This window comes from Balaenoptera ricei, chromosome 1 (genome assembly GCF_028023285.1).
Source record: "Balaenoptera ricei isolate mBalRic1 chromosome 1, mBalRic1.hap2, whole genome shotgun sequence".
In the NCBI taxonomy this organism is placed as follows: Eukaryota; Metazoa; Chordata; class Mammalia; order Artiodactyla; family Balaenopteridae; genus Balaenoptera; species Balaenoptera ricei.
Genome location: NC_082639.1, coordinates 80,316,467 through 80,604,824, shown reverse-complemented (window position 1 = coordinate 80,604,824; position 288,358 = coordinate 80,316,467). Strand labels below are relative to the sequence as shown.

The following is a 288,358-nucleotide window of genomic DNA, read 5'->3' as shown; positions in this document are numbered from 1 at the left end:
CCTTGAACAACAAGGAGGTTAGGGGTGCCCACCCTCCCCGCAGTGGGAAATCTGCGTATAACTTTACAGTCGGCCCCCAGAATCCTCGTCCCTCATAAGCAGATTCAACCAGCCAGGGACTGTGTAGTACACCTGTGTATAAGTGGGCCCTTGCAGTTCAAACCCGTGTTGTTCAAGGGTCAACTATATATACACAATTTACTCTGCTTTTTTTGCTTACTATATCTTGGCGATCACTCCATAGTGATATATAGAGATATTTCTTTTTTTTTTTAGATTGGTTGAATTATCCTTAATGATGGATATTTGAGTTGTTTTATCTTTGTTGGCAAAAGTAATAGCCTTGTACTCCTTCTTCGTTCGTTCGTTCGTTCCTTCCTTCCTTCCCTCCTGCCTCCCTCCCTTCCCCCCTCCCTCCTTCCCTCCATTCTTTCCTTTCTTTCTGTATTTTCAGCAGTATATCTTCGGAATAGGTTCCTAAAAATGGAATTGCTGGATATAGAGTAGTTTAAAAAAATTTTTTTTAACAATCTCAAACTTTAAAAAAATTGCAGAGTACAAAGAACATTTATTTCCTGCACCATTTGAGAGTCAGTTGCTGACATGATGCCCTATCACCACTGAATACTTTAGTATGTATTTCCTATAAGCAAAAACATTTGCCTGAATAACCACAATATAACTATTAAAATCAGGAAATTAACATTGGTCCAATACTACTATCTAATCCTTGGACTCCATTCAATCTTTGCCAATAATAATCTTTAAAACAAAAGGATCCAGTCCAGAATCATGCATTATATGTTGGTGTAACCTCTCTTCAGTCTCTCATTTTGGAACTGTTCTCTCTTTCCTAAGCTTTTATGACCTCAATATGTTTGATGATGACAAGTCAGTTTTTGTTGTTGTTGTACGTTTTTCAATTTGGGTTCATAGCACTACTAGGTTTTTTTGGGTTTTTTAAAATGTATTAATGGTGATCATGTTCTTCTTAATTGGTGTCAGGACCTTGGGGGAGAGGGTGGAGCAGGATGAAGGGAAAGAAATATCTCTAGAAGAGAGCGGCCCATCCCCCTTTGGAAATGTGTTTATCTCACTGTACACAAAGGATCAGGGCCTTTTTTTATGGAGGGTGCGGGTAGGGAGAGGAAGCCGATTCCCCAGGAAGCTCTGCCAGATAAGAAATCTGTCTCTGTAAACTCATCTGCTTCTGTGTTTTTGTATGTCCCTCCTTAGCTTCCTCCTTAGTTCCAGTAAAATTATTTGTGGGGGAGAAAAAAAATCCTGGTTTTGTTTCAGCTGAACTAAGGGGAAAAGAATTGATCAAGAGAACTGGTTAAGAAAGAGAGGGCAGCTGGGCACCGTGTCAGCTGAGTCTGCCTTTCTCGGGAGTCAGACTTGGCAACTGGCCCTTACATAAGGACGAAAGGAAATCCTGTGTGAAAGGTGCCTGCATGTAGCAAGCACTTGATGGGTAGTTACTATGTAGACTGTTAAGAGCTCCTCGTTCCTCCTGTCAAGGGCTCTGTTCATCCACCTGCTATAGGCCCTACCCTAGTGAAACTGTGTCTCTTTACAGGACTGAGGGTACCTGCTGAATGGGGGTCGTGAACTCTTCTCAGAGCTCAGCAAGTGGAGTGGCATTACATTAAATGTCTTGCAGCTGCCTAACCCATTAGTATGCAGACTTAGGAGGGCTTCAGTCCCACAGCAGGAATCTTCTCCAGGAGGAAGGTGGGTATGGGACGCTTATTAATATGGGCACACATTAATATGGGAGAAGAAAGGAGAACAGTGGGAGTATTCGCAGGAAGGACCTGGTGATCATCTACTTGCTGATCATTTTAGGTCCATCAGCCAGAGTAATTTGTTTTAAACTGAACTTGAGGAGAGAAGGAAGAGAAGGGAAAAAAGGAAGTTAAAGAGTGTGTGATTGGTTCCTTTTCAAATCCAGGATGCAGGAACCTCCAGAGAGGCCCAGTTTAACCAGTGCTCCCAGGAGACCCTGCAGCCCAAATCTAGCCAGGCCCAGCCCTGGAACTCTAAACCCTGAGCCCACTTGAGAGTTTAGTAAGTCAGGGAGCAATTTATGTTAACTGAATTTGTAAAACCACGTTTTCTTTTCAGGCCAAAAAAAAGGTAAAAAAGGTAAAACCATACACCCTTAGTTGAATGAAAGTGTTTGCACTGTTTGCCAAAGATAGAACAGATGCGATTTCCCCTAAGGAGGGATGGTGATAGTTTGAGGGATGGTGTCTCTGTGTGTATTTAATTGGGTAAAATCCCTTAATAGAGTGAGTCCTTTTTTTTTTTACCTGATAGGATCTCCAAGCCACTCAGCAAGGAAGAATCGAGGTATACCTTCAAACAACAGCTTTGAGGTAAGCTCAAAGTCTTACAAGTCAATATTTGCTTATAGAAACTCTATGTACATTCCAGACATTTCATATTTGGGTCTTTCTAAATTCCTTGTTTCTGATGGGGTATTGCTTGGGCATCACCACTCATAAGACGGTCCTTATTCCCCTACCCGCCTCCCCCCACCCCTCCCAACCCTTTGGCTTTTTTTTGGATGAAGCATTATTTTTTATCCCCCTAATGATTGGTATTTGGCTATAGTTGGAGCTCTCTTGATAAGAGGGTTTTTTGGCATTTAAAAAATTTGTGTATCATTTTATGAATTGGGGAGAGATAGCACAATTTGACGTTAGGTAGAAAAGACTTTGTTAAAACACTTGGAATTTAAAAGCTCTTCTTGCCTTGTAATGAGTCCTTTGAAAGATAATCTGTTTGGGGCCCTATGGAGTTTCTGAGGAAACATGCAGCTTTGAGGGGAAATGCTCTCTCTCCCCGCCTGGTCCCACAAGTGTGCATTTCTCAACCCGACACTCTAGCTGGATCGCTCTGCTTCCTGATGCAGTAATCAGATATTTTGGTGAAGAAAATTTTAAAGCCTAATCATGCTGTAGTGGGAAGGTGGGATTTCTTTCCTAGCACGTAACTCAAGGACACAGTTTCCTCAAAAACCAGGTATTACATTTTGGCCTCTCACAAGATGCCCAGCCCATTACTATGAAAGAGCCCACAGTCTCTGCCCTTGGAGAGGTTACCATTCAGAATGGAGCAGAGGCAGCCGGCCAAATAATTTACACATGTGGTAATTGCAATAAACTTTTATTAGTGTTGTCAGAACATTTGACACATTTATTGCATTAATCGAGCCCACTGCCCAGGGGTTTACAAAGGCAAATACTAAAATATATCAAATCTAGGACTTCCCTGGTGGTCCAGGGGTAAAGAATCCAACTTCCAATGCAGGCGACAGGGATTCGATCCCTGGTCAGGGAACTAAGATCCCACATGCCCCGGGACAACTAAGCCCGCGCACCGCAAGTGCTGAGCTCGCGTGCCTCAATGAGAGAGCCCACGTGCCACAAACTACAGAGCCCGTGTGCCGTGGAGCCCGTGCACCGTAACTAGAGAGAGAAAACCCACACACCACAACTAGAGAGAAGGCTGCGCACCGCAACGAAGGCCCGACACAACCAATAATAATAATAATAATAATGAAAATAAATAAAATATAAAATAAAGAAAATCAAATCTATGCTATATATTGCAATCACGCCATTGATCCTTTTTTTTTAAACCTCATTAAGAGAGGAAAAAACACTGCCAGTTGTAATATAAATGCATCCTGATTTCAGAGATGTTAAAAAGTTGAAAATCTGCATCTTCAATGAATGAGATGCAGTAATTCCTTCCAGATTCACCTGGAACACAAGTAGGGAAACAATCACAAAGCAAGGTAAGAAGCACCATTAGAGAGGTCTGAAAATGTGCTAAGTTGGTCCAGAACCAGGAGCAGCTGATGCTAACTAAGAGGCAAGGTGTCCCAGAGGAGGTGACATTTGAACAGGGTCTTAATGAACGAATAAGGATTTGCAGGTGGAAAAGACAGGGCATTTTTGGGCTGAGGAAATTACATGCACAAAGGTAAAGAGGAAGTGATAATCACATTCAGGGTTTCAGATATGTGTTCCAATTTAAGGCCCCCAATACAATGTTAGGTGTTATGTTGTATTATTTCTTCCCTCTTACAGAGGACATAGGCACAGGTTTAGTAATTCGCCCAAGGTCTCTCAGCTGGCAGTCAAGAAATATTAACTATTGCTATTATTTCAGTCCAGTTATGTGGGCCATTGTTCTAAAGCTGTGCTATCCAATATGGTAGCCTCTAGCCAGGTGAGACCATTGAACTACTTATAGTCACTCAAAATGTCGAAATGTGGCTATTCCAAGTTGAGGTGTGCTGTAAGAATAACTACACACTGGATTTTAAAGACTTAGTAACCCGGAGTTCCCTGGTGGTCTAGTGGTTAGGATTCGGCTCTTTCACTGCCCTGGCCAGGCTTCAATCCCTGGTCAGGGACCTGCACGCTGCGCGGCACAGCCAAAAATAAACAAACAAACAAACAAATAAATACATAAAGACTTAGTACCCAAAAAAGCATGTAAGATATCTCCCTAATAATTTTTATATTTATCACAAGTTAAAAATGACAATGTTTTGGATGTATTTGGTTAAATAAAATATATTCTTAATTTCTTTTTACTTTTTTGTAATCAAGAAAAAATTTTAATTACATACGTGGCTCACATTATATTTCTGTTCGTCAGCACTGTTCTAGGGTGGTCTGCTGCGAGGGGGCAGGGCGTGGGAAATGGTGCCCAAGAGCAAAGGCGTGCAGATGTGCCCAGATGTGCTGCTCCCTGCCAGGAATCTCCACCTGCAGAGCCTCACACACTGGTGCCTCGCTGCTTCAGTAGCTTGCCCCACACTCCAAGGCTGCAAGTGGCAGAGCTGGGCTTTGAAACTAGGCAGCCCAGCCCCAGAGCCCGCCTTTGAGTTCCAGAAATGTGACTGATTGAGGTGTAGTTGACAGTGAGTGCAAGGGGACGGGGTCAGGGCATTCATCTATTAACCCCCTTCAGGGAACAGGTATGTGCACATTTCCAGAAGGCCTCTGAGGAGTGAGTGGAATGCCGGGAATTTCTGGCACCAGCGGCAAAACCTCAAGGAAATAACTTCCACCCTGAACCAGCATCCTGTGAGAGCCAGGCGCTCCGGGTGCTATGCTGGAGGGCAACGAGGTTTTGGCCCATATTAGTGAGCTTCTGTCGGAAGCCTAAGTACTGCACAAGGATCCAAACTCCTCCACACCCCGACCCCTGCTTCCTAACATTGTTCTAGTATCTGCCCCACCTCCTACCCACCACACACCCGGCTCCCCGTAGACCTCACACACTGCTGAGGTCTTTGTTAATCCTCTGCATCAGCTGATGGGCCCTTTCCTATCTTGCCCAAAAGACCAACTCATCCTTCAAGACCCAGCTCAAACATCACCTTTACTCTCGCCTTCCCTGACTCACCCGGTACAAAAAGTATCACCCCCTCCTCTGTTCCATACCTATCCGTGGCCCCTGCTTGATGATGTGCCCTCCCTGGGTGCTGGCAGCATCCTACTTGTCCTGGCCGCCCCAGCGGTGCCAATGTGTGCACACACCGGATGCTCCATGCCTGCTTTGCAATGGAATTGAATACAATCACATTTAACCAACTGAAGGAGAATGGTGACAGCTCCTTCACAATGGAATTCCCCTCTGCAAATCCTCAGGAAGGCCAGTGGCTCCTGCTCTGTGAAAATGCAGGACTGAAAGAGGAAACAGGTAGCAGTTGTTGTTGTTTAACTTCTGAAATGGTTGTTACAGAAGCAAACCATGCAGGAAGAAACCCCATGATAACTCACCTGTGTGTCTCAGCAACGAGGCACGTTCCAGGAGAAACACAGTTGGTTTAGCTCACAGGCTCTTAATCTGTGAAACTGAGTCACTCTCCCTCGCAGGGGTCTCATGCTCTGATGTCTTAGGGCAGGGCTCCCCAACCCCCTGGCCTCGGCCTGTCAGGAACCGGGCCGCACAGCAGGAGGTGAGCAGCGGGTGAGCGAGCAAAGCTTCATCTGCTGCTTCCCATCGCTCTCATTACCGCCTGAACCATCCCCCAATGCCGTCCATGGAAAAATTGTCTCCCATAAAACCGGTCCCTGGTGCCAGAAAGGTTGGGGACCGCTGTCTTAGAGCTCAAGGCACAATTGGGGGCCTGGTCTGTGACATTGGAAGGCTTCTATGCTTGATTCTTCACTTGATTCATTTGTTTCTCACAGCAGCCTCACGGAGTGTAGGATGTTTGGGGGGTATTTTCATTGGTCTTAAAGTTTGGTCTCATAAATTAACAAGTTGTGACAACTTCTCCCACCTCCACGTGGTTTGATGTTTTCCTTTCAAACCCACTACTGATGGTCATAGTGCTCTGGATCATGCCTTTTGAATCAGTACTTGCTTCCCCGACTGCAGCCAGATGCTGACAGCTGCAATTAGGTGCCTGGTGATATCTTTAAGACGGCAGTAGGGCCTGGAGGACATGCCACAGGCCCTGAAAAGGAGCCCTGTGTCAGACTCAAGAGCCGGTACATGCTGCTGTGTCTGTGAAGGAGTTGTCCTCCCACCAAAATAAAACTCTTACTCTAAAAAGAAAAAATTGGACAACCTCCACCAAGCACACTGTTATTCTACTGCAGGAGCCTGTCCATTCCATCACCTGAAATATTATTTTGCATAAAAATTTCAATTATTTTCCTGTAATGTCCAGTGAAGATTTGGCACCTTGAAGCCAGACAACTCAACAGGACGATCTCTCAGTTTTCTTCCTGGTTGTAAGTTTGTATCATACATGTTGGAATATGTACAAATTAGAGAAGGAAATCTGCCTTCTGCTCAAAGCGGGGAATTTGCCTGTGCAGTCAATGTGTGAAGAACTGTGTAGTGGAGTGATCTGCTGATACTTAGCTTCGGTGGTAGTGTTCTCATTGTTCTCCCCCTACTCCATCTCTTCCTCCTGCTTCTCTCTTCTACCAAGAAAGAAATCAGAAAGTCTGGGAGGGTGAGCTGTCCTGAGGTACTGCAGTAGCTCCCTCCGTCTGAGGGCAACAGGGCCCCTTAGAGGCCCTCAGGATGCCCAAACATAAGAAGTGATGGGTAACCCTGTTTGCTGGAAATGAAGACCTTTTGTATTTCAAAGGTTGAAAAGGAAATGTTGCCAGACCTACGGTGGCGTGGTCCCTGGAGATGGAAAGTTTATGGAAGTTTGGGGTCAGCAGAGCTGGACAGCCTGATAAAATCTGATGCAGCCCTCTCAGGTGACTGGATCTTTGGGGAAAGATCACATAAGGGACTGAAAATTAGCACTAAGAGCTGCAATTTTGGGAACCTAAGCAAGGGACAGTCTCAGCTGGGCTGAGCATGAGGTCTCAAGAATCTCCTTCCCACACAGACCTTCAGCAGCTTGTGCAGAGCCCTGCACAACATCATCTGAAGGCTCGTGTGGGGCATCTTCCACAGCCACAAGGCAGCGATCAGTGACATTTCTTCCACTGAGGTGTAGAAGTCAGGCTGACCCTTCCTTAATCCAAAAAGAGTCCTCAAACTCTGCACTCCCAATGTAGGGGGCACGGATTCAATCCCTGGTCAGGGAATAAAGATCCCACATGCCCCATGGCACAGCCAAAAATAAATAAATAAAATAAAATAAAATAAATCTCAAAAAACAAGAAAACCCAAAAAGAGTCTTCAAGATTTTGGACAAGGCATGGGGTGGGAGACAGCCCCATGACAGAGATGCTGGACTTTTTGCTAATCCCACAATCTATTAAATGATGGGAAATTAAGCCACTTGTTTCATGTGAAAAAACTAAATATGACAGTATTTGCCCCCTGGATTTCTGGAGCAATCCTACTGGTTATTATATCCAGGATATGTGTATATATGAACAATTTGAAAGCCAAGAAGTTTTCACCACCAGCCCAGAATTGAAAGTTGCTGAAGGTGCTGACCTCACGCTTCTGCCCTGATGGTTCTGAGATTCACTGAGTCAAAAACAAACAGCAGAAGCCGCTTAATGTATATTTTGTGTTTATAATGAGAAATGAAAATGATTACTCTTGGGGCAGATGGTGCTAAATCAAAGCAACACGAGAGCCTAAGCTTTGAGACAAGGTTTGCCCATAGTCATTCTGCATTTAATAAATGTCCATAGTACCTACTCTTTGCCATGCACTGTGCTAGGTACTAGGGAATAAAATGATAAAGCAGACATTGTCCTTGCCCTCTGATATAGTGATGGAGAAATACATTAATGAAATCATTACTCAAAAACGTAACTGGCTGTAGTTAGCACTGGGGACTAATTATTATTTATTGTCAGGCTGATTAGTTTTCAGCTAAGAGGATAGATGAGACTCCAGGTATAGAGTTCAAGATAGGAAAGAGTTAAGCCCTGCATGGGGCCTTGCAGAGGCTGTCCCAGGGGAAAAGAGGGGCCTATTCATCAGTCCTTGGGCAATGGGTTGGTTCTTCCTCTACTGTCATTTCAGAGAATGTATGCTCCCTCCAGCATCCTTGCTGGCCTGGAAGGTCACTGCAGGCTCAGGGTGCCACAAACACAGGATTGTTCACTCTCTTTGGCTGGAGAACTGGGCTGGGAACCAAACTGGCCCACAAACTCAGGTTTTCCCATTTCATTTCAAGGGCAGCCAACTTCAGGGACTTAAAAACGAGCTTATGGCAACACTGAGAGTGATGGTGAGGGGAGCCAAAGTCAATGCCATCGATAGACCACGCTGCCTTCAGAATAATTTCCCAGTATTTGAAACAACTACAGAGTGATTGCCAGAGGGTTCAGAGGGGAGGAGAGTTGGAGTGACTTTGGCTAGTAGGTTGTATGTTGAAATAATATGAAATATTACAAAGAATTTCCTAGGAATCCCCAATCTAGTCTATTTTTGAACAGTATGGTTTTGGTTTCTTCCTATAATTCTTGGGCATATGGTAAATTAATATGGAATTTTCTATTGATTAACTAATTAATTCAACACATATTCATTTTAGTCCACTCTTTTACTAACTATAAGACCTTAGGTTACAATCCATCCATCCTTCCTTCCATCCAACCAATCATTTATTTAGTGCCTACTGCAAGTCAGACATTGTGCTACACACAAAGAAGGGAACCTAACCCAGAATTCACCAAATCTCATGCCATTCATCTCTTTTCCAAGCACATTTCCTAGATACCTTTGGGAGTCCTTTTCAGGTTGGGGCCACATGACTGGATTCTAGCTAATAGGATAGAGTAGAAATGATGTATGTTACTCTCAGGTCTGACCGTAAAATTCATTGTGCAATTGTCCAGTTTCTTAATTTCACTTCTTTGGTGAATCCAGATGGCAGCAATATGAGATGAAAGGAATGTGGATCCCTGAGTCACCACTTGGAGGAGAGCCACAGAAAGATTGCAGTTTGGAATTGGCTGTAACCTAGCCTCGTTTTCCCTAACCAATACACACTCTCTAAGTGTGGGGCTGTCTAAGTTTAATACTGAAAGAAAAGAAGAAATTAGGCTAAGTCAAGTAATGTGAGCACTTTTAGTTATATTTTTCCAGCTAGAAAAAAAACTATACAAAAAATAGCCAGCTTACCAAACAAAGCCTTGAATGAACCCCAGGTTTCTACTTGAACAACTGGGTACAGTGGTTGCATTCATCAAAGTAGAGATTGTAGAAATTTCCTGAAAAACTCTGATTCACACTTTACAAAGTTTTAACAAGACTGAAGGAGGTAACAGGTTAGTTGAAGAAATCACTTTCTTATCATAAAAGTGGATCATCTACTTCTTGACTATTTGGAGTTTACAGCTTAAGTGTAGAATAGAGGAGAGCAAAGATAAAATGTCAAATTCATTCAAGCCCTAGAGCCTTGGATTTAGATTTTTTTTTTCCCCTTCCAGGCAGGTTCTTCTTGTCATTTTCTTCCTCGGAGAATGCTTTGCTGACAGCTCAATATAAAGCAGTCACCGAGTTACTCTCTATTGAATCCCCCTATTCTAATTCTCTGTGTAGCTCCTCACTATCTGATAGTTTTCCTGTTTATGAATTTGTTTGTTCTATTATTGGGTGTCTTCTCTCACTAGAATGGGGGAAATAACACTTTGATCAACATTATCTCTAGCATACTGAACAGTGGCTAGCACATAGTAGGGGACCCATAAATGTTTATCAAATAAATGAATGGAAGGCAGCCAAACAGGAGTGAAAAATCAGATGTTTTATTTTGAAACAGATTTGCAAATCTGAATGGCCAAGCTTGGGATGTGCTTCAAATGAGAACTATGAAGTAGCCATGTTTATCATTCTGTATCAAAAAAACCCAATGTCAATTGACATCGATATCTTGCAAAATTTTCTCAAATGACACATTGGAGCAAGTCTATTCCTGGAGAATTCTTTCTTTAGACTTGAAAAATTCCCAGAGATGCAAATAGTTTTGAATCTAACATAGCTGATACACATTAAACCCCTCTATTGCAACATGTCTCAGATAAATTGATGCCTAGGATGCAATTTTTGCTGTAGAGGCTGAAGGAAGCAAGATCTCTCTTTCAAAAGGGATATGAATTCTTTGGCTTGGACCTCCTCTACCTGACCTAACTTCTCTACACCCTCAGGCATGAGCATTTCAGATCTGAGTTATCAGGAAATCATAATAACATGTAGGGGGGTCTGTTCCATGACCTAATAACATCTTCAGGCAATCAACTAAAATCTCAGTTTTGAAAGTCATGTCTGCAATGAGTGTAAAGATTTAAAAGGATGTGGTTGCAGTCCTGAAGCTAGAAGCTATAGACAGAAAATAGGTCAAGAAAAAAATTGACAAACAAAAACTGCATGGAACTGGATTCTACAAGGACTAGCCTTACTGGTTCACCAAACAAGGAGGACTTCTCAGGAAGCTGCATGAGAAACCCATTTCAAGCCTTGCTAACCAACTAAAGATGGCCTCACATAATAATAGCTTTAATAACAGTTATATCAACTAACACTTACTGAGTGCTTACCGTATGCCAGGCACTCTGCCAAGTGCTCTACATGAATCATTTATTTAATTCCTCATGGCATGTGCCAATAAAGGAGGGATAAATCAGTTCTTTATGGGCCAGGAAGCTGAGGTTGATTAACTTGTCCAGGTATAGACAGATTTTCCTGACTCTAAAACTCAAGGTTTTAATTATGACCCCTCCAACCTTAACATTCATTGGAATTCATGAAAAATAGTAACACTTCTAGAGTGGCCAAAAAAAAAAAAAAAAAGAAAAGAAAAGCATAGGATATGAAAATGTATAGATAGAGATGTATTTCATTTGAGTCTTCTTATAATGGAGAGGATCAAAGTATTCAATTCAGGAGACAGCATGTGGTGTTGTGGAAGGTGTAAAGTATGTCAAGGCCTCTGTGTCCTGTCTCATTCCTGCACTAACCACTCCTCTAACTCTAGGTCCCTCACTCACTTTCTCTGTCTCAGTTTCCTAGTCTATCAGATGGGACTAATCTCTGCTCTGTATTTCCCAGTCCTAAAAAACTTTCTGAAAGGCCTAACAGAAGAAGGATTCTAACATAGATTGTCTAAAACTGTTTCAATCCATTTTAGCCTCCAGAACTTTTTTTCGCTACCCACTAGGAGCACAGGAAATAAAAAACCAAAAAGCCACCATATAATCACAATAAAAATCTCAGCTGCACTACAGGAAACCTAAACCATTCTCTGTGGCCTATATTGTGCTTTTTCCCTTTAGAGGAATAAATAGGAAATGTAAAATCTTATGATCCATGCCACGGAGGATTAACTTAACTTGTCCAGGTTAAGCAGGAGGTAGCTTGGAAGAGGGGTAGACACCAAGTTTTCACCTCTAGCTCTAGTGGGAGGCAGCTGGTATAGTACAGCAGCCTAGAAAATGCCAGGAGAGTAGAGGTTGTGTCATATCCACCTACTTAAATTCCTGCAACATTTTTATTATCTACTGTACAAATTATAAAGCTTCAGGATAACATAATTTTGGTGTTTTTTAGGTAAAAATCTTGGATTAACTCCAGTTTCCTGGTCTGCCTGCATGTCCCTGAGAGGCAGAGGTAAATCAGGGAGGGCCCTGGATGCTGGGCTAGGGGTCTGTGCATCAGGAAGACTGTAATGCCCAGAGGTGCTGAGGGACCTGGGCTTGAAGGGCTCTGTGGTTGAAGGGTGGAGCCCAACAGATGGTTCAAAACAGCATTCTGCCTTCCACAAATGTTGATTGTGTGACACATGCCCAGGCATTGTCCTGAGCACTGGAGATACAGTAACGAAGAAGACAGTCTTTTATATCCAGTTTAGGAGACTTGAAGCAATCAGACTTGGGCTTAAATCCTGCCTGTGCCACTAATTAGCTGTGACCTTGGGGAAATATCTTGACTCTTTGAGTTCAGCTTCTTCAACTAGAAAGTGGAGACAACCTCAAAGATGTGCTTGTGAAAATTAAATTAGACTATGTAAGTGAAGCTCTTAGCACAGCCCCTGGCATGCAATGGGCATCCAGCAATGCTGTAAGCCCTCGGAAGCAGAGATTGTGTATTGGATTCATTTTGAATAAATGGTGCTGGCCTTAGTACACAGAAGGTGCTAAAAGGATTTTCTGTAGAAGGCTTAAAGGTTAATAGAGGAGTCAGATTGGAGGCCAGAAAGCAAGCTAAGGGTCTGGAACAGGATAAAAAGCCAAAATATCAAGAAGTAGAAAAAGCAGGGACTTCCTCGGCGGTTCAGTGGTTAGGGCTCTGTGCTTCCACGGCAGGGTTTGCTCCCTGCCTGGTTGGGGAACTAAGCTCCCGCAAGCCAAAAAAAAAAAAAAAAAAAAAAAAAGTAGAAAAAGCAGAAACAGGATGTAGGAAGAGAACATTCATAGAAACTAAGGTTACTGATGGGGAGGCCTCTGCACGAGGTGGTGGATGTACGGGTGAGCACGGACCAGCTCCACGGGCTACTGACGCTCCTCCTTGCTCCCATGAACACACCCGGCCCCCTTCTAGCGACACACAAAACCAACCAGCATAGCAAACAGTTCAGTTATGAGATATTTGCCTATTGGGAGAGCTGGGGACAGAAAGACAGGCTCTTGAGATCATAGTATTCCCAAACCAGGGCCCAGTTTGAGCTGTGGCTGCTCAGACTTCTCTTCCACCCCTTTTAGCTGCTCCCCGCACCATCTCCCTTAGAGGGAGGGTGACCGTAAGTCCAGGCTGTCCGAGTTTAAGCTCATGTCCCAATGCAAACATTAATACAGCAGTGTATATACCAATCACCAAGAGATCTTGCTAAAATGCAGATTCTGATTCAGTAGGTCTGGGTGGGGCTTAAAATTCTGTATTTCTTAAAAACTCCCAGGTGAGGCTGATGCTATTTGTCCAAGGACCACATTTTCAGCAGCAAGGATCTACCACTGACTCTTAAAGGTAACTGTAGTCAGTATCACCTTTAAATTGCAGCCTCTGAGACCCCAGCCATCTATTGGTGTGTCTCAAGGGCTCAGAAAGACCAGCTGTGAAATAACTCCGCTTTGTGAATTTCTACTTGCTTTTCTACCAAGCCTTTTCTTTGCGCTAAGGGAGTACAAACAGAAAATCAACCTGTTAACCTCAATGAACACACCTTGGTCTACATGCAGGGGAAGGCATCAAGGCACCTGGCAATTATGAGGTCCTGGGAGGGTAGCATGTCTACCAGGTCCAAGGAGCCACTCTGGAGTCTGTCCTTCAGATGTCCTGGGGTTTGGCTGGGAGACACATGTGAGGCTTTGTGGGACCTGGTTAATATACTGAGGGCCAAGTACTGAAAGAGGCACTGTGGAGGGCGAGGAAAGCCGCACTCTCTGGCTTTAGGGAATTTTAAACTAAGAGATAGGATTTCAGATCCTTTGAAAGTCCCGGCTAACACATGCAAAAGAAATCACACAGAATACCTGGGTGCTGAAAAATAAACCTGTAGGGAACTGAACTGGATGAGGTGAGAAGAGGGAGACTTCCGGGTAGAAGTGAATCTCACACTGGGTCTTGCAGGGGATAATCCAGGGGCAGTAGCGGAAGTGGATGGAGGATGTTGCCAAGTTAAGGGAGTGAAAGGTGGAGGTACCCAGGCAGGAAGAAACAAGCTCGAGGAGGGGTTTTAAAAATTGGAGAGAATTACCTCACTCTGTCAAGGACCCGCAGGGCACTCTCCTCCAACAGCTCCTGTTGGTGAGGATGGTGAGTGCCTGGGGCAGTGACCAGACCACATCCTGCCCTCCTGCTCAGGATAGTGCAGACACCTGCAGTGCCTGGGCTTTTGGAGACTCCCCACAGGTGTTATTTTGATCGTTCTTGCCCAGAAGTAAAATAACACCCAACTAATGAGCTGCTGATTGCAAACTGTTGGAATTACTTCCTCCCTCCCTGTCCCTATTCTCACCTATCCTGGAGTGGCCTCACTTGGGTAGAAGGGAATGGTAGAAAGAAGCAGATTTTCCACGCATTTCAGAGCAGGGTCAAATGAAAGGCACAATCAGAATTTCTGAGGGAGAGAGGAAGGGCAGAGAAAGGGCTGCCTCGCTGCAAGACAAAGCTGGCTGAACAACTGACTCTTTCCCTCATTGACAAAGGAGAATGAGGGACTTGTGCCAGGCTGGCTTAAATTGACTGGAGAAAAGTAACTTTTGTAATTCATGGCCCTCTGCGTGCTATGGAAATGCTGGCAAAGCAGTGAGACAGGCATGCACCCTTCAGGCAGAAAGAGCATGAACCGTGAGACAATTTCCAGCTCCAAGGTCAAGGATGGGGTTGCCCAAGGTGCCAGGGCAGCCTTGGGGAGGCAGGGACTGCTGGGGTAGGGGTCTGGCAGCCCCTGCAGACCTCTGCCTCTACCGCAGCCCCGCCTGCTGGGCTAGAAGGGGCTGCAGCTGGCTCTGCCCACTTCTGTAATCACGGGGCAAGGTTAGCCAATCCAGGATGGCCACAGCTGAGTGCTGTGGGATGTTGAGGAGAGCTGGGAGACTTCCCCGTAGGGAGGGAGGGCACAATGAACAAGTCAGAGATTTGTTCTGACTGTGGCAGGAGGGAAGCTAGTCTACCCTCTCTGTCAATTGGTCAACAAGACACTGGGTGTTTCCACTGGGCTCAGCGTGGCAGCTGAATTTGGCTCCCACTGCCTAACTAATGGGTTTGGGGTGTAGATAGTGACTTAGCAAGGATGAGGTATATTGAAGACTTGCCCCTCAGCCACTACCTAAACCTCAAAGAGGAGGAGACATCGCTGTTGATGGCCGATACTGGATTTCTCATCAGTGTTGGTGAGTGTGGCCAAGCCAGAGGTCATGATTTAGAACAAATAAATGTGAAGTTTCTTACATTCAAGTGGTCTGGGAAAATCCATACTAATTACATGGTGTAAACCTGCTGTGATCGTGTGCTAAGTTGGGTGGCAGTTGAGTACTGCTGTGGTGAAGTAGAGAGATCCCTAAGGGCCAGAATGATCAGGAAAAGTTTTGTGGAAGGGGGAGAGAGCTGGACATAGGTGCTGATGGATGGGCAGACTATGGATAGGTAGAGGAAAGTGGGAAGGCATTCCGGGAGGGAGGGGCAGCATAACTAAAGACCCTGAGATGAACATGGTGAGTTTATGGGGCTTTAGAGGGATTAGGCTGTTTGGAGTTTAGCAGGTACTTTGAAGAGCATGGGAGAGAAGAGAGCACAGGTAGCTGGAGCTTAGAGAGGAGCTCACTGCTGGACCCCACAGTGCTTAGGAGGGCCTCAGCTGTCAGGGTCTTCTCCTGAGATGCATCCTCAGCTCCTTTGGGGCTTTAGGGAGATCTTTCATCAGAGTTCCAAACACTTCAGTTGATTTTCAATTCCCTCTCATTGAATTTCCATGGATGGGAGTCAAAAAAGCTGGTGTTACTTACCAGGCATACTAAAACTCTGGTGCTGAAAGGATGAGGCTGCTCCAAAGGGACCTTTGAGAGAGAAATATGGGTGTCTTAGGAGTTTCTAAAGTCTTTTAAGCATGGACCCAAGAAGGCAGGAGGAGATGCTGAGGGGAGACCCTAAGGAAGCAGAAAGGCTTTGGGCACAGGACTGGCTGTGGGGCCAGGAACCTGGGCTTTAAGATAGGGGCAGGACTGGGGAGAAGCTAGATAACGTGAGAGTCTCAGGCCACTGCTATAAAGGTGCCGCACAGTGAGATCCTGGGTATCTGCAATACCTCCTCCTTCTGGAAGAGACATCAGCGCTCCCTTGAAAAGAGAACATCCAGGATCTGTCAAAAGGACAGGACAGAAAGAGGCAAGAATGTTTGCTTTCACTACTTCTATTCAATTTTATACAGGAGTCCTAGGCAGAACAATTGGGCGAGAAAAAGACATTAAGGACATACACATTTGAGAGGAAGAAGTAAAACAGTCTTTATTTGTAGATGACATGATCTTGTTTGTAGAAAAGCCTAAGGAACCTATAAAAGTCTACTGGAGAGATTTCCCTGGTGGCACAGTGGTTAAGAATCTGCCTGCCAGTGCAGGGGACACAAGTTCGAACCCTGGTCCGGGAAGATCCCACATGCCGTGGAGCAACTAAGCCCATGCACCACAACTACTGAGCCTGTGCTCTAGAGCCCGTGTGCCACAACTACTGAGCCCAGGCTCCGCAACAAGAGAAGCCTGCGCACCACAACGAAGAGTAGCCCCTGCTCACCACAACTAGAGAAAGCCCGTGTGCAGCGCAGCAACGAAGACCCAATGCAGCCAAAAATAAAAGTAATTAATTAAAAAAAAAAGTCTACTGGAACCAATAAGCAAGTTTAGTGTTGTGGGTTACACTATTAACAAATAATCAAATAACGAGATTAGGAAAATAATTCCATTCACAGTAGCATAAAAAAGAATATAATACTTAATGAAATGAAATGAAGTGTAAGACCTGTACACTGAAAACCTCAAAACATTGCTGAGAGAAATTAAAGAAGATCTAAACAAATAGAGACATGTACTATATTCATGGATTGGAAAATTCAATGTTGTTAACATAGGAATTGTCCTCAAATTGATCTATAGTTTCAACACAATCCATATCAAAATTCCAGCAACTCTTTTTGGGGTAGGATTTGGTAAGATGATCCTAAAATTTATATGAAAATGCAAAGGAGCTAGATAAATCAAAATAATTTTGAAAAAGAAGAACAAAGTTGGAGGATTTATTATAAAGCTATAGTAATCAAGACATTGACCAAAAGATAGGTACGTAGATCAATGGGACAGAATAGATTCCAGAAATAAACACTTACATTTATGGTCAGTTGATTTTGACAAAGCTGTCAAGGCAATGCAATAGTCTTTTCTATAAATGATGCTGGAACAATTGGATATCCATTTGCAAAAAAAAAAAAAATGAACTTATATCCTTACCTCACACCATATGCAAAAATTAACTCAAAATGAATCATAGAGCAAAATGGAAGAGTTAAAATTATAAAAATTCTAGGAGAAAACATAGGAAAAAGCCTTTTTGAACATGGATTAGGCACAGATTTCTTAGATATGACACCAAAAACATGAATTATAAAATTTTGATAAATTGGACTTCATCAAATAAAAAAACTTTTGCTTTTCAGAAGGTACCACTCAAAAAATGAAAAGGCAAGCCACAGACTGGGAGAAAATATTTGAAATCATACATCTGATAAAGGACTCATATCCAGACTATATAAAGAACTCTTATAACTCAATAAGAAGATAAACAAATTGATTTTTTTAAACATGAGCAAAAGACTTGAGTAGGCATTTAGCCAAAGCAGATATACAAATGTTCATAAGCATATGAAAAGATGCTCAACATCGTTAGTTATAAGGAAATGCAAATTAAAACTACACTGAACCACTCCTACCCACCACTAGAATGGCTATAATAAAAGACTGACAATGTCAAGTATTGACAAGGATGTGGAGAAACTGGAACTCTCATACATTGCCTCTGGGAATATAAAATGGTATACCTAATTTGGATAACAGTTTGGCAGTTTCTCAAACTGTTAACTATGTATTTACCATATGACCTAGCAATTTCATTCCTAAGTATTTACTGAAGAGGGGTGAAGATAAATATCTGTATAAACATATGCAAATGTTCATAGCTGCATTATTTATAATAGCCCTCAAAGGGTAGCAAAATATGCCACCCCAAAATATACATTTTTGGCATAAGGATTATTTTGAGAAACATCAGACACAGGAGAAAACAGAGTAGAAGTTACTCTTTTGTAAGTGAAATTTACATTTATGAAGGAAGTCTCCATTTGTAACGTCGTCTCCCTCTCTGTAAAGAAAAGGATGACTCTGAATCACAAGAGAATCTAAACAATGGAGAAAACACTGACTTAAAGCTGCATATTAATCCTTACCCTTGTTTACCTTGCTTTTCTTGGTAACCTCTCATAACTCCACTACCAGCCTCCCCATACACAACTTTCTTTTGTCTTTAGCTGAAGATGGTATTTAAGCTAGTAGCTTAGGCCACCTAAGGGAGTTACTCATTTTATTCCTGGATATCTCCCATATGTACTTGAAGGTATACATGTTAATACACTTCCTTTTTTTAAAAAAAATCTGTCTGGGAATTCCCTGGCGGTCCAGTGGTTAGGACTCCACACTCTCACTGCTGAGGGCCCAGATTCAATCCCTGGTCGGGTAACTAAAATCCCACAAGCCACGCTGGTGTGACCAAAAAAAAAAAAAAAAAAAAAATTAATCTGTCTTTCATTACAGGGGTCTCAGCCAAGAACTCAGAAGGGTAGAAGGAAAATTATTTTTCCCTCCCCTACACCCCAAGCTGGGCATAATCCAAATGTCCATCAACTGATATATGATAAACAAAATCTAGTACATCCATACCATGTAATACTACTTAGCAATAAAATGGAATGAACTACTGAAAAACATGCAATGACATGGATGAGCTTCAAAAACATGCAAAGTAGAAAAAGTCAGACACAGTAGACATTTTGTATGATTTCATTTATATGAAGTTTTTAGAAAAGGCAAAATTATAGAGACAGAAAGCAAGTCAGAGGAGTGAAAGTGGGAATGGGATTGATTGTGTAAGAATAAGAGGGAAATTTTTGGTGCAGTGGAAGAGTTCTAGAACTGGATTTTATGGTAATTGTGATGATTGCATGACTGTTTAAAGTTACTTTAATTATCAAACTGTACACTTATGATGGTGAATTTTATAGTATGAAATTATACTTTAATAAAGCTGTTTAAAATAAAGTACAGGGAGACTCCTAGAGAGATCTCTGGGGAGAGGGTGTATATGTGTGTGTGTGCGTGTGTGTGTGTGTGCGTGTGTGTGTGTGTGTAGTTGTCACAGGAAGAGAGAAAACATCTATGGGAGATAGTTATGAATTTAATTGCAGTGGAAAAACACAGGGGTTCTGGAGCCAGGTTACTGGGTCTGAATCTTGGTTCTACCACTTACTACCTGTATGAACTTGAGACAAATGACTTAACCTCTTTGAGCCTCTGTGAAATGGGGCTCCTGATAAATACCAAGGGAATTGTGAGCATTGAAGGTGATGTATGTAAAGTGCTTAGTTCAGAGCCTGACACCATAGTAGGTATTTGCTGAGGGAAAATTCTGGACCAATTACTTCTGCAGATGATTCAGGGCTTGGCAGTAACTGTAGAATTACGGGCTCTCTGGTGTGTTGCAGCAGGATTATAAGTCTCTCACTGACCTGATTTAGCAGCTTTATTAATGAAGAAGCCTAGGAGCATGGGCCAGAAGCCTTGGGGTTCAGTACTGGTTCTACCACAATCGTACTGTATAACAGTGTTCCCTGACCTCTCTGGGTTCCTAATATATACCCCACCTCCCAAATAGGGTTGTTGGGATGCTTCTGAAGTCAGAGCTCACTGCCAACATTGTGTCCTGTGTAAGGTGTAAGGTAATGATGGCGCCGAGCACACATTGGGGGCTAGAGTCCAGTGTGAAAGAAATATAATCTGACCAAGGTCCCTGTGTCTATGGGCTGGGATATGTGAATATTAGCTTAGCAGGAGGCCATGGAAATTTTCACAAACTAAACTGGCATTTGAAGCTGAACGGGAAAGATGTGAACACAGGATGTTACTGAAAATGGTGACGGGCAGGGCTGCTACCTGAGGTTTTGGCAGGCTTCACCCCCTGCCGGTTGATTGAAGAAGGATGTTGGATCATCAGGAAACAGGGATTTAAAATGATCCCACAGGAAGGTGTGAATAACAACAGAAGCAACAAACGAAGCCAGCCAGGCCAGGTCTGGCTGGGGGTGGGTTGGGGGCGTGTTGGGTTGAGAGACAAGTGAGTTCTCACTTTCTTCAACACTTTAGGAATTTCTGAGGAAGAGCCCAGCTGGTATTCAAAGATGGCTTTGTGATAGATTCCTTCACCTCCCTTCCCCTCCTCCGTTAATCTCTCCTGGAGGAGCAGAGGGAAAAGTAGTGGCTTGAGGGGGTAGCTCATTTCTGGTTCAGGACACTGGTAGCCCTCCATGTAACAGTGTGTAGTGGACGCTTGCTATACTTCTGGATACCCAGCACAAGCTCCTACCCTTTTCTAGTAAAATCACTTGGATTCTTTTTTTTGGGAATTTTCTCCTCTCATTATGTACAGTCTAGGTGGGGCTGTCAATACAGGTAAACTGCCCTCCTCTGGCCAATTAAACTCTCCCTCCTGGACTCTGAGTTGAGATGAGTGATGGATAAGGATGGGGAAAAAAAAAACCCAAAAAACTGTTGGAGAGGAAATGATGCCAGGCCCTGACTCAACTTTTACTTACACCTACAACATGAAACCCAGCCCTGCCCCAGTTTCTCAACTCTCCATCTATTTTGTGAGCCCCGATAATCATTCCAAAAAGTTCTGTTTTGCTTAAGTTAGCTGTGGTCCATTTCTGTTTCAAAGAACAGACATGGGACACGGCTCCGGCACTCTTGCTCGGGGCAGTTTTCATAGAGGACATGCAAGGGGGGCAGAAAGAGCCCAGCTTCAGTCACCTACTTTAGTTATCGACTCCTCAACTTTCTAACCATGTGACCACAGGCAAGTCATTAAATCCCTCTAAGCCTCAGTTCTGTAAAATGGAGATACTATTGCTTTGCAGAACTAATTTAATTCATTAGGATTAAAAGCATTTATTTATTCCTCCATTTACTGTATACCGAGCAGCCACCATTTTCTTGGCACTCTGAGGAACCAGAATAGAAAAGTGAATAAGACAGACATAGCACCGTCCCTGTCTTCATGGAGCACATACTCTAATGGGAAGAGAGTCATTGAACTTAATGTTTACAAATCTGGCGATGTAATAGTTCAAGGCCCTGTGGGTGTGGTTCATAAGGGGATCCAGGGAATACAGTAGAGGCCCACATATGGAAGGCCCTTAATAAATGTGACTTTCTTTTCCTCTTCTTTCTCCTGGCTGTTGTCTTCATCATGGCTCCTTTGCCACTGAATAGCCCACTTGTATCCATGTTCTTAGAGTAGAATTAGGACGCTCCAGAGAAGTCCTGATTTGATTCAGTGACTGAAAATTTGCCTGTTGTGTTTAAAGCAGAAGTTGGAAACCACTCAACCCAACAGATGGGCCAACTTTGTGGGGGGTCCTTACCCCAGGATAAAGGGATGCCAAAATTAAAAGGATGATGAAGGGAATAGGAAGGCACTAACACCTTCAGAATTGACTGCGTCTCAGGCTAATAAGGTTTGCTAAGGGTCAAGAAGGAAGAGGCGTGCCTAAAGTTGATATTGACAAAACAAGAGCATGCAACTTCTCTAATCCACTAGGTACCTTTCTAGCATAAAAAGTCTCAAAAATGATTCACAAAATGTTAGCACCAGACAAGACTTTAGAGAACATTTAGGAATCTCTTTCATTTACAGATGGGAAGTCAAAGTTCACTGGAATTAAGCCTCTTATCTGTGTCCTGGGTGTGTAATCTGTGACACATTTAGACCCCTGCTAAGTAGTGAGAGAGCCCAGACTGGTTCCTTTTTCACGTGGACAAATCTTGGCGGATATGCCCCGTGAGAAACAGTCTAGGTTAACCTCTCAAAGGGCAGGCACCAAGGGAGTGAAGCTCTGTGCTAGGTCCTGGGGAGGGACAAAAACAGTAAGACACGAGTCTTTAGGGTCCTTCTGATATAGTTGGAGAGCTGAGATGCACACATGCCATATAATCACACAAAGCAGTGATATATGGGAACTGCTCATTGGTCATGGTCACAGAGATGGTACCATTTCCCTCTCAATATCTCTGAAACCTGTCTGATAATTTCTGTCCACTTTTCTCCCCAGTCTCCTACTGCAGGTGCCTTCTCCTCGGAGACCTGTATCTATTAATAGTAGTAATATCTTCCAATCACAAAGGCTTCAAATATTATTCCTCTCTTTTCCTCATCCCCACATGCAGTTAGTGACTAGGTCCTGTTGATCTGATCCTTAAATTCTACCTCATTCTGTCCAAAGACACCAAGTAGTATTCTTAGTACGCAGCTCTTATGTCATTCCCCTGCTCAAAATCCTTCAGGGTGTTGCAGAAGAATTTGTAGAATGAAACCCAAACTCCTTAGCTTAACATCTGTTTTTCCTCATGATCTACTCCCAACTCCCATTCTCCCACTTCCTCTCTCAAGTTCTGCTACTTTCCTGTATATCAACCATGTCTTTTTTTTTTTGGTTCTTTGACATCTGGGGCTTGCTGACCCCAGAGGGACTGCTCCTCCTGGGGCTAACCAATTCCTAGAGATGGTAAATGACGAGCCCCTGAGTGCACCTTTCAAAGGCAGAGCAATCAATCCAGAGCCCACACTCCCAACCACCTCCTCTATTGGGCTTTCCCACCTAGGGCTACTATTCCTCTGCCCGAAACACCCCAGGGCCAAATACCAAACAACTAGGAATGATCTCTGTGCCCCTGAGCCCACTGAAATTATTCAAATTTGCCAATCCCAAGCCTGCTCACTCTGTCTTGCCCATTTCTTCCCATGGAAACCACAATAAAAGCTCTTGCTCATGTTTTCCTCTACTCCTTCTGCTTCCTGACCAACCCTGAGTCTTCCCTGTGTGGCCCCCTGTGGTATGGCATGTCACCTTCTCCTGGGACCTGTGAGTATAACTATCTTTTCAATGGCAGTCCTCTCCTAATCGGTTGTTCTTGCCAGACCTAAATAATAATAAAACCTATACTTGTTCTAGAGGAGCTCTCTCTGCTTCCCAAATAAGCCCCTGCTCTCCTGCACCCATGTCTTTGCCCGTGCTATTCTTCATTCTCCCTCTGCAATTTCTGCATCTTACATTTCTATCCTTCCTTCAATGTACTCTTACCAGCACTGGCTTGAATCACTGGTGATTTAAAGATGAGTGTGCGAGGTTCACAGTGGTTCATGACTGGTACCATTGGATTGGCCAAAAAGTTCGTTTGGGTTTTCTGTAACATGAAGGACCCGAATGAACTTTTTGGCCAACCCAATATGTCACACAGTAAGTGGAAGACAGGGTCAGGCCTCAAAGCCTAGTAGGCTTTCTTTGTGTCCTTTTCAATCATTGTATTGGCTCAGGTCCTTTGAGTATATGCAACAGAAACTGACTAGCCAACTTGAGCACAAAAAGGATTTCCTGGAAGGATGTTCGGGCAGCTCAGGTAATTGGAGGAGCTGAAGGACTAGACCTCGGATGAAGTGGGAACAAAGGCAGTCCCAGTGATATGAGTCCTTGCATCTTCCTTTAAGATCCCAGTCTTTAATAGGACTCAGGTCAAGTCTACTCCCTTAAAGTTTCAAATATCTGAAGGTGAAAATTTGAGGGACCCCCGCCTGGTCAGGTGTAAGTCCTGGATCATTTGGCTATGGTAGGGTGTTTGGGAGGGGGCAAGGTAACCAAACACTAATATGATTATCACTCCCATGTATTAGAGACTTTTCCCAAAGGAAAAGGGAACTGTTGAGGCCCGGGCACACACCCTAACTTGAGTCGCCTACAGCCGTCTTTCTAATATTTTAAATACTATGTTCTCCAAATAAAATTGGATAATGGAAGGGTTGGATGAAAACAGCTCCGAAGCAAAGCATCTTTAACAGTTCCACAAATAGTCATTGAATGCTTACGCTGTGCAAAGTACTATGCTAGACACTGGGTGGGGAAAGAAATAAGGTTGGGATATGAACATCAGTAAGATCTGGCTCAAGGATAAGATAAGCATATAAATCACGACAATACAAGTCAGGATAAAGGAAGCGATGCTCCAAGAGGTACAAAGTGCTGTGAGGTTTTACAATATGGAGAGATTCCTAAAATTTATATGCAGAGGAAAACCAAAAAACTAAAGTCCGTATTTTCCTTCTTATTGCAACTTCATCATATGCTGGAGAATCTATACATGCATGACTCCATGTGGAAAGGAACACAATGTTCTTATATTCACCTACTGCAGCCCAGCTGCCAATTCAAACATCTGTCACCCTTTAAATGTGCACTTAGGGAAGCATCAGTTTTAGGGGGCTCATGTGCCACTGCCAAGCCCTGCTTAGATGGACTGTATAAACATGGTACCTGGGAAGGAAAAAGGGACTTGCTAGAGGAGAACCTCCTGTGAAGATTGCAGATGTTCAGGGAGACACTTCTGAAAGTCTGTGGGCACAGACAAGAAGAAAGCCGTGTGCAATTCCTACTGATAGGGTTAAGGACAGAGTCCTTTGCTGATAACATCACCATACAAGGAGTTTGCTGCAACGTTTCATAACTCATGAACTGCAGGCCCAAGGCCATGCTGTTGCAACATATTTGGATCCATCTCACGTTATGGTGGTGAGAGTGAGAAGAAGAATTTAAACATCTGGTCCCATTGGGATTATCCAAACAACCTCTTTATTGAGAGTACCAGGTGCACCTCATGACCTCTCAGGGTCAGGAAAGATCAGCTTAGGATCTGATACGGGGGCGGGGAATCTGATATGGGGTCTTCCTCAATTACCACCAATCATTTGGCTTATCTTTAGTCAGTGGTTACGGGAGGAGGCGGGGACGAAGGGGATGCAGAGGAAGGGAAGGCTAAAGAAGCAGGGAGATTAAGGAGGAAGGAGGGTGCATATGCTTGGGAACAGGTGGGAAAGGAAAGGAAGAACAGGAGTTGTTAGCACGGTTTTCACTCCTGAAGTAGGGGAGAGTAAGTAAACAATCAGTCTCACCTTTAGCAGTAGAGAGCCAGGAGGTGATCCGCTGAGGGAGAAAATAAGCCAGTCAATTAATATTTCTGTAGGCCCACTTTGGGTCAGGCACAGCTGCATCTTCTTTGACTTGGGAACTTACTTAGGGACAGAGAAACCTCCAGCATTTGCACTTGGAGACATACAGAGATGCAGCAGACACCTCCTCACCCTTAATGAATACATGGGCTTCATCTCTAGAACGTGAGATGGCTTTCTTTTAGCCAGATGTTCGGCCTCCGGCCCTGGGTCAGAGAGCTGAGACCGCTTTTGTTTGGAAGTTGAGAGTTCATGCTCACACACAAATGAGACGCCCTCAGTCTTAAGGCTCTGGTCAGTACTGGGGGAGTCAGAGTGGGCAGGGGTGGATTTAGCTCACCGCTCATAGTCATGAGAAGGAAGAGCAGAGCCTCCCATTTAGATTTCTGACATTTATCTCCAGGTGAGGTTGTATTAAGCGGAACTATATGAAACAGTTGTTTTTCTAGGTCAAAAAAGTGGTTGAATATCAGTAATATCATGTGGCTTAACTTAATACATAACATACACTGTAAATTATATATGTTGATGATAATTTGTGAGATGAAATATTTAAAAATTATCATTTTTGTAAATCTGCTTTGTCATCTCATCATTCTTTTATTTTTTATTTTTATGTTTTAAAGTTATTTATTTATTTATTTATTTTTGGCTGCGTTGGGTGTTCGTTGCTGTGCGCGGGTTTTCTCTAGTTGCGGCGGGTGGGGGCTACTCTTCGTTGCGGTGCACGGGCTTCTCATTGCGGTGGCTTCTCTTGTTGCGGAGCACGGGCTCTAGGCGCACGGGCTTCAGTAGTTGTGGCACGTGGGCTCAGTAGTTGTGGTGCATGGACTTAGTTGCTCCGCGGCATGTGGGATCTTCCCGGACCAGGGCTCGAACCTGTGTCCCCTGCACTGGTAGGCGGATTCTTAACCAGCGCATCACCAGGGAAGTCCCTTGTCATTCTTTTAAAAATAATATATTGGGATCTTTAAGGAATTGGAAGTGACCCTTCTTGACTCTGGCTAAAACTGGTTCTACCTTTATCTTGGGACCCTCTGATACACATTTACATGAGCATCACGTGCTGGTCAAGACCCAGAGCACATCCACAAACATCTCACAAACATCTTTTCTACCTCTTCAAATTTTCTGCAGCCTCCCAAACTCTTGCTCTGCAAACCGCGTTTAACTTCCTACAAAGTTTGACATTAATTCTAAATCCACTAGAGAATTCAGGCCAACATAAAACCTATTCATTTAGTGCAGCAGCTGTCAAAAGCCCACCTGGCTGTCTCCAAATGTACAGATGCTGTTGTAGGGGGGAAAAAAAAAGGCTTAGTATAGGTCCCTCCTACCATTTCTCTTCCTCTGCTTCACTGAGCTCTTCAAAAAACGAAACAAAATTATTTGCTTCACTTTGGTCATACTGTGTGCCTATGTGTATATTATTGTTATATATGCTCATTTTTCGACAAAGATTTATTGAGACCCAATTTTGTGCCAGGCATTGAAGATTCGATGGTACATAAAATTGACATGATTCTTGTTGTCATGATGTTTACAATCTAGTAGGTGATACAGATCAGACTGATGATATAGGCTGTGAGCACCACATAGGAATGACTGGAGGCTTCAGGGTGCTATGGGAGCACAGTCATTCCTTACCATAGGGGTCTGAGTGTCTACTTGTCTCAAGCACTGTTCTAGAGCCTAGAGAAAGAGATGATAAGTAAACTGGGAGGCCTGTTTGAGCAGGCAACATTTGAGCAGGGTACTGAATAGTGACAGGATCCAGGAATCAGGGAAGAAGGGTATGGTACACTGAACCCAGAATGAGAAGTCAAGGAAGCCTTCCTAATGGTAGTGATGTCTGAACTGAGCCCTGAAGGATGAACTGGAGTTATCCAGGTGATGGTGGCTGGGGTTTGGTGGAGAAGTGCCCCAGGCAAAGGAAGCAGGATATGTAGAAGCCCAGGAGAGAAGGAGCAGAACATATAAGTTTGTGACTGAAAAACATGAGTGTGTGGTAGATGATCACTAGCTCCTCCTTTGCCTGGTAAAATTGTTTTGATTGTGTAAGGGCCAGTATTTTGGGGTACCTTCTTGTCTGTTTTAGTAGCCTTACTGATACACCAGTCCGAACGGGTCTAGGCAGCTGCCAGAGGAACTCCTGCCATCTGGTGGACAGACAGAACATCACAATGCATAGAAAATTAGCATTACTATAACGTCGGGCTCACAGCATCCCCGATTATCACAGTTTTCCATTCAAAGGTATAAAAGCCCTGATGTGCTAAAATTGTTTTAAAGGTTAAGGAAGAAATATATACAAATATTCTCAGGCCCTACTCCCCTGTATGGGGGAGATGAAGGGAAAATTGGGGCAGAAAGGAGAACAACTGTGTACTGTGTCAACATTATACTTAGGAAGCAGGCTCTCATTCCTCCAAACAATAGATAGGCATATCAACCCCATTTTGCAGTTAAGGAAACCAAGACTCTCAGTAAAGGGAAAAGCCAGCCTTGGCTGACTCCTTTACATTATACTGCCTCTAGGCAGGGTTTTTTTCGATTGTTGTTTGTTTTTTTTCTTTTAGCCGAGCTTCTCGGCTTGTGGGATCTTAGTTCCCCGACTAGGGATCGAACCCCGGGTCCTTGGCAGTGAGAGCGCTGAGTCCTAACCACTGGACCGCCAGGGAATTCCCTAGGGTTTATTTTTAATGGACAAAGGGTGAGTAAGAGGGCATTAGTTCCCCAGTTGTGACATCTATACTTTTAAGTGTGAGGACCTCAATGAAAATACTTAAGGCCCCATTTGGTGCTCAAAAGGCATTAAAAGACTCTCCATTTTACTCAATAATATGTACATCAGCTGGTTCCCAAAGAAGAGAACCTCAAATGCCACATATGTTATAATGGACACATTTTCAAAGATAAAAAAGAATGCGTTTCTAACAATTTCACACTACGTCTAGTTAGAAAGACATTCCAACGCAATTTGGATGCAGAAAATATTGGAATTCTCAGAACACATCAATGAGGACTGATATTTTTGTAACAGAAGCTGCCTCAGAAAAATCCAAGATGAATAGGGTCCTGCATGTATGAAGATGAATCGCATTAGCAAAGCATAATCAAGTGTGTATATAATGATTTCCCATAGGAATTTACACATGCTTATAAGTCATTAAAACAAACTGATTTTGTTGTTATGGTGCTTGGCACACAGTAGGCGCTAAAACCATGACTATAATAATTATAAAATTTTTGCTCACTTGCCTCTTATACAAGGATGTTAAGGGTTATTACAAACAGAATGTCCACCAGCTGTTCTCTGTCTCTGAGGTCAAAGCGATGGGAATTGGACTGGAGAAAAATTAGAAATGATATGGATGGGAAGGGGGTGAGAAGCTGGGAAATTTTAGGACAGACTACCACGGGAAAATGTTATAATCCTGTAGATGTTTAAGAATGAAAGTGGCTGCCTTTAGGCTGAAATTATTTTGGTGGGGTTTGGAAATAACCCCTGGTGTCAGGTCCTTCGTCAACCCATTTTTCTTGACTGAGTACTTAAGTCTCTAATGCGTTGATAAGGAATGTGTGTGTGCGTGGGGTGGGGGTGGGGGGGCGGTGGGACATAAAACAGTCTCTACCTTCCTACAATCTGGGTACAGGGAACCAAGAAAACGATCCTTCGGATTGGAGTGATCAGGGAAGGTTTTGTAGAGGAAGGAGTGGGACTACTGATAGCCTAGTAACAATGAATGCATCTGGGCTAAGGGAGGGAAGGGCAACTAAAAGTCCAAAGACCCCTTTAGGGCTATGCTGAACCTAAAGCCTGGCATCAAAATCGTGCCTTCTTTACACTACATATTTGTTAGGGGGTGGGGAGTGGGAGGAGACGGTCGACTGGAAAGAGATTATGTAAGGAGGGATGAGGCATTTCATTTTTCTTACCATTTGGTGTCACTCCCTATCAAATAAGTTGTACCAAACAGGAAAATAGGCACCCTTCTTAAGAGAGGCTCTTGGCTTATATCTTGCCAAAAGAAGCAGATTAATTAAGTGTAACTTAAATGCATGCACTCAACAAATATCCATTGAACACCCACTCAATAAATGCCTAGTCACTCACACTGTGCAGGGGCAAACAAAAAAGATGTTTCTTCATAATACGCAACATAGAGATGTAAAGATGCTGGTGTTTAACACATAAAAGTGATTGAAATTTTAAAGAGGAGTACACATTTGATATGGCCATTTATGGAGTTTTAAAATAAAAAGTGAAAATGACAAAAAGGACACTCACAGAACACCAGACATTCATTTCACTAACCTTGGGGAAAAGCGTAAAGGAGCATTGATCATATTTGTCTAAAGATGACTCATATACATACACATACAGTGGGACTGGTTTTGATTTCAGTCAGAACGTTTGTGTGTAGGAAGACCAGCAACATGCCAGAAGAAACAGAGAAACTTCCATCGGGTAAAAAAGCAGTAAGATGAGTGTCTAGAGAAATTCGAAGGTGGCTGGATTCCCGGGCCCCCTGCTCCTTTTGCTTATGGACAGAGCTGAAACAACAATGTGAAGCTACAGAGCCATACATCTGTTTCTGATTTACTGTCTTAGTTTTGTCCTAGTTGGAGTCATTTCTGGATCATATGCTACAGTCTTCAGAGAAATTACGGAAGGAATTTACACAAAGGGTGAATACATAATTAAATACACACATATAAAAACACACCATGAATAGAATGTAGACAAGAAACATATGCAAAAATTAGAGAGAATTATCAGACGGCTCTTTCATTTTCTGATTTGTGCCACTCACCCCTGCAGCTGACAGTGTTGTTATTACTGTTCTGATTTCAGGATGTCGGAAGCCTATCCCTTGGTTCATCTTCTTCGTTCCCTACTAGAGTGGGTGACCTTGGCCTTCTCTAAATCTAGAAGTAGAGATCAATCTAGACACTATTTGGTCTTCATTTCCCTTCATAAGATAGGATTAAATTTTCTAGTGTTAAATCCATTACTTTCCTCAAAGAATTGCTTCAGTAGGGTCTGAGATGGAATCTGCTTAAGGGCTAGGACAGTGTCATGTGTTAAGTTTAAATGGGCGTTTTGCATTCAGTGCATCAAAATTCTAAACCATTTACATCTTGGGAGTACCCTGGCAGTCCAGTGGTTACCACTCAGTGCTTTCATGGCTGGGGGCCTGGGTTAGATCCCTGATCGGGGAACTAAGATCCCATAAACCCCAGCACGGCCCAAAAGATAAAACATTTACATCTGTTTTGTAGTCATCTTTCTTGCCTTATAAAGGGTTTGTACATACTCTCCAAATAAGTTTTTCGCTCCTCTCGAATTCTTTTACATACATTGCTGATTTTTTAAAGTACTCAAAACAGAGATCAGGGAAATTCTATTCTCTTAGTTCATTTTCTTCTATTGAGAAAAAAAAAAAAAAAAAAAAATAGCAGCTCACATTAAGCACAAACTATTTTTAAGCACAAACTATTTTGCAATCTCTTTCTTCTGAACTTCATTTTTATAATTTTCTCACCCAACTTCCAACTGCTTTGCGAAGATCATGCCTTTTTACTTCAGGTATCTAAAATGTCGTTATTTACTATATACTTGCTTTAGCACTGAACTTTGTGGTGACTTTGTTGAAAATCTTGCTGTAGTTTGACACAGCATTAACTACTGATTACTTATCTAGTACATGGGTGATAATATCCACCTTTCAAGAAAGGAAGATAGTTCAAACACCTAATTTGACAAAATTAGGAAATGGCAACATCAGTTCTAAGAACATAGGAAAAAATCTGAACAGAGAATTGACATTTCTGCCTGGTGTTAGTGTTCTTTAAAGACCACAGACAGCACACACAGTTGTAGGCGGAAACAATACATCTGCAGACACTGGCAGGCAGCATTACCCGCCAAATTTGGCCACAGTTTCTTAAGATAAATAACTTTTCGGTGACGCGTAGGGCTGAAATTACATAAACAGCAGAAATTACTAAGACCTAAGCCTACGAGTTTTGTGGGTTTCAAGATTTCATGCAATCAATATTCTGACATCTGTAACACCATTTTGTTACTGATGCCAGGAACGTAAGAGATTAATAACATTGCTTGATGACTTATGTTCAGATTTTGAATAAACTAAGTTTAATTCTTTGGAATAACCATTCTTGAGCCACATTTTTATTTAGGTCATTAAGACAACCATAAGCATCTCCTTATAAGGAAAAGTTTCATTAAAAATGCTAGAGAGCTGCAGCCTGTTTTGAAAACCAATACTTGTAGCTTGTTGTATTAATAGTTATAAATGTCTAAGGCTTATTAAATGAAAACACCCATAACAGTTTTATCTCAAGAGTCTGAGCAATAAGAATTTTAAAAAGCTGACAATGAAAAATAGCTGAATATTCTGGGAGATTCCATAGTAATAGGAAATGGCATTAACTAGTTACCTTCTCAGTCTTTCCCTAGAAATGACTATTCTGCCTATTAATATAATCTTTTAGGGAGATATCTGTTGTTGTAAAATAGTGTTCAGAAGGCTGAAAAACCTGAAGAATATGAATAGGGAAGCGCCTTCCTAATTTTTAACTACAAAACACCAAAAATTGAGGCAACGTTCTCTAGTGGGATTGAAATTCCCTGAGAACTAACTTGTAACACTGGATATCTTTTAAAACACTAGCTCCTTTTACCTTCCCTTACATATCAACCAAATTCTATTCTTAAAGTCGAGTATTTCAACTTTTCTATTCAAAAGACATTAATGGAAAGTTGAAACCACAGCCCTGAATATTAAACTTTCTTAGAGAATGTCTCCTTACTTGCACTTTTGGTAAATTTTTCTTCCTGTTAATTTTCTGAGAATATGTTAACTTGATTGTGAGCCACATTTCTATAAAGAAATACATCTATCTTTCATATATTACTTGAGTCAGGTCAATGTTTGTTAACTTACTACCAACTATTTGTTGAACAGAGAGAATTCATCAGTCTCAGAAGGCAAATACTCCTAGTGGTCAATACTTTTTTAAAAAAGGGCATTTTTCAAAAAAAAAAAAAAAAAAGGGCATTTTTCAAATGAGTAGTCTGACATTGACATAAAAAATATAAAAGGATGACTTTATTAAACATACAAATTCAAGAACATTAAAGTTTTTTTTTAAAAAAGATTACAGCATGAGAAGCTAGCAGATCAATGGTAATGGTATATATATATATATATATAATACTTGCCAAACAGAGTATAGATAAGACATACTAACTTCAGTGCTCAAAACAACAAAAAGAATGTTGTATCTACCTTAGCTGTACTATAACTCTATGACTACTAAGTGGGAAACTTCTCAGCAGACCCACACTCGCAGACTTATTTCCCATAGTAAATTTGATATGCTGTCATTGATATGTATATCATTTTGGAATGTCATAATACATAAACCTCTTAGTTCCTTTTCTGCATTGCCTACTTCTTTAGAACTCTTCCCAACCTACCCCAAGACTCTAGTAAGCATCCTTCTCTGAGCAGGACCAACTTGGTCAGAACAGGGTATAGAATGGCTCTAGCCAGAGGAAAAATCTCCAATAATATTCTCAATTCTGTGTTCACTTTTCCTTTTAGCAGCTACCTAATCATATCTAAGATGGTATGAAAAAACCATACACATTCAGAGAAAAAGAAAAGCATTTTGGACTATCAATCTTTACCTTAGTCCTGCAGCTTCCCTTTATCAACCAGTGAACACACTATTTTAATTTCTCAACTGTGAACACAGGCAATATTTAACAAAGCACCCAGAAACTTTGTGGAAAGTATCATAAAATTTCCAAGGAGAATGTGTTAGGTGAGGGTAGAGAAGGCAGAAAAATCAAGAGAAACCATTAAGAAAAACATGGCAATTCACACAAAAAATGCTTTCACAAAATACTTTTAAAAAATGAATAAATTAAATTCAATTTCAAGTAATATCCCCCCAATATTTTTTCATTGTTTTAGTGTTCATAAAAGGTATAATATATGCCTCTAGAAAAGGAAATTATCTTCTTTACCTACAGAATGGTTAGAGTACCAGGACCAGGTGGAGTTTTCCAAAAGTACAGATAGTTCAAAGAAACCAGTAAGCTAAGTCTTTTGACTCATTTAATCCCTGTCACAACCCTTAATTTTAAGACTCGTACCTTGAACCCCTATGTACTAGGCTAAGACTGCTCTTATTTCTGCATATGGCAGTGACAAGCAATTAGGGAAATGAAAGATCTGATTCTACTCGGGTAGATCTAACTCAAAGATCATTTTGTTAGTCTAAGAACTATCCTAGTCATCTTAAATAATCTTAATCCATATTTTAGAATCTGCCAGGAGAGCAAATACTAAAACTTTTAAATAAATTATTCACCCTGCCCGGGTCTCCAATCAAGAATTTATGGCTATTACAAATAACTCTTTTTCACCTCACCTCATAATACACAACAGCAAACTTTAAAGAACAATAATCATAAGCTCATATCTTTGAAAAATGGATGCAACAAAGCTTCTTCTGCTGTTATTCTTGAAGCCGGATTTAGATCTAGGAGTTTATCAAGCAGGTCATAAGCTGCATCAGGTACCTCATCCCAGCCTTCTAGATTGGTAGGAGACTCATCAAAATTACCCCCACAGCCACTACTGTCCCCTTTATACAATGAATTCCCTGAGTGTTGTGCTTTAGGTGTTTGTATGAGGTGAGCAGCTTTATGGTCCATCTTCTCTGAAAAAGTTGGGTCTTGAGAAGTGAGCTCTTGTATATCACTTGTTAATTTAGGAGTGTTAGAATTTACACCTCTGAGCTTCTCACAGAGTTTTCTCAAGTCTTGTGCTGGAACTTCTTTGCTACACAATATTGATTTGCCTAAAAGAGAAAAAATATACATATTTTATATTATTTGAATATATCAGAAGTCTCTCCCATGAGAAACATGCAAGTCCAACTGCATGCTTTTTGGATATATTTACACTGAATATGAGATAGAACATCACGTGCTATATTTAAGTTGTGTTTTACCTTACATAGTTGAAGGTCAAATCATAAAGTGAAAGACTTGACTCTGTCAAAGTCTCCAGCTTCATTATATTCTTCTGTAATCTTTAATCAGCTGCAGCTCCCATTCCCTCTCCCTCTTCCAAGCTTCTACATGCCTCTGACTACATGGTTCCTGTCTTTGATTAGGATGCCCTGCACCTCCCCCTCAACTCCGTGCCCAGAATACTCCCACTTAGGGCACCACTCAGTTCAAGCGTTACCTCTAAGAGGCCTGACACTCACAGAGTTGATCATTCTAAGCTTCTGCTATATCCTGTGAAGGTTTCTATTATTACTTTTGCTATTCTGTATTGTAACTGATAAAATATATGTCTGTCTCACCTGCTAGACTATGAGCCTTTGAAGATAGGGACTGTCTTTTTTATCTTCGAACCCCCAAAACCTAGACATCCATACTAGGTACATACTAGGTTCTCAATTAATGCCTGTTGGACTAGACAAAAAGGCATTATTCAGCTTCTCACATCTTTGTTCAAATATCACATCCTTATTACAGATGCTGTCCTTAACCAACCTATTCAAAATAGCTAAGCCTTCTTCACTCCCTTTCCCCTTTTATTTTTCTCAATACCACCCGTCTGTCTGACAGTATGTATTTATTTTTTCTCTCCCATTAGAATTTAAGCTCTATGAGAAGAGACGCAATAATAGTCTATCTAACCTAGTACACATATGGTCTCAATAAATGTTTTTAAATCAGTTAATAAACCAACCAGATCTTTGTTTTAAAAAATATAAATGTCTTTGAAACAATTCCCCAACAAAATTATTAGATATCGGCAAAAATAAGCTAGGCACACAAATAGGCAATAGTCTGTTACTTTTGCCGTATTATTTCCTTATTAAATAGAAATGGCTCTAAACAATGAGTTTGCATAGCACTTAGATTCCTTTCTGGGGTATGTGGATTGTTAACAAAACAATCTATCTCTGGGTGATAAAAAGTTACTTTTACATACACTCATCTCTGCTGGATAGGTGGACTAAGGTGGTGGGAAAAAAGGTGGTGGGGGGAAGCAGTGAGGGACAAAGGAAATAAACTACCCAAAACTAAGTTTGTGAGGGTAGAGCGTGTTAATCCTGTTTTACTTTTAAATCTATTTCCTTATTCTTATTCTCTCTAAAAAATTATAGCCAGAGGAGAATAGCTCAAGGTTTTTCTTCTGAATTTATTTAATTCAACGAGTACTTAATGACAGTCTACAATGGGGCCAGGTCTAGGGGTTGAGGACAGAGGGGAAGGTTACACACAACACAAGAGAAGTAGAGAAGTGCTCCTGCTGTTCTGGTAAGTCTCTTTGGGTCATAAAGGGGAACAAGGTCATCGTTGTTGAAGTTCTGAATCCTTTTGTATTCAGCCCAAAGTTATAGTAAGATTTGACTGCAATACAGCTGACCCTTGAATATCAAGGGAGTCAGGAGGGCTGACCCCCACGCAGTCAAAAATCTACATATAAATTTATAGTCTGTCCTCCGTATCTGCAGTTGATATGTGAATTCAACCAACTGTGGATCGTGCAGTACTGTAGTACTTATTGAAAAATATCTGCAAATAAGTGGATCCAAGCAGTTCAAACCCACGTTTTTCAAGGGTCAGCTGTAACTACAGAAGTCATACTAATGAAACTAAGACAAGTGCTATACAGCATTTTTAAAAATATGAGAACAAGCATTACAATGATAAATCTCTAAAAGCCCTTGCCTGCTATCATGATGCTTGCCCTACAATGTTTTTTTGTTAGATGTTGCACTTCCATTTTTGGTCATTATTTACTATTACAAATGGGGGAGATTTGAGCTCTTCAACAAAATGTTTTAGCGTTTGATAAATTTCATGTTCATAAACTTCTTATGAAGTTATTCAACAGCAGATGATAGTTTTCCCCATCAGTTGAAAATAAACATTCTCATGTAAGAATACAATTTCCAAGGCTTTGCTTCATGGTTCCATTTCCCATGTGTGTATGTAATATCTCACCCTATCACCCTCAGATAAAATTTTCTTATTATAGTTTCAAGAAAGGTGCAAGTCGTAGACTGTGCTGCAGAACCACAATCACCACTAAGCCTTCCTGGTGGATCAGACCACGGCACTGGTGCCCAAGCGAGGGACAATCATTTTTGCAGTGATTCTTACTCAGAAATGTTCTTGGTCAAAATCACTTGTGTTTTCAAACTAACAAGTCTCAACGCTTTCTAGGTATCATACTTTTCTGAACCATATTTTCCAGGAATAGGTGCGGTGAGACAGGCATATGTATTTCTTGAAGTTCCTCAGATAATTCTGATATGCACCCCTGATTAAGACCCACTGATTTGGGGGCTGGGCAAGAGGCAGCCCAACAACTTTTGAGGTGGGTTGACTGAAATTTTGTCCCAAAGAAGTGTTCCATATTTTGGGGCAGCATGCTGACTCAATCACACCCACCCACTTTGGAAAGTATTAACTATAATTGTGCATGGAGAATAAATACAAGGTGGCCATTTGAATTCAAGTTGTTGGCAAGAGCAAGGCTGAGATAATTCTCAGGTGCCCTATGAGGTACACTGCATATCCCAGACTTGAAGTACAAGAAGTTGTGTAGCTAAGATGACTTCCCACGTCCAATAAATGCTTACAATATTACTCCATCAGTAAAGGTATTCTGTTCATTTCGCTTCTCAGCTACTCTAACCCTAAGGAACCTGACAACAACATGCATCCTATTATGTCCCCTACTGCAGTCCTTACTACACTGTATTAGAATTAACTATTTACTTGTTAATACAGACTAAGAGTATTTAAGGCAGGCCCAAGAGCACCTGATGCTTAATAAATATACAATAAACAAATTAAAACATATTATGAAAAATATTTATGGAATAAAGTGAAACCATAACTACAGGGAGGTAAGATTTTATTCCTTATTCTTTTGTTTAAGATTATAAAGTTGAACTTTAAATATTGGAAAAGTGTAGTACTCTGCACTTGATAAGATAAACTGATTACATGTAGAGAAGAGAAGTGATAAATTATTTTCTTACACAATGCAATTAATTTTCAAGCAATTGAGAAACTTTGTATCTAACATCAGAGAACATTATGAATATGTTTATTTGTAAAGAGAATTTCATAATAATTTATTAAGTGATTTGTAGGAGATAATCAAAGGTATTTGCTTTGTTCTATAATATAAAATTGCTTACCAAAAGTTTTAGCAGCCTGGATAGTTTCCCTGGATCCACGAATTGTCATAATTTGAGCCAAAGCGGTTAAATCATCACTTGCTTTATAAAATGGATATCGTCCACTAAGCAAAGAAAGGAATATAACACCTGCAGACCACATGTCAATTGCTGTAACAGAAAACAAACTTAAAAAAAAATCCTCAATCTATAATTTTATTCCTACATCAGTAGTTCTCAACCTTTACTGTATATTCAAATCCTCTTAAGAGCCTTAAAAAAATTCTGATGCCCCGGCCAATCCCCTCAGAGGTTCTGATTTAATTGTTCTGGAGTAGGGCTCAGGCATCAGTATTTTTTTTTGAAGCTCCTCAGGTGCTTTTAATGATTTCAGGGTTAAGAATCCCTGGTTTAACATCCTTAATGCAAAATATTTTCTTTCTCGAGCAACATGAAAGTTGCTAAGTTTAAAAGGATATTTCATCATTAAGTAAATGCACATTTTATAACATCAAAATAAATCCAAAGTAGCTATGTAGGAAAAAATCTGGATGTACCCCAAGAGTTACACACCATAGTAATGAAAGTGTTTCACTTTAGCGAAAAGTATTAAATATTAGAAGCTCGTCTTCAGCAAGATGTTAACCCTAACTTTTGCTGTAGAAACTATTAATCTCTAGAATTCTGGCAGTTATGATTAAGACCAGCTCAGCCTCATGTGAAGAAACTCATTTTTTAAAAAAATGTTTAGGGGGACTTCCCTGGCTGTCCAGTGCTTAAGACTCTGCGCATCTACTGCAGGGGGCATGGGATCGATCCCTGGTCGGGGAACTAAGATCCCACATGCCGTGTGGCCAGAAAAAAAATGTTTAGGGACATCTTCTCTCCTAATGGCTGAACTCCCAGTATCATCAAGTTATTGGCTCTACTCCCTTGGCCACTGCGTCATCTGCCTTTCTTGGTTCCCTTTGTACCTCCGCCTGCTCCTTCAATGTTTTCTCCAAGCCTTAAGGGCTGAGGTTACCCAGAGTTCCGGCTTCTACCCTATATACTCTCCCTTATTGGCCCATACACTTCACAGCTTCAACTACCTTTTATATAGTAATGATGACAGTCAACTGTATTTCCAGTCCAGACTTCCCTGTGCTTCACTTACTTTTATCCTGTTGGACATCTCTATCTGGATGTTCCACATATATCACAAACCAATTATGCCCCCAATCATCTTCATCTTTCCCTGTACACCAGTTACTTCTTCTCCCCTTGGTTACTGGTACCCATTCAAATCTCCCAATCTAGGAGTCTGATAAACATCCTGGATGCCTTTTCCCCACCACTTCATACCCAAATCCCACATCCAATTATCCATCAAGCTCTGCCTTTCCAATATTTCGCTTCTCTTTTCAAAGATTTTTTTGATGTGGACCATTTTTAAAGTTTTCATTGAATTTGTTACACTATTGCTTCTGTTCTATGTTCTGGTTTTTTGGCCGTGAGGCATGCGGGATCCTAGCTCCCCGACCAGGGATCGAACCTGCACACCCTGCACTGGAAGGTGAAGTCTTAACCACTGGACCGCCAGGAAGTCCCCAATTCTTCACTTTACTGTTCATTTGTATTATTACTGCCCTCGTTCAGGTTTTCATCATCTCTCACCTGGACCTGGTCCCCTCTGTACACCTGCCAGAATGACCCATCTAGAATACAATTATTACCATCCCTTTTCCTTGAATAACTTTCCAAAACCTACAGGATACAGTCCAAGCCATATAACAACTGTGATCCGACACTCCTTGACTTTCATCATACATTCCAGCAACACTAAACTTTTATTGATTCCTGTATGACCATGCTATTTCTTGAGTTCTTCTGCTCATGCAAACCCCTCACTCCAATTTACATTCTCTTTTCAGATGTTCTATCTTCCATGAACTTCCTTCCATAATCCCTTCAGATAAGGTTAGATACCCCTAAAATACTCTGTATAAAGTTTTATAACCATACTTAACAGGTTATTTTATATTTGCAAGTGTGTCCTGACCAGAGTGTAAGCAGAGAATTTCATTCATTTTTTATATCATTAGCAAGCACAGAATAAACATAGAACAAATGAATACACTTCTGTAAGGTCCATAATCCAAGTGAATAGCAGGGTTCATCTATTCAATAAGATGTTCCATGACAACTCTTTCAGGCTGTAGACTTTTTTCTTTTTCAAAAATCTCTTTAATGCTATTATACTGTTTTCACAATAACAAAAAATTTTAATCAAACACACAATCATATGCGTATCACAGAAGAATTTTGAGGTATTAGACAAACACAAAATGTTTCAAGTCTTAAGTTAGCAAATACTACTAAACACAATTTTTTCCCCCACAAAGGTGATGTTAAAATTATTCCTGGTAAAATCATCTTGTAAACAGATAAGCAAAATGCAATCTATCGGGTTAAAAAAAAAAAAAAAGGAAACACTAGGATTAGGAGCTTTCATAAATAGCACTATCTCAAAAATGGGAATGCCACACTGCTAGAACCACTTACATAACTTAGTTAAAAGCAGCAGAGCTCAAATTTAATCATAAGTAGACAAAAATCATAAAATAAAATACACCCACGGCAACCAGTTTAACTGGGTTCTGTATTTCTAGTGCAACATACCTGTAGTTTGGTTGGGGCACTTTGTCAAGACCTCTGGTGCTCTGAATCCTGGTGTACCTGCCCTAGGTGCAACCTGTTGCTGCCTTATGATGATGAAATAAGATTTTTCTAGTTATGTAAAGTTTAATTATTTAAGACCAAAAAAAACATTTATCAATTTAGTTCACAGTAAATTCTACCTTGATATCTATATAAATATAAGTTATTACAAAGCAAATGATAATCCAGTGTGATGAAAATCCTGGATTTTGTTTCTATAGGTCTCTCCCCCCACACCAGTTCCCAGGCCTTATTCCAGAAGGGTTTTAAGGTAACTTCCAGGCATAAAAAGAGGTAGTACATGGTAAGAACCATAACAGAAAAATAGAAAACAATGGGAACTCTGAGGTATAAAAATTTATTTCTGTTTGGAGTGATTAATTTCTGAGATACCTGTTCACTTATATACTTGCGTTAATCAGGAAAGGCTCATGAAAGCTTATAAAAGTCGAAGGGAAGAAAGAAATGTATGTGGCAAACAGCTGAAGGTGGGAGTGAGAGAAGAGTTCTAGTATTTGGTTCAGGTTATTCTACACAGGCAGGAATAAAGAAAGAAAACAAGATTAAATCAGCAAGTAAAACATGCAATTCTGAAGTTTCATTAAGAGCTATCCCTACCCCTACCAAAATTATTTGCATGTAAAAGCAAAGAGCATTTGCATGTCAATGGAACAAATATGACAATACTTGTCCTTTGCTCTTCAAGGTACCAATCTGCATTAGTGCCTATGCAGTTCACAGAACTGCATTGTTCCCTTTCACTCACTCAAATCAACTGTCCACCAAAATCAATGCAATTTCTCATCTTGTCTGGCAGCATGCTGGTGATTTTATAGCACCATCAAAACACATTACCTTGAAAGGCAAATACTGCAAACTTTATCTGTTGCATAACAGTCACAGGTCAGGCTAGCTGGGCAAGAGCTGGCAGTTTTCCTCATCACACCACTATTCATAACTTTTGTAGAAATAGCCTTCTTTTTTGTTGCTAATTTTCTAGAGAGTAAATCCACAGTCTTTGACTGCTTCATAAGCTGTAAAAGAAAAGTCATATTCTCTATTTTCATGGCATTTAACATGATGCCTTTGAGATGCTAGTAGAGCAAAAAGCAATAGGGGAAGCGTAACTTTCAAAACTGCTGAATGTGCTGTTGGATTGTAAATAAACACTCATCTATCAAAATATTTAAGGTCTCTTTAGGTTACTGTGTTGAATAAACATATTAAAAATTTACTAACCATTCCTAGTTTGGTGAATATTTGTATTACACTTCATTAGAACTTTTCCTGAAATGTTACAAAACAGTTACATTCTAGTGTCTAACTGCATTTCAGAACTGTAAACTGCACAATTACATTGGCTAAAATTAGTTTTAATTTGTTCCTCATGCTATCTAGCTGCTACAGGATATCATAAGTCAATTTAAAACCACTTAACATTGATGATAATTTTGTAAATTTTACAAACATCTTTACGCTATCAACTGTGTGTCAGAAATGTGTTAGCTGTTGGGAGCTCACGTTCCAGCCAATGAGAGAAAAGGCCTTAACGTTCTAAATGTTCCTTTAGAGAAAGAGCAACAATAGTCAGCTAATCAAAAATGACGAAAAATTCCAAAAGAAAAGTTCAGAACTGGAGAAAATGAAAGCATTGACTAAATGCTCAAAGCAGTAATACCTTCTGCTAAAGCAAAACTCTTAAAAACTTACTGATAATAAAAGCTAGCCATTCCCCAAATTCTCTCCAGTGTACGACTGACTGATGATTGCACTATTAAGCTACATTACTTACTTTCACTGCAGGGCTCTCATGTGAAATGGAGCTGTGTATATTGAAATTTCTTTCTCCAAAAACAGAGCGCTGGACAGAAAGGCCTACAGATCCCTCCTACAATACCAACAAAAACAAGGAAAATAAGGATTATATCTCTAACACATTCTGCCAGCTGTACTCTGCCATAGTTTTGAAAGAGTTAAGTGACATAAAACAAAAACAGCTGCATCCAAGTCATTCTCAGGCACCAAAACACTTCTGTGAAAGGAGAAAACAGTCTAGACAGAACTCTTAACCCCCATACAATGTTACCACAGTCCACAAATATAAATAACTAAAAAATTCTAAAACCACCTGCATGGATGTTACATTTTGCTGTGCAGCTAAAATGGAGATAGACACTTCAGAATTTTTCCCCTATAACTAATGCTTTCTTTTAAAAAGGATAATTAATATGAACTTTATAACATGCAGGGAAAATTTATTATTTTCCATTTTTGTTATATAATGCAGTTATAATGACAAAGACATTATAAATCTACCAAGCAAAATTTTCAGTTCTGAAATCATAAAACAATCCATTGTAAATCTTAGTGAAATCTAACCAACTGAATATATAACACGTGTAAACAACATTTTTTTTTGTTGCAAGTGTTATCCTAGAATTGTAACTACCTCTGTTGAATGGAGTACATGTCTAGAACCGTATTAGTACTTAAGAAATAAAAGAGGTAGAACCTTTCCATCTTTTCCTTGTTTAATCTGAATTTGTGCATCTGGGTAGGGCCTTTTAAGAGAAGCTTTTGTGGTAGGCTGCTGATCCAGCTCCTTAGGTGCTGCGGGGCCACTCAATGAAATTTTGTTTCCGGTGATTACATAGGATTTATTTTGTGAACAGCTTTCCTGCTGAGCTTCAGACTGGACAAATTTGAGAAGCTCTATTTTAGTATCATGGGTTCCTTGGGCCAAACCAAAGTCTACCAAGGCATACCTATGAAACAAAAATAAGCACTTTTACTTCTCTGTAACAAAGCTTAGTTAATATCATAATATGCTCAAACCATATTCACACAGAAACTGTATTCTGTGGGGGATAAATTAAGGATTTATAACATTCTTGAAAAAAGAAGAGTAAGTTTTACAGACAAGGTAAGGATTTAATAGCTAACTACTGAAAATTAAGGAAAGATGTATCCCACACAAGAAAACATCTTTTCTCCCCTTCTTCCAATGGCTTGTGCAGACAAGGCAACAAGGAATGCAGGATGTAAACACAATCTTTTGTCCTCTGATGGTGGCAGAGATGGCATCATAGCAGATAAGTTTTAATTAACAAGTTTAAAAGAAAAATATATTAAAATCATGGTTTAAAAATCTGATTAATTAAAGAAAAAATTAAAAGTCAGGAATACAAAAGCCCAAGAAGTTATGGTTCTATTATCCTTATTATACTCAATATGAGCCATTATATAAACAGCAGTTTTTAAGTTTTCAGCTTACAATGCCTCTATGTATATAATCAGCATAAAAAATATTCAAAAAACAAAACTTTAGTGTTGAAACATGGAATTGGCTATCATGTGGTCCAATCCCCTCATTTACTAGAAAACAAAAATGAAGCCCAGAGATAAATGTATAAGGTTAAACAAACAAACAACAAAAAACCAGACCCTTTCTAAGGGTCTAATAAGCTTTTAGCTATTTCCACTGAGCCATGCTATACCTCATGACGTACACTGTTTTACTAATACAATTTTTTCTTCTCCTTGAGGGTATTTCCCTTCCTCAACCACAATGAAAATCTGAAACAGAAAAAGATGTGTGTGGCTGTTGCAGGATGCTCTGCATCTAAGAGATGGACCCCACAGCACAGATTCAGTCAAGTATTAAGTATTTGCTGGCAACTTTCCATACTTACTGTCTCAAGCGCCTATTATATAAAAAATTGCTGGGCTTAACATCACGGTGAACAATACCAAACTGATGAATGCGTTTCAAAGCTTTGAACAGATTAAACATATATTCCCGTACTTCTTGAAAAGAAAGAGAATTCAAAATGTCCTAGAATAAAGTTATGAATAAGGTTATAAGATTGTTTTCAATGAAATATTTAGCTAATAAAAATTCAAGAAATATTAAAACCTACCAAAAAGGACTCATGTTCCAGATATGGCATAGCAATAACCACATGATCATTCTTCCTAAAGCAGTGTTTAACTCCCATGACATTGTCGTGCCCCCTAGTGGAAAAATGCACAACGAACTTAAGAAGAAAGGTCAAATGAACTGAAACTTTATGCAGTTTTTTAAAAAATGCAATTTTAGCAATGCATAAATAATGCCAGAAAACTAACTTAAAGCCGTCACCATATAGGAGAGATTACTCATTTAACTGACTTATACAAGATAAAGGTTTTTTTTTTTTTTAAATAAAAACAGTACCAGTTATGAGGTTATAATTCAAAACGAGATAATTACAGTTTTAACTGGGGAGGTGATAGAATGGGAAGGAAAAGAGAAATAATAAAAATGAATTAACAAGACTTAGTAGCAGATAAGATGGTAACAGTAATAAATAAATCAAGTAAAAATTAATAATAGCTAATATTTATTGAACATTCACTACATGCCAAGCTCTAAGCACTTCACACCTATCAACAAATTCACTTAATTTTCACAACAACCCTATAAGGATGGTGCCATTATTTCCTACCCGCCCCCCCTTTTTTTTTAACATATAAGGAAACTGAGGGACAGACAGGCTAAGGAACTTCCCCAAGGTAACTCAATTAGTAGGTCATGGAGCCAGAATTTGAATCCAGGCAGTGTGCTCCAGACCTAGACTATTAACCACTATACTATACTACCTCAGAGAAAGGTGAGGAAACTAGGGTAAACTGGATTTTCACAGTTTTGAGACTCAGTAAGTAAAACAACATGGATACCAACAAAATATGTAGAGAAAACAGGAAAAGAAGCATCAAAAACCAAAACCTCACCATTTTGACAGAGATATCTAGATACAAGACTATATCTTAAGTGAGAAGTCAAGTGTAAGTCAGTGACAGTATTATAGAAAAATGATACCTAAAGCTGTGAAATTATTAGAGAAGAGAAAACTGAGCCTTGGAAAAGTCTCATGTTGGAGGGCAAAATAAGGAAGGAGCAGAAAGCCCAGATAGGGACATCCGCAAGTGAGGAGTTTTCAAGGAAGGGATGATCAACAAGGAGGTCAATTAGAATAAGGACTGAGGGAAGGCTTTCAGTCTGGCAAGAGGAATTAACTGGCAAAAATTAACTAATTTTCAGAAAGCAGTTTAAGTGGAAAGGAAGAGGCCAAACAGGATTTAAGGAGGGAAAATAGTATACAATGGAAACAGAACATAAAGACAATTTTCCCGAAATATCTGTCAAAGAATAAAAACCAGTGTGGGAGCTAGAAAGGAAGCAAGATCAGGTAGACATTTTTTAGCATGCACATTTTTGAACAACAAGGAAAGAAAAAGTGGTAGAGGGAGTTATTTAAAGTGTGGAAAAAGGAATAATCTTATTCAGGGGACTAGAAGGTATTATGTAATCATGCCTTACAGAAGCCATCTTATTCTCTTGTCTTCTATAATAAACAGAGGTGTAAAACAAATTAATAGGTGTGTTTATTCATTCAATAGATATTTAGTGGGCACTGTTACTTGACAGACACTATGTTAGACATTAAGGATGAGAAGGTGAATAAAAATTAACATGATTTATGCCCTCATGGACTTTACTAAATAGTGGGCAATATGGATAATAAACCAGGTAACAAATAATGACAAATTATGGTAAGGGTTTTGAAATATATCAAAAGGTGCTGTGACAATAAAAAATAGAATCTAATTCAGAGAAGACCTCTTTGAAGTGGTACCATTCTTGCTCAGAGCAGAAAGATGAGGAGTCAGCATGCAAGGACTGGGAGGGATCTTCCTGGATAGGGAAGAAGTATGGGTAGTGGCCCTGAAGTGAGAAAGCTCTTGACACAAATTTGAGTAGCTAAAGAAAATAGAGCACAGTGAAGGAGGTGGAAAGGCTGGCATGGGATAAAGTTGGATTTTTTTTTCAAAGAACATTGGGAAACCACTGAAGAATTGTTAAGTAGTGGAAGTAATAGTATCCAATTTATATTACATACATACATATTTTTATACTTTAAGAATCACTCTGGCTGTTTTGTGACTATGGGATTAAGAGGAGAAGAGAAGAAGCAGGCTATTGTAGTAATCTACACTTGGACTGAGATAGCAGTTGAGAAGACAAAGATATGGATGAGATTTTAGATATATTTTGGAGGCAGAATTGCCAGGACATGGTGATGGAGTGGACTAGGAGAGAAATGGAAAAATTGAGTGTGATTACTAGGTTTCTGGCTTGAGTAACTAGGTAGACTGTGGTACCATTTGCTGAGATGGGTAGATGAAAACAGATTGTTGCAACAGGTAATTTTTGGGGCAGGTGAAGGTGGATTAAAATTTAGTTTTTGGCATATTAGGTTTGAGATGTTTATTAGGTACCCAAATGGAAATATCAAATCGTCAGGTGGATATATACAAATCTGCAGTTAAGAGGTCTGAGGTTAGATATACACTTGTGGGAATCATTACTATATATTTAAAGCCACATGGAATACAGGACACCACCTAAAGAAGTCTAGAGAAAGAAAGCCCAGGATCAAGCACTGAGGAACTCCAAAATTTAGGGGTCAGGTGGAAGAGGAAGAACTGGCAAAGGATACTGAAAATGAAAGGCCAAATAAAGCAGGAAGAAATCAAGGAGTATATGGTAGTACAGAAGTCAAAAGACAATGGTTCAAATCAATTATGCTAAACACTGCCAGGAGTTCATGTGAACAGAAAAAGGAACCGGCAAAACAAAGTCATGGTTGCCTCTAAAGTAGTTTCCGTTTAGCATAGCGGAGAGCAGCCTCACTGTGTGTGTGTGTGGCAAAAGGCGGGTGTGGAAGTGAAAACAGTCTGTGCAGGTAATTTTTGAGAAGTCTGGCCATGAAGGTAAGCAAAGAAATGATGGAGTAGCTGGAAGAGGGATGGCGGTACAGGGAGGATAAGAGATACTACATCATGTCTCTATGTTGACAGGAATGACCTAGCAGAGAGAAACCAAATAGAAAGACATGCCAGAGGATTCTGTTGTTCAAAATAAAATATGAGATGAGGCTGTCAATATCTGGGGAGATGTGAAATGAGTTCCCCACATTTAAAAAAATATCTACACCATGGAAGCCAAGGTTTATGATTTGGCAGGAAGATTAGAAAAAGAAGTGGTAAGAGAGCAGGAAGTCAAGCTGAGCCTCAGGAGAAATCCACTCTAAAAATTAACATAAACTTAACTAGCCATTCCAAGATTAGCGGAAAAGTACTAGCAAACTGCAAATACCTGACTGAAGAATATGTTTAATCCACAATCTCATCATCCCTATTAGATATCTACTTAAAAATCTTAAAAATTATATACAGCAGTTCAATTAAAAATATCTTTAAATTGCCTACCCAGCCACTGTTAGGCACTGAAGCTCAGCTGCAATTCTTACAGGATGACTTGTTGGAATTAAGTGTTTCAGAGCAATTTTCTCTTCAGGTCCTACTTGTAACTGTGTTGTGGCCAAATACACAGAGCTGAAAGTGCCTGTAAAACAATTTATTAGATTTTTCAATATTTGGTTTTTAAAAATGTTTATGAGACAATGCTAAAATATTCTTAAAAACTGTTTGGAACCCATAAAAATATCATAATCTGTCATCAATATTTTAATGACACTGAATACAAAAAGCAAACACATTTGTAAATACAACTTATTTTCAATTTTTAATACATTCTTAACTGTCCTCACATCTTTAGGGAGTATATTAATTCAGCAAAGCTATACAGTAAATCTGTTTGACTGAGTTAGCATAAAATATTTCCATGGTATGACCCAATCTACCAAGTATCTTTCTACAATATTATCATTGGAAATTACTTTCTTAAGACTTGGATTCAGTTCTGTTAGAAGTAAAAATGATAACAGTCTTAGAGGGAAAAAAAACCTACATTTTTTATTTTAAAAAGTTTTTTTAAACTTTTAAATTCACCATGAAACTAAACAGAAAAAATATAAGATTTGGTGGTCAGTTAAATCTGAGAAATACTGAGTTAAAGCAAATTGATAGATTATTTCTAGACCTTTAATGTACTGAAGTACAACATAAATAACCAAAAGGGAGCTATACATGCTATAGTTTTCAAACTTATTAGCCTTAGATCACACTCCACTCCTCCCCCTCTCCAGGAATAGTTAACTACTTGTTATGAGGACATCAGTTTTCCAGAACAAAGTTTTTGAACACTAAGTCAGTGTTCAAAAAAAGCTAAGAAAAAAAACGTAAAGATTTGCTTCTTACATCCCAAATCATCTCATCTTCTAATTTCTCTGCCTTCACTGACTCAGCCTTTTCTCATCTCACACTTTCCATTGTGAAAAGCAAGCAATGAATAAATGGAAGTTTTGTTGCTTTTTGGGGTTTTTTTACTGTTAAGTTTTTATTTACTATTTCTCAGTATAGTCACTAAAAAGTTCTATTATCTTTTATCTTCTCAATCCCTTCACATCTGCCTGCCAAATTCACCCTTCATTCAATCAATATGATTGCCAGTCTCTCAATGGTATTTACGTAAATACTGACTATCCTATAAATATTGTTACCACTTTATTTTCATCATTTTGCCATGAAAAATTGCCATTGTTCAACATACAATTCTACCTAAACGCAATGGAGAAAGAGAAAAAATATTCAGCTTTCCCTGATCAAATCCCCCCACTTAAATCTTAAACTTTTTATTTTTCATAATTATCATTAATAATATATTATTAATATAGCAACACTTTTAATAGTATAAAATTATAAAGGTTAAAATAGGACTGTTCATTCTACTGTAAATATTTATTTATTCTTCCATTCTTTCCAAGGAAAAAAGAAAATCTGATAATTAGTAATATAACCATGGTCTTAGTATTTTTAAAAGGGGTATTTTTCCAATAAGAATTAATAATGAAAATCAAGATTATACAAAGGAAAACAGGAGGAAAAAAAAGCTTATAAAGATAATGAAGTATATCCCCAGATTACCTTCTCCAATTTTGTCCTTAATCTTAAACACATTACCAAGCTGTGGTACAGCTTCGTAAAGCTTCTGAATATCTTTCTTAACACCTATCAAGGAAAAAAGAATTTAGGTACAATTAATTACTTAGGTTAAAAAATCTCAATAAAATAATTTCTAAAACATAATTATATTACAAATAAAAATATCTATAAAAAACCTTAAACTCATGATAAGACTAAAACCCCATCAAGTTGCTCTAACTCACACACCTCTTGAACAGACAAAACTGCAAAGTAACTGAATCACTCACACCCAATTGCTGTTACTCTGAAATTACATACTAACATATAGATACACTGTCACTGCATAGAGTGCAACACAATGAAGAAGCTAAATTTAAAAAATAACTAAACAATTTGTGCTGCGATCACTAGATGGCATGACAAGGACATAATGCAATCTTCTTGAAAACTATTTCTTTCCCCCAAAGATACAAAATCTTATAGGCTTGGAAAAGTTTTACATATTGAATATTCACAGTATACTCTAGAAAGAAGGTCTACTAAAGGTGTCCAAAATGTTAAAAAAAATATTCTTTAAAAATTGTCCCAATTACCAGTAGTATACCTATATCTTGACAGCAGAAAAATCATTACTTTTAAATAAATATAAGCTCTTTACAAAAACCTACATGGTTAAAATTCAGAGAGGCAATAATACAAAATGTGATAAACTACTGGATACAAAAAAGAACTACATAAGAGTCCTCAGATTTTATTACAATATCTAGGCCAAGCATCAGCTACTTTTAAAGTTATAATAACACTCTGCATCATGCAACAGTTTTAAGACATTTTCAAAGCACCTTCACACATATTATCTTTTCAGATCTACATAATAGCACTGTGATATTGGGAGAACAGAAATAATTATCCTCATCTTTCAGAGAAGGAATCCATATTCAGGGAAATTAAATCATTTGTCCAATTTCACAGAGGTACTGCTGATAAGTTTATATTTATTTATTTATTTATTTTTGGATGTGTTGGGTCTTCGTTTCTGTGCGAGGGCTTTCTCCAGTTGCGGCGAGCGGGGGCCACTCTTCATCGCGGTGCGCGGGCCTCTCACTGTCACGGCCTCTCCCGTTGCGGAGCACAGGCTCCAGACGCGCAGGCTCAGCAGTTGTGGCTCACGGGCCCAGCCGCTCCACGGCATGTGGGATCCTCCCGGACCGGGGCACGAACCCGTGTCCCCTGCATTGGCAGGCGGACTCCCAACCACTGCGCCACCAGGGAAGCCCTGATAAGTTTATAGACTCACTCATTTAACAAACACTGTGTTTTTAAAAATGCCCAGCAATTGGCATATTAAAAATACAAATGAACAAAGGTGGTGAAGCCCCTGTTCTCTAGGAGCTTAGTCTGGTGGAAGAGACAGATGTTAAAAGCTCACTTTTAATACAAGATTTTAACTGTAATATTAGAGGAATGCACATATTACTTTGTAGAAGGGGGGAGGGGAATGAACACTTCTGAAGGTGCCAGGAAGCTTCAGGTGACTGTTAACCTGTGTTTTGAAGCATTCACCAAGTAGAGAAAGTGCAAGAAGGCATTTTAGGAAGGAACTACTATCTATGCAAAGACATGGAAAAGGAAAAAGGCATGGATTACTGTGGAGGGAGGGGAGAGTAGGAGAGATAATAAAATTCAATGTGGCTGAGAAAGGAAAGGCAGAGGATGCAAAGGAAGGCCATGTAAAGTTTTTAAGCAGGAAGATGACAAGTTGAGGATAAATCTGAGGTGAAGAATACGAAGAGGTGGAGATTAAATTAAGAGGCCAAGAAGACCTAATCCAGTAGCCTTTCCACTATATCACTCCATCTAAGGTAATGGGAAGAACTTACTTAAATTACCCTCACCTTCCCATCTACCTTGCAGATGAACTGGAGAAGCTTCATGGATTTCAATATAACAAGCAATATAACAGTAATCCTGTGAACCAGTTTTGGAGATGAGAGGCCCAAATCAAAATGCTGGCTCCACTATTACCCAGCTGGTATGACCTTTCTAGAGCACACAGCTTATCCTCTGTGAGCCTTAATTTCCCCAACTATAGAAAAGGGGGCATAACAGTACACATGCCGCTGAAATACTGTGAGGATTAAATGAAATAATATACATAACACAAGAGCAGCTTCTAACACAATGCCCGACACATTGTAAATATTAAATTATACTGGTGATTCTTATTGTTGTGGTAACTATTATTAACATTATTTCTTTAGGGCTTTTGCTCTTACTATTCCCTCTACTTGAAATCCTCTTCCCTTATAACTTCCTATGGCTGGCTCAATTGTCACAGTTTCCTCTGACATCGCTAGTTAAATTAGCGCTCCTCCCATTATCCACATTACCCTGTTTATTGTCTTTGGAGTTCTTATCCACTATAAAATTATCCTGTTTATTTATTTGTTTGCTGTCTGCCTCCTCCCACTAGAATATAAGCTCCACCAGTACAGGCTCCCTGTCTGTATAATTCACCACAATGCACTCAGCTCTTAGAAAACTGCCTGGCATGTTTGTTGAATGAATGAATTCTTACTATCCTCATGGTTGTTCAGAGACAGCTGTAGGAAAAAAAAAAAAGCAAAAGTTTACAAGTTACAACAGAGTGAAGCCAAAGACAAAAGCAATCACTTCACCATCAGCTACCACACTACTTCTCCCTGGAAAACAAAACCAAGGCCTGGGGGAAAAGCTGGTTTTCTAGCAGTAATAGTTGCCACAGTCAATTGCAATCTTTCCTAATGAGTGTCAAGTCCAACCAGCTTCAAATTCCAGTGTCATAGGAAAGGCATCATGAAAAGGCACTAAAATGATATATTCAATTTGTTATTACATTTCTTTGATTCTAAGACACAATTTTAACGACTCTGAAATTGGGATGCAACTTACAACTGTTGCTGGCCAGCATCAAAACTTATACAACAGGTGTCAATGACCTGAAGAAAATTCAAGAAATCACAGAGGAGCATTCACATTTAACCCTTAAGAGCCAAATGGCTGTAGGGAGGAATAGTAGAGGTGGTGAAGTAGAAATCAAACCTAGGCCAGCTCCACATAACCGGGCTGTTCTTAAGAACTCATTAACAATGACTTTTTTTTTTTAATGAATTCTTCAAAGAAATTCTGTATCACTAATGTTTGAGAACAGGGACTTCCCTGGTGGCGCAGTGGTTAAGAATCCGCCTGCCAAAGCAAGGGACACGGGTTTGATCCCTGGTCCGGGAAGATCCCACATGCACGGAGCAACTAAGCCCATGCGCCACAACTACTAAGCCTGAGCTCTAGAGCCCGTGAGCCACAACTACTGAGCCCGCATGCCGCAACTACTGAAGCTCGCTCGCCTAGAACCTGTGCTCCGCAACAAGAGAAGCCACCGCCGTGAGAAGCCTGTGCACTGCAATGAAGACCCAATGCAGCCAAAAAAACCAAAAACTAATGTAGGAGAACAATATTGTGAGGGAAAAAAATAGGATATCAACAAGTCTGAGTATAAAAAGTGATTCAGAAGAGACAGATCTGAAATGTTTATTTTCCATTTCATGTATGTCCCAGAGATATACAATTATTTGTCTAATTACATCTAAAAGAACTCTTCCAATAACTATATAAAAAAAATTCTAGGTGTTAAGGAAAGCACTGTCACAGTATAACTGGCAGTATTTCTGAGCAGTACATAAAATAATGGTGTATCTTACAATTAATGGTGTTTAGGTATGATGAAATATTTTAAGAACCATTTGTGGTCTTTTTATTACTAAATGTATTGAAGTGTTTGTGTGCATGTTTTGTTGTATATACATGATTAATTACAAAAGCTTTGTAGTAGGATGATATAGTTTCATGTGGCTATTTAAATTAAAATTAAATAAAATTAAAAATCAACTTCCTCAGTCACATTAGCCACATGTGACAACATACAAACATTTCTGTTAGCGCATAAAGTTCTATTGGACAGTGTTGATATAGAAAAAAGCCTGGAATCTAAAGAGTCTGGATTCAACTCCTATAATTAAACCACATTAGTGTTCAGGTTTTTAACCTTTAAAACAAAGGAACTGGATTAGATGAACTTTACCTTCCAACTACAATATTCTATGCTTTTCCTACGAGTTCCGCATTTTGGAACTTCCCTTTGCATAAACATGAGCTGGCAGTTAGTAGTAGAGATGCTGGTTAACTGTTAGAAATAACCAGGAAGAAAATATAAGTAGTAAGAAAATACTGTAATGCAAGGCCATGTGAATGACTATGCAAGCTCAATGTGCTTCCACACCACCACTCACTTACTATGTACTTACATATCTCTACAAAACTCAAACTATGTTTATATTAAGGTTTCCTGTCACTGCAGAACAACTTTGATGTTTCTGAACAACAGAAATATTTCCTGATGACCAAAGTGAATGAAAAATCCCCAGATTCTGAATTGGGAGATGAGAGTAGACAGTGAAAGAGAGTACTCATATCAAAAGCTAGAAAATACTACTAAAGGCAGAGACCAATGAATATATACTTTGAGGACTGGGGCAAGACCCTGAAAAGTCCACAAAGTAAAATATTGTTTAGGTCTTCATTAAATATTATGAAGGTCTACGCTTCTGTTTTGAAATTTTAAGCTAATTTTTTTTCTGCTACATAATATATCCAAGTTGGCTATAGCAACAGCGTCCTTAACCATACTCCCTGCTTTCACCCTCATCTTGTGCCACGTAAAAGCCAAAGAACTACCTCCTTTCCTCACCCTTCTCTTCGACTTCACTCTCATCACTCTCGCACTTCCACTCACATGACCTCCTAGCTATTTCTAAATGCTAGGCACACTCCCAGCTCAGGGCCTTCGTACTTGCTGATTCCTCTGTCTGGAATGCTCTTCCCCAGATACATGCACAGCTCACTCCTTCACCACCTTCAAGTCCTAGTTCAAATGGTACCACACTGAAGCCTTCTCCAACCAATTACACTTACTAAAATCACAATCTCCTCTCCCAATACCTCCTATCTCCCCTTCCCCTCTACATTTTCTTCACAGCACTAATCACTTTTGAACATACTATTTATTCATTTTCTATTTCTATCCACTAGATTGAGGGCACTGATTTTTGTCTGTTTTACGAACGGATTTATTCCTAGCACCTAGCACCTAGAAAGGTGCCTGCACATGATAGACACAGACATTTAAGAAATATTCATCATACAAATGAAATGTTTTCAATTACTTACCATGGAGTAAAACTGACCTCCAGGAATATATGTCATGCTTATTCTGGGGCTTCATGTACTGCCTAAAATAATGCTTCCTACAACTAGGGATATCATATAATTTAGCCCAAACTGGGACAGTCTTCAGAGTGAAAGGGGGCACTAATAATTACACTGTGACAACAGGCATAAACTGGATCTGTCTCAGGCAAACGAGGACGTTACCTATAACCCACTTTAGAATCGTAGGCTGAGAGCATCCATATAACACAATGAAAGCAAGCCTTCCAGTACAGTTCAACAGTATGGAGCAGACATTCAATATATATACAGTTTATACTTCATTCTTTCACTGAAAAGATCTTTATCACTTACTAAACTTGGCATATGGTAGATACTTAAAAAAAAAAAAAAAGCCTGCTGAAATAATGAAAGAATAAACATTTGATCTAATACTTTGCCAGGTACTTTGTTCATTGCAGCATTTTTCTTAATAGGAAAAAACAGAAGACAATCTAAAGGTTCAATAAGAAAAGGCAATTAAATAAATTATAGGATACCATGCAATGGAACATCAGGCAGTCCAAGCCCAGAGTATTTAATTACATTAAGAAATGTTCAAGATATATATTGCTAAGTTAAAAATGGAGATCAGAAATAAGTTGGCTGTGATCCTAATTCAGTTTTTTACAAAATGTATCTCTATATGCACAGGAAACCAAAGGAATACAACAAAATGTCAACAGTGGCAGTATCTGTACAGTGGGATATTTTCTTACTTAGACTTTCTGTATTTTCTTCAATAAGCATGTATAATTTTTATCAGAAAAAAAGTTATAAAAAGCTGACAAATATCCCAAAACAAAGGGCCATACTATGCAGCCATTGTACTAAAAATTTTACTTTATATCCTTTGGATGAATGATATCTAATCATTCAACCAAATATTTTCAGGCACCTACTATGTGTTGAAGACTGTTAGGCTCTGGGAATACAAAGATATATAAAAATCCCACCATCCAAAAGTTATTACATCAAAGGAGAGTAAATCACATTAGATCATGAGACAGTTATGTGCCTGGACTTCATCAGCTTTACTCCTTATTCAAGTTATGGTTTTGATATAATCTTAGCTTTTATTAAGGGTCAAATAAAAAAGAACCATATGAATAAAATTTCAGCATGTTTTATAAATTATCAAAGGTACTGTTTATAATGTTCAATGTTCTGTTCCATATAAAAGCCACCAAACTTTGGAAATCTGGAATAAAATTCACACCACTCTTCACTTCCTAGCAGATTTTCAGAAGAGTATTAGAATAGTACTTTTTACCTGAACGTATGCTAGAGCCAAGTCAGATTCATTCATTCATACACTCTGCCTAATGCACAATGTACATCAGGAGCTATACAAGATACTGCCTTCAAGGACCTTATAGTATAACTGAAGAGACAAAATACACAGAGTACTAAACAATACAAGAAGAATAATAATATAATGACTGTTATTGTATTATGTGTCTGATGACATAGGGAAAGGTGAACCGTGAAAAACAGGTAATTGCAAGAAAAATGGAAGGGAAGAGGGAAAGCATCCATGAAACTGGATGAAAGTGGCATTTTAAGATTATTCTAGTGGCAGTGTACAAAATGAACTGGAGGATGAAAAAAGAAGTGAAAGCAGGCAGTTTAAGTAAGAAACTTCGTTGTAGTTCAGGAGCAAAGTGTAAGGGAATGAATTAATGTGGTGAAAGTGGGAATGGGAAGAGGCAACACTATACCTACTAAAAGGAAGTAAGATAAAATTGGGTGACTGGATGAGAGGAGCAAATACAAAGCATAAGTCAAAGATAACTCTAAAGTTTTAAGCATAGAAACTTTAACTGGAATAATAGTGGCTTTCATCAAATGGGGACATCAGGAATGGTACGCATTTTAACATCAAAGATGAGTTTACCCTTAGCCAGAAAGCAAAAGTATGGGATGTCATATTTTTCTAGGGTCGAGTTAAAGTCTATTTTGTAGTGTATAAGTATATATCATGGACGAAAGGTCAAAATTAATATTTTTGAAAAAGCACTAAATATGCTTAAGACAAAGAAAAGAACATTTAGCTACATTTTAAGAAAAGAAAAGAAAAAAACAACAACAACAGTCAATTGGAACTCCTATTTAACCAATATTTATTGAATGCCTGCTATGTCCCAGGCACACTGCAGGAATGAAGGTGCATGTTACAGTGTACAAGATCAGGCATTGTTTGACCCTCTCCTTCTCATTTCAAGGTCTGGGTAAGGGTGAAGCAACACTTCATGATGTACACTGAGATACAGTCCTTCATTACTGCTACAAACATTTCATTTACTTTTGTCAACTAATTCTGCCTTTGAATATGTAAGTGAAAGTCCCTCCAATGCCGATTTCTAAATTCAAGCTTAATGCAATTTGGTGATTAGAAATAAGAACACAGGTCTAGAAGAGAAATTCTAGTTTGGATATCAACAAACTTTGTGTTCTTAGACAACGACTAATATTAGACTCTAGCAACTTCATCTGTAAAATGACATGGTTAGACTACAATCCTCCTTCTAAAATGCAATCCAATCCTAAATCTAGATCTTATGAAGCTTCACTGATTCGTAAAATGCTGCTATATAAACATACAACTCACTTTAAGATTCAGGACGTGTTTTTTGTTGTTGTTTGTTTTTAAATAATCGAAATTACAGAATTGTTGCCTGTACATCTTTGGCAATGAACACATACCTGGTAGTTTAAAATTCTGCTCATGTTTTTTTAATGAGCCATCCGCCAGAAACCGGCCACGAAGGGGAGAAAAAGCCGTTGGCTCCTCCATCTGAATCCCCAAAGAAGCCTCCATCGCAAAGCAACTGCGGCGCAAAACGCCAGCTAAGGGGTCATGTCCACAGGGGGAGCAAAGCAGCTGTGAAACTCGGCATACTGGAGAAGATGAGAAGTTTAAATCACTCAGTGAACTAAGCACTAAAAAATGCTACTGTCCCCAAAGGGGCAAACAATTAAAAACGCACCATATGTCCAAATCCCCAAAGGAAGGAAAACCGTGAGCCATTTCTAAGGATTCCATGGGCTTCACTTTCACCTCCCAGAAACACCGGCAGGGGGCCAAAGGGAAACGTGCCTAACCGAGGAGTCTCCCCGGCGGCCGCCGTCAGGGGCAAGGGCGGCGGTGGGAACTGCAGAGGCAGCGAATGCGGGGGGAGAGACCTTAGTGGGGAGAGCGGTTCGACCTGAGGAAGAGGGCTGGAGGAGGAGATCGTTTGACTATTGAAAGGCAGCGCCAGGCGGCTTGTCCAAGGCCCCACGCAAGTTGGTGGAGAACTGATACGACACGGCTCACGAGCGCCGGGCGGAGGAAGAGAAGGGGGAATGAACGGCATCCCTCGGCGAGCGCGGATTGCGAGCTCCGCGGGGAAGGACTTTCTTCCCTCAGACGCCAGACCGAACGGGATGCTTAGTGCGCAGGCGCACGACATTCCCGCCGCACGTCAGCGGGATCCGAAGTGGGGGGCGGGGTGGTAACTGCGCTGCGAAGAGACCGAAGTCACGATCCAGAATTCGTTTCTAATCCCTCACAATCCCGCGCCATGGAGCAAACCGTCGGAAACTCACGGTTTAAAGGAATACGACTTCTCTGGCTCCCCAAACGCCTGGGTCGCCGCCGCCGAGAGTGCCCACCTAGCGAGTCTGCCAAACGCGCCTGCGCAGCACTTCCCGCCTTGCTGCTTCTAATTGCTCATGCGCACTGTAAATGCCTCTGCGCCGCTTTATCTGCTACTGGGCGCTTGCGCAAGCGGGTTGGGTTTCTTTCCCAAGGCTGTGGCTGGCTGAAATAACGGTTACAGATATAAAGTCTGGGCATAATCCTTTACTGAAAAATAGAGTGAAACGTAAGGTTAAGGATCTAACAGTATTTTCAGGAAACAGGATAATTCAGAGACAGAAAAGTCTCAGGTACTGGAGTCGTAACACATCCCTACTTACAGAGACATTGGGGCCGCTGAATAAAAGACATTCATTTTCTTGACTCCCAGCTTCACTTGTTTTTGTTGAGTGCCCTACTTCTCCGTTAAAAGCAAGCAAACAGAGAAAGGCAAGTACTAATTGTTTATGGCTGTATTCGAAGAAATGAGCCCAGTGACATTCACTCAGTCGGTCAGTCAGTATATATTTGAGCCCTTGGCTCTGAGGCTGATTTCTAGAGGCTGGAGTTACAGCGGGGAACACATGATAGAAAAAACCGCCATGCCTTTATGAAGCTAAATTCCAGTGAGGCAGTGGCAATAAACAAATGAGCAACATTCTTTTTAGATATTGATTAGGGCTCCAAAGAAGGAAAAAAAGTGGAAGGATGTGATGGTGACTAAGAAGGAGTCACCAAGATGGGAGCCAAATGGGAAAGAGACTAATTGGCAAAGGACAGAGTAAGTGCAGAGGTAGAAATGAGCTTGGTAAGTTAGAGGGGGGAAATTTCACAGAACATCACACCAGACAAGGCTACTCTGTGACCATGATTGATCAAGACAAAAAAAAAAAAAAAAAAAAGATCACTCCGTAATCATGCCTGGATATAGACTAAACATAAACATTGTCCAAGCCACAAAAATGAGCAAACATTTCCTTATCCTGGATAATATGACTGAACTGCTGCTCCTGTACTAATTATTTAGCCTCTGTCCAGCAGATAATACTCAGTCATTCTAGATAGTACTAATTAAAATACACAATTATAGAATTACTCCTGCCTTCCTACAGCTTCCAATCCAGAGTAAAATCCCTCTTCCTTGAACCCTTTCCTAAATCACATAACACAAACCCAAGTTTCTAACACCCTCTTACTGAGATGTCACATGGTTCTCCATGGTTTGCATTCTCATAGAAGCAAGTAATAAACCTAACTCGTTCAATTACAGTTGTGTTCCTAGCGGTCTTTTGCTGGAGGGCATTGACAATAATCAAGTCCAAGATGCCTGTTAGATATCTAAGTGATAATGTCAAGTAAACAGATGAATATACTGGTCTGGAATGGATTCTAGGCTGGAGACATAAATTTGGTAGTTATGAGTTTATACATGAAACTTAAAACTTTGGGACTAGATGAGATTATCTAATCAAAGATTGTAGATAGACAACTGGGCTAGGGGAATCTCCAACATTTCAAAGTTGGGCAGAGGAGGAAGATGAACCAGCAAGAGAATGAGAAAGAATAACCTGTGAGGTAAGAAGGTGATGTCATAGTAATCAAGAGGAGAGCGTTTTATAATTGAACAGGAGTGGTCAACGATAGTAAATGCTTCATGGAAGTCAATTATCGAGGACAGAAGTGACAACGGATTTGGCAACATGGCAATCATTAGTCTCTGGCAAGAGTAGTTTCAGAGGTATAGTGAGGCAGAAAGACTGAAGTGTATGAAGAACAAAAGGTGTACAAGTAGGACAAGTCTTAAGGTTTTGTTTCGTTGGTTGGTTGGTTTCTGGGTTTGTTTGTTTTTTGTTTTCTTTTTGTTTTTGTTTTTTTGGAGGGGGAAGATCAGAGAAATAGGATGGTGGGTATAGTTGGTCAAATAGAGCAAGGGAAGTTTTTTGTTGTTGATGTTGTGTTGGCAGATAAATGCTTATATTTTTGTGGGAATGATGTAATGCAGAAAGAAATATTTGATGCTGGAGAAAAAGGGAATACCTACAGGAATGAAATTATAGAGGAGGATGAAGGAATGGATCCAAAGCATAAGGAGGGGGGATGGACCTTTGAAAAGAACCCAGATTCCCAACCTTTTAACAGGCGGGAAAGACAGAAGATTTAATTCAGATGCAATGGTTTGTGTTTGGGTGGGAGAATAAGATAGCTCCTACGATCACATCAATTTTCTTAATAAAATATGAGATGAAGTCTTCAGCAAGAAGGGGGTATTAAAGGTTGGAGGAGTGAGAAGGCCAGAGGTATCTTCTGAGAGTGAGGAGGTGAAGTGTAGAAAGACTGTGACATTGCCAGCAGGGTTGAATGCCCATTTTCTATTTGTGTCAGAAATTTAAAGTGAGTCCAGACAGCATAGTGTTATGTTTATTTTCTCAAGTAAACTTCAGTCAAGAGTCCTCAAGTAAACTTCAGTCAAGAGAATGCAGATGTGGAAAGGAATAGCTGGATTTAACTAAGGATGGACATCACACAGAGAGGGGCAAGTAAGGATATTTACAAGGAAGTGATTGTAATGATGCACCACGGAATCTCTGGGAGGTGAAGAGGAAAGTTTTTAGGAAGGTGATAGATAATGATATATATAGATTGATGGACTGTTGAATCAATAGATAGGTAGATAAGAAGTGCTGGGAACAATGAATTGGAACTCTCTCTGTAATGTAAGGATTGGTTATAATGGAGGTATAAGGTTGAGTTAGAAGAATAGAAGTAGTAGATGGTTCACGGAATGGTGAAAACTGGAATTTCAGAGATAAGAGTATTCCAGAGGGTAGTTAAATTTGCTGGAGGAAAAGTTGTGTTTTGGTGTGAAAAGACCAAATTATCCTGATTTAAAATATCCTGATTCCCATGCTCAGGCTCAGTTATTTTGCCTATTCCAATTTCTCCCCAGGCAGTAAGTAGTAGCCCCTCCTCTGGGCTCCATTAGTACTTTCTGCTTGCAGCCATTTCAGCACATAGGCACAGGAAAGAAATGCAGAACCTCATCCCCACCCCACACCTCCTGGATCAGAATCTACAGTCCAGTGTTCTAGAACACTGGTTCTCAACCTTGCCTGCACATTAGAATCACCTAAGAAGCTGTTAAAGATGCCGAAGCCCAGACCAGTTACATAAGAATTTCTGGGGGTGGGATCCAAACATCAGATTCTCTTAAAACTCCCCATTTGTCTCCCATGTGCAACAGGGGTGAACAATCTTATTAGTGGGGTTCAAACTACTTGGGCACCAGGCGATCTGTGTTTAGATTCCAAGTGATTATAGACAGCTAGTATGGGGAAAACCAGGTGCCCACCAAGTAGAGACTTAATTTGAGTTGAGTACAGTCTCTCACTCTGGGAAGAGTGTGGAGTTCCTGGTTAGTTGTACATTCAACGCAGAATAAGTTCCCAGCACAACTTTCAAATAATTCTGTTCATCTCTTCTCTCTTCATGGAGGTACCTACTAATGGAAAAAAGAAAAAGAAAAAAAGAAAAGAAAGAAAGAAACGCCTAGTGTATAAAAAGGAAAAGTTATGAGAAGGCTTATCCTCTCCCCACTTATTTTTTTTATTTTCACTATTAAGCTGAGAAGCTGAGGTACTCTCTTAGAAAGTCCTCAAAGATAGACAACTTAGCAATTACAAGTGACCCTCGAACAACACAGGTTTGAACTGTGTGGGTTCACTTATATGATGATTATTTCAATAAATATGTACTGCAGTACTATAGGGTCTGAAGTTGGCTGAATCCACGGATGTAGAACCATGATTATGTAGGAACCATGGGTATAGAGGGCTGACTGTAAAAAATTTTGGACTGCATAGAGGGTTAGCACCCCTAACCCCGTGTTTTTTAAAGGTCGTTCAAGGTACATAGCTTTTGAATATGAACAAAAATTGTCTCTTAGGGCAATTGCTGTAGACTGAATGTTTATGCCTCCCCCCGCTCCCCCTGCCCCAGCCACTTCACACGTTGATACTGAACCCTAATCCCCAAAGTGGTGGTATTAGGAGGTAGGGCCTCTGGGAGGTGATTAGATGATGAGGGTGGAGCTTCATGAATGGGATTAGGGGTCTTATATAGGAGACCTCAGAGAGCTACCTCACCTCTTCTGCCAGGTGGGGACATAGCAATAGTAATAGACATAAATAGTTCCTGTCTATGAACCAGAAAGCGTGTTCTCACCAGATATTCATTCTGTCTAAATCTTGATCTTGGACTTTCCAAGCCTCCAGAACTGTGAGAAATAAATGTTTGTTGTTTAAGCCACCTAATCTATGATTTTTGTTACAGCAGATTGAATGGACTAAGAAATAGGTAAATGAAATAAACCCACATGTTACAAAATAAAATCCTAGATTTTCATTGTAAAATATACATAAGAAAAAACACTTAGAGTTTCATGGGGAAAATGTGTATTTCAAAAATAAAATTATAGGGAATTCCCTGGTTAGGATTTCATGCTTTCACTGCAGAGGGTGCAGTTTCAATCCCTGGTTGGGGAACTAAGATCCTGCAAGCCACGTGGCATGGCCAAAAAATAAATAAATAAAAATAAAATAAAATTATAAATTATTTAAAAGTCAGAGAGCTGTCCATGAGTCAATTCTGAAACTGCAGAACAGCAAGGAATTTTGAAATACACAAAGGTCCATGAATGAACTGAAGTTTAGTTTCTCAATTAGTAGTTCAGAAGAGAAAAATAACTGCTTTGCAGAATTGTTATATACAGATTAAGTAAAATATTTAAAGCTCCTGGTAGGAAGCAACCTAAGTGTTCATCGACAGATGAATGGATAAAGATGTGGCACATATATACAATGGAATATTACTCAGCCATGAAAAGAAACGAGAGTTATTTGTAGTGAGGTGGATGGACCTAGAGTCTGTCATACAGAGTGAAGTAAGTCAGAAAGAGAAAAACAAATACCGTATGCTAACACATATATATGGAATCTAAAAAAAAACAAAGGTTCTGAAGAACCTAGGCGCGGGACAGGAATAAAGACGCAGACGTAGAGAATGGACTTGAGGACACGGGGAGGGGGAAGGGTAAGCTGGGACGAAGTGAGAAAGCGACATGGACATATATCCACTACCAAATGTAAAACAGATAGTTAGTGGGAAGCAGCCGGATAGCACAGGGAGATCAGCTCGGTACTTTGTGACCACCGAGAGGGGTGGGATAGGGAGGGTGGGAGGGAGACACAAGAGGGAGCAGCTATGGGGATATATGTATATGTATAGCTGATTCACTTTGTTATAAAGCAGAAACGAACACACCATTGTAAAGCAATTATACTCCAATAAAGATGTTAAAAAAATAAAAATAAAGCTCCTGGTGGAGCTCATAGAAGATACCTAACATTTTAATTTATGTATTTATTCAGTAAATAATACCTCCTCACATTTCGTGTGCCTAGCAGTAGAGTAGGTCCTGTCATACGGAGATAACTAAAAAGAGGACTGTTCCCTCAAGTAGTTTGAAGTCTATCTAGGGGTTGAAGTGGACAGTTTCCATACTCATCCTTCACCAACCCAGCTTTAAGCACATCCTTCTCAGGGAAGCCTCACCAACTGAATAGTTTAGTTCTTCAAATGCACACTTCCATGGAATCTTGTATTCATTCTTTTATCACATTGTGCTATAATTGCTTGTTAATGTCCATCTTCCTCATTAGCCTTGTTATCTCTGTTACGATATGGATGAGGCTTGTCTTGAACATGCACTCTGAAGCTGGACTGCCAGGGGGAGCAAGGGCAAGTTACTTAACTTGTCTGGGATTCAGTTGCTTCATTTACACGATGGTGATAGTAAGAGTATCTACTTCAGAGAGTTGTTACTCAGGTCAGTGAATTAGTACATGTATATCATTTAGAACAGTGCCTGGCACAGTGTGAACTCTATGTGAGTGTTAGCCAGGATGACAATAATGGTGATGAAATTCTCTAGCACAGTACTTGACATGTGTTAAGTAGGTCAGTAAATATTTGTCGAACGTTATTGAATTTGTCAAATAAGTGAATGAGTAGAATGGAATAAGTGCATAGAAGAAGGAGTTATTAATTCTGAATCAGAAAACTTTTCCCAGGGGAATTGAAGTCCAAGCTGGGCTTTGAAAATTTGATAGAAGTTCCCCAGTGATGGGGAAAGGAAGAGGCATTCTCTTAGGCTTTCTAAGAGGACTGCTCAGGGAACTATAAGTTGTTTGGTATTATTTCAGCACAAATAGAGAAAGGTTGGTAGCAGAAAAGCTAGAGAGTACACAGGAACCTCATCATGAAGCTTCTTGTATGCTATTCTCAAAATGAGGGCAGTAGAGAGCTAGTAAAGGATACTAACTGCAGGAGAGAGAGAGAAAAGCACAAGTTTATTACACTTAGGAGAGAGTGTAGGAGGAAGTAGCTATAAGCAAGGTGCCCTTTTCAATAAGTGTTTAGAGAGAGAACGAGCGAGAGTGAAAACTTGAAATAGATGATCTGTCATGGTCTCTTTATGAAAAAGTTTCAAAAGGAGTTTATTCCTACATGATGCTTTATGCTGCATACAAGTTCTTTCTATTTTGTTTGTGCTTATTTCTCCTTGAGAGACGCATCTAGTTTGTTTATAAACTAAAAAGTTTACAAGAAAGCAAAAGTAACAACCCTGTTCTCATCATTGCTGATGTGACCACAAGAATGTTATTTCTAGTGTTGCCAAATGTGGTCTCCTTTGCAGGAGAAAACAGCTGAAGCAATAATAAGTAGGTCAGTGATTCTAATGAGTGGATGTAGGAACAAATTAGTCAATGAAGAAGACATCCCTTCTTTTGATGTAGCTGTTTTTGAGGGAGGTGGATTAGTGAGCAGTGGGGCCCTGTGTGGAGCAGGGGCTGGAGAGGGAACAGCCTGAAGCCTGGGCACAGGAGGAACCTCCTATGTGTATTCTGCTTGTCTGGGTGATGACTGAGACTGGATTCTACCTTTGCTTGCTTCCCCCTGAAGATGAGAGTTAGTAGCAGTTGAAGTCACAGGCCAGGAAAGGTCACTAACATGGCACTTGCCTCCAGACACATCTCTCCTGTGAGAAAACACCTAAAACAGGAGGCTACGCTGCTCTGGGGTCCATGGTGGGAGAACATGAACAAACAGAACAGATATTCCCTGTATGCAGGTGCTGGCTCACAAAAAGAGACTGACAGCTGTTGGCACTACTTTCTTTTTGGCTTGCTGCCTCTCGAATAAATAGGCCTATTTGTTTTTAAAAACCTGGTGGATAGTTGAGAGAGAATTGGGATAAATGGTTCTCACCCCACCCCTGTTCTCAGGGCTGAGCTCCAGTTGAGGTAGGTGCATAATGTTTAAGCTTAGTCTTAAATTGGAATAGTGAGAGAAATGGACATTTATAGGTAAACAGTAGTGGCATTGAGGGACATAAAGTCTAGCAACCAAACTAGGGGACTTCCCTCTCATCCAGGCATCCTGAATAGAAATTAGGAAAGTTCAATAGCAGTGCAATAAGGGAAAACTTCCAAGAATTCCCTTTCAATCCCGTTTGATGTATGTTTGAATTATTGGTATAATGAGAAGAAGAGAAAAGGATATATTGAATGGGTACTGTCACAGGCACTCAGTCGGGCCCTGTAGTAAGATCTTTATATGTGCTATCTCATTAATTCTTTAATTATTGAAACTATTTTATGGCCTAGGAAAATGAGCTTTAGAAAAGACTAAGTAAATTGCTGACGACAACCAGCCAGTAAGTGGCAGAACTGGAATCTGAATCCAGGACTCTTTGTTTACAAAGGTCTTGGTTTATATTAGACCTCGACTATATTTAAAACAAAAATTTTTATTGTGATAAAATACACATAACCTTACCCATCTTAACCATTTATAAGCGTGCAGTTCAGTGGTATTAAGTCCACTCATATTGTTGTGCAACATCAGCACCAGCCATCTCCAGAACTCTTTTTCACCTTGCAAAGCAGAAACTATACCCGTGAAACAATAACTCCCCATTCCCTGCTTCCCTCAGACCCTGGCAGCCACCCTTCTACTTTCTATCTCTATGAATTTGACTACTCTATGTACCACATAAAAGAGGAATCATACAGTATTTGTCTTTTTGTGCCTGAGTTATTTCACTAAGCAGAATGTCTTTAAGGTTCATCCATGTTGTAGCATATGTCAGAATTTCCTTCCTTTTGTGGATTAATAATATTCCACTGTATACGTATACCACATTTTGATTATCCGTTAATCGATCAGTGGACACAAGTTTCTTCCACATTTTAGCTATTATGAATAATTCTGCTATAAACTTGGATGTACAAATATCTTTTCAAAACCTTGTTTTCATTTCTTTGGGGTATATACCCAGAAGAGGAATTGCTGGCTCATATGGTAATTCTATTTTTAATTTTTTGAGTTTTCCGTACAGTTTTCCACAGCAGCTGTACCATTTTACAGTCCCATCAACAGTGCATAAAGGGATCTAATTTCTCCACATCCTTGCCAGCACTTCTTATTTTCTGGTTTTTTGTTTTGTTTTAGATAGGAGCCATACTAATGGATGTGAGATTGTATCTCATTGTAGTTTTGATTTACATTTCCCCAGTGATTAGTGATGTTGAACATCTTTTCAAGTTCTCCTTGGTCATTTGTATATCCTATTTGAAGAAATGACTATTCAAGTTCTTCACCCTTTTTGAATTGCATTTTGTTTTTGTTGAGTTTTAGGAGTTCTCTACATATTCTGGATATTAATCCCTTATCAGATATACGATTTGCCAGTATTTTCTCCTGTTCTGTGGGTTGTCTTTTTACTCCATTGATAATGTCTTTTGATTTACAAAAGTTTTTCATTTTTATGAAATTCAATTTGTCTATTTTTTTTTCTTTTGTTGCCTGTGCTTTTGGTGTTATATTCAAGAAATTGCCAAATCTAACTTTTGCCCTTTGTTTCCTTCTAAGAGATATATAGTTTTTGCTCTTATGTTTAGGTCTTTGATCCATTTTGAGTTAATGTTTGTATATGGTGTTAGGTAAAAGTCCAACTTCACTTGTTTGCATGTGGATATCCAGTTTTTCCAGTATACCTCAGTTATATTTTCAAAAATGTTTTGTTTAACATAGCTAGCAAATAAGTGCTTCAGGCTAAGTTAAATTTGTAATTCAGTATGAAAGTACAGTATAAGTAATTGCATGCTCCATTATTGGAAAGAACATACTGTTTTGTAGCATAGTTTAAAGAGAGACAAATCTCTCAGGATTAGGAAAAAAAAAAAAAAAGAAGAAGCCAACCTATTTAGTATAATATTTATCTCTCTTTTTGTTTTGTATACTTGTTCATCTATCCATCTATGTGGTACATGTGGGTAGTTGTAACTCAGTTCCAAAATTAAAAACATGAAGAATGGAAAGATCTGTAAGAAATAACTGGCAATCTACCAAGGGAGAAAAAGTATTCATAAGATGAAATAAACATGCTATACTTGAAGGTGATTGAAGCATACAAAGAAAACAACATATTTTTCCCCCCTAAAACATGCAGATTTCAAACACTTTGGAATAAATCCTGTTATTATCACTAAAATTCAGAGAGACTCATAGGACCAAATTCATATTTTTAAAGTTCAAATGCAAACTTATGAAAGTTGAGATTTTCTTTACATTCACCGGGCTCCAATATAATGTAAAATACTGTTAGGACAGGGAGGTCAAGGAGCAAGCAAGTACTGTGATGTGTCAAGTTTCATCTCCTGGGACTAAATCTTGCTAGCATCTTGTATCACTCCAAAATGAGCTGACAATTTCACTTCAGCCATTAATGGGAAAAATATCCACTACAGTGAAGTCATAATTGTTTGACTTCCATTTTCTGTTATCTTTAAAGAAGATGATTTAAGGTTTTGAAAAATCGCTAGAATTTCCAAGTTCAGGGCCTTTGTCTTGGCGCCCTTTTGCTAGAAAAGAAATATGCTTGATGAAAAATTTTAAATGATATATCAGTTTTGTATGAAACTTTTAATATTCCTGTATTATTTTTTTTTTTTAAATGGCACCGCCATTCGCTTTTTTAAAAAAATTTTTTGGCTGCTTTGGGTCTTCGTTGCTGTGTGCGGGCGTTCTCTAGTTGTGGTGAACCGGGGCTACTCTTTGCTGCAGTGCGTGGGCTTTTCTTTGCAGTGGCTTCTCTTTTTGTGGAGCATGGGCTTTAGGCACGCAGGCTTCAGTAGTTGCAGCACGCGGGTTCAGTAGTTGTGGCGCGCGGGCTCTAGAGCACAGGCTTAGTAGCTGTGGTGCCAGGCTTAGTTGCTCTGTGGCATGCGGTATCTTCCTGGACCAGGGCTTGAACCCGTGTCCCCTGAATTGGCAGGTTGATTCCATTGGCAGGTTGATTCTTTTTTTTTTTTTTTTTTTAAATGTGTATTTGCTCAGCTTTCTCTGATGATTTATTTGTCTTTCTCTTGATCACTGTTTTGAATTTATTTTTTTAAATTTATTTTTGGCTGTGTTGGGTCTTCGTTTCTGTGCGAGGGCTTTCTCTAGTTGCGGCAAGTGGGGGCCACTCTTCATCGCGGTGCGCGGGCCTTTCACTATTGGCCTCTCTTGTTGCGGAGCACAGGCTCCAGACGGGCAGGCTCAGCAATTGTGGCTCACGGGCCCAGTTGCTCCGCGGCATGTGGGATCCTCCCAGACCAGGGCTCGAACCCGCGTCCCCTGCATTAGCAGGCAGATTCTCAACCACTGCACCACCAGGGAAGCCCCGGCAGGTTGATTCTTAATCACTGTGCCACCAGGGAAGTCCCTCCTGTATGTTTTTAAATTACAGAAGAAAATTATATTTAGTCAACTTTTATTTAAAATACTTAAAGAGGTGAATGTTCATTATTTTTAAGACAGTTAAGCAAGATATAGTTTAATACAGCAACGTTAGTTGGGGTTCAGTCCTAGTGATATTTCAGATTTAGAACAATTGTCTTCTCTATTTTAGGTTTTAAATACCAAATTTTATCCCAAAGAAGAATTTTACAGTAAGGTTGTAAATCCTTGCCCCTCCCCCAAAATACTAAAATAGAATTTAAAATGGAGGCACAGGCATGGTTTACTCTGAAGCTTTAAGCACAATGATAAACTGTAACTCTCATAAGTTTGATATTGGAGCATCAGTGATCTGTGGGCCAAATCTAGTTTGCTGCCTGTTTTCGCACACACGGCAAGCTAAAATGAATTTACATTTTAAAATTATTGAAAACACTTTTTTTTAAAAGAATACTATTTTGTGACACATGAAAATTACATGAAAACCAAATTTCAATGCCATAAATAAAGTTGTATTGGGACACAGCCATGCTCATTTGTTTATGTAACATCTATGGCTGTTTTTGTCCTACAATGGCAGAGTTGAATAGTTGCCACAGAGACGTGTGGCCCACAAAGTCTAAAATATTTTATGGAAAAAGTTTGTCAGCTTTTAGAGCCTCACAAAAGCAGCTTGCATTTTATTTTATTTTATTTATTTTATTTTTTTTTATTTTTATTTTTTTTGTAAATAGTGCTGCAATGAACATTCGGGTGCATGTGTCTTTTTGAATTACGGTTTGCTCTGGGTATATGCCCAGTAGTGGGATTGCTGGGTCATATGGTAATTGTATTTTTAGTTTTTTAAGGAACCTCCATATTGTTCTCCATAGTGGCTGTATCAATTTACATTCCCACCAACAGTGCAAGAGGTTTCCCTTTTCTCCACACCCTCTCCAGCATTTGTTGTTTGTAGATTTTCTGATGATGCCCATTCTAACAGGAGTGAGGTGATACCTCATTGTAGCTTTGATTTGCATTTCTCTAATAATTAGTGATGTTGAGCATCTTTTCATGTGCTTCGTGGCCGTCTGTATGTCTTCTTTGGAGAAATGTCTATTTAGGTCTTCTGCCCACTTTTGGATTGGGGTGTTTGTTTCTTTAATATTGAGCTGAATGAGCTGTTTATATATTTGGGAGATTAATCCTTTGTCCGTTGATTCGTTTGCAAATATTTTCTCCCATTCTGAGGGTTGTCTTTTCGTCTTGTTTATGGTTTCCTTTGCTGTGCAAAAGCTTTGAAGTTTCATTAGGTCCCATTTGTTTATTTTTCAGCTTGCATTTTAGCATGAACATACGAATTAAACAAATGCCATTAAGGAGTGCAGAAGAAATTTTTACCATACAGTAAATCAGCTATTTAATACAGAAAAAGAGAGGATACAAGTGCACTAGTATTTGTTAATTACAACAGTTAAGAATTGAGACTAGTACTTTCTAACGGTAGTTTCTTTTTCTTGATAGGAGAGCCCCAATTCACCCTCTCCGTGTGAAAAAAGTACAGAAGGCAGAGTGGAGGAAATATGGCACAAATCCATATCCTGAAGTCTTTAACAGTGTGACTCTGGATGGACAATGATTTTGGTCTTTAATTTTTTTGTTTTAAATACTCTTTTTAAGACTCTTGATAACGAAGTGACATTCTTTTTTTAAAAAATTAATTAATTACTTTATTTTTGGCTGAGTTGGGTCTTCGTTGCTGCTCGCGGGCTTTCTCTAGTTGCAGCGAGTGGGGGCTACTCTTCGTTGCGGTGCGCGGGCTTCTCACTGCGGTGGCTTCTCTTGTTGTGGAGCACGGGCTCTAGGCGCATGAGCTTCAGTAGTTATGGCATGCGGGCTCAGTAGTTGTGGCGCATGGGCTTAGCTGCTCCACGGCATGTGGGATCTTCCCGGACCAGGGCTTGAACCCATGTCGCCTGCATTGGCAGGCGGATTCTTAACCACTGCGCTACCAGGGAAGCCCCTGGTATTTAATTTTGATATGAAGAGGGAGAAGGCAGCAAATACTCAGTGCCTCTTTGAAGTGAAGGCAAAGATCCACTGAGCCTTTCCTTCCTGCATTTGTATAGCTGGTAATGGGTTATGGTAAAGCCAGTAAAATTACTTCAGTGTTCTCAACAGCAATGATTCTAATCCTTCTTAACAGTTTAAGTCACACTTATGTTGTTACTCATACATTCTAATACATGCTTTCTCCATATCCACATGAAAAGGGTAGAGTAGCACATGTATCTTAAAATTTGGAGCAGATTATAAGCTACATCATAAACTTTCTTGGAGAGTTTTTATGGCACCTCTATAGAAACCTGCAAGTTCCTCAGAAAGGGTAACTCTGATCTCAGAATATGTTAGAGGGACCTAAAGAGGGTCCCTTGCCTACTAGCCATCCTTGAAGGTAGTGAGTTATTGGCTTTAAGAAGGTATAGCCACTATCTCTTCAAGCCATCACATAGCTAAGAAAGTGGTGGAAGGTGGCAACCAAAATATAAAAGAGAAGGGAAAATAGAGGCCCAGAAATGAAAATGATTGGTGCCTTCTTTCATGTGACACACACATAAAGCATAACAACAGTCTTACCAAAAATGATTAAAATAAAAAATATATATATATTCTAGTTTTAGATTCTATAAGACAAACAATTGATTATATAAACACACATCTTCTATATTTCAAGAAATCACATCTCCTTGATCTATGCTCAGCTCCAGTATGTCAATAATTCTGGTCAGATGAAGCACATCTGGAACTTGTCAAAGCAAGCTAACTTTACAAGATAGTTCCTTGTAGCAAGACCCCTGGCCAGTGAGTTCTTTCTACCACATTTCCACTGCAGTTTACCCATGGATAGTCATCATGAATATTAAAAATGAAGGATAAGTTCCCTAAACTTTACACTTTGCTTGAACAAAGTGAACACTTTATTGTAAAACTGGTTTAACAACCAGCATCCCAAATTTTCCTGTCTTTTTTCTTATTTTTTTTTTTAGTTAATCTTGAGTAGGCAGTTATAGAAACTAATGTATTCATGGAATATGCCCACTTCTCTCTTCCATGCTCTTTTGTGGTTATCAGTTTACATTTTCTCTTTTTCAATATGAAATTAGGGAGTCCTATGAAAGAAATTAAGAGAGGAACTAACCACCCTTCTTAAGGCACCCGAAAAGCATTGGATTCTGTTAGAACCCAGGATTTTTGCACTAACAGCTTAGTCCCAACACTGATAATAATAACTCTTCAAATTTTCCAGACATTAATTTACAGGAAAATAACAATTGCTAAAACCAAGACATATAAGATGGTATCTTTGTGTGGATTCCCCTTAAGGCCAGTAACATTTATTAAACTGTGTTATTCCAGGGAGCAGGCATACCAGGCAGGAAGGTGGAGAAGCCAAGACAAGGATGTGTTAAGGGTCTGGCCACCCCTGTGGGTGACTGGTGCACAATCTTGCAGAATCCTGTGAGGGGTCTTTTGAAATGTGTTATAGAACTTTTCATGCAGGTTTAAAAGAGGAAGCAAGTATTTATTCACTGCTTTCTCTTCCCCGTTGGTCAACTCCCTCCTCCCTTCCAAGTTGCACATGCCAGAGTGGCCACAAGCAGACCTGCTCAAACTTTTCCCTGGTGAAAGACATGATCTTTATTTTATTGGTCAGCAAATAAATCTGCCCTTTACTCTAGAGACAAATACTATCTCAAGCTGTTTGCTATATAGACAGACATCCTTAAAAAGACAGCCTAGAACAGTAGCTATCAGTGATTCTACTAACAGGACGTGCAGAAAAGTGAGAGATCAATAGAAAATTATCTCCCAACATTTACGAGTGGTATTCAATAGAAATGGAGTTTAACAGGTTTCAGTAACAGAAATGTTAAGAGTCTTTTGAGACTGGTCACCTTGCTTAAATGAGATAATCTCTTCAGAGTCTCTTGTTCTTGGGTTGGGAGAATTCACGCAATGATCTGAGCTAAACTATGAAAAACCTTAGAAGTTCTATGGGTCTGCCTTGACCGTTACCCATTCCCACACATTATCGTCATGACTAATAACTACATGTACTTATGTCATATTGACAACTTGTTCCATGCATACATGTAAAACAGAGGTTTTGTAAATTTATGTTTCACACCAAGGTGGGAAATCTTCATTGTTTGAATAGCAGTAAAGAGCAGAAGGTATGAAAATTTTAGCAACATTACATTATCGATGGTTAAAGGGTTTGAACAATCTATTTTATACAACTTATAAGCTGTAATTAATTTTCCTTTTGGAGTAACTTGGACGGGAATAATATTTATTTTTACATCACTATCACCTAGCACAATACCTGGCACATATGAATTATTAAATGAATAAATGAAAAACTAAGGTCACCTAAAGGAAAAGATAAAAGATTCAAAAGAAACATAAATACCAATACTGAAGTGTAGCACTCCTTGACATACTTAATAGGGTATTGTCATCTTATCTCTCCTTAAACATTCCTGTCCATTCAATTATCAAGCAGGTGGAAAATATTTATGAACACTTACATGGTGAGACTACTTTGTATGTTTATGGGTTAAAAAAAAAAACTTGATTTTTTTTCAATGTCACATTCTCTTTAAATAGCATAATGTATTTGACAGGTAGCATGATACAATGGATAGTGTATGAGCTTTATGATAAAAGTTATTAGATTTAATCTCAGCTTATTATTCATTAACTCTCTGACTGTGGATAAATTACTTCATCTAAAAATAGGCACTGATTGTAATACTACCTGAACGGGTTCTTTTGAGGGCTAAATGACACAGCATGTTTGAAGCTCCTGTAAGAGCGCTAGCATGCAGTAGATGTGATTTCTTATATCAGTACCTGTGGCTGCTATAATAAATTACCACACACTGGATGGCTTACAACAGAAATTTATTCTCTCACAGTTACGGAGGCCAGACGTCTGAAATCAAGGTGTCAGCAGGGCCACTCACCCTCTGAAAGCTCTAGAGGGGTCCTTTCTTGCCTGGTGCAACCTCTGGGGGCTCCAGGTATACCCTGGTTGGCGGCAGCATAATTCCAATCTCTGCCTCCACCTTCACGTGATCTTCTTGTTTTCTCTCCCTGTTTGTCCTTATGTGTCTCGTATAAGGACACTTGTCATTGGATTTGAGCCCTACCCAGATTAACCAGAATGATCTCATCTTGAGATTCTTGGCTTAATTACACCTGCAAAGACCCTTTTTTCAAATAAGGTCACATTTACGGGTTCCAGAGATTTGGAGCTGGGCCTGTCTTTGGGGGGCACTATTCAATCCACTATAGTGACTGTCCCATTTTCCCTTCCTTCCTTAAATGTACACAGCATTTATCTTAACTTAAATCAGAGTATGTTCAAAAGGATATTAGCAAATTATACCTGACTGAGTGGCAGCTGAAATCTCAACAAAAAGAAAAAAAAATGAACAAAGCAGTCAAGTGATTAAAAACAACTTCTTATGACTGATGAAAAGAGGTTTTATGTAGACAGTGGCATTGAATGGGGAAGCAGATAGTATGAAAAAGAAGAAAACTAACTTTGCCTATTATGAACCAGACATTGTGCTTTTTTTCACGTTAAATTTTTTAGTGTAATATTTCAATAATCCTGTTAGGCAGGTAGTAAAAGCAGGTTTTTCTTTTTTTCAAACACAGTGTGATGGTTAAACTTATGTGTCAACTTGACTGGGCTACGGAATGGCCAGATAGCTGGTAGAACATTTTTTTCTGGGTGTGTCTGTGAGGGTGTTTCCAGATTAGCATTTGAACCAGTAGACTGAGTAAAGAGCACCCTGCCAGTTCCCGTAGGCATGATCCAATCCATTGAACCAAAAGAGAGTAGAGCAAAAAGGTAGAGGAAGGGTGAATTTGCCCTCTCTGCTTGAATTGAGACATCCACCTTCTCCTGTCCTTGAACGTGGGTGTTCCTGATCTCAGCTTTCTGACTCAGACCAGGACTCCCACCATCACCCCCACCTCCCCCCACCACGGCCCCCATCTTCTAGTGATTTGCAGACACACTCAGACAAGTCTGGTCTGCAGAGTGACTCACTGCTTAGACTGTGCTCCCTACTGCTCCAACAAAACAACAATATCATTTTATAACAGATACCAAACCTTGGAAAGTAAAGGCATGAATCTCTTTGTTTTACGATGGAAAGGAAGTCACTATCTTTTCTCAGTTCCTCTCCTATTTCCTAATATGGCCATTCAGTGGTACCTACCATGTGTTTACATTTTTTAATGACAAATTGAGGAGACTGCTATTTTACATTTTTATCCAGTTAGGACTATTCTGCTTATGAATTTGGGGAGAGGGCAGAAACCGAGAGAAAGAGATCATCTGAACTTTCTTTTGACTTAAGCCTTTGGAGCTGGCAAGACACTCCCGTAAAAAGCCATTCCCCATTTGTGCTGCCAGATGCCCAGCTGTCCTACCTTTCAGAGAACTTCAGTTGTTGTAGGACAACCTCAAACATATTTAGCAAACAATGTGGGGACAGGGATAAGACAGGAGGCTGTTTCTGAGCAGGGCATGGAAGTCCCTCATTAACCACCTGCCAGCGGTATTTTAAGAAAGGAACATACAAAAACTTAAAAGGTAGCTTTGGACTTCCCTGGTGGTGCAGTGGTTAAGAATCCACCTGCCAATGCAGGGGACACGGGTTCGGGCCCTGGTCCGGGAAGATCCCGCATGCCGCGGAGCAACTAAACCGGTGCACCATAACTACTGAAGCCCACGTGCCTAGAGCCCGTGCTCCGCAACAAAGAGAAGCCACTGCAATGAGAAGCCCATGCACTGCGACGAAGAGTAGCCCCCGGTCGCCACACCTAGAGAAAGCCCGTAAGCAGCAATGAAGATCCAAAGCAGCCAAAAATAAATAAACAGATACATAAATTTATAAAAGAATAAAAATAAAATGTAGCTTTGAGGAAAGCAACTGAGCAAGAAGTACTGTGCTGGATATTCTCTTTGTTCAATATCCCCTATTCACCCTTCTCCACTCTGTGCCCTGGGAAGCTGATCCCTACTGACTGGACCACATCACCAAGGATCCTTTAACCTCCAGACTCTGGGCAAGGTTGGTTAACCGGCAGGAGAGAGGTGAGAAGGAAAGAGAGGTTGGGGCTTTGTTTCCGTACCTCCCTCCCTGCTGGGCCCCAAATTGACTGGCTATGTTCCCTACATAAGGCTGCAGCAACCCGTATTTCCTCTCCCATGGTCTTCTCTCTCACCAGGTTGCAAGAGAAGCTCCTCCATTCACCTTCAGGTCTAGAAAATGGAAAAGGTTCCCTGCTCCATCTCCCCATCTCTCTCACTGTTGTTAGTACCCCCAGGAATTTCATTAGCCCTTAATTTTCCTCACATCTTTGTAAACAGTCCTTCACTAAACTCTCCTCAATTACCCTTCTAACTCTGCCTTTCTTTTTTTTCCCCCAGGACATTAAGACTTACAAATTTTGGTAACTTTTTTTTTCAGAGTAATTCTACTTATAATATTCTCACAAGGAAATAATCAGAGCTACAAAGATATATGACCCCTTCTCCAGTGGTGAGCCTAGTTCCCTGTATTTTGTTCCTCTGACCATAGTGATTGTTTGGAAAATAGCCACATGACCTAAGCATATTCAGTTGGGGTGAATTTCAGGTCTCAGGCATCTTGCTTGGAAATCCCCTGTCAATCAGGGGATGCTTTCTGTCTTCCAGACCAAGAGGCACAGTGGAGAATGGGAAAGAAATTGGATCTCTGATGACAGTCACTGGCTTCTTTGAAGCCCATCCTCACTCTCCCTCCTTTTAAAAAATAATGATTTAAACTGCACATATTTAAATTGTATAATTTAATGAGTTTTGATGTATGTATATCCTGTAAAACCATCACCACAAACAAGACAGTGAACCTATCCATCACTTCCAGAAGTTTCCTCCTGCCCCTTTGTAATCAGTCACTCCCACCCCTCCCATTCCCCAGATAACATCTGATATGCTTCCTTTCACTATAGACTAGCTGCGTTTTCTGGGTTTCATATAATTTGAATGTACTTTTTATATAAATAGGTGTACTTTTTTCCATCTGGCTTCTTTCATTCAACGTAATTATTTAAAAAATTTATTCATGTTGTATGTATCAAAAGTTCATTCCTTTTTATGGTTGAGTAGTGTGCCATTGTATGGATGTACCACAATTGTTTATCCACGTACCTGCTGATGCACATTTGGGTTGTTTCTAGTTTTTGGCTATTACAAATAAAACTGCTATGATCATTTGTATACAAGTCTTTGCATGACATATATTTCCTTTTCTTTTAGGTAAATACCTAGGAGTAGAGTGGCTGTATAACACAGTACGTATGTGTTTAACTTTTTAAGAAACTGCCAGACTGTTTTCCAAAGTGGTTATACATCTCACTAGTAGTTTATGAGACTTCCAGTTCCTCTATATCCTTGCCAGCGCTTGGTATGGTTAGTCTTTTTCATTTTAGTCATTCTAATATGTGTATGGTAGTATCTCATTGTGCATTTTCCTAATGCCTAATGATGCTAAGCATATTTTCATTTGTTTGTATGCCCAATGTATATATATATATTTTGTAATGTGTTAAAACCTTTTGTTCATTAAAAAGAAAAAAATTACTGAGTTTTGAGAGTTCTTTGTGTACGTTAGACACACAAAGCCTTTATCAGGTATTTGATTTGCCAATATTTTCTTCCAGTCTGTGGCTTGTCTTTCCATTTTCTTGACATATGAGTTACAGGAGCCAGTAAATCTCCTTTATTATTTAAGGCAGCTGGAGGCCTAAGTTTACAGGTTTATTTGTAATACTGAAAATCTGGAAACAACCTATATGTTCAAGAGAAGGGCATAGTTAAATAAAGAATGAAACATCAAATGGATGATTATACAAACTATAAAAATGAGAAAGAAGCAACCCCTGACATACAAGAGCTAGCCTGGTACTGTTGGCTAGGCCTTACTGTTCCCCTGTTCAACATAAACAATTTCGCAAAACAGCAACATCCGGTTGTTTTTTCCAGCTTAGAAGCCATGGCGCACCTCCATTTTTGTGCGCTCTCCTAATGAGGTTTTTTTTCTTCCGAACCCGTTTCAGGATTAATTGTTGCTGTATTTTTTTGACCAGTTAACATATTTGAGGATAATTTTATTTATTTTTTGTTTTTTAACGGAGAATTTTGTTTTTATTTTTAATTATTTGGATCTGATATTTTTCTACTACTAGATAGGACTCTTGCTTTGGACCTACTACATGGATCAGTAAATACCTGGGCACAGGACTTCAAAGCAAACACAGATTCCCCCTCCCCCTTAATATTTAAGAATTAAAAGATGATGAGAAATAAGGACAAAAGCCAAGAGGAGGACAGTTCGCTACACAGCAATGCATCGAGTCATTCGGCATCTGAAGAAGCTTCGGGTTCAGACTCAGGCAGCCAGTCGGAGAGTGAGCAGGGCAGCGATCCAGGAAGTGGACATGGCAGCGAGTCAAACAGTAGTTCTGAATCTTCGGAGAGTCAGTCAGAATCTGAAAGTGAATCGGGAGGTTCCAAATCCCAGCCAATTCTTCCAGAAGCCAAAGAGAAGCCAGCCTCTAAGAAGGAACGGATAGCTGATGTGAAGAAGATGCGGGAAGAATATCCTGATGTTTATGGGGTTAGGCGGTCAAACCGAAGCAGACAAGAACCATCACAATTTAATATTAAGGAGGAGGCAAGTAGCGGGTCTGAGAGTGGGAGCCCAAAAAGAAGAGGCCAGAGGCAGCTGAAAAAACAAGAAAAATGGAAACGGGAACCCTCAGAAGATGAACAGGAACAAGGCACCAGTGCAGAGAGCGAACCAGAGCAAAAAAAAGTGAAAGCCAGAAGACCTGTCCCCAGAAGAGCAATGCCCAAACCTCGTGTTAAAAAGCAACCTAAGGCTCAGCGTGGAAAGAGGAAAAAGCAAGATTCTTCTGATGATGAGGATGAAGATGATGAAGCTCCCAAAAGGCAGACTCGCCGCAGAGCGGCTAAAAATGTTAGTTATAAAGAAGACGATGACTTTGAGACTGACTCAGATGACCTCATTGAAATGACTGGAGAAGGAGTTGATGAACAGCAGGATAATAGTGAAACTATTGAAAAGGTCTTAGATTCAAGGCTGGGAAAGAAAGGAGCCACTGGAGCTTCTACTACTGTATATGCAGTTGAAGCTAATGGAGACCCTAGTGGTGACTTTGAACCTGAAAAGGATGAAGGCGAAGTCCAGTACCTCATCAAGTGGAAGGGCTGGTCGTATATCCATAGCACGTGGGAGAGTGAAGAGTCCTTACAGCAGCAGAAAGTGAAGGGCCTAAAAAAACTAGAGAACTTCAAGAAGAAAGAGGATGAAATCAAGCAATGGTTAGGGAAGGTTACTCCTGAAGATGTGGAATATTTCAACTACCAACAAGAGCTGGCCTCAGAGCTGAACAAACAGTATCAGATAGTAGAAAGAGTAATAGCTGTGAAGACGAGCAAATCTACGCTGGGTCAAACAGATTTTCCAGCTCACAGTCGGAAGCCGGCACCTTCCAATGAACCTGAATATCTATGCAAATGGATGGGACTGCCCTATTCAGAGTGCAGCTGGGAAGATGAAGCCTTGATTGGAAAGAAATTCCAGAGCTGCATCGACAGCTTCCATAGTCAGAACAACTCAAAAACCATCCCAACAAGAGAATGCAAGGCCCTGAAGCAGAGACCACGATTTGTGGCTTTAAAGAAACAGCCGGCATATTTAGGAGGAGAGAACCTGGAGCTCCGAGATTATCAGCTAGAAGGTCTCAACTGGCTTGCTCATTCTTGGTGCAAAAGTAGCAGTGTAATCCTTGCTGATGAAATGGGCCTAGGAAAGACCATCCAGACCATATCATTCCTCTCCTACCTGTTCCACCAACACCAGCTGTATGGCCCCTTTCTTATAGTCGTCCGTTTATCCACCCTCACCTCATGGCAGAGGGAGTTTGAAATCTGGGCACCAGAGATTAACGTAGTGGTTTACATAGGTGACCTGATGAGCAGAAATACGATACGAGAATATGAATGGATTCACTGTCAGACCAAAAGGCTGAAGTTCAATGCACTTATAACAACATATGAGATCCTCTTAAAAGATAAGACTGTGCTGGGCAGTATTAACTGGGCCTTTCTGGGAGTGGACGAAGCCCATCGGTTGAAGAATGATGACTCTTTATTGTATAAAACTCTGATTGATTTCAAGTCCAACCATAGGCTCCTGATACGGGGACCCCTCTTCAGAATTCCCTCAAAGAGCTCTGGTCCTTGCTGCACTTTATTATGCCGGAGAAGTTTGAGTTCTGGGAAGATTTTGAGGAAGACCGTGGGAAAGGGAGAGAGAATGGCTATCAGAGTCTTCATAAGGTGCTAGGGCCTTTCCTTCTCCGGAGAGTGAAAAAAGATGTGGAGAAATCCCTTCCTGCCAAAGTGGAACAGATTCTCAGGGTGGAGATGTCAGCCCTTCAGAAACAGTATTACAATCATTTGCTTCAAGTTCTGCAACATGACAGGCATTCTGCTAGATACTGGAAATATGAAGGTGAATGGAATGCATTCCTGCCAGAAGCCTCTTGTTTAGTAGAGAAGACAGACTAGAGACAAATAATACAAAGTGTTGTTTATAACTGAGGCATAGGCAGGGGAGTGTGGAAGTTCAGAAGGAAAAGCACTCACCTCTGTACCAACGGTGAAGACTCTTTTCTTCTAGCACTCCAAGTGGCATGGGCAGGTTATGGACTTGGTCTAGGTTATAATATGTTAAAGGTAAAATGGTGGGTTTGGGACAGAGGGTTGTATATAAGGTACTTGTCATGGGCTTTCAGTTTTGGTGATTTAAAGTTGGATCTGGAATGACTGGAAATAATTGTATTGCCATGAAAATTACAGTCTTTTAAAGTTACAGGTCTGGTAATCTTTCTAATGATATTCCTTGCTTGTTTTTTTTTTTTTAACATCATTACTGGAGTATAATTGCTTTATAATGTTGCATTAGTTGCTGCTGTATAACAAAGTGAGTCAGCTGTATGTATACATATATCCCCACATCCCCTCCCTCTTGTGTCTGCTTTCCACCCTCCCTATCCCAGCCCTCTAGGTGGACACAAAGCACCGAGCTGATCTCCCTGTGCTATGCGGCTGCTTCCCACTAGCTATCTGTTTTACATTTTGTAGTGTATATATGTCCATGCCACTCTCTCACTTCGTCCCAGCTTACCCTTGCCCCTTCCCGTGTCCTCAAGTCCATTCTCTATGTCTGCATCTTTAGTCCTGTCCTGCCCCTAGGTTCTTCAGAATCACCCCCGCCCCCTTTCTTTTTAGATTCCATATATATGTGTTAGCATACGATATTTGTTTTTCTCTTTCTGACTTAACTTCACTTTGTATGACAGTCTCTAGGTCCATCCACCTCACTACAAATAACTCAATTTCGCTTCTTCTTATGGCTGAGTAATATTCGATTGTGTATATGTGCCACATCTTCTTTATCCATTCCTCTGTCGATGGGCACTTAGGTTGCTTCCATGTCCTGGCTATTGTAAGTAGAGCTGCAATGAACATTGTGGTACATGACTCTTTTTGAATTATGGTTTTCTCAGGGTATATGCCCAGTAGTGGGATTGCTGGGTCGTATGGTAGTTCTATTTTTAGTTTTTTAAGGAAGCTCCATACTGTTCTCCGTAGTGGCTGTATCAATTTACTCCCTGCTTGTTCTTAATTAATACAACCGAATAAAAACAAGAATTTAATTTTCAGAAATAACTATCTGACTTTTTTGCCTAACACTGCCTTGATTTTTAAAAATCTTTTTATTATGGGAAATCTCAAATACATACAAAAATAGAATGGTGTGTACCCATAATCCAGCTTTTATATTTCCTGACTCCTGGCCAGTCTTAGTTCATCTGTATCTTCTTTTGCATCCCCATTTCCACCCCCAGGTCATACGAAACATATTCCAGGTCCAAATCATAAGTGTTTCTATATATCTCTAAAAGATAAGGACTCTTAAGAGTTAAGCCAAAAACCCCCAAAACCCCCCAAGCTCATGGAACAGATTGGTGGTTGCCAGAGGCAGGGGTTGAGGATGGTGAGAGAAATGGGTGAAGGGAGTCAAAAGGCTACAGACTTAAGCTATGAAATATATGTCACGGGGATGAAATGTGCAGCATGGTGACAATAATTAATAACTTCTGAATTGCATTTTGAAATTTGCAAGAGAGTAGATCATAAAATTCCTGATCACAAGGGAAAAAAACTTGTAGTTATTTATGGTGATGGATGGTAACTAGACATTGCGGTGATCATTCTGCATTGTATACAAATATCTCATTATCATGTTTTATGCATCTGAAACGAATATGATGTTATATGTCTATACCTCAATTAAAAAAAAGTTAAGCATAATTTCAATACTATTTTTATTATGCCTAAAAAAAACCCCCAGTAATTCCTAACTATTTTTATAATATACAGTGAGTGTTTACATTTTCCTGGTTGTCCCAGAGACACACACACACACACACACACACACACACACACACACATTTTGCTTGTTTGCATTGGGATCTAAGTAAGCTCCATACATTATGATTGGTTGACATATCTCTTAAGTTTATTTTAAGTCATTTTCCCCTCCGTCCTTGTAAATTTTTGAGTGAAGAAACTGAGTCTGTGTTCCATAGATTTTTTTCACAGCCTGGATTTTGCTGATTCCAGCTCCATGGCATCATTTAATATTTTCCTGAGAACACATTGTTTCCTTTACATTCACAGATAGGTGTAGAAGGTTGGTTAGACCCAGATTCAGTGTGAATATTTCACAGAATGCAATCTATCAGAGGAGGTTGTCTTTTTGTGATATTAGCAAATGTTGATGAGCATTGCCTAGATCATTAATTCATTGGGGATTACAAAGTGGTAATATTCAACTTTTGTTACTCCTTTGTTTATTAGCTGGAATACTTCTGTAAAAAGAAACTTCCCCACATCAATGAGGAACAGTTCATATAGGAAAGAGAGAATAAATGCATGGTTCTTTCTGATTTTCGAATTTAAAATTTTTTATTTATTTACTGTTTTTTTAAATTGAAATACAGTTGTCCCTTGGTAACTACAGGGGTTTGGTTCCAGGGATCCCCCCGCCCCCCGCTCGGATACCAAAATCTATGGATCCTTAAGTTCCTTACATAAAATGGCAAAGTATAGTTGGCTCTCCGTATTTGCAGATGTGGAACCTGTGGATGCGGATGGCTGACTGTACATTTGACATATAATGTTGTACAGTTTAAGGTGTGTAGCATGTTAATCTAATGCATTTATATATTGTAATCTGATGGCCATTGTCGTGATAATTAGCACCTCTATCACATTACATGATGATCCTTTCTTTTTAGTGGTTAGGATTGTTAAATCTAGTCTCTTAGCAAGGTTGATGATTATAATACATTGTTGTTGTCTATATTTACTATACTGTGCATTAGATCTCTAGGAATTATTTACTACCCATTCCAGGTTTGTACCCTTAAACAACATCTGTCCTATCCCCCACTCCCCACCCCCTGGTAACCACTATTTTACTTTCTGTTGTTACAAGTTTGGCTTTTTTAGATTCCACATATACATGATATCATACGTTACTTGTCTATCTCTGTCTGACTTATCTCACTCAACATGATGTGTTCAAGGTTCATCCATGTTGAATTTTTGACGTTTTCAAAAGAAAAAATGGATTATCTATCTTCCTTCAAAGATTTGACCAATGAGACTTATTGGTATGATTATGAATATTTTTGTATGATTATTGACTCATCAATAAACATATTTGTGTTTTAAAACAACAACAACAACAAAAAAAAAAACAGCAACATCCGACAAGGCCAGTCTGTGAAGGGGATGGATCAAGGCAAAAGCAAGTCCACTCTATACTTATGTCAGAACAGAACATGAACCTTGTCCAAATCACGTAAACAAACGTTCCCCGGTCCTGGTTAGAGTGAATGACTCCTTGAACTCCATTCCCTTCCCTCCCCTGCTCTCCCCTTCAACTCACCTCATCTCACCATCACATCTCCTTCTCTGACTCTGAGTCTTCTGCCTCCCTGTTATAAGGACCCTTGTGATTACATTTCACCCACCAGGATAATCCAGGCTTATCTCCCCATCTCAAGATCCTTAACTTAACCACATCTGCAAAGTTTCTTTTGCCATCTAAGGTAACCTATTCACAGGTTTCAGGAATTAGGGCATGGAAATCTTTGAGGGGACCATTATTCTATCTACCACACCACATATTTATGGAGATTAAATAAGAGAATACATGCAAAATGTTTAGTTTGATAAAATATTATTATTAAGCCTATGAATTTGAAATTCATAAGCCAAGAATTTTTACGTGGCCTGCTATGTCATCTTTTCTTTGAGGTAATACATGCCTCATATTCTATCTGCCACCTGTGTAAAGAGAAGGGTTGTGAGGTATGAGGAAATGTGGAGTAAAAAATGTCTGTTAAATTGCAAAGATTCATTCCTGCCACACCTGCAGACATTTTCATTGTGGCCCAAACGCAAAGACGTTTACTCACCAGTAAACTAGTTGGCTTCAACGTTCACTCCTACTCTAATGGATCTTCAAATTTAGATCCTCTTTTCTGAGTGAGTGTGAGCTCATCTGGGACCCGCTCCTGGCTTTTCTTTGCACTCTTTTCCTCTCTTCCTTTCCCTTCTCCCTAAATTCCTGAGGAGAAGGCTCAGAAGTGCCAGGAGGGAGGGAGCATGAAGTCAGGGTGGGAGCCTGTTGGGACTGGCATCCTAAAATTGGGCACTGCTCATCTGGGCTGGGCAGCGCCAACCCCACCCCACCCTGAAGTGGGAAGCAAATATTTTATGGTACCCCATGAGCATTTCCAGGTGCTAGTGGACAGGGGCTGGAGAGTGAAACTGAAGGTTGAGGGAGTCTTGCTTAGTTCATCTGAGCAGAGCCAGCTGCTTCTCTCACAGTCCTCCATGGCCATGTGTAGGCAAGGCTGTAACTCATCAACTCTTAAAATGACGAGAAGCAGGCAGCATCCAGTTTCTTAAAGCCAGGAAGGAAATTCTTTTAAAATGCTGGGAAAAATGTAAGAATGTATTTCGCAAAATGGGGTTAGGAGGTCCCCAGGGGGGGAGCTGTGTCTCATTTTGTGAAATGATCTGTAGATATTAGAAATGTGGACCTTGTGGGAACCAAGGGTTAACACCAAGGATCAGAATGAGCAGTAAAGAATGGAAGTAACGTTCTTAGGAAAAAAACATGAGACATTAATTTTAAATTATGAGCAGATGTGGTATATCTGGACCAGCCTTGACATATAGTTAGGAAACATTAATAAGTCCTGGTACTTACAACAGATCAATAATTGTAAGGATCGCCAGTTATTGACTTACTGCTATGTTTGGTACTTGGTACTTATTTATGTTATTTTTAATTCTCAAAAAATCCTGCAAGATAATACATTATTACCTTGTTTTATTCTATATGCACTTCTCAGTTTCAGTTTTCTTTATCTTTAAAACTGGAATGCTAATGGCTATCTTATAATATTGCCGGCAGAATTGAATTTGAAAGTATTTCAAAGTGCCTGGCATTTATATTTGTGAAATTATTGTTGAATTGAGCCGAATGGATGAGGATATGAAAGATATTTTGATTATTTCATTCGGCAATTGTATTGAGTGCCTGCCACATTCTGGCCCAATACAAATAAAATCAAATATAGCCTGACTTTAGGATGCTCCCAGTGTATTGGGAAGATAGACAAAAAATTCACTGACCAGACAAGAAAGTTACTGATTAGAATTTATTATTATATATTTTAGGTTAGGATCATAAAAAAACATGCTTCCAAAACCGGAAGCACATAAGTGAACTCTTAAAAGGAGCAAGTGGGAATTTGGGGGTGTGTGTGAGTGAGACATCCTGTCCGTTCATTTGGGTCAGGGAATATTGCCAGTACTGTATGTCAGGAAAATTCTACACTGCCAGGAAAATATGCCTATAGGATGGGACTGGACAGGCAGGAGCTGAATCATGACAGCTTTCTAAGAAGTTTGTATTTTATGCTAAAAATGATGGGAAGCCTTTAAAGGATTTTATGAAAGATGTACTCTGTTCAGATTTATGGTTTAGAAAGATTATGTAGGTAATAATGTGGAAGACAGAGGCACAATATTAGATGCAGGGAGAGTTAGGAAACTAAGAGGAAGCAGTATAGAGTAGTCATTTGAAATAGCTCTGGAGACAGGTGCCTGGGCCCAGATTTTCTGACTTATCATTTTCTAGCTCTATGGCTGTGGATAGTTTATTTAGCCTCTTTGTGCCTCAGTTTTCTCCTCTGTGAAATGGGGATAAAGATAGTAACTACCTCATAGGATTGATGTGACAATTAAAAGAGTTAGTAGAGATACAGCAAACAGCACAATGCCTGCCACATAGGAGGCCCACATAAATGTTAGCTTGTTGTTGCTGTTATTGTTATTATTATTAATACAATACATTAGTGCAAAAGAGAAATGGTGAGTGCTTGGGCTAAAGCAGTGGCACTGGAGATAGAAAGAAGGGGATGGTGTCAAGGAAATGGCATTGAAAGGACTTGTTAACATAGTGGTTAAAGTGGTTTGAAAAGAATGGAGGAGCGGAGGACCTATCTGAATTCACTGTGTGAGTGGAGGAGGTCTGGATTCAAAGCTGTTCTGGTTGATGTTCTTCCTCCTTGTTCTTTTTGCGTAGGTCGCACTACGATCTGTCATTTTGCATGTCCTTGTTTATATGTACTGGGCTCAAATTCTCATCCACAAACACATATGAATAAGAAATATAAATGTCTTTTTCTCTAGCTCAGCCTAAGTTCTGTTTTGAGCTTTCCCCTCAGATGGCAGAAACATAATTTCAGTTAAATTGGGGTTTCTCCTCCCTTTTCCCATGGTTGTACCTATGTTCCAGGAGTGCCAGGGTGTGAGGTAGGGGTTGGGCATTAGATCATCTGGCCAAACTGACATCCTCTGGGGCCACCATCGCCTCACTGAGTCTTCAGTCTGTGCTCTATGCGGGCTGTCATTGAGTCAGCTCTCAGGCTCATTCCTAAAGCCCCCTTTGGGTCTGGCCCCTCCTCTTGGGCAACAGTGGTCATTCTGCTGCTGAGTCAAGTGCTCCCATGACCTGCTGGGAAGTGGAAAACTCTGTAAGGTGTCAGGGTCATTCATCACCCTCTTGGGCACACAGAAGGTGTTCCATGCTTTCTGCACCATCTTGGGGGATGGGTGAGGCTGTCTAAGGTGCCTGTTCTCCAGGGTCCTGCCACCTGCAGGACCTCCCCTCTGTTCTTGGCTCTCCTAAACCTATCCCAAATTTCTGTAGACCCCTGCAGGTCTCAATTCAACCTGAGGGATGGGGTGAGGAAGTGCAGATGCTCTTTTCTCAAGGACCCCAAGCTTCTAAGATCTTATTTCTTCCCCTTGACTCTCCTCTCCTTCCACCCTCCAGGCCTGAAGCCAGGTTCTTATTTTTGTTTCTTTTCTCCTTTTTTCTTTTTTTCTTAAAACTGCCCTGAGTCTGTTCAGGTCTCCTGAGGCCCTGGGTTTTGAAACTTAAAAGCAAGGAAGAGGCTCTTTTAAAATCTGCTTTCTTCTGTAACACCCCTTCCCTGAGGCAACGAAGGAGGGGAAGTGTTAAAAGATGGGAAAGTGTCAAAGAAAAATAATCTGTTAATACTTCATAGATAATATTCCACCACATTTTAAGCAGAGTCATCAGGTGATAATCTACAATCTTCTTTGTCTTTAGTCTTTGAAAGTCTTTTATCTTTTCTCTAGTTGACAGGTATGTTGTATGTGATTTTGATAATCATTTGATTTATTGATGCTGGACATGTAGGCAAGTGCTGAATGTTGCCAGTGAGGAAATCTCTCAAAGGGAAGATGAAGCCTCTTTGAATTAAGGGGGAAATTAGGGTAGGGGTGAAAGATGGACTTCTCCCTCCACACTACCTTACAGCCATGGGGTAGGACAAGGCTGAAACTGGGAAATGTCTATAAAAAGCTGAGATGGGAGAAGGGATTTATCTCCACTAGACTAGAAGGAGTACACACACTGGTTTGCCTGGGACAGTCCTAGTTTATGCCTAATTTCCTCATGTGCCATCTGGTCAGTGCCCCCTTTCTCTCTCAAAATTGTCATGGCTTGGACAATAAATTATGTGATCACCCTATTTCTAGTTTATATAAGTCTATTAAAATGTTCCCATTTGGAGCTATGCTAGAGACACCAAAAGCCTTAATTACTAAGATTTTTCCTGATGTAATCATTCAAGAGCCTGAGATCAAGAAGGATCTTTGTTTTTAAATGTAGGATGATGTAAGTCAACAGCTACTTTGATATTAAAATCATAACTTCAATATGTATATAAATAAATGTATACTATTTAGTCATTTCTCCTTTGTTTCATTATACACATCTATCACTGTGGTTTTATAAACCTTTGCCCTTTCAACTTGTAGTGGCGAAGAGAATCTCAAATCATCTGTGGTTCTATGTTTCATACCAATATATTTAGAGTTCTTAATTATCCATGAGTAAAATAAAAATAATGCTACTTAGATAAAATCCTCCTTTTCAACCACTGTGTGATCTTTCACTAAGACAATATCTAGCAAAATTACCAAATTTGTATATGTTAGCCATAGACAGCATATATGTCTGTATATTTTGTATTCTATGAGGCTGATTATATTCTGAAGACCAAAATAAGAGACCTGAAGCCATGATGATTTCCAGTAAACACAGATTCTCTGCTCTAGTCCACTACCCTCTTCCCATGAAGCACCTCTTGCCTTTTTAGGAGATCAGGTTGTCAGGAATGGTCAGAGAGTCAGCAGGTCAACTAGTCATCCTAGAACCTAATGAACTAACTCTAGAGTTTAGAACAACTCCCTGCCTTCTTTCATTTCTTCTTGTTGCTAGACAATTTTGTTGGTTATCCTCATTGGCAACCTTTGGTTTTATGTCGGAAATTCTGTTTTTCAGCTTTATTATTAGGAAACGTAGTTCTTTAATTTTTGTTAATAAATAAGCTTTTTTGTGTGTGTACATGGCACTACAGTTACTCTTTTAAATGTCTCACTCTACCTTTATAGTATATTTAATGTAACTTTTTTTTTTTTTTGTCCTTGCCAAGCAGCTTGCAGGATCTTAGTTTCCGACCAGTGATTGAACCCGGCGGGCCACAGCAGTGAAAGCACCGAATCCTAAGCACTGGACCACCAGGGAACTCCCTAAAGGTCACTTTTGATGAAGAAATATATTGACTCTATTTCTTCAAATTTATGTCTACTATTCAAACAATTTTAAGAGGTCACGTGTTATGAAATAATTCTTTCTATAATTTACAATATTTCAAAGATAAAATTTAATTGTTCTTTGCTTTGAGGAACTTGTAGAATATGGCAGGGACTTCCCTGGCAGTTCAGCGGTTAAGATGCTACACTTCCAATACAGGGAGTGCAGGTTCGATCCCTGTTTGGGGAACTAAGATCCCACATGCCGTGCGGTGTGGCCAAAAAAAAAAAAAAAAAAAGAATTTACATTAAAACTGGATAATGTAACTTGTAATCAAATTATTATCAAGACAATCACATAAAAATTATATGAGTGGAATTTTTTTTAAGAAACAGTGCATACTCCTGTAATTTGTTATCTTTTGGGTGTTGAGTAAGTTATCAGCAGAGACTATTAGAAACATGAAGGAGCTCATTTATTCCTTCAGGTCATACGTGGAGAAGATGAAATACTCCAGTTCCTAGCGAAGAGACAGGAAAACTGAACATCCTACTTGGCCATCATTAAATGTCTATTGCTAGTATTTTGAAGATTTTGGGGAAATTCTCAGGAGATAGCAGGTTCTGCCTGGTGGGGAAGGGGTGGGAAATTAGAATAGGTGGCATATTTTCCATTGCAAATAAGACAGAAGATATGTTTTATTGGCTAAACGAAGTGAAATCTTTCAACTGGACTTCTCTGACACTTTGCAACATTGGAATCCAAGATGGGGGGAAGAATAAAATAGGAAGCATGGGCAGGTATGAAGAAGAAGCTGGTATTCTGGTTGAATTGTTTAGATGAGATAAACATAGGCAAAGAAAAGGTAAAACATGGTACTTATAAAAAGCAAGTGGAAGGCAGTTTCTGTGACAAGGTCTTTGTGATGATTGGCTCTTCTCATAATGATCACAGCAATACACATCTTTTTTGAATACTATAAAGTGCCTACAAAATGCCAGGTGCTCTGCTAGCTAATTTACTATGCATTATCTTGAATCCTAACAACTGTCCATGGTAATTTAACCTGAGTTTTTCTGGCTTTTGCTGTTACCTACTAATGCATTTCAAAACTCCCTGCTTACCCTAAAATATTTCTGAGAGTCCTCAGTGGGGCCTCACATGTTCACAGACAAGTTCAGCCAGTGACCATCTTTCCTGGGTACCGCTTTATCTACCACGCACACGTTGCTGCAGATTGCCAGGCACTAGTGCTGCTTCCTCTGGGCTTTGATGGGCATCAGCCTTGTCCTGCACTGCTGCTCCTGATTGGTACCATTGTTTCTGCTGGGCATCACTATCAATTCGGTTGGCTACCACTGTCAATGGCCTGAAGTCTTGAGGGTTTCAAATTTATATGGTGTTCTATGGAGAAGTGAGGGAGAATGTACCTGCCACACACTGATAAAGGGGTACCAGTGTATGATAGAATTTTTAATGAAAATAGTTCTTTCAGTTTTTGGCTTTTTATTTCTTTTTTTTTTTTTTTTTTTTTTTTTTTCCTCCACTGTAACAGCTCCTTTACTTTGCAGTGAAAATTGATTTGTATATTCTTTGCCTCTGAGTCCTTGTGGAATTTTTTTTTTTTTTTTTAAATTCAGACAGAAAGTCACAAAAATTATACTCATCCTCATCAGTTCACTCAGTCCCATGTAATTAATTTTTTTTTTTCATCTTGATCTTTTGTTTGGCTTTTTATTTCTAATCAATCACTCCCTTGCCACGGTAGGTTTTATTTGACAAATTAGGAAACTGAGTTTCAAAAGAGCTAAGTAACTTAAGTAACTTGCTGGATCACACGGCTAGTAAGTGGTGGAACTGAGGGTTGGATATCAGTTTGTTTAAAGCCTGGACTTTCTCAATTTACCGTCATCCTTGGTATTTCTAGGGCATTTGACGGCTCTGAGTCTCCCTTTGGAACTTGAAACTCTCTCTTCCTTTTGCCTTTAAGATTGTTTAGACAAATTCTCCTCTAAATTAATTCTTCTTTGTTTCCTTTCCCTTTTCTCACCTACTAACTATTGTTCAGTCCTCTTCTTCTTTCCATTACATTCTTTTTTGTACTTACTAGTTTTGCCTGTTACCTCTAAATAAATTTTTCCAACAGCACTCACTTAATATTTACTCAGCTCTTATAAGATGCCAGGCACTGTGCCAAGCAAAGGAAATGCAAATCTAGCAAGGAATTTATAGTCTAGTGTGGAAAATATTCTAATTATTAACTGTAGCACACTATGATAGGTGCTGTGAATGAGCAGGTATAGGGTGTGATGGGGGCAATAAAAGTCAAGTTGTAAGAGTTGAAAACTACAGAGAAGGGCAAAGAAATGAGCCTGGGAACTAAGGGGACGTTAGAGAAGGAGCCCTTGAACTGTCTTGAAGGAAAGTTGGTGTTAGATAGGTAAAGAGTAAAGGCAGAATGTTCTAAACAGAGGAAGCAGCATTTACAAAGTCACACAGTCCGGAAGCTACATTACCTATTGCAATATTACCTCTTCTTATAAGTAGTTCAGTAAAATAAGGGGTGTGGGAAGAAGTAATAGGGGATGATATGAGGGTATCCACAGGCTGCAAACAAAAATGCTTCCGAAGCTAAGCAGATAAGGTGAATGAGTGAAGCAGGTTGGGTAAAATACAATATGGAGAGTGGAGACAGTGATAAACCAGAGAGCACATGCTTTGTCCAAATGGGCAACAATTCCTCACTCCAGCCTGATGTGGTCATTATGAATGAAGGTCCAAATATTGTCAGATATTTTTTTGTTATTTTTTCAAGAGAAATCTAACATACAGATTTTTATGTGAATTTTCCCAAACATCTTAAAATATCATGTGGCCAAACAAAATACATCTGTCTGCAACATCTGGGCCAAATCAAGATAACCCTTGTATATTAGGATAAAGAGATTGAACTTCCTTCTAAACACATTTAGCAGGAAATCACTAATATTTTAAAGTGGAATTGACATAGTCAGACTAGAGTTTTGCAAAGATTATCAGTTCACTGATAGAAGTATGGAGGATATATTGGAAAGGGGCAAGACTGGAAGATGGGTGATGTGTTAGTTATCTATGGTAGGAACCCAGATGCAGCAATGAGAACAGAGGCAGTGGAGATGGATGAAAAAGGGCAGATACAAGGGAGGTTTGGGATCTGCAGGGCTTGATGACATTAAATATGAGGGACAAAGAGGGAGAACCAAGGTAATTTTCTTGCCCTGTGGGACAACAATTTTCTAGAAGCCTAGAAATCTTTCCCCTTTCCCTTATCTGCAGCTCAGATAGGGAACATGAAAATGTTCCAGAATTTTGAGTCAAGGCGTGTGTGATGAATGAAAGCCAAGGTGGGTGCTTATGAACATTTTATGGACCCCATTGAGAGACTCATAGTGCCAAGCCCTACACTATCTCTTATGCATGATAGCTGGTTATAACTGTGAATTGGGTTATTTTCTACTGTACCATTTTCCTTTCAGAAATGCCTCTCTTTCTTACAGCGGCCAGTTTAGTTCACATCCTTAGACCCTGGTTATTACAATAGTCATCTGGTTAGTCTTCCTGATTCTTGGTCTCTGTTCTCCAAGCTGTCCTCAAGATGCTCCCTTTTTCCAACCGGTCAAGATTAAAGTCCTTTTCCTGGCTTTCAAGGCCCTCCACAATCTGGCACCAACCCTCCATTTGCACTGTTTTCCAAACTTTGGCATGATTTGTACCCTCTGCTTTCTGCAGGCTGGTCTTCTTAAAGCTCATTTTTGCTTCCAAAACTTGTCTCTGTCTGGAATGCCCTACCTTCTCCTCTTGTACTCAGGGAATGCTGTTTCCTCCTTGAAGTCCTGTCTTTTTTAGCCTCATTGCTTCTCATCGTTCTGAGTTCCTAAAGCAGTTTGTGGTTTCTACGGGATGGGCCACGAAAGGTGTCCTTGAAGCCCTAAAATGCCTGCCACACACAGAGAATGGCCAGTTGTTTCCCATGTAGGCTGCAATGATTCCAGCAGGATGCTTTTAGTGAACCCAATTCAGTGTCGCAGCCATGGTGAACTTGACTTGGACGGGCACTGTATGTGCCAGAGTCAGCTGTATTTGGGCTGAACCATCTCTGAGGTTACTTGTCACAAAATGGACCCCAAAGGCATATTTCATATGGTGGTCAGTCCTCTTTGGGAGAAGGATAAAATGTTAGATGAACAAAGGCATTTATATTCAGGTTGCTATTATGAGAAACACCACATTGTTAATTCTCTGTGTAGCCACTATATTTACCAGTGTAGGAGGAATACCACATCCAGGCAATCTGAATGGCTGGTGAACAACTCCCTTTGCTATCCCAGATTCTGGCATATTTTTGCAAATAATCCCCATCACTAAAGGGAGTCTGTGCATGTATTATACTAAATCAAGCAATTTTGTATATTTTTTTCAACAAATGTTCAAGGGCTTTAGGCATCTTCACAAGAAGACCTCAGAGACATTGCAAATGGAAAGCACATGGGTATCTCTAGGCAAGATCAACTGGCCTCCTTTCAAGAGGCTCTGCAGGATGGATTATCTTGGTGAATTTACCACAGCCTATGATCTGGCTCTCAGTCCTGTAGATTTAGAAACTGGATTTTATCAACACTTACAATGTAGATCTATTTGTCATCAGTGGCTTACATTAATCAGCCCACAAAGACTGATGGAAAAAGCCAGAACATCTATATATTAGTAACTGTCCCAAAGACTGGAATGTTTGCTTAGAAAATGAAATCTGAGTACGGATTACAGTAAGGAGAGTTCCATGTGTCATACATCTGTGAGAGAGAAATGGATGGAGTTGGTGTTAGTGCCAGGAACTGCACATAACCTGCAGCTGATGTTACTGCTGGGGCATCCAGCAGTGAACTATCATCACTGCGGGAGTGTTTGTCACAGATGTGATGGTCTTTCTTCAGTTCCGTGTTTGGTAATAGGTAAACCATAAATGAGATATACCTATCTCAAGGACTAAGATGCTTGCATCTGTGGCCAAGGACACTTTCCATTGGACGATGACAATGGTAAATCATATCTAAGAATTTGATTGGCTGACTGGATGGGAGGGATGAGGGAGAAGTAGGAGTCAAGGATGGGCCCCAGGATTATGACTTGAGTAACTGGATGAATAATGGAGCCATAAACTCAGGTAAGAAACACTGATCAGTGTGTTCAGTCTTGGACATACTGAATGACTTGGGGATACATTTGAGACATCCACACTGAAGTGTCCTGTAGGCAGTTCCATATTCAAATGTGTTACTCAGAAGTGTGATCTGTGCCAGAGATACAAATTTGGGATTTGTCAGTGTATAGACAACTGAACTCACGGGAATTGATATTTTCTCAGTGGAAAGTATAGAGGGCAAAGAGTGGAGGGCCTAGGACAGAATTCTGAGGAACACTGACATTTAATTGTTGGGTAGCAGATGCGAAGCTGACATAAGGGACTAAGAAAGAACAGCCAAAAAAATAGAAAGAAAATGAGGAGAAAATTTGAGCCAAAACCAGAAACCATTTATAGACAGGCGTGTAGGTACTTCCTGAACGGTGATGTAAGTTCCAAGTATAAAATGGCTTGGCACTGCACGGAGTTAAGTGTCTCGGATTTAGCAAGATTCCACCTGGTGCAGATACAGTCACTGGCAGCAATATGTCCTGTGGGGATTTTGAGGAGTCTTGGAAAAATCCACTGCATCTATCCGGCCACGGTAGGGGGTGGGAGGCATTTCATTTGGACTAAATTTATGTATGTTTCACTATATAAAAAGGGGACAAGGAACTTGACTGGATTAGCAACAACAATAAAATAACTAAAAGAAGATCTTAGAATGTAGCAATATAAAGTTTTCTAGTGACCTTAACAAAGCAGTTTCAGCATAGTGATGAGGCTGGAATGAGAATGGGATGTGAAACCAAAGGCCCGCTCCTAGAAGAGCGAGTGGAGAGTGTGTGTGGCAAATATATGTTACTTAACATGAGGGGAAGAACTGGATCAGAGTTTTGCAAAATACCTTTTAAACAGTTATTGTATACTCAGCCTTGGAAATTTCACTTTAGCATGCTAGTTGGATCTTTCTTTTCAAGAACCATCAGTGATGACTTTAAAAAATTAAGTCTGGAAATGCTAGACTTTTTCTGGGAATATCTGATACCCAAGGAGTATGACCTGAAACACTGACACAAAAGGAATGCTGGTGTTCCCATTTAAAAACAAGTAGCTGCATATGCCTGCCCTGATTAAGGTCAAAGTTCAAAACTGAGAAAAATTAAACACACACTTAAGATGACATCTAACAGCCTCAGTCTGCAGGATGGAACTCTAGTGAAATTAAAGGACCACATGCTGCACTCAGCCACATACTCAACTTCCACTGCTGTCTAGAAGCATCATTCTTGGCTTAAACCAGCAAAAAGAGATCTAAAAGCATGCCATTCCTTTGTACTCCCTTTGGGGACAAATTAACTTTGAAAAATTCCCAGAGATGTCTGATTCCTGCAGTACCAGGTAAAGAGGAAAATCCAGGTGTACCCATGAGCAGTAGGGTAGTGGGTATTTTCTTCTTTGGGGCTAGAGAGGTTCAGGGAGAGGGTCCCTTTACTTCTCCTTAAACAGTCATCCCCACATCCTCATGCTCACACAATTTAAAATAGCTCTCCAGACTTTCCATTCTCTTTAATCTAAACCTCATAATTGAGCACAACTGTTTGTAACCCACTTTCCAAAGGGCAAGAATCCGGTATACCAGGATGTAGCAGCTGCTGTAGTGCACGAACCCTGGAAATGCAATGGCTTCTAGCTCGTTCTCCTGTTGTACCATTTCTATTTGCCTCTGGCAAGCAGGCAAATACTAATCTGTACTGAAGACCTGGAAGATATGCCAAAGCAATCAACCTCCTTCAAGGCTTTGCCTCTCTGAAATGCCCTCTCTCAGGATTGTGTTACTAGGGGACTTCGCCATAATGTTGCAGATTTGAAAACTGGAGGCTTTGGCATCAGACAGATCTGGTTTCAAATCCTGGTCCTGCCATTTGCCAGCTGTATGATCTTGAGCATTGTTTGTTTCTCAATTACTGTTTTCTTATCTGTATAATGGGCACAAATAAGGTTATTGTGAGGCTTAAGTAAGATAATTCACGTTAAAGCCCCAACATAGTATCTGACATAGACCAAGGACCCTGAAAAAATGTTAGCTATTAGTATTATTAGATATATTTTAAAAGCTTGAAAATATTATCATAAATTTAACATAATTGGCAATAAGATTTCCAATATTATAAGTGAAAATTTATTGGAATCTTAGCTTAATGAATGAGCCTCATATATTAAAAAATCTATTTCTAAAATTTAAAGAATATTTAAAGAGATTTTGATTATGATTTTTAAAAAGGCAAGGATTGAATGACACTTTAAAAAGACAGCCCTTTTCCACTACAAAAGTAGCCTGAGAAAGCTTCATCCAAAATTCGTCACAGCATCAGTTTTAGGAACTCAGGCTGAGACACAATGCCTCCCCTGCCCCAACACCACCTTGCATACATGACAGTTAAAAAGTTGAATAAAATAATTCAAAGGTCACTATGCCAAGATAAAACATATTTTAAAATTCAATACGGAAGCAGTGAATAAGCATTATAAATTTATACAGTAATGTAAAAACTGAAAAATCTTAACACCAAAATTTTTTAAATATAATTTTCTTTTTTAGAGAAGATAAAAGAAAAGGGTAGAAAGACAGTTATGGAATGAATAATATAGAATAAATTTAGTTAGCGCAACTAGGTATTTTATTTTCTTTAATTACTTTTAAAATTAATTAACCTATATCTAACTCCATTTAATGTAGCTGTCATTGACTGGAAATGCATGATTCTCTTTCCATATTTGTTCATTCATTCATTTAACAAGTATTTATTGATACCCACACTAAAGTTGGTTTATGTGGTGAGCTAAAACAGATATAGTATATTTCATAGTAAAATATTCCTTTGACAAGAGTATCTTCATACATCGGCAAAAAATGTTTATGCTTACATCATTTTTTGGTATTGTGATTCATTATGACCTTTCAAAAGACAGATTTTAGAGAATGAAGGTCAAGGTTTTTGTATCTGTGACACGAAATTATGTGAGAACAGACTCGAAAGAATTTAACTTGAAGTGGTTGCTCTTATAGCATACAAAACAGGCTTTGTCTCATTTTACTTGGCTAAACTTGATAAAGAGGATAAGCAACAGTATTGTCCAGAGGCCAAAAGATCCTAGAGGCAAAAAATTACAGATGGCTTCACAATACAGCCCAAGTTACTGGCATCTAGTAAAGGATGGATTTAGAAATACAGTAAACTTTTGTTTAGCTTGGAATTCAAACAGCCAGCATATGCAAATAGTTAAGATGTTTTCCTGTCATATTCTGCACTCTATTTTCATGAAAAAAGACAAATAGGAAATATGCTGTTGTCAGAATTTTGGTTTAAAAACCAGCACCAACATATGCCATAGGGTCAGTATAGGTTTAATGTAATTTCTCACATCTTCCATATAGCTATACTGTAAAAACTGTTCAAGGTCAAATAAATCAACTTATGCCAGACCGACATTTACTCTGCATTTATTCATACAGGAAACAAGTATGTATTGCTTCCCAGGTGCCAGGTATACAATAGACCTACAATACAATTCTGTGCAAAGCATTCAGAGAATGTGTGTGGATTAGACCCTTCATTAAGGAAATAGAGAAAAGGTTGGGAAAATAGCTTGGAGCCTGACTCTGAAAGATCTTTGAATATCAGGCTAAAGAATCATGGAAGAATTTTTGAGGCAAGGAGTGATATGATCTAAGAAGTGTTTTAGGAATATTGTACTCATCTGGAAGCAGTTTGCAGCCTCATGTTCTCCGTCTTCCCTCTCATGGGACCATTGCTGAAATGGGCAGAGGAGAAGGGAATGGGGTTCTGAGGGATTAGGACTATAACAGAACCCTTCATCTGAGATGGCCAGTGGATTTGCTGGACCAAGAGAAGTAAGCTGAGTCACAAATCATAAGGGCAAGTTGAAGTTTAATGTGACAGTGAGTGGTCAAGGGTCACAAAATCACAAAGAGACCAGGAGCAGAAATAAAAGCTGGGGTATGAACCAAAAATTTAAAAATAAAGAGGTGAAAAAGAAGCTCAACATCACTAATTATCAGGGAAATGCAAATCAAAGCCACAATGAGATACCACCTTGCACCTGTCAGAATGGCTATTCTCAAAAAGACAAGAAATAACAAATGTCACATGAGGATCTGGAGAAAAGGGAGCCCTTATGTACTGTGGGAATGTAATTGGTGCAGCCACTATGGAAAACAGTATGGAGACCCCTCAAAAAACTAAAAATAGAACTACTATATGATCCAGCAATTCCACTTTTGGGTATTTATCTGAAGAAAATGAAAACACTAATTCAAAAAGATATATGCACCCCATGTTCATTGAAGCATTATTTACAATAGCCAAGACATGGAAGCAACCTAAGTGTCCATTGATGGATGATGAATGGATAAAGAAGATGTGGTATATATACACAATGTAATACTACTTAGCCATAAAAAAGAATGGAATCTTGCCATTTGTGACAACATGATGGACCTTGAGGGCATTATGTGAAGTGAAATAAATCACAAAGAGAAAGACAAATACTGTATGCTTTCACTTATATGTGCAATCTAAAAAATCAAAACAAACAAACAAGCAAAAGAAAACAAAACAACCAAGCTCATAGATAAAAGGAACAGATTGGTGGTTGCCAGAGGGGAGAGGGATGGGAGGAGGTCAAAAGGTACAAACTTCCAGTTATAAAAAAAATAAGTCATGGGTTGTAAGGTGTAGCATGGTGACTATAGTTAATAATACTGCATTGCATATTTGAAAGTTGCTAAGAGAGTAAATTGCGGAAGGTACATAAGAAAAAAAATTTGTAACTATGTAGAGTGACAAATGGTAACTAGACTTATTGTGGGAATCATTTTGCAGTGTATACAAATATCAAATCATCATGTTGGAACCTGAAACTAATATAATGTTATATGTCAATTATACCTCAATTTTTTAAAAAGTTAAAAACAACAACAACAACAAAAATAGGTGAAAGTGAATGAAAAAAGTCAGAGGTGGAAGAGAAAGGAGGAGGAAAGCTTTGGGGGAAATGAATGGGAAGGCCTACTTGACTTGAAGGGCCAGGAATGGTGGCAGTGGGAATGGAAAAGAAGGGAAGAATGGGTGAGACATGATGTAGGAGACACCATTCAGGTCTGACGACCCATCCCTTCTCTGAGAACATAAAAGTGGACCCTCTGTTGCCGTATTTGTATTACTTGAATCTGCCCCTTGTCCATAGCTGACTGGACCAAGGTGGATTACACCTCACCTAAACTGGGCCAATCACATCCTTTCCTGAGAATTTGAAATTTGGATTGAGTCATCTAGTAGGTTTGAAATCTTCCCAAGAGCGAAGATGGTGTAAATTTGGAAGCTATGTTGGCCACATGAAAATAAAAACTGAGGGCAGCTTTGGAACAAAGACAGAGATAGAAGGGGGTGGGGGGTGATTTATAGTAAGATGTATGTATTTGGTCTTCATCCTCATTTTGGGCACAGAGCTCCTAAAACTCTTGGAATTTCCTAAGTGATGTGAGCTATAAATGTGTCTTATGTTATGTTAATGAGGTAATTTTTGGAGCCCACCTAAGGATAAGGGGTGGTTGCCAGGAGAACTAACCTTGTGATTAGAGGGTCAGAACTTTTATTCCCCATCCCTACCCCCCACGTCTGAGGGACTGAATCAATTGCTCATGGCCAATGATTTGGTCAATCATGCCTCTTACATAATGAAGACTCCATAAAAACCCCAAAGGATGGGATTTGGAGAGCTTCCAGGTTGGTGAACACATGGCAATTTGGGGAGCGTAGCATGCTTGGAGAGGGCATGGAAGCTCCATGCCCTTTCCCCATGCCTTGCCTTCTATATCTCTTCCACCTGGCTGTTCCTGAGTTATATCCCTTTATAATAAATTGATAATCTAGTAAGTAAAATGTTTCTCTGAGTTCTGTGAGCTACTCTAGCAAATTAATTGAACCCAAGAAAGGGGTTATTGGAACCTCCAATGTATAGCAGGTTAGTCAGAAGCACAAGTGATAACCTGAACTTTTGACTGGTGTCTGAAGGCAGGAGTGGACAGTCCTGTGGGACTGAGCCCTTACCCTGTGGAATCGGACACTATCCCCAGGTAGATAGTGTCAGAATTGAGTTGAATTGTAGCACGCTCAGCTGGTGTAGGAGAATTGCTTGGTGGTGTGGGGAACCAATCCCGTGAACACACACACATTGGAATTGGAGTCAGAATCATTACCAATAAATTCCTTTTGCTGAAGCTAATTCAAAATGTGTCTGTTACTTGTATCAGAATCAGTAGAGTCTGGTGCCCAAACTTTCTCTACCATCAGACAAGGCTCTAGCAAGGGTGGAGGCGGTGTGTTGGTTACTTCTTTTCTTTGATGAGATTACAGAAATTGTGCCTTGAAGGGATGCCAGGATTATAGCTATGACTAAAAGCAGGGTTACTAATCCATAGGGGTAGGGGAAGAGGGGGGGAATCAAGCTATGGATGGGAAATAAAAAGATATGGAAGGCAGAGAGAGGGCAGACTGAGTCTGGTAGAAATACTAAGGAACCTTAGATGGGGTTTTGAAGCACTTTTGTTCTAGCTTATATAGGACTCCTGGGTGCACTCAGAGTTGTAGGTGATAATGGTGACTAACTGGATATAGGGGACAATGACCTTGACGTACTTCCAGGTTCTGAGTTAACTTCTGAATTATCTAATAATGATATAAATTTGTTAGTAAGTACTATAAATACTTAAATAATTAAGACTATTATCATTGCTGAATATATTTTATTATAGTCTAATTTATTGAGCATCTATTAATATGCAAGGCATTGTGCTACATACATTATCCATGTCTGTAATTCTCTAATAATATCCTCTAATAATTCTGCAAGGCAATTGCTGTTATATTCACCTTATGTATTTGTGGTTGATAGATTAATTGGGAATATTTCAGTAAGTCTGAACTTTTGTGAATGCAGCCAGGGTAGCGTTAACTTTCCATGTGTTTTTTATGAAATAATGCAAACCCAAGAATATACAATAAAACGGAGGTTTTATAGAAACATGGACATTGCCTGTGTGCTACTTTTCTGGGCTCACAAAATGGAACGATCACGGAAAGCACCAAAGTTCAGGCAGTTCTAATCATGCTCACAAATATGAATGGAGGGAAATTCCAAGAACCTGGAAAAAGATCTTATATATTTGCTTTTTAAAAGCAGGACTTGCCTCAGTCTTGCTATGCCTGTGGGGCCTGGTACAGAGAGCTGTGCCAGACATATCTCATCTTTAATTCTTTTCTATCTACTTCCTTTCTAAATAAAGGACATGAGTTATTGCATCACCAGTCATTTATATTCCAGGAGTGCGTTTAGAAAAGAACAGAGCTTTTGTTTTCCTTGTCCATCCTGTGGTCGAGGTACTAATGAGCAGGGAAATAACCTAAAGGCCAGTTGCACTTAAGAGAAGAATAGGGATTTGAGGTCTCTGAATTAGCTTACAGAATTAATGCTCAAGCCCTGAATAATTGCAAGTTCTATGAATGTAAAGGGAGAGAAAATGATATCTAAGGGGTTTTTAAAATTATTTATTTATTTAGTTAGTTTTGGCTGCGTTGGGTCTTCGTTGCTGTGTGTGGGCTTTCTCTAGTTGAGGTGAGCGGAGGCTACTCTTTGTTGTGGTGCATAGGCTTGCCATTGTGGTGGCTTCTCTTGTGAAGCACGGGCCCTAGAGCATGCGGGCTTCAGTAGTTGCGGCACGTGGGCTCAGTAGTTGAGGCACATGGGGTCTAGGGCACGCGGGCTTCAGTAGTTGTGGCACACAGGCTCAGTAGTTGTGGCTCGCGTGCTCTAGAGTGCAGGCTCAGTAGTTGTGGTGCACAGGCTTAGTTGCTCCGCAGCATGGGGGATCTTCCCAGACCGGGGATCTAACCCGTGTCCCGTGCATTGGCAGGTGGATTCTTTTTTTTTTTTTTTTAATTTTATTTATTTATTTTTGGCTGCGTTGGGTCTTCGTTGCTGCATGCGGGCTTTCTCTAGTTGTGTCGACGGGCTTCTCATTGCAGTGGCTTCTCTTGTTGTGGAGCACGGGCTCTAGGCGCACAGGCTTCAGTAGTTGTGGTGCATGGGCTCAGTAGCTGTGGCTTGAGGGCCCTAGAGTGCAGGCTCAGTAGTTGTAGCGCACTGGTCTAGCTGCTCTGCAGTATGTGGGATCTTCCTGGACCAGGGCTCGAACCCATGTCCCCTGCATTGGCAGGCGGATTCTTAACCGCTGCGCCACCAGGGAAGTCCCTATTTAAGGTATTTATTAAAGAATTTTAATGCTTTATTAACTCCAAAGGATTTTATGACAGGCATATGGTCTTTTTTAAAATGAAGCCGCCTCATTTTTTCTTTCCTTTATGAAATGCTTAAAAGGCAATGAGCATCCTTCCAATGATGAAACTATAACTATGCGGTTTGAAAAGAGTGTGATTATGGGAATTATACAGCTTATTCCTAATCGTTTCCATAGCAAGATATTCTGAGAATTTTAAAAGGCAAATAGCATGTACCATGTGGAAAATGATAAAATGTAATAGTAGAAGAGGGAATAATCTTTTAAAAAATATATCAGGAAAAGTTAATTAAAGCTCAATCATTTCAACAAAAATATCTCAGTCCCATACCCTTACTTGAACTTAGTTCTCTTTACTTACAGGGCAATTAATGCCAGTCTCCAATATTAAATTGCTCTTAGACATTTTTTGAGAGGATCAGGCCATCTAGTGGTAAAGAGACTTATCTATCACATGGGGCAGTGTAAATTCACTGTGGTTTACATTCGATGCTGAATGAGGGAGGGGTAATTTTTAATGGGTCACTTACCTTTTTACAACAAAGAACTGTCATGTAAATATCACCTTAGCCCCAGACAGTATTTCATAAAAGCATACTGTTTTTCCTAATGTAGAGAAAGGGAGAAATTCATCACAAATGTTGAAAAACAGCAAAAAGGAAATACCTGATTTGACAGTTGAAATAAAAAATTTAAATAATTGCTTTTATATTTGAGAATCAGTTTCATATAATTGAGTTTCTTTTATCAAACTAAATGTTGGAGAATCCAGGCAGCTGCCTAACAGCTAAGATTTAGTCCTGACAGATTTTAATTTGCATTATGTACGTACATCATCTAAAAATTATAATTCCTTTTTATGGCTGAGTAATATTCCATTGTAAGTCAGAAAGAGAAAAACAAATACTGTATGCTAACACATACATATGGAATCTAAAAAAAAAATAAAAAAGGTTCTGAAGAACCTAGGGGCAGGACAGGAATAAAGACACAGATGTAGAGAATGGACTTAAGGACACGGGGAGGGGGAAGGGTAAGCTGGGACGAAGTGAGAGAGTGACATGGACATATATACACTACCAAATGTAAAATAGATAGCTAGTGGGAAGCAGCCACATAGCACAGGGAGATCAGCTCGGTGCTTTGTGTCCACCTAGAGGGGTGGGATAGGGAGGGTGGGAGGGAGACGCAAGAGGGAGGAGATATGGGGATATATGTATATGTATAGCTGATTCACTTTGTTATAAAGCAGAAACTAACACACAATTGTAAAGCAATTATACTCCAATAAAGATGTTAAAAAATATATAAATAAATAAAAATTATAATTCCAAATAATCAGGGGCTATTAATTGATTAGTTTAGTAAATAGTTCTTATGTTCTGGGGGACTCTGTGTTGAAGGTAGAAATGTAACCAATTTATCTAGCAGTTTGAACTTACTGGGGAATAAACACGGAGTGGTTTTATTTTTCTCCAATCATTGCTCTCTCAATAGAATCGTAGGCAAATACATAACTTTCTAGTCACCCTCAGTTATTAAACAATCAGTCTGGTCAGTTTAAAACTCTAACATCATCTTCTTTCCTCCCCAGCCCTGGCTTGATTGTGGCTCAGGGGACAAGGACAGGGAGACAAGAGCTGCTTTTTCATGCTCTCTTCTCCCTCTCCCTCTTCAAGCTCCTTGGGCTTGAGAGAAGGGGAAAAAGATAAAAGGAAGAGTGCACTAGTCTTTTTACTTAGCTGAGCCCATTACTGAAATGGATGTGCATCACTTCTCTGGTTAATGTTGACTCGACATTTGTGCCCTCTGTGCCAGATGTCTGACTGCTGTTTCTGGTGGGGGCATTTGTGGGATTTTTCAGAGGAACCACTTCCTTGACACCCTCAAGGATGGTTTACCCCATTGATTGCCTCTTGCTACTGGTGTCATGTCAACCAGCAGAATTCCCATCTAGCTGGGGCACTAGTACGATGGTTAAAGCCCTCCTACTCTCCTGATATTACCCATGGGGAATTCATGCATTCTTACTATGCCTGTTCCCTAAAACCCCTTCTCTATAACCCATTCCAATTGCTTTCCCCTGCTTAGGTAGATACAGGACAATCAAAAGGACCACTGCCTAGGAATCTGCCCACTTGGAGAATGAGATTCCAGTCTCATTGTTTCATGAGCACCCCAGTCTCTATAAGTTATAGAATTAATAAGTTAATAACTCTTTAATTTTTTTTGTGCTCCATTCATGACTTGGGGGTGGGGTATGCTCTGAGAGAGTTTCTAGGTCCCAGCACAGGAAGGAGGAACCCAGATGGAGTCTGGAAGAATCTCTGAGTTAAGGAGATAGAGCTGAAAGTATAGGGAGACCAACACAGCTAGAGCTTACAGGAAGGAGAATCACAGGGACGAGAGATATCAGAGAAAAACTCCATAGATCTGCAGAGGGTCCTCTCAAGTATTCAGCTGAGTACTGATAAGCATGATCATGAAAGTAAAGAATCTCACCTTTGGCCAGGAAACATATGCCTTTGGCTGGGAAGAACCACCCGCATGGATTAGAAGTAACAGGGCTAGAAATAATGCCCATTCCCCACCAGTCAGACAGGAAAACCTCCAAGTTTATGGGGCACTAGGTACAGTATACAAATGCTACTTGCTGCAATAGTGGGTAATAATTAGCTCTAGACTGGGCACTGTTCTGCTTCTGTTTAACAATCTTATAAGCAAGACACAAAGGGACCAAATTGTTTCCAAGTAACTTAGCAAAGCCCAACAATGTTTATAGACATCCAAAAATAACTAGGACCCAATAAGTTAAAATTCACAATGCACCCAATCAAAAATTACCAGCTATACAGAGAAACAGGAAAATATAACCTGTCATGAGGAGAAAATTAATCAATTGAAACTGACCCAGAACTGACACACGGTTAGAATTAGCAAAGACATTAAAAAATAGTTATAATTGTATTTCATATCATCAAAAAGTTAGAGACATTGACAATGTAAAAAGGACCTAAGTCTAAGTTCTAGAGATGAAACAATATGTGAGGTAAAAATATACTAGATAGAATTAACAACAGATTAGATATGCAGAAGAAAAAGTTAGTGAACTCAAAAATATTAATAGAAATAAACTAAAATGAAACAAAGAGAAAAAAGAATTTAAAAAAGAAACAGAGACAGTCAAGCAGTTTAATATACAGGTAACTGAAGTCCCTGAAGGAGAGGAGAGAGAAAGAGAGAGACAGAGACAGAGAGACAGAGAGAGAGAGGGGTAGAGAGAGGGAGGGAGGGAGAGAGAAGAGAGAGGAATGGAAAAAATATTTGAAGAAATTGTAGCCAAAAATTTTTCCAAATTTGATAAAAAGTATGAACACACAGAGCCAGGAAGCTCAATGAAACCAAAGCAGAAGAAACATAAAGAAAATTACACAAAAGAACGTCATATTCAAACTGCTCAACCCCAATGATGAAGAGAAAAATCATAAAAGTTGCCAAAGGGGGGAAAACAAAAGGACATGTTATGATGTACAAAGGAACAAAGATAAAGATGACAGCAGATTTCTCACTGGGAGCAATGCAAGTGAGAAGATGTTGGAGCAACATCTTTAAAGTACTGACAGGAAAAAACTGTCAAACAATTCTATAAGCAGTGCAAATATCTTTGAAAGGCAAAATAAATACTTTTTCAGACATATAAAAGATGAAAGAGTTCATCATCAGCAGACCTTCACTGCAAGAAACGCCAAAGGAAGTCCTTCAGGCAGAAGGAAAATGACACCAGATGGGAAATATGGGTCTGCACAAAATAATGAAGAGCAGCAGAAATGTTATCTACACAGGAAAATACAGGTATGCCTTAGAGATATTGTAGGTTCAGTTCCAGACCACCACAATAAAGCAAATAATGCAATAAAGCTAGTCACATGAATTTTTTGGTTTCCCAGTACATATAAAAGTTATGTTTATACTATACTGTAGTCTATTAAGTGTGCAATAGCATTATGTCTAAAAAATGTATACACCTTAATAAAAAAATACTTTATTGCTAAAAATGCTAACCATCATCTGAGCTTTCAGTAAGTCATAATCTTTTTGCTGGTGGAGGGTCTTGCCTCCATGTTGATGGCTGCTGACTGATCAGGGTGGCGGTTGCTGAGGCTGGGGGTGGCCATGACAATTTCTTAACATAAGACAACAATGAAGTTTGCACATCAAATGATCCTTCCTTTCAAGAATGATTTCTCTGTAGTGTGCAATACTGTTTGATAGCATTTTACCCACAGTAGAACTTCTTTCAAAAGTGAAGTCAGTCCTCTCAAACCCTACCACTGCTTTATCAACTCACTTTATGTAATATGCTAAATCTTTTGTTGTCGTTTCAACGATCTTTACAGTATCTTCACCAGGAGTAGATTCTATCTCAAGAAACCACTTTCTTTGCTCATCCATAGGAAGCAATTCCTCATTCATCCAAGTTTTATCATGAGAGTGCAGCAATTCAGTCATATCTAATTCTAGTTCTTTTGCTATTTCCACCACATCTGCAGTTACTTCCTCCACTGAAATCTTGGATCCCTCAAAGTCATTCATGAGGGTTAGAATCAAGTTCTTTTAAACTCCTGTTAATATTGATATGTTGACCTTTTACCGTGAATCATGAGTGTTCTTAATGGCATCTAGAAAGACAAATCTTTTCCAGAAGGATTTCAATTTACTTTGTCCAGATCTATCAGACAAATCACTGATAGTGATTTGTCTTATAAAATGTATTTCTTCAATAATCTTATAGTCTTATAAAATGTATTTCTTCAATAATAAGACTTGAAAGTCAAAATTACTTTTCAATCCATGGGCTGCAGAGTGGATGCTGTGTTAGCAGGCATGAAAACAACACAAACCTCATTGTACATCTCCTTAGAGCTCTTGGGTGACCATGTGCCTTGTCAATGAGCAGTAATATTTTGAAAGGAATCTTTTTTTCTGAATAGTAGGTCTCAACAGTGGGCTTAAAATATTCAGTAAACCATGTTGTAAACAGATGTGCTCTCATCCAGGCTTTGTTTTTATAGAGCACAGGCAGAATAGATTTAGCCTGATTTTTAGGGCTCTAGGATTTTTGGAATGGAAAATGAGCATTGGCTTCAGCTTCAAGACACCAGCTCCATTAGCCTCTAACAAGAGAGTCAGCCTTTCCTTTGAAGCTTTGAAGCCAGGTGTTCACTGCTACTCTCTAGCTATGAAAGTCCTAGATGGTATCTTCTTTCAGTATAAGGCTGTTTTTGTCTAGATTGAAAATTTGTTGTTTAGTGTAGACATCTTCATTAATGATCTATCTGGATCTTCTGGAAAACTTGCTGCAGCTTCTACAATCAGCATTTTCTGCTGCTTCTTGCATTTTTATGTTTCGGAGAGAGCGTCTTTCCTTAAATCTTATGAACTAATCTCAGCTAGCTTCAAACTTTTTTTCTGCAGCTTCCTCACCTCTCTCAGCCTTTATATAATTGAAGAGACTTAAGACCTTGCTCTGGATTAGGTTTTGGCTTAAGGGAATGTTGTGGCTGGTTTGATTTTCTATGCAGACCACTAAAACTTTCTCCACATCAGCAATAGGCTGTTTCTCTTCCTTATCATTCATGTGTTTACTGGAGTAGCACTTTTTTTTTTTTTTTTTTTTTGGAGTAACACTTTCAATTTCCTTCTTTTCCTTTGCATTCACAACTTGGCTAACTGGTGCAAGAGGTCTAGCTTTCAGCCTATCTTGGCTTTTTGACATGCCTTCCTCACTAAGCTTAATCATTTCTAGCTTTTGCTTTAAAGTGAGAGACATGCAACTCTTCCTTTCTCTTGAACACTTAGAGGTCATTGTAGGTTAATCAATTGACCTAATTTCCATATCGTTGTATCTTGGGGAATACGGAGGCCTGAGTAGAGGGAGAGAGATGGGAGAATAGCTGGTCGGTGGATCAATCAGAACACACACAACATTTATCAATTAAGTTTACTGTCTTGTACGAGCATGGTTTGTGATGCCCCAAGACAATTACAATAGTAACATCAAAGATCACTGATCACAGATCACCATAATAAGTATGATAATAGTGAAAACCTTGAAATATTGTGAGAATTATTAAACTGTGACACAGAGACATGAAGTGAGCAAATGCTGTTGGAAAAATGGTGCAGATAGACTTGCTCGATGCAGGGTTGCCTCAAATCTTCAATTTGTAAAAAAATGCAGTATTTATGGAGCACAATAAACCGAAGTGCAATAAAATGAAGTGTGCCTGTATATTTTGTGAGGAAAAAAGAAGGAAGAATTGAATTAAGCCAGCCTATCTAAGTTAGGCAGAAAACTAGAGGAGATTTTAGGGCAATGATGTGCTGGGTTGATGTTAAACAAGATCCTCCAGAGAAAACATGGCAAAAGTTAGAAGTAAGGCAGCAGCAAAATGGTACAGGAGGAAGGGGAAGGAGTAAGGGTTAAGTTCTTCCTAAAAAAAAGGTATTTGGGGATAGGGTAAGTTTAACTACAAGTAAGAAAGAAAGAGTCAAGAGTCATTATATTAAAATCTCTAGATGACATTATAAGGTTAAGCTGGGATAGTGCTTATCATTGCTATGTATGTCTTAGGAAGACTTCTTTTTTTTACCTTTTTTTTGCTTTACACTGGTTTTTATAACCTTGTAGACTAATTAATTTCAATAATTATTAAGTTTATAGAATGTCATTGAAATAAAGAGTATTAAAAACTGTGATATGGCCTTCGATTGGCTCTTTCCAATGGATAACTTATTACCTCTAGTGGACAGTGAAAATCTATTACAGTGTAAATTTTAAAAGCCAGAGGAAAAATTAAACTATTGTCATTTAACTCAGAACCTTAGAAGGATTGAGTGGATATTACATAAAGGCTCAGGATTTTTTGTTTTTGCATTTTCCCCTCAGTGCTTGTCCTGGTTCCATATACATGTAAATATATAAAAAATAATCTTTATAATTTAGTTACTAGAATCTAATACTTCAGTATATTCTCTAGAAAATAACAGGATCCTCATGTTCTTCATAGCACATGTAGAAAGTGCTAATTTAGTATAAATAGAGAAGGCCTACCTTTATAAATATATTAAAACTTATGTTGTTTGTTTTTCTTCTCTGACACTTCAGGCATTTGATAATAATGACAATAATAATAACGATGCCCACAATGTAAGTTACTGGGCTAGGCTCTACATGCATAATCTCATGTCTTTACCAACACCTTTTTTTTGGCGGGGGCGGGGGGCTTTTTTCTTTTTTAAAAAATTTTTATTGAAATATAGTTGATTTACAATGTTGTGTTAGTTCCAGGTATACAGTAAAGTGATTCAGTTATACATATATATAAAAATATATATATTCTTTCTTTATGTTCTCTGCCATTATAGGTCATTAGAAGATATTGAGTATAGGTCCCTGTGCTATACAGTAGGTCCTTGTACCAACACCTTTTGAGGTAGGTATTTTTTCTTCCATTTTATAGGTGAGGAAACAGATGCACAGAGAAGTTCAGTGACTTATCCAGGTGCTCTGGGCTCCAACACAGGTCTGGGTAATGCCAAAGCCCATGCTCCTAGCCACACCCTGTGCTGCTCCCCCATACCTCTTCCCAATAATAAACACCATGATGGCTTTGAAATTCCAATTTCAGAATATGGTAAGTAATCAGATGCTCATTAAGCATAATTATTCTAAGTCTGTGAGAGTTTCGAGGCTAACTTTGACATAATAATAATTTTGTGGACAGAAGAAGGAAGAAACTCCTGATGGCCTCAAAAGAAAGTAATTAACATGAATTTGTTAAGCATCTACTATGCACCAGCCTTGGAAAACACTCTTTCAAGTTAGTTTTTCCATAATATAACTTTGTCTACTTAACTTTCATTTGTAAGAAACCAAAATCTATAAACTTTTAAGTCACAAAGATTATGGATTTTTAAAAGATCTTCTTTTGTACTGCTTAGGTGAAAAGTAAGCTGTAATAAGGTTTCTTCTTGTTTTTCATTCATTTCCAATACGAAAAAAAGGTTGAGGGTTTATAAGAAAATTATTTTAAACCCCATGATAGAACAAAGAAGCACAGAGAAAATCTTGCTTTACCCCTAAATCCAACAGCTTGTCAGAAGTGTATAGAAATCTCAGCAGCCAAATGTGAAATGTTTTTGCCATACCCAGCAGACCATCTACTGAAACCCTGAGACATAAAGCAACTCATCAAAGCAGGAATCATCTAGAGAGAGGAAGATAACCAGTATATCACTTAAGGCACTGGGTTTAAAATATTAAAGATGAGGAAATACTTTAGAAAAGATTCTGTGGCTATTGTTAAAATAGAATTTGCTCGGGGACTGTGGTTAGTATTCCAAAGTAGCTAGTTCCTTGAAGCTGTTTTTGTCTATCCCCACTCTTCTCCTGTTCTAGGAACACTATGATTAAAGGGCTACAGAATCGCAGAAAACTTTGGACCCTGTTTATTCCTCCTTACCTTTGAAGTTCTGTTTCTAGTGAGCATTATAGTACACCAAGGCCAGGCAAAGTTAAAAAAAAAGAAAAAAGAAACTTTTTCAGCATTAATGATGCCAATTTTGGTGGTTTTAAATTTTGGATTGAATAAACTGGACAAGTGGTATCATAAAATTCTTAATTTTACCAAATATGGTAATAATTTATCAACACATTGTTATGAAACATTTAGTTGAGTCATATGATCTAGCATGTTTTTCTTTTCTATTTTTTGGCATGGAAATGATGTTTACCCTTTTTTCCTGATGATGATAAAGTTTCATATTAATTTTGGGTTATAAAAATTGTAAAGAAGACATGCATACTTTTCATATTAAAGAAGTTATTGTTGGGACTTCCCTGGTCATCCAGTGGTAAAGAATCCACCTTCCAATGCAGGAGACGCCAGTTCGATCCCTGGTTGGGGAACTAAGATCCCACATGCCGCAGGGCAACTAAGCCTGCGCTCTCTAGAGCCCATGCGCCACAACTAGAGAGCCCTCGTTCCCCAGTGAAGAGCCCGTGTGCCACAGTGAAGACCTGATGCAGCCAAATAAATAAATATTAAAAAAAAAAATTATTGACTTCTACGAGGAATTAACAAACACATTTTTAGAAAGGCATTCTATTCTTCCCTCCATTACTAACGTCTTACATTGTAATATGCACTGTGGCTCTGGGTCTGGCCAGAAGACTGTTCAGAACTGTGTTCAGTTTCATCTTCAAAGTGGTCCACAGAGGACAAAGCCCAAGGCAACAGTAATAGCTCTGAATGAGTGGTTGAATAGAGAGTGACTCAGAACTTAGCCTCCTGTAGATAGTCAATCACGTTTTAAAAATGGATGAGAAAAAGAGAGACATCTTTGGAAAAAATGCTGAAAGTTAGGAAGATGTTCAGGATTGTTTTTGGTCCTCTTTTTAAAACTAAAAATAAAAGGTTGAACAACTTCATACTCAGAACCTAACCAAATATTTGGGGTTACTATTAAATAATACTTCTCAAATGGAGAAGTTGAAGGGAGGAAATTCTATGTCTACATTCAGGAAAAGGAAATAATGTCTGTTGTTAATCCACCAACCATGGGAAAAGGAGCACCTCATTTAAACTGATATTTCCCAAAATGAAGGGTACTAAATATTGGTTAAAAGGGATTACTGTTTCCTTCCACTAGGCAATAAATATTTGCTACCCAGGCAGATAGATATGAATGCTATCACTGATCAGTATAGCAAACCGATAACAATATAAATACGGTGTTTAAATGAGCCTTCATGGAACCTCTAAGATGTCAAGGAACCCCTTCCTGTGAATAACCATCTGGAGCACGGGAAGGTAGATACAGAAAAACCAAAATATTTGGGCAGCTGGAGTTCTGGGCCCTGGCAATTGCTTCAGCCTTAGAAAGAGACACTCTGCTTACTGCTTGTTTCTTACTTTGGGCTTTTACACAAGATTATTTTTGAAAGCAGTTTAGCATCATTTTTAAAAAAAAGCTTGGAAATGCTCCATCTTAAAAACCTTCTACTATGTGCTGAATAAGAATAAAATGTGAGAAATCTGGTCACATTTGCCCTCACTCCCAATCAGGGGCAAAGTTCATTTGAAGTTGAATTTATAGCTCATACCATTACTCACTTTCAGTAGCCCTCATTCTTATCTCTATCTGCATCCACTTTCATCCTCTTTCTATCATATCAATAATACATATTTTTTTAAAAAGTCAGTATATGTTAATTTCTTTTCAAACTTTTTCAATGACATTTCTGTCTTTGAATGTTTGAATACCAATGTTTAGAGTCCTTAGGATTCTCTCACCAATTTCTCAAATGGAATTTTTGAACTTAGTTTATTTCTAAAAATCAACAAATTTATTATATGGTGTGGTTGATCCTGTCATTTCTCACTTTACTCATATTATAGCATTTTAATATCGTTTAGTCAATTTATTTTTTGATCCTTCCCACATACTTCCCTATACTTTCTTATTGATGAAAGAAAGTATGAATATTATTTGAGATATTAAACATACAGTTGAAATTAGTAATCTTTTCCAGAAATCCTCATTTCCTTTCCACTAGTTTGAACAGAAGAATGTCAAATCTTTCTGCAAACTGTTATCAACTCAAAATACCAATTGCTCCTTGTTTAAAGCTAAAATTTAACATCTCATCTGTGATAAAATATTTTGATTCCTTCTGATATTTTTGCTAAGCTTTTGAACATTATTTGCTATTTTTTATCAATTTTACCAATTTCAGTTTTCTGTCATCAATCTTCAAATGGCATGTCAGCCTTTTAAAAATATTTAAATTTTAGGTTTTTACTGGTGATACTATTGTTTTGACTACATTTGAGTTCCTTTTCATCCTTTTGGACATAATTTTTAATTTTTCAGCCTTAGGGTATTTTTATTATTCTTCTAACTCATTGGCGTACTGGTATGTGTTAGAATACAGGTTCAGTATCTAGATTGAGACCCAAATTAATGACTGAAACAAGGTAGACATTTATTTCTTTATTTCCTCTTGTGTAACAGTCTGGTGGTTGGTGCTCCAGGGCTAGATGGTAGATTTGCTCCAGGAAACCTGGTGGTTGTCCAGGAATCCAGGCTGCTTCTATCTTGTTGCCACAAGGTATTTCCCACACACACATTGCTCAAAACTATTCAGCATCACTTCTGCATTCCAGTTAGCACAAAAAGGGAAAAAAACATGGAGAAAAAAAAAATTAAAAAAAAAAAAACAAAAAAAACCCATGGAGGGCTACTGTTCCCTTTTAAGGGTAGATCAAGAGGTGCATACATCACATCTGCTCAAATTCCATGGACCAGAAGTCAGTAATGTGACTATACCTAGCTGCAAGCAGACTGGGAAGTGTAGCTTTTATTCTGAGCAGCTAAAAGTCAGTAGTTTCATTACAAAATAAAGAAGGGGAGAATGGATACTGGATAACAACTAGCAGCCTTGACCACACAGACTTAATTTTGTGTTTCTAGAAATTGGTAACCACAATATTTCCATTTCTTATTAATGAGATTGCTCTGGATACTTCCTAAGCAATTTCATATTTATGGGGAATATACATTCACAATATAGGGGCTCTCAGTTGTGTTTAGGGAAAAAGGGAAAAGAATTTGGTTATTTTCCATGTTTCAGCCAGAGCCAGGTTTCTCAGGGCCATGAAATCTGGGCATGGTGGTGGTATAAAAGAAACTCAAGGGGCTGTTGGAGCATACCAAGACATTCTGCTGTTCCCATCTGCTTAAATCTTGATGAGATTGGGAAAATGTTTTAAAAAGAAGGACCATTGTTTTCAAAGCTCACCTAAGGATTTCCCTTCCCCTTGCCTTCCTCTTTCTTCTTTTTTTTCTCCTTCTCCCTTTCCTTCTATTCCCATACTAGCGGTTACCACTAAAGATGTCATAAGTAGTTTTACTGCCCTGAAGATCTTTAATAAAAGCTCAACAGCACTTTGATTGAGTTGGCTTAGACATGGTTGATTTAGTCTAAATATGAACAGGGCCAGTTCGGAATGCAAATAAAAGACTTCCCATCTAAGCTCTGGAGATGGTGGTGGCAGGGGACTTGTACCCAAAGAGGAGTCCAGATATTTGTTCAGCTAATGGGAGCAAGGTATTCTTTTTTAGAAAGATAGGCTTCCTTCATAGATAAGGGTCAATTTTTCTCCTTAAAAACAAAGCAGGGTCAGAGGTCAGAATTATTTAATAGTGAAAGATTATTTAGAAGAGAACTTTCAGTTGAATGTGGCCCATCTGACTATCTTATCTGTGCTTGACAACGTTGAGGGGAAAGAAGTGTTTTCCCAGAAGGAAATTTTGAAGGTTGCCTCATTATCATTTAAATATTATTTTAAAAACATCTCTATATATTCACATCAGTATCCAAAATACAAAATAGAGTATGTTCAACAGAATTAAATCCTGCCTTCTAGCAATTCAAATATCAAAATTGGTATTATTGACTCAAGCTAACAAGTAAACAGAAACCAGCAAATTCTACACATAACAGAAACAAATAGCAAATTATTTATAGTTTGCATAAGTTCAGTGACCAGCTCTGAGTTTTTGTGGTCTGAAAATAAGCCATAATTTTCTGACTCCCACTCTGGAGTTAAGACTTTTAGATTGCCTCTTCACAGAGAATTAGCTAACATTTTTAAGACTATGATGTCTTAAAAGATGTGAAAATTAGCTACATTTGTGCAACCTCAACTCCAGGATTTCTAAGTATTTTATACTACAATATGTTGCATTAGACAAGAAAACAGAACCCAGCAGAACATCACTTTTTTTTTTTTTTTTTTGGCTGCGTTGGGTCTTCGTTGCTGTGCGTGGGCTTTCTCTAGTTGCGGCGAGCAGGGGCTACTCTTCGTTGCGGTGTGCGGGCCTCTCATTGCGGTGGCTTCTCTTGTTGCAGAGCACGGGCTCTAGGCGTGCAGGCTTCAGTAGTTGCAACACGCAGGCTCAGTAGTTGCGGCACACGGGCCCTAGAGCGCAGGCTCAGTAGTTGTGGTCTTAGTTGCTCCGTGGCATGTGGGATCTTCCCGGACCAGGGCTTCAACCCGTATCCCCTGCATTGGCAGGCAGATTCTCCACCAGGGAAGTCCCAGAACATCATTTTGTTTTTCCTGAGAAAATCTTGAAAGGAATCTATAAAATGTTGAACAAGGCATACTTGTTGGAAGTTGCTCTTGATTTTAGGAAATTCAGTGGCTATTATTTATAAAAAATATGACCAACCTGTGAACATGTTTCTAATATGAAAATAAATACACGGTAAATGTCTTTATTTATAAGAAGAAAAACATCCTTATTATCAGCATGGACTAAATTTGTAAATCAAGCTGATTAAATAAGTTACATAATCATAATCCAATTTCATTGAGATCAAACAGAAGACAGTATTTTGAAAGAAAAGGAATTGAAACATACACACTTTTAAGACCATCACCAGGGCTTCCCTGGTGGCGCAGTGGTTGAGAGTCTGCCTGCCGATGCGGGGGACACGGGCTCGAGCCCTGGTCCAGGAAGATCCCACATGCCGCGGAGCAACTAAGCCCGTGTGCCACAACTACTGAGCCTGCGCGTCTGGAGCCGTGCTCCGCAACGAGAAGCCGCGACAGTGAGAGGCCCGCGCACCGCGATGAAGAGTGGTCCCCCGCTCGCCACAACTGGAGAAAGCCCTCGCACAGAAATGAAGAACCAACACGGTCAAAAATAAATAAATTAATTTAAAAAAAAAAGACCATCACCAAAAACTTTTAATTAATCGAAGTTTGGGGCTTCAGTTCTTTGATTTACATGAGTGATTCTTAACTTTTAGAAATGGAGACTATCGTTCTTACTTGAAACCAAAAGAGTGATGGAATTAAAAAATGAAGGCTGAAACTTTACAAATAATATGACTCTGCTCTACAGATGTCTCTTAATAGAGAGTTCTATATATTTTAGAACAAAAGAGACTTGTTTAAATTACAAGTTTTAACAAGGAATGTGCTTGCAAAAGATCAGAAGTTGTAAGTGCACTGTGGATGACATTAGTTATATTTTAGATTTGCTAGTGATTGTTTTGATAATGGCTTTCTAATATGAAAATTATAAGTAATATTATTTTCTGTTCCTGTGAAATTAGGAAGACTTGATCAATTAAACATTCATTTACTTCTCTCTGTGCCGGGTACTGTACTATGAATATGACACAATGCCTACAAAGGACAGATATGTGAGCAAATAACAGTACAATATGGGGTGCCACAAGCTAGCATAGAAGTATGTACAGGCAGCTATAAGGACAGAAATGGGAAAGACCCCTCACTCAGGGAGTTGGAGTGGAGGGAGGATACAGAGGCAAAGTAGAGGAAGTCTTCCCAGAAGTGGTGAAGAATATTAAAGAGAATATTGAAGAGAAATTATTTACCAATAAAACAATTGGGGAAGAAAAGGGCATTTACCCAGAGAGGATTCAATAAGTGTGAGAGCTTGGAACCTGTATGAGGAGTAACAAGTGATTAGTATGGCTAGAGAATAGATCTATACTCATAGGTTGGTGACTGATTCTACTTTGTCCCTTATCCACCACATCTACATTTATCAACAAGTCCCCTTGTTTCTACCTCAAAAATACCTCTGGAATATGGCTAATATCTCTAATTCCATCTCCACTGCACCAGCTCAATCCAAGCCACTGTCATCTCTAACCTGAACGATCGCAATAGCTTCCTTAATGTGTTTCTTGTGCCACTTTTATTCCCACTAAGAATAATCTTTAAAATTAATCAGATGGAGTTATTCCCTAATATGACTCTGTTAAATGTGGCTTCTGTCTGTCCACTGTTCATATTCTTCTTTGCATTTATCTTGACAATGTTAATTAATTAATTTAACTCTTCATTTTCAGTTATCCTCACTAGACTTTTAAGGAAAAGCCATGCTTGTTTATATGCCTAGTGTTTGGCACAGAGCAGAAGAAAACAAACAAATAAGGAAAGAAGGAAGGAAAAGGAAAAAAAAGGAAAAGAGATAAAAAGAAAGATATAGGATGACTAAATGTAATGGGGTATTCTGAATGAGATCCTGGAACAGAAAATAGGTAAAAACTAAGGAAATCTTAATAAAGAATGGCCTTTAGTTAATAAGTACCAATATTGGTTTATTAATGGTGACAAAGTACAGTACTCATGTAAAATGTTAATAAGGGAAAACTGGGTTTAGAGTATATGAGAACCCTCAATACTATCTTTGCAATTATTCTATGAATCTAAATGTATTCTAAACTAAAAGTTTATTTTAAAAAAAGAAAGGAGGAGAAAATGAAGAGGAAAAGTAGGCAACATGCAGCTGGGAAAGTAGGCAGGGGTTAGTTAAGAAGTTCCTCATAAGTCATGCTAATAAGTTTGAACTTTTTGCTGAAGTGATTAGATTTGTATTTTAGAAAAGAGAACTCTAAATGTAAAGGTTGGAAAACTTTGTCTTAAAGTACCAGATAGTCAATGTCTTAGAATTGCGTTCTGTATTAATTTCCCAAGATGATTGTAAAAATTTACCACAACCCTGGTGGCTTAAAATATCAAAAAAAAATTTTTTCTCACAGTTCTAGAGACCTTAAGTCCAAATTAAATGTGTCAGTAGGACTGCACTCCCTCCAGTGGCTCTAGGGGGAGATTCTGTTCCTTGTGTCTTCCAGTCTCTGGTGGCTCTAGGCATTCCTTGCTTTTCTTGGCTTGTGTCCACATCACTCCAATCTCATCCTCAGATCACCTACTCCTTTGTGTGCATCTTCTATTTGTATCTCTAACAAGGACACTTATCAGTGAATTTAGTGCCCACTTGGATAATCTAGAATGTTAAGATCCTTTCTTTAATTACAGCTACAAAATGCTTTTTCTAAAAAAGGTAACATTCATGGGTTCCAGGGATTTGGAGATGGACTTATCTTTTGGAGGGCCATCATTTAACCCACTACCGAGGCCATCTGGTCTCTTTTGAAACTACTCATTTCTGCAGTTGTAGCACCAAAGCAGCCATGGACAATATGTACATGAATGAGTGCGGCTATGTTTTAATCAAATATTATGGGTTGGCTTTTTTTGGTCCATGAGCCATAGTGTGCTGACCCCTTATGGCAGTGCAAAGGAGGAATTGGAAGGCAACAAATAAAGACAGTTAATCAAGGCAGGAGGGAATTCCTTTTTTTTTTTGGCCATGCCTTGCAGCATGTGGAAAGTTAGTTCCTTGACCAGGGACTGAACCCGTGTCCCCTGCATTGGAAGCACGGAGTCTTAACTGCCAGGGAAGTCCCAGGAGGGAATTCTAATGGTCAACATTAAGGATGAGAAAGGTTTGAATAAGACGATGGCAATAGAGGTGAAAGGGAGAGTAAGAAATTGAGAGCTAGCGATTAGATTCAACAGGATTGGGTGTTAGACTACAGGGGAGAGATCATTAAAGTTCATTACAGAAGTGGAAATCATTATTACACTGAATAGGTTAATACTTTTGGCTTTTCAAGAGGACAACTTGAGACTTTTCTACTTTCATTACTTGAAAAATACTACTTTTACCAAGGCAATTTTGTATAACCCATGCAGATAAGTAGTAAAAAATAGCAAGATTCAAAAGTGTTAAGAGATTTTAGGGAATTCCCTGATGATCCAGTGGTTAGAACTCAGTGCTTTCACTGCTGTGGCCCAGGTTCAATCTCTGGTCAGGGAACTAAGATCCCACAGCCACGCAGCACGGCCAAAGGAAAAAAAAAAAAAAAAAGATTTTACTGTGCAGCTGGAACTACAGAGTATGGGACATTTTGAAGTCAGAGAAGAGAATAGTTAGCCAGTTGGTTTATTTCTTACAAGGAATGAAGCAATGCTAGGAAGGATGTCCTTTCCCATTAAACTCACAGCGTATAAATAGTCCCTCTTATCACGCAGAGTTGGATGGTTGAGATTATTAATTGTAATTAATATTTATACACCAGTTTATAGTTTACAAAGTTCTGACACAATACATCATGTCATTTGATCCTCACAACATTTCTGAGGTAGGGAGGGCAGGTATTATTACACCTGGAATAAAGAGCAGTTAAGTGACATTTTCAAGGTCACACAGACAGCAAATTCTGGTTTCCTGTCTCAAAATTCCCTAAATATTGAGCTGTTTCCTTTTTAGTGTCTTTGAAGTTGGATCAGAGAGCTGTGACATCATGCGGCCCCTCTAGCTGGGGTGGTCAGCATGACCAGAAAGATAAAGATGAGATTAATGAGGTTCTTAACTAGGCAGTCAGGGTGGCCTTCCAGCTGTCCTTGGAGGGCAGATGGCCAAAGAGAAAATGCAGCCTTGAGAGCAGAACATGACATGGGCAGGCATGATGAGAGAAACTGGACCCAGAGCTGTGTTACAAAAATTATGGCATGCAAGAGATAAAGCAACAATGTCATGAATGTAATCCAAAGAAGTGAGTGCCAAACTCACCACTGCAACAGTTACTTGCAGAGTTTGTTAGAAACATACCATCCCAATTTCCAACTTAGGAGTCTTCTGATTCAGCCAATCTGGGGTAGGGGTCCTGAAGGATCCCCTTCCCACCCAGGAAATCTGGTAGAGAATGTCCACCAAATAATCCAGAAGAAAAAATCAGTAGAAACATCTAGAAAAGTTTTTGATGTTAGGGTAGCAAAGCGTTGGTAATATAATAACTTCTATTTTTAAGAAACAGCAGAGGGAGTCTAGGCCTCTTTTAGAGAATAATTTAATAATTTTTTTGACACCTGCCTTGTGTATGGTACCAGGCCAAGTACTGGGAGTATAGCAGTGAGTAAGAAATTAAGACAGAGTTGGTCCTTGTACTCACAGAGCTTACATTCTGTATGGGATACTGATGTCGACTATTATTATTACATGATAGTTTGTAGGTAACTGCTAAAAAAAAGAGAGAAGTATAGGATGTCAGAATAGGCGACAGGTAACAGAGGAGCCTGTCCCAGTCTGGGGATCAGACAAAGTTCCCCTGAGGATATGGCATATGATTTCAGATCTGAAGGATGAGGTGGATTGACCAAGAAAAAGGGGAGAGGAGGATAAAAAAGACATCTCAGTTAGAATATTAATTAATTATTTCAAAAGTATTTTGAGAACCTACAACGTGCCAGGTATTATTCTAGGTTCTGGGATGGAGCAATAAACAAAATGGATAAATTTCCTGTTCTCATGGAGCTTATATCCCACTTTATGAGACAAGGAAAATAAAAAATAAATTATTAAACAGGAAATCATCTGATAATAACAACAGTGTAAGATTTCAGTTCTCTCCAGATCAATCTATTGATTGAATGCAATGCTAATCAAAATGCCAGCAGGATTTTTTTTTTGTAGAACTTGATAAACTAATTATAAAATTTATATGAAAACACATACAAAGAGAAAGTCTTAAAAAATAAAGTTGGAAAACTATTATTACCAAATACCAAGACTTATTCTAAAGTGATAATTAAGACAGTGTGGTGTTGTCATAAGGGTAGACAAATAGCCCAATGGAATAGCATAGAGTTCAGAAATAAACTCACACTTAATATATAGCAAAGATGCCACTGCAGTGCCACAGGGAAAAGGATGTTCTTTTCAATAAGTAGTGCTAGGTCAATTGAATATCCATGTAGAAAATCAGTAAACAAAAATCAGTTCTTGTGCAAACCGGAGGAATAATACTCCTAGAAGATAACATAGGAGAGTATCTTTATGAACTTGGAGTCGGCCAAGATTTATTAAACCAGGTAGTAACCAAAAAGGGAAATATTGATAAACTGAACATTATTAAAATTAAGAACTTCTATTTATCAAGAGACACTATTAAGAGGGTGAAAAGACAAGTCACAGGGTTGGAGAAAATATTTGCAACATATGTAGCTGACAAAAGACATGTCTGGAATATATAAAGAATGCCTACAAATCAGTACAAAAAAGTGGGGAGGAGTGACACAGGCATTTCATGCATGCCAAAAAATAAATAAATAAAAGATTACGTAAAAGACCAATAAGCATAAGAAAAAAATGCTAAGACTTCTTAGTAATAAGAGAAATACAAATTAAAACCACGATGGGGTATTACTGCATACCTGTAAGGATAGTTGATATTAAGAAAAAAAAAAGAACAATATCAAGAATTAGCTAGGACATGGAGCAATTTGAGGGGTGTGTATATTGATTGGTACAATCACATTGAAAAGTGGCCCGACAGTGTCTGCTAAAACTGAATATGTGCATATTGTATGCCCCAGAAATTCTACTCCTTGTTATATACAAAGAGAAATACATTCTTAAGTGCACCAAGAGACATGTATATAAATGTTTATAGCAACACAACTTTTAATAGGTCCAAAATGGAAACAACCAAAATGTCTGTCTTAGTCTGTCAGGGCTGCTATAACAAAATACCATAGATTGGTTGACTTATAAACAACAAACATTCATTTCTCACAGTTCTGGGGGCTGGGAAGTCCAAAATCAAGGTGCTGGCACATTCAGTGTCTGGGGGTGAGGGTTGCTTCCTGGTTCAATCTCCATCAACAGAAGAAAGCTTAAACAAATTTGGCATATTCTTTTTTTTTTAATATTTATTTATTTATTTATTTATTTATTTTCTTATTAGTTATCCATTTTATACCCATCAGTGTATACATGTCAATCCCAATCTCCCAGTTCATCACACCACAACCCCCACCCCCCACCACTTTCCCCCCTTGGTGTCCATATGGTTGTTCTCTACATCTGTGTCTCAATTTCTGCTCTGCAAACTGGTTCATCTGTACCATTTTTCTAGGTTCCACATATATGCGTTAATATACGATATTTGTTTTTCTCTTTCTGACTTACTTCACTCTGTATGACAGTCTCTACATCCATCCACGGCACTACAAATGACCCAATTTCGTTCCTTTTCATGGCTGAGTAATATTCCATTGTATATATGGACCACATCTTCTTTATCCATTTGTCTGTTGATGGGCATTTAGGTTGCTTCCAGGACCTGGCTATTGTACATAGTGCTGCAATGAACATCGTGGTACATGACTCTTTTTGAATTATGGTTTTCTCTGGGTATATGCCCAGTAGTGGGATTGCTGGGTCATATAGTAATTTTATTTTTAGTTCTTTAAGGAACCTCCATACTGTTCTCCATAGTGGCTGTATCAATTTACATTCCCACCAACAGTGCAAGAGGGTTCTCTTTTCTCCACACCCTCTCCAGCATTTGTTGTTTGTAGATTTTCTGATGATGCCCATTTTAACTGGTGTGAGGTGATACCTCATTGTAGTTTTGATTTGCATTTCTCTAATAATTAGTGATGTTGAGCAGCTTTTCATGTGCTTCTTGGCCATCTGTATGTCTTCTTTGGAGAAATGTCTATTTAGGTCTTCTGCCCATTTTTGGATTGGGTTGTTTGTTTTTTTAATATTGAGCTGAATGAGCTGTTTATATATTTTGGAGATTAATCCTTTGTCCGTTGATTCGTTTGCAGATATTTTCTCCCATTCTGAGGGTTGTCTTTTCGTCTTGTTTATGGTTTCCTTTGCTGTGCAAAAGCTTTGAAGTTTCATTAGGTCCCATTTGTTTATTTTTGTTTTTATTTCCATTACTCTGGGAGGGGGATCAAAAAAGATCTTGCTGTGATTTATGTCAAAGCGTGTTCTTCCTATGTTTTCCTCTAAGAGTTTTATAGTGCCTGGTCTTACATTTAGGTCTGTAATCCATTTTGAGTTTATTTTTGTGTATGGTGTTAGGGAGTGTTCTAATTTCAGTCTTTTACACGTAGCTGTCCAGTTTTCCCAGCACCACTTATTGAAGAGACTGTCTTTTCTCCATTGTATATCCTTGCATTCTTTGTCATAGATTAGTTGACTATAGGTGCATGGGTTTATCTCTGGGCTTTCTATCCTGTTCCATTGATCTATATTTTCTCTTTTTGTGCCAGTACCATATTGTCTTGGTTGCTGTAGCTTTGTAGTATAGTCTGAAGTCAGGGAGTCTGATTCCTCCAGCTCCATTTTTTTTCCCTTCAAGACTGCTTTGGCTATTCGGGGTCTTTTGTGTCTCCATACAAATTTTAAGATGATTTGTTCTAGTTCTGTAAAAATGCCATTGGTAATTTGATAGGGATTGCATTGAATCTGTAGATTGTTTTGGGTAGTATAGTCATTTCCACAATATTGATTCTTCCAATCCAAGAACATGGTATATCTCTCCATCTGTTGGTATCATTTTTAATTTCTTTCATCAATGTCTTATAGTTTTCTGCATATAGGTCTTTCGTCTCCCTAGGTAGGTTTATTCCTAGGTATTTTATTCTTTTTGTTGCAATGGTAAATGGGAGTGTTTCCTTAATTTCTCTTTCAGATTTTTCATCAGTAATGTATAGGAATGCAAGAGATTTCTGTGCATTAATTTTGTATCCTGCAATTTTACCAAATTCGTTGATTAGCTCTAGTAGATTTCTGGTGGCATCTTTAGGATTCTCTATGTATAGTATCATATCATCTGCAAACAGTGACAGTTTTACTTCTTCTTTTCCAATTTGTATTCCTTTTATTTCTTTTTCTTCTCTGATTGCCGTAGCTAGGACTTCTAAAACTATGTCGAATAATAGTGGTGAGAGTGGACATCCTTGTCTTGTTCCTGATCTGAGAGGAAATGCTTTCAGTTTTTCACCATTGAGAATGATGTTTGCTGTGGGTTTGTCGTATATGGCCTTTATTATGTTGAGGTAGGTTCCCTCTATGCCCACTTTCTGGAGAGTTTTTATCATAAATGAGTGTTGACTTTTGTCAAAAGCTTTTTCTGCATCTATTGAGATGATCATATGGTTTTTATTCTTCAATTTGTTAATATGGTGTATCACATTGATTGATTTGCGTATGTTGAAGAAACCTTGTATACCTGGGATAAATCCCACTTGATCGTGGTGTATGATCCTTTTAATGTGTTGTTGGATTCTGTTTGCTAGTATTTTGTTGAGGATTTTTGCATCTATATTCATCAGTGATATTGGTCTGTAATTTTCTTTTTTTTGGGGGGGTATGTTTGTCTGGTTTTGCTATCAGGGTGATGGTGGCCTCATAGAATGAGTTTGGGAGTTTTCCTTCCTCTGCAATTTTTTGGAAGAGTTTGAGAAGAATGGGTGTTAGCTCTTTTCTAAATGTTTGATAGAATTCACCTGTGAAGCCATCTGGTCCTGGACTTTTGTTTGTTGGAAGATTTTTAATCCCAGTTGCAATTTCATTACTTGTGATTGGTCTGTTCATATTTTCTATTTCTTCCTGGTACAGTCTAGGAGGGTTATACCTTTCTAAGAATTTGTCCATTTCTTCCAGGTTGTCCATTTTATTGGCATAGTGTTGCTTATAGTAGTCTCTTAGGATGCTTTGTATTTCTGTCGTGTCTGTTGTAACTTCTCCTTTTTCATTTCTAATTTTATTGATTTGAGTCCTCTCCTTTTTTGTGATGAGTCTGGCTAATGGTTTATCAATTTTGTTTACCTTCTCAAAGAATCAGCTTTTAGTTTTTTTGATATTTGCTATTGCTTTCTTTGTTTCTTTTTCATTTATTTCTGCCCTGATCTTTATGATTTCTTTCCTTCTGCTAACTTTGGGTTTTCTTTGTTTTTCTTTCTCTAGTTCCTTTAGGTGTAAGGTTAGATTGTTTATTTGAGATTCTTCTTGTTTCTTGAGGTAGGCTTGTTTTGCTATAAACTTCCCTCTTAGAACTGCTTTTGCTGCATCCCATAAGTTTTGGATTGTTGTGTTTTCATTGTCATTTTTCTCTGGGTATTTTTTGATTTCCTCTTTGATTTCTTCAGTGATCTCTTGGTTATTTAGTAACGTATTGTTTAGCCTCCATGTATTTGTGTTTTTTACGTTTTTTTCCCTGTAATTCATCTCTAATCTCATAATGTTGTGGTCAGAAAAGATGCTTGATATGATTTCAATTTTCTTAAATTTACTGAGGCTTGATTTGTGACCCAAGATGTGATCTATCCTGGAGAATGTTCCGTGCGCACTTGAGAAGAAAGTGTAATCTGCTGTTTTTGGATGGAATGTCCTATAAATATCAATTAAGTCTATCTGGTCTATTGTGTCATTTAAAGCTTCTGTTTCCTTATTAATTTGCTGTCTGGATGATGTGTCCATTGGTGTAAGTGAGGTGTAAAGTCCCCCACTATTATTATGTTACTGTTGATTTCCTCTTTTATAGCTGTTAGCAGTTGCCTTATGTATTGAGGTGCTCCTATGTTGGGTGCATATATATTTGTAATTGTTATATCTTCTTCTTGGATTGATCCCTTGATCATTATGTAGTGTCCTTCCTTGTCTCTTGTAACATTCTTTATTTTAAAGTCTATTTTATCTGATATGAGTATTGCTACTCCAGCTTTCTTTTGATTTCCATTTGCATGGAATATCTTTTTCCATCCCCTCACTTTCAGTCTGTATGTATCCATAGGTCTGAACTGGGTCTCCTGTAGACAGCATATATATCGGTCTTGTTTTTGTATCCATTCAGCGAGCCTGTGTCTTTTGGTTGGAGCATTTAATCCATTCACGTTTAAGGTAATTATTGATATGTATGTTCCTATGACCATTTTCTTAATTGTTTTGGGTTTCTTTTTGCGGGTCCTTTTCTTCTCTTGTGTTTCCCACTTAGAAGAGTTCCTTTAGCATTTGTTGTAGAGCTGGTTTGGTGGTGTTGAATTCTCTTAGCTTTTGCTTGTCTGTAAAGCTTTTGATTTCTCCATCGAATCTGAATGAGATCCTTGCTGGGTAGAGTAATCTTGGTTGTAGATTCTTCCCTTTCATCACTTTAAGTATATCATGCCACTCCCTTCTGGCTTGTAGAGTTTCTGCTGAGAAATCAGCTGTTAACCTTATGGGAGTTCCTTTGTATGTTATTTTTCATTTTTCCCTGCTGCTTTCAATAATTTTTCTTTGTCTTTAATTTTTGCCAATTTGATTACTATGTGTTTTGGCGTGTTTCTCCTTGGGTTTATTCTGTATGGGACTCTCTGCACTTCCTGGACTTGGGTGGTTATTTCCTTTCCCATGTTAGGGAAGTTTTTGACTATAATCTCTTCAAATATTTTCTCTGGTCCTTTCTCTCTCTCTTCTCCTTCTGGGACCCCTATAACGCGAATGTTGTTGTGTTTAATGTTTTCCCAGAGGTCTTTTAGGCTGTCTTCATTTCTTTTCATTCTTTTTTCTTTATTCTGTTCCGCAGCAGTGAATTCCACCATTCTGTCTTCCAGGTCACTTATCCGTTCTTCTGCCTCAGTTATTCTGCTATTGATTCCTTCTAGTGTTTTTTTCATCTCAGTTATTGTATTGTTCATCTCTGTTTGTTTGTTCTTTAATTCTTCTAAGTCTTTGTTAAACATTTCTTGCATCTTCTCGATCTTTGCCTCCATTCTTTTTCCGAGCTCCTGGATCATCTTCATTCTCATTATTTTTAATTCTTTTTCTGGAAGATTGCCTATTTCCATTTCGTTTAGTTGTTTTTCTGGGGTTTTATTTTGTTCCTTCATCTGGTACATAGCCCTCTGCCTTTTCATTTTGTCTATCTTTCTGTGAATGTGGTTTTTGTTCCACAGGCTGCAGGATTGTAGTTCTTCTTGCTTCTGCTGTCTGCCCTCTGGTGGATGAGGCTATCTAAGAGGCTTGTGGAAGCTTCCTGATGGGAGGGATTGGTGGTGGGTAGAGCTGGGTTAGATTGTTTATTTGAGATGTTTCTTGTTTCTTGAGGTAGGATTGTATTGCTGTAAACTTCCCTCTTAGAACTGCTTTTGCTGCATCCCATAGGTTTTGGATCGTCGTGTTTTCATTGTCATTTGTTTGTAGGTATTTTTTGATTTCTTCTTTGATTTCTTCAGTGATCTCTTAGTTATTTAATAGTGTATTTTTTAGCCTCCATGTGTTTGTATTTTTTACTGATTTTTTCCTATAATTGATATCTAGTCTCATAGCATTGTGGTCAGAAAAGATACTTGATATAATTTCAATTTTTGTAACTTTACCAAGACTTGATTTGTGACCCAAGATATGATCTATCCTAGAGAATGTTCCATGAGCACTTGAGAAGAAAGTGTATTCTGTTGGTTTTGGATGTAATGTCCTATAAATATCAATTAAGCCCATCCTTTTTAATGTATAATTTAAAGCTTGTGTTTCCTTATTTATTTTCATTTTGGATGATCTGTCCATTGGTGAAAGTGAGGTGTTAAAATCCCCTACTATGATTGTGTTACTGTCGATTTCCTCTCTTATGGCTGTTAGCATTTGCCTTATGTATTGAGGTGCTCCTATGTTGGGTGCATAAATATTTACAATTGTTACATCTTCTTGGATTGATCCCTTGATCATTATGTAGTGTCCTTCTTTGTCTCTTGTAAGAGTCTTTATTTTAAAGTCTATTTTGTCTGATATGAGAATTGCTACTCCAGCTTTCTTTTGATTTCCATTTGCATGGAATATCTTTTTCCATCCTCTCACTTTCAGTCTGTATGTTTCCCTAGGTCTGAAGTGGGTCTCCTGTGGGCAGCATATATACGGTCTTGTTTTTGTATCCATTCAGCCAGTCTATGTCTTTTGGTTGGAGCATTTAATCCATTTACATTTAAGGCAATTATCGATATATATGTTCCTATTACCATTTTCTTAATTGTTTTGGGTTTGTTATTGTAGTTCTTTTCCTTCTCTTGTGTTTCCTGTCTAGAGAAGTTCCTTTAGCATTTGTTGTAAAGCTGGTTTGGTGGTGCTGAATTCTCTTAACTTTTGCTTGTCTGTAAGGGTTTGATTTCTCTGTTGAATCTGAATGAGATCCTTGCTGGGTGGAGTAATTTTGGTCGTAGGTTTTTCCCTTTCATCACTTTAAATATGTCCTGCCACTCCCTTCTGTCTTGCAGAATTTCTGCTGAAAGACCAGCTGTTAACCTTATGGGGATTCCCTCGTATGTTATTTGTTGTTTTTCCCTTGCTGCTTTTAATATTTTTTCTTTGTATTTAATTTTTGATAGTTTGATTAGTATGTGTTTTGGCGTGTTTCTCCTTGGCTTTATCCTGTATGGGACTCTCTGCACTTCCTGGACTTGATTGACTATTTCCTTTCCCATGTTAGGGAAGTTTTCAACTATAATCTCTTCAAATATTTTCTCAGTCCCTTTCTTTTTCTCTTCTTTTTCTGGGACCCCTATAATTCGAATGTTGGTATGTTTAATGTTGTCCCAGATGTCTCTTAGACTGTCCTCAATTCTTTTCATTCTTTTTTCTTTATTCTGCTCTGCAGTAGTTATTTCCACTATTTTATCTTCCAGGTCACTTATCCGTTCTTCTGCCTCAGTTATTCTGCTATTGATTCTTCTAGAGAATTTTAAATTTCCTTTATTGTGTTGTTCATCATTGTTTGTTTGCTCTTTAGTTCTTCTAGGTCCTTGTTAAACATTTCTTGTATTTTCTCCATTCTATTTCCAAGATTTTGGATCATCTTTACTATCATTACTCTGAATTCTTTTTCAGGTAGACTGCCTATTTCCTCTTCATTTGTTTGGTCTGGTGGGTTTTTACCCTGCTCCTTCATCTGCTGTGTGTTTCTCTGTCTTCTTATTTTGCTTTACTTACTGTGTTTGTGGTCTCCTTTTTGCAGGCTGCAGGTTCATAGTTCCTGTTGTTTCTGGTGTCTGCCCCCAGTGACTAAGTTTGGTCCCGTGGGTTGTGCAGGCTTCTTGGTGGAGGGAACTGGTGCCTATGTTCTGGTGGATGAGGCTGGATCTTGTTTTTAGACAAATTTTGAAGGCAAAATATGAGCTATGTGACTAGAACAAACTACTTATTTATTTATTTGTTCTTTCATTCATTTGTTCCCAGCTTTGTTTGGGTATAATTGACATATAATATTGTGTAAGTTTAAGGTTACAATGTATTGCTTTGATACATTTATATATTGCAAAATGTTTACCACCATAGCATTAGCTAACACCTCCATCCTGTCACATAATGACCATTTCTTTTTTGTGTTGAGAACATTTAAGATCTACTCTCTTAGCAACAAGTATATAATACAATATTATTAGCTAAATCACCATGCCATACATTAGATCCTCAGAAGTTGTAAATTTTATAATTGGAGTAAACGTCCCCTTTTTTTGGATGCTTTGTTCAGGGGCCCATGTTACAACTCACCATGTGGTCTCCATTGACAATGTGAGGGGTACATAGTCTCACTATTGTTGGGTGGTGGTGAAAGTCCTGATTCTCCATTAGGCATCTTCTGATACCTTTACAGAGGGGAGGAGGAATCTTGGGGATGCTGGAAATGGTCTGTATTTTTTATTAAGATTGTGATTTCACAGATGTATATAACTGTCATAACTCATTCAATGGTATGTTTTAAATGTATGCAGTTTTGTACATAAATTATTTCTCAATATATTTGATAAGAAAAAATGAGAAGGCCTTTTTAATATCATTCTTCATAGCTGAAATCTATTTCTCAGTCAGTAATAACCATAAACTAATTCTGTGGTCCTGGTTCTGCCCTCTGAAACCAGGCCTATCAAAGCATGAACAAATTATTTATTCCACTGCAAGAATCTCTCAAATATTTGAAAAGAGCCAGCTTTTCTTCTCCATATTAGGTAGTACCTTTCCCCAATTCCCCACCCCTGACTGTCTTTTTTTTTTTTTTAAACAAGGAGATGCCTATTTTTTTAATAAATTAATTGATTTATTTTTGGCTGTGTTGGGTCTTCGTTTCCGCGTGAGGGCTTTCTCCAGTTGCGGCGAGCAGGGGCCACTCTTCATCGCAGTGCGCGGGCCTCTCACTATCGCGGCCTTTCTTACTGCAGAGCACAGGCTCCAGACGCGCAGGCTCAGTCGTTGTGGCTCACGGCCCCATTTGCTCCGCGGCATGTGGGATCTTCCCAGACCAGAGCTCGAACCCGTGTCCCCTGCATTGGCAGGTGGATTCTCAACCGCTGCACCACCAGGGAAGCCCCCCTGACTCTTTTAAAAATATATTCTTTAAATCCTAAGCTATTTAACCTTCCTGTTTTGCCACCTTGAAATATAATTTGGTTTGTCAACATTATTTATAAAAAGAATCATCCAAAACTGAATGCATTTGTCTTATACATTATCTATTAAGTCTTGTTCAAGGGAGAAAGAATAATTTTAGAAAGAGCAGAGGACCAGCTATAGGCAAATTTGAGTTCAATGGCTCTGCCAGTGAGTGATTAGCTTGATCTTAAGCAAATCAACCCCTCAGTATAATGAGGGAGCTGGCATTATTTATTTGACCTAAGATTTCATTCAGGTCAAATCTTTAGCATCCAGAAATGAAAGCACAGGTAAGAAACCTCTGAGAAACTTTCTTAATTAGGAAATATAATTCAACTGAGACATTCTGCTTATAAGTGATAGAAGCTAAAAAACCCCCAACATTTTGTGACTTGAAAATAATTTTTTAGTTTTGTATCAGATATGTGTTTGGAGGGATGTTCATTTTTCCATTTGCATGTGGATCAATGACCCCTAACTTCTGATGTTAAGAGATTTTCCAGACATGTGGTTTGTGACTTGCTATGCAATCTCTGTGGATTGGAAAAATTCAAAACATATGGCAGCTCAGATGTTAGGCTGGAAGAAATAAAAAATTTAAAAATTCCAGAGCTGTTTAGAAGATGCTTTGCTATATATATATTTTTTATGTTATTGGTATATATGAATATGTTGGGGAAATGCCACTTGGGAATGAAGTCTAAGGAAAGATATATCTCCTTTATACTTTAAGTCCTCTCTAGGTAACAGCATATGTTGCAAATAAAATCAGATTTGGTCAAAGCCAGAGATTTTAAAAATAAACTTTTTCTAATTGAACATTTAAATAACACCAACAACAACCAAATCAGTGACAACCGGTGTTCAAAGGAAATAGTATGGTATGTAGAAGGAGCCAGGAGCCAGGGGCCAGGTATAGAGAAATTCAGGCAAAATTACTATATTAAAAAATCAAGTACTAATTTCTAGAATATTTCTTGATTTGGAGAAATTTTAAGATAAATTGTGTGAATGGTACTTTTTTTAATCCAGGAAAAAAATTTCTAATTCTCCAATATTATAGATCATAGCCTACCAAATAATTTATTTAGTTAAAATTTCCCCGAATGACTTGTGATACAAAGCATCCTGCTGGAAAAAGAAGTTTCCTACTGGTTGGTTACTTGCCCATTTCTACAAGTGTGGGTGGAATATAAAGTGTGAACACAGGCTGCAGGGTTTGGGAGGACTTCTTTTTTGGAGTTAATGCTGTAATTGTTTCCCTAGGATAGCATGGTTTAAGTGTTCTGTTAATTAAGGGACACATAAAATAGGCGAATATAGTTCCTAATGTTCCTAATGTGGTAATGATACACTCTGGCTAGCTGTGGCTGGGGTCTGGGCCTAACTGGAGCACCCTATCTGACAGTCTCATTAAAATCAACATTCTTGGCTTTGGAGAACAGCAGATATTTTAAATTCATTTTGGCTGATGAAGTCAATTTCTGCCTAAAAACAAGCAAATGGATCTCCCAAAATATGGGTACTAGTCTCTTCTGCATCATCATTAAACATACTCCTTAGAAGCTGGAACTCAAGGAATTACTTTCTAATTAACATTTGTCTTTTATTTTCTTGGTTACATAGAGACTTACTAAATCCTTCCCTAAAGAACAATTAACCTTTGATTATCATTCATTCATCTTTTTTCTATTTAAGCATCTACTAAATGTATAGCTAGCACTGGACTCTTCTGCACACAATTGTGCATAACCCTCTAAATTTTTCTTTCCGCCCAAGAATCCCATCATACCAGACTGATTTCTTTCTTTTTATTTTCTCAGATATTAACTGTACAATTTTCAGTGTCTCCAAAATGGGCTTACCTTTTCTTTTCCAAGTCTGACAACAACACAGCATATTTCTGGCTGTCATCCAGAGAAAAACAGTCCTGAAACTACAACATGTCTTGGTTCCCGCTTCTCTAAAGCCATCAGCACCAATATTTCAATATCAGTTCCTCCTGATCAGAGTTTAAAAAGAGTGGAGGTTACAAAGTAGGGAAAAATTTTGATTATGTTGAATTTATGAGACAGAACCTATGGCATCAGTTGTATCAGCAGAAATCTATCTTCCTCCTGTGTCATGAATACTTATTATTTGTCTTTCAAGCTCTTCCAGTCTTTCAAGAAACTATATTTTGACAACATCCCCCACCCCCGCCTTTATTTGAAATAAATACACCTTGTTGGTCCATGGCATGCCCAAAATGGATCAAAGATGTAAACTTAAGAGCTAAAACTGTAAATCTCTTAGAGGAAAACATTGGAGTAAATCTTCATGATATTGGAATTTGGCAGTGACTTCATGGATATGACACGAAAAGCACAGGTGACAAAAGAAAAAAGATAAATTGGACTGCACCAAAATTAAAAACTTTTGTGCATCAAATGATACTGTCAAGAGAGCAAAAAGAAAACCTACTAAATGGGAGAAAATATTTGTAAATCATATATCTGATAAAGAATTAATATCCAGAATATTTTTAAAAATATATAATAAAAAGATAATAATCAATAAAAAAAATCATAAATAACACAAAAAATTGGCAGAGGACTTGAATAGATATTTCCCCCAAAAGATATTAAAATAACCATTAAGCACATGAAAAGATGCTCAACATCATTAGTCCTTAGGGAAATGCAAATCAAAACCATAATAAATGAGATACCACTTCACATCTGCTAGGATGACTAAAATTTGTAAAAGATGGAAAATAACAAGTGTTGGCAAGGAAGTGGAGAAATTGGAATGCTTCTGCATTATTAGTAGGACTGTAAAGTGGTATACTAACTGTGGAAGACAGTTTGGTTGTTTTTCAAAAAATTAAACTTAGAGTTATCATATGACCCAGCAATTCCACTCCTAGGTATTTATCGAAATAATTGAAAGCAGGGACTGAGAACAGATTTTTTTTTTCTGCTTCAAATGTTTTTTATTTATTGTTTTAAAACTTTTTATTTTGTATTGGAGTATAGTTGATTAACAATGTTGTGTTAATTTCAGGTGTACAGCAAAGTGATTCAGTTATACATATACGTGCATCTATTCTTTTTCAAATGCTTTTCCCATTTAGGTTGTTACATAATATTGAGCACAGCTCCCTGTGCTATACAGTAGGTCCTTGTTGGTTATCCATTTTAAATACAGCAGTATGTACATGTCAATCCCAAACTCCCTAACTATCCCTTCCCTCCACCCTTCCCCCCTGGTAACCATAAGTTCCAGAACAGATTTTTACAATTTTTATAGCTGCATTATTCACAATAGCCAAAAGGTTGGAAACAACACAAATGTTCATCCATGGGTGAATGGATAAACAAAATGTGGTATATACATACAAATTGAATACTCAGCCTTAAAAAGGAATGAAACTCTGATACTTGCGACAACATGGATGAACTTTGAAAACATTATGCTAAATGACGTAAACCAGACACAGGACAAATACTGTGAGTTCACTTATATGAGGTACCTAGGATAAGCAAATTCTTTGGGAGGGAAAGTAGAGTTACCAAGAGCTGGGGGAAGGATTAAGATTTCTATTCAATGAGAATAAGCCACAGTATCCTGAGAGCCATATATTAAAAAGGAATTATAAACTTCTGGGGAAAAGAAGGAGAGGAGGGAAGGTTGGGTGTCCTGGCGATCCATTGCTTGGAGCTCGGCTTAGCCAGGCTGGGGGTCCTCCGGGGACCGGTGAATAGGCGCTCGGCTCTGAGGGCCGGCGGGGAGGGGAGAGCGGGCAGTTGGGACGCCAGCTGGGGAAGGTGGGGACTGGGGCCCGTTGCGTCTCACAGGGAGGAAGGGACGGGAGAACGGGGACCCCGCGGGGAGACAGGGGTCAGGTTGGCCGTGGGGAAGTGGTTGAGCTTCCCAGCCGAGTGTCGGGCGACAGCGGACAGGCGCGGCGAGGTGTAGGACCGCCGGCGCGACCCCGACCCCGACCCCAGCCCGCGCGGCTCCTCAGCTGCCTTCGCGTCAGAAGGGGCGGGCGAGGCCTGAGGCGGCTCCGCCTCTTGAGGGGCCGGCTGGCGCACTCTTGTTTTGCTTTGATGGCTCCTGGAGCCCCGCGAGTTTATTTCCAAGTGTGTTTCCCTCCCGGGGCGGGAGCTGGTGGCCGGCGCGCGTGTAGCCGCGTGTCCACAGCGACGCGACCTGCAGCCCCGCGGGCCCGGTGCCGGCGCTCGCGTCTCGGCCACTCACCCGGCCGGAAGTCTTCCGCCCTGCGCCCGCGAGTCTGGGGTGGGCTTTCTCGGATTTTGGGAACATCACGGGGGTATTTTTTCTTCAGACCCAGATTCGGTTCCTGCTGGAACTTCCCGGCCCCGTGGGTCCCCCGGGGACGTGGTGGAGATCAGGCGCTCCGACTGTAAGGACCTCTCGGCCGAGACTCGGGGTATTAATTTGTTCCCACGTTCATTCTCTTACTTTTGTCAAATTCCCTGCGGTCATTTGTGATGGTTGGTTTTTCCAGTGAATGTTGGTCTGAGTCTTCACTGATTACCGGTTTCTGGCAAATCAATATTTCGTATCTGGGTTTCTGCACTTTTGAAATAAGTATATTTCTGAGAGTAAAAATTGTAAGAGATAACTAATAGATCTGAACATCTTATACAATAAGGATTATAGAAGGTAAGAAGATGCTAAATTGTCACTAAAATAATTAGGTAAGGTGCAGGTCATTTCAACAATCAATAAATTATGTAGTTACAGAAACAGTTTAAATATTTTAAGAGTGATTAGAGCAGAAGCAAGCACTTAAAAAAAGAAAACATAATTTTATACCACATGCTGAAACTAGAACTTTGTAATCTAATGTGGAAACTTAGAATATTTGACTCTAAACCTAAAACTTAAAATTAATTAATCCAAAATCTGTCATCTCCTACGGTAACAAACTCATATTGAAATATGGTAACGTCCCTTGTAGGACCTATGTTTAGAAAAATATATTTATTTACATAATTCAAGTGCCGAATCCCACGGTCTTCTAGAACCTTCATGATTTGATTTCATGAATCCTGAATTAGAAAAACAAATCACATTTTAAAACTGAATATTAAAGATTGGGGGGTAAAATTTTAAGCCTCAGAATTGACGGAAAATTATTTTTATATAAATTATTTATAAACTGAACATTGCTAATGTATTTATTCCACAGTGAATTGTTATGGACCATCTGCTATGTATCAGGCACTGTTCTGGGTTATAGGAATACATTAATGAGTAAAATGTCCCTGCTTCCTCTACAGGGAGAAAGATAAACAACTGAACAGTTATAAATTAGTGCTGTGAAGAAAAATAATGCAAAGTATGGGGATGGAGTATTTTAGATAAAGGAGGTTTTCTTTCATAGGACTGCATCAGAACTAAAATATATACGTAATGTTTTTATTCTGGACCCAAACAAGTTATATTCTCTTTTATGCCAGAACTAGGAGTCAAATCAAAAGTTCTCTTGAAAATATTTGCTGTTTATATAGGAGGTTTTTAGATTAATTTATGAAATATTTTTTTTCAGAAACAAATATTTTTAATTTGCAGTTTTATTGTTTTGTTTGCAGCTTCTTTTAGAATAAAGAGTTCAAACATGTGCCTGTCAGCCTTAAGAGTTTCTACTTAAATTCTGAGGTACCATATAAAAGTGGTCTGGTATGTTTTAATTTGGAAAACTCTTTTTGTTATTTAAAATTATATAATTTTCCTAAGACTAGAAAGGGAATATTTTATTTGTTACTTTTTGGTTAATATAGAAACATGATTGGCACTTTTATTTATACTTTATCTGGTAATTGTTTCCAACTTCTGAAATTCTTTACTTAAAAAAGTTGTTAAAGACTCCAGTTAGCAATTTCTGAGTGACTCCCTTCTGCCTCCCACCCTGTTATCCTAGGCTTCTATTGTCCACATAATTAAATTGTTTTAGACGTTTATAGAACCATGCTACCTTGTTTCAACTTTCCTGTTTCTTTTTGTTGGTGACTAAGCGATTAATAAATTGAGAAAAATGAAGAGGACAACTAAGCTAAACAGGTGGAAAGGGGAAAAGCCCAATAACTAAACCAGTGAAAAACCCCACAGTATTCTGACAAAGTAAGAACAGTCCTAATGTAATCAAATTTAGCCCTCTTGTTAGTAGCATTTTGTCAAGGGGTGCATGTGGAAGCATGCCTCTTTCCCCCACGTACTTCCACATGTGTTTCACTATCACATCAGGGAGGACTCAAAATTGAAGGGCCTGGACTTCCCTGGTGCAGCAATCAATCGATCAATACGTACATACATACAAACATACGTACACACACACTGCTCTGACTTGGTAATATGGATTTCTCCACGAGATGGCGCTCATATAGTGTCTTTGATTTTAGTTTCCATCCTAAGGAAAGCTTTGCGATGTATTAACTATCACAGAATAAATAGAAATGTGATTTTATATTTTATGATATGTGCGTCTGATTTCATGTTTTGTCATATAGAATCTTATATCATGTTTCAGAAATTTAAAAAAAGTTGAGATGTAGTGTTGATGTGCAGGGGGAAGAACTGCAATGTATGTATCTGTAGAAAGAGTTCTACTGTCTCCTGTTAAATTTGAGGCTTTGTTCAGCCCTAGATTTTTGCTATATTCCCAGGTAGCCAATGATGAATGTTTTTATCCTTTACATTTAGATAACATCTTTGGATGTAAAAATTATCTTTTTAAAAAGGAATGTAAACATTTATATATATGTTATGTAATATAATGGACATATAACATACATATATATGTATATAGTTTAACATATATATGTTAAACTAGTAAATGTGTTTATTTTGATAAATTCAAACATATATAAAAATAAACATTATGAGGAACTCCACGTACCTATTACGTACCTTTAGCAATTATCAACTCATTGCCAATCTTGTTTCATCAATAACCCTCAACATTTCTCTCTTTATTTTGAAGCAAATCTACTCTGTCCCTTGACTTTGAAGGAAATCCCTGCATATGTACACAGTATATTGTTAGAAACACATACATTCACAATAAAATGCACTATCCTAACTCAAAAATAATGGTATGAACAAAGTATTTTAGGAGCCCGAAAGGAGCCATTAATTCTGCTTTTGGGTAATTCAGAGAAACCTTTGAAGAAGAAATGGCATCTGACCTGTGCCATTAAGAATGGGTAGGAATTTGTCAGGTGGAGAATGGAAGAAAACACACTCTTAAGCATTGGTGCAGAATGAAGAGAGGGGTACGTATGTGAATATGTATGAATGAGTGGAGAACAGAGAATAATGTATTTGAATATTTAAGCACTTGGGAGGAAGTTACAGAAGATGTTGCTGAAAGGCTATCTGTGGTTATTTTGGGAAATTAATGATTATAGTTTATGGATCCAGAAATTTTGTTTCTACATCTTTGTAAATAGAACATAAACTTTTTTTTTTTGGTATTTTTTAGATTTGTGACAAAGTCCAGTTTTTAACAATGCTGAAATCAAATGACTCCTTGTTTTCCTTGGATAATTTGTTTTTTGAAAAAACAGATGAAGCTGAAAAGTAAGTCTGCTTTAAAGAATGATAACAGTATATTGCTTAAGGGTTTTTGATTTTTAAGGCATTTTAGTTTTCCCTCTGGTAAATTTATAAATAAAAAATGAGGGATCAACAGAGTGACATTTCAGGTATATGCTTGGTAAACATGTAATTCAGATAAGGAAGTAACTGAAGTTTAACATGTTAAATGTTACAATTTTAAAAACAGAGTAGATTCTTGTCTATTTGGCTTTCATTCATTTGCATTTCTGGTTTGTTCAAATTATTTTTGGCTGAAGTAAAGACTGAAAGTAATGGTCAAAGAGTAGCTCAGGACAAGGGGTGGTGATGGCACCTTTTGGAAACAGAAAGGGCAGTGTGCCAAAGGCCAAGTGTGATAGGCAGATTCAGTGCAGGCAGGAAGTAGGGGTGGAAATAAAGATGTGGTACCAAAGGAAATATGAATGGGGAATAAGGAGTCTGTTAAATACTGGCTTTTATGGATTTTCACATGTGAATCCCTTTAGTTCTAAGTTTTCTATGTATTTGTTCTATTGTGTTACCCTTTTTAATGAAGCATTGGGTAAATTATTTACTGCTTCATTTATTCTTCCATTCATTCAAATATTAATTCAAATGTTGACTGAATGCTGAAAGGGATATAAAAAGAATGAAACAGACTTTTACTTTAAAAAACTTAAAGCCTATTTGAGGTTAAATACACATGTAGAAAGGTCATTCATAAATAATGTGACCATGTAATTCAGACTGGGACACTTGAGAGTGAAAGAGTGCATCCAAATGAAGCAACAGGTGTTAATCAAGACTGGCCTGGGCAAATTTGGAACATATGGTTGCTCTTCTAACAATACAAAAAAACAAGTGCAAAGCAAATTATAAGCATATATTCACGCAAAGAAATTTCAGATTTGGAGAGAGACTTGGGCCAGACTGTTTAGGTCAGGCTTTATGGTAGTTGGGGGAGACTTCAGGCTTTGAAGGACTGGATAATTCTTTTTTTAAAAAAATATTTATTTATTTATTTGGTTGCACCGGGTCTTAGTTGCGGCAGGCAGGCTCCTTAGTTGCGGTACGTGGGCTCCTTTGCTGTGGTATACGGACTCTTAGTTGTGGCATGCATGTAGGATCTAGTTCCCTGATTTTGTGAATGTAAGATTAGAAATGGATTTTGAATGAGCATACGCTCTGCTGCCTAAAACAATGCCTGACACATAGTACTCAGTAAATAATTGTTGAATTGATTAATGAATGAAAAAAAAAAACAGTTGAACTTCTATAGTTGGATATAGGGGTAGTGTCGGGTATAGGGGTAAGCCAAATAAAGAAAATAGTTTTGAACAAAGATAAGGAGGGACAGAATGTATTATCTGTTTGGTATACAAGTAGTTAACTTTGGTCTGTACTATAAGGGACATGTAGGAGAATTGAAACTGTAACGTGACCTAAGGCCTCTAGGAAGTTTGGTGTTATTTAGAAGCCACTGAAAGATTTTGAATGGAATAACATGAAAACAATTCCAAATTAATGTGATAAGAGTATATGAAATATAGAGAGAAAGCCCAGAGGCAGTGAGGTCAATTAAAACACTGTTGTTCTCAATCAGACATAAGTTGCTTAGAGCCTTGATTAGGATAGTGCTAATGGAAATACAAGGAAGTGATGTATTCAAGAAGCTTTATAAGGAAGATGCAATAAGAGACAGTATGTGTCTGGATATAGTGGGTAAAAGACTGTACTATGGTTTGGATTCTGGGTGATGGGGAGAATGATGACACCTCTGGAAAATACGGAAATCAAGGAAGATTTGATTTTATGGGGAGGCTGAATAGAGAGCTAGATGTGTGCTTTTTGTATCTTGTTAACATCTTTCTTGGATTTTTAGGAATGGTCTCTGTGCAGAAAAGAGTTAATATACCAGGCCCAAACCACTATCTTTGAAAAGGCCTACTTGTAAGGTTGGCCTCTGGCTGGAGTCTGAGAACTTGGATTTTAGGAAGATTCCTACCATTGACTGATAAATTGGCTCATTGTGTAAAAACTGTTTATAAAAATAATGTGGTTTATAATGAACATCTGCTCTGCTGGGAATCTGGAATTTAGGTATGTGCCAGAGAGGGATGCCTACATGAGTAGCCCTCAATAAAAACCCTGGGCATTAAGTCTTTAATGACTTCCCTTGTTGGCGACATTTCACGTGTGTTGTCACAACTTGTTGCTGGGGGAATTAAGCACATCTTGTGTTACTCTAGTGGGAAAGGACCTTTGGAAGCTTGTGTCTGGTTTCTCCTGGACTTCACCCCACAGTCATGAGTAGGACTATATGCTGAGTCCTGTAAGTTGTCCTAGGGAATCATTGACCCTGGCGGTGATCTTGGGGACTCTGTGACATAGTCCTAAATTTCAGTTGCTTTGGTGTATTGTCAGACAATCTGTCAGACATTGTCAGGTGATGTGTTACAGATTTTTGGTTTAGAAAATAGAGCTGTAGTAGCTATGTTTGAGGTGCTGTGAGAGGCAGAAAATTGAAAGACTGGGCCTCTCACTTCTGGGAGTTTAAAATCCTAAAAAAAGAGAGAAGAAAAAATCATAAAATCCTTGGGACTTGGCTTAGACAGTTTATGTGGTATTCTTCTCAACTTTATTTTGTTACCTAATGCTTATCTTTTCTTCTAATGAAGGACAAGCCAACTTTGGTTGGAAAGGAAACATTAAAACATTATATGTTAATAGGATCACAGCTGAAAGATAAGGAAAGGTAGTTAACAATGTAAACAGGGTGACAAAAATCTCATCAATTACTGTAGGTTTACAAAGTGATTGTCAGTTTCAACAGTTTTCTTGGATTTTCCGTGGTTATAGATGGTTCTGGACCAAGAATATTTGGGTTAAGACATTAATTCGTAATAATGTTTTAGGAGTACTCTAGAATACCAATACTGGTGTCATTTACACACTTGTGACCCATGATTAGATGTCAGGTGTATCATCAGTAATTTGTTACTTGTATTGGTTAAGATGCTAAAGTTTCAGAATGATTTACTACTTTCTTTTTTATATTGGAGCAGATTTAAGATTCCTGTCACAAGCATTTGAATTGGAGAAAAGAAAATGGAGTTATAGCCATTATTTAGGTAGCATATCTCACATAGCAGTGTCATTAATCCCATGACACACAAGGAAAAAAAGAATGCTGCTATATAGGGATAAGTCAAAGTCACCGCAGAAAGGTAGTATATTAAGTTTAAGAGTCTGTAATTGAGTAATGTTTAATTAATAAATACATAGTTTCTTTTTTTTTTCTTAAATAAAATTATTATATATTTTTTGGCTCTGAAAATTCACATTTTAAAAAACACATATGGGGAGGTATTACAAAACATTTAAGGTAGCCCATGATTACATTTATTTGTTCATAGGCTAAGTCTTTTTTTTTTGAATTTTTGAATTTTATTTATTTTTTTATACAGCAGGTTCTTATTAGTCATCCATTTTATACACATCAGTGTATACATGTCAATCCCAATCTCCCAGGTCATCCCACCACCACCCCCATCCCCCCGCCGCTTTCCCCCCTTGGTGTCCATACGTTTGTTGTCTACATCTGTGTCTCAATTTCTGCCCTGCAAACCGGTTCATCTGTACCATTTTTCTAGGTTCCACATATATGTGTTAATATACGATATTTGTTTTTCTCTTTCTGACTTACTTCACTCTGTATGACAGTCTCTAGATTCATCCACGTCTCTACAAATGACCCAGTTTCATTCCTTTTTATGGCTGAGTAATTTCCATTGTATAAATGTACCACATCTTCTTTATCCATTCATCTTTGATGGGCATTTAGGTTGTTTCCATGACCTGGCTATTGTCTATTGTAAATAGTGCTGCAGTGAACATTGGGGTGCATGTGTCTTTTTGAATTATGGTTTTCTCTGGGTATACGCCCAGTAGTGGGATTGCTGGGTCATATGGTAATTTTATTTTTACTTTTTTAAGAAACCTCCATACTGTTCTTCATAGTGGCTGTATCAATTTACATTCCCACCAACAGTGCAAGAGGGTTCCCTTTTCTCCACACCCTCTCCAGCATTTGTTGTTTGTAGATTTTCTAATGATGCCCATTCTAACTGCTGTGGGGTAATACCTCATTGTAGTTTTGATTTGCATTTCTTTAATAATTAGTGATGTTGAGCATCTTTTCATGTGCTTCTTGGCCATCTGTATGTCTTCTTTGGAGAAATGTCTATGTAGGTCTTCGGCCCATTTTTGGATTGGGATCTTTCTTTTTTTGACATTGAGCTGCATGAGCTGTTTATATATATTGGAGACTAATCCTTTGTCCCTTGATTCATTTGCAAATGTTTTCTCCCATTCTGAGAGTTGTCTTTTTGTCTTGTTTATGGTTTCCTTTGCTGTGCAAAAGCATTTAAGTTTCATTAGGTCCCATTTGTTTATTTTTGTTTTTATTTCCGTTACTCTAGGAGGTGGATCAAAAAAGGTCTTGCTGTGATTTATGTCAGAGTGTTCTTCCTATGTTTTCCTCTAAGAGTTTTATAGTGTCCGGTCTTACATTTAGGTCTCGAATCCATTTTGAGTTTATTTTTGTGTATGGTGTTAGGGAGTGTTCTAATTTCATTCTTTTACATGTAGCTGTCCAGTTTTCCCAGCACCACTTATTGAAGAGACTGTCTTTTCTCCATTGTATATCCTTGCCTCCTTTGTCATAGATTAGTTGACCATAGGCGCGTGGGTTTATCTCTGGGCTCTCTATCCTGTTCCAATGATCTATATTTTTGTTTTTGTGCCAGTACCATATTGTCTTGATTACTGTATCTTTGTAGTATAGTCTGAAGTCAGGGAGTCTGATTTCTCAAGCTCCGTTTTTTTCCCTCAAGACTGCTTCGGCTATTCAGGGTCTTTTGTGTCTCCATACAAATTTTAAGATTTTTTGTTCTAGTTCTGTAAAAATTCCATTGGTGGGGCTTCCCTGGTGGCGCAGTGGTTGAGAGTCTGCATGCCAATGCAGGGGACACGGGTTCGAGTCCTGGTCTGGGAGGATCCCATATGCCACGGAGCAACTAGGCCCGTGAGCCGCAATTGCTGAGCCTGCGCGTCTGGAGCCTGTGCTCCGCAACAAGAGAGGCCGCGATAATGAGAGGCCCGCGCACCGCGATGAGGAGTGGCCCCCACTTGCCGCAACTAGAGAAAGCCCTCGCACAGAAACAAAGACTCAACACACCCATAAATAATAAATAAATAAATTAAAAAAAAAATTCCATTGGTAATTTGATAGGGATTGCATTGAATCTGTAGATTGCTTTGGGTAGTATAGTCATTTTCACAATGTTGACTCTTCCAATCCAAGAACATGGTATATCTCTCCATCTGTTTGCATCATCTTTAATTTCTTTCATCAGTGTCTTATAGTTTTCTGCATACAGGTCTTTTGTCTCCCTAGGTAGGTTTATTCCTAGGTATTTTATTCTTTTTGTTGCAATGGTAAATGGGAGTGTTTCCTTAATTTCTCTTTAAGATTTTTCATCGTTAGTGTACAAGAATGCAAGAGATTTCTGTGCATTAATTTTGTATCCCGCAACTTTACCAAATTCATTGATTAGCTCTAGTAGTTTTCTGGTGGCATCTTTGGGATTCTGTATGTATAGTATCATGTCATCTGCAAACAGTGACAGTTTTACTTCTTCTTTTCCAATTTGTATTCCTTTTATTTCTTTTTCTTCTCTGATTGCCATGGCTAGGACTTCCAAAACTATGTTGAATAATAGCAGTGAGAGTGGACATCCTTGTCTTGTTCCTGATCTTAGAGGAAATGCTTTCAGTTTTTCACCGTTGAGAATGATGTTTGCTGTGGGTTTGTCGTATATGGCCTTTATTATGTTGAGGTAGGTTCCCTCTATGCCCACTTTCTGGAGAGTTTTTATCATAAATGGGTGTTGAATTTTGTCAAAAGCTTTTTCTGCATCTACTGAGATGATCATATGGTTTTTCTTCTTCAATTTGTTAATTTGGTGTATCACATTGATTGATTTGCATATGTTGAAGAATCCTTGCATCCCTGGGATAAATCCCACTTGCTCATGGTGAATGATCCTTTTAACGTGTTGTTGGATTCTGTTTGCTAGTGTTTTGTTCAGGATTTTTGCGTCTATATTTATCAGTGATAATGGTCTGTAATTTTCTTTTTTTGTAGTATCTTTGTCTGGTTTTGGTATCAAGGTGATGGTGGCCTCATAGAATGAGTTTGGGAGTTTTCCATCCTCTGCAGTTTTTTGGAAGAGTTTGAGAAGGATGGGTGTTAGCTCTTTTTTAAATGCTTGATAGAATTCACCTGTGAAGCCGTCTGGTCCTGGACTTTCGTTTGTTGGAAGATTTTTAATCACAGTTCCAATTTCATTACTTGTGATTGGTCTGTTCATATTTTCTGTTTCTTCCTGGTTCAGTCTTGGAAGGTTATACCTTTCTAAGAATTTGTCCATTTCTTCCAGGTTGTCCTTTTTATTGGCATAGAGTTGCTTATAGTAGTCTCTTAGGATGCTTTGTATTTCTGTCGTGTCTGTTGTAACTTCTCCTTTTTCATTTCTAATTTTATTGATTTGAGTCCTCTCCTTTTTTGTGATGAGTCTGGCTAATGGTTTATCAATTTTGTTTATCTTCTCAAAGAACCAGCTTTTAGTTTTATTGATCTTTGCTGTTGTTTTCTTTGTTTCTATTTCATTTATTTCTGCTCTGATCTTTATGATTTCTTTCCTTCTGCTAACTTTGGATTTTGTTTGCTCTACTTTCTCTAGTTCCTTTAGGTGTAAGGTTAGATTGTTTACTTGAGATTTTTCTTGTTTCTTGAGGTTGGCTTTTTTCCTATAAACTTCCCTCTTAGAACTGCTTTTGCTGCATCCCATAGGTTTTGGATCGTCGTGTTTTCATTGTCATTTGTCTCTAGGTATTTTTTGATTTCCTCTTTGATTTCTTCAGTGATCTCTTGGTTATTTAGTAACGTATTGTTTAGCCTGTGTTTGTGTTTTTTACGTTTTTTTCCCTGTAATTGATTTCTAATCTCATAGTGTTGTGGTCAGAAAAGATGTTTGATATGATTTCAATTTTCTTAAATTTACTGAGGCTTGATTATTGACCCGAGATGTGATCTATCCTGGAGAATGTTCCGTGTGCACTTGAGAAGAAAGTGTAATCTGCTGTTTTTGGATGGTATGTCCTATAAATATCAATTAAATCTATCTGGTCTATTGTGTCATTTAAAGCTTCTGTTTCCTTATTGACTTTCATTTTGGATGATCTGTCCATTCGTGTAAGTGAGGTGTTAAAGTCCCCCACCATTATTGTGTTACTGTCGATATCCTCTTTTATAGCGGTTAGCAGTTGCCTTATGTATTGAGGTGCTCCTATGTTGGGTGCATATATATTTGTAATTGTTATATCTTCTTGAATTGATCCCTTGATCATTATGTAGTGTCCTTCCTTGTCTCTTGTAACATTCTTTATTTTAAAGTCTATTTTATCTGATATGAGTATTGCTACTCCAGCTTTCTTTTGATTTCCATTTGCATGGAATATCTTTTTCCATCCCCTCACTTTCAGTCTGTATGTGTCCCTAGGTCTGAAGTGGGTCTCTTGTAGACAGCATATAGATGGGTCTTGTTTCAGTGAGCCTGTGTTTTTTGGTTGGAGCATTTAATCCATTCACGTTTAAGGTAATTATTGATATGTATGTTCCTATTACCATTTTCTTAATTGTTTTGGGTTTGTTTTCGTAGGTCCTTTTCTTTTCGTGTTTCCCACTTAGAGAAGTTCCTTCAGCATTTGTTTTTAGAGCTGGTTTGGTGGTGCTGAATTCTCTTAGCTTTTGCTTGGCTGTAAAGCTTTTGATTTCTCCATTGAATCTGAATGAGATCCTTGCCAGGTAGAGTAATCTTGGTTTTAGGTTCTTCCCTTTCATCACTTTAAATATGTCATGCCACTCCCTTCTGGCTTGTAGAGCTTCTGCTGGGAAATCAGGTGTTAACCTTATGGGAGTTCCCTTGTATGTTTTTTGTCGTTTTTCCCTTACTACTTTCAATAATTTTTCTTTGTCTTTAATTTTTGCCAATTTGATTAGTATGTGTCTTGGCATGTTTCTCCTTGAGTTTCTCCTGTATGGGACTCTACGTTTCATGGACCTGGGTGGCTATTTCCTTTCCCATGTTAGGGAAGTTTTCGACTATAATCACTTCAGATATTTTCTCAGGTCCATTCTCTCTCTCTTCTCCTTCTGGGACCCCCTATAATGCGAATGTTGTTGCATTTAATGTTGTCTCAGAGGTCTCTTAGGCTGTCTTCATTTCTTTTCATTCCTTTTTCTTTATTCTGTTCCGCAGCAGTGAATTCCACTATTCTGTCTTCCAGGTCACTTATCCGTTCTTCTGCCTCAATTATTCTGCTGTTGATCCCTTCTAGTGTATTTTTCATTTCAGTTATTGTATCGTTCATCTCTGTTTGTTCTTTAATTCTTCTAAGTCTTTGTTAAACATTTCTTGCATCTTCTCAATCTTTGCCTCCATTCTTTTTCCGAGGTCCTCGATCATCTTCACTATCACTATTCTGAATTCTTTTTCTGGAAGGTTGCCTATCTCCACTTCATTTAGTTGTTTTTCTGGGGTTTTATCTTGTTCCTTCATCTGGTACATAGCCCTCTGCCTTTTCATCTTCTCTGTCTTTCTGTGAATGTGGTTTTTGTTCCACAGGCTGCAAGATTGTAGTTCTTCTTGCTTCTGCTGTCTGCCTCTCAATAAATACGAAGTTTCTGATGTTATATCTTTATTAACATATATTCATATTTTTATATTTTATATAGCCATCCAGACAATGAAAAATCTTTGGATTGGTTTCTTCCACCTGCTCCATTGATTTCGGAAATTCCAGATACTCAAGCATTAGAGGAAGAAATAGAAAGTCATAAGCTGTTAGGTAAATTGTCACATATTTTTTTGGAAGCCAAAGCCATTCAGCTCGTGTTAATGTAAGAAAATCTAATATTGAAATATTGAATCTTTTATTTTAATGGAATAAAATGAAAGTTAGAGACCCATTCAAAATAGTGCTCAGCAAATCTTAATATCTGAAACATTTTCCTTCTCCATACTTACATATACACACATATGTATATTATATGCATAAAATATATTATGACACACCTGTTATATTGTTCTGTGGATTTGTTTCCTCTTACCATTAAAACTGTCACTGCTATTTAGTTTTTGCCTTACCCTTTACTAAAGGTAGGATCCTCTGGTTTAGGAAACCAGATTCATGAAATATATTGAGTGAAAAAAACAAGATGCAGATTATATATAGTTTGTTACCATCTTTACAAAGCTAGAAAACAAGCACACTCAAACAGTATATGCGGTCTAATGTGATAATGTTGGTAAAACTGATTTTTAAATTGAGTGGTAGGTTCATGCATGTAGATTTTGTTATTAAGCTTCATAATTTTTATATATTTTATATATGAAAATACATATTATATACTCTTGTGTGTACCAAATAATATGTAGAATTATTACATATATAGAACATGATAATTCTCTTATATGTTATAATAGAACACACACCCATATATAATACGTATATGTAGTAGTATAGTATGTACACATAAATGATAAAACAAATTTAAGCCCTAATGAGGCCTCCAAACTCCTTCCAAACCTTTCAAAGATGCTTATAAAGTCTCTGTAAAGACACCTTTAAAATTCTGTCACCTTGATGAAAGCATTCCTTTATCTTGATTTTAGAAGCAAGATTACAAATTTAAAAGCATTGTGTCATGTATTTTAATACTGAATCTATTCAGTAACATTTTATATGATTGGTCACTGTATTTTTGTGTATAAATTATTTATATAAATTTTTAAATCTTCATAATTACTTATATAATTGTATCATTTGTAGTAGATAAATACTTAAACATTATAATTATGGTTATTTCTGTGGGTCAGAAATTAAACCTATTTTATAATGTAGGTTTAATATAAATTTCAAATTTAATTTCATTAATTCTTAACTAATTTCTGAGTATCCTGTAGTGTTATGATATACCATAAGAGTAACAACTACCTGTATTTCAAAATCACATATAGTATTACAGATTATCTTGTTATTTTCATATTTACCTGGTAAGCTGTTTTGAAACATTTTATTAAATTTTTCTATCATCATTTTGAAAATTTGTTTTCAAGGAGAACATGTAGTAATTAAAATATTCCATTTTTGTAGGTCAGAGAAAGAGGTCAAAAATGTTACCATCAAATTTGAAGATAACTAATGAAGACACAAATTATATTTCACAAACACAAAAATTCCAATTTGCCTTCCCTTGTAATGAATATGAAGAAGATGATCTAAATTTTGGAGGGGCAGGTAACAATGACTTACATGTTGCTGGCAAGCTGACATATCGTTCTTCTCAGAAATGGAAAAATCACACTGGCACTGAGATAGCACTTGAGAAAAATGTTCTGGATGATACAGAGTTAGTTAATTTTACACAAGATAAAGGAGAGAGCACGTCAGCCTTCCGCAAGAGGTAATTTATTAAATGAAGTAAATAATATTCAATGATAAAGTTGAATATTTATGTGTATGTCCAGATGTATGAAGTATGGTAGAATCTGAATGAGAAAAACATCAACAACAAATAGAGTCTACCAGGGACTTCCCTGGTGGTCCAGTGGGTAAGACTCCGCGCTCCCAATGCAGGGGGCTGGGGTTCGATCCCTGGTTGGGGAACTAGATCCCACACGCATGCCGCAGCTCACGCCACAACTAAAAGGTCCCTCACACTGGAACTAAAGATCCCGCATGCCCTAACTGAGACCCGGCGCAACCAAAATAAGTAAATAAATAAATATTAAAAAGCAAACAAAGAAAAAAACAGTCTACTATGTACTAGACACTCTGTTAACTGTGGGATTCTAGCCATAAGTTCTTGTCTTCAGAGAACTTACAGTTTATTGAGGGAAAGGCAGATAGTAAATAAAAATAATTGATTGAATACTTTTTGCACCACAATTATTTTGATGAGATATATGGTTAGAGCAGAGTTTCTCAAACTTTTTGTTTTCAGGACCCCTTTACCCTTAAAAATTATTGAGGATTCCCATAGAGCTTTTGATCTATTATATTTGATCTATATCTATCTATTTTTGATCTTTATATCTATTGATATTGATATATAATATTAATATTATAAATTAAAATTATGGAAAAAAGTGTTATGGAAATTGTTTTGATCATATGAACTCTCCGAATCTTTTGAGAACTGCTGTTAATGTGAGGTCCTAATCTGCTCTGCACAATCAGGGAAGACTTTCCTGAGGAAATGGTATTTAAGCTTAACATTAAGGAGGAATAGAATCAAGCTGAATGCAAATAAAGAAGGAGAGTGTGCCAGGCAGAAGGAATAGTATGTGCAAAAGTACTAAGGTAACGCAGAGCTTGGCTTATTCTTAGAAATTTTTCTTTAGTTTAAAGTAAGAGAGAATGCTAAGAGATAAGGTATGGAGGGGCCAAGTCATTCAGAGTCTTGTAGGCCATGAAACACTTTGTACTTTTAAGGCAGTGGTTATTAAACTGTGGCCCATGAACTCTCTGCATCAGAATCACCTGGAGTGCTTGTTAAAAATTTGGATTCCTGGTTTCTACCTTAGACCTATTGAATCACAGTCTGGATAAAGGTGAGGATGGGACCCAGGAATCCAAATTTTTAACAAATTTTCTAGATGATTGTTATGCACACTAAAGTTTGAGAACCGTTGTTCTAAGGTCCTGGGTTTTAAGCAGAGGAGTAAAATTAGATTTTCTTTTTTATTTAATGTCCATTTTGGCCCCAGTATGATAAATTAGAAGAGAGCTAGAATACATTGTGAAGGGTCACTTAGGCTATTTTATTAGTGTAGGTGAGAGAGGATGGTAGCCTGATCTAGGACTGAGATAACAGGAATGAGAAAGTTCAAAGTTATTTAGGAGATAGAATTCCCACAGGACTTAAATGACGTTTGGATATGAGACCTAACTCCTAGGTTTCTGGCTTGAGCCAGAATGATGAAGGATGATAGTGTTCTTTCATGATACAGAAAACTGTAAAGGAAAAATAGGGGAAGGTGGTGAGTACAGATTTGGACATGTTGATTTTGGGTGCTTACAAATTGTCCAAATAGACAATTGGATGTATGGGTTAAGGATTCAGAAGAGATCTAGTTGACAGTTTTTGTTTTCTCTGTGACATAAGAGACAAAGTCATCTGTGGAGTTTGAGGGGAAAAGTGGGGGTATTGAGCAAGTATGAGAAGAGTGGAAGAAATTGTGGAGAATGGGAAAGCAGCTAATTAGAATAATGGTAGGATTTTTGGACACTGTAAAGGGCCCAGTTGAGGTTGATGTCTATGAATTTTTAAATAAATTTTATTAACATGTAATTCACATATCATAAAATTCATTATTTTGAAGTGTACAGTTCACGGTTTTTAGTATAGTCACGGAGTTGTGCAACCATCACTACTCTCCAATTTTAAAATGTTTTTGCTGCCCTAAAAGAAACTCTATACTCATTAGCAGTCCCTCCCCATTCCTCCTTCCCCCATCTAGCCCCTGACAACCACTAATCGTTTTCTGTTTGTGTGGGTTTACCTATTGTAGACATTTCATATAAGTGGAGTCATACAATATCTGACCTTTTGTGTCTGGCTTCTTTCACTTAGCATAACATTTTCAAGGTTCATCCATGTTATGTCATGTATCAGTACTTTATTCTTTTTTATGGCCAAATAATATTTCATTTAATGGGTATATCACATTTTGTTTATTGATCTGTCAGTTGATGGACATTTGAGTTGTTTCCACTTTTTGGCTATTATGAATAATGTTGCTATGAACACTCATGTGTACGTTTTTGTGTGAATATATGCATTTGACCCTTGAACAACACAGAGGTTAGGGGTGTTGACCTCCTGGGAAGTCAAAAAATGAAGTATAACTTTATAGTTGGCCCTCTCTATCCGCAGTTCTTCATCAGTGGATTCAGCCAACCTCAGATCGTGTAGTACCGTAGTAGTATTTATTGAAGAAAAAAAATCCGAGTATAAGTGGACTGGTGCTGTTTAAACCTATGTTGTTCAAGGGTCAAATGTATTTTAATTCTTTTGGATTTATAGTTAGAAGTGGAATTGCTGGGTCATATGGTAACTCTATATTTATCTTTTTTGAGAAACTGCCAAATTGTTTTACAAAGTAACTATACCACTGAACAATCCCACTAGCAATATATGAGGATTCCGATTTCTCCATGTCCTTGCCAGCACTTGTTGTCTGTCTTTTTTATTATAGCCATACTAGTGGGTGTGACGTGTACCACTGTGGTTTTGATTTGCATATTCCTGCTGACTAAAGATGTTGGGCAACTTTTCATGTGATTATTCGTTATTTGTATATCTTCTTTGGAGTAATGTCTATTCAAATACTTTGCCTGTTTTTTTAATTGCGTTGTCTTTTTATTGTTGAGTTGCAAGTGTTCTTTATTCTGGATAAAAATCCCTCATCAGTTATATGATTTACAAATATTTTCTCACATTCTGTGTGTTGTTTTTCACTTTTTTGTTCGTATCCTTAGCAGCCCAAAAGTTTTTAATTTTAATGAAGTTAAGTCCAATTTTTCTAATTTTTGACTGGACTTTTGGCATCCTATGTTGATTGGACTTTTGGTGTCCTATCTAAGAAACCATTGCCTAATCCAAGTTTGCAAAGACTTACTCCCACATTTTCTTCTAAGAGTTTTATAAATTTAGCTCTTAAATTTAGATCTATGATCCATTGTGAGTTAACCTTTCAATATGGTGCAAGGTAGGAGTCCAACTTAATTCTTTTGCACATAGATATCCAGTTGTTCCAGCACCATTTGTTAAAAAACAAAAACAAAAACTATTCTTTCCCCATGGAATGTCATGGCACCCTCACTGACAATCAATCAACCATAAATGGAAGGTCTGGGGGTTTTCTTACACCATCCAATTATCTGATTCATCAACACCAATGGGTGTCCAACAATTCAATTCAATTTTCATACTAACTCCTGGAGTTAGCATCAGACCGCATGGGTTAAGGGTTCAGTCCCTTGCCCTACTTGAAATGCCAGCCACAAATAGGGTGCCAGGCTACTGACATTTCTGCCTTGCAGACTACAAATTTGGGAGTTCCCACTACCCCACATTAGGTGTAATAATTTGCTAGAATTACTCACAGAATTAGAAAAATGCTTTACTTATGTTTACCAGTTCATTATAAAGGATACAACTTAGGAGCAGCCAAATGGAGGAGATGCATAAGGCAAGGTATGGAGAGGAAGAGTGTGCAGAGCTTCCATACCTTCTCTGAGTGTGTCACTGTCTCAGCACCTTGATGTGTTACCAATCTAGAAGCTCTCCGAACCCCCTGCCATTTAAGAATTTTTCATTCATGGAGGTTTCATTACATAAGCGTGATTGATTAAATCATTGGCCATTGGTGATTGAACTCAATCTCCAGCCTTTCTCCCCTCCTTGGATGTTGGGAGTGGAGCTGAAAATCTCAACCCTCTAATCAAGTTTAGTTCTTTCTGGTGATCGGTCCCCATCCTGAAACCGTCTAGGGGCCCTACAAGAGTCACCTCATTAGCATAAACTCAGGTATGATTGAAAGGGGCTTATTATGAATAACAAAAGATGCTTCTATCACTTCTCTCAAGCAGGGAATTCCAAACGTTTCAGGAGCTCTGTGCCAGGAACTGGGAACAAAAACCAAACATATATTTTCTATTATACCACATAAAGGTTTTTTTCCATGCTCTCAATTCTATTCTATTGATCTGTATGTCTGTCCTTATGCCTGGCATAAGGATATTTTTCACAATGGCATATCCTACATTTTCTTGATTGCTGTAGCTTTGTATTGATAGTAAAGTTTTACATCAGGAAGTGTGAGTCCTCCAACTTTGTTCCTTTTTTTTCAAGATTTTTTTACTATTCTGATTTATTTGCATTTTCGTATGAATTTTAGGATAAGGTGGTCAATTTCTGCAGAGAAGCCAGCTGGGATTTTGATAAGGATTGTATTGAATCTGTAGGTAACCTGATGACTATTGCTATCTTAATATCATTAAATCTTCCAATCTATGAACTGGGATATCTTTCCATTTATTTAGGTTTTCTTTAATTTCTTTCAAAGGTGTTTTGTGGTTTTCTGTGGACAAATCTTATACTTATTTTGTTAAATCTACTCATAAGGACTTTATTCTTTTTGATGTTATTTTAAATGGAATTTCAGATTGTCCCTTGAAAGTGTATAGAAATACAGTTGATTTTTGTATATTGATTTTGTTTCTTCAGTCTTGCTAACGATGACTTTGAATTTTAATATAACTCATCTACCTAACAGTTGTACTTTTTCCAGTAGTGTTCCACCACCCGGCTGCAATTATAAAAAACAATAGACAGATTCATCTAGAATTGCAGGTTTGCAAGATAGTATGATAAAAGGCTAAAGGGGAAGAGGAGTTTAGAATATTGGTAAGAGAGTGGTCAAAAAGATAGGTCATGGTATTAAATTCATTAAAGGTACGTGAGAAAAATGAAGGGGAAGATGGTTTGGGAAAAAATAAGGAGATTAATTATAGTAATTTTGTTCTTTGACCTCATTGGTACCTTGAGCACAGAAGCTAAAAGAATAGGAGGTTGTGTTCAGAGAATGATATGTCGGAATCATTGATTTGAAAGGAGGAGCGGTTCTGGATAATGATAATGTCTAAGGTGAGAGAGTAGGTGACTGAGATCATGTGAGGGAGAAAGCCACTGAAGATAAAAGCCTAAGAAACTGAGAGGGTAGGATTTCGAATGGGTTGTCTACATGAATGTTGAAGTAACCCAGATGATGGCAGAGTTTGGGATTGAGAGGAAAAGATTCTAAAGTGACCAGAGGTTGATATATGATACATGCCATGAGGAGGGTTACAAGGTGGTATAGCTAGACAGCACAGATACTTTTGTGAGACAGTGGAAAAGTAATGATGTAGATTTGGGGTGGAGAAGAAGACTCTCAACCATCAATACATTGGATGTGGGAGAGTTAACAGTTTTTTCCACTTAAGAGTTTTTTAAGGAGCCAAGAGTTTTCCAGGGCAAATAAATATTTTTGTGAAGACCAGGAAGTAAATATAAAATTCAGTAAAGAAGCTGAGGATATGGAGAGTGTGGAGTGGGAGTTCCAGAGGACCTAGGAAGAATCTGAGGTTCAGAGAATTTAGATAACTAGTATGTGGATAATATTTTTATGGTTTGAGAAACCTATTTCAAACTCTAAAGTCATGCAGCTAGAAAGTGGAGGAGCTTTGGATTTATATCCAGGTTTGTCTGATTCCAAAGTCTGTGCTTTTAACTGATATCTCAGCATGTAGCAAGGAGTCATCTTGTGGCATAAGTGTTTTCCTTGTCTTCAATACCATTTCATAATGGGATTCTATTATATTATCTAAGACTAACCATCTGCTTTTGAATTTTCTGTTTTCAAAAATAGAACTGCTGGCATTGGAGGATGCAACTCCACAGTTTGTTCTAAAATACATTTCTCTCTCTAGTTTTTTGAAAGATTGGTCTTTCTCATATAAAAACCTGTCATTAAGATTAATAGTCAAAGTAATTTAGAAAGTATTCTATATTTGTACAGTACTTATTTGGGTGTCATTCCTTACAGAATTCTGTAAGACTGATAACCTGCCATCACCCTTTTACTTATTCTATAAGGTGCTAGTGTTGTATTAGGAACCCTATTGGTCACTTCTTCCCTTAGGGCTATTGTGAACAAATTATTTGATGGATTGTCTTTGAATCAGTCAAATATAGTAAATTACAATCATAAGATGGCCTTTCTTTGTTTTCTAGAACTTTACAAAGAACTATTTCTTACACTAAAATGATTATTGAACAGTGTTTGGAAAGTTGGTGCTGGATACTGACAAGAAGTCTCAGTACCTGTCCACATGGGCCTCTCTATAGGGTTGCTTCAGTGGTCTCATGATATAGTGGCTAGCTCCCCTTATAGTGAGTGATCCAAGAGACCATGTGGAAGTGACAATCTTTTATGACCTAGCCTTAGATGTCACATGCTTGTCCTTCCACAGTACTCTTGTAGTCTCATAGGCCAGTCCTGATTCAAGGAAGGTGACTAATAAAGGGGTTGAGCACCAGGAAACAAGGATCACTGGAACTATCTCAGAGGTTGGCTACCGCAGATGGATTTATCTGAGTGTTAGGAAAGTGAAAAGAAATAATTCACTTTGTTATAAAGCAGAAACTAACACACCATTGTAAAGCAATTATACGCCAATAAAGATGTTTAAAAAAAAAAAAAAAGAAAGAATTCAGTGGTAAATTTAGCAAATTGTACTTTAGGAGAATGATTAGCTTTTGTATTCTAATAAACCAAAATCTGTAAGTATTTTTAAAGGGACCAATTTTATGCTAGTTTTTCACATTCTAAGTAACTATTACAAATGCAAATATGTTTTTTTTGCAGATTATTTAAAATATCTGACAATATACATGGGAGTGCTTATTCCAATGACAGAGTAAACTTGGACTCTCATATTGGCTCAGTGAAAATTGTCCAAATGGAAATGAGCAAAGGGAAATCATGGAAATATAGCAATAGTAAGCAGAAACCTCAGTATTCAGACATTAATATGTTTAGAGCCAGTGATACTTTTTCTGCTTCTGAAATCAGAGAAGGCATAATCAAAGGACCATCTTTTTCAGTTGCCTCCCAGCCTCATGAAGTTCAAGGTAATTCCTTGCTTTTTCAGTTGGTTTTCTAAAAGTACAGTCTAGTCTGTATTTCTTAGCATAGGTAAGAATACAAAAATTTGAGTAGGCTGTCTCTCTATGTACAATTTCTTTACTATATTGCATTGTGTTTTTTAACTGTGATCTAATATTGTTTTAACTGTGCTCTCAATAAAAAGTTACACAAATTTTATTGAAGTAGCTTTTATGGAAAAGGTTAAAAATATGCATAAGTATGTAGGATTTTTTTTTTTAGGGGTAACAGAAAATGGTTTCAATTCCTTGAAGGCTGTCACAGAAATCCGTATCCTTTAAATTATTTTACTACAGCAGCATTATATTTGAAGTCATAATTTTAAAACATTTTGGTTCATTGTGTTTCTGTTTGTTTGTTTTGGCTGACAAAGAAGAAGAGGGAAAAGTGAATCTTTTGGGTCATGTAAGAGTCTCAATATGTGTGATAGTTAGTGCTACTGAAAGTGTGGTCTGTGGACTGGTACCAGTTGTGAACTGTTTGTTACCAGTCTGTGACAAGTACAGATATGAGGTTTGTATTACTGAATGAACTGTGAGCATATTTACTTACAAATTGATACAGATAATTTCCTTTATTTTGTGTAAGGACAGCATATTGGTATAAACATGGGTAGGGGAAATGACTGAGAATGGGATATTCTATGGACTGGGGACATTTTTACAAATCTAGTAATTTTTGAAACAACCTAATTTGCAGATTATACCTATTTACATGTCTGGGTATTTCCAACGTAATTATTTTGAGTATATATGTGTGTTCTGGAGGTAACATTCTCTTTGCTTCTTTGATACTTTGTGTATGTCTGTAGCAGTGTACTTATTCTATTTTATTATAATTCATCAGCTGTTTCTGTAACTATTTCCCTATGACCTATGAACTCCTTGAAGGCAAGGACCAAGCCTTGTGTATCTTCTTATCTCCAAATTCATTGAAAGCCATATAAAGAGGAGAAGTTGTTCTGGCAAAAGAGTAGCCATGAGCAAGGGCAAAGGTAAGAAAGTATGGAATATGTTTGGCAAGAACAAGCATTCCAGTTTGGGTGAAAAAAGTCATGATTAAAGGAGTAGTAGGGGGACTTCCCTGGTGGCACAGTGGTTAAGAATTTGCCTGCCAATGCAGGGGACATGAGTTCAAGCCTTGGTCTGGGAAGATCCTACATGCCGCGGAGCAACTAAGCCCGTGTGCCACAACTACTGAGCCTGCACTCTAGGGCCCGTAAGCCACAGCTACTGAGCCTGTGTGCCACAACTACTGAAGCCTGCATGCCTAGATACCGTGCTCTGCAACAAGAGAAGCCACCATAATGAGAAACCTGCACAGCACAATGAAGAGTAGCCCCCACTTGCCGCAACTAGAGAAAGCCCACGCACAGCAACGAAGACCCAACGCAGCCAAAAAAATAAATAAAATAAAATAAATAAAATTTTAAAAAATGCAGTAAAAAGGAATTGTATTTTTTTAAAAAAAAGGAGTAGGAGGAAATAATGATGGATAGGTATTTTAGGGTTAGATCATTTAATGCCATAAATACCAAGAAGTTTTTATTTTTAATATATTTAGTAAGCCATGAAGAGAAACCATGCAATATTTTTGAGCAGGTCAAGTTACATTACCTAAGCCATGCTTTAGGATTATGGAATTAGTGACTCAAAACTGGGGAAGGCTCTAGAATCCACAAAAGTTATGATCTAGTTGACAAAACAGTGAATTCCAGATATGGGGCCATTGAGCTAGAGAAATCTAGGGATGAGTGATTCTAATCCTGGGTACTCTGGGGACTGAGAATTCTGAAGTATAGTTAGAAAATGTTTGCTTCACCACTTGTGAAAAATTGCCTCCAGTGCATATAACTGAACTGAATTAGAATGGGAGGAGGGGACAATAAAAGGGTTATATATGATATAATAATGTCAGAAATGGCCAGCCATTAGTGCTCCTCTTCATCATGGTGTCTCAATCTTGTTGCACTTCCTTCTCTCTGGTGATCTAAATAGTGTGGGAATGTAGGAAATAGGTTAGCAGTAAACAGTTAAAGGTAGTTTCATTATCTGTATGATGGGAAATTCTTATCCCATACCTGAACTTGCCATAATATGACTAATTTTTGAAGAGTTTTAAAGATTTTCTTGCTATCTTAGCATAGATGAAGTGGTTCTGTTGTTTAGGTCTCTTTGTTAGCTAGACTACTGCCTACTCTTGTGTCCATTGATTTATTGTCCAAAAAGTTCATTTGCTGTCAAACTTGCTGAACTTGCTGCACTTTATTGTTTCCAAGTGTATTATTTACAGTGGAAGACAATGCTAGTTATGTTAATTTGAGAGTTTGGGGATTACTTGGACTTATTTTCTGATTATTTTACAATATTTTACTATATTTGAATCCTCAGGACAATAGAAGTTTGGTCAGATTGATCCTGCTACAGTACTGTTGTCATTTTCAGTTCTGCAGACATTCCGCTCCTCCCGCCCCGCATCCCGTTATAACATGTAATTGCAGTGAGACTGCTGAGAATTTGTTGGACAAAAGGAAAAATTTGATATCAAGTGTTGATAATGATGATAAATGGTATACTTAGTAGCTGAGTTTTCTCATGAGCTAGAAACTGATTTTACATCTACTCTGAATCATAGGTTCATTTTTGTGAGTGTAAATTGATGTGGAATTACCTCATGAGAGAAAAACCAGCATGATGACCCACTTGTGGGCTTGTTACAAATAAATATTTTAAAGGAAGAGATATATTTTGAAGGAAAAATGAGATTTGTTCAAAAACTGATGAATTGACAAACTCAGTATTACATTTTTGATTCGGAATGAGTATTCTGACACAGTGCACAATTGAAAGTAAAATGAAGGTTTATAAATTATCTGCTTGATTTAATAAATGCAAGCCTGTATTAATTGAGTTCTTAATGTGTGCCAGGCATTTGGGATATGTCAGTTAGTAAAACAGACAATGAATTCTTGCCCTTGAGAAGTTAACATTCTTGGTATGGGGGTGGGGAAGAGGATAGATCAGAACAATTGTAACAGTATATAAATAAGTCATATAGTATTTTAGAAGGTGATGAGTAATATGAAAAAAGAAAAAAGTGGGGCAGAGTAAAGGAGATTAAATTGGGAATGCTGGAATGGGGGCTCAGGATTAGAATTAAATAGAGTAATTAGGGTACGTCTTCTTTAGAAGTTGAGATGTAAGCACATGAAGGAAGTGAAAGAGCCAAGGAAATATGGAGGGAAGAACAATCTAGGCAGAGGGAAGGCTTTACAGCAAAAACATGGCTGATGTTTTTGAAAAACATAAAAGAGTCCAATAAAGCCAGAGGAAATGAGTCAGAAGCAAGAGTAGTAGGACATGAGGTCAGAAACACAAAGGTGGAGTGGGGAGGCAAGATTATGTAGGGCCTTGTGGCCATATACTTTGAGAGAAATGGGGGAATTTGAGCAGAGAAGTAATATGCTCTGATTTAACTTTTATCAGGATCACTTACCACAATCCATCAATTTTTTTTTTATCCATCAATTTTTTAATATCTTCATAAAAATATAATTGCTTAAATAACTATGTATTTGTGTTCTCAGATATATTATCTGTTTTATATCTCCTAATTGATTGTAACAGCCTCAGTTGCAGGAACTCATTTTCTTCTTTATTTACAACTTCCTGCAGCTTTCTGAATCTAGTATTCTGCACAGTGTTTCATAAATGTAGTTGACAAATGTGACTCAGACTAATAAGAATCCATGCAAGTACAAATATCTCCCAAACTGGCAATAGACTCTTAACTTGGAGAGGGGACAGTTTATTCTTTATATCTATTAATATTTTTGAGCTTTCTCAGAGGAAGGACGATTTAAGTCCTTGTTGAGCCAGTATGCTGATAATTACAATTAAATCCACCACTTAGCACAACGAAATTACCAAAAACAAAGGAATTCAGGGTTAGGTGACCAGCAGCAACACACATCAGCTAATGAAACATAATCAACAGTTAAAAAATGAAATTTGGAATTTTAAAGAAGAGATAAATATCAAATGGCCTCATCAAGATGAATAAGAAAAAAATACCACTCTGGAAAAGACAAACTACATTCTTAGTTCTGATATACTTTTACATATGTATTTGCATCTCTTCTCTCAGATCTAATTGTCAAAGTATAACGCTTATATAACCTCGTTTCTCCATAAGGACTTTACAAGTTCTTTTCAGAATATGGAAGGTGACTGGGGACTGGAATAATTTTAATTCCTCCCCCACCCCAGCTTTATTGAGGTATAATTGACAAAATTATAACACATTTAAAGTGTTCAATATGATAGTTTGATAAATGTATACATTACAAAATGTTCCCACCATCGAGTTAGTTAACACATCCATCACCTCACATATTTACCTTTTTTTTTTTTGTTTTTTGGATGAGAACACTTAAGTTAACTCTCTTAGCAAATTTTAATTATACAATACAGTATTTTCAACTCTACTCACCATTTTATACATTAGATCCTCAGATCTTACGAATCTTATAGCTGAAAGTTTGTACTCTTTTACCAGCCTCTGTTTCTCCCATACCCCCAGCCCCTGGCAACCACCATTCATTGTACTATTTTTATGTTTGACTTTTTTTTTTTAAGATTCCACTTATAAGTGATATCATGCAGGATCTGTCTTTCTCTGTCTGGCTTAATTCACTTTGTATAATGCCCTCCAGTTTCATCCATGTTGTCACAAAAGGCATAATTTCCTTCTTTCTAAAGGCTGAATAATATTCTGTTGTATACATATTTTCTTTATCCATTCATTTCTTAATGGTTATGTTGTTTCCATACTTTGGCTACTGTGAGTAATGCTGAAATGAACGTGGCTATACAGATATTTCTTTGAGATACTGATTTTGTTTCCTTTGGGTATAACCCAGGGATTGCTGGACCATGTGATACTTCTATTTTTAATTTTTTGAGGACACTCTGTAATGTTTTCCATAAGGACTGCACCAGTTTATATCGTTACCAGTAGTGTACAAGGGTTCCATTCATCCATATCCTTGCCAGCATTTATCTCTTATCTTTTTGATTATAGCCATTCTAACAGGTGTTAGGTGCCAACTCACTGTGGTTTTGATTGGCATTTCCCTAATGATTACTGATGATAAGCGCCTTTTCATGTGCTGTTAGCCATTTGTATGTCTTCTTTGGGAAAATGTCTATTCAGGTCCTTTGCCTATTTTTAAACTGGGTTATTTGTTTTTTGAGTTTTATAAGTTCCTTGTATATTTTGGATATTAACGCCTTATTGGATGTTTGGTTTGCAAATATTTTCTCCCATTCCATAGGTTGCCTTTTCATTTTGTTGATGGTTTCTTCTGCAGTGCGAAAGCTTTTTAGTTTGACGTAGTCGTACTTCTTTATTTTTGCATTTGTTGCCTTCGCTTTTGGTTTCAAATCCAAAACATCATTGCTAAGACCAGTGTCAAGAAGCATTTCCTCTTTGTTTTCCTCTAGGACTTTTATGATTTCAAGTCTTATGTTTAAGTCTTTAATCCATTTTGAGTTTATTTTTGTGTATGGTGTGAGATAGGGGTCCAGTTTCATTCTTTTGCATGTGGATATACAGTTTTCCCATCACCATTTATTGAAATGACTATGCTTTCCCAATTCTTGACTCCTTTGTTGAAAATTAATTGACCATATGTGCATGGGTTTATTTCTGGGCTGGATATTTTGTTCCATTGATCTATGTGTCTGTTTTTAATGTCAGTACCATACTGCTTTGATTACCATAGCTTTGTAATATAGTTTGGAATCAAGACGTGTGTTACCTCCAGCTTTGTTCTTCTTTCTTAGTATTGCTTTAGCTGGTTTTGTGTGTGTGTGTGTGTGTGTGTGTGTGTGTGTGTGTGTGTGTGGTTTCATACGATTCTTAGGATTGTTTTTTCTATTTCTGTGAAGAATGCAATTGGAGTTTGGATAGGGATTGCATTAAATTTGTAGATCATTTAGGGTAGTGTGGACATTCAGCAATATTAATCCTTTGAATCCATGAATATGAAATATCTTTCCATTTATTTGTGTCTTCAATTTCTTTCATCAATGTCTTATAGTTTTCTGTTTACAGATCTTTTACATCCTTGGTTAAATTTATTTCTCAGTATTTATTCTTTTTGATGCTGTTGTTAATGAGATTATTTGCTTCATTTTTCTTTCTTATATGTCGTTGTTAGTGTATAGAAATACAATTGATTTTTGTATATAGATTTTGTATTCTGTGTCTTAGCTAAATTTGTTTATTAGTTGTAACAGATTTTTTAATTTATTTGTTTTGTTTTGGTTTTTTTTTGGTCTGTGTGTGTGGAGTCTTGGGTTTTCTATATATAGTTTCTTGTCGCCTGCAAATAGAAACAGTTATACTTCTTCGTTTCCAATTTGGATTCCTTTTCTTTCTTTGTTTTTTTGTCTGATTGCCTTGTCTAGGATATCTAATACTATGCTAAATAAAGGTGGCAAGAATGGACATCCTTGTCTTGTTCCTGACCTCAGAGGAAAAACTCAGTTTTTCATAATTGGGTATGAATGTTAGATGTGAGCTTGTTATATACAGCCTTTATTATGTTGAAGTGTATTCCTTTTGTACCCAGTTTCTTGAGAGTTTTTATCATGAAAAGATGCTGTATTTTGTCCTGTGCTTTTTCCTCATCTATTGAGATGATATGATATTTATTCTTTGCTTTGTTAAAGCAGTATATCACATTGATTGATTTGTGGATGTTGAACCATCCTATATCCCAGGAATAAATTCCATTTGATCATGGTGTATGATCCTTTTAATGTACTGTTGAATTCAGTTTCATAATATTTTGTTGAAGTTTTTGCATCTATGTTTATTAGGGATACTGTCCTGTAATTTTCTTTTCTTATGGTGTTCTTATCTGGCTTTGGTATCAGTGGAATGCTGGCCTCATAAAATGAGTTTAGAAGCATTCCCTCCTCTTTTAGTTTTTGGAAGAGTTTGAGAAGGATTGGTATTAATTCTTTTAAAATATTTGGTAAATTCACCAGTAAAGCCATCTGGTCCTGGACTTTGTTGGGAAATTTTTGATTACTGATTCAATCTCCTTACTAGTAATTGATCTGTTCAGATTTTCTATTCTTCATGATGCAGCCTTGATAGGTTCTTATTTCTAGGAATTTTCCTTTTCTTCTAGATTATCTACTTTTTGGCATATAATTGTTCATAGTAGTCTCTTATGATCCTTAGTATTTCTGTCTTATCAGTTGTGTTTTCTCCTCTTTCATTTCTGATTTTATTTATTTGAATCATCTCTACTTTTTTTCTTAGTTATCTTAGCTAAAGTTTTGTCAATTTTGTTTATCTTTTCAAAAAGACCCAGCTCATTGTTTCATTGATCTTTTCTATTGTTTTTCTGGTTTCTTATTTATTTCTGCTCCAATCTTTGTTATTTCTTCCTTCTACTAACTGTGGACTTATTTGGTTCCTCCTTTTCCAGTCCCTTGAGGTGTAAAGTTAGGTTGTTTATTTGTGATATTTCTTTTTTCTTCATTTTGGTACTTATCACTATAAAATTCCCTCTTAGAACAGCTTTTTATTGCATCCCAAAAGTTTTGGTATGTTGTGTTTCCATTTTCATTTGTCTCAAGATATGTTTTTGATTTCCCTTTTGATTTCTTCTTTGACCCAAATAGTTGTTCAGGAGCATGTTATTTAATCTCCATATATTTGTGAATTTTCCAGTTTTCTTCTTATAATTGATTTTTAGTTTCATGCTACTGTGGTTGGAAAAGGTGCTTGATATTATTTCATTCTTCTTTTAAAACTTAAGACTTGTTTTGTGCCCTAACATATGATATTTCCTGGAGAATGTTCCATGTGCACTTAAGAAGAATGTGTATTCTGTTGCTGCTGAAGGGAATGCTCTGTGTATATCTGTTAGAGCCATCTGGTGTAAGGTATAGTTTAAGTCTGATGTTTCCTTATTGATTTTCTTTCTGGATGATCTATCCATTATTGAAAGTGGCGTCTTGAAGCCCCCTACTATTATTGTATTGCTGTCTGTTTCTCTGTTCAGATCTGTTAATATTTGTTTTATATATTTAGGTGCTCCATTGTTGGGTGCATAAGTATTTACAGTTGCTGTATCCTCCCAATGAATTGACCCCTTTATCATTATATAATGACCTCTTTGTCTCTTATTACAGTTTTTGGCTTCAAGTCTATTTTGTCTGATGTAAGTAGAGCTACCTCTACTTTCTTCTGATTTCCACTTGTATAGAATATCTTTTTTCATCCCTTTACTTTCTTTGTGTGTCTTTAAAGCTGAAATGAGTCTCCTATAGGCAGCAAATAATTTAGTCCTGTTTTTTTAAATCCATTCAGCCACTTTATGACTTTTGATTAGAAAATTTAGTCCATTTACATTTAAAGTATTTATTGATAGGTTGGACTTATTGTCATTTTATTGTTTTCTGATGTTTTGTAGTTCTGTTGCTCCTTTCTTCTCCTCTTGCTCTTTTCCTTTGTGAATTGATGATTTTCTGTAGTGGTATGTTCTCACTGTTTTCTATTTATCTTTGTGTATCAACTGTAGAGTTTTGCTTTGTAGTTACCTTGAGACTCACATAAAAAAATCTTACAGTTTTAACAGTCTCTTTTGAGCTGATAAAACTAACTTTGAATGCATACAAAAGCTCTACAATTTTACATTCACTTTCTCACATTTTATGTTTTTAATGTCACAATTTATATCTTTTAATATTGTGTCTCCATTAATAAATTATTATAGATACAGTACTTTTGTCTTTTAACATATATACTACAGTTATAAGTGATTAACTACCAACATTACAATATTAGAGTATTCTGAATGCAACTATGTATCAACCTTTATCAGTGAGTTTTGTACTTTCATATGTTTTCCTGTTACTGATTAGCATCCTTTCATTTTAGCTTGAAGGAACATCCTTTAGCATTTCTTGTAAAGCTGGTCTAGTGGTGATGAACACCTTCAGTTTTTGTTTGTCTAGAAAACTCTTTATTTTTCCTTCAATTCTGAAGGACAGCTTTGCCAGGTAAAATATTCTTGGTTGGCAGTTTTTTCTTTCAGCACCCAGAATATATCATTCCACAATCTGGTCTACAAGGTTTTTGCTGAAATATTCACTCAATCTTACGGGAATTCCTTTGTATGTAGCAAGTTGCTTTTCTCTTGCTGCTTTTAAGGTTCTCTCTTTGTCTTTAACTTCTGGCAATTTAATTACTGTGAGTTTCAGTGTGGGTCTCTTGAGATTCACCTTCTTTAGTAATTTCTGGGATTTTTGGATCTGGATGTCTGTTTCTTTCCCCAGGCTAGGATAGTTTTCAGCCATTATTTCTTTAAATAAGCTTTCTTCCCGTTTACCTCTTTTTCTTCTGGAACCCTTATAATGTGTATATTGGTCCACTTGATGGTGTCCCATAAGTTCCTTAAGCTGATTTCACTCTTTCTCACTCTTTTTTTTTCGTTTTGCTCCCATGATTGCATTAATTCCACTGCCCTGTCTTCAAGTTCACTGATCCTTTCTTTCAGTTGATCTGTCTTCTGTTGAAACCTTCTATTGAAATTTTCAGTTCAATTATTATATTCATTAGCTCTATGATTTCTGTTTGGTACTTTTTAATATTTTATATGACTTTGTTGGAATTCTCACTTTGCTCATGCATTGCTTTCCTGACCTTGATGGGCATCTTTATGTGTTATTTTGAACTCTCTATCAGGTAAATCACTTGTCTCTGTTTCATTAAATTCAGTTTCTGGAGATTTATTTATTTATTTATTTTTTAAACATATTCCCCCGTTTCTTCATTTTCCTTGACTTTCTATGTTGGTCTCTGAACGTTAGATAAAACAGGTATCTCCCCAATCTTGAGAGACTGGTCTGGTATAAGAGATGAACCTTGTCAATCAACCTGGCCTGGGCTCCTAGTTACCTGTCAAACCTTTGTGATTGTCCAAGCCTCTGCCTTTGTTCTTAGTGGCTCACAGAAGTTAAGGGTGTGCCAAGATCCATCAATGTCCCAAGGGGAGGATTGCAGTCAGTCAGCACGTAGATGCAAGTTGATTAGAAGCCAGAACCTCAGTCAGCAGCTGAGAAAGTATGCAATTAAATTCCTTTCAAGGAGAAACTGAAGATGGGCATTCTTGCCTGCCCCCATTTAAAAGATGCTTATTTTCCTTGCTTGTAAATGCAAGCCCTTTTGGCTAACAGAACTGAGTGTTTTGAGAGCCCATCCCTCAGGCAGGAGCCTTAAAAATTGGGGCACTAGATGTGTGGTCCAAACCCTCTGCTCCTCAGGGAGGATCTGGGAGTTGGGGGTTTCTTTCCAATTGTATGGTGATGTGCCAGGAGTGGGATTTATGGCAAGGGTTTCTCAGCCTTTCCCACCCATTTTGATGTAGGTATTTTCTCATTCATCTGTTGTAAAGGAATCATTCAGCTAGTTTGGGGATTTCTCTCAGAGGGAATTGCTCCACGTGTAGCTGTTTGTTCAGTGGATCCATGGGAGGATAGAAGTTCAAGAGCCTCCTATGTTGCCATCTCGGTCCTTCCCTCTGTATCTGTTAATTCCTTTCTTATGATAAAATAGCAAGTATTAAACCTCATCATTAAATATTGTCAAAGGCAATATTAACTTAATTTTTAAATTGAGTAACCGATTTTTAAACTTCTGAAATATTTAACTCCTTAATGTTATTCTCAGCGGCAAAATTTAGAAGTATTTTCAAACAATTCCCATATTTCAACTATATACAGTCCAAAGCCTTTGATGATGTAAGTATTTTGTTTAATTATTATCTGCCTTTTCTTACTAGATTGTGTGCTCTCTAAGGGCAGAGACTAGATCACATTCATCTTTTTGTCTTCAGTGCTACACTCAGTGACTGGTACATTATAGGAGCTCAAAAAATGTTTGTTAAATGAATGCATGTAATTTTCATAGGTGGGTTGTTTATATTTATTAGATTTATAACAATTTTTCTGGAAGCTAAAGAAATTATTTTCTTCTAGGTCTATCTAGCATATTACTTTGACCAAACAATATGATAAATTATTAATAGTTTTATTTTTTGAGGGTGATGGATCTAGAGCCAGCTTATAATTTTAATAAGTTTAGAGGTAAAGATGTTTGAACTATTATTCCATAGAGTCTTCTTAAGACATATTTTCTAACAAATTGAGAATTGAAAATTTCTGTATATTCTATGGTTGATTAAATTTTATTTTTTAGCTTCTTTATACAGATAGGAATTTTGTGATTTGTGCTCCAACTGGTTCTGGGAAAACTGTATTGTTTGAGCTAGCTATAACAAGATTGTTAATGGAAGTACCATTGCCATGGTCGAACATTAAAATTGTTTACAGTAAGTATTTATATATTGAAAGAGTGATAATTAATTATAATAGTGATAAACCGTTGAGGTAAAAGTAAGAAATAAGTTCAAATTCAAGACATAAGAATTATTATTTGGTTTTCTATACTTTTTAAATAAAGACATGTCACATTTGGTCTTATCTGTTAACATTAAATTCAAAACACATTTTCCCAGATTTATAAATAAAAATAGTATTGGAATTGAGAATTTGGCCTTTACATGTTTATTTTTAAAAGGACAGGGAAGATGAACAAATAGAATCAAACATTTTGTAATATGAGAAATTTCCATAGGAACCTCTATTCTCTTTTTTTAGGTATATATTAAAATTTTTTTCATCAAAGTAATTTATACACATGGTTAAAAAAATCAGTGATCACAAAGGGCGATAATTTCCACCCTACCTTTCTTCATTCTTAGTTACAATTACCTGAGCAATCACTTCTTTTTCTATTTTTAGTTCTGTTTGGTGATTACTTTTATAGTTCTAAATAATATGTTTATATTGTTAACTTTTAATTTATAAATACTAGGCAGCACCTAGATGTGTGCTAACTTTATTAACTATTTGTGAAAATAATTTTTAAATTGCACTGATATTTAAAATAAATATCTTATATTGTTGTAGTGGCACCAATAAAAGCCCTGTGTAGTCAGCGTTTTGATGATTGGAAAGAAAAATTTGGACCAATAGGATTGAACTGTAAAGAACTCACTGGAGATACAGTAATGGATGACCTATTTGAGATTCAGCAAGCCCATATTATTATGACAACTCCAGTAGGTGTTGCTTATATTTTATTATTTCCTTGGATTATTAGCAAATATCTCTTTCTCTTCACCATGGAAAAAAGTTAAAAGAAAATACAAAGTAGAAGACTATATTTGCAATGTGAAGCAAACAAACAAAACGTACTAGTATTCAGGGTACATACGGAATACTAACAAATCAATTAAGTAAAAGACAAACAACCAAATGGAGTAAATAGGCAAAAGATATGAATAGGCAGTTTGTTATTGTGGATGATTTGTAATCATACTTATTGCTTGTATTCTTTATCCAAATATTATGTATTGTAGCAGGAGGACCTTGGTAGAGCTTAGAAAGGGTAATTAGACTATACTTTTGAATATTTTTGATTAAACTTAAAAAATAAATGGGGGTTCAATTTTTTAAACACATGATTATCAAAATTATTTAAAATTTTAAAAATCTTTAAGTATCTTTTCGGATACTTTTAAGACATCAACTAAAATATTGCCCATCGTTTGTAACAAGTCATGTTAAAAATTTTATCACACCTTAGTAATACTTATTATAATTCCTTATCATGTTAAACCACTTGCATTTTTTCTCTAGGAAAAATGGGATAGCATGACCAGAAAATGGAGAGACAACTCTTTGGTCCAACTGGTTCGATTGTTTCTCATTGATGAGGTAGTGAACACGTTATTCACTTTCAGAGATAAACATGAAGAGATGATTTGAATGGATATACAGAAACAAGACATTTTCAACCAAACTCTATGTTTGCTTTATCCCTTCAAGTGGAAAATGCTTATTTTCTTAAGGAAGAGTGTTTAATATTGTTTTACATTTTAATTGACTAGATAGATTTTTATTTTTATAGCTAATGAGTCTTAATTTTTTTCTCAGATACACGTTGTCAAAGATGAAAATCGTGGACCAACTCTTGAAGTTGTAGTCAGCAGAATGAAAACTGTGCAGTTTTTATCTCATGCTGTAGAAAATACCAGCAGTATTATTCCAGTGAGATTTGTAGCTGTATCTGCAACAATTCCAAATGCTGAGGATGTAAGTTAGAATTTTAGTCTATCAGATTTTGTTATGACTTAGTGAAATATTTAATCTTAGAGAAAAGTGAGGTGTTTTTTTTTTTTTTCTGTAAATCACCTAACCAATTTAATAGGAAAGTTATATCGTGGAAAGTTATGGTTAGATCTCATAGGTATGACAGCATTAAGGCCATCAAATTTGGTTGATTGGGTTTAATAAAATATGTTTGGTGCGAGTCTGTTGTTTAATAGTATCTAAAAGTCATAATTTCATGGGTTTTAGACACTTCATAATATGAGGTGTTATGTTACCCCCAATTCTATGTGCCTGGAATTGTGGTAAGCACTAATGATAGATGCAAAAGTGAAAACATGTAGACCCTGCTCTTGAAGAGGATCTCATGGTTAATAGGGTACATGAACATGTAAAGAAATAATTGTACAATATTATACTTTCTATAACAAACATGTGTCCTAATTTTCTTCTTCAGTTTTTTGGCAAACTTGAAAAGTAGTACAATTTCACTCTGCTTTCTTACTCCTATTTACTTCTCAGCCTACTGTAATATGACTTTTCCCCCAGCTAATTCTTAGAAATTGTTTCCACAAAAGCTGCTGTACAGTATTCTCTAATCCAACGTAAAATTTTGCCTTTATCTTTAGTTTAGCACAGTTAATCCTTTTTGTTCTTAAAATGACAACTTGTTTTGTTTATATTCAAGAATAATAGAGAACATTTTAAAGTATGTGTAAATAAAAAAACCCCAGCATTTGTCCTTCTAGATTTATTGATGGAATCATAATATACATACACTTTTATGACTTGCATGTTACCTACAAATGTTTCCATGTTATTAAGTACTCTTCTTAAATACAATTTTTTGTGGTTTTATTGTAATTTATTTAATACCTTAATGGGGGAAGATTGTTTCCATTTTTTGCTATTGTAAATAGTGCTGAAATTATATCTAAGAAAACATTGCCATTATTTCCTTAGGATGGTCTGCTAAAGTAGAATAACTGAGTCAAAGGGTATATAAAACTCTAAGAACACAGTGCTTTCAATAAATGTTATATTCATTTATACCTCTACCATCAGCCATTTCTCTGTATTCTAACGCTGGATAGTATAATAATGAAATTATTATTGTTATTATTACTTTTAAATAGTTCTCAAATTTGTTATTTAAAATGGTACCTTATTTTAAAATTTTGTACTGCTTTGATTACTACTGAAGTAAATATTTTTAATATATTTGTCAACTACTTTAAGTTCATTTTTGCAACCTGCAAGGTCATAGACTTTACCTTTTTTTCACATTGGGATACTAAACTTTTCTTATTGATGTGTAAGCAGTTACAAAATATCAATACTCTGTAATTCTTGAAACTCTCTTCCCCTTTGTGATAATCACTACTTCTGTGAATGCTGTCTCTCTGTCTCTTTCTACAAGTCCTCTACCTCAGGTTTCCCCTGAGTTAAGGCCTTCATCCTTTGCCTTCTGCTCCGCTCAAACTGTAAATTCTTGTTCTCATCCCTACCCATGAGAGCCTTGAAAATGTTTTAATATTTCCTTCCTATGCCATTAAAAACTCATTACTTTATCTTCCTGTCAAAGAAACAATCAGTTTCATAGCAGGGCACAAAGCCTGATTACTAACCAGGCTATGTGAAGTTAAGGATTGCTCTCCACAGCTCCAGAAATTAACTAAGGACTCTAGCATTGAGTCTGAAATGTGCTTTTGGCACTGCCATCTCTCGGTGTTTATTTGTTCTTTGTTTAAAAAAGTTGTCAGCCTTTGCCAGTCTAAGCCAATCATTTCTTTGCTACTCTTCAGCTAATATTTAGGATAACACAAAAGAAGTGTCAGCCATATCTGGGCATCATTCTGAAAAATAGCAAAGGAGTTACAGTGCTAGTGAGAAATTTGACTTCTCTGTTGAAATTAATTTTAATTTTACTTTAGACTCTTAGGAGGAAAATAAAACAAAATAATAATAATTAATTGGAAGTTTACCATGTTAAAAGTGGGTATAATCTTGAAACACTGTTACTGAAAATATTTACCAATATATCAATAGAAGTGTCACTAGAATATGTAATGTTGAAAAATACTACTTGACTAAATATTTTTAAACTTGACTTTAAAGTGAACTGTAATTGGGCTTTTTAGCCATAAAACTTTACTAGAAAAAAATTTAATGTGTACGTTTCTGTCATTTAAAGATTGCAGAATGGCTTTCAGATGGTGAAAGATCTGCTATATGTCTGAAAATGGATGAGAGACATAGACCAGTGAAACTTGAGAAAGTGGTCCTTGGATTTCCCTGCAGTAATAACCAAACCGAATTTAAGTTTGATTTAACCCTCAACTACAAAATTTCCAGTGTTATACAAACGTACTCTGATCAGAAACCCACGCTTGTGGTATGGTTTGTTGGTTGCTTATTTTTTAGTGTAATGTTCAGTTTTTAATATGATTAATACAAAAATTATTCATTCATTTTTAGTTTTGTGCAACAAGGAAAGGTGTGCAACAGGCTGCTTCTGTTCTTGTGAAAGATGCGAAATTTATTATGACTGTGGAACAGAAACAGAGGTATATTTTAAAATTTTTTATTGGAGGTAGAAAGACTTTTAGGGATAACCTAGATGAGAAGAGAAAACTGGGTTGACCTTTTCAAGTTACTTGACCTCTCTAAGCCTCAGTTTCCTCATCTGTAAAATAAAGATAAAAGTAAGTTGGAAGATTAAGTAAGGCAATGAATCTTGATGCAACTGTGATCCTGTCTTTATTTCATAGCCAGATTTGAAAGATTATTCATATTGCTGTCTTCAATTTTTTACTCACTTTCAATCCAGTATCTGTTGTAATCTTTTACTAAAGCTGATCTTGTTAATTGACCTCTCAGGAGCTTCTAACACATTTGACCACTCCCACCTAATTTAAAAATTCCAGACTCTGTGTTTCCATGATCATTTCTACCATGTTTCTTGCTACTTTGATTTCTACTCATTCTCAGTCCCTTTTCACTTATAATACCTGATTCTTAAATGTTAACATTCTAGGGGTTCTCTCCAAGGTTCATTCTTTCTAATGCCACACTCCTAGGTATTTGAGTCTCATTATCACATGGGTTCAAGGAATATATGTATACACATATTTATATATGTCTGTGAATTTACAAATTTACAGCTCCAACACAGACCTCCATTCTGAGCTCCAGGTCTACCGGCCATCTGCCTGACATCTCCGATTGTATATCTGTGGGCATGTCAAACTCAGTATGTCCAAAAGAGAACATTGATTCTTTCTCTCAAATCAGTTCCTCCTCCAGTGTTCCCCATCCTGATTATTTATCATCTCCCTAGTTGCTCATGCAGAAACCTGTCATTGACATCTCCTTCACCTTCTTCCCCGTAGGCAATCAATTACCAAGTCCTGTCTATTCTTACTTGTAAATATATCTCAAATATATCATTTTATCTTCATCAGCACTGCCACCTACCCCATTCAAGTAATTATTAATCTCTTGCCTTTTATCTGATGACCACAAACACACTCTTATCCCACTTTAATCTGTTATATGCATAGCAGAGTGATTGTTTAAAATTACAAACCTAAACATGTCATTTTTCTGCCTGAAACACTTTAATAGTTTCTTGTTGTCATTAGGCTAAAATCCTAAATACTTAATATCGCCTGCAATACCCTGTATAATGTGTTCTGTGAATACACCAAACTGTTATCCTACACAGAGCTTTCCTGAATCATATTTTCTTTGCCCAGAATTGTTTTTTACCTCTTATTCATCCTTCAAGTCTCACCTTTAGTATCAGTCTCTTAAGAAGTTTTCCATGATTCTTAATGTCCCTTTATTTGCTTTTACAGGCACCCTATATTTTTATTTCATAAAACTTACTGTAATTATAATAAATATGCTTTTGTTTAATTGTTACTTAATATCTGTTCTATTCCTTAGATTGTAAACGTCTTGAGGAAAGAAGGACTCATGGTCATCTTATTTACCCCTCAATCTTAGCAAGACTCAGCAGAGTGCCAGCACATGCTTACTACTAATATTAGCTTATTATTAATAACAACTTTTGGAAATAAATAAATAAGTTTAGTGGTAGACCTCAAGCCAAAATTGGATTAGATCATTACTTGTGGATACGAGCAGATACTGATTTTTCTGACTAATTTTCTATGGGGGGAGATGTACTTTTCTTCACTTTGGATCAGATCAGCTTTCCAATTACAGTCTACCCTGTGGCTACACCTCTGGTTACTTTTCAACCAAAGATGTGTACCAAACCTAGAGGATACCACTTTAGCTTTCTGACATTTGACTTTCTATCCACTAAAAGGGTGGATCTCTAGTCATTTAGTGCATTAAAGAATTACCTATGCAGCCACCTATGCATGCTGTATATACTATTTTCATAATTTTACTTCTGCTTTAAGGATTTAACTTGATCTCCTTAGTTACTGCCATAAGATAAAAACTCTCTATGGTGCAGCTTTTGTTACAAACATCAGCAAAGCATGATTAAACAATAAGATGCAGTAGAGAGTCAGAGAAAGAGAAACTGAAATAGAGCTTTTAGCCAAAAAAGTACATGAGGTCTAAGAGGTAGACAGAAAGGGAAAATGTGAAATTAATGCTATCAAGATAACAATAACATAGATTTCTTTGTACCTACTTCTTTGTTTTATAACCTAGAGAATATTTATCATATATCACAGTCAGTCTGTTACTCAGGAACAATAAACAGTTGAATAGATTACCATTTGTATGTTCGGCTTTTACTTCATTCCCTGAGAAAAGCATAAGTGAAAAGGAGTGGAATGCCATTTTGAGTTGCTATAGACTAGGGGAAGAGACCGCTGCTTATGTCAATTCCCCTTTAACCAGTCACATTCTAGCAGCTCCCACAAGATTTCTTTTTGCCCATGAACCCCAGATTCTGTTACTAAGGTTTCTAAACTTGTCTAGCATGCCCAACTTTTTGTGTACTCTGGTCTCTTTAGCTTTTTCAAAAATAATTTTTCTGTTGTATCATGCATTTAACTTAAAAATATTTCTATATTTTGAAAAATTTTAGTTAACGTCAGGAAATTAATTGGTAGTATTCTCATAGTGAAAATGTTTCCTGAGCCTTTGGGGGTATTTTTCTCTCTTTTTTTTTTTTTTGTTGATTTTATTTATAATTATTTATTTCCTTATTTTCCCCAGTTTTATTGAGATATAATTGACATACAGCACTGTATAAGTTCAGGGTGTACAGAATAAAGATTTGACTTACATATAGCATGAAATGATTACCACAATAAGTTTAGTGCATATTCATCATCCATACATATAGATACAAAATTAAAGAAATAGAAATGTTTTTCACTTGTGATGAGAACTGTTAGGATTTACTCTCTTAACTTTTATATGTAACATGCAGCAGTGTTAATTATATTTATCATGTTGTACATTATATCCCTAGTGCCTATTTATCTTATAACTGGAAGTTTGTGCCTTTTGACTCCTTCATCCAGTTGCCCCTCCCCACCCCCCAACCCCTCCCCTCTGGTAACCACAAATCTGATTTCTTTTTCCATGAATTTGTTCCTTTTTTGAAGTATAATTGACCTTCAGCACTGTGTTAGTTCCTATTACACAACACAGTGATTTAGTATTTCCATACATTTCAAAATGATCACCATGATAAGTCTAGTTACAATCTGTCACTATGCAAGATATTACATAATTATTGACTATATTCCCACACTCTACATTTTGTACCCATGACTCATTTATTTCATAACTGGAAGTTTGTTCCTTTTAATCTCCCTCACCCATTTCTTTCCTCCACCCACCTCTCTCCCCTCTGGCAACCACCTGTTTGTTTTCTGTATCTATGACTCTGTTTTTATTTTATGTTTGTTCATTTGTTTTGTTTTTTAGATTCCACACGAGTGAAATCATATGGTATTTGTCTTTCTCTGTCTTACTTATTTCACTTATTTGTCTTTCTCTGACTTATTTCACTTAGCATAATACCCTGTAGGTTCATCCATGTTGTCACAAATGGCAAGATTTCATTCTTTTTTATGGCTGAGTAATATTTTATACACACACACACACACACACACACAAGTACCACATCTTTATCCATTCATCTATTGTTGGACACTTAGATTGTTTCCATATCATGGCTATTGTAAATAATGCTGCAATGAACATAGGGGTGTATATGTCTTTTTGAATTGGTGGTTTTGTTTTTGTTGGATAAATACCTAGGAGTGAAATTGCTGGATCATATGGTAGTTCTACTTAAAAATTTTTGTGGAATCTCCATATTTTCCATAGTGGCTGCATTAATTTACATTCCCACCAATAGTGCATGAGGATTCCCTTTTCTCCACATCCTCACCAACACTTATTTGTTGTCTTTTTGATACTAGCCATTCTGACAGGTGTGAGGTTATATCTCATTGTGGTTTTGATTTCCATTTCCCTGATGATTAGTGATGTTGAGCACCTTTTCTTGTTCTGCTGTCCATTTGGATGTCATCTTTGAAAAAAATGTCTATTCAGGTCCTCTGCCCTTTTTAAAATTGGATTATTTAGGTTTTTTTTTTCTTAGTTATAAAATTAGGGACTTCTCAGTATGAAAGTTAGATATTCTCTACTTCTTAACGATGGTTTTCAAAAAATGATGTTGTGAAAATATTTTGATATCTGTAATCTTCAAAATAATTAACTAACACACTAAGAGTTTTGATGTTAATGGGAATAACTCAATAATTTTGTGTTTTTTAAAATAGGTTACATAAGTGTGCATATTCCATAAGAGATTCAAAACTGAGAGGTAGGTTTAGAGATAATTTTTGAATAGTATTTTCAGCTATAGATAAAAAGAGCCAATTACTGATGAAATATCAACAGTACATAACAGATGATATATTTCTTTTATAGATATCTTAATACATGGTGTTGGTTATCATCATGCTGGTATGGAGCTGTCAGATAGAAAAGTCGTTGAAGGAGCTTTTACTGTTGGAGATCTACCAGTTCTTTGTAAGTAAAAGATATTCTTGTGAATATTATAAGATCTTTAGGAAAAAGAAAAAGCTCAGGTATTCTGACTTATTTCTGTTTTTCTTCCAAGAATCTAAAATTATATAACTATCCATACATATACGTGCTATAGTAAACTCTCTGGCAATTTTAGTTCTTTATCATCTTACTGAACATAGTGCAATTTGAAAAGTAAGAATTAGTAGCTTTTTGGTTTTAAGAAATATTATTTTACATTGTAATGTTGTTTTCTTCTTTCTTTTTATTCTGAATTTCCTATATATGAGTTTTATTACATTTATAAGAATATATCTTTTATAAGAAAATGTTTACTTGAAGCAATAAAGTTATATGACTTAAAAGTAATATTCCTTAATTTGATGCAGTTACTACCAGTACCTTAGCCATGGGAGTAAATTTGCCTGCTCACCTAGTAGTTATAAAATCTACAATGCATTATGCTGGAGGAATGTTTGAAGAGTACAGTGAAACAGATATTCTACAGATGATTGGTAGAGCTGGTCGACCTCAAGTAAGTGACAGTTTTTCACTTTTTGTAATTTATTTTAAAGACAAGATAAAAAGTAAAAAAAAAAAATAATTGTGTATTTTTTGTTAAACAAAAGATTAACATTTCACGTTTAGATTAGGTTTAAATATAAATGTAACTAAGAAAATCTACTTTAATGGAGGAGTAGAAGTAAAACAAGTCTCACCAAAGGAGACATACTCCCTTCATTCCCTCTAAGCCCCCATTGGTTGATGAATGGTTGGGTTTATTAATGTGTATGCTGTTAAAGGGTTTTTTTGGTTTTGAGTTGTTTTGTTTTTGTTTGTTTTTTATTCTGAATAGGGATGCTATTGGCATTTTGGATGGGACAGTTTTTCATTGTGTAGGACTGTCATACATTGCAGAACATGTACCATCCCTGGATCCTAGCACAAAATGCCAATAGTGGTCCCAAGATATTGTGACAATTAAAAATCAGCCCATACACATTACAAAACATGGCCTAATCTGACAGATTCTTGAATAAAGAAGTCATTCATATAGGTACTAAGGGAAAATTTAGGAAGAATATCTTTTCAAAGAATATCAAAATATTATGTTATACAAATTTATAATTATTATAGGATAAATTAGATTATATGTAAATTGCACTGAATCTTACAGCTTTTAACCAGTTACCTAAGTTTGTTTTGATTTTACTACTGCCAAAATTATGTTACATTGAAACCAAAGTGGTACTTTTACATCTATACTCTTGGAAGGTTTTTAAGTCAAATTTTCAGTTAACATTCAAATTCAGAAGCATTTTTAAGGCCTTTTTGACCTGTTGTTTAAGACAGGGAACTGTTTAATATAAAATGAAAATCTTGAGTTATTGAAGAAGACTGGTATCAACATGTGCTTTTCTTTACTAAATTTCTCTGTTTTCTTTTTTTCTTCCAGTTTGACACTACAGCTACTGCAGTTATTATGACTCGGTTAAGTACAAAAGAGAAGTATATTCAGATGCTAGCTTGTAGTGACACTGTAGAAAGCAGGTAATATGGAACATATTCCCAAAAGACGTTAATATGTTAATGTTAATATAGGCTATATTTTTCCTTTTAATATGTTAGGGGATTTTCTAAGGCCATTTTCTTGAAACTTTTCAATAATCTAATTAGAAAGTTTGTGTACTTTTAAGAAATTTAATAGTTAAAAAAGAGACAGTGTAATATCTTTGTTCAGCAATGCTTCTTAGCATGCAGTTGCATGTATCCTTGTTATAAAAGGCCAAATTAGTAATGGGAGGAATGTAATTTTCACATCTTTTTACATCTTTAAAATTTGCATAATAGTAGGAGACAGGCAACCTGAGACCTTTTAGTAAAGTGTTTGATTATAATACTTTTGGGGAAAATAGGATGTAATCCACTCCCCACCCTTTTTTTAAGCAATAATGTCTTCTAGATCCATGGAGTAGAGAGAAATCTATAATCTTTTTAAAAGTTAAACTGACATTTTAAGGCTTTGTCCTATTTTTGAAAATTAAGTTAACTTTCATGAATTATTAAAGTAACAATATTATTCAATTATATTATTGAATTATTCAAATATTATTCTAAACAAGTAAGAGTTGTATGGCACTGAAATATATATTACTAATGAAAAGGTTTTTTTTCCATTAGTTTGCACAGACATCTTATTGAGCATTTAAATGCGGAGATAGTATTGCATACCATCACAGATGTGAATATTGCTTTGGAATGGATACGATCAACCTTGCTTTATATCAGAGCCTTGAAAAACCCATCTCATTATGGTTTGTTACTTTGATTTTGAAGAGTAGTAATTTAATCAAGCCAACTGGGCCTACTTTATACTAATAAGTCACAGAACAGATTATATAAACTAATAGGTAGCAGAAGTAAAAACAATTATAACAAATACAGTTAGAGCAAGAGTAGAGAAACGTGAGAAATCTTTATCTGTTTTACTTCTAGTCTTTTAATAAGGCTTGAAATCAACACCATTAAAAATAGATCTTTTAGAAAAAAATTATCTCAATAAACATTTTTAAAATGCCTAAAATTATTTAAAATAAGTTAAAGTCAAAAAGAAGTTTTGAATTTTGTCTGAACTGGTGTTCAAATCAAAGTATATAGTAATACTGTTGCTGCTGGAATTTTCATCTTGCTTCTAAAGCTAGCACACATATGGTTATGTTGCTTCTAGAGGGTTCTTTCATGTGGTACAGGTTATAAAATAAAAATGCTTGGGATTGCAGGATATCAGATTAAAACCTGACGTGTTATAATACCATTCTAATATACACAGGTTCAAAATTTTCAGACCTCTAAGGAAAAAAAATACATGTAGTATTCCTGGTCACTGTTATACAATAAAATGAACAAGAGATAGCCAATTGATATTGAAAGGATTTCACAACAGTGGGTATTTTCTGTAGATGTTTAAACCTTGTTTTAACTATAAGCTACTTTTTTCTTCTATTTAAGATTGAGTTAGATTACTCTTTTCTAGTTAACTGGGGTATAAATTGAGCCTATAAAGATGAATTCATCTCATTCTATTTTATTTTTAATAAATTGTCATAACATATAGGTTTTGCATCTGGATTGAGCAAAGATGGAATTGAATCAAAATTACAAGGTTAGATGCATTTCCTTCTAAAAAATTATATTCTATAAATTTTAATGAAAAAGTCTAGTTATTATGAAAGTAAGAATGCTCTGGTAAAGTATTTTTTAAAGTAACCTTGTTTGCAGAAAAGAAAATATGGATTTCTTTTTCACAGGTAAATAAAGCTTGGTGCATGTACTTTTTTTCTGAATTAATCTATTTATTAATTCTATCAGAATATCAGAATATCTTCCTTTGTATAACATGTTAACTTGGTTTGTTTTTTATTTTTAAAATGATCCTGGTCTTTGGAAATGTTGCCTATAGATACTCAACTCTTTATGTTCCTTTTTTAGTTTAATTTTAATTGAAAATATAAGCCAAGCTTGATTATGGGCTTCTTATCCTAATCTGTGCTAGTGAAGTATTCCTATCAAACCTCAGTTTTAGTTTTCAGTTAATCACTCAGTATTTCTTTACCTATCTTTTAAAATATCAAAAGATTGTTAAGCATTTATTAGGAGTAGAAATTGCTGCCTCTTCATTGTATTGAGACTGTCTTCCAGGAAAAGAAAATACGTTAGATCCCTAAAAATATTTAGCCAATTTTAACTTATTCTCTACTTGGATATACACATATGGCAAATAAAAATGCAGAGATATGGATGAAGCAGTAAAATTGTCTTTCTTAAAGAATAAATATATTGTTAAAACATGCTGATTAGCAATAGCTTATGTTCATGATGCAGCTGTTGAGAAACAGATCTATAATATAGTTGTATTATTCTTTATGTTTTGACCAAATTTGTAATGGAGTTTTAAAAGCATATATTTTTTATCATAATTATCAAATACACAAAATGAGACAGACCAAGAAATATCTTGCTATATTCTGGTAACTGTAAAGATTTAACTTTTCTTAAATGTTCTTAACAGTTCATATTTGTCTTATTTTCAGTTATTATAGGTGGCTAAGTTTTGCCTATAAGGAATAGCCAAATTTATTATATAACTGGATAGAATGTTTTGGTTTCCTTGGAGGTCTGCCTTAAATTTCTTAGGAAGGGTCTTTAGCATAGAATATGCTGTTTCCTAAATTTGGTTATACTTTCTTACTCAGTATCCTCCAGTAGCTCTCCCATCACTCTTAGAATAAAGTGCAAACTTTCACCAGAACCCACAAAGTCCTGTTTGGTACCCCCATGCCTATTTCTCTAACTTCATCTCTTGTCACCTTCCTCTCATTTATTCCACTCTGTCCAGATTGGCTGTCTTGCTGTTCCTTAACCACATCAAGCTTGTTCACACTTCAGGTCCTTGCACTCTCTTTATTCTTGAAACACTTCTTGCATATTTTACGTGGCCTGAACCGTCATTTCATTCAGGTCTTTGTTTACATATCAACTCCTCAGAGAAACCTTCCTGGACTACCTTATTTAAACCCACATTTACAGAGACGAAGGAAAAACAATTTCTATATTGTTACTGCTGCTTTCCTGCTCTTGGAAAAGGTGATGTGTTTATGTTGAAAATTAGGATGACTACATTCTTACTTTAATCAGAAGTTATAAGCTGTGTATCTGAAATACACATAAGCTTAATTAAAGAAAAGCTTAAAAAACTCTGTTATTCTTTAGTTCCTTTCTCAGCTTTATTTTCCTTCATAATACCTTTCTTTTTTTTTAATTTTTATTTTATATTGGAGTATAGTTGAGTAACAATGTTGTGTTAGTTTCAGGTGTACAGCACAGTGGTTCAGTTATACATATACATGTATCTATTCTTTTTCAAATTCTTTTCCCATTTAGGTTATTACAGAATATTGAGCAAAGTTCCTTGTGCTTATACAGTAGGTCCTTGTTGGTTATCTGTTTTAAATATAGTGGTGTGTACATGTCAATCGCAAACTCCCAATCTCTCCCTCCCTCGTAATACTTTTCAATACCTGAGATTATATTATTTATTTGTTATTGATTGCTTTCTTCAGTAAAATACAAATTTTAAAGAGGAAGAACCTTGCCTTGTTCACTACTATAAACTTTAAGCTTAGAATAGTGCTCAGCATATAGTAAGCATTCTTGTTTGATTAACTTACTGAATATTAATTTTTTTGAAGTTGAAAATTGAGAGCATTGGTTTTTTTTTTTTATTTAAGTGTAGTTGATTTACAATGTCATGTTAGTTTCAGGTGTACAGTATAGTGATTCAGTTTTATATATATGTATATTCTTTTTTAGATTCTTTTCCCTTATAGATTATTACAAAATATTGAGTATAGTTTCCTGTGCTTATACAGTAGGTCCTTGTTGGTTATCTATTTTATATACAGTAGTGTGTATATGTTAATCCAACCTCCTAATTTATCCCTCCCCCTCTTTCCCCTTTGGTAACCATAAGTTTGTTTTCTGTGTCTGTGAGTCTCTTCCTGTTTTGTAAGTAAGTTCATTTGTCTTTCTCTGTCTTGCTTACTTCACTTAGTATGATAATCTCTGGGTCCATCCATCCATCCATGTTGCCACAAATGGCATTATTTCATTCTTTTTTATGTCTGAGTAATATTCCATTATGTGTGTGTGTGTGTGTGTGTGTGTGTGTATATATATATATATATATATATATATATATATATATATATATATATCACATCTTCTTTATCCATTCCTCTGTTGATGGACATTTAGGTTGCTTCCATGTCTTGACTATTGTAAATAGTGCTGCAATGAACATTGGGGTGCATGTATCTTTTCAAATTATAGTTTTCTCTGGATATATGCCCAGGAGTGGGATTAGAGGATCATATGGTAACTCTATTTTTAGTTTTTTAAGGAACCTCCATACTGTTCTCCGTAGTGGCTGTACCAATTTACATTCCCACCAACAGTGTAGGAAGGTTCCTTTTTCTCCACACCCTCTCCAGCATTTATTATGTGTAGACTTTTGTTGATGGCCACTGAATGTTAATTTAATAGTGGGTAATTAAGAAAATTAGCAAAGACTTCAAAAGCCTTACTTAACCAAACACTTAAAACTATCAAGCTGCCTTAGCAATGTTGCTTAAACTAAAGTATTTTTCAAAGAACCTTGCTTTCTAAGGGCTATTTTTTTTTTTTTAATTTAAAAAAAAATTAATTAATTTATTTTCTTATTTTTGGCTGTGTCGGGTCTTTGTTTCTGTGCAAGGGCTTTCTCTAGTTGTGGCAAGTGGGGGCCACTCTTCATCGCGGTGCGCGGGCCTCTCACTATCGCAGCCTCTCTTGTTGCGGAGCACAGGCTCCAGACGTGCAGGCTCAGTCGTTGTGGCTCACGGGCCCAGTCGCTCCGCAGCATGTGGGATCTTCCCAGACCAGGGCTCGAACCCGTGCCCCCTGCATTGGCAGGTGGATTCTCAACCACTGCGCCACCAGGGAAGCCCCTAAGGGCTATGTTTTTTTAAGTGGCTATTCTATATAACATTGAATAGGTTGTGGTATTCCCACTCTCTGCTGTTAACTGCCTCCAATCTCCTGGGCTTTATAGCAGGGAACAGAGAGAACACTGAATGCAACAGGTTACTACAATTGACTGCTCTGGTCCCCATCAATCAGTGAGAGTGAACTTGCATTGCTTCCTATTCAGAGGTTCCTTCCAGGTGCAATAGTGTCATATTCAGAGATGCTGAAGTAAATACTAGAACCATCAGCTAAAATAGTCATAATGGTTACCTTAAGAGAGTGTGGCAAACTAGGAGGAGGGGAAAGACTGGTGTTTTTTGAACAATCTCTGTAGAACTATTTGATTCTTTATACTTTGTGTTTATATATCTTAAAGCTTTTTTAAAAAGAAAAACTACTGCCATATTGGAAGTCAAATGGCAAAACAGTTACTTAGACTTGGAGCAAGTCACTTAGCTTCTCTATTCTTTAATTTCCTAACTTGTATATGAAATAATATTAATACCTGCCATGTTGTGTTTTGAGGATTAAATGAGATAGTACAAATATATCATTTTAAAAGCTCCAAGTTGTAAATGTTATCACTTGAGTGTTATTTTTATTATTTATATTATTTTTACTGTTAGAAAATTTTTTCAGCATATTAGTCGGCTCTTTTGTTTAAATGAGTTGTTTTTTTTTTTAACCACTTAAATAGGGACTACAGTTCTTCCCAGAACAATTACACAGAAATACACCTTCAGGATATTTTATAATAAATTCTATTTTGTGTTGCTTCTTTATTTTACTAAAGTAAAAAATGTGTTTTCTATAATTGAACAGAATTATGTTTGAAGAATCTGAATGATTTATCATCTCTGGACCTGATAAAGATGGATGAAGATGTTAATTTCAAACCAACCGGTAATTTTTCCATGATTGTTAGTAAATTTAACAATTGCTTACTTGAGGCTAAATTAAAAATTTTTTTCTACTAAAATTTAGATGATGGTAAAATTAAATTGTGGTTTCAGTTCTCAACAGGGTATCATCATTATTAGCATGATCAATTTATACGAGTCCTATTTCTAAAATTATAGAGCTTCTTTTTGACAGGCACGGAATTTGTGTTCGCTAACTCCAGTGACTTAGCAGAGGATTAAAATGCTCAAATCTTTGGGTTGCTTCAGTCCTGTCATAACTCTTGTAGCTATCCTTTTGCCAATTCTTAATTATTCAAACATTGCTTATCTGGATAGTTACTTAGGCTCCTTTTCTCTCTGTCTCTCTCTTTTTGATTCTATATAGGGTATAACAGAAGCAAGGAAGAATGTTTTGTAGTTTTTACCACTCATGATTAGAAGTTTCTTGAGGGAAAATATTGACTTCATTATAACAAATTAAACTTTTTAAGAAGAGATACTTTACTGAATAAAAATTGGGAAGTATAGGAAAGTTTAAAAAAATCAGAATCTGACTATCTGTTAACATTTCATGTATCCTTCCATTTTTAAATGCATTTTTACATACTTGCAGCTGTACTATAGAAATGTATGATTTTGTATTATGTTTTTATTTGTATTTATTTGTATAAGGTTTTTTAAAACAAATTACCTCCCTAACTCTCAACCCTAGATTTATAACATTTTTTTCCTCTCCCATAGTCCTCATTCTGATAAACCTAATTTGTTTGTGAGAATTACCTTCTTTGTATTTTAGGATGTCTCACTAAAGGGGGCATGAGAATCACTAATATAACTTCATCTATTCTTCAGATACTTTAATTCTCAAGAATCTTATTCCCACTATCATTCTTTCCCTGTGGAACTTCTTGAATCCACTGATAACATTCCTTCTGCCTTTAAACATACCTAATAAATGATATGTGTAATATTTGTCCTCTTTCTCAATCATCAGTGGATACTACCTGATTAATTTTCTTATTTTTAACATTCTTTTGATTCTCTTTCTGCTTCTTTAGTCAACTTCTCTTTGCTGACCTTTTTTGCTTTACTATGGGCTTCTTAAATGTGTAGATGTTGGACCTTTATTCCCAGTTTATGATAATTTCTTTGAAAACATAATTTACCTTCACAGCTTAAGCTATGGTCATTATGTAAATGAATTGTAGTTTTGATCCTGGTCTCTCACCTTTGCTATGACATTTGAACGTTAGTTTTCTATTGGAAATCTTTTCTTACATATATGACATGAAACTTGACACCCAGAGCATATAACAGTTAATTTGACCTGCAATACTATACAGTGGAATGAACATAAAATTTGTGTTCCAAATGCCTGGATTTCAGTCCCAGTTCTGCCACTATGCTAGCTGTGACCTTATGCTCACTGAGCCTTAGTTTATTTATCTGTAAAACAAGAATATATTACATGTCCTACTTACCTTACTGGGTTGTTGTGATGATGAAATGGGATAATGAACATTTACAGCAAAAAAAAATTCCTCTGAAAACATGAGTTGTTGCTCTTTTTTGTCCAAGGTTAGGAAAATGTATCTCTACTTGCCTCTTATTCTCAATAGCATAACCGGTTTGTTAAGCCTATTATAAAATGTTTGATGTCTTTGGTTTCTCTTTCATTCCTCACTCATTCCATGTCCAGGCAGGAATGTCCAAAAGGACAATCCAATCTTGGAGCTGAAAATATTCCTTATCACGTAGCAGGGTAATGTTTCCTAAAGTGTGGCTGGGTTAACTACTTCCTCTCAAAGTCAACTGAGGGTGCTGTTATGTTAAAAATGAAATTAATGAACCCTACTCCAGACTTACAAACCTCACCTTCTAGGAGTAAAACCTAGTAATTTAGATTTTAAGCTTGTTCCCTGGATTCTTCTTTTGCACCTTAAAATTGAGAACTGCCTTGGGATTGATGTTTCAATAAGTGGTATAGTGAAAATCTATTTAGATCTTCATGTCATACACCAATTTATCTTAGTGGGTGTTCTGGCCGTGGAGGGAGAGAGATTCCAAATTAAAATAGAGAATGCAGTTTTACTCTAAACTATCTTCTCTAGGAGATTCATGGGGTTCAGTAGCATATTAAAGGTGCTAAGAAGAAAGGTAGTAAAAAAGAGCTGAAATTGATTAGCCTAAGATTTTTACATTCTTATTTGCCCACAGAAATCTTTTAAATGGAAATCCATTAATATTGCAAAGAGCACTAATGTTCTATCAGTGTTCAGTCTATTAATTTAAATGTTAATATCATCCAAAACACCTTTACAGACATACCCAGAATAATATTTGACCAAATACCTGGGCACCCTATGGCCCAGTTAAGTTGACACATAAAATTAACCATCACAGCAGCTTAACATAAAATATACATTCTAGCTGAATGTAGCTGAGTTTTCAGAGGAATACAGTGTTGTACATGATGCCATTTTACCTGTTTCTCCTCTGGACCCAGGTTTGTCATGTACTCTGCTTTGAAAGCACATATTATGCAATGCCCAATCATTGGACATTTTGTCCTTTGTGTTTATTAACTCAGCAGCCTCAACTCTTGTTACACCCTACACCATCAAGCTACTTAAAACACACACACATAAAGTGTTACATATATGTATGTATATATAACTTTATGAGGAATTTAACATGTCTTTTTAACTGTGCTAGTATTTTTATTAGGATTATTTAGGTTAGTGCTCTTGTTATAAGGTTGTATGAATTTTTTAGTTGTTTGCCTCAATACTTTTTCCCATAAGCCTTGTTATTTTTAGTATGCAGTTTATAGAATACAAGATTTTATAGGAATGCATATACTATATATTTACAGGAAATAAAGGTTTACGTAAATGTATAGGAATACTATATATTTATTTAAGGCTAAGAATTTTTATTAGCTGTGATTTGTAATAGTTTCATTATCAATCAGTTTGTTGTATTTTCTAATTTCCATTATTTCTTCTTTGACCTATGGATTATTTGGAAATCTAGTTCTTTTTTTTTTTTTTAATGTCTGAAACATTTATGTTAACATATTTCCATACAAATAACCCAGTGAAAGTTTAGTATTAGTTGTTTTGTTTATTTTTTTTTTTATACTGCAGGTTCTTGGAGCTCCAGTGGCGCAATCGGTTAGCGCGCGGTACTTATATACTGCAGGTTCTTATTAGTCATCAGTTTTATATACATCAGTGTATACATGTCAATCCCAAGTGCCCAATTCAGCACACCACCATCCCCACCCCACCGCAGATTTCCCCCCTTGGTGTCCATATGTCTGTTCTCTACATCTGTGTCTCAACTTCTGCCCTGCAAACCGGCTCATCTGTACCATTTTTCTAGGTTCCACATACATGCGTTAATATATGATATTTGTTTTTCTCTTTCTGACTTCCTTCACTCTGTATGACAGTCTCTAGATCCATCCACATCTCAAGAAATGACTCAATTTCGTTCCTTTCTATGGCTGAGTAATATTCCATTGTATATATGTACCACAACTTCTTTATCCATTCGTCTGTCGATGGGCATTTAGGTTGCTTCCATGACCTGGCTATTGTAAATAGTGCTGCAATGAACATTTGGGTGCATGTGTCTTTTTGAATTACGGTTTTCTCTGGGTATATGCCCAGTAGTGGGATTGCTGGGTCATATGGTAGTTCTATTTTTAGTTTTTTAAGGAACCTCCATACTGTTCTCCATAGTGGCTGTATCAATTTACATTCCCACCAACAGTGCAAGAGGGTTCCCTTTACTCCACACCCTCTCCAGCATTTCTTGTTTGTAGATTTTCTGATGATGCCCATTCTAACTGGTGTGAGGTGATACCTCATTGTAGTTTTGATTTGCATTTCTCTAATAATTAGTGATGTTGAGCATCTTTTCATGTGCTTCTTGGCCATCTGTATGTCTTCTTTGGAGAAATGTCTATTTAGGTCTTCTGCCCATTTTTGGATTGGGTTGTTTGTTTCTTTAATATTGACCTGAATGAGCTGTTTATATATTTTGGAGATTAATCCTTTGTCCGTTGATTCGTTTGCAAATATTTTCTCCCATTCAGAGGGTTGTCTTTTCGTCTTGTTTATGGTTTCCTTTGCTGTGCAAAAGCTTTGAAGTTTCATTAGGTCCCATTTGTTTATTTTTGTTTTTATTTCCATTACTCTAGGAGGTGGATCAAAAAAGATCTTGCAGTGATTTATGTCAAAGAGTGTTCTTCCTATGTTTTCCTCTAAGAGTTTTATAGTGTCCGGTCTTACATTTAGGTCTCGAATCCATTTTGAGTTTATTTTTGTGTATGGTGTTAGGGAGTGTTCTAATTTCATTCTTTTACATGTAGCTGTCCAGTTTTCCCAGCACCACTTATTGAAGAGACTGTCTTTTCTCCATTGTATATCTTTGCCTCCTTTGTCATAGATTAGTTGACCATAGGTGCGTGGGTTTATCTCTGGGCTTTCTATCTTGTTCCACTGATCTATGTTTCTGTTGTTGTGCCAGTACCGTATTGTCTTGATTACTGTATCTTTGTAGTATAGTCTGAAGTCAGGGAGTCTGATTCCTCCAGTTCCGTTTTTTTCCCTCAAGACTGCTTTGGCTATTCAGGGTCTTTTGTGTCTCCATACAAATTTTAAGATGATTTGTTCTAGTTCCATAAAAAATGCCATTGGTAATTTGATAGGGATTGCATTGAATCTGTAGATTGCTTTGGGTAGTATAGTCATTTTCACAATATTGATTCTTCCAATCCAAGAACATGGTATATCTCTCCATCTGTTTGTATCATCTTTAATTTCTTTCATCAGCATCTTATAGTTTTCTGCATACAGGTCTTTTGTCTCCCTAGGTAAGTTTATTCCTAGGTATTTTATTCTTTTTGTTGCAATGGTAAATGGGAGTGTTTCCATAATTTCTCTTTCAGATTTTTCATCATTAGTGTATAGGAATGCAAGAGATTTCTGTGCATTAATTTTGTATTCTGCAACATTACCAAATTCATTGATTAGCTCTAGTAGTTTTCTGGTGGCGTTTTTAGGATTCTCTATGTATATAGTATCATGTCATCTGCAAACAGTGACAGTTTTACTTCTTCTTTTCCAATTTGTATTTCTTTTATTTCTTTTTCTTCTATGATTGCCGTGGCTAGGACTTCCAAAACTATGTTGAATGATAGTGGTGAGAGTGGACATCCTTGTCTCGTTCCTGATCTTAGAGGAAATGGTTTCAGTTTTCACCATTGAGAATGATGTTTGCTGTGGGTTTGTTGTATATGGCCTTTATTATGTTGAGGTACGTTCCCTCTATGCCCACTTTCTGGAGAGTTTTTATCATAAATGGGTGTTGAATTTTGTCAAAAGCTTTTTCTGCATCTATTGAGATGATCATATGGTTTTTATTCTTCAATTTGTAAATATGGTGTATCACATTGATTGATTTGCATATGTTGAAGAATCCTTGCATCCCTGGATAAATCCCACTTGATCATGGTGTATGATCCTTTTAATGTGTTGTTGGATTCTGTTTGCTAGTATTTTGCTGAGGATTTTTGCATCTATATTCATCAGTGATATTGGTCTGTAATTTTCTTTTTTTGTAGTATCTTTGTCTGGTTTTGGTATGAGGGTGATGGTGGCCTCATAGAATGAGTTTGGGAGTGTTCCTTCCTCTGCAATTTTTTGGAAGAGTTTGAGGAGGATGGGTGTTAGCTCTTCTCTAAATGTTTTTTTTTGTTTTATTTTTTATTTTTTTTAAACATCTTTATTGGAGTATAATTGCTTTACAATGGTGTGTTAGTTTCTGCTTTATAACAAAGTGAATCAGTTATACATATACATATGTTCCCATATCTCTTCACTCTTGCGTCTCCCTCCCTCCCACCCTCCCTATCCCACCCCTCTAGGTGGTCACAAAGCACCGAGCTGATCTCCCTGTGCTATGCGGCTGCTTCCCACTAGCTAGCTATTTTACATTTGGTAGTGTATATATGTCCATGCCACTCTCTCACCCTGTCACATCTTACCCCTCCCCCTCCCCATATCCTCAAGTCCATTCTCTAGTAGGTCTGTGTCTTTATTCCCGTCTTGCCACTAGGTTCTTCATGACCTTTTTTTTTTTTTCCTTAGATTCCATATGTATGTGTTAGCATACTGTATTTGTTTTTCTCTTTCTGACTTACTTCACTCTGTATGACAGACTTTAACTCCATCCACCTCACTACAAATACCTCCATTTCATTTCTTTTTATGGCTGAGTAATATTCCATTGTATATATGTGCCACATCTTCTTTATCCATTCATCCGATGATGGACACTTAGGTTGCTTCCATGTCCTGGCTATTGTAAATAGAGCTGCAATGAACATTTTGGTACATGACTCTTTTTGAATTATGCTTTTCTCAGGGTATATGCCCAGTAGTGGGATTGCTGGGTCATATGGTAGTTCTATTTTTAGTTTTTTAAGGAACCTCCGTACTGTTCTCCATAGTGGCTGTATCAATTTACATTCCCACCAACAGTGCAAGAGTGTTCCCTTTTCTCCACACCCTCTCCAGCATTTATTGTTTCTAGATTTTTTGATGATGGCCATTCTGACTGGTGAGAGATGATATCTCATTGTAGTTTTGGTTTGCATTTCTCTAATGATTAATGATGTTGAGCATTCTTTCATGTGTCTGTTGGCAATCTGTATATCTTCGTTGGAGAAATGTCTATTTAGGTCTTCTGCCCATTTTTGGATTGGGTTGTTCGTTTTTTTGTTATTGAGCTGTATGAGCTGCTTGTAAATCTTGGAGATTAATCCTTTGTCAGTTGCTTCATTTGCAAATATTTTCTCCCATTCTGAGGGTTGTCTTTTGGTCTTGTTTATGGTTTCCTTTGCTGTGCAAAAGCTTTGAAGTTTCATTAGGTCCCATTTGTTTATTTTTGTTTTTATTTCCATTTCTCTAGGAGCTGGGTCAAAAAGGATCTTGCTGTGATTTATGTCATAGAGTGTTCTGCCTATGTTTTCCTCTAAGAGTTTGATAGTGTCTGGCCTTACACTTAGGTCTTTAATCCATTTTGAGTTTATTTTTGTGTATGGTGTCAGGGAATGTTCTAATTTCATACTTTTACATGTACCTGTCCAGTTTTCCCAACACCACTTATTGAAGAGGCTGTCTTTTCTCCACTGTATATGCTTGCCTCCTTTATCAAAGATAAGGTGACCATATGTGCATGGGTTTATCTCTGGGCTTTCTATCCTGTTCCACTGATCTATGTTTCTGTTTTTGTGCCAGTACCAAACTGTCTTGATTACTGTAGCTTTGTAATATAGTCTGAAGACAGGGAGCCTGATTCCTCCAGCTCCATTTTTCATCCTCAAGATTGCTTTGGCTATTTGGGGTCTTTTGTGTTTCCATACAAATTGTGAAATTTTTTGTTCTAGTTCTGTGAAAAATGCCATTGGTAATTTGATAGGGATTGCATTGAATCTGTAGATTGCTTTGGGTAGTAGAGTCATTTTCACAATATTGATTCTTCCAATCCAAGAACATGGTATATGTCTCCATCTATTTGTATCATCTTTAATTTCTTTCATCAGTGTCTTATAATTTTCTGCATACAGGTCTTTTGTCTTCTTAGGTAGGTTTATTCCTAGATATTTTATTCTTTTTGTTGCAATGGTAAATGGGAGTGTTTTCTTAATTTCACTTTCAGATTTTTCATCATTAGTGTATAGGAATGCAAGAGATTTCTGTGCATTAATTTTGTATCCTGGTACTTTACCAAATTCATTGATTAGCTCTAGTAGTTTTCTGGTAGCATCTTTAGGATTCTCTATGTATAGTATCATGTCATCTGCAAACAGTCTTCTTTTCCGATTTGGATTCCTTTTATTTCTTTTTCTTCTCTGATTGCTGTGGCTAACACTTCCAAAACTATGTTGAATAATAGTGGTGAGAGTGGGCAACCTTGTCTTGTTCCTGATCTTAGTGGAATTGGTTTCAGTTTTTCACCATTGAGGACAATGTTGGCTGTGGTTTTGTCATATATGGCCTTTATTATGTTGAGGAAAGTTCCCTCTATGCCTACTTTCTGCAGGGCTTTTATCATAAATGGGTGTTGAATTTTGTCAAATGCTTTCTCTGCATCTATTGAGATGATCACATGGTTTTTCTCCTCAATTTGTTAATATGATGTGTCACGTTGATTGATTTGCGTATATTGAAGAATCCTTGCATTCCTGGAATAAACCCCACTTGATCATGGTGTATGATCCTTTTAATGTGCTGTTGGATTCTGTTTGCTTGTATTTTGTTGAGGATTTTTGCATCTATGTTCATCAGTGATATTGGCCTGTAGTTTTCTTTCTTTGTGACATCTTTGTCTGGTTTTGGTATCAGGGTGATGGTGGCCTCGTAGAATGAGTTGGGGAGTGTTCCTCCCTCTGCAATATTTTGGAAGAGTTTGAGAAAGATAGGTGTTAGCTCTTCTCTAAATGTTTGATAGAATTCTCCTGTGAAGCCGTCTGGTCCTTGGCTTTTGTTTATTGGAAGATTCTTCATCACAGTTTCAATTTCATTACTTGTGATTGGTCTGTTCATATTTTCTGTTTCTTCCTGGTTCAGTCTTGGAAGGTTTTACCTTTCTAAGAATTTGTCCATTTCTTCCAGGTTGTCCATTTTATTGGCATAGAGTTGCTTGTAGTAGTCTCTTAAGATGCTTTGTATTTCTGCGGTGTCTGTTGTAACTTCTCCTTTTTCATTTCTAATTTTATTGATTTGAGTCCTCTCCCTCTTTTTCTTGATGAGTCTGGCTAATGGTTTATCAATTTTGTTTGTCTTCTCAAAGAACCAGCTTTTAGTTTTGTTGATCTTTGCTATTGTTTTCTTTGTTTCTATTTCATTTATTTCTGCTCTGATCTTTATGATTTCTTTCCTTCTGCTAACTTTGGGTTTTGTTTGTTCTTCTTTCTCTAGTTCCTTTAGGTGTAAGGTTAGATTGTTTACTTGAGATTTTTCTTGTTTCTTTAGGTAGGCTTGTATAGCTATAAACTTCCCTCTAAGAACTGCTTTTGCTGCATCCCATAGGTTTTGGATCGTCGTGTTTTCATTGTCATTTGTCTCTAGGTATTTTTTGATTTCCTCTTTGATTTCTTCAGTGATCTCTAGGTTATCTAGAAACGTATTGTTTAGCCTCCATGTGTTTGTGTTTTTTACGTTTTTTTCCCTGTAATTCATTTCTAATCTCATAGCGTTGTGGTCAGAAAAGATGCTTGATATGATTTCAATTTTCTTAAATTTACTGAGGCTTGAATTGTGACCCAAGATGTGATCTATCCTGGAGAATGTTCTGTGCGCACTTGAGAAGAAAGTGTAATCTGCTGTTTTTGGATGGAATGTCCTATAAATATCAATTAAATCTATCTGGTCTATTGTGTCATTTAAAGCTTCTGTTTCCTTTTTTATTTTCATTTTTGATTATCTGTCCATTGGTGTAAGTGAGGTGTTAAAGTCCCCACTATTATTGTGTTACTGTCGATATCCTCTTTTATAGCGGTTAGCAGTTGCCTTATGTATTGAGGTGCTCCTATGTTGGGTGCATATATATTTGTAATTGTTATATCTTCTTCTTGGATTGATCCCTTGATCTTTATGTAGTGTCCTTCCTTGTCTCTTGTAACATTCTTTATTTTAAAGTCTATTTTATCTGATATGAGTATTGATACTCCAGCTTTCTTTTGATTTCCATTTGCATGGAATATCTTTTTCCATCCCCTCACTTTCAGTCTGTATGTGTCCCTAGGTCTGAAGTGGGTCTCTTGTAGACAGCATATATATGGGTCTTGTTTTTGTATCCATTCAGCAAGCCTGTGTCTTTTCGTTGGAGAATTTAATCCATTCACGTTGAAGGTAATTATCAATATGTATGTTCCTATGACCATTTTCTTAATTGTTTTGGGTTTGTTTTTGTAAGTCCTTTTCTTCTCTTGTGTTTCCCACTTAGAGAAGTTCCTTTAACATTTTTTGTAGAGCTGGTTTAGTGGTGCTGAATTCTCTTAGCTTTTGCTTGTCTCTAAAGCTTTTGATTTCTCCATCAAATCTAAATGAGATCCTTGCCGGGTAGAGTATTCTTGGTTGTAGGTTCTTCCCTTTCATCACTTTAAGTATATCATGCCACTCCCTTCTGGCTTGTAGAGTTTCTCCTGGGAAATCAGCTGTTAACCTTATGGGAGTTCTCTTGTATATTATTTGTCGTTTTTCCCTTACTGCTTTCAATAATTTTTCTTTGTCTTTAATTTTTACCAGCTTGATTACTATGTGTCTCGGTGTGTCTCCTTGGGTTTCTCCTGTATGGGACTCTCTGTGCTTCCTGGACTTGGGTGCCTATTTCCTTTCCCATGTTAGGCAAGTTTTTGACTATAATCTCTTCAAATATTTTCTCGGGTCCTTTCTCTCTCTCTTCTCCTTCTGGGACCCTTATAATGCAAATGTTGTTGCTTTTAATGTTGTCCCAGAGGTCTCTTAGGCTGTCTTCATTTCTTCTCATTCTTTTTTCTTTATTCTGTTCCGCAGGAGTGAATTCCACCATTCTGTTTTCCAGGTCACTTATCCGTTCTTCTGCCTCAGTTATTCTGCTATTGATTCCTTCTAATGTAGTTTTCATTGCAGTTATTGTATTGTTCATCTCTGTTTCTTTGTTCTTTAATTCTTCTAGGTCTTTGTTAAACATTTCTTGGATCTTCTCGATCTTTGCCTCCATTCTTATTCCGAGGTCCTGGATCATCTTCACTATCATTATTCTGAATTCTTTTTCTGGAAGGTTGCCTATCTCCACTTCATTTAGTTGTTTTTCTGGGGTTTTATCTTGTTCCTTCATCTGGTATATAGCCCTCTGCCTTTTCATTTTGTCTACCTTTCTGTGAATGTGGTTTTTGTTCCACAGGCTGCAGGATTATAGTTTTTCTGGCTTCTGCTCTCTGCCCTCTGGTGGTTGAGGCTATCTAAGAGGCTTGATGGGAGGCTCTGGTGGTGGGTAGAGCTGACTGTTGCTGTGGTGGTCAGAGCTCAGTACAACTTTAATCCACTTGACTGTTGATGGGTGGGGCTGGGTTCCCTCCCTGTTGGTTGTTTGGCCTGAGGCCACCCAGCACTGGAGCCTATCTGGGCTCTTTGGTGGGGCTAATGACAGACTCTGAGAGGGCTCATGCCAAGGAGTACTTCCCAGAACTTCTGCTGCCAGTGTCCTTGTCCCCACGGTGAAACAGAGCCATCCCCCGCCTCTGCAGGAGACCTTCCAACACTAGGAAGTAGGTCTGGTTCAGTTTCCCCCAGGGTCACTGCTTCTTCCCCTGGGTCCCGATGCGCACACTACTTTCTGTGCGCCCTCCAAGAGTGGGGTCTCTGTTTCCCCCAGTCCTGTCAAAGTCCTGCAATCAATTCCCACTAGGCTTCAAAGTCTGATTCTCTAGGAATTCCTCCTCCCGTTGCTGGACCCCCAGGTTGGGAAGCCTGACGTGGGGCTCAGAAGCTTCACTCCAGTGGGTGGACTTCTGTGGTATAAGTGTTCACCAGTCTGTGAGTCACCCACCCAGCAGTAATGGGATTTGATTTTACTCTGATTGCACCCCTCCTACCATCTCACTGTGGCTTCTCCTCTGTCCTTGGACGTGGGGTATCCTCCTTGGTGAAGTCCAGTGTCTTCCTGTCAGTGATTGTCCAGCAGCCAGTTGTGATTCTGGTGCTCTCGCAAGAGGGAGTGAGAGCACGTCCTTCTACTCCGCCATCTTGGTTAATCCTCTTTGAGCAAGGTGACTCTTTATTTTCTCTCTTCACTTGCAAATTTTTAAAAATTTTTTCCATTCCTTCTACCTTGACTCATTTTCTTTATAGCTTTCTTTCTAGTTTAATTTTAAACCTTACCTAGGAAACCTTCATCCTTACTAATAAGCCAGCAAATATCAAGCGTTTTCTCGAAACCTTTCATTTTCACTAGCAGGGAGATACCCTATATTAATTTATAAACATCTAGGATAAGAGGAGCATCTTTAAATATACCCTAAATATAACATATACTAATTCCCTTGGTAACCATATTCTCGCTATCTCACACACTGCTCTTAGAATCTCCCTTTGATGAACCACTGCATTACTCACATTTTGGCTGAACATATTCACTAGACTCCTAATTGAGAAAGTGGCTATTCCTGAGTCTTAAGTTCTGTCTACTGTACCTTATTCTTGATGCCTATAAGTGATGGAATGTCAAATTCTTTCCTCTTCAGCAAAACCTGTAGCACATACTTAAATATTAGCCTTTTCCTTGAGCAATAGTATGCCGTTTTCCTCTTCTCAGCTGTTTTTTGTGTGTGTTCACAAGACTTGAAATTCTTTGTAATGTTTTTGACAACTTATAATTGAAGCCAGTATCCTTTTAAATAAATTCCATTTCATCAGTTACTTATCCTCACTCTACCCATCCTCCTACCCACAGCCTACCTGATGTTTTATTTCCAAAACAATTTAGTTTCAAATTCCAATTTAATTGAAATATTGCTCAAGAATTTTAAGTGGTCCTCTGTTATTTTACAAATCAAAACCCAAATCTAAACTCCTTTATAGCATTTAGAGGCTATTTCAGGGCCTCTGTATTCTATCTTTCATCATTTTTTTTTTAAATTTATTTAATTTATTTATTTATGGCTGTGTTGGGTCCTCGTTTCTGTGTGAGGGCTTTCTCTAGTTGGTGCAAGCGGAGGCCACTCTTCATCGCGGTGCGCGGGCCTCTCACCACCGCGGCCTCACTTGTTGCGGACCACAGGCTCCAGATGCGCAGGCTCAGTAATTGTGGCTCACGGGCCCAGCCGCTCCGCGGCATGTGGGATCCTCCCAGACGAGGGCTCGAACCCGCGTCCCCTGCATTGGCAGGCAGACTCTCAACCACTGCGCCACCAGAGAAGCCCTCTTTCATCATGTTTTGATAATAAAAGTAGACAACATTTATTTAATGTTGGGCACTATGCTAAGTACTATGCATGTATTATTGCATTTAATCTTCTTCACAACAAACATATGAGATGCATACTTTTATTATTCCCACATTACATTAAGAAACTGGTAAAGTAACCTGCACATGATCACCTAGTAACTAGTAAGTGGTGGCCCAAAGATTCTAAGCAGGTCAGTTTGACCTGAATTTTAGTCTTATGTTTATCAAGCCATATCTCTCATTACATTATTCTAAAGATAGTCTTTTTTTTTTTTAATTTATTTATTTATTTAATATTTATTTATGGCTGTGTTGGGTCTTCGTTTCTGTGCGAGGGCTTTCTCCAGTTGCGGCGAGCAGGGGCCACTCTTCATCGCGGTGCACTGGCCTCTCACTATCGTGGCCTCTCTTGTTGTGGAGCACAGGCTCCAGACGCGCAGGCTCAGTAGTTGTGGCTCACGGGCTTAGTTGCTCCGTGGCATGTGGGATCTTCCCAGACCAGGGCTCGAACCCGTGTACCCTGCATTGGCAGGCAGATTCTTAACCACTGCGCCACCAGGGAAGCCCTAAAGATAGTCTTTTAAACTTTACTCTTTTGATAAACAAGTTTTGTTTTTTCCTGAGGTCATAATGGCTATATTTCCTTTCTGCCAAGGCCTATTGTTTACTTTAAAATCCTGCTCTAAACCCATTTTCTCTAGAAGGTTATCCCACACGGACCATTCTCTTAGGCTTAATTTCCTCTGTACTTAAGTTTGTGTATGTAAACATTATCATTAACTGGATTTTGTACTCTAGTCTAGCTATTTCACATGTGGTTATCTCCCTAGCTAACCTATAGGTTCCAGAGACCGTGTCGTCTAGATTTTTTGGTGTCTTTTGTACCTGATGCTGTTAAAGGCACAGCAAAGATGCTAAGGAAATGTTTGTTAAACTGATGAAAATTCAAGTTGTTTCAGCTGACGGGGAATGTTTATTTTTCCGTCTTTTCCCACAGAGGCAGGAAGACTGATGGCTTGGTATTATATTACATTTGAGACAGTGAAGAAATTTTGTACAATCAGTGGAAAAGAAACTTTACTGGATCTGGTAAATTAATTTTCACAAGAAAATAAATATATAATGCTATAGTATAAAATAATATTGGGGGAAATAATTTGTGTATCTCATGCAATTTAAGAATAAATGAGCAGAAAAGAAAGCATTTCTAATAGTGCTTATGTTTTTCCTCCTTATATGCCTTTGATTGTAAGATATAGAATAGTACTCCTTAGAATATATTTTCAATTGTATCTCTGTGTTAGGGCTAAGAAAATTCATATACATACCCAAAGTCAGGATGGCAACTGCCTTTCAACTTATGTGATAATGCTGATTACCTTGGTAGTGGTTACCAAGTGTAATATGTTGAGAAAGAATGTGCTGAGAAAGATTCCAAGATGGTGTGGCATGGTATATTAGGAAAGTCTGCCATGAATGAGGGACACTGAGGGACGCATGTGCCTCCTACTTGCAACTTTTCCCTAAATCATTTGCATCAGAATAATGATAACAGTAGAAAGAGAATAGCATTGGTGATAGACCAGGAAAAAGAACTGATTTTGGAGAAAATGGGCGTAAAAACAGGCTATACTAAGATATCACCAGTGGGGGCAACTTTGTAGCTATAGCAATGAATAGAACCATAGTTATGTTTTTGGCACCTGGTAACTGTATTGGTCCTTTCTTCCATTACTGGGGATATGAACATGAAATTTATATTTATTCTCAAATCCAAACTATTTATTTTTATTTAAAATATCTAAGTTGATTATTGTGATAAGATTATTATACTAAAAATTGCACAAAAATTGATGAGTAGAAGGCTTGTATTTTCATGTAAATATTATTCTTTTTTAATTTATTTTTTATTGAAGTATAGTTGATTTACAATGTTGTGTTGAATATTATTCTTAACTGAGAAGAAATCAAGAATAGAAACTCCCTAATGTTAACATTAACTCATCTGATTTTGAGTTCAGTAAGTGTGAAAGAGAATTAGAAAAGGTGTTAGTTTCATTTTACAAGTGTGAGAAACCAAAGCAGAGTACTTTGCTCAAAGTCATCTGGCAGAATTAGGCTCTAGAATACAGATTTCTTAATACCTACAGCATTGTTTTCATTACAAAATAATCCTCAATAGGAATAATAATTTGCAAACTATAGAAGGGTGAATAATAATATAACAGTAGTAATAGCGGTAGTAATGAAATCTTCATTTATTGAGTGCTTATTATGTGTTAGGTGCTAGGCTGAATATTCTAAATTTTATCTTGTTAATCTTTACAATCTTACTGATATAGCCCCAGTGTGTAACACAGTGTCTGCCATATAACAAGTGTTTGTAAACTTTCATTAGTGAATGAATGAATTCTTAAAGAAGCAAAATGTATAAGGCAGGTTTTTAACTCTATTATGCTAAATGTGATGTCCCAAGGCAGCATTAAAAATAAATAAATACAGAAAAAAATAAATGAGAGAAAAGAAGTAAAGAATGGACATAACTAAATGAACAAATGCTGAAATTTTATAGGTCACAATGATAGCCAGCTGCAAGGAATTTCTAGATATACAATTAAGAGTAAATGAAAAGAAAACACTGAATACTTTGAACAAAGATCCAAATCGGAAAACTATCAGGTACAGAAATTAAATATGTTTTAAGTAATTTTAAAAAGGTTTTATTCAGTTAAAATAAATAATAATAATAAAAGTTTTACCTTGTTTATTTACAGATTTCCAATGGGAGGAAGAATTAAAACAAGAGAAATGAAAGTAAATTGGTAAAGAAAATCAATTGTTAAATGTCTTAAAATACTGATCACCTGTCCCTGATTCATATTTATGAAGGTTTTTTTTTTAAACTTATTTTAAATTTGTTTTCCTTAATACAAAAAAGAACATATTTACATAAGAATGAGTCAGAATGTAGGTGCGAAATTAATTTCCCAAAACTCTCAGACTTTAATTAAAAGAGATAATTTGTGAATTTTTAAATCAACAAACGTTGAGAGTGTAATCTGTTGAGGGAAGTTAGACAATAGAAAGAAGATATGCTTCTCATCCACAGGAACTTTCAGGTTGGCTTGAATGAGAACCATTTGTATAAAAATAATGGACAGTATGAAAACACATGCAGTAAATGTCTATTGAATGATAGTGGTATTCTGGGAAAGACATACTAAAAACAATGATATCAGTGAAGGAATGTATTTGTGACAATGGGATGACTATTCTCCCAGGAAAGGGAAGTTTGTATAGAGGAGTAGTAACTGGAAGAGTAAACTAAAGTTACATTGTATTGTAATGACTTTACCCAGTTTCCAATCACAAATGCAAAGGTATTCTTTTCTGCTATGCCAAGTGCTTGGTTTTCTGAGTATTTAGGTCTTAGTGTTAAACCATTTGATTTAGATCATTTCAGGTAAGAATGATTTTTTTTATGTGGCTCAATAAAACCAGTTGCCCAAAGAATTTCCTTTTTCTCCTTAGCTAAAGGAGGTCACTCGTTCTCTGGGATACTTCCTAACGTCTCATTGAATTTTATCTCCCAAATACCATGACATCTCAGAAACAAACTTCCACTGCTGTATACAACTCATTAGGCAGATCTACAGCTTGGACAACAGAAGTTAATGTTCTGTTTCTTAGATGTATTTCTTTAGAAATTGAAATATCCTTAGAGATCATTCAGAACTTAGAGATCCTGTACCCAGGTCCTCTCATTTTACAAATGAACTAAGTGATGCCCAGATAAGTTGTGACTTGCTCGAGGTTATGTTGCTATACTGGGGGCTGATCTAGAACTAGAATCTAGATCTCTTGATTCTGACAATGTTTTTTTCAATATACTCTGTTGTATCAATTATTGAGTCAAATTAAATCAAGGTATTTTTCCACAAGCATCTTGTTGGGAACACTCTATTTGCAATTTTAACGCTTTCATTTACCTTACCTTAGATTGGGTCATACATTCTTTTGATTGGGACTGTCAGGTTTTAAAATTGATGACTTTATAATTGTTTTTATATGTATCATAATTTAGCTTCCCATTATAATTTCCCACCTTTATGCAACTACTTGAGTGTGGCTAGGAAGAGTGAATGTGTGTGGAGTATTTTCTTAATGCAAAATGTACAGTCTTTTGGTGGGTGATGATGGCTAATAGTTACCACTTTTATGTCTCTCTCATATTCCTGTTACTTTGCTGAATTTCAGATCAGTTCTTTTTCAGGTAGGTGTTAATCCTCTTAATTTTAAAATTTTATCCTTCAACTTTCTGCCCTTTAAGGCTGTTTTTTTAATTTTTCATAATTCCTGGGTCTTTCATCTTCAGCACTAGCTCTGTTTTCTTTAATTGGTATTTTTCAATGAACTTATAGGGTGTATTTCCAGGTCAGTGATTTCTTTTCACATTTGTTTGTTTCTTCTTATTATATAAGTAATGCATGGATTCATTTTTAAAGATTCAAAAATAAAATTTATAAAGCAAAAAGTCAGGTCTCCCTTGACCCCAGAAGTAACTGTTATCAGTAGTTTGCTGTGGGTCCTTCCAATTTCCTTTCTATTTATTTAGTACATATATATGGGCTAATGAACATATGTTATGTCTACATATAAAAAAGGTCATACTATAATTATTGCTCCTGTCATGAAGTTCTTCTATATCAGTACATACACATCAACCTCATTTATTTTGATACCAATGTGTGTTTTAATAGCAGTGTATTCTATAGTATGAACATACTGTAATTTTTAACCACTCCTTTACTGATGAAGAGTTAGATGGCTTACAAACTTTTGCTATTACAAATAGTGCTGAAATGAACTTCTTTTATTTACACCATATTTTTCAAGAATTTCTGGGTGAAAAGGTATATACATGAAAAGATTTAATATTTAATGCCAAATTGCCTTCTAAAAAGTTTATCTTATTTACAGTTCCCACCCACAGTGTAAAAAGAATGACCATTTCCATAAATCCTCCCAATACTTGTTTTTTTATCTTTGAACTTTTGTCAATCTAATGAGTGAAAAATTTAAAAATTTTCAAATCCCTAATTATTAGGAGGGAATATACATATTATTTGGTTTTATACAGAAATTTTAAATTGTTATAAAATCATACATGTCAGTCGTTTCCTTATGACTTCTAGGTTTTGTGTCTTGCTTATTTAGGAAGGCCTTTCCCATCCTGTATTTCTTAAGATTAGGTTCAACTACATAAAATGGTAATAAAATGAATTAACAGTAGATTAAACAAAATAGGCTACTTTTCTCTCACAGAATATACAACTCAAGGTAGATAGTCTAAGGTAGATATAGTGGCTTCAAGGTGTCATGAATACTATGTTTCTATCTTTCTGCTCTGCTATCCCACACATGACTTCTATTTCAAGGTCACCTCATTGTCCAAAATTACTACTAGAGCTTCAGCCATTACACTTGAGTATCCTCTCTCTTTTCAGTAGGTTTCTTGGAAGTCCCAGATAACCCTTTCACACCTAATACAGCTAAGTGCAAAAGAGACTGGGAAATATCTTGGTGATAGTGTGCCTATATTAAAATTAGGATTCTGCTATTAATAAGGAAATAAAGAATGAATGTTGGGTAGGTAAAGCTGTCTCTGCCACACATCCTAAGATCATAGGACTTTTCCTATCGTTTCTTCTAATACTTTAAAATCATTTTATTTTTACCTAAAGGCTTTTCATAGGCATCTGGAGTTAATTTTTACATGTGGTATGAGTTAAGAATTTAATTATATTTTGTCCCTGAAAGATAGGAGTGTTTGATAACTATGTTGTCTTTCTCTCTTTGCCTATTGATTTGGAATGCCACCTTCTCATAAACTAAATTCCTAAGGATCTGATTCTGGACACTTACTGTTAGCCTGTTTATTCTGTTGCCGTGACAATACCACATTGTTTTACTCGCTATTCTTTTATTGCATGTTTTGTTATCTGGTAAGGCAAGTCCGTTCTTACTGTTATTTAAAAAATTTTTTTGGATATTCCTGCATTTTTCCTCCCTATGAACTTTAGAATCAGTTTGTCAAGATTTATAAAAAGTCCTATTGAAATTGGCTTTATAGATTAGTTTGTGGAAGAATTCTTCCTTTTACAGTTCTGAAATCTATCTATCTAGGAATATGGTATCTCTCTCCATCTATTCAGATCTTTATGTCTTTCTGTGATATTTTATAACTCATCATTTAGGTTTTATATTTCTTGATAGGTTTATTTCTTGGTATTTTATGGAGTTTGATATTGTGAGTCCTTCTTTACATTGCATACCATTGCATTTTATGGTCAGTTATTGACGGTATATAGGAAGGCTATCAATTTTTAAAATTTTGATTGTTTTATCTGGCTATCTCACTGAACTCTCTTAACAGTATGAGTTGTCCTTTAGTTGGTTTGCTGGGATTACCTAGATAGACAATCATATTATCTGTAAATAGTGATAGTTTTATCTCTTGATTTCTAATAGTTGCAACTCTATTTTTCTTAACTTCTTGTAGATAGAACCTTTAGTATATGTTCTCTAGTTTTAGAGAGAGCAAACATCTTTGTCTTGTTACTGTTTTTAATTGTCAAGTTTCCAGTGTTTCACCACCAGGGGATTTCTCACACTTTTTGGATTCGATTGTGGAATCCATTAACCTCCTTCTCACTTATTTGTAAAAACAGATTTGAATTCAGAGAGAAGAGCGAGCAACCCATTTTAGCTCACCATTGTCTCTGGATCTAAAAGTTGGGTTTCTCTAAGATTTCTTTCATTTTTTGTTCTTTGCAGGGTTACTAACTTTTTTTGAATCAATTTTTCTTACTTTATATGTTCCTGAGCTATTCATTTCACCCAGCTTGTCACTTTTTATGGCATAAAGTATTTTGTTCTCTAATAAGTTAAAAATTTCCTCTAAATATATAATATCTTTTCTAATATCTAATATTATTTGTATCATCTCCTTTTTTCTTAATCAGATTTGCTAGAGGTTTCTATATTTTGATCTTTTCAAGCCATTTATTTTTGACTTATTGATCATGTTTAATAGTCCTATTAATTTTACATTTTTAATCTTTCTATTATTTTCTATTTCATTAATTTCCCATTTTGTCTTTATTTTTTTCCTTCTTCTTTTGTAATCCTTTTAATTGTATTTTTCTCCATTTATTTTGTTTTTTAAAATTTTCTATATTTAAGACTACAAATTTTCCAGTGAATACCACTTTGACATTGTTCTATAGATTTTCTAAATCTATTGCTATTCTTTCTAAATAGTTTATAATTTCAGTTTTAGTTTCCTCTTAAGAATTATTTAAAATTATGTTTAAAATTTTTAAAGTAATACTTTTTAAAAATTGTCATTCTTTTATTGTTAATTTCTAATTTTATTGGATTGTAATTAGAGAATGTGGCCTGTCAGAGTTCTGCTTTATGATAGATATTGTGGTTTTACTTGTGGCTTAATACATGGTTAATTTTTATCATTGTTCCATGTGGATGGTAAATAAATAAATGAATGATGTGTTCCTTAGGCACTAAATTGCATATTTTGCCATTAGGGAGAGTTTGCTAATTGTGTTACTCAAAGTGAAATATCACTCATTTTTCATGTAAAGTTTTATTAATCAAGAGAGTAATTTATTATATTGGAAGAGGAAAATATATTGAAAATATAGCAAGATTATATAATGGCTCTAAAGATGTAATGTCAGATAGTTCAAGGGAATATATACATACCACCAATATATTTGGAAAAGCAAACAGAAAAGGAACAAGTACACAGTAAACAGAAGAGTGACATATTGTCTAATCAGCTGTGGCTTGTGGAAATGACTATAAAAGTATAGAATGGATTATGCAATAAAGGAACAAATCATAACGAAATTGTCTTCTTAGGATTGTACATAAAAGGAGTTGTACGTAACCTGTGTATTTAGACATTTGTTAGGTACTGCAGGCCTATTGGCCCGTTTGTCCATGTTACCTTTCTTGTCCTGTCTTGTTTCTGCTGATGGAAAGAGGCAGGTTAGATGAGTCAACTAACTGTCCTATTGAATACTTTTTGCTTTTAATTCCGTTTTGTCTACTATTAATAATATTGCCATACTTGTTTTATTTAGTATATCATTTAATCTTTTTCTTCTTAACATTTTCATATTGTTTTATTTTATAATTTGTATAGATTGAATATAGTTAGATTTTATCACTCTTCTTTTTACCTCATCTCAGAATTCTTTTAATTGAGAATAAGTTCATTCACATTTATTATAATTACAGTAGTCCCCCCCCTTATCCACGGTTTCGCTTTCCACGGTTTCAGTTACCAGTGGTCAACTGTGGTCCAAAAATATTAAATGGAAAATTCCAGAAATAAACAATTCATAAGTGTAAAATTGTGCGCTGTTCTGAGTAGCAATTCATAAGTTTAAAATCTCACGTCATCCTGCTCTGTCCCACCTGGGACATGAATCATCCCTTTGTCCAGTGTATCCTGCCTGTTCTTCACTTAGTAGCCATCTCAGTTATCAGATAACAGTTGCCATATTGCAGTGCTTGTGTTCAACTAACCCTTATTTTATTAACAATGGCCCTGTGGAATTAAAGAAACCTCAGCTAAAATTGGAATCAGGACAGACCTGTAGGGGAAACTCTCACACTCTGCCATGCGTCATCAATTGCTCCAAGCAGAAAGAAGCGTACACCTACCTCTCTGATAGGAAAATCCCTCTACTTTACTATCCAGCAGGAAAAAGAAAACTTCTCTCTGCCCTGACAGCCCAGTCAGTCAGAGACTGTACCAACCCAACTAATGAGAAGCCTCCATACTTTGTACTACCAGCTTCCTCCAATGGACTCTGGTTTTCACAGCCCCTCCTATCTCCCCCTTTTCCTTGTAAAGCAAATTCCTTGTTCTCTTGATTTGCCTATGCTTTGCCATAGTTTGCATATCCTGAATTGCAGTTCTTTTGGCTCTTCCTGAATAAACTTGCTTTTGCTATAAAGCAAGTTTATAAATAATACAGTAGCCAGTTATAAAATAACTGGCTACTGTATTATTAAAGTTGACAGCTCCAAAGCGCAAGAGTAGTGATGCTGACAATTCAGATATGCCAAAGAGAAGCTGTCAAGTCCTTCCTATAAGTGAAAAGGTGAAAGTTCTAGGTTTAATAAGTTCTAGATTTAATAATTTAGAGGTTGCTATGCTGGTTAATAAGAGGTTAATATGCTGAGGTTGCTAAGATCTACAGTACGAATGAGTCTTCTACCTGTGAAATTGTGAAGAAGGAAAAAGAAAGGAAACTGTAAAGAAGGGAAAAGAAATTTCCTGCTGGTTTTGCTGTCACACCTCAAGCTGCAAAAGTTACAGCCACAGTGCATGTCAAGTGTTTAGTTAAGATGGAAAAGGCATTATATTTGTACAATAACATATTCTGAGAGAGATAGAGACCACACTCACATGACATTTATTAACACTATATAATTGTTCTATTATATTATTAGTTGTTAACTTTTAGTGTGCCTAATTTATAAGTTCAACTTTATCCTGGGTATGTATAGGAAAAAATAGTATATATAGGGTTTCATACTATCTTTGGTTTCAGACATCCACTGGGGAGTCTTGAAATGTATCCCCTGAGGATACTGTGTTTGGACTTAATCTTATTGTATGTTTTCTAATTTGCACGATTATTGCTTGTTTCTTTTTTCCTCACTTATTTCTTTTGCCTTTTCTGCCTCTTTTTGGATGTGTCAAGTTTCGTTTGTTTTTGTTCTTCTAAATAACTCTTCTTTTAAAATTTTATATTTTTTAAACCAATGTCTATAGAAAATGAACATTTAAAAACTTCCCATATGAGATAAAACTTTTATCATATTTTCAATTTCCTCTTGCCTCTTGCTCTCTCCCATGTTCAGATCATCTGGGATTTTAGTTCCAGATTGTTAAATTTAAAATATTTTACTGTGCATTAAAAATTGTAGACTTAACCTAATTTCTTTTTTACTGATTGCTTTGCTTACTTTCTGCTTTTTAAAATCTCTATCTTCCTTTTCCTTAGATATATAATTTATTTTTTTTGGATACATTCTCAAATAATTTTCTGAGTCCTTCTGAGTCTTTGTAAGCCTGAAGTGTATTTTGCCCTATCATTTGAATAAGTTTGGCTAAATCATTCTTCAGATGTTTATACTGCTCTTCTTGCATCCATTGTTGGTGATCTAATCTGTTTTCAGTACTTTTTTAAAAAAAATTAATTAATTAATTAATTTATGGCTACGTTGGGTCTTCTTTGCTGCATGCAGGCTTTCTCAAGTTCCGGCGACTGGGGCTACTCTTCCTTGCGGTGCGCAGACTTCTCATTGCAGTGGCTTCTCTTGTTGCAGAGCACAGTCTCTAGGCATGCGGGCTTCAGTAGTTGCAGCACGCGGGCTCAGTAGTTGTGGCTCGTGGGCTCTAGAGCGCAGGCCCAGTAGTTGTGGCGCACAGGCTTAGTTGCTCCGTGACATGAGGGATCTTCCCGGACCAGGGCTCAAACCTATGTCCCCTGCATTGGCAGGTGGATTCTTAACAACTGCACCACCAGGGAAGTCCCCATGTTTTCAGTTCTTTATTAATAACTTTTTTCTTTATCTGATTTAGGAAAGTCACCAGAACGTCTGGGTGTGTCTTTATTCTTTATTTTGCACAGCATTCTATGGACCCTCTTAATATGTAGACTTGTATCTTTCTTCAGCTCTGGGAAATTTTCTTCTATAATTTAATTATTTCTTCTCTATTCTCTCTGTTCACTCCTTCTGGAACTCCTACTGGATGAATGTTGGAACTTCTGACCATCTCCTCCACATATTATACTTATTCTTTCATATTTTTTATCTGTTTGTGCTTGGCTTTTAGGAGAATGCCTTAGCTCAGTTAGCCATCTCACTAATTTGCTCTTCAGCTTTATCTATTGAATTTTTTCAGTGATAAATTTTTTTTCTTTTTTTGCAATAAAGCATATCAAGGATTTATTAGAATTCTTCAAAGAATTCTAGGTGAAATCTTAAAGCATTGATATTTTGAAAGCTCCTACAACATTGCAAAGAAAATAACTGATAAAATTTGTGTTTTACTGTATCTCTGCTTGGCTTTCTAAAATATACATGATATTTCTTTTTTTGTGTGTGTGTGATTTTAAAAGTTTATTCTGATAGCAATACAAAACAAATTTCATGAATAAGATTAAAGGTAAGGACAGGGTTAAGAAATAAGTTTCTTTCTTTTTAAAAAAAATTTTTTAAAAAAATTTTTTTAAATTTTTAAATTTAATTAATTAATTTTTTTATACAGCAGGTTCGTATTAGTCATCAATTTTATACACATCAGTGTATACGTGTCAATCCCAATCTCCCAATTCATCACACCACCATCCCCCGCCGCTTTCCCCCCTTGGTGTCCATATGTTTGTTCTCTACATCTGTGTCTCAATTTCTGCCCTGCAAACCAGTTCATCTGTACCATTTTTCTAGGTTCCACATATATGCGTTAATATACGATATTTGTTTTTCTCTTTCTGACTTACTTCACTCTGTATGACAGTCTCTAGATCCATCCAAGTCTCTACAAATGACCCAATTTCATTCCTTTTTATGGCTGAGTAATAGTTCATTGTATATATGTACCACATCTTCTTTATCCATTCATCTGTTGATGGGCATTTAGGTTGCTTCCATGACCTGGCTATTGTAAATAGTCCTGCAATGAACATTGAGGTGCATGTCTCTTTTTGAATTATGGTTTTCTCTGGGTATATGCCCAGTAATGGGATTGCTGGGTCATATGGTAATTCTATTTTTATTTTTTTAAGGAACCTCCATACTGTTCTCCATAGTGACTGTATCAATTTACATTCCCACCAACAGTGCTAGAGGTTTCCCTTTTCTCCACACCCTGTCCAGCATTTATTGTTTGTAGATTTTCTGATGATGCCCATTCTAACTGGTGTGAGGTGATACCTCATTGTAGTTTTGATTTTCATTTCTCTAATAATTAGTGATGTTGAGCAGCTTTTCATGTGCTTCTTGGCCATCTGTATGTCTTCTTTGGAGAAATGTTATACATGGTATTTCTAATCTCTCTGAAAAAATTTTAATTATATAAATCAATTATACTTAATTTTGAAACTCTTTTTCTGTGCACTTAACTCTGTTTCCTCAATTGTTATTTCATTTATTAATATTGTGTGTCTTTTTAAATTTTTTTCTCAAATGTTAGGTAGTTCTTCATTGTTTGCTTTTGCATTTGTAAATATATTTTTGCCTACCTTTCTGTTACTATCTCTAATGATTGTGGAGAAGTAATTAGATTGACTGCAATAAAAGTGTGGAAATACCTTGCAATTTAAGAGTAAAGTCTTTCTACCCCTCCTGGGGTTTTCATTCCTACCTGGAGAACTGCCCTGCCTCTCTGGCCTCAGTGTCTACACTCCCTGCTTTAGCCTCTCAATACATACCACAACTGCTTAATGTTTTCCACAAATGAGAGAGAGTGACAGGGGTAGACTAAACTACCTGCTCAGAATACAGCATTCCAGTGAATTGCTCCAACAAATACCCCAGGACCCTCTCTCCTTCTTGATCTATTAATTCTTCTGCATGTACTATGGATAATCTCTGGTTTTGTTTTTCTCATAGATTTGATCTTTTTCATAGATATGATTTCTAACATTCAACTTTCTGGCCCACCAATGGCATGCTTTCTTGCTTTCCTGTAGTTTTGTGGATGGAGACTAACACACAAAAACACACCTATATAGTTGTCCATCATTGTATGGAATTTGAAGAGGAGTTATATGTATAGAAGGCTCCATGTGCCACCTTGATTTTTTTCTCTCATTTGATTCTTTGGGCATTCTTATTCTATGTTTAGGCAGAAAAAGATGACTTCAGAATAACTTTTTCTCCTCTCAAGAGAGTTGTACAGCTTTATAGTACACCTTTAACTTGTCTTCATATGAAGGATTTCTACTCTTTTTATACCTTCCTTTACTAAGTTGGCCAGTGTACAGAAGTCTTTTGGGAAGTTCTGGTATCATTTTTATTAGCTGGCTAACTGTGGAAGCTGAGAGCAGGTCATAAATGGCTCAACCATTGATAATAATAATAGTAATAACCATTTCTTGAATATTTGCTGTGTTCCAGGCACTGCATTAGATGCTTTACAGGCATACCTTGGAAATATTGTGGGTTCAGTTCCAGACCACCACAATAACATGACTATCTCAATAAAGCAAGTCACACAATTTTTTTGGTTTCCCAGTCCAGTGCATATAAAAGTTATCTTTACACTAGACTGTAGTCTGTTAAGTGTGTAGTAGCACTGTCAGAAACACAGTGTACATACCTTAATTTAAAAATTCAAAACAATTACAATAGTAACATCAAAGATCACTGATCACAGATCACTGTGACAAATATAATAATAATGAAAAGGCTTGAAATATTGCAGCACTTAACAAAATATGACACAGAGACATGAAATGAGCAAATGCTGTTGGAAAAATGGTGCTGATAGACTTGCTTGATGCAGGGTTGCCATAAACCTTCAATTTGCAAAAACCCCACAATATCTGCAAAGTGCAATGAAGTGAAGTGCAATAAAATGTGGTATACTTGTACATACCTATAGCAGAAACTGCTAGCTGACTGTCCCAGTATTTATTCTTACCTTCACAGGGAAAAGATTACATTTCCCAGTCAACTTTGTAGCTAAATAGGGCCCTGTGACTAAGTTTGTCCAATTAACGAGATGTAGGCAGAAGATATAAGTCTTCCTAGAAGGCTGCTTAAAGGAAATGGAGTCAGGTGGTAAACAGGGCATCAATTGTTGTCTCCCACCACTTCCTCCAACATGTTGTACAGAGTGAATGTGTAATGGCTGGAAATCCAACAGTCATCTTAGACCATGAGATGGCCTGAGAATGGAAGCCATACGTGGCAGAATAGAAATATAGTAGGATCCTAGGTCTCTGGTGACTTGTTGGACCACCATACCAAGCCCTAGGCTGCCTAACTCTGGAGTTCTTTTACATAAGAGAATAAACCATTTATATTTAAGCCTCTATAGTCTGGTCATGGTTGAACCTAATTCAAACTGCATCATTACTTTATTTCATTTAATCCTTACAATAACCCTGATTTAGTCATTACTTAACTATCATGCAAGTCTGACCCCATTAGTTGAGATGGCAGAGGTGCCATCTTACCTGAGGCTGTGAGACTTCTATTTCTACTGAGGATAAGCTCAGGTTGGCCTTATCTGGTGGAGAGAGACAGACAGCCCTGCCAAGGTTCTGTACCTACTAGAATAAATCCCTGTTTTCCCTTCCGTTCCTGCTTATTGTTACCGAGTTCAAGCTTGTACTGCTCGCCGCATGACAGGCCACTAAAACGAGAAACAAGTGTTGGGGCAAGGAAAGCTGCTTATTTGGAAAGCCAGCAGACCAAGAAGATGGTGGACTCATGTCCCAAAGAACCATCTTACCCGAGTTAGAATTCAGGCGTCTTTTATACTAAAAGGGGAGAGGGTGTAGCTGGTTGTTGTTGCAGACTTGTTGGTGCCAGAATCCTTTGTTCTTGCAGCTGTCCATGTAGGTTTGGTCCCAATGTTCCTGTAAACCTCCAACATGACAATCAACAATCATTATTTTCTGTTCTGCAACTTTTTATCTCTACATGAATGTAAACATGTTATACCTTTAAAGGTCAAGCCTAGGAGGCAGAGCATTGAGAAAGGGCTATTATGTATATTTGAAGCCATAGGCAACATTTTTACAAAGGTGCAGAGCCAACATGACTAAGTATAGGCAACAGAGCACAAAGGTTAGAGCTAAAGGAATAGATCCAATATGGAGTCAGGTTTGTTCTTCTCTGTTACATACTGCTTTTTGTGGTAAAGTCTCTGACAGGGAAGTATGATGTTGAAAAGTGTCCTATTTATTAAGGTATATTGATCTTAAACATAAATAAATATTACCTCAAAAGTCTTATTTTTACTCTATAATTTTGTATATATTCTGCATTTGTGCATTCCAGGATAGTTTCACAAGAAGTTTTATTTATCCAGCACTTGAAAGCACCCCATACACATTTTCCCATCATTTCCTTCTTTGTTAATAAACCATGTAACTTTATAACCATTTCTTTCTTTCTTCTTTTTTTAGTGTCCAACTTTCTTTAATGCTAATCTTAATGCTAATAGGTTGTGAGACATGTTTTTTTAATTGAATGAAATATTCTTTAAATTCTATAGTGCTTTACAATTTTCAGAAGTTTCACACACATGATTTCATATAATCCCATAATAATCCTGTATTTCCCCACCCTTGTATTGCCCCTCCCCCTTCCCTCTTCCCACGGGTAACCACTAGTTTGTTCTCTATATCTGTGAGTCTGCTTCTTTTTTTGCTTTATTCATTAGTTTGTTGTATTTTTTAGATTACACGTATAAGTGATATCATATAGTACTTGTCTTTCTCTGACTTATTTCACTTAGCATAATGCCCTCCAAGTCCATCCATGTTGCTGCAAATGGCAAAATATCATTCTTCTTTATGGCTGGGTAGTATTCCACTGTGTATATATATATATATATATATACACCACATCTTCTTTATCCATTCATCTGTTGATGGACACTTAGGTTGCTTCCATACTTTGGCGATTGTAAATAATGTTGCTATGAACATGGGTTGTACAATCATTTCTAAATAGATGATATAAAATAATTTTCAGAAGCATATATTATAGCCAAAAGAAGTAATCATTCTGTAGTTTCAGCTCTATGCACCCATTCTGTGAAGTTAGTTGCTTCTTTCTATTTTCATATATTGTTTGCTAAAACTAAACCATAAAATATAACTATTTTACCCTTTCTCTTTGTGTACCTGTTTTTGGTCTTATAAGAGATCCCCCCAGAGAGTAATACAAGTCTAATAATTTTAGTTAGAATCATAGGGGGACTTGCATATCAAGGTCTGGTTAGATAAGTAAACAGACGAAAGAGGTAGCAAAGACCTGGGAGATAGTAGGCACAATAGACGGTAACTTCTTTTCTCCCCTCTTTCCACCCCTCACATTTTGTAGCCAAGCAACTGTGTGTTGCTAATAATCAACTAATAAGCTACCAACTTTCAAATGTTGAACAGAATTTTCATCACCTAACAGTATGCTTTTTACTCAGTAGGTACTTAATAAATATATGTTGATTATATAAATTGTGTTGTTTTCTATAATACCTATATATAGTAAAGCCCAAAGTCAGAGCTGCATTGGAGAAGAATATGATAAGAAATTTTAGATGTGTTGAGATGAAAAAAACAGTCTAAGCGCAAGTGCCCTGTGATCATTTGAAATTTATCAATCTAGAGATTATAACAAAAATCTTGAGAAGAAATGAAATTTTTGAGAGAAAGAGAGGTTGAGTGAATAAAGAAGAGTAGAAAAATGAGAACTGACCTTTTAGAGGCTGGGAAGAGGAAGTCAACAATGACTTGCAATAATGGTGATACAAGATACAGAGTCATGTAGTGTCACAGAAATCAAGGCAGAGAGGAATTTTAAGAAGAGATACTTCAGTCACTGATATCAAACACTCTGAGATAGTAATTTTTAAAAAGAAATAATAAAATTTCTTCTTTCCCCAGTCTTATTCAGGCTCAGCTAGGATGCATTCCCATACAAGACTTTGCTTTGACACAAGATACCTCGAAGATTTTCAGAAATGGCTCACGAATTACAAGATGTATGTTACAGGATTAATGGATTTTCAATATTTTTCCAGTAAAATAGTATACTAGATTTAATATTGGAAACTTTTTTTCAGGGTTGTCAGATTTTGTGGCTATTCAAGAGAAGTTTGCTGTACTGTTGAACAGTTTGATTTTAGCTAAGTGTTTTAGATGTAAACTTTGGGAAAACTCTCTGCATGTATCCAAACAGCTGGAAAAAATCGGTAGGTACTGAATACAGGTAGGCAATGTGTCAATGTCTGCAATTTATTTTGTATTTCACTGTTAGAAAAATTGTTCTAAGATGGTTATAGACCTTTAAGGAAAAATGTGTTTATGGGCCTAAATAAGTTATTATACTTTCCTTCTCTTGAAAATCTGATTTTCATTTGCTTATGCTTAAAGGATTCTATTTGAAATCAATTTGGAAACCTAATAAAAATTAATGTTCTTATTTTAAAATTTGTTCTCAAACCAAGAGTGAAATTTTGTTTTAGTAATTAGGTAACTATGTGTTGTTCTCTCTTCTACTTTTATGACTGTTTTGTTTTGATCTCAATGGCAAGGTACAGAGCTAGCAGTCCTGGTCATTCCTAATTCATTACAGAAAATTGTCACTTATTTATATCTAAACTTTTTCTCTTTTTTCAATAACATTTCAATATTAGTAATGATTTTCATAGAGATTCTGTAGACAAGTTTCTTTCCTGTCTGTTGGGATCTAGCTCAGGATGTGAACTGAAAAACTCTACACGGTGCCATTTACAAAGACTGGGATATGCCTAAAGCACTTTGGAATTTTTCACTTTGGTGTCTTTGGCTTTGTGACCCTGCTCCTTCTTAGATAGCTAGAACTCCAAAAAGAGAGTTATTTCATGGCTGACAGTCTTATTAGCTTTATAATTTTATATGCATCTTGGGGACATTAAATTAGGTAATGGGTCACTGGGGATTGTCTAATTATTCCTTAGAACAAAGATCTCCAGCTATTTTGTGAGGAAGTACTACTTTGTATTTCCTTGAAGTTTGAAATCAGTGGGGGAAATCAGGCAGAGAGCTGACCAGTCCTGGGAACTGGGGTGAAGGTGGAGATTGACTGGTGAAAGCAAGGTCAAAGTAGAAGAAAGATTCCTGATTAAAGGCTCACCTTCCTATCAGTACATAAGTCCTGGCAAACCAAATGCCATGCCCATCCCACAGAGATAAGAGTTCTGAATTGGGAAGAAGGTTACATACAATATTTAGGAGATTTCAACTTACAGAAAAATTTGAAATTATATAGAATGATTATTAATAGTATAGCACTAAAACACTTATATTAGAAAAGTAGAAAGTTCTCAAGAGTTACTTCAGTTTCCATGTGATAAGATGAGAAAAAGAACAAATTAAACCCAAAGTGGGCAGAAGAAAAGAAATAATTTTAAAAGAGCATAAATAAATTGAAAACAGAAAAAAAAAATCAACAAAACAAAAAGGTGATTATTTTGAAATATCAGTGAAATTGATAACACTCTAGTCAGACTGATCAAGCAATAAAGAGAAAAGACACAAATTTCCAAAAACAAAAATGTGAGATATAAGTATAGATCTTATAGATGGCAAAATGATAGGGAATGTTATAAACATCTTATGTCAATAAATGCCGCAACTTTGATGAAATGGGAAAATTCCTTAAAAAATACAAACTGTCAAGAGTCCACTCAAGAAGAAATAGACAACATGAGTAGGCTTATATTTATTAAAGAAATTAAATTTGTAGTTTAAAACCTTACAAAGAAAATCCCAGGCACAGAAGGTTACACTGGTGAATTCTACTGAACATTTAAATAAGAAGCAATATCAGTTCTACACAAACTTTTTCAGAAAATTTAAAAGGGGGGGTAATACTTCCCAACTCATTCTATGAGGCCAACATTGCCTTGTTATCACAACTTGACAAAGACATTCAAGAAAAAGACAGACCAATATCCCTCAGTAATATAAATTCAGTAATTCTTTATAAACCTTTAACAAATTGAACACAATGATAGATAAAAGGGCTAACATATCATGGCCAAATGTGGTTTATTCTAGCAATACAAGATTAGTTTATCACTTGATGTCAATCAATGTAATTCATCATATTAACAAACTAAAATAGACCATATGATCATCTCAATAATGCCAAAAAAAGTTGACAAGATCCAAAATCCATTTCTAATAAAAACTCTCAACAAATTTAAAATAGAAGGAAATTTCTCAAATTGATAAAGGACATCTATGAAAAACCTACAGCTAACATCATATTTAATAGTGAGAGACTGAATGTTTTCCTTCTAAGATCAGAAACAAAAAGGCTGCTCACTGTAACTACTTCCAGTAAACATTGTACTAGGGGTTCTAACCAGTACAGTAAAGCAAGAAAATGAAACTAAAAGCATACAGATTGGAAAGGAAAGAAGTAGAAATGTTTTTATTCATACACGATCACATGATCATCTATGTAGAAAATTCCATGGAGGGTAGGAAAGGTTTAGCATGGTTGAAGGATGTAAGGTCAATATATAAAAATTAATTTTATTTCTACATACTAGTAAGGAAAATCAGAAACAAATTAGAAAAACTATGCTATATTAGTTTTCTATTGCCATTGTAACAAATTACCACAAACTTTGTGGCTTAAAACAACACAAATTTATCTTAAAGTTCTGTAGATTAGAAATCTGATGTGGGTCTCACTGGGATAAAATCAAGGTTCGGCAAGGCTGTTTTCCTTTCTAGAAACACTAGGGATGAATCCATTTTCCTGCCTTCAACTTCTAGAGAATACTTGATTCCTTGATCATAGCCCTCTTCCTCTACCTTCAAAGTCAGCAGGTGATCTTGGATTTGGCAAAGAATTTCTTAGATACAACACAAAAGCACGAACTATAAAAGAAAAAAAAATCAATAAAGTGGATTTAATCAAAACTTAAAACTTGTGCTTTTCATAAAATACTATTAAAGAAGGAGGAGGAGGAGAAAACAAGCCACCAGACTGGAAGAAAATATTTGCAAAACATATAACTGATAGAGGACTTGTACCTAGAATATATAAAAAATTCTTATAACTCAATAATAAGACAAACCACTGAATAAAACAATGAGCAAAAGATTCAAACAGACACATCACCAAAGAAGATATGTGTATGGCATATAAGCACCTGAGAAGATGTTCAACATCATTAGTCATTAGAGAAATGCAAATTAAAATGACAATGCAATACCAGTACACATCCACTAAAATAATTTTTCTTTTTTTTTTTTAATTTATCTTTGGCTGTGTGCAGGCTTTCTCTAGTCATGGCGAGCAGGGGCTACTCTTTGCTGTGGTGTGTGGGGTTCTCATTGTGGTGGCTTCTCTTGTTACGGAGCACAGGCTCTAGACACGTGGGCTTCAGTAGTTGCGTCACATGGGCTTCAGTAGTTGCGGTGCTTGGGCTTCAGTAGTTGTGGCGCATGGGCTCAGTAGTTGTGGCACATGGGCTCTAGGGCACGCAGGCCTCTAGTTGTGGCGTGCAGGCTTCAGTAGTTGTGGCTCATGGACTCTAGAGAGCAGGCTCAGTAGTTGTGGCACACGGGCTTAGTTGCTCTGGCATGTGGGATCTTCCCAGACCAGGGATCGAACCCGTGTCCCCTAGCATTGGCAGGCGGATTCTTAACCAGTGTGCCACCAGGGAAGTCACCACTAAAATAATTAAAACTTGACAGAGTGCTGGAGAGGATGTGGTTCAACTGGAACTCTCACTGTGGGAATGTAAAATGTTACAACCAGTTTGGAAAACCGTTTGATTGTTTCTTTAAAAGTTCAACATAAACCTACCATGCAACCGGCCCTTTCATGTTTAAGTACCCAAAAGAAATAAAAGCATGTAGACACACAATTCTAATAACCAAGACATTTGAAAACAGCCTAAATATCCATGAACAGGCAAATGGAAAATAAATTGTGGTATATCCCATAGTATGGATATATATACTCAGCAATAGAAAGGCATGAAGTGTTGATACAAACAACAACATGGATGAATCTTACAATAATTATACAGAGTAGAAGAAGCCAGACTAAAAAGAAAACTATTTAATTCCATTTAAATAAAAGCCTAGAAAATAGAATAGTGATAGAAAGCAGATCAGTGGTTGCTCAGGGACCGTGTGGGGAGGGGACAGAAGAGGTAGTGAAGAATTACAAAGGGGCACGAAGAAACTTTTAGAGGCAATAGTAATGTTTATTAGCTTGGTTGTGGTGATAGTTTCTCATACACACACATACATAAACACACAAAATCACATGTCAAGTATATTGTATGTGAATTATACTTCAGTCAATAAAATTGTAAAAATAAATAAATAAATAAATCCAAAGGAAACTATATTCACTCACCAAATGAGCAAAAACTAAAAGTCCTGTACTGGAGATAGTATAAGGTTATGAACATTCTCATGCAGTGTTGGTTGGAGCCTAAGTCTCATGATATCTACCAATTAAAATGCACAATCTCTTTAAAACAGCAATTTCACTTTAGCAATTAAATTTATAGAAATATTTCCACATGGATACAAATATAAACATTGTTTATAATCGCATAATCTTAAATGTCCATCAATAGCAGAATGATTAAATAAAGTATGAATTATCCATAAAAAATGATTAATAAAATTTCACTATACTGGAAGAAGCCAGTCTTTCTGACTTTCTAGAATATTGTCAGTCTGGGCATCAGTTGCATTCTATCCCTTCCAAATTGTTGAACACGAACATGTTTTTCACACTTAGTACAGATGAACAAAAAGAAACAAATATTGACCAGCAAAATTCATGTAATAGAAAAGTGAGAGAATCCAAACAAAAAAGCAAATCTAAGTTCTTATTGAGCACCAGGAAAAAATAATGAATGCAAATTGATTTTCAACAATGTTTATAAACTAAAAATTAAAAATCGGGAAAGGTTATAAGGGAAAATGGAAATGAACATTAAGGAATTAAGAATACTAGGAGTTGTGTCTAAAGGTTGATTAAGAGAAATTCCCAAGAATAGCTAAAGATATGAGTAAGGAAAGGAGTATCATACTCTCATCAGTAATATATGTGCCTTAAACAAGGTGGTACTACTTTAGAATTTTATGCTTCTGACAATATCTTCTATTTTGGGATTTGGTTAAATTCATTCATATGAGTGTAAGAATTAAAAATTACAGTTTCTCAAAGCATGAAGAAACAGAAAAGGTCCAAAGATGGAAGAGCACTTGATGTATTTAAGGAGCAAAATTAAAGCCGGTGTGGCTGGAGAGTAGTCAGCAAGAGGGGAATGGTAGGAAATTAAATGGGAGAGGTAGGCTGTGCTCAAGTCATATAGGTAAGGGAGTTTGGCCATAGTAAGGAAATTGCCACTTAATTCTAAATGCAATGGAAAGGCATTGGAAATTTTAGGCAGAAGAGTAAAATTATCTGAATTAGTACAGAAACAGAGAGAGAACTCAATTTCTTGAGTTCCTGTTTCTTTAAAAGTTCACCATAAACCTACCATGAACTCATTTCAAGACAGAAATGCTCAGAGAGCCATAGCTTCATGAAACAATATTCCCATCCCTGAATAACGTTGCCTTTTTTAAAAACACGAGTATAACCATAGATGTTTCTTGGTACTTGCTCTATGACATAAGGTAAAACTAAGGGCTGAGACATCATGTGGACCAAAGAATTCCTCTTTCTTTTATAAAGCACATGAGTGTTTTATTTGAGTTTGAAAAAATAAATATGAACAATCAAATAACGTCTCAGCCCAATTAATCCAATTGAGAACATTTTTTAACAACTTTAAAAATAAGTCATTAGTCTGGCTCTTTAAATTTTTCTTTTTTACTAATGTAGTTGTTAAATATTTAAGTGTAGATTTAGTTTTAAATGGATTGTTTAAAAACTATTTGATTAATTTTCCACAGGTGTAACATTATCAAATACTATGGTAAATGCAGGTTTGACTACCTTTAAAAAGATAGAAGAAACAGATGCAAGGAAACTTGAACTGGTATTTAATATTTACTTATTCCTAATGTTACCTGAATTCTGTATAAATTCTAAAGCCTGACTTTTGTATCTTTATTTCTACTAAAAAATGATTTCCCTCTCATAGTCATATATATTTTTAACTTAAGATTTTAGGTAATAAGCATGTTAAAACTATTGACTCTAAAAAATATTTTACTAAAAGAGTTTTTAGTGTTGTAATAAGAACATAATGACATAAAAATGTTTTTAGATTTTAAATAGACATCCCCCTTTTGGAACTCAGATAAAAGAAACGGTGATGTATCTACCAAAATATGAACTTGAAGTGGAACAGGTAAATATTTTCTGTTTTTCATATATTTTGATTTTCAGGAATAAAGCTACCCATAGCTGACTTGGAGGTGAGTATGAGTAGTAAGGTTATTTTTAACACTTTTTATGCCTATCCTTTTTTAAAGATTGCAAGATATAGTGATACCATGGCAGAAATATTAGTGACTGTTATATTAAGAAACTTTGAACAGCTACAAACTAAAAGAACAGCACCAGATTCTCACTACGTTACCTTAATCATAGGTGATGCAGATAATCAACTGGTTTCTAAGCACAAAATTATGTAAGTGTGAAATTTCTATTTGTTTTATTTCTAAGCATATACTATAAAAGAAAAATTCTGCTGAGGAAAAGAGTAATAAAATCATGGTGGGATCAATTAAATTACATTTTCCTGATTCTATAATGGGATAGTTTGTCTATTAAAGAAGATACTAATATTGGGTCTGTTGTTTTAGATAATATTTAGTACTCAAATGAACAAAGTGTAAAGTCTATCACCATGGTTTGAAACAAGTAATAGATGACCTTTAGGAGTAGCTCTAATTCACTGTTGCTGAACTTTCTTATTTTGTTGCTTTTCTCCTATCATTCATGACCTTACTACTCTTTGAGTGCAATCTTCCTCCTACTTACTTCAAAATATATCTTCTATTTCCAAATTAAAATCTAACAAACTACTACCGCCATTTGTAGGATCCAGGCAACCAGATCCAATAGATAAAGGAGGTACCTTGCCTTATATCTAGTTCTCTAGCATGTCATTCTATAATTTTTACTTCAGCCTTTTTTCTAAACTATTACATATTGATATTTTCTCCCAGGATGTCATAAGCAAACTCTAAAGATAATAGTTGTAGCTACAGCTAATATTTTTTGAGCACTTAGTAGGTTCCAGGTATTGAATTGTTTAATCTTTGTATGAGATAGGTGCTATCATTATATATACTTTGTAGAGGAGAAATTTGAGACCAAGGTTATATAGGTAGTTTACAGCAAAAACTAGTTTTGAAGCCAAGCATTCTTACTCCAGAGCCTATGCTCCTAGCATATAACTGTACCTGTAAGTTCAGGATGGCAGTGATTCTGAAATGGGAATCTCCTAATTTTTGCCAGTGTACTGGAATATGGCTTCCTAAAACATCCCGTGCAAGGTTCCTAATGGGACTGCAGTGACTGATAAGGATATCCTTTTCACTGATAATTACTCTCCTGCAACTAGCCATGATACACTTACAGAGAATATATAATTATACAAATCTTTATTCTCTGTGACAACTAAATCTAATGACAGCCTTGACTATAAGAGGCTAAAATAAGTTCAATCACAAAATTGGTTGCTGGTGATGTGTTGTTATTAGATACAAACTATTTCATATCATTTAAAAAAATACTGTTGAAGTTCTCACAGATCCATGTAACTTATGTATAGCCATTTTAAAGTGGTAGTGATTTAAGGTCAAGGTCATAGGTTATTGATGGCAATTATATATTCAAGCAGGCCTGAAATGATTCAGTACAACTTAGAACCAGCTATTGGGTGAACATTATAGTTAAGAAAATTATGGTAACGGTAGCTCCATTGACACTCCATTTCCCTATCCTCAGAACTTGGGGAAGGTAGTTTTCAGTAACTGACTTCAGTTTACTACCAGATAAGACCTATCTTAGGATCAGTTAGACCTTGAACATTAATTTATTATTTCATTTCATTCAGTGTTCAAGATCACTATTAAATGATGCATTACTCTTTTTCAGGGATTCTGTTTTGCTAAAAGCTGGAAATTGGGCTAAAAAGATTGATGTGAGGCGAGCTCTTAAATCTGAAGATCTTAGCATAAATCTAATTAGTTCTGAATATGGTAAGTTCATTGAAGTAATGAAGACATGCATGTAAAAAATATGATAGCATTTAAAAATTATTTCCTTTATGTAAAACAGAAAAACAACATAAGCGATATTGTGTAAAAATAATTTATTTAAGTAAAATCAATAATTTTAAAGGAAGCTTCATATATTTGGATATGTAAAAGATAGCAGAGACTAGGATAATAAAATTAAAATTTTATCTGTTCATTTATAGACATTTTATTTTTTAAGATAAATTTCAATTACTATAGGAACATTGATTTTTATTTTTATGACAGATGTATAAATTTTCATTTGTTATACTTTTTAAAGTATATTTAAAACATTTTTATTTCCTGGACTTGTTAGACTTTCCAGTTCAAAAACGTATAAAATATAACAGGTATAAAAACAAATAAATGGTCTCATGTGTGGATTTATATGACTTAAATAAGCATTTGTATGCTTTTTTTTTCTTTTTTCAGTTGGACTTGATATACAGCAGAAATTTACAGTCCTTTACTTAGGACCCAAGAGATTTGGAAATCAAATAATTATGGGAAAAAAATCAGAAACAGAGATCTCCCATTTTAAACATTCAGTAGCAGGGCCCAGTAAAGGTAAATAGCTGTATTTACTCCTGTTTTGCATTAAAGCAAAGATATGGCTGAGGGTAGTATCAGTATAGTACTGCTTCATTCAGATTGTGGATAGTCTGGAATTAGATGTTTAGACTTTCTAATAATTGCATTAATAATGTACAGTAGGAATTCTTAGTGTTAATATTTGTCAAAATTGGGGTGATTTTTTGAGCAAAGAATTATTTGACTAGTTTTTTGTATACATTTCCCCCTTTTCATACCCACTCCATTCTTATGGCCATGTCAGGGGGAGAACAAGTGATGTACAAGAATTAATGGATTTGATAAGGCAAAGCAGGTGACAATTTTTTTTTTTATTATGAGACATTCAAATAAAGATGAAAGTAGAAGTGTATATTGAACCTTCATGTACTCATCACCCACCTTAAACAATTATCAACTCAGGGCTAATATAGTTTCATCTATACCTCTGTTTAGATTCCCCTTGTATTTTTTGAAGAAAATAAGATATCATATTATTTCCTCCGTAAATGTTTCAGTATATATTTGTAAATGGTAAGGATTTAAGAAAAAAAATACTGTGTTACTCTTAGACATAAAAAGCTAATAGTAACTAATAATTATCCAATATTGAGTTAATGTTCAAACCACTGATTACTCATAAATGTTGTAGATATATCATCTTGATACCATCTAGATACACCAGATTGGCTCCTGAATCCTTTTGCTATGTCCCTAGTAGTCTTGACAGCTTCCTTGATGTGTGAGGTGATATGATGTTCTAGGCTTACCTTTTATAATTCCAGACCCAGACCTGTAATAAGCCTTTTCTCCAAAGATACCTGGTTTCTTTTCATGATAAATAGTTTTCTGTGTGCTTGAAGAGCTCATTGCCATTGACTGATTATTATCTCTTGCCTTTTCCATGCACAGATTTAGGAAATATGTGATTTTTTTGTTTTTAAAGATAAAATACATAATTGATTCATAGTTAAATGTCCAAATCAAATTCAGGGCTATAGTATTTATCCTTAAACTCAATGATCTGTACTCAATAATCTGTATCTCCTTTCTGCCATGCTGAGAGATTTGTTTCGCAATAACTCCAAAAATTATAGAATGTCACTAATTTTCTTTTTTTTTTTAACATCTTTATTGGAGTATAATTGCTTTACAATGGTGTGTTAGTTTCTGCTTTATAACAAAGTGAATCAGTTATACATATACATATATTCGCATATCTCCTCCCTCTTGCATCTCCCTCCCACCCTCCCTATCACACCCCTCTAGGTGGTCAAAAAGCACCAAGCTGATCTCCCTGTGCTATGCGGCTGCTTCCCACTAGCTATCTATTTTACATTTGGTAGTATGTATAAGTACATGTCACTCTCTCACTTTGTCCCAGCTTACCCTTCCCACTCCCTGTGTCCTCAAGTCCATTCTCTACATCTGTGTCTTTATTCCTATCCTGACCCTAGGTTCTTCAGAACCTTTTTTTTTTTTAGATTCCATATATATGTGTTAGCATACGGTGTTTATTTTTCTCTTTCTGACTTACTTCACTCTGTATGACAGTCTCTAGGTCCATCCACCTCACTACAAATAACTCAATTTCGTTTCTTTTTATGGCTGAGTAATATTCCATTGTATATATGTGCCATATCTTCTTAATCCATTCATCTGTCGATGGACACTTAGGTTGCTTCCATGTCCTGGCTACTGTAAATGGAGCTGCAATGAACATTGTGGTACATGACTCTTTTTGAATTATGGTTTTCGCAGGGTATATGCCCAGTAGTGGGATTCCTGGGTCGTATGGTAGTTCTATTTGTAGTTTTTTAAAGAACCTCTATACTGTTCTCCATAGTGACTGTATCAATTTACATTCCCACCAACAGTGCAAGAGGGTTCCCTTTTCTCCACACCCTCTCCAGCATTTATTCTTTGATGATGGCCATTCTGACTGGTGTGAGGTGACACCTCATTGCAGTTTTGATTTGCATTTCTCTAATGATTAGTGATGTTGAGCATCCTTTCATGTGTTTGTTGGCAATCTGTATGTCTTCTTTGGAGAAATGTCTACTTAGGTCTTCTGCCCATTTTTGGATTGGGTTGTTTTTTTTTTTGACATTGAGCTGCATGAGCTGCTTGTAAATTTTGGAGATTAGTCTTTTGTCAGTTGCTTCATTTGGAAATATTTTCTCCCATTCTGAGGGTTGTCTTTTCGTCTTGTTTATGGTTTCCTTTGCTGTGCAAAAGCTTTTAAGTTTCATTAGGTCCCACTCGTTTATTTTTGTTTTTATTTCCATTTCTCTAGGAGGTGGGTCAGAAAGGATCTTGCTGTGATTTATGTCATAGAGTGTTCTGCCTATGTTTTCCACTAAGAGTTTTATAGTGTCAGGTCTTACATTTAGGTCTTTAATCCATTTTGAGTTTATTTTTGTGTATGGTGTTAGGGAGTGTTCTAAATTCACTCTTTTACACGTAGCTGTCCAGTTTTCCCAGCACCACTTATTGAAGAAGCTGTCTTTTCTCCACTGTATATTCTTGCCTCCTTTATCAAAAATGAGGTGACCATATGTGCGTGGATTTATCTCTGAGCTTTCTATCCTGTTCCATTGATCTATATTTCTGTTTTTGTGCCAGTACCATACTGTCTTGCTTACTGTAGCTTTGTAGTATAGTCTGAAGTCAGGGAGTCTGATTCCTCCAGCTCCGTTTTTCTTTCTCAACATTGCTTTGGCTATTTGGGGTCTTTTGTGTTTCCATACAAATTGTGAAATTTTTTGTTGTAGTTCTGTGAAAAATGCCATTGGTAGTTTGATAGGGATTGCATTGAATCTGTAGATTGCTTTGGGCGGTAGAGTCATTTTCACAATGTTGATTCTTCCAATCCAAGAACATGGTGTATCTCTCCATCTGTTTGTATCATCTTTAATTTCTTTTATCAGTGTCTTATAGTTTTCTGCATACAGGTCTTTTGTCTCCTTAGTTAGGTTTATTCCTAGGTATTTTATTCTTTCTGTTGCAATGGTAAATGAGAGTGTTTCCTTAATTTCTCTTTCAGATTTTTCATCATTAGTGTATAGGAATGCAAGAGATTTCTGTGCATTAATTTTGTATCCTGCTACTTTACCAAATTCATTGATTAGCTATAGTAGTTTTCTGGTGGCATCTTTAGGATTCTCTATGTATAGTGTCATGTCATCTGCAAACAGTGAAAGCTTTACTTCTTCTTTTCCAATTTGGATTCCTTTTATTTCTTTTTCTTCTCTGATTGCTGTCGCTAAAACTTCCAAAACTATGTTGAATAATAGTGGTGAGAGTGGACAACCTTGTCTCGTTCCTGATCTTAGAGGAAATGCTTTCAGTTTTTCACCATTGAGAACGATGTTGGCTGTGGGTTTGTCGTATATGGCCTTCATTATGTGTAGGTAAGTTCCCTCTATGCCTACTTTCTTGAGGGTTTTTATCATAAATGGGTGTTGAATTTTGTGAAAACTTTTTCTGCATCTATTGAGATGATCATATGGTTTTTATCCTTCAGTTTGTTAATATGGTTTATCACATTGATTGATTTGCATATATTAAAGAATCCTTGCATTCCTGGGATAAACCCCACTTGATCATGGTGAATGATCCTTTTAATGTGCTGTTGGATTCTGTTTGCTAGTATTTTGTTGAGGAGTTTTGCATCTATGTTCATCAGTGATATTGGCCTGTAGTTTTCTTTCTTTGTGACATCTTTGTCTGGTTTTGGTATCAGGGTGATGGTGGCCTCGTAGAATGAGTTGGGGAGTGTTCCTCCCTCTGCAATATTTTGGAAGAGTTTGAGAAGGATAGGTGTTAGCTCTTCTCTAAATGTTTGATAGAATTCACCTGTGAAGCCATCTGGTCCTGGGCTTTTGTTTGTTGGAAGGTTTTTAATCACAGTTTCAATTTCAGTGCTTGTGATTGGTCTGTTCATATTTTCTATTTCTTCCTGGTTCAGTCTCGGCAGTTTGTGCATTTCTAAGAATCTGTCCATTTCTTCCAGGTTGTCCATTTTATTGGCGTAGAGTTGTTTGTAGTAATCTCTCATGATCTTTTGTATTTCTGCAGTGTCAGTGGTTACTTCTCCTTTTTCATTTCTAATTCTATTGATTTGAGTCTTCTCCCTTTTTCTCTTGATGAGTCTGGCTAATGGTTTATCAATTTTGTTTATCTTCTCAAAGAACCAGCTTTTAGTTTTATTGATTTTTGCTATTGTTTCCTTCATTTCTTTTTCATTTATTTCTGACCTGATCTTTATGATTTCTTTCCTTCTGCTAGCTTTGGGATTTTTTTGTTCTTCTTTCTCTAATTGCTTTAGGTGCAAGGTTAGGTTGTTTATTCGAGATGTTTCCTGTTTCTTGAGGTAGGCTTGTATTGCTATAAACTTCCCTCTTAGCACTGCTTTTGCTGCGTCCCATAGGTTTTGGGTCGTCGTATCTCCATTGTCATTTGTTTCTAGGTATTTTTTGATTTCCCCTTTGATTTCTTCAGTGATCACTTCATTATTAAGTAGTGTATTGTGTAGCCTCCATGTGTTTGTATTTTTTACAGATCTTTTCCTGTAATTGATATCTAGTCTCATAGCGTTGTGGTCGGAAAAGATACTTGATACGATTTCAATTTTCTTAAATTTACCAAGGCTTGATTTGTGACCCAAGATATGATCTATCCTGGAGAATGTTCCATGCGCACTTGAGAGAAATGTGTATTCTGTTGTTTTTGGGTGGAATGTCCTATAAATATCAATTAAGTCCATCTTGTTTAATGTATCATTTAAAGCTTGTGTTTCCTTATTTATTTTCATTTTGGATGATCTGTCCATTGATGAAAGTGGGGTGTTAAAGTCCCCTACTATGATTGTGTTGCTGTCAATTTCCCCTTTTAGGGCTGTTAGTATTTGCCTTATGTATTGAGGTGCTCCTATGTTGGGTGCATAAATATTTACAATTGTTATACCTTCCTCTTGGATCGATCCCTTGATCATTATATAGTGTCCTTCTTTGTCTCTTATAATATTCTTTATTTTAAAGTCTATTTTGTCTGATATGAGAATTGCTACTCCAGCTTTCTTTTGATTTCCATTTGCATGGAATATCTTTTTCCATCCCCTCACTTTCAGTCTGTATGTGTCTCTAGGTCTGAAGTGGGTCTCTTGTAGACAGCATATATATGGGTCTTGTTTTTGTATCCATTCAACCAGTCTGTGTCTTTTGGTGGGAGCATTTAATCCATTTACATTCAAGGTAATTATCGATATGTATGTTCCCATTCCCATTTTCTTAAATGTTTTGGGTTTGTTATTGTAGGTGTTTTCCTTCTCTTGTGTTTCTTGCCTAGAGAAGTTCCTTTAGCATTTGTTGTAAAGCTGGTTTGGTGGTGCTGAACTCTCTCAGCTTTTGCTTGTCTGTAAAGGTTTTAATTTCTCCATCAAATCTGAATGAGATCCTTGCTGGGTAGAGTAACCTTGGTTGTAGGTTTTTCTCCTTCATCACTTTAAGTATATCCTGCCACTCCCTTCTGGCTTGCAGAGTTTCTGCTGAAAGATCAGATGTTAACCTTATGGGGATTCCCTTGTGTGTTATTTGTTGTTTTTCCCTTGCTGCTTTTAATATGTTTTCTTTATATTTAATTTTTGACAGTTTGATTAATATGTGTCTTGGCGTGTTTCTCCTTGGGTTTATCCTGTATGGGATTCTCTGTGCTTCCTGGACTTGATTAACTATTTCCTTTCCCATATTAGGGAAGTTTTCAACTATAATCTCTTCAAATATTTTCTCAGTCCCTTTCTTTTTCTCTTCTTCTTCTGGGACCCCTATAATTCGAATGTTGGTGCGTTTAATGTTGTCCCAGAGGTCTCTGAGACTGTCCTCAGTTCTTTTCATTCTTTTTTCTTTATCCTGCTCTGCAGTAGTTATTTCCACCATTTTATCTTCCAGGTCACTTATCCTTTCTTCTGCCTCAGTTATTCTGCTATTGATCCCATCTAGAGTATTTTTAATTTCATTTATTGTGTTTTTCATCGTTGCTTGGTTCCTCTTTAGTTCTTCTACGTCCTTGTTAAATGTTTCTTGCATTTTGTCTATTCTATTTCCAAGATTTTGGATCATCCTTACTATCATTATTCTGAATTCTTTTTCAGGTAGACTACCTATTTCCTCTTCATTTGTTAGGTCTGGTGTGTTTTGACCCTGCTCCTTCATCTGCTGTGTGTTTTTCTGTCGTCTCATTTTGCTTATCTTACTGTGTTTGGGGTCTCCTTTTCACAGGCTGCAGGTTCGTAGTTCCCGTTGTTTTTGGTATCTGTCCCCAGTGGGTAAGGTTGGTTCAGTGGGTTGTGTAGGCTTCCTGGTGGAGGGGACTATTGCCTGTGTTCTGGTGGATGAGGTTGAATCTTGTCTTTCTGGTGGGCTCGTCCACGTCTGGTGGTGTGTTTTGGGGTGTCTGTGGCCTTATGATTTTAGGCAGCCTCCCTGCTAATGGATGGGGCTGTGTTCCTGTCTTGCTAGTTGTTTGGCATAGGGTGTCCAGCCCTGTAGCTTGCTGGTCGTTGAGTGAAGCTGTGTCTTGATGTTGAGATGGAGACCTCTGAGAGATTTTTGCCGTTTGGTGTTACGTGGAGCTGGTAGGTCTCATGTGGACCAGTGTCCTGAGGTTGGCTCTCCCACCTCAGAGGCACAGCCCTGATGCCTGGCTGGAGCACCAAGAGCCTTTCATCCACACAGCTCAGAATATAAGGGAGAAAAAAATAGAAAGATAAAAAGAGGATAAAATAAAATAAAATAAAGCTATTATAATAAAAAATAAGAAAAAAAATTATTAAGAGTAAATGTATTCAGAAAAAATTTTTTTTTAATTTTTAAAAATAGATTTATTAATTTTTTTATAGTAAAAAATAAAAAGATTTTTAAAAAAAAAATTTATTAAAAAAAATTTTAATTTTTTAAAATAAAAAATATGAAAAAACTTATTAAAAAATTTTTTTAATTTCTAAAAATAGAAAATACGGAAAAAATTATTAAGAAAGCATATATTAGGAAAAAAAATTTTTTTTAAGTAAAAAAAAAAAAAAAAAAAATGGACCGACCTAACCCTAGGACTGATGGTGAAAGCAAAGCTATACAGACAAAATCTCACCCAGAAGCATACACATATACACTCACAAAAAAAGGAAAAGGGGAAATTAATATATCCTGCTCCTAAAGTCCACCTTTTGAATTTGGGATGATTCGTTGTCTATTCAGGTATTCAACAGATGCAGGCACATCAAGTTGTTTGTGGAGCTTTAATCCGCTGCTTCTGAGGCTGCTGGGGGAGATTTCCCTTTCTCTTCTTTGTTCGTACAGCTCCCAGCGTTCAGCTTTGGATTTAGACCCGCCTCTGCATGTACGTTGCCTGAGGGCGTCCGTTCCCCGCCCAGACAGAACGGGGTTAAAGGAGCAGCTGCTTCGGGGGCTCTGGCTCACTCAGGCCGGGGGAGGGAGCGGTACGGAGGAGGCGGGGCGAGCCTGCGGCGTCAGAGGCGTCGTGACGTTGCAGCAGCCTGAGGCGCGCTGTGTGTTCTCCCGGGGAAGTTGTCCCTGGATCACGGGAGCCTGGCAGTGGCGAGCTGCACCGGCTCCCGGGAGGGGCGGTGTGGAGAGTGACCTGGGCTCGCACACAGGCTTCTTGGTGGCGGCAGCAGCAGCCTTAGCGTTTCCTACCAGTCTCTGGGGTCCGCGCTGTTAGCCGCGGCTCGCGCCCGCCTCTGGAGTTCGTCTAGGCGGCGCTCTGAATCCCCTCTCCTTGCGCGCCGCGAAACAAAGAGGCAAGAAAAAGTCTCTTGCCTCTTCGGCGGCTGCAGACCTCCTCTCCGGCTCCCTCCCGGCTCGCCGCGGCACGCCAACCCCTTCAGGCTGTGTTCACGCCGCCAACCCCAGTCCTCTCCCTGCGATCCGACCGAAGCCCGCACCTCAGCTCCCAGCCCCGCCTGCCCCAGCGGGTGAGCAGACAAGCCTCTCGGGCTGGTGAGCGCTGCTCGGCGCTGAGCCTCTGTGCGGGAATCTCTCTGTTTTTCCCTCTGCGCCCCTGTTGCTGTGGGATCCGCGCTGATAGCCGCGCGGCTCGCACCCGTCTCTGGATTTCGTTTAGGCAGCGCTCTGAATCCCCTCTCCTTGCGCGCCGCGAAACAAAGAGGCAAGAAAAAGTCTCTTGCCTCTTCGGCAGCTGCAGACTTTTTCCCGGACTCCCTCCCGGCTAGCACCAAAGCCAGAGCCTCAGCTCCCAGCCCCCGCCCGCCCCGGCGGGTGAGCAGACAAGCCTCTCGGGCTGGTGAGTGCTGGTTGGCGCCGAGCCTCTGTGCGGGAGTCTCTCCGCTTTGCCCTCCGCACCCCTGTGGCTGCGCTCTCCTCCGAAGCTTCCCCCCTCTGCCACCTGCAGTCTCTGCCCGCAAAGGGGCTTCCTAGTGCCTGGAAACCTTTCCTCCTTCACGGCTCCCTCCCACTGGCGCAGGTCCCGTCCCTATTCTTTTGTCTCTGTTATTTCTTTTTTCTTTTACCCTACCCAAGTACGTGGGGATTTTCTTGCCTTTTGGGAGGTCTGACGTCTTCTGCCAGCGTTCAGTGGGTGTTCTGTAGGAGCAGTTCCACGTGTAGATGTATTTCTGCTGTATCTGTGGGAAGGAAGGTGATCTCCGCGTCTTACTCTTCCGCCATCTTGCCCCCTCCTCCTCGGATTCCTTTTATTTCTTTTTCTTCTCTGATTGCTGTCGCTAAAACTTCCAAAACTATGTTGAATAATAGTGGTGAGAGTGGACAACCTTGTCTCGTTCCTGATCTTAGAGGAAATGCTTTCAGTTTTTCACCATTGAGAACGATGTTGGCTGTGGGTTTGTCGTATATGGCCTTCATTATGTGTAGGTAAGTTCCCTCTATGCCTACTTTCTTGAGGGTTTTTATCATAAATGGGTGTTGAATTTTGTGAAAACTTTTTCTGCATCTATTGAGATGATCATATGGTTTTTATCCTTCAGTTTGTTAATATGGTTTATCACATTGATTGATTTGCATATATTAAAGAATCCTTGCATTCCTGGGATAAACCCCACTTGATCATGGTGAATGATCCTTTTAATGTGCTGTTGGATTCTGTTTGCTAGTATTTTGTTGAGGAGTTTTGCATCTATGTTCATCAGTGATATTGGCCTGTAGTTTTCTTTCTTTGTGACATCTTTGTCTGGTTTTGGTATCAGGGTGATGGTGGCCTCGTAGAATGAGTTGGGGAGTGTTCCTCCCTCTGCAATATTTTGGAAGAGTTTGAGAAGGATAGGTGTTAGCTCTTCTCTAAATGTTTGATAGAATTCACCTGTGAAGCCATCTGGTCCTGGGCTTTTGTTTGTTGGAAGGTTTTTAATCACAGTTTCAATTTCAGTGCTTGTGATTGGTCTGTTCATATTTTCTATTTCTTCCTGGTTCAGTCTCGGCAGTTTGTGCATTTCTAAGAATCTGTCCATTTCTTCCAGGTTGTCCATTTTATTGGCGTAGAGTTGTTTGTAGTAATCTCTCATGATCTTTTGTATTTCTGCAGTGTCAGTGGTTACTTCTCCTTTTTCATTTCTAATTCTATTGATTTGAGTCTTCTCCCTTTTTCTCTTGATGAGTCTGGCTAATGGTTTATCAATTTTGTTTATCTTCTCAAAGAACCAGCTTTTAGTTTTATTGATTTTTGCTATTGTTTCCTTCATTTCTTTTTCATTTATTTCTGACCTGATCTTTATGATTTCTTTCCTTCTGCTAGCTTTGGGATTTTTTTGTTCTTCTTTCTCTAATTGCTTTAGGTGCAAGGTTAGGTTGTTTATTCGAGATGTTTCCTGTTTCTTGAGGTAGGCTTGTATTGCTATAAACTTCCCTCTTAGCACTGCTTTTGCTGCGTCCCATAGGTTTTGGGTCGTCGTATCTCCATTGTCATTTGTTTCTAGGTATTTTTTGATTTCCCCTTTGATTTCTTCAGTGATCACTTCATTATTAAGTAGTGTATTGTGTAGCCTCCATGTGTTTGTATTTTTTACAGATCTTTTCCTGTAATTGATATCTAGTCTCATAGCGTTGTGGTCGGAAAAGATACTTGATACGATTTCAATTTTCTTAAATTTACCAAGGCTTGATTTGTGACCCAAGATATGATCTATCCTGGAGAATGTTCCATGCGCACTTGAGAGAAATGTGTATTCTGTTGTTTTTGGGTGGAATGTCCTATAAATATCAATTAAGTCCATCTTGTTTAATGTATCATTTAAAGCTTGTGTTTCCTTATTTATTTTCATTTTGGATGATCTGTCCATTGATGAAAGTGGGGTGTTAAAGTCCCCTACTATGATTGTGTTGCTGTCAATTTCCCCTTTTAGGGCTGTTAGTATTTGCCTTATGTATTGAGGTGCTCCTATGTTGGGTGCATAAATATTTACAATTGTTATACCTTCCTCTTGGATCGATCCCTTGATCATTATATAGTGTCCTTCTTTGTCTCTTATAATATTCTTTATTTTAAAGTCTATTTTGTCTGATATGAGAATTGCTACTCCAGCTTTCTTTTGATTTCCATTTGCATGGAATATCTTTTTCCATCCCCTCACTTTCAGTCTGTATGTGTCTCTAGGTCTGAAGTGGGTCTCTTGTAGACAGCATATATATGGGTCTTGTTTTTGTATCCATTCAACCAGTCTGTGTCTTTTGGTGGGAGCATTTAATCCATTTACATTCAAGGTAATTATCGATATGTATGTTCCCATTCCCATTTTCTTAAATGTTTTGGGTTTGTTATTGTAGGTGTTTTCCTTCTCTTGTGTTTCTTGCCTAGAGAAGTTCCTTTAGCATTTGTTGTAAAGCTGGTTTGGTGGTGCTGAACTCTCTCAGCTTTTGCTTGTCTGTAAAGGTTTTAATTTCTCCATCAAATCTGAATGAGATCCTTGCTGGGTAGAGTAACCTTGGTTGTAGGTTTTTCTCCTTCATCACTTTAAGTATATCCTGCCACTCCCTTCTGGCTTGCAGAGTTTCTGCTGAAAGATCAGATGTTAACCTTATGGGGATTCCCTTGTGTGTTATTTGTTGTTTTTCCCTTGCTGCTTTTAATATGTTTTCTTTATATTTAATTTTTGACAGTTTGATTAATATGTGTCTTGGCGTGTTTCTCCTTGGGTTTATCCTGTATGGGATTCTCTGTGCTTCCTGGACTTGATTAACTATTTCCTTTCCCATATTAGGGAAGTTTTCAACTATAATCTCTTCAAATATTTTCTCAGTCCCTTTCTTTTTCTCTTCTTCTTCTGGGACCCCTATAATTCGAATGTTGGTGCGTTTAATGTTGTCCCAGAGGTCTCTGAGACTGTCCTCAGTTCTTTTCATTCTTTTTTCTTTATCCTGCTCTGCAGTAGTTATTTCCACCATTTTATCTTCCAGGTCACTTATCCTTTCTTCTGCCTCAGTTATTCTGCTATTGATCCCATCTAGAGTATTTTTAATTTCATTTATTGTGTTTTTCATCGTTGCTTGGTTCCTCTTTAGTTCTTCTACGTCCTTGTTAAATGTTTCTTGCATTTTGTCTATTCTATTTCCAAGATTTTGGATCATCCTTACTATCATTATTCTGAATTCTTTTTCAGGTAGACTACCTATTTCCTCTTCATTTGTTAGGTCTGGTGTGTTTTGACCCTGCTCCTTCATCTGCTGTGTGTTTTTCTGTTGTCTCATTTTGCTTATCTTACTGTGTTTGGGGTCTCCTTTTCACAGGCTGCAGGTTCGTAGTTCCCGTTGTTTTTGGTATCTGTCCCCAGTGGGTAAGGTTGGTTCAGTGGGTTGTGTAGGCTTCCTGGTGGAGGGGACTATTGCCTGTGTTCTGGTGGATGAGGTTGAATCTTGTCTTTCTGGTGGGCTCGTCCACGTCTGGTGGTGTGTTTTGGGGTGTCTGTGGCCTTATGATTTTAGGCAGCCTCCCTGCTAATGGATGGGGCTGTGTTCCTGTCTTGCTAGTTGTTTGGCATAGGGTGTCCAGCCCTGTAGCTTGCTGGTCGTTGAGTGAAGCTGTGTCTTGATGTTGAGATGGAGACCTCTGAGAGATTTTTGCCGTTTGGTGTTACGTGGAGCTGGTAGGTCTCATGTGGACCAGTGTCCTGAGGTTGGCTCTCCCACCTCAGAGGCACAGCCCTGATGCCTGGCTGGAGCACCAAGAGCCTTTCATCCACACAGCTCAGAATATAAGGGAGAAAAAAATAGAAAGATAAAAAGAGGATAAAATAAAATAAAATAAAGCTATTATAATAAAAAATAAGAAAAAAAATTATTAAGAGTAAATGTATTCAGAAAAATTTTTTTTTTAATTTTTAAAAATAGATTTATTAATTTTTTTATAGTAAAAAATAAAAAGATTTTTAAAAAAAAAATTTATTAAAAAAAATTTTAATTTTTTAAAATAAAAAATATGAAAAAACTTATTAAAAAATTTTTTTAATTTCTAAAAATAGAAAATACGGAAAAAATTATTAAGAAAGCATATATTAGGAAAAAAAATTTTTTTTAAGTAAAAAAAAAAAAAAAAAAAATGGACCGACCTAACCCTAGGACTGATGGTGAAAGCAAAGCTATACAGACAAAATCTCACCCAGAAGCATACACATATACACTCACAAAAAAAGGAAAAGGGGAAATTAATATATCCTGCTCCTAAAGTCCACCTTTTGAATTTGGGATGATTCGTTGTCTATTCAGGTATTCAACAGATGCAGGCACATCAAGTTGTTTGTGGAGCTTTAATCCGCTGCTTCTGAGGCTGCTGGGGGAGATTTCCCTTTCTCTTCTTTGTTCGTACAGCTCCCAGCGTTCAGCTTTGGATTTAGACCCGCCTCTGCATGTACGTTGCCTGAGGGCGTCCGTTCCCCGCCCAGACAGAACGGGGTTAAAGGAGCAGCTGCTTCGGGGGCTCTGGCTCACTCAGGCCGGGGGAGGGAGCGGTACGGAGGAGGCGGGGCGAGCCTGCGGCGTCAGAGGCGTCGTGACGTTGCAGCAGCCTGAGGCGCGCTGTGTGTTCTCCCGGGGAAGTTGTCCCTGGATCACGGGAGCCTGGCAGTGGCGAGCTGCACCGGCTCCCGGGAGGGGCGGTGTGGAGAGTGACCTGGGCTCGCACACAGGCTTCTTGGTGGCGGCAGCAGCAGCCTTAGCGTTTCCTACCAGTCTCTGGGGTCCGCGCTGTTAGCCGCGGCTCGCGCCCGCCTCTGGAGTTCGTCTAGGCGGCGCTCTGAATCCCCTCTCCTTGCGCGCCGCGAAACAAAGAGGCAAGAAAAAGTCTCTTGCCTCTTCGGCGGCTGCAGACCTCCTCTCCGGCTCCCTCCCGGCTCGCCGCGGCACGCCAACCCCTTCAGGCTGTGTTCACGCCGCCAACCCCAGTCCTCTCCCTGCGATCCGACCGAAGCCCGCACCTCAGCTCCCAGCCCCGCCTGCCCCAGCGGGTGAGCAGACAAGCCTCTCGGGCTGGTGAGCGCTGCTCGGAGCCTCTGTGCGGGAATCTCTCTGTTTTTCCCTCTGCGCCCCTGTTGCTGTGGGATCCGCGCTGATAGCCGCGCGGCTCGCACCCGTCTCTGGATTTCGTTTAGGCAGCGCTCTGAATCCCCTCTCCTTGCGCGCCGCGAAACAAAGAGGCAAGAAAAAGTCTCTTGCCTCTTCGGCAGCTGCAGACTTTTTCCCGGACTCCCTCCCGGCTAGCACCAAAGCCAGAGCCTCAGCTCCCAGCCCCCGCCCGCCCCGGCGGGTGAGCAGACAAGCCTCTCGGGCTGGTGAGTGCTGGTTGGCGCCGAGCCTCTGTGCGGGAGTCTCTCCGCTTTGCCCTCCGCACCCCTGTGGCTGCGCTCTCCTCCGAAGCTTCCCCCCTCTGCCACCTGCAGTCTCTGCCCGCAAAGGGGCTTCCTAGTGCCTGGAAACCTTTCCTCCTTCACGGCTCCCTCCCACTGGCGCAGGTCCCGTCCCTATTCTTTTGTCTCTGTTATTTCTTTTTTCTTTTACCCTACCCAAGTACGTGGGGATTTTCTTGCCTTTTGGGAGGTCTGACGTCTTCTGCCAGCGTTCAGTGGGTGTTCTGTAGGAGCAGTTCCACGTGTAGATGTATTTCTGCTGTATCTGTGGGAAGGAAGGTGATCTCCGCGTCTTACTCTTCCGCCATCTTGCCCCCTCCTCCTCGGATTCCTTTTATTTCTTTTTCTTCTCTGATTGCTGTCGCTAAAACTTCCAAAACTATGTTGAATAATAGTGGTGAGAGTGGACAACCTTGTCTCGTTCCTGATCTTAGAGGAAATGCTTTCAGTTTTTCACCATTGAGAACGATGTTGGCTGTGGGTTTGTCGTATATGGCCTTCATTATGTGTAGGTAAGTTCCCTCTATGCCTACTTTCTTGAGGGTTTTTATCATAAATGGGTGTTGAATTTTGTGAAAACTTTTTCTGCATCTATTGAGATGATCATATGGTTTTTATCCTTCAGTTTGTTAATATGGTTTATCACATTGATTGATTTGCATATATTAAAGAATCCTTGCATTCCTGGGATAAACCCCACTTGATCATGGTGAATGATCCTTTTAATGTGCTGTTGGATTCTGTTTGCTAGTATTTTGTTGAGGAGTTTTGCATCTATGTTCATCAGTGATATTGGCCTGTAGTTTTCTTTCTTTGTGACATCTTTGTCTGGTTTTGGTATCAGGGTGATGGTGGCCTCGTAGAATGAGTTGGGGAGTGTTCCTCCCTCTGCAATATTTTGGAAGAGTTTGAGAAGGATAGGTGTTAGCTCTTCTCTAAATGTTTGATAGAATTCACCTGTGAAGCCATCTGGTCCTGGGCTTTTGTTTGTTGGAAGGTTTTTAATCACAGTTTCAATTTCAGTGCTTGTGATTGGTCTGTTCATATTTTCTATTTCTTCCTGGTTCAGTCTCGGCAGTTTGTGCATTTCTAAGAATCTGTCCATTTCTTCCAGGTTGTCCATTTTATTGGCGTAGAGTTGTTTGTAGTAATCTCTCATGATCTTTTGTATTTCTGCAGTGTCAGTGGTTACTTCTCCTTTTTCATTTCTAATTCTATTGATTTGAGTCTTCTCCCTTTTTCTCTTGATGAGTCTGGCTAATGGTTTATCAATTTTGTTTATCTTCTCAAAGAACCAGCTTTTAGTTTTATTGATTTTTGCTATTGTTTCCTTCATTTCTTTTTCATTTATTTCTGACCTGATCTTTATGATTTCTTTCCTTCTGCTAGCTTTGGGATTTTTTTGTTCTTCTTTCTCTAATTGCTTTAGGTGCAAGGTTAGGTTGTTTATTCGAGATGTTTCCTGTTTCTTGAGGTAGGCTTGTATTGCTATAAACTTCCCTCTTAGCACTGCTTTTGCTGCGTCCCATAGGTTTTGGGTCGTCGTATCTCCATTGTCATTTGTTTCTAGGTATTTTTTGATTTCCCCTTTGATTTCTTCAGTGATCACTTCATTATTAAGTAGTGTATTGTGTAGCCTCCATGTGTTTGTATTTTTTACAGATCTTTTCCTGTAATTGATATCTAGTCTCATAGCGTTGTGGTCGGAAAAGATACTTGATACGATTTCAATTTTCTTAAATTTACCAAGGCTTGATTTGTGACCCAAGATATGATCTATCCTGGAGAATGTTCCATGCGCACTTGAGAGAAATGTGTATTCTGTTGTTTTTGGGTGGAATGTCCTATAAATATCAATTAAGTCCATCTTGTTTAATGTATCATTTAAAGCTTGTGTTTCCTTATTTATTTTCATTTTGGATGATCTGTCCATTGATGAAAGTGGGGTGTTAAAGTCCCCTACTATGATTGTGTTGCTGTCAATTTCCCCTTTTAGGGCTGTTAGTATTTGCCTTATGTATTGAGGTGCTCCTATGTTGGGTGCATAAATATTTACAATTGTTATACCTTCCTCTTGGATCGATCCCTTGATCATTATATAGTGTCCTTCTTTGTCTCTTATAATATTCTTTATTTTAAAGTCTATTTTGTCTGATATGAGAATTGCTACTCCAGCTTTCTTTTGATTTCCATTTGCATGGAATATCTTTTTCCATCCCCTCACTTTCAGTCTGTATGTGTCTCTAGGTCTGAAGTGGGTCTCTTGTAGACAGCATATATATGGGTCTTGTTTTTGTATCCATTCAACCAGTCTGTGTCTTTTGGTGGGAGCATTTAATCCATTTACATTCAAGGTAATTATCGATATGTATGTTCCCATTCCCATTTTCTTAAATGTTTTGGGTTTGTTATTGTAGGTGTTTTCCTTCTCTTGTGTTTCTTGCCTAGAGAAGTTCCTTTAGCATTTGTTGTAAAGCTGGTTTGGTGGTGCTGAACTCTCTCAGCTTTTGCTTGTCTGTAAAGGTTTTAATTTCTCCATCAAATCTGAATGAGATCCTTGCTGGGTAGAGTAACCTTGGTTGTAGGTTTTTCTCCTTCATCACTTTAAGTATATCCTGCCACTCCCTTCTGGCTTGCAGAGTTTCTGCTGAAAGATCAGATGTTAACCTTATGGGGATTCCCTTGTGTGTTATTTGTTGTTTTTCCCTTGCTGCTTTTAATATGTTTTCTTTATATTTAATTTTTGACAGTTTGATTAATATGTGTCTTGGCGTGTTTCTCCTTGGGTTTATCCTGTATGGGATTCTCTGTGCTTCCTGGACTTGATTAACTATTTCCTTTCCCATATTAGGGAAGTTTTCAACTATAATCTCTTCAAATATTTTCTCAGTCCCTTTCTTTTTCTCTTCTTCTTCTGGGACCCCTATAATTCGAATGTTGGTGCGTTTAATGTTGTCCCAGAGGTCTCTGAGACTGTCCTCAGTTCTTTTCATTCTTTTTTCTTTATCCTGCTCTGCAGTAGTTATTTCCACCATTTTATCTTCCAGGTCACTTATCCTTTCTTCTGCCTCAGTTATTCTGCTATTGATCCCATCTAGAGTATTTTTAATTTCATTTATTGTGTTTTTCATCGTTGCTTGGTTCCTCTTTAGTTCTTCTACGTCCTTGTTAAATGTTTCTTGCATTTTGTCTATTCTATTTCCAAGATTTTGGATCATCCTTACTATCATTATTCTGAATTCTTTTTCAGGTAGACTACCTATTTCCTCTTCATTTGTTAGGTCTGGTGTGTTTTGACCCTGCTCCTTCATCTGCTGTGTGTTTTTCTGTCGTCTCATTTTGCTTATCTTACTGTGTTTGGGGTCTCCTTTTCACAGGCTGCAGGTTCGTAGTTCCCGTTGTTTTTGGTATCTGTCCCCAGTGGGTAAGGTTGGTTCAGTGGGTTGTGTAGGCTTCCTGGTGGAGGGGACTATTGCCTGTGTTCTGGTGGATGAGGTTGAATCTTGTCTTTCTGGTGGGCTCGTCCACGTCTGGTGGTGTGTTTTGGGGTGTCTGTGGCCTTATGATTTTAGGCAGCCTCCCTGCTAATGGATGGGGCTGTGTTCCTGTCTTGCTAGTTGTTTGGCATAGGGTGTCCAGCCCTGTAGCTTGCTGGTCGTTGAGTGAAGCTGTGTCTTGATGTTGAGATGGAGACCTCTGAGAGATTTTTGCCGTTTGGTGTTACGTGGAGCTGGTAGGTCTCATGTGGACCAGTGTCCTGAGGTTGGCTCTCCCACCTCAGAGGCACAGCCCTGATGCCTGGCTGGAGCACCAAGAGCCTTTCATCCACACAGCTCAGAATATAAGGGAGAAAAAAATAGAAAGATAAAAAGAGGATAAAATAAAATAAAATAAAGCTATTATAATAAAAAATAAGAAAAAAAATTATTAAGAGTAAATGTATTCAGAAAAAATTTTTTTTTAATTTTTAAAAATAGATTTATTAATTTTTTTATAGTAAAAAATAAAAAGATTTTTAAAAAAAAATTTATTAAAAAAAATTTTAATTTTTTAAAATAAAAAATATGAAAAAACTTATTAAAAAATTTTTTTAATTTCTAAAAATAGAAAATACGGAAAAAATTATTAAGAAAGCATATATTAGGAAAAAAAATTTTTTTTAAGTAAAAAAAAAAAAAAAAAAAAATGGACCGACCTAACCCTAGGACTGATGGTGAAAGCAAAGCTATACAGACAAAATCTCACCCAGAAGCATACACATATACACTCACAAAAAAAGGAAAAGGGGAAATTAATATATCCTGCTCCTAAAGTCCACCTTTTGAATTTGGGATGATTCGTTGTCTATTCAGGTATTCAACAGATGCAGGCACATCAAGTTGTTTGTGGAGCTTTAATCCGCTGCTTCTGAGGCTGCTGGGGGAGATTTCCCTTTCTCTTCTTTGTTCGTACAGCTCCCAGCGTTCAGCTTTGGATTTAGACCCGCCTCTGCATGTACGTTGCCTGAGGGCGTCCGTTCCCCGCCCAGACAGAACGGGGTTAAAGGAGCAGCTGCTTCGGGGGCTCTGGCTCACTCAGGCCGGGGGAGGGAGCGGTACGGAGGAGGCGGGGCGAGCCTGCGGCGTCAGAGGCGTCGTGACGTTGCAGCAGCCTGAGGCGCGCTGTGTGTTCTCCCGGGGAAGTTGTCCCTGGATCACGGGAGCCTGGCAGTGGCGAGCTGCACCGGCTCCCGGGAGGGGCGGTGTGGAGAGTGACCTGGGCTCGCACACAGGCTTCTTGGTGGCGGCAGCAGCAGCCTTAGCGTTTCCTACCAGTCTCTGGGGTCCGCGCTGTTAGCCGCGGCTCGCGCCCGCCTCTGGAGTTCGTCTAGGCGGCGCTCTGAATCCCCTCTCCTTGCGCGCCGCGAAACAAAGAGGCAAGAAAAAGTCTCTTGCCTCTTCGGCGGCTGCAGACCTCCTCTCCGGCTCCCTCCCGGCTCGCCGCGGCACGCCAACCCCTTCAGGCTGTGTTCACGCCGCCAACCCCAGTCCTCTCCCTGCGATCCGACCGAAGCCCGCACCTCAGCTCCCAGCCCCGCCTGCCCCAGCGGGTGAGCAGACAAGCCTCTCGGGCTGGTGAGCGCTGCTCGGCGCTGAGCCTCTGTGCGGGAATCTCTCCGTTTTTCCCTCTGCGCCCCTGTTGCTGTGGGATCCGCCCTGATAGCCGCGCGGCTCGCACCCGTCTCTGGATTTCGTTTAGGCAGCGCTCTGAATCCCCTCTCCTTGCGCGCCGCGAAACAAAGAGGCAAGAAAAAGTCTCTTGCCTCTTCGGCAGCTGCAGACTTTTTCCCGGACTCCCTCCCGGCTAGCACCAAAGCCAGAGCCTCAGCTCCCAGCCCCCGCCCGCCCCGGCGGGTGAGCAGACAAGCCTCTCGGGCTGGTGAGTGCTGGTTGGCGCCGAGCCTCTGTGCGGGAGTCTCTCCGCTTTGCCCTCCGCACCCCTGTGGCTGCGCTCTCCTCCGAAGCTTCCCCCCTCTGCCACCTGCAGTCTCTGCCCGCAAAGGGGCTTCCTAGTGCCTGGAAACCTTTCCTCCTTCACGGCTCCCTCCCACTGGCGCAGGTCCCGTCCCTATTCTTTTGTCTCTGTTATTTCTTTTTTCTTTTACCCTACCCAAGTACGTGGGGATTTTCTTGCCTTTTGGGAGGTCTGACGTCTTCTGCCAGCGTTCAGTGGGTGTTCTGTAGGAGCAGTTCCACGTGTAGATGTATTTCTGCTGTATCTGTGGGAAGGAAGGTGATCTCCGCGTCTTACTCTTCCGCCATCTTGCCCCCTCCTCCTCGGATTCCTTTTATTTCTTTTTCTTCTCTGATTGCTGTCGCTAAAACTTCCAAAACTATGTTGAATAATAGTGGTGAGAGTGGACAACCTTGTCTCGTTCCTGATCTTAGAGGAAATGCTTTCAGGTTTTCACCATTGAGAACGATGTTGGCTGTGGGTTTGTCGTATATGGCCTTCATTATGTGTAGGTAAGTTCCCTCTATGCCTACTTTCTTGAGGGTTTTTATCATAAATGGGTGTTGAATTTTGTGAAAACTTTTTCTGCATCTATTGAGATGATCATATGGTTTTTATCCTTCAGTTTGTTAATATGGTTTATCACATTGATTGATTTGCATATATTAAAGAATCCTTGCATTCCTGGGATAAACCCCACTTGATCATGGTGAATGATCCTTTTAATGTGCTGTTGGATTCTGTTTGCTAGTATTTTGTTGAGGAGTTTTGCATCTATGTTCATCAGTGATATTGGCCTGTAGTTTTCTTTCTTTGTGACAGCTTTGTCTGGTTTTGGTATCAGGGTGATGGTGGCCTTGTAGAATGAGTTTGGGAGTGTTCCTCCCTCTTCTATATTTTGGAAGAGTTTGAGAAGGATAGGTGTTAGCTCTTCTGTAAATATTTGATAGAATTCTCCTGTGAAGCCATCTGGTCCTGGGCTTTTGTTTGTTGCAAGATTTTTAATCACAGTCTCAATTTCAGTGCTTGTGATTGGTCTGTTTATATTTTCTATTTATTCCTGGGTCAGTTGCAGAAGGTTGTGCTTTTCTAAGAATTTGTCCATGTCTTCCAGGTTGTCCATTTTATTGGCATATAGTTGCTTGTAATAATCTCTCATGATCCTTTGTATTTCTGCAGTGTCAGTTGTTACTTCTCCTTTTTCATTTCTGGTTCTATTGATTTGAGTCTTCTCCCTTTTTTTTCTTGATGAATCTGACTAATGGTTTATCAATTTTGTTTATCTTCTCAAAGAACCAGCTTTTAGTTTTTTTGATCTTTGCTGTTGTTTCCTTCATTTCTTTTTCATTTATTTCTGATCTGATCTTTATGATTTCTTTCCTCCTGCTCACTTTGCATTTTTTTTTTTGTTCTTCTTTCTCTAATTGCTTTAGGTGTAAGGTTAGGTTGTTTATTTGAGTTATATCTGTTTCCTGAGGTAGGATTGTATTGCTATAAACTTCCCTCTTAGAACTGCTTTTGCTGCATCCCATAGGTTTTGGGTTGTTTTCATTGTCATTTGTTTCTAGGTATTTTTTGATTTCCTCTTTGATTTCTTCAGTGATCTCTTGGTTATTATGTAGCGTATTGTTTAGCCTCCATGTGTTTCTATTTTTTACAGATTTTTTCCTGTAATTGATATCTAGTCTCATAGCATTGTGGTCGGAAAAGATACTTGGTATGATTTCAATTTTCTTAAATTTACCAGGGCCTGATTTGTGACCCAGGATATGATCTATCCTGGAGAATGTTCCATGAGCACTTGAGAAGAAAGTGTATTCTGTTGTTTTTGGATGGAATGTCCTATAAATATCAATTTAGTCCATCCTGTTTAATGTATCATTTAAAGCTGTGTTTCCTTATTTATTTTCATTTTGGATGATCTGTCCATTGGTGAAAGTGGGGTGTTAAAGTCCCCTACTATGATTGTGTTACTGTCGATTTCCCCTCTTATGGCTGTTAGCATTTGCCTTATGTATTGAGGTGCTTCTATGTTGGGTGCATAAATATTTACAATTGTTATATCTTCTTCTTGGATTGATCCCTTGATCATTATGTATTGTCCTTCTTTGTCTCTTGTAATAGTCTTTATTTTAAAGTCTATTTTTTCTGATATGAGAATTGCTACTGTGGCTTTCTTTTGATTTCCATTTGCATGGAATATCTTTTTCCATCCCCTCACTTTCAGTCTGTATGTGTCCCTAGGTCTGAAGTGGGTCTCTTGTAGACCGCATATATACGGGTCTTGTTTTTCTATCTATTCAGCCAGTCTGTGTCTTTTGGTTGGAGCATTGAATCCATTTACGTTTAAGGTAATTATCGATATGTATGTTCCTATTACCATTTGTTTTGGGTTTGTTATTGTAGGTCTTTTCCTTCTCTTGTGTTTCCTGCCTAGAGAAGTTCCTTTAGCATTTGTTGTAAAGCTGGTTTGGTGGTGCTGAATTCTCTGAGCTTTTGCTTGTCTATAAAGGTTTTAATTTCTCCGTCGAATCTGAATGAGTTCTTTGCTGGGTAGAGTAATCTTGGTTGTAGGTTTTTTCCTTTCATCACTTTAAATATGTCTTGCCACTCCCTTCTGGCTTGCAGAGTTTCTGCTGAAAGATTAGCTCTTAACCTTATGGGTATTCCCTTGTATGTTATCTGTTGTTTTTCCCTTGCTGCTTTTAATATTTGTTTTTAGTATTTAATTTTTGATAGTTTGATTAATATGTGTCTTCGTGTGTTTCTCCTTGGATTTATCCTGTATGGGACTCTCTGAGCTGCCTGGACTTGATTAACTATTTCCTTTCCCCTATTAGGGAATTTTTCAACTATAATCTCTTCAAATATTTTCTTGGTCCCTTTCCTTTTCCCTTCTTCTTCTGGGACCCCTATAATTCGAATGTTGGTGCATTTAATGTTGTCCCAGAAGTCTCAGAGACTGTCCTCAATTCTGTTCATTCTTTTTTCTTTATTTTGCTCTGCAGTAGTGCTTTCCACTATTTTATCTTCCATGTCACTTATCCGTTCTTCTGCCTCAGTTATTCTGCTATTGATTCCTTCTAGAGAATTTTTAATTTCATTTATTGTGCTGCTCATCATTTTTTGCTCTTTAGTTCTTCTGGATCTTTGTTATTTTCTCCATTCTATTTCCAAGATTTTGGATCATCTTTACTATCATTACTGTGAATTCTTTTTCAGGTAGACTGCCTATTTTCTCTTCACCTGTTTGTTCTGGTGCGTTTTAACCTTGCTCCTTCATCTACTGTGTGTTTCTCTGTCTTCTCATTTTGCTTAACTTAATGTGTTTGTGGTCTCCTTTTTGCAGGCTGCAGGTTCGTAGTTCCCATTGTTTTTGGTGTCTGCCCCCAGTGGTTTAGGTTGGTTCAGTGGGTTGTGCAGGCTTCCTGGTGAAGGGGACTAGTGCCTGTGTTCTGGTGGATGAGGCTGGATCTTGTCTTTCTGGTGGGCAGGACCACGTCCAGTGGTGTGTTTTGGGGTGTTTGTGACCTTGTTATTATTTTAGGCAGCCTCTCTGCTAATGGATGGGGTTGTGTTCCTGTCTTGCTAGTTGTTTGGCATAGGGTGTCCAGCACTGTAGCTTGCTGGTTGTTGATTGGAGCTACGTCTTAGCGTTGAGATGGAGAGCTTTTGCCGTTTGATATTACATGGAGCTGGGATGTCTCTGGTGGACCAAAGTCCTGAACTCGGCTCTCCCTCCTCAGAGGCACAGGCCTGACACCCAGCTGGAGCACCAAGACCCTGTCAGCCTCACGGCCAGGTACATGGGGAGTTTCTTGCCTTTTGGGAGTCTGAGATTCTACCAGCGTTCAGTAGGTGTTCTGTAGGAGTTTTTCCACATGTGGTTGTATTTCTGATGTATTTGTGCAGAGGAAGGTGATCTCCACGTCTTACTCCTCTGCCATCTTGAAGGCCTCCCCACTAATTTTCTTTATTTTACATTATACAGACAACAAAGTCTCAGGATAACAACACCAAAGTGCACTTTTTAAATTTTTGGTCACACTGTGCAGTTTGTGGGATCTTAGTTCCCTGACCAGGGATCAAACCCATGCCCCCTGCTGTGGAAGCACAGAATCCTAACCACTGGGCTGCCAGGGAATTCCCCAAAGTGCACTCTTATGTCATTATTAAAAATAGTTTAAGGCTTTTATGGTAAATATTTTTATTCTTAGACTATATCTCACTAGGCATGTGTAATCAAATTACTGTGTTTTAACATCACTTGGAATAGATCTTCTGTATGTGGGTATCACATGTACTGTTTTATTTATTTTAATTTTTATTTTATTTTCTGTTGTTAGAATAGTTTTTAAGAATTAATTCTGATTGATAGTAATGTAAAACATTTGCATTGTTCCATAGCCAAATCTACAAAACAAACACTAAATGTTGTTAATACTTGAGGCATAGGCAGTCTACCATACAGCTCTTCCTTATTCACTTGGTTCTATTTTCACTGCTTTGTGAAAGGCCCAGTAAAGGGAGCAATTAACAGGTACTGGGGAATGTGAGAGCAGCAGCTACCTACCAAAGTAATCTAAACATTCATGTTCTCTGAATAGTATAGGTAGTTATAATAAACAGTAATTGCAGTGAATGATGGCAAAAGAGGACATAAACAGTAATTGCAGTGAATGATGGCAAAAGAGGACATACAGAACTACTCTGTGAGCTGAGGAGCACTCATCCTCCTCTTTAAAGAATTCAGAGGAGCTTCCACTTCTGGGTAGGATGTAGTAATTTGGGGCAGGCCAATGCTCTGATAGCAGCAATTATAAAAGCCTACATAAGTTATAAAAATTACAGTTTTTAGGACATCTGTGAAAGCAAACTAAAGGGACTAAAATTCCAGAGAGGGAGAGCCATTCCAGGGCTGAGGAGTCAAGGATCCATAGGCTCTTAATTAAAAGGCCGGGTAAGCCATGCCTTAAGAAGGGTTTTATATGATCAGCTACTCACCATGTTTGCCTGACAGAGAAAAAAAGAAACCCTCTCTGGTGGAATATAACATAATCTGGAATCAGTAGATATATCTGCCATACAATAAAAAATTATGAGACCTGCAAAGAGGAAGGGCCATATGACTCATAATTAACTATATAGGAAAATGAAGCAACTCTGTGGATGATTCAAATGGTGGAGTTGGCATTTAAAGATTGTAAAGCAACTATGATTAATATTTTCAAGAAAATAGAGGAAAAAAAGACAAAATGAATGAAATGATGGAAATTTTAACCAGAAAATTGGAATCTGTACAGAGATTTAAGTGAACTTCCTAGAACTGAAAAATAAAATATCTGAAGTGAATAACTCTTTGGGTAGGTTTAATAATAGATTGGATATGGCCAAACACAGGATTTGTGAACTGTTAGACATATCAATAGAAAATATCTAAATGGAAGCCCAGAGATAAGAGAACAGAAAGAACAGAAAAGAGCATAATACTCAAAGTGCTAACATATGCATAAAGTCTGAGAATCAGTGTAGAGAAAGAATGGGACAAATGCAATATTTAAAGAGACAATGGCTGAGAACATTCCAAAATAATGAAAGAAAGACATCAACTCACAGAGTTCAGAATTTCAGCAAACCCAAGCAGAGACAAATACATAGAAAACCACACTGGGGCACAGTATAGCAGAACTGCTGAAAATCTTAAAAAGCAAACAAAGAAAAACTACACACTACCCTCAAAGGGCAACAGTGAAACTGACAGCTAATTTCTCAGCAGTGATGATGGAAACCAGAAGATAATGGAATAAGCTTCAGAATGTTACCAGCCTAGATTTCCATGTGCAGTGAAAAATATCCTTCAAAAATGAAAGTGAAATAGCGACATTTTGAGAAAAAAAATAACTGAAGGAATTAATTATTACTGCTAAATTTATCAGCCAAATTTATTGGATTTGGTTCTTTGAAAAGATGAATAAATTTAAGAAGTCCCTACCAAGACTGATAAAGAAGAGATAAAACATGAATTAACAATATCAGACTTCCCTGGTGGCACGGTGGTTAAGAATCTGCCTGCCAATGCAGGGAACATGGGTTCAGGCTGTGGTCCGGGAGGATCCCCCATGCCGTAGAGCAACTGGGCCCATGTGCCACAACTGCTGAGCCTGCGCTCTAGAGCCTGTGAGCCACAACTGCTGAGCTGCGTGCCACAACTACTGAAGCCTGTGTGCCTGGAGCCCATGCTCCGCAAGGGGAGAGGCCACCGCAGTGAGAGGCCTGCGCACTGTGGTGAGGAGTGGCCCCCACTCGCCACAGCTGGGGGTGGCCTGCATGCAGCAACGAAGACCCAATGCAGCCAAAACTAAATAAAATAAATTAATTAATTTAAAAAAAATATCAAGAATGAAAAAGGTGATATCATTACAGAGCCTACAGGCGTAAAAAAGACCCCGACAAGATATTATGAATAACTTTATACCAATAAATTTGACATAATTTGGGTAAAAAGGAACGAATACCTTGAGGAGAAATCTTACCAAAACTGACAGAAGAAATAGAAAATCTGAGTAGTCTTAACACTAATAATGAATTTGAAGCAATTAAAAAAAAATCTTTCCATAAAGAAACCCTGAGGCTTGGATAACTTCATTGGTAAAATTTCCCAAATATTTAGGAAGAAATAACATCAAACTTACCCAGACTTTTCCAGAAAAAAAGAAAGAATATTTTCTAATGTTTTAATTTTTTTGAAGGCCAGCATGACTTTGATTTCAAACCCTGACAAGGACGTTAAAAGAAAGAGAAATTATTCATCAGTCTATTCATGAATACAAAGCCAAATGTTCTTAACAAAATATTAGCAAGTGGAATCCAGCCACATATTTAAAAAGCATAATACAGCACAATTAAGTATGGCTTATTCCATACATGCAGGAGAGCCTTAGCATTTAAAAATGGATCAATATAATCCTTACATTAACAGGGCAAAGAAAAAAAGGAAAAAAACATGTGATCCTCATGATAGATGTCAAAAAAACTTTGACAAAAATTCAATGTTAATTTTTCATTAAAAATATATAGCAAATGTCATACACAATAATGAAATATTTTTAAACTTTCCTATTTAAATGGAGAATGATGAATGTTCTCTCTTACTATTCAATACTTCTTTTCAACATTGTGCTAGAAGTCCTAGTCAGTACAATTATATAGAAAAAGAAATATAAGGGATAAGGATTAGGAAGAAAGAAATAAACTGTCATTACTTGAAAGCAACATGATTATGTACCTAGAAAATATAAAAGACTCTATGGACACACTATTAGAATTAATATATAAATTTAGAAACATCACTGGATAAAGAGTCAATATTAAAAATTGTACAATAACATCAAAAAAGAATAAAATACTTAATAAATTTAACAAAATAAGTGCAAGATGTGAACACTGCAAACTTCAAAATACCATTGTAAGAAATTAAAGACCTAAATAAATGAAAAGATATGCCATGTTCATGGATTGGAAGTCTGAATATCATTAAGGTGGCAACATTTCCCAAATTAATTCACAGATTCAATACAGTCCCTATCAAAATTCCAGCTTTTTTTTTTTTTTTTTGGCAGAAATTCACAAGCTGATTCTAAAATTCATATGCAAATGTAAGGGACTCAAAATAGCCAAATTAATCTTTAAAAAAAAGAACAAACATGGAGACTCACAATTCCTGATTTCAAAACTTACTATAAAACTACAGTAATCAAGGCAGTGTAGTACTAGCATAACAATAGACATATAGATCAATAGAATATAATTGAAAGTACAGAAATAAATCCATACATCTATGGCCAATTGATTTTGAACAAAGATGGGGAAAGGATAGTATTTCAACAAATAAGGCTGGGCATCTGGATAGCCAGTTGAATTAGTTTGAACCTCTGCTTCATACTATATATAAAAATTTTCTCAAAATGAATCAATGACCTAAAGATAAGAATTAAAACTGTAAAACTCTTAGAAGAACACATGGGTGTATATTTTCTTGACGTTGGATTAGGCAGTAGTTTATTAGATATGACATCTGAAGCTCAAGCAACCAAAGGAAAAAAAACAGATGAATTGGACTTTATCAAGGTTAAAAATTTTTGTGCTTCAACTGACACTATCAAGAAAGTGAAAGACAACCCACAAGATGAGAAAATACTTGCAAATCATATATCTGATAAAGGACTAGAATCTAGTATATATAAAGAAATCTTGCAACTCAACAATAAAAACATGAATAACCCAATTAAAACTGGTCAAAGAATTTAAGTAGACATTTTTCAAAGAAGAGCTACAAATGGCCAATATACAACATGAAAAGATGTCCAACATCATTAATCAATACCGAAATTCAAATCAAAACCACAGTGTGGTATCACCCAGTAGGATGGCTTTAATAAAAAAGATGAACAGTAACAAGTGTTGGCAAAGATGCAGAGAAATTGAACCCCTCATGCTTTGGTAGTGGGGATATGAAATTGTGCAGCTGCTTTGGAAAACATTTTGTCAGTTCCTCAAGAAGTTAAACATAGAATTACCCAGGAATTCCTCCTCTAGGTATATATCCAAACAAATTGAAAAATATTCATACAAAAACTTGTACATGAATGTTTATAGCAGCATTATTGATAGCAGCCAAAAAGTAGAAACAACCCAAATATCCATCAACTAATAGATAAGTAAAATGTGGTATATTCATTCAATGGAATATTATTCAGCCATAAAGAGGAATAAACTACTGATACATGCTACAACATGGATGAACCTTAAAAACATTATGCTAATGAGAGAAGCCAGTCACAAAAGATCAGATATTGTATGATTCCATTTATGTGAATGTCTAGGATAGGCATATACATAATGACAGGAAGTAGATTAGTGATTCCAGGGACAAGGGGTAGGAAGAAATGAGGAGTGACTACTAGTGGGTTCATGATTTCTTTTTGTGGTGATGACAGTGTTCTGGAATTAGATAGTTATGATGAGTGTATGACCTTGGAAATATACTAAAAACCCACTGAATCATGTACTTTAAAAAGGTCTTTGTGGTATAAATTCTATTTCAATTAAAAAATTTAAACATCAGTTGTATTACTACTTACCAGCAAAAAAATGGTAGAAATCATAATTCTGAAAATACCATTTACAATAGCATTAGAAATCTCAAATATCTAGTAATACAGTAGCAAAAGATATGAAAGACCACACTACAGGAAAACTAGAAATCTCATGGTGTATATGTTTAGATATATAAAAGGAAGAAGGTTTCTGCCTATCTTTCAATGACTCCCTTTTTCTTAGAACTGACTGCCACATCACAGAAGTAGGTTGTTTGTCTTGTTTATACTGCATTGTCCTCGGACCCCCGTTCTGGCCACTATTTTTCTGACAGCAAAATTATCAGGAACCAGGGTGACCTTCTTTCATTCAGTTCAAAGTCCAAATTCCTAGAAGAAAAGAAATACCTCAGTTTAAGACAGACAATTTAGAATTAGGACTGCACTAAGAGAATATAAAATCAGAGCTGTCGGTGGCCATCCTTTACCATGCACAGAAATAATCAAAGATAGCTGGACCATGTAAGAGAAGACTAAAGCAGAGGTACAGAAAGAAGCAAAGGTGAGAAGGCCAGAGCTGAAGGTCTGATGACTTTCCATTTCTTGGTTTCAGTCCCTCGTGATGCCTAGCTGCATTGCTGCTTTTGGATTCTGTGAGATAGCTATGTTCATGTAATACATTTCCACCACCCACCACATGGGTTTTTTTTTAAATAGCTTGAATTGTTTCTGTTGCTTGCAACTGTAGTGAAAATTAGGATGTTTACTATACTTCCTACTAGCAGCATGAGACTTTTATGAGAGCAAAAGTCCCCCACATTTTCAGCATAACCCTGTGGAAAACAGAAAAAAGATGCTTCCTATCAGGCAAATGTTTTATTATACAGATACCCCCTTCACATACATATATTATATATACAACCATCCCAAATCTTATGAACATTCTGATTATATAATTCAGTTCTTATATGCAAATTCAAGTATCCCCAAATAAAGGTGTATAATTATACCTTTATACATAACATACATACAGTATCTGCATTTTCTTTCTCAGTAACTTACACAGTGAAGGAGTCATAGATTTACCCTACTAAGGTTGTGACAACAGCCTTTTCAAAACAATACAAATTTCAGTTTTTCTGACCTCTTGTCAGACCATTTTATTAAATGATAAAAACTGATATTTAGTTCAGAGAATATAGTTTCTAAATTGCTTAGCTGGAGGGCCAGAAAATAAAATCAGTATAATCTGAATGAAAGCAAAAAGACAAGGAGACAGAAATCATGAGACAAGAGGGCAATCTGGAGTCTGATACCTGACTAATAAAAGCCCCATAAAGGGGCTTCCCTGGTGGCGCAGTGGTTGAGAATCTGCCTGCTAATGTAGGGGACACGGGTTCGAGCCCTGGTCTGGGAAGATCCCTCATGCTGCGGAGCAACTGGGCCCGTGAGCCACAACTGCTGAGCCTGCGCGTCTGGAGCCTGTGACCCGCAACGGGAGGGGCCGCGATAGTGAGAGGCCCGCGCACTGTGATGAAGAGTGGCCCCCGCTTGCCGCAACTAGAGAAAGCTCTCGCACGAAACGAAGACCCAACACAGCTAAAAATAAATGAATAAATAAATAAGTAGAGTAGCTATTAATTTTTTTTAAAAAGTTCCAGAAAGACAGAACAAACAAATCAGAATAAATAATTTGAGAAGATTCACTAGACTTAAAGTGAGACATATATCTGTGCATCAAAAAGGCTTACTGAGTGCTGGTTAGGATGAATGAAAGGATCTACAAAGGAAGCAACATTTCAGAACATCATGGATAGAGAGAAAAATCATAAATGCTTCCAAGGAACAAAAATTGAAGTAGTTTTAATGTTTTTATCAGCAACACTGGATGGTAGAAGACAGTGGACTTAAAAATCCAGGGGGAAATGATTTCCAACCCCGTGTTATATACCCAGGAAAATTATTAATTAAGTGTGAAAGTAAAATAAAGACATCTTAATACATTCAAGGATTCAGAAAGTTTAACTCTCATACATCCTTTCTTAGGCAGTTGTTCTAGGATGAGCACAATCAAACAAAGCAGTTAACCAATAAAGAAAAAGTCAAAGAATCCAGCAATAGTGGATTCAGCCCAGAAGCTTAATGAAAGGAAGTTCCAGGATGACAACTATAGCACAGGCCTAGATTGCATTGGGAGGAAGATGGAGGGCTCAAGAAAGGAGATATATATTTGGGGAGTAAATGGGTGAGGTGTTTTCATATAGTTGCCTTTATCTTTGAAATATTTGAATGAACTAAAGAAACTTTAGGTAGATATTGCTAGACTAAAAGGAAGGCAGTAAAACTTCAGGGAAAATAATATGTTGCTCAAGAAAGAAAAGCACTCCACTTGATTCTGCATTAAAAATATTTTTACCTCTATGTATCTCTCAAATTAGTCCATTCTCTTTGAATCTACTAATACTACCACTCTAGACTGTTACTGTAATTTTCTTTTATCTGCTCCATCCTCTTTCAAATCCATTCTCCTACAGTAGCCTCTTAACTAGTTTTCTTGCATCTACTCTGTCCTCTCTCAAATCTGTTCTCCATACTATACTCCGTAGATTGCTTTTTTCAAAATGCAAATTCAGTTATGTCCCTTCTTTGGTTAAAACACTTCAGTGGCTCCACATAGCTCTTAGAATAAAAGATCCACATCATTAACATCCCCTACAAGGTTCCATACTATCACTTAGTCAATCAGTTCCTAAGTAGCAGTGGGGTGCCAGCTGCTATGTAGTCTTGCCTCACCTCCATAGGATTGACTGGTAAGGACACAAGAGACCCAAATATATTTAGACAGTTTATTACTTACACAGACAGCAAAACACGATCAGCGTGGTATCAGCTGCATGCATCCATAATCCCGGAGGATGACACTGAACTGGAGGGACCAGATGACGAGAATGATGGGTTGCTTTGTTTTTGAGGAGTCAACTCTAGGCTGCAGCTAAGCAAGCAACTTTACAGCCTACAGCTGTACCTGAAAGGGTCAAGGTGGAAAGTCCTGTGCCTTACTAGAACCAGGAGACAGATGAGAAACTGCCTCATGGCAGCCTTATGCAGGATAGGCAGCCTCCTGCAAGCTAAGGAGGCAGATGAGAAATCGCCTTTAACAGTTCCTCGCAAGACTGCCTATCTTGATATGTCCCAGGGAGGATCAGAGGGCATTCTGTAACTAACTGAGCCTTGCCTCGGTGGAGACATGCAATCACCAGGGTGCCATGGTGGAGCTGTTTCCCTAGGAATACAGGCTGATCTTTCTACCACTGTAGTCTCATCTCATGCACTCTCTTATTTTCTGAGCGTCAGCCACATTGACCTTCTTTTAATTTCTCCACATGCCATGCTTTCTCTTGTTTAAAGCTTTTTCATATGCTGTCCCTTTCTTTCTCCTACCCCTTTGCCTTGTTAACGCCACTCTTTTTTCAGTCCTCAGTCCAATTATCACTTCCGTAGGAAAGTCTTCCAAGACATTCCTGACCAGGACCATTCCCCCTGTTATATAGCATTGTGCCCCTCTCCTTCATAGCACTCAGAACAATTTTATATTTACTTGTATAATCTTTAATTAATGTAATAGTAGAGATAATACATACACTAATATATTAGTTTATTACTTAATTCTAAAATGCTATCACATACGTAATTTCATTTTATCTTTTTACCTCTGTGAGGTAACAAAACAGGTAGTATTATTTTTTAAAATAAATTTATTTATTTAGTTTTGGCTGCTTTGGGTCTTCATTGCTGCGCGCGGGCTTTCTCTAGTTGGGGCGAGCGGAGGCTACTCTTTGTTGCGGTGCGCGGGCTTCTCATTGCGGTGGCTTCTTTTGTTGTGGAGCACGGGCTCTAGGTGCACAGGCTTCAGTAGTTGCAGCACACGGGCTCAGTAGTTGTGGCGCACGGGCTTAGCTGCTCTGCGGCATGTGGGATCTTCCCAGCCCAGGGCTCGAACCCATGTCCCCTGCATTGGCAGGCAGATTCTTAACCACTGCGCCACCAGGGAAGCCCAAAACAGGTAGTAGTATTTTTAATCCCTGTTGTTGTTGTTGTTGTTTTTAACAGAGAACAATCCATATTAGAACTCATGTTTTCTTACTCTAGTTCAGGGTGCCCTGTACTTCACCACTGTGTTTTTTCATGTAAATACATTAAATATAAAGTAGCATACAGTAGGTGAGAGGGGCAAAGAAAATGCCATAAGGGCTTGAAGGAGAGAGAAATCACTTCCAATTTAGGTGATCAGTATAGATCTCCATGATAGAGGTGCCATTTGAGTTGGTCTTGAAAGCTGATAGATAGGCTTCTGGTAGACAAAGAAGGGTCTTCTAAGACAAGAGGTAATATCAAAGGTACAATCATAGAAAGGCTTGGGACTATTTGAACACTAATGGCAAGTGAATGTATTTTTTTGGATGTAGGGTTAATATGGGTGCTAGAAGGGAGGCTAGAATTACATTGTGGAGGACCTTAAATGTGGAATTAATTTTGTTGGCAGCAGGAAGTAACTAACGTTTCTAAGTGGGCAAATGATCTGATCAGAGTTGAATTTTGGGAGGATTAATTAAGCAACAGCATATAGATAAATTGTAGCATGGTAGGACTGGATTCAAGGAAAACAGAAATCATGAACTGGGGCAAAACTTCTCAACCAGTAAGCCGTGACGTACCTTGTAAAGTATAACATTGAAACCTTTCAGACAAGGATCACTAGGAGCATACCTGTATTTGAGGAAAGCTAGGTATTTTTTAATTTGCTGCAGCAAAGGAGAACAGCACCTGCAGAACTGTGGGTCATCTCAGGGAATTGGGAGGAGCCTATTATAGGAGTTCAGCTTGTGCCAGGTGATTCTTAGAAGGGTTTGGGAGAAGCAGAGGTCAATTCTAGATTGGGTGCTATCAGCAAGTGGGATATTGGATATTTTGGTATATCTTATCTTGGAGATTGGAGAATTAAAAAAATAGTAGTCATTTGTGTTAGCCAGAAGAGGGAGATGTTTAGTTATTTTTGTGGTTCTTCAGCGTCCTTGTCTCTACTTTCAGAAATAATTACACACTAGTCTTATATCTGTCTTCTACTACGATCATAGAGTGGCCTTATCTGAGTATTGTTTATATTCTGCCGAAATTGTTTATGTTCATTTGGGAACACTATGGTTCAGCTGTCAGCTACCAGCTGCCAGCGATATTTTATTACTTTTTCAGTACCCAGTACATTGATCTGCTCAGCCCTCAAGGCATCTAACCAGTTGCCTCATATGGTGAGCAGCCTTATTCATTTACCCCTGGGTGCTATACATATATTATCATTGTTTAGATGTGCCATGCCTTGAAAAGGTTGATTGAGCAACACACTGAAAATGAAGAGTAAAGGACCAAGAGAGATTACAAAGGTTTTCAAAGCTCTTCACTACCTCCAACATTTCTAATTCATTTAAAATCTGTGCTCCAGCAAAAATAAACTGATTTGTTTCTATAGTCTGTGGTTTGCTGCCTTTGGATATTATGCTCTCTGTCTGGAACATCTTCCTCTGGTCCCCTTCTCATGTCCAGATCCTGTCTGTCCTTCAAGGACCACTTCAAATATCTCTCCCTTCTCCCATGTTACTCGGAGGGTTAAAATCAAGAAAAAGCCTACTTAAATATAATAAATGAAGAATAGATTATATATTTGGATATATTAATTCTAGCTTAGAGGGGTCAAGCTGGAAGCAATCTCTCCTTTCTATGAATTCATATAGCAAATTTGTTTATATCCCTAAGCACTTATTTCTAACATTTATTAAATATGCATGGTGTCCTATCTACTAGCTGCTGTCAGTGGTACCATCAAAATGCCATGAGGTTTCCTTCTTTCCGGGTTCTTCAGGCTTAAGTATAAAGTAGAAAAAAAAGTTTCAAAACTCCACCCTCATTCTTACCTCATTCAGCAGGAGTTAACTGATGTTCAGTGATATTTGGTTCTATTTATATCAGGGAGGTTAAGAGAAGCTTATAGGTGACTCAGTGCTCCTTGTGAAAAGCTGGGATGGGCCCCATAGTGAGGCAGGGACTGATTGTTATCAGAATATCTTTTTAAAAATACATATTAAAGGGGTTAACTTTTGAGGGAGTGTGAAAATCATAATCTTTTTGTACTGCCAGAAAATATTCTGATTGTTATCAGGATATCTTTTTAAAAATACATATTAAAGGGGTTAACTTTTGAGGGAGTGTGAAAATCATAATCTTTTTGTACTGCCAGAAAGGACAGAGCTGGATAAAAATTAATTATAATTAGTCACATTAATAGATGTACTGAAAAAGAGGCTTTCTTTTCTTATATTAATTTAGGAATGACTGCCTGCAAAAAACCTGGGAACCGAGAATGTAAACATCACTGTAAAAATAAACATACATGTGGACATGACTGCTGTGAGTTCCATAAAACAAGTTTATTTCAGGTTTTAAAAATTGAAAGGTCATTGAAGAATAGTAATAATATCCTAATTATCTATGTATGATATTTATATTATGCAGCTTATAACTCAAATAATTTTCTTTCTTTTGTGGTTAACATTTTTAAAAAGTAAATATTAGATTAGAAATTTTGAAGAAATTTGGCTTTATATGAACAATACATAAAGTTTAACTTAAAGAATCTAGAATTTCTTTTCATAGGTAAAAATGGAGTTGCACAGAAGTCAGAAATGAAAGAGTCAACAGTTTCTTCATATTTATCTGATTTAAGAAACAGAAATGCTCTTTCATCTCTTCCTCCAGTGAAACGTCTAAAGGTTAGTTTTTTTAAAAATTATTTTTTAATTTTTTTATTTATGGCTGTGTTGGGTCTTCGTTTCTGTGCGAGGGCTTTCTCTAGTTGTGGCAAGCGGGGGCCACTCTTCATCACGGTGCGTGGAAGAGGTTAGTTTTAAGAACATTTATCCCTTGTTCTGTAATTAAATGTATATGAATATCCCTTTATTCTGGGTATCAATTAGGTAGGTATCCACAGAGTACTTTAGAGTTACATAAAGGCTTGAGTAGGAAAATGACTATTATTCATAATACTGTTTCTATAGGAAAAGATACTATGGTTTTTAATAATTAATCTATAAATCCACTTTTGGCGCATAGGGGCATAGTTATACATCCCTTTCCTTCATTAACCTCTTTTTTATTTTAAACCAGAGAAGAGGGATATGTTGCTTGCTTTGGTTCAGCAATTGAAACTAGAAACTCTTGCCCTTTTGTGGCTCCATCTGTGGTGGACTGCGCTGGAAAGTCTGAAGTTGATTTTGATTCATGCACATAGATGAGTACTGAGCAAGAGTCTCCCTTTCAAGTGATGAAGAAATGGGAGTCCCTACTGATTGATAGGCTAGTCACTAGCAGACTTACTCTAAGCCTAAGTCATCATATCCAGGGCAAAATAATTGATCAGGCCACAAAACAGAGCCAAGAAAATGGCAGAGTGCCTGATTCTTTTCTAGGTCTTTTTTTTTTTTTTTTAACATGTTTATTAGAGTATAATTGCTTTACAATGGTGTGTTAGTTTCTGCTTTATAACAAAGTGAATCAGCTATACATACACATATATCTCCATATCTCCTCCCTCTTGAGTCTCCCTCCCACCCTCCCTATCCCACCCCCCCATCCCACGCCCTAGGTGGTCACAAAGCACTGAGCTGATCTCCCTGTGCTATGCGGCTGCTTCCCACTAGCTATCTATTTTACATTTGGTAGTATATATAAGTCCCTGCCACTCTCTCACTTCGTCCCAGCTTACCCTTCCCCCTCCCTGTGTCCTCAAGTCCATTCTCCACATCTGCGTCTTTATTCCTGTCCTGCCCCTAGGTTCTTCATAACCATTTTTTTTCTTTCTTTCTTTTTTTTAGATTCCATATATATGTGTTAGCATACGGTATTTGTTTTTCTCTTTCTGACTTCCTTCACTCTGTATGACAGACTCTAGGTCCATACACTCACTACAAATAACTCAATTTCGTTTCTTTTTATGGCTGAGTAATATCCCATTGTATGTATGAGCCATGTCTTCTTTATCCATTCATCTGTCGATGGACACTTAGGTTGCTTCCATGTCCTGGCTATTGGAAATAGAGCTGCAATGAACATTGTGGTACATGACTCTTTTTGAATGATGGTTTTCTCAGGATATATGCAATGCCAACTAGTGGGATTGCTGGGTCGCATGATAGTTCTATTTTTAGTTTTTTAAGGAACCTCCATACTGTTCTCCATAGTGGCTGTATCAATTTACATTCCCTCCAACAGTGCAAGAGGGTTCCCTTTTCTCCACACCCTCTCCAGCATTTATTGTTTGTAGATTTTCTGATGATGGCCATTCTGACTGGTGTGAGGTGATACCTCATTGTACTTTTGATTTGCATTTCTCTAATGATTAGTGATGTTGAGCATCCTTTCATGTGTTTCTTGGCAATCTGTTTATCTTCTTTGGAGAAATGTCTATTTAGGTCTTCTGCCCATTTTTGGATTGGGTTGTTTGTTTTTTTGATATTGAGTTGCATGAGCTGCTTGTAAATTTTGGAGATTAATCCTTTGTCAGTTGCTTCATTTGCAAATATTTTCTCCCATTCTGAGCGTTGTCTTTTGGTCTTGTTTATGGTTTCCTTTGCTGTGCAAAAGCTTTTAAGTTTCATTAGGTCCCATTTGTTTATTTTTGTTTTTATTTCCATTTCTCTAGGAGGTGGGTCAAAAAGGATCTTGCTGAGATTTACATCATAGAGTGTTCTGCCTATGTTTTCCTCTAAGAATTTTATAGTGTCAGGTCTTACATATAGGTCTTTAATCCATTTTGAGTTTATGTTTGTGTATGGTGTTAGGGAGTGTTCTAATTTCATTCTTTTACATGTAGCTCTCCAGTTTTCCCAGCACCACTTATTGAAGAGGCTGTCTTTTCTCCATTGTATATTCTTGCCTCCTGTATCAAAAATAAGGTGACCATATGTGCGTGGATTTATCTCTGGGCTCTGTATCCTGTTCCATTGATCTATATCTCTGTTTCTGTGCCAGTACCATATTGCCTTGATTACTGTAGCTTTGTAGTATACTCTGAAGTCAGGGAGCCTGATTCCTCCAGCTCCATTTTTCTTTCTCAGGATTGCTTTGGCTATTTGGGGTCTTTTGTGTTTCCATACAAATTGTGAAATTTTTGGTTCTAGTTCTGTGAGAAATTCCATTGGTACTTTGATAGAGATTGCATTGAATCTGTAGATTGCTTTGGGTAGTAGAGTCATCTAAACAGTGTTGATTCTTCCAATCCAAGAACATGGTATATCACTCCATCTGTTTGTATCATCTTTAATTTCTTTCATCAGTGTCTTATAGTTTTCTGCATACAGGTCCATGTCTCCTTTGGTAGGTTTATTCCTAGGTATTTTATTCTTTTTGTTACAATGGTAAATGGGAGTGTTTCCTTAATTTCTCTTTCAAATTTTTCATCATTAGTGTATAGGAATGCAAGAGATTTCTGTACATTAATTTTGTACCCGGCTACTTTACCAAATTCACTGATTAGCTCTAGTAGTTTTGTGGTAGAGTCTTTAGGATTCTCTATGTATAGTATCATGTCATCTCAAACAGTGACAGCTTTACTTCTTCTTTTCCAATTTAGATTCCTTTTATTTCTTTTTCTTCTCTGACTGCTGTCACTAAAACTTCCAAAACTATGTTGAATAATAGTAATGAGAGTGGACAACCTGTCTTGTTCCTGATCTTAGTGGAAATGGTCTCAGTTTTTCACAATCGAGAATGATGTTGGCTGTGGATTTGTCATATATGGCCTTTATTATGTTGACGTAAGTTCCTTCTATGCCTACTTTCTGGAGGGTTTTTATCATAAATGGGTGCTGAATTTTGTCAAAAGCTTTTTCTGCATCTGTTGAGATGATCATATGGTTTTTATCCTTCAATTTGTTAATATGGTGTATCACATTGATTGATTTGCGTATATTGAAGAATCCTTGCATTCCTGGGATAAATGCTATTTGATCATGGTGTATAATCCTTTTAATGTGCTGTTGGATTCTGTTTGCTAGTATTTTGTTGAGGAGTTTGCATCTATGTTCATCAGTGATATTGGCATGTAGTTTTCTTTCTTTGTGACATCTTTGTCTGGTTTTGGTATCAGGGTGATGGTGGCCTCATAGAATGAGTTTGGGAGTGTTCCTTCCTCTGCTATATTTTGGAAGAGTTTGAGAAGGATAGGTGTTAGCTCTTCTCTAAATGTTGGATAGAATTCTCCTATGAAGCCATCTGGTCCTGGGCTTTTGTTTGTTGCAAGATTTTTAATCACAGTCTCAATTTCAGTGCTTGTGATTGGTCTGTTTATATTTTCTATTTCTTCCTGGGTCAGTTGCAGAAGGTTGTGCTTTTCTAAGAATTTGTCCATTTCTTCCAGGTTGTCCATTTTATTGGCATATAGTTGCTTGTAGTAATCTCTCATGAACCTTTGTATTTCTGCAGTGTCAGTTGTTACTTCTTTTTCATTTCTGATTCTATTGATTTGAGTCTTCTCTCTTTTTTTTCTTGATGAGTCTGGCTAATGGTTTATCAATTTTGTTTATCTTCTCAAAGAAACAGCTTTTAGTTTTATTGATCTTTGCTATTGTTTCCTTCTTTTTCTTTTTCATTTATTTCTTTTTAATTTATTTCTGATCTGATCGTCATAATTTCTTTCCTTCTGCTAACTTTGGGGTTTTTTGTTCTTCTGTCTCTAATTGCTTTAGGTGTAAGGTTAGGTCATTTATTTGAGATGTCTCTTGTTACTTAAGGTAAGATCGTATTGCTCTAAACTTCCCTCTTAGAACTGCTTTTGCTGCATCCCATAGGTTTTGGGTCATCGTGTTTTCATTGTCATTTCTTTCTAGGTATTTTTTGATTTCCTCTTTGATTTCTTCAGTGATCTCTTCGTTATTAAGTAGTGTGTTGTTTAGCCTCCATGTGTTTGTATTTTTTACCGATTTTTACCTGTAATTGATATCTAGTCTCATAGCTTTGTGGTCGGAAAAGATACTTCATAAGATTTCAATTTTCTTAACTTTACCAAGGCTTGATTTGTGACCCAAGATATGATCTATCCTGGAGAATGTTCCATGAGCACTTGAGAAGAATGTGTATTCTATTGTTTTTGGATGGAATGTCCTATAAATATCAATTTAGTCCATCCTGTTTAATGTATCATTTAAAGCTTGTGTTTCCTTATTTATTTTCATTTTGGATGATCTGTCCATTGGTGAAAGTGGGGTGTTAAAGTCCCCTACTATGATTGTGTTACTGTCGATTTCCCCTCTTATGGCTGTTATCATTTGCCTTATGTACATTGAGGTGCTCCTATGTTGGGTGCATAAATATTTACAACTGTTATATCTTCTTCTTGGATTGATCCCTTGATCATTATGTAGTGTCCTTCTTTGTCTCTTGTAATAGTCTTTATTTTAAAGTCTATTTTTTCTGATATGAGAATTGCTACTGTGGCTTTCTTTTGATTTCCATTTGCATGGAATATCTTTTTCTATCCCCTCACTTTCAGTCTGTATGTGTTCCTAGGTCTGAAATGGGTCTCTTGTAGACAGCATATATATCGGTCTCATTTTTGTATCCATTCAGCCAGTGTATGTCTTTTGGTTGGAGCATTGAATCCATTTACATTTAAGGTAATTATCGATATGTATGTTCCTATTTTCATTTTCTTAATTGTTTTGGGTTTGTTATTGTAGGTCTTTTCCTTCTCTTGTGTTTCCTGCCTAGAGAAGTTCCTTTAGCATTTGTTGTAAAGCTGGTTTGGTGGTGCTGAATTCTCTTAGCTTTTGCTTGTCTGTAAAGGTTTTAATTTCTCTGTCAAATCTAAATGAGATCCTTGCTGGGTAGAGTAATCTTGGTTGTAGATTTTTCCCTTTCATCACTTTAAATATGTCTTGCCACTCCCTTCTGGCTTGCAGAGTTTTTGCTGAAAGATCAGCTGTTAACCTTATGGGGATTCCCTTGTATGTTTTTTTCCCTTGCTGCTTTTAATATGTTTTCTTTGTATGTATGTATGTATGTATGTATGTATTTATTTATTTATTTATTTAAAGATTTCTTTTTTAAGTTTTTTTAAAAATTTCATTGCATTTTTATTTATTTATTTATTTATTTATTTATTTAATTTTTATTTTTGGCTGTGTTGGGTCTTCGTTTCTGTGCGAGGGCTTTCTCTAGTTGCGGCAAGTAGGGGCCACTCTTCATCACGGTGCACGGGCCTCTCACTATCGTGGCCTCTCTTATTGCGGAGCACAGGCTCCAGATGCGCAGGCTCAGTAGTTGTGGCTCACGGGCTCAGTTGCTCCACGGCATGTGGGATCTTCCCAGACCAGGGCTCGAACCCGTGTCCCCTGCATTGGCAGGCAGATTCTCAACCACTGAGCCACCAGGGAAGCCCTGTATTTATTTTTTGATAGTTTTATTAATATGTGTCTTGGCGAGTTTCTCCTTGGATTTATCCTGTATCTGACTGTCTGTGCTTCCTGGACTTGACTATTTCCTTTCCCATATTAGGGAAGTTTTCAAGTATAATCTCTTCAAATATTTTCTCAGTCCCTTTCTTTTTCTCTTCTTCTTCTGGGACCCCTAGAATTCGAATGTTGGTGCATTTAATGTTGTCCCAGAGGTCTCTGAGAGGGTCCTTAAATCTTTTTTCTTTATTCTGCTCTGTGGTAGTTATTTCCACTATTTTATCTTCCAGGTCACTTATCCATTCTTCTGCCTCAGTTATTTTGCTATTGATTCCTTCTAGAGAATTTTTAATTTCATTTATTGTTGTTAATCTTGTTTGTTTGCTCTTTAGTTCTTCTAGGTCCTTGTTAAACGTGTCTTGTATTTTCTCCATTCTATTTCCAAGATTTTGGATCATCTTTACTATCATTACTCTGAATTCTTTTTCAAGCAGACTGCCTATTTCCTCTTCATTTGTTTGTTATGGTGGGTTTTTACCTTGCTCCTTCATCTGCTGTGTGTTTCTCTGTCTTCTCATTTTGCTTAACTTACTGTGTTTGGGGTCTCCTTCTCACAGGCTGCAGGTTTGTAGTTCCCATTGTTTTTGGTGTCTGCCCCCAGTGGCTAAGGTTGGTTCAGTGGGTTGTGTAGGCTTCCTGGTGGAGGGGACTAGTGCCTGTCTTCTGGTGGATGAGGTTGGATATTGTCTTTCTGGTGGGTAGGACCATGTCTGTTGGTGTGTTTTGGGGTGTCTGCGGCCTTATTATGATTTTAGGCAGACTCTCTGCTAATGGGTTGGGTTGTGTTCCTGTCTTGCTAGTTTTTTGGCATAGGGTGTCCAGCACTGTAGCTTGCTTGTCGTTGAGTGGAGCTGGGCTTTAGCGTTGAGATGGAGATCTCTGGAAGAGCTTTTGCCATTAGATATTATGTGGAGCTGAGAGGTCTCTGGTGGAACAGTGTCCTGAACTTGGCTCTCCCACCTCAGAGGCACAGGCTGACACCTGGCTGGAGCACTAACATCCTCTCAGCCGCAGAGCTGAGAAGAAAAGGGAGAAAAAAAGAAAGGAAGAAAAAAATAAAATAAAGTTATTAAAATAAAAATAATTATTAAAAGTAAAAAAATTTTAAAATAATAAAAAAAGAAAAAAAAGAAAGAAAGAGGACAGCAACCAAACCAAAAAACAAATCCACCAATGATAACAAGCACTGAAAACTATACTAAAAAAACAAAACAGACAGACAGAACCCTCGGACAAATGGTAAAACAAAGCTATACAGACAAAATCACACAAAGAAGCATACACGTACGCACTCACAAAAAGAGAAAAAGGAAAAATATATATATATCGTTGCTCCCAAAGTTCACCGCCTCAATTTTGGGATGATTTGTTGTCTATTCAGGTATTCCACAGATGCAGGGTACATCAAGTTGATCGTAGAGATTTAATCGGCTGCTCCTGAGGCTGCTGGGAGAGATTTCCCTTTCTCTTCTTTGTTCGCACAACTCCTGGGGTTCAGCTTTGGATTTGCCCCCCCCCCCCCCGTGTGTAGGTCGCTTGAGGGCATCTGTTCTTCACTCAGACAGGACGGGATTAAAGGAACAGCTGATTCGGGGGCTCTGGCTCACTCAGGTCGGGGAGAGGGAGGGGTACGGATGTGGGGTGAGCCTGCGGCGGCAGAGGCCGGCGTGACGTTGCACCAGCCTGAGGCACGCCGTGCGTTCTCCCGGGGAAGTTGTCCCTGGATAATGGGACCCTGGCAGTGGCGGGCTGCACAGTCTCCCGGGAGGGGAGGTGTGGAGAGTGACCTGTGCTTGCACACAGGCCTCCTGGTTGCTGCAGCAGCAGCCTTAGCATTTCATGCCCGTCTCTGGTGTCTGCACTAATAGCTGCGGCTCACACCTGTCTCTGGAGCTCGTTTAGGCGGTGCTCTGAATCCCCTCTCCTGGCGCACCCCGAAACAATGGTCTCTTGCCTCTTAGGCAGTTCCAGACTTTTTCCCGGACTCCCTCCTGGCTAGCTGTGGCACACTAGCCCCCTTCAGTCTGTGTTCACGCAGCCAACCCCAGTCCTCTCCCTGGGATCCGACCTCCAAAGCTCGAGCCTCAGCTCCCAGCCCCCGCCTGCCCCGGCGGGTGAGCAGACAAGTCTCCCAGGCTGGTGAGTGCTGGTCGGCACCGATCCTCTGTGAGGGAATCTCTGCGCTTTGCCCTCCACACCCCTGTTGCTGCACTCTCATCCGTGGCCCCGAAGCTCCCCCCAGCACCGCCACCCCCAGTCTCCAGCAGTGAAGGGGCTTCCTACTGTGTGGAAACTTTTCCTCCTTCACAGCTCCCTCCCACTGGTGCAGGTCCCATCCCTATTCTTTTGTCTCTGTTTTTTCTTTTTGTTTTTGCCCCACCCAGGTACGTGGGGAGTTTCTTGCCTTTTGGGAAGTTTGAGGTCTTCTGCCAACATTCAATAGGTGTTCTATAGGGGTTGTTCCACATGTAGATGTATTTCTGATGTATTTGTGGGGAGGAAGGTGATCTCCACGTCTTACTCTTCCGCCATCTCGAAGGTCTCCTCTCTAGGTCTTTTATAAGAAAGAAGATTCTAAGCCATGAGGCTAAAACAAGGAGAATATTGGGAAACATGGAGAGGTTTACAGTTTGAAATGGCAACCACCTTTTCTGAGACAATTATTTTTTAGTATCCCAAGTTTTTCCTACCTTCTTTTTGTACTTATTCCATATCATCCATCCCTCCCTTCTTCCCTCCCTTCCTTCCTTCCTTTCCTTCCTTCCTTCCTTCCATATTCATTGAGCACCAAGAATGTGCCAAGCACTATAGTAGGTGTGGAAGATCCAGTGATAAGACCGTTTTAGTCCCAGACCTCATAAAGCTTACAGTTGAGTGAAGGATACAAATAAGTTAATAGGCTTTTTCAGTACAGTGTGATGAGTGATTCTGTGACAGAAGTGTAAAAGATAACTTGAACTTATATAGAAAGTGCATTCACTCCACATTTGATAGGCCAGGAAAGGATTCCTAATAAACATGATTGAGACCTGAAGGATATATGGGCATAAGCAAGTATGGAGAGGTGAGTACCAGAGTGGTGGTAAAGAGGGATAGAAAAGTATTTCAGATATAGAGAATATGCAGTGGTTCAGAGCTGAGAAAGAGATAGAGATCTTTTTAAAAACTGAAGTAATACAGGAGGGTGGAGAAAGATAAAGCTGAAGAAGTAGGAGCTAGATCATGAAAACATTTTTGCTGTTTTAAGGATTTGGATTTTACCCTGAAAGTACTGGGAAATCACTGAAGGGCTTTAATCAGTGGCATGATTGGAACCGCATTTTATAAAGTTCACTCTGGATGCAATGTAGAGAATGCATTAGAGGATAATAGAAAAGGAACATAAGGACTCATTAGGGAGGTTTTGCAGTAGTCCAGGCAAGACAATGGCCTAGTCTAGTGTAGTGGCAGTAGCAGTGGAGAGAAGTGGCTGGGTTTAAGATATTTTTCAGAGATAGAAACAACTACCTTGCTACTTATTGGTTATAAGGGGTGAAGTAGAAGGAATAAAGATGATGCCCTTCTGTCTTGAGCAACTGGGAAAAAAGTGGGGCCTCACTAGGGTAGACACTGTAAATGGAAAGCAAGTTTGGAGGAGTAGAGACATGATAAGTTCATTTGGGAAATACTGAATTTGGAGGCCTACAAGATGTCTAGGTAAAGATGTTCTATAGACAGTTGGATAATAGCTGTTTGAAAGTCAGGAGAGAGCTGAGCTAGAAAATCAAGAAAGAGAGCTAAGCTCAAATCTACAGAGAGCTATAGATTTGAGAGTCATTCATGTGTAGATGGTAATTGAAGCCATGGGAGTAAATGAGATTTATGATTGAGAATGAGTGAGAGTGAGAAGAGAAAAAGGCCTCATGACGAAGAACCATGAAGAATATCAACATTTAAGAAGGGCCTGAGAAGGAGATTTGAGTTGAAAACTAGCTTGAGTTTCTCACAATTTATTGGTTTGGGGACTATATGTATCAGCAGGAATTTTGCTGTTTGGCTTATTTGTTAAAAGGTGTATTGATATGAAATTGATAGTTGAACTTGTTAATTTTTCATTAATAGATGCAGATGAATAAATCTCAAAGTGTGGACCTTAAAGAGTTTGGTTTTACTCCAAAACCTTCTCTTCCCAGTATATCAAGGTACAAATATAATGTTAATATCTGAGGTAAAGTATTCATCATAAACTCTCTGTTCCTCCAAATAGTCATGTATTCAGAGAAAGATGGTTACTGGCTACCTTTGAATCACAGTAATCATTTAGTTCCATAATGAGGTAATTACATCGGGAGAGTTTTGTTATCTTTTATACCCCAAATTTATTTAGAACTCTGCAGTCATAATGATACTTTAACATTGATCGAATCTGCTCTTTCCTGGAAAACTATCCATCCTATGTGTCATGCCCCCAGGCTCTCTCTGCCTTCTAAACTTAACAGATGACAAGAGTATACTTTAAAAAGAGAAGTCATGTTGGTGTATAAAGTCTAATATTTTCCATTTAGAGGCCCACTCTATATTAATAATACCTCAGATTTATAAAATACTTTATAATTTAAAAATTGCACTTTTGTGCATTCTTTCTTTTGACCTTAACAACAACCTGGCTCATAAACCAAGGTATTTTTATCCTATTATATAGATGAAATAACCAAAGCTCATATTCAGAGGGCCCTAGATGATAACTCAGCATTCTTTTCCTATTATGATACCTAAAAGGTAACAGTATATGTAATTTCCCTTCCAGATAAGGGCATTCTATATGCTGGGATGACATTTAATATACTTAAAAACCAGTACAGAACAGCCGCTGACCAATCAGACTAGGTGCCAGCACTACTTCAAGAGATCCTAACTTTTGTTATCTAACTGAAAGAAGCATTAGAAATAAATTTTTAAGGCTACACACAAATAGCAGAAATCTACCCAATGGGGGAATGTAAAGATGACTAAATGACCTAAGAAGTTGTCACTTCCATTAAACACCTATTTTTTTTACCTTTTACTACTCAGGCTAGTACAGTTTATCATAGAAGTGTTGAGTGGCTGAACCAATTTTTTCCCATTTATATGAATAAGTAGTTTTCAAAGTCAGATTAATTTTAATATTTTCTTTAACATTTTTATGGTTTTATTTATCTTTATAAAGGTCAGAATATTTAAACATACCCGAATTGCCTATAATGGAGCAGAGGGATCAGCGTGAGATCTATACAAAAGGTCAACAACCAGAACCATCTGCATATCAAGACAAAGGTAAATTACTGTTGATATTGACTTGAGAGAGAAAATGATTTCTCACTACTTTGGATTGACAAGCAATGTTACTGAAAAACCAAAATCTAAAATTATGATTATTAACTTGGCAACATTTTTCTCTTCAGTTATTGAAGCAGTTTCAAATTCTTAGGTCTGTTATTTCAGATGGTCTTGTTGTGTCTATCATAGATTCCTAAAAAATCTTTTCCTACATAGCATTGACTATTTTAATTTAAAGATAATATGAGGAAAAGCTGAGAATATAAGGGATCTTAGGATATGCAAAGTATTAAAATGCTGAACTATTACTTTTATATGTCTTTAGAATTATTTGAAATAATTTTTTATTTATAAAATTAGTCCATTTTACAAAATAGCTGTGTGACCTTGGGAAAATTATTTAACCTCTTTGGGCGTTAGTCTTATCTTTAAAATTAAGGGATTAAATTGGGTGACCTTTAATATCTCTCCAGTTCTTAAACCTATGATTCTTGCAATCTCTATGATATGTGAGACTATAACCTAGTTTGTGGGATATAGCTGGTTTGTAATATAGATTTGCTTTTTATCTGTGTCTGTCATTAAATTAAAGAGGTAATGCATATAAATTCTTCAACTTTGGGCCTGGTTCATCATTTCTCCAGGTCCTGCCGTTAATAGCACCATTTCTCTGGGTCATGCTACTATACTAATAGCAGTCTGTTAAAACGTGTGAGAAATAATTCTGGCCACAGAGTTGTTTGTTCAAGTGGCTGTATGTAGAAATGATAAACTTGGGATTTTCTAAAAACAATTAACAATTTCAAGTGTGTGTTGTTTTTGACTTCTATTGCCACTCTTTCCTTCATTCTTTCACTCTATTGCTTTCTCTGGCCATAATTTAAGATCTTAGGTAGGCAAGGGCTGGAGTACCCATCACCCCTTATGACACTGTGGCAGCCATTAGGCCCAATATCAGATCAAGAAAAATCCCCTGATCTTACCTAGACTATCAGAACATTTATCTAATTTGTTCAAAGCCTGATAATATTATTACAACATGAATTGAAGGTGTAAGAGTGTCAACCCTCTTATTTTTATCTCTCTTCAACCTGTAGCCCTCTAACTTATTCCTTGTATGGCTGTTCTATTCCCTGCCCTTCACACCAGAGTTTGTCCTTCCCTCTGTCTACCTTCTTGTTGTCTTTACATAGTTTTTCTACTTTTATTTCTTTCCCACCCACTATTCCAAATGTGATTTGTATTATGATATAAAAGTCTCATCTAGATACTTTAAACCCCAATAATAACTGTATCCCTCTTTTACTGAATGCTCCCCCACCTTTTTTAAAGAAGCTGTATAATATAGTAGTTCAACTTACAGGATCTAGAGATTATCTGTCTAGGTTCAAATCCTAGCTCATTTAGTAGCTGTATGACTTTTCATAGTATACTTACCCAGTTCGTCTCAATTCCCTCATCTGCTTATATTTTAGGGATTTTAGGGTTAAATGAGATAATGTATATAAAGCTCTTAGCATAGTATCTGGTACTGTTATTAATAGTAATTGAGTATATTCATTATACTTTTTACACATTAGTCTTTGGTGGCAAAATACTTTAAATGTATTCAAATACTGCTCTTAAGAATGTTTTAAGAAAAACATGGCAATTTTTATCATCTGTATTCCAGGTGCAAAAAGAGAAGAAGAAAAAATGTCAGAAATTATGAGAAAGCATGTTGAATTGTAAAATTTAAATTGTAAGGGACCTTTGTGCAATTTCTCATTTTACAATGAAAGAAGCCAAGACTCAGAGATTAAATGACTTGCCCAAAATCACATATCTAATTAATAGCAGGGCTAGAAATAGATTCCATATCTCTTGATTCCCAGGCAATGCCATTTCTATAAAATGAAATTGACTTTTAGTTATCAGTGGAGAATTGAAAATCAAACCTGTAATATACGAACTCTTTCAACTTTCCACCCCCCCCAACTATTATATTTCTCTGTTTCTGCACCCATCCTTAACTCTCTATTTATTTTGAAAGAAGAATTATCTTTTCTTCTATTCAAAGTTTATCTCTCCACCTGTAATCGTACTCTTTCCAATTCTGCCCCCTCTGGGTCTTTAGGAGACCAGCTATCTCTCTCCTCTTGCCCTTATTTTCAGTATCTTCTCCCTGTGGCCTCTTTCTTTTCAGCATATAAATATGCTCAAGTCTCTTCCTTCTTTAGCTGCCAGTCCCCATCTAGCCAGATGGTTTTCTTCTCTTTATATTTCCACTTGACTTTGTACCTACTTCTCTTTTTAGGACATAGCATACTGTGTATGTGTATCAAGGCACAAAAGTAGAATAGTGTGTACTGGAGTTGTAGGTACAGTTGAAGGATAGAGAAGGATTTGGATAGTGAAGAAAAGGATAGAGGTTATTTAAAGTGAAGGAAACTCACTTTAAATTTTACTGGAGCATTTTACTGGAGCAAGCTTGTACTAGCTTGTGAGATGATTATTAAATTTTGGGGAATCTTTCAGGCATTATTAAAGTTTAATTATATAAACTTTCAATTAAGTTATATTAAACACAAAGGCTATAAATATTAAAACTAACCATTTCCTAATTATTCTACTACATTTTACTGTTATCTGTATTCTTGAGATTATTTGCATCTATATTTGTATCTGTATGGTGGGAATACTGTATAAAGGGATGCTATTGTGCATTTCTTCCCAACTTGGCATTCAGTTACATCACATTGGTAGCTTGAAATCAGTCATGGTGGGAATACTTATAGAATGGAAATCAGCAACCACTACAAATCAGGGCTTAACTTATTGTTTTGTTTATTGTTTATACTTAAGAAAGTGATGGAGAAAATGATAGTAGTGCAGATTTAATTTATCAGTGTGTCATGTCTGTAGCCCTTACATTGTGGATAGCAAGAAAAATTGAAGGACTATTCCTCTAGCATTTGAAAATTATTATCTAATTCAGCAAGGAAATTGCTTAAGGCTATGGGTGAATGAGTGAAGTCCCAACATATGTCTTTATTGTTTTACTTTTATTAAAGTCAACAAAAATATCAAACAACGTTCGAATTGACAAATGAATGTGAGAACTACATTCATTTATCAGTTGCAACCATAGGTTGATACAGATACAAGAGTTTGGCAAAATTCAATGAAAACGTTCAGTGATAATCAATTATATATATGGAATTTACAGTTAAGCATGCTGTATATTTTATCATTATTTGTAAATTGTATGCTATACATCCTTTACATATAATACATATATATGCATAAAATTTTTTGGAGAAGCGAGTTATTAAATATTTATTAACACACTGCTATGGAAAACTGCACAAGTAAAGGCGTTTAGTCCCCATAACAATCACATGTATTAGGTACTATTATTTATTTATTTATTTATTTATTTGGTTGTGTTGGGTCTTAGTTGCGGCAGGCAGGCTCCTTAGTTGTGGCTCACCGGCTCCTTAGTTGTGGCATGCGAACTCTTAGTTGCGGCATGCATGTGGCATCTAGTTCCCGGACCAGGGATCGAACCCGGGCCCCCTGCATTGGGAGCAGGGAGTCTTAACCACCATGCCACCAGGGAAGTTCCATGTTAGGTACTATTATTATCCCCATTTTGCAGAGCAGAAAACTAGGCTCAGAGTTTAAATTACTTGTCTAAGATCATCCAACTAGTAAATGATAGAGGTGGAATTTTCACCCAGGTAGTTGGCTCTAAACCCAGGCTATAAACAATGGATAACATTGAGGATATTTTAGCAGGAGAAAAATAACGATATATTTTCATAACAATACTCAAAATTAACTACTTATAGGGAGAAGAGATGGGGGAGGAAGCCCATTTTAGAAGCTATTATAATCCAATCTTGGAGTAAGATTATTCTTATGTAGGAATTAAGAGGGAAAATTAATTCTGTCTAGAAGAATACCTTGAAAATTAAATTTAGTGCGGCAATCAATCACTACATGTAATACAGTAAACAGAATTGTTGAACACAATACTCAGCAATGCTTTAGAACACTACTCCTCAAGACCTCTGTTTAGTAGTTGAAAGATATGTTTGACATGTCAATAGATAATGATGCTTAAGGTTTAAAAAGTGCCTATACTCATTTATACATACACATGACAGATTTTTCTAGATGGACCTATTCTACAACTTCAAATGAGAAAGCACCTCAAACAATGCTGTTCAACAGAAATCTTAATGCATCTGAAAACCAGAATTTGACAGATGCGGTTAAAAGTAATTCTTCATTTTCAGAAGTTTTGAATGTGAACTTTGAATTGGGAAATGAAGTTTGGGATGATTTTGATGATGAAAGCTTAATAGAAGTTACTAGCTTTTCAGCTGATACTGAGAAGACAAAAACATCAGGTAAATAGCATGAAATATATTTCATTTGTATGTATGTATTTTGTATATATGTGTGTATTGTATTTGAAATATATGTTAGAATGAAATAATTTCATGAGAAATTATTTGAATATTTTTCAGTTAAGCTTTTGGGACTAATTTTCTTTGTCTTTTTTGTGTGCTTGCTTAATTAGTTTCAGTTTGTTAAGATTATAATTTTTAGCAAAAGTAAAATTTGACCCTCCCACAAATAACATTTCCTATCCCTAAGGACAGAGGTCAAGGTTATTCCATGTTGACGATATAGCAAATGAGCTTTTTCTATTCTATTGCTCCTTATCTTGTTAAAGGCTTTATTCAAATTCAGATTGTTTATCGAATTTTTCCTCATAAAACAGACTATCCTGCTTTCCATATTAAGATCTCACGTAGTCTGGTAATGTTTGTGAAAAACAAAAATGTTCCAATTTAAAAAATACTCTTTTTTCACATGCTAGCAAAGAACATAAAAAGATAACTTTTATTTCTAGTAGAAATATTGACTTTTCAGGTATAAATAAATAAATAAACAGGAAAAGATTAGTCTCTCTTGTATTAGATATTGTGTTTAAATCATATACAATCCAAAAATAATGGGACTAGGCCTTTGAGTTACTGGTGAATTCACTTTATTTCACCAAAATAGAGAAGTGAAAATCTTGGTAAGTATAAGACAAGATAGGAAGATGGAGATACTCTTTCCCAGGATGGCTGACAGATGGAAATCAGTCCCTTGCAGACCATTGAAAATATTGAATGAACTTTGACTTGATCACTTACATGGCTTAAAAATAAATAAATAAATAAATAAATGATAGTGGTTGGGGACCTTTTAATATAGTGACTAATAAGCTAACCTATGTGTTTTGTAGTTTTACTCTCTTAGCTTTGCTCCTTTGTTTTGTCTATGCACATTAAATTTGATTATTGAGAAGAATTTTTCATTCTCTCCTTAACCAGATCATATCTGTTTGGAGAGATATTGTACTCTAGAATAGAATACAGATATTCTATTCGATTTATTTCAAAATGTTATCTCTTTACCTAGGATTTGGAAACACTTTGAGTTCAAGAACCAGGGAAAGTAAGCTACCCTTCCAAGAATCAGAAAGCAAATTCCAAAGAGAAATGTCAAACAGGCAAGTTTTAGAACTTTATTTTCAAATACTTACAACTTTATATCCTTCTGACATGTAAGTGGAGATGGGGATCAAGTCATTAGATGTCAGAGAAGCAGTAGGGTATTAGCCAACTTAAAGCCTCTTAACCTTAGAGCTGTGTTTCTCAAAGTGCTGTTGTCAGACCACCCAAAACTCAAAATTACCCAGGGGTGCACGTTAAACATGCACATTCCTGGGCGCCATGCTAGACTTACTGAATCATGGTCTCTGGGGCTGGAGCTGAGGAATCTTCACTTTTTATAAGATGTGAAAACTGAATAGGAGTTTGACAGGTAGAAAAGAGGAGACTAAGGCATTCCAGGTAGAAGAGTACATGTAAAGGGATAAGGCTTGAAAAGGCATCCCATGCTCAAGGGTCAGTAAAGTGTGGTCTATGTAGCCATAGAATTAAGGCTGAGATTGCTGAGGTCTGTGAGAGACCATGAATGCCATATTTAGATACCTTTGCTGTATCCAGTAGGTCAGGGGTCACAAGCTCAAACTGCCTTTGGGACTTCACGGGCCAAGGTTAACTGTAGAGTATCCCATCTAAAGGGAATAACCACTACTCAGCTCCAACCAGTTGTTGCTGTACAGGAAATCTGAGTCTAGTGTTGTCAAATATCCTGATTTTTCAAAAAACCTAAGATCTAAAATTTATGTGACATCTCCTGACTTTAAAAATTGTTTTTAACATCTTTATTGGAGTATAATTGCTTTACAATGGTGTGTTAGTTTCTGCTTTATAACAAAGTGAATCAGTTATACATATACATATGTCCCCATATCTCTTCCCTCTTGCATCTCCGTCCCTCCCACCCTCCCCATCCCACCCCTCTAGGTGGTCACAAAGCACCGAGCTGATCTCCCTGTGCTATCCGGCTGCTTCCCACTACCTATCTATTTTACGTTTGGTAGTGTATATATGTCCATGCCACTCTCTCACTTTGTCCCAGCTTACCCTTCCCCCTCCCCATATCCTCAAGTCCATTCTCTAGTAGGTCTGCACCTTTATTCCTATCTTGCCCCTAGATTCTTCATGACCTTTTTTTTTTTTTTAGATTCCATATATATGTGTTAGCATACTGTATTTGTTTTTCTCTTTCTGACTTACTTCACTCTGTATGACAGACTCTAACTCCATCCACCTCACTACAAATAACTCAATTTCGTTTCTTTTTACGGCTGAGTAATATTCCATTGTATATATGTGCCACATCTTTTAATCCATTCATCTATTGATGGACACTTCGGTTGCTTCCATGTCCTGGCTACTGTAAATAGAGCTGCAATGAACATTTTGGTACATGACTCTTTTTGAATTACGGTTTTCTCAGGGTATATGCCCAGTAGTGGGACTGCTGAGTTGTATGGTAGTTCTATGTTTAGTTTTTTAAGGAACGTCCATACTGCTCTCCATAGTAGCTGTATCAATTTACATTCCCACCAACAGTGCAAGAGGGTTCCCTTTTCTCCACACCCTGTCCAGCATTTATTGTTTGTAGATTTTTTTATGATGGCCATTCTGACTGGCGTGAGATGATATCTCATTGTAGTTTTGATTTGCATTTCTCTAATGATTAATGATGTTGAGCATTCTTTCATGTGTCTATTGGCAATCTGTATATCTTCTTTGGAGAAATGTCTATTTAGGTCTTCTGCACATTTTTGGATTGGGTTGTTTGTTTTTTTAATGTTGAGCTGCATGAGCTGCTTGTAAATGTTAGAGATTTATCCTTTGTCAGTTGCTCCATTTGCAAGTACTTCTCCCATTCTGAGGGTTGTCTTTTCATCTTGTTTATGGTTTCCTTTGCTGTACAAAAGCTTTTAAGTTTCATTAGGTCCCATTTGTTTATTTTTGTTTTTATTTCCATTTCTCTAGGAGGTGGGTCAAAAAGGATCTTGCTGTGATTTACGTCATAGAGTGTTCTGCCTATGTTTTCCTCTAAGATGTTGATGGTGTCTGGCCTTACATTTAGGTCTTTAATCCATTTTGAGTTTATTTTTGTGTATGGTGTTAGGAAGTGTTCTAATTTCATTCTTTTATATGTAGCTGTCCAGTTTTCCCAGCACCACTTATTGAAGAGGCTGTCTTTTCTCCACTGTATATTCTTGCCTCCTTTATCAAAGATAAGGTGACCATATGTGCGTGGGTTTATGTCTGGGCTTTCTATCCTGTTCCATTGATCTATATTTCTGTTTCTGTGCCAGTACCATACTGTCCTGATTACTGTAGCTTTGTAGTATAGTCTGAAGTCAGGGAACCTGATTCCTTTAGCTCCGTTTTCCTGTCTCAAGATTGCTTTGGCTATTTGGGGTCTTTTGTGTTTCCACACAAATTGTGAAATTTTTTGTTCTAGTTCTGTGAAAAATGCCAGTTGTAGTTTGATAAGGATTGCATTGAATCTGTAGATTGCTTTGGGTAGTAGAGTCATTTTCACAATGTTGATTCTTCCAATCCAAGAACATGGTGTAGCTCTCCATCTATTTGTATCATCTTTAATTTCTTTCACCAGTGTCTTATAGTTTTCTGCATACAGGTCTTTTGTCTCCTTAGGTAGGTTTATTCCTAGGTATTTTATTCTTTTTGTTGCAGTGGTAAATGGGAGTGTTTCCTTAATTTCTCTTTCAGATTTTTCATCATTAATGAATAGGAATGCAAGAGATTTCTGTGCATTAATTTTGTATCCTGCTACTTTACCAAATTCATTGATTAGCTCCAGTAATTTTCTGGTAGCATCTTTAGGATTCTCTATGTTTAGTATCATGTCATCTGCAAACAGTGACAGCTTTACTTCTTCTTTTCCGATTAGGATTCCTTTTATTTCTTTTTCTTCTCTGATTGCTGTGGCTAAAACTTCCAAAACTATGTTGAATAATAGTGGTGAGAATGAGCAACCCTGTCTTGTTACTGCTCTTAGTGGAAATGGTTTCAGTTTTTCACCATTGAGGATGATGTTGGCTGTGGGTTTGTCATATATAGCCTTTATTATGTGTAGGTAAGTTCCCTCTATGCCTACTTTCTTGAGGGTTTTTATCATAAATGGGTGTTGAATTTTGTCGAAAGCTTTCTCTGCATCTATTGAGATGATCATATAGTTTTTATGCTTCAATATGTTAATATGGTGTATCACGTTGATTGATTTGCATATATTGAAGAATCTTTGCATTCCTGGGATAAACCCCACTTGATCATAGTGTATTATCCTTTCAATGTGCTGTTGGATTCTGTTTGCTAGTATTTTGTTGAGGAGTTTTGCATCTATGTTCATCAGTGATATTGGCCTGTAGTTTTCTTTCTTTGTGACATCTTCATCTGGTTTTGGTATCAGAGTGATAGTGGCCTCGTAGAATGAGTTTGGAAGTGTTCCTCCCTCTGCTATATTTTGGAAGAGTTTGAGAAGGATAGGTGTTAGCTCTTCTTTAAATGTTGGATAGAATTCTCCTGTGAAGCCATCTGGTCATGGGCTTTTGTTTGTTGGAAGATTTTTAATCACAGTTTCAATTTCATTACTTGTGATTGGTCTGTTCATATTTTCTATTTCTTCCTGGTTCAGTCTCGGAAGGTTGTGCATTTCTAAGAATTTGTCCATTTCTTCCAGGTTGTCTATTTTACTGGTATACAGTTGCTTGTAGTAATCTCTCATGATCCTTTGTATTTCTGCATTGTCAGTTGTTACTTCTCCTTTTTCTTTTCTAATTCTGTTGATTTGAGTCTTCTCCCTTTTTTTCTTGATAAGTCTGGCTAATGGTTTATCATTTTTGTTTATCTTCTTAAAGAACCAGCTTTTAGTTTTATTGATCTTTGCTATCATTTCCTTCATTTCTTTTTCATTTATTTCTGATCTGATCTTTATGATTTCTTTCTTCTGCTAACTTTGGGGTTTTTTTCTCTAATTGCTTTAGGTGTAAGGTTAGGTTTTTTATTTGAGATGTTTCTTGTTTCTTAAGGTATGGTTGTATTGCTATAAACTTCCCTCTTAGAACTGCTTTTGCTGCATCCCATAGGTTTTGGGTCGTCGTGTTTTCATTGTCATTTCTTTCTAGGTATTTTTTGATTTCCTCTTTGATTTCTTCAGTGATCTCTTCGTTATTAAGTAGTGTGTTGTTTAGCCTCCATGTGTTTGTATTTTTTACCGATTTTTACCTGTAATTGATATCTAGTCTCATAGCTTTGTGGTCGGAAAAGATACTTCATAAGATTTCAATTATCTTAACTTTACCAAGGCTTGATTTGTGACCCAAGATATGATCTATCGTGGAGAATGTTCCATGAGCACTTGAGAAGAATGTGTATTCTATTGTTTTTGGATGGAATGTCCTATAAATATCAATTTAGTCCATCCTGTTTAATGTATCATTTAAAGCTTGTGTTTCCTTATTTATTTTCATTTTGGATGATCTGTCCATTGGTGAAAGTGAGGTGTTAAAGTCCCCTACTATGATTGTGTTACTGTCGATTTCCCCTTTTATGGCTGTTAGCATTTGCCTTATGTATTGAGGTGCTCCTATGTTGGGTGCATAAACATTTACAATTGTTATATCTTCTTCTTGGATTGATCCCTTGATCATTATGTAGTGTCCTTCCTTGTCTCTTGTAACATTCTTTATTTTAAAGTCTATTTTATTTGATATGAGTTTTGCTACTCCAGCTTTCTTTTCACTTCCATTTGCATGGAATATCTTTTTCCATCCCCTCACTTTCAGTCTGTATGTGTCCCTAGGTCTGAAGTGGGTCTCTTGTAGACAGCATATATATGGGTCTTGTTTTTGTATCCATTCAGCCAATCTATGTCTTTTGGTTGGAGCATTTAATCCTTTACAGTTAAGGTAATTATCGATATGTATGTTCCTATTACCATTTTCTTAATTGGTTTGGGTTTATTATTGTAGGTCTTTTCCTTCTCTTTTGTTTCCTGCTTGGAGAAGTTCCTTTAGCATTTGTTGTAGAGCTGCTTTGGTGGTGCTGAATTCTCTTAGCTTTTGCTTGTCTCTAAAGCTTTTGATTTCTCCATCAAATCTGAATGAGATCCTTGCTGGGTAGAGTAATCTTGGTTGTAGGTTTTTCTCCTTTATCACTTTAAATATGTCCTGCCACTCCCTTCTGGCTTGCAGAGTTTCTGCTGAAAGATCAGTTGTTAACCTTATGGGGATTCCCTTATGTGTTATTTGTTGTTTTTTGTTGTGATTCGTTGTCTATTCAGGTATTCCACAGATGCAGGGTACATGAAGTTGATTGTGGAGATTTAATCCGCTCCTCCTGAGGCTGCTGGGAGAGATTTCCCTTTCTCTTTGTTCGCACAGCTCCTGGGGTTCAGCTTTGGATTTGGACCCGCCTCTGCGTGTAGTTTCCCTGAGGGTGACTGTTCTTGGCTCAGACAGGACAGGGTTAAAGGAGCAGCTGTTTCAGGGGCTCTGGCTCACTCAGGCCGCGGGGAGGGAAGGGTACGGATGCGGGGCGAGCCTGTGGTGGCAGAGGCCGGTGTGACGTTGCACCAGCCTGAGGCACGCCGTGTGTTATCCCAGGGAAGTTGTCCCTGGATCACAGGAACCTGGCAGTGGCAGGCTGCACAGGCTCACGGGACGGGAGGTGTGGAGAGTGACCTGTGCTCGCACACAGGCTTCTTGGTGGCGCAGCAGCAGCCTTAGGGTCTCATGCCCGTCTCTGGGGTCTGCGCTGATAGCCGCGGCTCGTGCCCGTCTCTGGAGCTCGTTTAGGCGGCGCTCTGAATCCCCTCTCCTCACGCACCAGGAAACAAAAGAGGCAAGAAAAAGTCTCTTGCCTCTTTGGCAGTTCCAGGCCTTTTCCCGGACTCCCTCCCGGCCAGCTGTGGCGCACTAGCCCCCTTCAGGCTGTGTTCACGCCGCCAACCCCAGTCCTCTCCCTGCAATCTGACCTCCGAAGCCCAAACCTCAGCTCCCAGCCCCCACCCGTCCCGGTGGGTGAGCAGACGAGCCTCTCGGGCTGGTGAGTGCTGGTCGGCACCGATCCTCTGTGCAGGAATCTCTCCACTTTGCCCTCCGCACCCCTGTGGCTGCACTCTCTTCCGTGGCTCCGAAGCTTCCCCCCTCCAGCACCCGCAGTCTCCGCCCGCGAAGGGGCTCCTAGTGTGTGGAGACCTTTCCTCCTTCACAGCTCCCTCCCACTGGTGCAGGTCCCATCCCTAGTCTTTTGTCTCTGTTTTTTCTTTTTTCTCTTGCCCCACCCAGGTACATGGGGAGTTTCTTGCCTTTTGGGAGGTCTGAGGTCTTCTGCCAGCATTCAGTAGGTGTTCTGTAGAAGTTGTTCCACATGTAGATGTATTTCTGATGTATTTGTGGGGAGGAAGGTGATCTCCGCGTCTTACTCTTCCACCATCTTCAAGCTGTCCTGACTTTTAAATTTTGACAACTAATTTTTTTAAATGTGATATGGTCTGCAGCACCCTCTCTCCAAAAAATAATAATAATGCTTGTAGACCATATGTAGCCTAGAGGCCTCTAGTTTTTGATCTCCATAGTATGCAGTGAGGGCCCATCCAAAATATTTAAGCACAGTTTATATAATTTAATCAGAAAAAATCATTCTAGGAGTGATATCTAGAATGATTTGTAGAGGGTGGGACCAGCAGGGGCATGGTGGCTAATGAGAAAGGCAGGCTATGATGAGGGCTCAACTAGGGCAGAGGTGATAGAAACTGAGAGGTAGAATTGGATTTTTGAAATATTTCATAGATAACACAGATTAGATTTAGCAATTGCTAGAATATGGTAGTAAAGGAAGAGGGAAGAATAAATGGCAAGTGGGTAGATGGAGGTATTATCTGAGAATATAGAACATAGACGTTTGGGAAAAAAACAATAATTTTAGAAATGTTCAAGTTAAAGTATCTTTTTTAAAAATTTTATTTTTTATACAGCAAGTTCTTATTAGTTATCTGTTTTATACATATTAGTGTATATATGTCAATCCCAATCTCCCAATTCATCACACCACCACCACTGCCCATCCCCGCAACTTACAGTATCTTTGTAGAAATGTAAGATGCATTTGGATATTGGACCTGATTAGAACTCAAGGGAGGGAAATTATAGCCAGAGCCAAAACTTTCCTGCAGAGAAGAAACACTGATAACTTTTTATTCATGGTCCAATTTTCTACTTAAGGATTATTTATGTCTCCTGCTTTAAAAAAGTTTTAAATTTGTGGTGTCTTTTGATATTTTTGCTATTATTTAGTCATTTTACTGAACATTAGTATCAACATCACAGAATCATAGATTTCAGAGAATTCCAGAGTTGAAGGGGGCTTAACTTAAATGTCATTTAGTCTCCCCACCACTGTATCCTTGAATAACCATCCAACATCACTGGCAAGTAATCATGCTGTTTCTACCAAGACAACTCCAGTGTCCAGGAGCTTATTCACTCTTCAATGCTTCTTCCATGTTTGGATCTCTCAGATCACTCAATAGCTTTTAAAAATATTTGCCTAAAATTTGTCTTTTTATCATTTCCATTCATTGCTTCTAACTCTGAGTCATACGGAATAAACAGATTAGAAACATCGAAGTGGAACAAAGCTGGGGGTATAGAGAAAATAGGCAAATCACAAGTAGGAAGATAACAAGGCATATGAACAGTTTTGTGCACCACACTTTTAGAAAGCTACAAATAATTTTGGGAGAGTTTAGAAGTGACCAACAGGGGGCTTCCCTGGTGGCGCAGTGGTTGAGAATCTGCCTGCTAATGCAGGAGACACGGGTTCGAGCCCTGGTCTGGGAAGATCCCACATGCCATGGAGTGGCTGGGCCCATGAGCCACAACTACTGAGCCTGCGCATCTGGAGCCTGTGCCCCGCAACGGGAGGGGCCGCGATAGTGAAAGGCCCGCGCACCGCGATGAAGAGCGGTCCCCGCACCGCGATGAAGAGTGGCCCCCGCTTGCCGCAACTGGAGAAAGCCCTCGCACGAACCGAAGACCCAACACAGCCAAAAATAAATAAATAAATAAATAAAGTAGCTATAAAACGCAGCTAAAAAAAAAAAAAAAGAAGTGACCAACAGAAGATAAATGGGTTTAAAAAGGAATCCTATCAAGAAACCTGTGAGAAACCGGTGCCAGAAATTGCTGCTAGGAAGAAGGCCTGTGGGATCTGAGGGTCTGAGATGAAAAGGAAACACATGCTTTTCCTTTCATACCCTTTTTACTATTTTAATTCCTTGCCATTCATCAGAGATAAAGAGATTCAGTTCTTATCAATATATGTGATTCTTCCCTACCCATATCTACTGTTTATTGCTCCTTGTATGACTATCACATTTTAGCCTGTGTCAGCTTAAATTGTCTCCTCCTCATAGCGGCATCCATGACCACCTTTTTAAAGTGGGTTTGTGCCTCCACACTTTTATTTCCTATAATATTACTCATTTCATTTCTTTCATATCACTTCAGGATCTATAATTATATTTATTGTTTATTCATTTTCTGTCCCTCAATAGATGATAACCACCTGAGGATGTGTTTACTATTTCATACTTAGCTCCTAGTATAATGTCTGGCATACAGTAGTGAATAATAAATGTTTTTTAATGAATTAATTTAATACAAAAGACTAAAGGTGAATTCTAGTATACAGTTATACATGAACAGATAGGTAGAGATGTCTGTCTACAGTGAGACCAGAATAGGGAAAGGAGACTAAAAGTTAAACAAGTGGAATTTAGAAAAGATTTACAAACTGCTAGATGAGAGATGATTAAGCATAAGACAATTTTAATGAAAATTGTTGAATGATTATTTCTGTAGGCCTTTAAAAGTAGTATTCTTATTTTATTTGGACTGTATAAGTTGTTGCTTTGTCTAAAAGAAAGGAGATACACCAAGTTCTCCATGAGTCTAAGAAATGGAGCATCAATTTTGGGGTTGATAAATATGATAAACTCTAATCATATTTTCCAAAGAATCACTGTTGATCTAAATTAGAATGGTTTGTTTCTCTTATTTGCCATATTTTATAAATAATTCATTTTGATTTTTAGTTTTGTTTCATCACATGAGAAGCCAGATATTTATTTATCAAATTCTGCTATGTCCAAGTTTGCTGCATCCTCCATGACAAAATTACCTCAACAAGCTGGAAATGCAAGTATTATAAGAAGAAGCACTTCTTTGTTTTTCTTTTAAATACCACCTGAATAGTTAAACCTTCAATGATTGCTAATTTTTTTAACCTCAAAATATAGGTCCATTTACAAGAAATAAAACAAAGTCTGTCGCCAGAGATTGAAAAGCTGTGCTTTACTCACTCTGAAAAAATATCAAGCTCTTCAAATTTTGTTAAGAAAGTGGATTGCTTTACTAGAAACAGTGAACACAAAAAGGAGATTGATTTCAGGTAAGAACTCTAAAAATATTTTGAAACTACACTAGTAAAAACTTTTTACAAAGAAGTTCAGTATTCCTTTTCCCTTGTTTCATTTTAAAGATCAGAACCTAAATGTTTTATTTACTTAAAGACATTAAAATTTTAGACCACTGGTGAGCTAAGCTCCTTAAGATAATTCAAAATATCAAATATCTCAATTTTTGAGAACCCATATATTTGATGCTAGTAATTAAAACATTATATTATGTTAATAAACTTTTTTTTTACTGATTTGAATACACTATGTTGATAATATGAAGTGTAAGGTCACTTGAGAAATGAGATCGGCTAATTTTTTTAACATTCAAGTTGTATTTTAGCCACCAAGTTCTGTTAACAATTCTACAGATTCAAAGAGAAAGTCAGACTAAGTCTAATCAGTGCCCCGACTGCTGATCATTTTTATGGGTAACTCCAGCAGTTTCCCTCTCCTTGAATAGTCAAGGTTTATAGACCTGTTGACACTGATTAAATGGCATTACTTTCCAATATGTTTAAAGAAATATCTAAGATACTTGTCTCTACCTTTCACAGTTTATGAACTCTAATTTGCCCCAGACTTTCTACAAGGTTATGCACATTGAAGTTTGTTTAATAAATTAACCTCTCAGCAATCTTCAAGTTTATCCATTTTATATTTATTATTATATTATTTATTGTAAATTTAAAAATAAATTGTGTTACAAAAATAGTTATTTTTACGTTTGCTTTTTCCTCCAGTTGGTATCATCCTGATGATGAAGCTGATGAAATGAAGTCTCTTCTGGGAATATTTGATGGTATTTTCTAAAACAATCAGACAAAAATGCTTTTTATATTAATAAGACAAGGTATTAAAGACACCTAATTACAAAGCATGAGTTTTATTTTTAAAAAGTAGTTCATACTTGTTCAGATTTTTTTTCTCTTGGATTTGACTAGCTTTGTTGACTCTTCTGCAACAAAATATTTGGACTGATTTTTTTCCCCATCATGTTGTAACTTCATGTAAAGCACTTTTGCAGTGGCTTTGTTTCATAAGTTGATAATTGTTTCATTTAGAAATAATTATTGGTTATTAATTGGTTTTTGATGGGAACCAATTTTATATTTTCTTAACAAGAAGAAAGGTATTCTGTGAAAGCAAAATGATGGTAGGTCAGTGAATCTATTTACTCCATCGAATTTTCACCATTATTGTTTTGTTTTGCTAAAGATTTTTAAGAATCCAATGGCTGTCTGAACCTATTGTTATATCATTTCAAGCAAAAATAAATGAAACATTAATCAATATAGACTGTTTAACTTGTTCTTCAATGTGACAAATTCTAAAACTTTGTTATGTTGACTTTTACTATAGCAAAAGCTATTTTATGTTATTTTCCAGTGAGATATATCTCAAATTTCTTTACTGTTAAGTAGTATATAGGCACTGTAAGCAATGTTTGTTTTTTTATAGTTGGGTTTTGCTTTCTAATCCAGTCTGACCATCTTTGACTGTTTAGATCATTTACATTTGCTTTATTTTCCCATGAATCCATAAGTATGGGTTAATTGTATCATTTTTTCTTATTAGTTACTTATTTTATAATATTAGTGTATATATGTCAATACCAATCTCCCAATTTATCCCATTACCGCCACCATCCACCTCCCACTTTCCCCCATTGGTGTCCACATGTTTGTTCTCTACATCTGTGTCTCTATTTCTGCCTTGCAAACTGGTTCATCTGTACCATTTTTCTAGATTCCACATATATGCATTAATATACGATATTTGTTTTTCTCTTTCTGACTTGCTTCACTCTGTATGACAGTCTCTAGGTCCATCCACGTCTCTACAAATGACCCAATTTCATTCGTTTTTATGGCTGCGTAATATTCCATTGTATATATGTACCACATCTTCTTTATCCATTTGTCTGTCAATGAGCATTTAGGTTGCTTCCATGACCTGGCTATTGTAAATAGTGCTGCAATGAACATTGGGGTGCCTGTGTCTTTTTGAATTATGGTTTTCTCTGGGTATATGCCCAGTAGTGGGATTGCTGGGTCATACAGTAATTCTATTTTTAGTTTTTTAAACAACCTGCATACTGTTCTCCATAGTGGCTGTATCAATTTACATTCCCACCAACAGTGCAAGAGGGTTCCCTTTTCTCCACACCCTCTCCAGCGTTTGTTGTTTGTAGATTTTCTGATGATGCCCATTCTAACTGGTGTGAGGTGAAACCTCATTGTAGTTTTGATTTGCATTTCTCTAATAATTAGTGATGTTGAGCAACTTTTCATGTGCCTCTTGGCCATCTGTATGTCTTTGGAGAAATGTCTACTTAGGTCTTGTGCCCATTTTTTGATTGGGTTGTTTGTTTTATTAATATTGAGCTGCAGGAGCTGTTTATATAATTTGGAGATTAATCCTTTGTCTGTTGCTTCATTTGCAAATATTTTCTCCCATTCTGAGGGTTGTCTTTTTTTCCTGTTTATAGTTTCCTTTGCGTGCAAAAGCTTTTAAGTTTCATTAGGTCCCATTTGTTTATTTTTGTTTTTATTTCCATTACTCTAGGAGGTGGATCAAAAAAGATCTTGCAGTGATTTATGTCAAAGAGTGTTCTTCCTATGTTTTCCTCTAAGAGTTTTATAGTGCCTGGTCTTACATTTAGGTCTCGAATCCATTTTGAGTTTATTTTTGTGTATGGTGTTAGGGAGTGTTCTAATTTCATTCTTCTGCATGTAGCTGTCCAGTTTTCCCAGCACCACTTACTGAAGAGACTGTCTTTTCTCCATTGTATATCCTTGCATCCTTTGTCATAGATTAGTTGACCATAGGTGTGTGTATTTATCTCTGGGCTTTCTGTCCTGTTGCATTGATCTATATTTCTGTTTTTGTGCCAGGACCATATTGTTTTGATTACGGTAGCTTTGTAGTATAGTTTTAGGTCAGCAAGTCTGATTCCTGCAGCTCTGCTTTTTTCCCTCAAGATTGCTCTGACTACTCAGGGTCCTTTGTGTCTCCATACAAATTTGAAGATTTTTTGTTCTAGTTCTGTAAAAAATGCCATTGGTAATTTGATAGGGATTGCATTGAATATGTAGATTGCTTTGGATAGTATAGTCATTTTCACGATATTCATTCTTCCAATCCAAGAACATGGTATATCTCTCCATCTGTTTGTGTCATCTTTGATTTCTTTCATCATTGTCTTATAGTTTTCTGAGTACAGGTCTTTCGACTCACTAGGTAGGTTTATTTCTAGGTATTTTAATCTTTTTGTTGCAGTGGTGAATGGGATTGTTTCCTTAATTTCTCTTTCTGATCTTTCGTTGTTCGTATATAGGAATGCAAGAGATTTCTGTGTGCTAATTTTGTATCCTGGAACTTTACCAAATTCATTGATTAGCTCTAGTAGTTTTCTGGTGGCATCTTTAGGATTCTCTATGTATAGTATCATGTCTTCTGCAAACAGTGACAGTTTTACTTCTTCTTTAAAGGAATTTGTATTCCTTTTATTTCTTTTTCTTCTCTGATTGCCGTGGCTAGGACTTCCAAAACTATGTTGAATAATAGTGGCAAGAGTGGACATCCTTGTCTCGTTCCTGATCTTAGAGGAAATGCTTTCAGTTTTTCACCATTGAGAATGATGTTTGCTGTGGGTTTGTCATATATGGCTTTTATTATGTTGAGGTAGGTTCCCTCTATGCCCACTTTCTGGAGAGTTTTTATCATAAATGGGTGTTGAATTTTGTCAAAAGCTTTTTCTGTACCTATTGAGAGGATAATATGGTTTTTATTCTTCAGTTTGTTAATATGGTGTATCACATTGATTGATTTGCGTATATTGAAGAATCCTTGCATCCCTGGGATAAATCCCACTTGATCATGATGTACTATCCTTTTAATGTGTTGTTGGATTCTGTTTGCTAGTATTTTGTTGAGGGTTTTTGTGTCTATGTTCATCAGTGATACTGGTTTGTAATTTTCTTTTTTTGTAGTGTCTTTGTCTGGTTTTCGTATCAGGGTGATAGTGGCCTCGTAGAATGAGTTTGGGAGCGTTCCTTCCTCTGCAATTTTTTGGAAGAGTTTGAGAAGGATGAGTGTTAGCTCTTCTTTAAATGTTTGA

General features: G+C 37.5%; 3 protein-coding genes across 5 annotated transcripts; 2 read left to right on the top strand and 1 right to left on the bottom strand.

Moving 5' to 3' along the window:
• Positions 1-32,418: 32,418 nt before the first annotated feature.
• On the bottom strand, positions 32,419-58,162 carry CDC7 (cell division cycle 7). 3 transcript variants are annotated; one of them, XM_059926222.1, is made up of 12 exons: positions 58,063-58,162; positions 57,178-57,372; positions 49,171-49,254; positions 47,554-47,689; positions 44,160-44,253; positions 43,932-44,074; positions 42,752-43,004; positions 42,032-42,127; positions 41,095-41,273; positions 40,201-40,283; positions 37,561-37,710; positions 32,419-34,182 (listed from the first exon to the last, which is right to left on the bottom strand). In XM_059926222.1, the coding sequence occupies exons 2-12, from the start codon at positions 57,290-57,292 to the stop codon at positions 33,788-33,790; spliced, it is 1,728 nt and encodes a 575-aa protein (XP_059782205.1). In that variant the 5' UTR covers positions 57,293-57,372; positions 58,063-58,162; the 3' UTR covers positions 32,419-33,787. The 3 variants fall into 3 exon arrangements, with proteins under 3 accessions (XP_059782205.1, XP_059782190.1, XP_059782196.1); XM_059926207.1 differs by lacking the exon at positions 58,063-58,162 and adding an exon at positions 57,681-57,980; XM_059926213.1 differs by lacking the exon at positions 58,063-58,162 and adding an exon at positions 57,462-57,532.
• Positions 58,163-78,039: 19,877 nt separating this feature from the next.
• On the top strand, positions 78,040-80,473 carry LOC132350676 (chromodomain-helicase-DNA-binding protein 2-like). Its single transcript, XM_059900024.1, has one exon. The coding sequence runs from the start codon at positions 78,337-78,339 to the stop codon at positions 80,413-80,415; it is 2,079 nt and encodes a 692-aa protein (XP_059756007.1). The 5' UTR covers positions 78,040-78,336; the 3' UTR covers positions 80,416-80,473.
• Positions 80,474-135,402: 54,929 nt separating this feature from the next.
• HFM1 (helicase for meiosis 1) lies at positions 135,403-285,476 on the top strand. Its single transcript, XM_059900015.1, has 39 exons — positions 135,403-135,480; positions 138,538-138,635; positions 147,493-147,605; positions 148,914-149,223; positions 156,236-156,501; positions 156,758-156,805; positions 167,291-167,361; positions 167,819-167,951; positions 168,592-168,743; positions 169,324-169,401; positions 169,621-169,779; positions 171,989-172,189; positions 172,273-172,361; positions 176,586-176,629; positions 176,737-176,838; positions 177,225-177,370; positions 178,292-178,386; positions 179,017-179,150; positions 179,951-179,998; positions 184,222-184,302; positions 198,304-198,395; positions 199,879-199,985; positions 200,081-200,128; positions 214,037-214,134; positions 214,216-214,344; positions 220,082-220,167; positions 220,399-220,482; positions 220,607-220,764; positions 222,240-222,343; positions 222,815-222,949; positions 257,801-257,881; positions 258,128-258,243; positions 268,081-268,160; positions 269,168-269,274; positions 273,429-273,674; positions 274,741-274,831; positions 283,873-283,975; positions 284,077-284,228; positions 284,979-285,476. The coding sequence occupies exons 2-39, from the start codon at positions 138,565-138,567 to the stop codon at positions 285,046-285,048; spliced, it is 4,428 nt and encodes a 1,475-aa protein (XP_059755998.1). The 5' UTR covers positions 135,403-135,480; positions 138,538-138,564; the 3' UTR covers positions 285,049-285,476.
• The last annotated feature ends 2,882 nt before the right edge of the window (positions 285,477-288,358 follow it).

Bases quoted from the DNA above. Each gene is read 5' to 3' on its own strand.
- CDC7 (XM_059926222.1), bottom strand. From the start codon at position 57,292: ATGGAGGCTTCTTTGGGGATTCAGATGGAGGAGCCAACGGCTTTTTCT. The intron at 49,255-57,177 runs GTATGTGTTCAT...TTTCCTTGATAG, and splicing joins GCAGAATTTTAAACTACCAG to GTGTTAAGAAAGATATTCAG. The intron at 37,711-40,200 runs GTATGTTGCACT...TTTCTGTTACAG, and splicing joins GTGCCCCAACCAAACTACAG to CAATTGACATGTGGTCTGCA.
- LOC132350676 (XM_059900024.1), top strand. From the start codon at position 78,337: ATGATGAGAAATAAGGACAAAAGCCAAGAGGAGGACAGTTCGCTACAC.
- HFM1 (XM_059900015.1), top strand. From the start codon at position 138,565: ATGCTGAAATCAAATGACTCCTTGTTTTCCTTGGATAATTTGTTTTTT. The intron at 169,780-171,988 runs GTAAGTTAGAAT...TGTCATTTAAAG, and splicing joins CAATTCCAAATGCTGAGGAT to ATTGCAGAATGGCTTTCAGA. The intron at 184,303-198,303 runs GTAATTTTTCCA...CTTTTCCCACAG, and splicing joins TGTTAATTTCAAACCAACCG to AGGCAGGAAGACTGATGGCT.